The following is a 236,765-nucleotide window of genomic DNA, read 5'->3' as shown; positions in this document are numbered from 1 at the left end:
CGCCACCCTCGTCCTCCCAAAGTGCTGGGATTACAGGTGTGAGTCACCGCAGCCGGCCTAAGGCCTCTCTGCTTTGATGTCACCATCGCAGCTGAGCCCATGCCCTTCACTGAGGGGTGGGCCACCTTCTAACTCCTTGTAGGTGTTGGGGATGTGGCCCTATCTGCCCCTTTCTGTAGGTTCCTTCTGGAACTTAGCTCAGGCCCCACCCCTGGTGCTCAGTAAGGGTTTGTAGACACCTGGCTGACTTCCTGGCAGTCCTTGGGCTCTGCTGAGGACTTCAGCCACGTAGATTCCGGTCGAGGCCCCACATGTCACCCGACATTTGCAGGGCATGTCATGCTTCACAGAGCTCTTCTCACACAGCAGACCTGTGAGGTAGATGATGTTTCCCCAATTCACAGTTCATGAAGCTGACTGTTGTCATGGGAGGTGTGTCACAGTCACACAGCTAACTGGCAGCAGAGCCAGCCCCACTCCTGTGCTTCTCTCCGGTTTTTCTGTGTGCCTGCCTAATCCTTGAAGAAAGGTTTGGACGCCAGGCACTGTGGCTCACGCCTGTAATCCCAGCACTTTGGGAGGCCAAGGTGGGCAGATCACTTGAGGTCAGGAGTTCAAGACCAGCCTGAGTAACATGGTGAAACCCCACCTTTACTAAAAATAGAAAATTAGCCGAGCATGGTGCCATGCCTGCCTGTAATCCCAGCTACTTGGGAGGCTGAGGCAGGAGAATCACTTGAACCCAGGAGGCAGAGGTTGCAGTGAGCTGAGATTGCGCCACTGCACTCCAGCCTGGGTGACAGAGAGACTCCATCTCAAAAAAAAAAAAAAAAAAAAGATTTGGGCATGTCCACTGGGCAGGCCCTGAGCTGGAATATAGAAGGTGGAGACAGCCTGGTGTGCCCCAGAAAGCAGCAGTCTGCAAGCCATGGTTCCTGCCTCAGGATGGGACCACCAGAACATAGCATCGCGAGAGGGCAGGGGGTGGCAGGATAGGCCCAAGGGCAGAGGCCCTTAGCATGGGAGCAGAGTGGTGCAGGCACTGGGCCTGAGCGGGCCTGAGCAGGCCTTCGCCAGCAGCAAGAAGCCCCTCGGGCACTTGGTCGGGGAATCCAGCCTCTGCTGGAGGAGGGGTGGCTCCAGGGCAGAAGGAAGAGGCTGGAGGTGAACCTTCACCTTGGTCCCTGAAGGGATGGGCAGTAGCAGCAGAGCCCGGAAGGCCAGCCTTCCCAGAGAGTGACCTTGTCTTTGGCCCTTCTGTCCTTGGCCAGAATGGGTGTCTTTGCAGGGTAACTGGAGGGTAGAGTAGGTCTTTGCGGGGGCTCATGGAATGGGGGTCCAAGCAGGGGAGGAAGGCGGTGTGGACGCAGCCTGCCTGCTCTTCTGGGATATCACTTTTTGCTGGCGACCAGGAGGAGAGGCCTTCCCCCACAGCCCCTCCCCCCAGGCCCGCATGGGGCACCTCTCTCAGGTCCCTGTGCCACATTTTCCTTGCCACCTGGTACCATTTAACAAGAGAAGTGGCATTGCATTCTCTAGCCAAGGGTCTGGGAACCTTCCAAGCACTGGGGAACACAGTGCTGTCACTGCCGCCAGCTCCCAGCCGAGCTTGGCAGGGGCCCTGGAACCAGGAGGCCTCCCCTCTAGAGTTGGGGGCTGGCCTGCCCCTGCCTCACAGCAGAGCTGAGCCACACTTAAATGGCAGGCAGGTGCCCTCAGACCTGCTGTCCCTGGAAGGTGGGGGATGGGTGGCCAGAGAGTGGGGTTGCTTCACGCCATCTGGAGACCCAGTGGCATTGTCCAGGAGACAGTTTGGCTGAGGGAAGTAATGGAAGATCAGTGTGTGCCGGAATTGGGGCTTGGTACTGAGGTGAGGTGGAGGGAGATGGGAAAGGCTGGGCTTGGCTGCTTGCTTGGTGACGTGACCTCAGGCAGGTCACTCACCCTCGGCAAGCCTCAGTTCCTCAGCTGTAGCGTGGCGCCAGGCTAACTGCCTTTCTTCCTAGCTAGTTGAGGACTGGCAATGAAGAAGCCACTATTTTATGTATTTATTTAGAGATGGGGTCTTGCTATGATGCCCAGGCTGGTCTCAAATTCCTGGCCTCAAGCCCATTATTTTGAACATAAAGCTTGAAACAAATGTCAAATGTCTCAGGGTAGCCATGGTCATGACGTGGTCATTGGAGGATGTTGTTGAAGGCGGGCAAGAACCCCCTAGGCCTACAGGCTAGGAATGGGGGGCTGAGGCTACTGGAGGCGGCGCCTCTTCAGCTGGGCCTGGAAGCTGCCCTGTCCATGCTCTTATAAGCTGGAAGGAAGGTGGTGTTTGGGCCCCACTCTTAGAGGAGTAGAGCTTACTCGGGGTCACACACTCATTTGTCCCCCTCAGTCCACCTGGCTGTGAGCAGTCCTTGGGACCCCGGGGAGTTCACGTTCTCCATGGCCAGTGGTCCAGGCTCGAGTGTCCTGGCCTCAATCTGATAGTGTTTCCCATCCCTGCCAAGGAGGCAGGACCTTCCTAGCAAGGAGGGGCTCTGCAGCCTGGGCCCCATGTCTCCTGCACCCCGGTGAGCAGAGGCAGGAGCAGCCCAGCTGCAGAGGGGAAGTGGTACAGTGGGAACAGGCGCAGCCTCCGAGTCCCACCGAGTTGGGGTCTGTGGCCGATCTGCAGTGTGACTTGGGGCAGCCCACTTCCCTCTCCAAGCCCCACTGCCTGCCCCCCTTTTCAGGTCTTGTGAGGCTCAGAGAGAAACTGAAGAGCCTGACTCCGTGCCAGCCCTTCCACCCTCCACAGACAGTGGCTTGATGCAGGCTGGCAGGCTGGTGGGCGAGGAGAGCCGTGGGGTTCTTGAGACAGGGCCCTGTTACAGTTGCCCCCAACCCACACACACCAGGGGTGCTGGGCCAGGCCTGCCGGCAGGGCTTGAGCACAAAGGGACATTTTCTGGAAGATTCTGTTGGCTTAGCCCCTTCCTTCCAGTGTACCCTGGGGCCAGAAGGACACAGGCAGAGAGTCTCTGTGAAAGAATGTCTCACGCTTGGGGGCTGAAGGAGACAGTGGGGTGGGCTGCCAGGCCGTGTACCCTAAGTCTGCGGGCCCCACCTGAGTATGGTGCTGTGGACCGGGGGCTGCTGAGGGCAGCTCCCTGGGGAGAGTGGGTGGGTACTTCCCAGAGCCCCGGACCTGCACAGGAGGCAGCCTTCCCTGGACCGCCCTCTTCCATCAAAGGGGATGCCAGCCGAACTTGAGGCCCCTGCGATCTGGCCAGGCCCAAGGGGTCCCCCAGCCCTCCTCCTCCAGTATGTTTGGCCAGCCTCCCTGTGAGGACACAGACCCCTGGGCCTCACCCCCACCCCCTCTCCCTGCCGCTGTCCGCACACAGGAAGAGGACCCCACTCGTGTGTAGTGCGGCAGGCTCAGGGGCTGCCTGGCGGGCCCCTTTACTCTCTAGCCTGCTTTCCCTCTTTGTAAAGTGGGACCAGTCGTGCCAGTCCTACACAGGGTTGAGGGAGGAGCCGGCCGGGTAGGGAGATGCTTTGCACACAGCCCTTTTCCTGGTCACTGGGCCTTGTCTGCTTCCCCCAGACATCCTTGGGGATTGCTCCACCCTGTCCTCTGTTCCGAGGTTACCATCCACCAGGCCTTCTCTGACTCCCCTGTTTGAAATTGTACCCATAACCCTCGAGCACCCTGCCTTTCTGACTTTTTCTCCCCAGCACTCCTTACCTCCCCACCCACTACGCTGCATCCCATTTGGGTTTCCTTTCTGCTTCCCTGCTATTTCCCCAGAACCCAAAACAGCTCCTGGTGCCTGGTAGGTGCTAAGTGAGTGAGTGGCAAGTGACGGGGAGGCATCCGTGCAGGGGTCGGCCTGTGCGTTCACAAGGGCCTTCCTGTGTGGTACCCTGAACAAGGCCTGGGAGGTCGGCCCTGGGGGCCCCCATTCCTCTCCCCCTTGCCTACCCTGGCCTTACAGCCTCCCTCTACTTCACACACCTGGCCCCCAAGAGGTGGGGGCTTTGCTCTCTGTGGCTAAAGGGCTGTAGTCTGCTCTCTAGTCTCACATGGAGGGCCCATGTCCTCTATCCTGGGGCCATGCTGAGGGTGGCTGGGGTGCCCTGGCCAGACCCTGTGGAGTGCAGGAGCGTGTGTGTGTGTGCACGTGTGCATGGAGTGGCGGGCTGGAGGACAGGCAGCTCCAGCCCATGAAGAATCAGGCAAGGATTTGTGACTGCTTCGTGGAAGGGCATGACCTGCCCTCCCCTGGCGTGGGTTCAGGGAGGAACGGAATCAGGGGACTCCCAGGCCTCTGCCTCTGGGTCACACTGCTCTGGCCTCACCAGGACTTTGTACTGATTCCCTGGCCACTCTGCCCCTCTTCCATTGAACCGAGGCCCACAACACTGCATCCTTTCCCCTGGCCCCAGCAAGAGGTACTCTGTAGCATTGTACTTGTTTGTGGGGGCTTTTAAATACAGGAGAAGGGAAAGGAAATAACCACAAGGGGTGGCCCTGGCAGTGTCATGAGACGAAATGGAGCCAAGAGAGCTGACTCGAAGCCCTGCAGGCCCAGCCCAGCCAGCACAGCCATCTCCACTGCTGACCCCATTCCTGGAACACGGGAAAAGCTGTTTCTGTATACACCTACACAAGGGGGCAAAGGCACAGAACAGGCAGTGAAGAAAGGCTCCCAAGGGAAAACAGAGGCTCCCTCTGGGGACCGTGGGGAAACGCCCTTTGTCACTCATAGACTTCTGTATTGTTTGCAGGTTTTTCCTGAGCACGTGTTCAGGTACTACTGCATAATTACAACGAAAACTGATTTTGAAGTACAGAGTGCATCCCAGGCCCCAGAGCAGTTTCACATCCAGATCTGGGGGGCTGGGCCTCTCTGTCCCCAAGGACTGCTCCCCATGACACTGTGCTTGTCCCATCCCCAGAGTGCCCTCACTTTCCCCAACCCCGTCCCCGAAGCATGCAGGACCCAGGCCACGCTTCACAGTCAGGTGGACACAGACCCCTGCAGGCCCCTGTCACCTGCTGGCTCATCTTGAGGGGGCCCTTGGCCCTCAAAGCCTCTGTTTTCTCATCTGGAAAATGTCCTAATAGTACCTGCATCAGACCCTTTGTGAGGGTGTCTTCAGGAGAATTGGGGGCACAAAAATCGACAGAAACCCTCTTCTCTCTGAAGACCCCAAACTATCTTGTTATTTTATTTATTATTTTTTTCTGAGATGGGGTCTCGCTCTGTCAGCCAGTCTGGAGTGCAGTGGCACGACCTCAGCTCACTGTAACCTCCGCCTTCCGGGTTCAAACAATTCTTCCTGCCTCAGCCTCCCAAGTAGCTGGGATTACAGGCGCCAGCTACCACACCCGGCTAATTTTTTTTTTTTTTTTTAATTTCTTGTAGAGACACGGTTTCACCATGTTGGCCAGGCTGGTCTCAAACTCCTGACTTCTAGTGATCCACCCGCCTCGGTCTCCCAAAGTGTTGGGATTACAGGCACGAGCCACCACACCAGGCCCAAATTATCTTTTTAAAAAGAGTATTCAGTGAATTAAAAGTAGAGCATGGTGGCCGGGCACAGTAGCTCACACCTGTAGTCCCAGCACTTTGGGAGGCCGAGGCGCGCAGGTCTCTTGAGACCAGGAGTTCGAGACCAGCCTGGCCAACATGGTGAAGCCCCGTCTCTACTAAAATGCAAAAATTAGCTGGGCATGGTGGCACGTGCCTGTTGTCCAAGCTACTGGGGTGGCTGAGGCACGAGAAGCGCTTGAACCCAGTAGGTGGAGGTTGCAGTGAGCCAAGATCGCGCCATTGCACTCCAGCCTGAGCAAAAGAGCGAGACTCCATCTCAAATTAAAAAAAAAAAAAAGACCTGAATAAAGAAATTAGGCCAGGAGTGGTGGCTCATGCCTGTAATCCCAGCACTTTGGGAGGCCAAAGTTGGCAGATCACCTGAGGTCAGGAGTTTGAGACCAGCCTCCCCAACATGGCGAAACCCCGCTTCTACTAAAAATACAAAAAATTAGCCAGGCCTGGTGGCAGGTGCCTGTAATCCCATGTACTCAAGAGGCTGAGGCAGGAGAATCACTTGAACCTGGGAGTTGGATGTTGCAGTGAGCTGAGATCGCACCATTGTATTCTAGCTTGGGCGACAAGAGTGAAACTCCGTCTCCAAAAAAAAAAATAAAAGAAATTAGGCCAGGCGTGTAGGCCAAGGTGGGTGGATCACTTGAGGTTAGGAGTTCAAGACCAGCCTGGCTAGCATGGTGAAACCCCATTTCTACTAAAAATACAAAAAAAATTAGCCAGGCGTGGTGGCCCATGCCTGTAGTCCCAGCTACTCAGGAGGCTGAAGCAGGAGAATGGCTTGAACCCAGGAGGCAGAGGCTGCAGTGAGCCGAGATCACGCCACTGCACTCCAGCCTGGGTGACAGAGCCAGATTCCATCTCAAAAAAAAAAAAAAAAAAAAAAAAAGGCGGGATGTGGTGGCTCACGCCTGTAATCCCAGCACTTCAGAAGGCTGAGGCGGGTGGATCGTGAGGTCAGGAGATCAAGACCAACCTGGCTAACACGGTGAAACCCCGTCTCTACTAAAAATACAAAAAATTAGCCGGGCATGGTGGCGGGTGCCTGTAGTCCCAGCTACTCGGGAGGCTGAGGCAGGAGAATGGCATGAACCTGGGAGGTGGAGCTTGCAGTGGGCAGAGATCGTGCCACTGCACTCCAGCCTGGGCGACAGAGAGAGACTCTGTCTCAAAAAAAAAAAAAAAAAGCCATGGGGAAAAAAGAATACATTGAGGAGTAAACTAACATTCCCCACATTGGTCTGATTGTGAATTCTTCTTAACTGTTTTGTCATCCAAGCAGCGACACAGGGCCTGCTGCAGCCCCCCACCCCCACCCCATTTAGGAGGCCTAAGTGGAAAGGTTCATGTGAGGCCAGGCACCTGCACACAACACAGACACGAATCCCACAGGCCTTTTGTCCCGGCACCTGGCCCAGCACATAGGGAGCACCCAGCAAACATTTGTGTCACATGAGTGGGTGTCTCATTTGTGTCTGCTGCTCTTAGCAGCTGGCCTCCCTCTCTGGCCAAGGTGAGGGGCCCTGGCACTCTGACAGTGGGTTCCAGCCCTCCCACTCTCTCTGGCCTTGAGAGCAGCCTCCTCAAGTCTCTGCTGGGGGTCAGAGCAGCCAGTGCTTCGCTGTGAAACGCAGACCTGGGGCAAGTGGACACCCTCCTCCTAACTCCTGTAAATTCTCCCGACTCTGGCCTCACTGGGCCACCCTCTCCAGGGACAGGTTCCCTGTTCCTGGGTTCCCACAAGCCTCAGTCTGCCCACATGTCTGGCACAAGGGCTAAATGAGCTGCCTGGTATTCAGTCAGGCCTCTGTAGCCCTCACTAATGGGTAATAGCAGCACCAACATGGATGGACGTGTGTGTGGGTGGCAGGGTTATGGCTCAGTCTTCTGGCTTTGTCCCCACCTCTCTGCCTCACAGAGAGGCCTTCCCTGCCCTGGCTCCCCTCCAGGGTCCTGTCCTCCATCCCCGTACTGTACATCCACGCTCACCCACACCTGCCCCCACCCCCACATCACCATACACCCACGCTCACCCACACCTGCCCCCAGCCCCACTTCTCCTTTGCAGCTCTCCTCCGCCCACACCTTCCTGCTTGGGAGCTGCTGGCCCATGTGCAGGGGATGGAGAGGGTGGGCCAGCGCCCACCAGTCAGGGCTGGCTGACTGGGGTTCTTTGTGAACCTTCAGGGTCTCCCAAGCTGGAAACCTGGGGGTAAGCCTTGCTCCCCTCACTCCATGACCAGCCGCTGCATCATCCCCTGCCCTGGGCCACCTGCCCTGGACGTGGGCCACAGTGCCAGAGAGAGGGACCCTTGCAGGTACAGCTCAGAATCTCTCTCCTACCCAGACACCCCCAGGTTCTGTACTGCCCTGGGCCTGGTGCCCTGCCCATCCGCAGCCCGGATGCTCCCTCCTCCCTCCCAGCATCCCCTGTGGCAGTGGCCATGCCTGCCCCCAGAGCAGCTCAGGCTCCCCTTTCATCTCTCCAAGACTTAGCCCCTGCCGCCCTCTGCCTGGAGTGTTTGCCTCCCCCTCGCCACTGCTCAGGGTCTCCCTCTGCCCCCAGGCTCCCTCCCCAGCCCCTGAGTTTCTCCTCTCACTGTGCTTCCCCAGCCCTGAGTGCTTAGGGGTCTGGGTGGCATGCGTGGCATTTAACCCCATGCTCCCTGCTGAGCCCTAAGCTCCCAGAGTTCCCTCCAGCCCTGGCCCTGGGGAGGGGTAGCATGTGACCAGGAGGGCGGAGGGGCTTGTGTGTGCTTCTGAGACTCAGTCTGAGAGAGACACGGGTGACAGACAGTTGGGGACCCCAAACACTGGGGAGCAGAGATAGACAGGAGGGGCCCGCAGTGAGACACAGAGGTGAGCAGGAGAGGACACATAGCCCTGGAGAAAAGGAGCAGGTGTGGGCAGGCTTCCCTCCACTGCAGTCACAGTTCCCTCGCTCATAGGCAGATCTTCCTGGGCGCTCCCTGCACAAAGCCCTAGTGGCTCCCTCGTGTCTCCCAGCCACAGTCCAAGCTCCCTAATGTGCTAGATAAGGCCCCAGTCCAGCCTTTCAGTCCCAGCACTCCCTGGACTTCCTGTTTGGGCCTCCAAGCCTTTGCTCCCCTTTGGCCTTCACCCCCGTCTGCTCCCTAGACCTCAGTCCATCTGGCAAACACTTCACCATCACACTCTCCATGAAGCCTTCTGGCCCACCTTCCAGGATGACATGAGCTGGTGCCCTTGCTGTGAGGCTGTCTTCCCCCATCAGCACAAGTGTGAGATTCCCTCAGGGCAGACCCACATGCTACTTGGGCCTGGTACAAGTGTCTGATGTCAGGCTGGGCACTGTGGCTTCACACCTATAATCCCAGCACTTTGGGAGGCCGAGGAGGGCGGATCACCTGAGGTCAGGAGTTTGAGACCAGCCTGGCCAAATGGTGAAACCCCATCTCTACTAAAAATATAAAAATTAGCCGGGCATGGTGGTACATACCTGTAATCCCAGCTACTCAGGAGGCTGAGGCAGGAGAATCGCTTGAATCTAGGAGGCAGAGGTTGCAGTGAGCCGAGATTGCACCACTGCACAGAGCCAGACTCCGTTTCAAAAAAAAAAAAAAAAAAAAAAGCGGGTGTCTGATGTCCCCAACCAGCTCTGTCCAGGAAGGGCAGGAAGAGAGGAGGAGACAGGTGGGGTGGGGGAGATGGTGGGGGAGCACCCGGGGTCATGGAGAGGCTTTGACTAGAAGGAGCAGAGGAACCACTCAGGGTCTGTGTCCTGGCTGCAGGGCCCATCCCCCTCCCTACCCAAGAGGAGGCTCTGGTCTGCCCCCAGACACCTCCCAGCACCCAGCAGAGGGCCCGCCCAGGCGGTGCTGGTTGAGTGGCTGAATTGGGGAACCACAGGTAGAAAGGGAGGCCAGGCCGGGCGCGGTGGCTCACGCCTGTAATCCCAGCACTTTGGGAGGCCGAGGCGGGTGGATCACGAGGTCAGGAGTTCAAAACCAGTCTGGCCAAGATGGTGAAACCCCGTCTGTACTAAAAATACAAAAATTAGCCGGGCGTGGCGGTGGGCGCCTACAATCTCAGCTACTCGGGAGTCTGAGGCAGAGAATTGTTTGAACCCGGGAGGTGGAGCTTGCAGTGGGCCGAGATCGAGCCATTGCACTCCAGCCTGGGCCACAGAGCGAGACTCCGTCTCAAAAAAAGAAAAAAAAAGAAAGGGGGGCCCCAGGCGAGCTCGGTCCCACCCAGCAGGCGGGGGCGGGGCAGGGCAGAGTGCTCCCCCCGCCCCCCGCTTCCTCCCCGAGGGCCCCGGAGCCCAGCTCAGCCTCAGTCCCCGCGGCTTGTGCGGCGGCGTCGGCACCATGAGGCGAGGTCCTCGGAGCCTGCGGGGCAGGGACGCGCCAGCCCCCACGCCCTGCATCCCGGCCGAGTGCTTCGACCTGCTGGTCCGCCACTGCGTGGCCTGCGGGCTCCTGCGCACGCCGCGGCCGAAACCGGGTAAGGGGGACCCACGGGGCGCGCCGGGAGGAGGGGGCCCCTATCGCCAGGGCGCAGGCAGAGCCCCGACCCCCGGGGGCGCCGAGGGCTGAAGGGACCCTGTGGGCAGGGCCTGGAGGGGCCCGCGATCACCGCGTGGCCCTCACCGCCGCCTCTCCCTCCTCTTGTCCACCGCCCCCCGGCTGTCCCTCCCCTCCCCGGCCAGCCTCGCCCCCCTCCGCCCCTCCCCGTCCCCGCTCCTCCCTCCCCTCGGACCCCTGGCCTCCCTCCCTGTCCCCTCCCGCAGCAGCCGGGGCCAGCAGCCCTGCGCCCAGGACGGCGCTGCAGCCTCAGGAGTCGGTGGGCGCGGGGGCCGGCGAGGCGGCGCTGCCTCTGCCCGGGCTGCTCTTCGGCGCCCCCGCTCTGCTGGGCCTGGCACTGGTCCTGGCGCTGGTCCTGGTGGGCCTGCTGAGCTGGAGGCGGCGACAGCGGCGGCTTCGCGGCGCGTCCTCCGCAGAGGCCCCCGACGGAGACAAGGACGGTGAGTTCCGTGCGTAGGGGAACCAGTCTGAGCGGGGCGCAGGGGCTGGGGTGTCGGGACGGTCTAGGGGGTGATGCATGGCCCCTGGGGGGAGAGAAGGGCTTTAAGGGGAAACGGAGACAGAGAGCGGAAAAGAGTTTGCGCTGAGGAGCTCAGGCGGGGGAGGGAGACATAGTCCTGCCCCTGAGACCCTGGTCGGAGCCAGGAACAACTCTGCCCTGACAGACCCCAGTGTGAGGAAGGGACAGGTTGCAGGAAGGGGGCCCCGTCTGAGGGAGGAGTCTGTCCTGCCCTTTGGGAGTCTAAGGGAGCTTGGTTCCCCCATAAATCCCTGCAGGGTTTGCCAGACTGAGCTCCAGCTCCCCAGCTCCCTGCCCTGCCAGCTCCCCACTGGCCAGGCCTATGGACTCAGGGTCAGCCAGGTGCCACCCCTCCCCACCCTGCAGTGGGCTTCATTTGACGGAGGACTGCCCCTCCAGAGGAGTCTTCTAGGGGAGGGAGGGAAGGCTGTGACCCAGTACTGAGCCTCTATCCCCTCTGCCTGCAGCCCCAGAGCCCCTGGACAAGGTCATCATTCTGTCTCCGGGAATCTCTGATGCCACAGCTCCTGCCTGGCCTCCTCCTGGGGAAGACCCAGGAACCACCCCACCTGGCCACAGTGTCCCTGTGCCAGCCACAGAGCTGGGCTCCACTGAACTGGTGACCACCAAGACGGCTGGCCCTGAGCAACAATAGCAGGAAGCTGGCAGGAGGTAGCCCCTGCCCTCCCTTTGGACCCCCAGCCAGGGGCTTGGAAATCAAATTCAGCTCTTCACTCCAGCATGCACATGCCCTCTTTCTGGGACCAGGCTAACCCTGCAGAAGCACAGGCGCTACAGACCACAGCATTCAGCCCCCATGGAGTTTGGTGTGCTTGCCTTTGGCTTCAAACCACACCATCTTTGATAGCCCTTGAAGGTGGCAGCCCAGCTCTTGTTCCTGTGCCTTCAAAAGGCTGGGGCACTATGAGTAAGAGACCACTTTTAAAATGGGGAAGGCACCATTAAGCCAAAATGAATCTGAAAAAAGACCAAGTGGGAGGATGCCTAATTTGTAGTTGGGTGGTTTTTTGTGTTTGATTTTTTTTTTTTTTTGAGATGAGTCTTGCTCTGTCGCCAGGCTGGAGTGCAGTGGCGCGATCTCACCTCATTGCAACCTCCGACTCCTTGGTTCAAGCGATTCTCCTGCCTCAGCCTCCCGAATAGCTGGGATTACAGGCACGCACCACCACAGCCAGCTAATTTTTGTATTTTTGGTAGAGACGGGGTTTCACCGTGTTGGCCAGGATGGTCTCGATCTCCTGACCTCGTGATCCGCCCTCATTGGCCTCCCAAAGTGCTGGGATTACAGGCATGAGCCACCGTGCCCGGCCTTGTTTTGTGTTTTGTGTTTTTTTTGAGACAGGGTCTTGCTGTATCACGCAGGCTGGAGTGCAATGATGGGTCCCCAGCTCACTGCAGCCTGGGCTCAAGTGATCTTTCTGCTTCAGCCTCCTGAGTAGCTGGGACTACAGGTGCTCCACAACGCCCAGCTAATTTTTTTTTTTTTTTTTTTTTTGAGACGGAGTCTCGCTCTGTCGCCCAGGCTGGAGTGCAGTGACACAATTTCGGCTCACTTCAAGCTCCACCTCCTGGGTTCACGCCATTCTCTTGCCTCAGCCTCCTGAGTAGCTGGGACTACAGGCGCCTGCCACCACGCCCGCCTAATTTTTTTTGTAGTTTTAGTAGAGACAGGGTTTCACCGTGTTAGCCAAGATGGTCTCGATCTCCTGACCTCGTGATCCGCCCGCCTCAGCCTCCCAAAGTGCTAGGATTACAGGCGTGAGCCACTGCGCCCGCCTTTTTTTTTTTTTTTTTTTTTTTTTTTTTAAGACAGGGTCTCGATGTGTTGCCCAGGCCAGTCTCAAACTCCTGGCCTCAGGCAGTCCTCCCCAAAGGGCTGGAATTATAGGCACGAGGCTCCAGGCCTGGCCTCTATTTCTTTAATACCTGCCCTCAGAGCCGTCCTGCTTTTAAACTGATGCAAATGGCAGCAGTGAATAATCAATTCATGGGTTCTCTTGCTTTGGGATTTAGTACAAGATTATTTTAAGAAATAACAAAGGAGAAAAGATTGAGCTGGATTTTGCTGATTCTCAGGTATCTGTACCCCAGGGTCAACCCTGAGATTGGCCCAATCTGCCAGAACCTAAGATGCCATTTTGACCCCAGTGGCAGCTTCCAGAGCCACAAGCCTGCATTTGGGAGGAGGTGCGCAGCCTCCAGGGCTGGACTCCAAACTCAAGCTGAAGGAACATGCTGGCAGGCAGCTCTCTCAGGGTCCACCCGGGGTTCCAGCTGCTCCAAAACACAGCACATTCAGCCATAAACACGGAAGGGCTGGGACCTACAGGAGGCTCTTGTTTAGAGGCCAGGGCAGGCCTGTGACCTTGAACCAGGTGGACATGAGGTCCCTTGAACTCCCTTCTCTCTCTGGCTTGTTCCCCTGAAGCACTGGCCCCCCAGTGCTGGGCTCATTTGGCCATCCTGTGCCAGCCCCCTGGTCACCCACCGTCGCAGTGGAAGCTGCTCTCTCCTCTTACAATGGTGTTCCTTGCTCTGGGGTCTGGGGACAAGACCGTCTCTTTCCACTCCTGGACAACAGTGTGCACTCAGTCAGCCACCTCCTGCCTGCCCTCCTGCACAGGGTCAGAACCTCCTGACCTGGACTCCGCCCTGGGCAGCTTCCTTAGAACTTGTTGCAGCTTAGCATCTTTGGAAGGGAGCACTGGACTAGGAGTCGGAAGGGAGCACTGGACTAGGAGTCAGAAGGTGGAGTTCTGGGCACTGTTTTTCCACTCTTGGGCCCTGGGCATTTTCTGTTCCATGCATCAGATGTTTTCTGCCTGCCTCCCCCTGAGCTGCCACCAGAGCCACCTGTAGGCCCCTGCTTCTCCTGCCCCTCCTGTCCCTTGCCAGGCCTCTGGACTCAGTGCTTCCTGTCCCAAGGACCTGTTGTGTGCCCAGCTCAGAAGACAGTGGCCACTCACATCCAGGTCTCTGCCTGGCTACTTGCTCCATGAACCCATCTCAGATGCCCCTGCCCCCAGGGAGCCAGGTGACAGGGTGAGGTCAAGTGACAAGCAGTAGGTGTGGGAGAGGGTTGGTGGGGTCAGGCCCACATGGGCCCAGCCATCCTCTCCCCTTCCATCTGGGTTTGAGGGAGTCTGAGCTGCTCCTGGCCACCCTATCTGCCCCACCCCATCTTCTCCTGGACACCCCAGCTCCCACCCCATCTTCTCCTGGACACCCCGTCTCCCACCCCATCTTCTCCTGGACACCCCAGCTCCCACCCCATCTTCTCCTGGACACCCCGTCTCCCACCCCATCTTCTCCTGGACATCCCCATCTCCCACCCCATCTTCTCCTGGACATCCCCATCTCCCACCCCATCTTTTGCAACAGCCAGGGTTAGCTCAGCAGGTGAAAACTCCGACAGTGGGTGAAACCCCTCTGGGGCTCAGACATGCAAACCTTGGGCATCTCTCTGTCCCAGCTGGCCCCGCCAGCCGGTAGGAAGTTTCCCCTGAGTTCTCAGTTTTTTCTTCTGAAACATGAGGGGTTGTATGCAAGGTTCTCCTCCCGGCCTGTGGTCCCCAGAGAAGGGCAGGAAGGAACCTTAGATAATTCTCATATGCATTTAACAGATGAGAGACTGAGACCTAGAGCCGTCACATCAGTACCTCATCTGATCTTCATAAGAGCACCTGGAGGAGCGGGGTGGGGTGTTTGTGTTTGCTTAAATTTTTTTGTGTGAAAAAAATGAAGATAGGCATTTTGTAGACAATCTGGAAGTTCTGGACCGGAATCCATGATGTAGTCAGGGAAGAAATGACCCGTGTCCAGTAACCCCAGGCCTCGAGTGTGTGGTGTATTTTTCTACATAATTGTAATCATTCTATACATACAAATTCATGTCTTGACCATCATATTAATATTTGGTAAGTTTCTCTCTCTTTAAAGACTTCACAATAAAGTTTTCAACATGGTAAGGTTTTCCACCTGGGCATTTGGATACTTTGGTTTTTGCTGTTGTGGCTAAGATGGCCTCCTTCCACATGCGCCTATGCAGGGGTCTCTGTTTCCCAGCACAGTTGTTGTGCCAAAGGCCTTGACCTTTTTTTTTTTGAGACGGAGTTTCACTCTTGTTGCCCAGGCTGGAGTGCAATGGTGCAATCTCGGCTCACCGCAACCTCCGCCCCCCAGGTTCAAGTGATTCTCCTGCCTCAGCCTCCCGAGTAGCTGGGATTACAGGTGTGCACTACCACACCCAGCTAATTTTGTACTTTTAGTAGAGACGGGGTTTCTCCATGTTGGCCAGGCTGGTCTCGAACTCCCGACCTCAGGTGATCTGCCCGCCTTGGCCTCCCAAAGTCCTGAGATTACAGGCATGAGCCACCGCTCATAAGTCTCACTCTGTCGCCGTCTGGAGTGCAGCGGCCGGATCTCGGCTCACTGCAAACTCTGCCTCCTGGGTTCACGCCATTCTCCTGCCTCAGCCTCCTGAGTAGCTGGGAATACAGGCGCCCACAACCATGCCCGCCTAATTTTTAGTAGAGACAGGGTTTCACCATGTTAGCCAGGATGGTCTCGATTTCCTGACCTCATGATCCGCCTGCCTCGGCCTCCCAAAGTGCTGAGATTACAGGCGTGAGCCACCGTGCCCGGCCCAGCCTTGACCTTTTTAAAGGTCCCTATTGGTCCAAATTTTCTCCTGAAAATCTAGACCATTTCACATCCATGAGGAGGGATTATATGGTCCAGTTTGCAGATAGGAAAAGAGAGGCCCTGTGAGGTAACGGGATCTGGCCCAAGATACAACAGGTAGGTGGTGGAGCTGGGCGAACCCTGGGCTCCTGCACCTGGAGGGCATGCCTGCCTAGCAGAATGTCATTGGCCCAGACCCCCTCCTTGGGAGCGGAGAACTCGGGGACTGATGCCAGGCCCCACCCCTTGGTTTCATCACTACTCAGATTTTCTCCCCAGCTGGTCTCTCTTTTTGGTTAAGAGGGATCCCAGACAGACTCTGGAAGCGCCATTTTCCGGGTGGGAACTGAAGGGAAAAGGCCCCTCTCCGAGCCTGTGTTTCGGGCCAGCTTTTCCTGAAGGAGGGTCTGATTCCCACCAGGTCCCCAGGGCCCTGGCCGGTGGGGGCAGGGCTGGCTGAAGTCTCGCTTCCTCCTGGGGCTTCCTGCAGGCCCCTTTCACTTCCTGCCTGGTAGCCAGAGGCTGGGGGCTCCAGGAGGGGTTGGGGAGGCCCAGCTGGTGAGGCCAGGGAGGAAGGCCTGACCCCTCACCTTCGTTTCAGCAGGGATGGCTCAACACAGCACTATCCCTACAAGCTGGTAGCATCTCACTGGGCCTCAACTCTCTGGGCCCCTCTTCCCATCTGCAAAATGGGGCTCTTGAGGGCCACCCAGCCGTCCTTGGAGATTGAAGAGGTCATGTGGCATGTAGGGACAGAGGGACCCCTGCTAGGGCCAGGGAACGCCCCCAGCAGGGAGGTGTGAGCAGGCCTGGTCCTGCCCTCATGACCCGAGGGTGGGGAGAGAATGGGGGTGCGGTAGAAACGACTGCCCCAAATAGCGGAGTAGCGGGGCAGAGTCGGGGAGCAACCGGGAGGAAAGAGATGCGAGAGTTCCCCGCCCCTACGCTTTCCTCCCGGGACTCCGAAGGGCGCTCAGTGGTTGGCGTGGGGGGCGGGGGGAGGGACGCTACTGGAGTCCCGGGACCCAGAGTAACCTTGGGCGTCTCTCCACTCCCCTAGGCTGCGGATAATCTGGGATCCAGGCCCGAATCCAGCGACTTCGGGGCAGGCGAGTTTCTGCGCGACTCCTGCTGTCAGCCCCGGCCACCACCGGCCCCGGGCGATTTGGGCGTGGGGCGGAAGTGGTGGGTGCGGCCAAGGGGCGGGGTCAAGAAGAGAGGCGGGGCTGAGTGACCCCAAGCCTCACGGTGGCCAGAAAGGGGCGGGGCCAGCGGCATGCCGAAGGGGTGGGGTCAAGGCCAAGGGGCGAGAAAAAAGCTTGGGACCGGATAAGGGGCGGGACCAAGGCCAAGGGCACCTGCTTCGGGCTCCCGACCTCTGCGCCCCTAGGAGTCCGGGTCCTCACGCGCATCCCGAGCCCTGAGGGCCAGGATGCGGCCCACGGCCCCGACTCAAGGACGAGGCTCAGGGAAGAGGGCGCAAGACTCCTCCGCGCTGAACTGTGTTCCAGGAGCAGGGGGGCTGGCGGGGAGGGCGCACCTGTCCCCGTGCACGCGCTGTGGCCTCCGGGGAGCTCTGTCCTCTCTTGGTTCCCGCGCTAAGGTCTCGGTGTCCGCTCTGGATTCACACGTACACTGAGGGCTTTAGAGCCTCCCAGTCCCGCCGCTCCCTGGCGACCTCAGGAGCCCGGGTGCCCCCTCCCTCCCACGGGCAGCTGGAGCCTGAGTCAGAGTTGCCTCGCGGGGGACAAAGACAGCCGTGGGCCCTCCCTCCAGACCCCCTCCTGGTACTGGCATTTGCACCAGCAGGGAGCCCAGAGTCCCCAAGAACCTCTGCTTCTTGGGTAACTGCATCATTGAGGAAATGGAAGTGAAATTAGCTTAGGAATGAGGCCTTGGAGGCTTGTGGGTGGTATCCGCGGTCACGGTCTTCTCAGCCTGGCTTCAGTGGGGGCTCCCACCAGGCCGCATATACCTGGGTGTTTCCTGTCTGGGGCCCACTGCTTCTCCCTGTAACCCTGCCGAAATGCTGGTAGCCCATCTTGCAGATGACAAAACTGAGGCCTAGAAAGGTTGAATGGCCCTGGAGAGCAGGAATTCCAACCCGGTCAGCCTGGCTCCAAAATAAAGGATAAAGGCTGGGCGCAGTGGCTCGCACCTGTAATCCCAGCACTTTGGGAAGCCAAAGCGGGCCGATAACTTGAAGTCAGGAGTTCGAGACCAGCCCTGCCAACATGGTGAAACCCCGTCTCTACTAAATATACAAAAATTAGGCCGGGCCCCGTGGCTCATGCCTGTAATCCCAGCACTTTGGGAGGCCAAGGCGGGCGGATCACCTGAGGTCAGGAGTTCGCGACCAGCCTGATCAATATGGTGAAACTCTGTCTCTACCAAAAATTACAAAAATTAGCCAGGCGTGGTGGTGTGCACCTGTAATCCCAGCAACTCGGGAGGCTGAGGCAGGAGAATCGCTTGAACCCGGCAGGCGGAGGTTGGAGTGAACCAAGATCGCGCCACTGCACTCCAGCTGGGCGACAGTGTGAGACTCCGTCTCAAAACAAAACAAAACAAAACAAAAATTAGCCAGATGTGGTGGCGGGCCCCTATAAATCTCAGCTACTCGGGAGGCTGAGGCAGGAGAATTGGTTGAATCCAGGAAGCAGAGGTTGCAGTGAGCTGAGATCACACCACTGCACTCCAGCCTGGGCAACAGAGGGAGACTCCGTCTGAAAAATAAATAAATAAATAAATAAAACCTAGAAACTCTGGGCATGTGGGGCTGGAAAGGGACTCCAGGAAGAGAGGGCAGCCTGCATGTCCAGACAGGAGGCAAGTGAGCCTGGGTCAGGTGTTGGCAAGGGCCCTGTTGCGGGGTAGGAGTGCTTCCCGGGGGTGTTGAACTAGTCAGAATGTGGATTCAGGGCTCATAGTGCAGGTTCCAGGCCAGACCCTGCCCTTCCTGGCTGTGTGCCAGTCACAGCAAGTCACTTCCTCTCTCTGAGTCTTGCGTTTCTCTCTAGGAAATCCCAAACCTTTCCCAGGGCTCAGCAGAGCTGGCAGACTGGTCACCCACCACCTAAAATGGGGACACTGAGGCCCAGCACAGGCTGTTTGTCATGTCCACACCTCTCAGGGCCCCCAGCCTTCCCCAGCCAGAACTGAGCACCAGGTGAGGGCTGGACATGGAGGAAGGCCGTTTGTGCACAGGAGCATTTACGCTGACAAACACATGTGCACACACATGCCCACCGTGCAGGGAAGGCCCTCATAGTCATGCTAGCCCCAGAGATGCACACTCTTGCTCTCACCCAAACACGTGCAGACACCCGCACACTCGAGCTGCCAGCGTTGGGAGCTGGGGGCGGGGCGGGTGCCCTTCAGGAGCAGGGACTCGGCTCCTCTGCCCGCCCCGCGGGGCTCGCTGCAGATGCCAGGGGTTATTTTAAGCCTGGATCAATGGATGAGTTTTGGTGACACAGGCTTGGTGGTAGTGGAGGGGGGCAGGCAGAAGAGATAAGGGGTGGGTGCCCCGGAGCCTTGATGGGGTGAGAGACCCTGGGGTCCAGGGCAAAGGGGTCACTCCTCAGCCGGGCTGCTCTATCTCCAGATCCCCTCACCCAGCACATGGCCAGGCACCTGGGGCAGTGTCATCTGAATGGGCAATCAGATCCCAGGACTCAGCCAGTCAGGGTCAGCTGGGCTCTGTGTTCACAGCTGCCCTCTCCTGCTCCACTCACTCCCCGCAGCCAGGTGTTCCCATGGAGAGGAGAGGGTATCCAGTGCCTGGCACAGACCCAGTAGTTATGGTTACCTATGGCTGCTGGCTGACCACTGAATCAGATTGAGACGGGGAGGAAGGCGTGTGTGTGTGTTTGGCGGGTGGTGGTGTTGGGGGTTGGACATCAGTCCATGGGAGGGGCTGGAATCCACTTCCTTTATTGGACAAATGGCTGTCACTATGTACATGTATTTGAAGGCCTGATGGGGTCAACATGAGGAAAGCACCCAGTGCCAGGACGGTGGGGGCAGGAGGGTGTCCAGGAAGGGGGAGCACTGGGAGACTTGCTCTGACCCAGCAGGGTCACCCTAACTTGGAAGAGGCCCCAGTTCCAAGGGGGCAGAGACAAGCCTCTTTCAACCCAGTGCCCAGCAACGGGTGGGAAAGGTGGGAGAACTGGCCTCCCTCAGTAGCTCCTGCAGCCTCCAGGGCGGTGGGGAGTTCAATACCAGTGGTACGGGTTGTGCTACGGATTCCATTTCTAGGAATGGCCCTAAGGAAAGGAAGCAGGAAAGGACGCTCCAGAAAGTAGAGAGCTCAGAAGCTCTGAGAAGAATCACAAACGAGAAGTTTTTTTGTTTGTTTGTTTTGTTTTTTTTAAGACGGAGTCTCAATCTGTTGCCCAGGCTGGAAGGCAATGGCGCGATCTTGGCTCACTGCAAACTCTGCCTCCCAGGTTCAAGAGATTCTCTGGCCTCAGCCTCCTGAGTAGCTGGGATTACAGGCGTGTGCCACCATGCCCAGCTAATTTTTGTATTTTTAGTAGAGGTGGGGTTTCATCATGTTGGTCAGGCTGGTCTCCAACTCCTGACCTCGTGATCCACCTGCCTCAGCCTCCCAAAGTGTTGGGATTACAGGAGTGAGCCACTGCCCCCAGCCAAACGAAAAGTTTAAGGATGGCAAAAAGTAAACCACAAACCAGTTACAATCCAGCATGTAAATGTGGCATATTTTAGTGTGGTTGTCTCTGGCCATGGGATTAAAGCAATTTCATTTAATTCCTTTGTTCATCTCTGTTTTTTCTTCTAAACTGGTAATAAGGGGTCCTTTAATGAGGGCGGGTTTTCGGGGCCGGATGGGAAGTGTGTGTACGTCTGTGTGCACATGTGTGTGTGTAGGTGGGGGGAGCAGGCTGTCTTTGGCCAGGGCACAAGGAGAAGCTCTGAGGGGGGAGGTCACCTCCTCTTCCTGTCTGAACCCATTAATACCTGAAATTAGCCTGTCAGCCCCTCATGTCAGGCAACAGACTTGATCCTCCTTAACATGTAAATCCTTCCTCTTCTTCTCCCCCACCTTCTCCACTTTCATAAGCTGGTCCCAGTTGCTGAGTGAAGGACGGATGGAAAGGGGACCAGGAGGGACCCTAGGGAGCCCCAAATGCTTCATCTCACAGAAACTAGGCGCTGGAGTCCTTTCATTCATTTATTCATTCAACAAATGCCGACAGAGGCCTGAGCTGCACACTGGGTGTATTGCACGCCTAGTCCTTGCTCTCCTGCTGTTTCCGTCTGGACAGAGGGAGGTTCAGTATCGACCCCTACCTCCTGGAAGGGGCAGATTATGAGTCTGCCCTCCAGGAAGAGTCTTTGATGTTAAGATGAGATACTGAGGCAGGGAGAAGCCAAGCACCAGCACCTTCTCCAGTTCAACTCAACCCCGAAAACACCACTGGGCCGTGCTGGGACCGGGTCCGGGCTCCTTAGGGCCCCCACACCCTACCCCTCGGTTTGTGAAAGGACCTGCGGGTCGGCGCAGGGCGGAGGTCTTCCTCTGCCAGGCTTTCCTCTTCCGGGCAGGGGCGAGCCCAATCCCCCTCTCCTCACACCTGGGGAGGGAGCAGATCGCGGAAGTGCGTCAGCCAAGCCGTGCGCATCGACGCAGGGATGGGGACATCCCTGGACCCCAGCCCAGCGTTCGAGGGGTTCTGGAACTGGGCTTGCGCCGTGGGGTAAATCCTTGGCCCTCTGAAGCAGCGCTGCCAGGGGAAGTCCTTCCCATTTGACAGGTGGGAAAATCGAGGCGCCAAGGGGGGAAGGGCCCTCCTTATGTTATGATCAGAACGGACAGAGGGGACGGGAAGGAGGTGAGAGGGTGGCCCTGCCCGTCCCGGGGCAATTCCGGGCTGCTTTGACCTCCGCGCCTGTAAGGTACAGGTTCCCGCACCTGTGAGACAGGGACGCTCTAGTCGCGGGCCCTAGAACTGATCCCCTTCGAGCGCCCAGTTCTGAGGAATGTTTCGGGGCAGTCTTTGGGGGGGGTCCCCTGTGGGGCTCCCCGGCTGCCGCGGGACTTGCTGCCCCCTCTCGCCCCTCGCGGCAGCCGCGCTCCTCCCCCGGCTCTGCCTCCCTTCCGCCCTCCCTCCTCTCTCCCTCCCCCGCCCGCCCGAGCCCGCGCCGAGCCCGAGCGGGAGCCGGAGCCGGAGCCGGAGCCAGAGCGCGGGCTGTACGGAGCGCGCGGCGGGAAGGTAGCTGAATCGGGCGGCCCGCGACCCCGGCGCGGCCTCCGCTAGGGCCAAGACTCGCACACCTGCCGGGCCGGGGAGAAGCCGGGGGCCGCGCGCAGGCGAGGACCCGCCGCCCGGCCCGGGGAAGATCCCAGGACGCGGACCGGGCAGCTCGGGTCCGAGGTGAGCCCGGGCGGAGGACGCGCCCACCGGAGGTGCGGCCTCGGAGCTCCAGACCCAGCCCATTCGGGGCTGGGGTCCCCAGAGGAGGCCGACGGCCGAGGCAGCGTGCGCCGGGAGCCAGCGCGATCCCTGCAAGAGCGGAGGAGCCGAGCCAGAGGGAGCCGCGGCGCCCGGCCATGCACCGGGCGCAGTAGCGGGAGGCGCGGGCCCGATGGCGCGGGCCGGGGCTCGGGGACAGCTCGGCGGCCGCCGTCCGCCCGGCCTCCGGCTCGCGCTAGCACTTCGGCTCGCGTTGCTGCTGGCACGGCCGCCGTCGGGCCGCGCGGGAGCCCCCGAGGCACAGGGTCCCGCGGCGTCCGGCACGACAGCCCCGGCGGGGGGCGACCGCTGCCGCGGCTACTACGACGTGATGGGCCAGTGGGACCCGCCCTTCAACTGCAGCTCGGGCGCCTACAGCTTCTGCTGCGGCACGTGCGGCTACCGCTTCTGCTGCCACGACGGGCCGCGGCGCCTCGACCAGAGCCGCTGTTCCAACTACGACACGCCGGCCTGGGTCCAGACAGGCCGGCCGCCCGCCCGCGCCCGCGACACCGCGGCGCCCCGGGACCCGGGCCGCGAGCGCAGCCATACGGCCGTCTACGCTGTGTGCGGCGTCGCAGCGCTGCTGGTGCTGGCCGGCATCGGGGCGCGCCTGGGCCTGGAGAGGGCGCACAGCCCGCGCGCGCGGCCCACCGTGACCAGGTGAGCACGCGCCGCCCAGGGACCCCCGCCTGCTCCTCGGACTGCTTGCTCTCCCTGCCCGCTGATCCTTCCCGCCGCTCTCGAAGCGCTGGTTCTCCCAGCAGGCCCCTTCTCTGGGTTTTCCTGTCTCCTTCTCCCCCCGCCGCCCCACCACACTTCGTCAGGGAGACACCTGACACCGCCCTGACTCCCCTTGACCTTCTGCCCGTGCTGGGTGCCGCACCGCCTTTCCCTACTCGAGTCTCCTCTGGGCGGGTGGGGGGAAAGGTAGCCTTGGACAGAGGGCACCGGGTCACTGTCCAGGGTAAGGGGCGCCGCTGGCCAGGAGGGTGACTGGGCGTCTTGGGCACAGGGAAAGAAGGGGCGCTTGGCTCTCTGGGTGCCCATCTCCTGCTTCTCCCCACTTCTCCCTCCCCTCTTCCACCTCCTGCCTCTCCCCTCCCCCCACAGCTGTGACTCAAGGCTGCCCTTCCTTCCTTGGGTTTCAAAGGCCTCCCCCCACTCACCCCATGCCACAGCTCCCAGGTGAAGGTCAGGGCTCCCTCTGCGTAGAAAGGGGACTCTGGAACACAGTCGTGTGTTGCTGAGGCCAGGACAAGTGCTTGCTGCATTCTGAGCTTGGTGTGAAGTGGGCACTACAGGGTCCAGGTTCCCTTCCTCGGTGGGAAAGAGGATTCTAGGACTCTATGTGTCCTGACCCTGGAACTCCCACCCACATGCCACACGTGGCACTCACATGCCCCCAGCAACCCCCATGCCCTGGGGTCTGTGCCCTCCTCATCCACCCCGTCTCAGCACCCTTTGGGCCTGTGGGCTGCTGACACTGAATGTGACAGGCTGGTATTTAAAAGTGACCATAGAGAAGCCTTCATGCCCTGGTGGGCCAGATGTGGACACTTCCCCCTCCTGGGCCTCAGAGGCAGGGGGTGAGGGCTTCCTTGGCACTTCAGCACCCCTCGCTCCCGAAACTACGTAGCCCACTTTCTCCCAGGGAGCTCTAAGGTGAAGCTCGGGCTGGCACCCTGGCCTCCACCCTCAGCTCCTGCACTGCCTTCAGGAGGTGGAGCCTCCTGGCCTGGCTTCTGGATGCTGCAGGGGTAGGAGCTGGGCTGCCCGAATTTGGGGGTCCCTCATGCTGGGTGAGGGTAGCATGAAAGAGGCCTGGGTATGTCTTCGACAGGGGCGGGGAAAAAGGAACTTAGGACCATGATGGTGAGGGATGGCTGTGGCAGCCCAGCTGACATGTTCATCCTGAACTCCCTGCACCTGCTGGGGATGGGGCAGCAGGTTTGGTGATGCCTCAGGAAAGCCGCACCCACCCCTGCTGCGCTGTGTGGTGTAGGCCAGTCCCTTCTCCTTTCTGGGCTTCAGGCTCCCATGGCCCCTGACTCCCTTTTCTCTGCTGGGGAGACCGGGAATGGGACGTAGGCTCGTGTGTGGGTGTGTCCTGAGTCCCTGTCCTCCCCTCGAGTCTCACCCTTCATTCTGCTGTGTTGGGATTGAAGGCCAGGTAAGGCTTCTCAGAGGGCTTGGGGCGGGCATCTGGAAAGAGTTTGTGCAAAGGCCCAGAGGCATGGTGTTTACTCAGCTGTCAGGGAGACAGGAGTTTGCGGTGCTTGCCCAGAGAGGAGGACACAGAGGTGAGCTGCTGGGGAGTGGGCAGGGCAGGAAGGTCAGCCCAGGCAGGTACTAGGATGGTTTCAGATCCTGCCACCAAACCTGAAGCCAAACCTCGGCCATCCCTGGTGTCCTGCCTCCCGAATGCCCTTCACGAATCAGCCATTTGAGGCTCCAGCCCCAGAAGGAGGGTCAGGCTGAGTAGGAGAAAATCATGGGTTCCGGGTTCTGAAGGCAGCTGGGCTGCAGACACTGTCATATCACAGCTGTGTGGGGGCTGGGTGTTGGGTCCAGGGAGGTGGCTGTCCAAGGTCACACAGCCTGTGGGTCCTGGGCTGCCACCAGGGGGTCTCCCAGCATCCCCTTTCCCTCATCCATCTGTCCTTCATGCCTGTGATGCCAGCTGTATCCCAGGTCCCAGCAGAAGCCACGGCTGCAGGGGCAGTTAGGCAGGCAGGTAAATAAGGCATCCTGTGCCGGGCGCGGTGGCTCACACCTGTAATCTCAGCACTTTGGGAGGCCGAGACCAGCGGAGTTGGAGACCAGCTTGGCCAACATGGTGAAACCCCATCTCTACTAAAAATACAAAAATTAGCTGGGTGTGGTGGCAGGCACCTTATAATCCCAGCTACTAGGGAAGCTGAGGCTGGAGAATCACTTGAACCGGGGAGGTGGAGGTTGCAGTGAGCCGAGATTGCGCCATTGCACTCCAGCCTGGGCAACAGAGCGAGACTCTCCTTCAAAAAATAAAAAAATTAAAAAAAGGATTCCTGAAGGAGGCCGCTGATGGGGTCTGAAGAATGAGTAGCAGTTTTTTGGGAGAAGAGGCAGGAAAGCAGAGAAAGCTCACATTGGGAGGGGAGGCTCACTTGGGGAAGGTCCGGGAGAGTGGGCTCCAGGGAGGGGAGGGAAGAGGAGCCTCATTAGAGTTTCCTGACCTGCTCTGGGAAGCAGCTGTCTTGGGGCCACAGGTGAGGCTGGTAGATACTGCCTGGGAGGGGAAGCTCGTGTGTGATTTCGAGCACTGGAGAGGACGGCTTGGAGAGACTGAAAGAACTGCCCAGGGCCACACGGTGAGACGGTGGTGGCCGGGGCTGGCTTTTGATGAGGTGGGAGACAGAGGGCCACCCCTGACCGCTGTCCCCGCAGGGCGCTGACAGAGCTTCTGAAGCAGCCGGGCCCCCAGGAGCCATTGCCTCCCACCCTGGGCCCACCCCTGGGTGGCTGTGTCCAGGTGCAGATGGGGGACGGCCTCCCCCGGGGCTCCCCCCACAACAGCGCAGGTGAGTCGGTGGCGGGTGGGCCTGAGCGGCGGCGGAGCACGCGGAGGGGCGTGAGAGGCCGAGAGGGGTCCCTCGGCTGGGGCGTAGAGGCTTCCCCGGTGGAAATGAGCCACGGCCTCCGCGGGTGAGGGGCCCGACCGGCCAGCCAGCTCGCCAGGGTGGAGAGGGACCCCCCACGGGTCCTGCGGCCTCGAGTCTGGGGGGCTGTGATGTGTGAGGAAGGTTCCAGATGCAGGATTTGCTGGCCGGGGCTGTGATCTGAGGCTCGGGCTCCGGAGTCTCCCCCTGGGTCTCTCGAGAGGCAGGCAGGCTTGGCAGCCCCCACGCCCCGTCTGGGTTCTGTTCCTCAGACATCCCCCGTCTCGGCGGGAGCAGGTCCCAGGACTCCGCGCCTGGCTCGAGCGTCGCCTCCGGGCGAGCCGTTCATGAGGGTGGCAACCCCCGGGCTGGCTGCTGCCGCCGCTGCGCGTGATTCGGAGCCAGGCCCTGTTCCAGGCGCTGGAGGCTGCCGCGAAGACAGGCTTGGCTCGCAGCCTCGCCCGGAGAACGGTCCCCCAGGTTCTCACCGAACGGCCTCGGGGAGAGGACTACGGAGAGGTGACAGCGAGGGCGGAGTGACCCGGGGCATCGGACCGAGCCGCGTCTCACTCCTCGCTCCAGACAAGAAGCGCCTCAACAACGCGCCCCGGGGGTCGGCCACCCCGGGGCCCCCGCGCGGCCTGCGGCTGCAGGGAGGCGGCAGCCTGACGCTGCAGCCCGACTACGCCAAGTACGCCACGTTCAAGGCCGCCGCGCTCAAGGCAGCAGGTGAGTGGCGGGTGCGGGCAGCGCCAGGGCACCTGGGGGCACGAGCTCCCGGACTACCAGGCGCAGGGCCCCAGCTCCAAGCGCCAAGTTCCCAGTTCCGCGCGCCCGCCGCTCGGCCAATCGGCTCCCGCGCCCCAGCGGGCCCCGCCCCCGGCCCGCCCGGTCCCGGTCCCCGTCCCAGTCCCCGGCCCGCCCCGTCCCCGGCTGGGACCCCTTGTCCAGTCCGGAGCTTGGGTGCTCGGCGCGGCGTGACTCTTCCCTGCCCTGTCCCCGCAGAGGCCGCCCCGCGGGACTTCTACCAGCGTTTCCCCGCCCTCGAGCCGTCCCCGCGGCAACCCCCGGCGCGAGCTCCTCGACCACCCCCGGACTTGCCTGCGCCGCTGGACGCCTGCCCCTGGGCCCCGCCGGTCTATGCGCCCCCTGCCGCGCCGGGCCCCTATGCCGCCTGGAACTCCAGTCGCCCGGCCCTGCCCGCCCCGCTCGGCCACCCGACGGCTCGGGCCTTCCAGGTACCCCGGCGACCCGGTCACGCGGCCCGGCGCCAGTTCAGCGTGGAGAAGATGCTTGAGACCTTCAGCCCGCAGCCCCCCGGCCTTTACGGCAGCGCGGGCCGCGGGTCCCGGTACCTAAGGACCAACAGCAAGACCGAGGTCACCGTGTGAAGCGGGGCCGCGGTCCCCTCGAGGCATGGGCTGGAGCTCTGTCTGCCCGTCGGAGCCTCAGGCCACAGGGAGAGGAGCGCCTGCCGTAAGGCCAGCTCTTCGGTCTGCCTCAATGGCATTGGTGTCTTGGATCTTGCAGGCCGCGGGTTCGTCTTGTAAATAAGCCCTTTTATGTGGTTCCTGCCCCTGAGAATAAAGCCCCAGCGTGGCCGCGAGGCGCATTGGTCACTGACTGCACAGATGGCAGTGCAGGTAGAGGGCACGGCGAGTGCAAGGTTGGAGGACTGCTCCAGTGCACCGGTCAGAGCCAGGGGGAAGTGGCTGGAGACGGGGGCCAGGGTTGAATGTCAGGGTTAATGCCCACCCCAGTGGGAGCCCTGGGAGCGAGGGAACACTTAGACTTCAGCCATAGAAAGGCCCGGGCACAGGAGAGAGGGCTGTTGGGTTCAAGGTCCAGTGGGGGGGGTCCATGCCCTGTACTGAAGGTGAGCCCGCTCCAGCCGCCACTCTGCAGCTTGAGTTGGCTGAACCTGGCTGATGCTCACTGACCATTGGCTGTGGGCCAGCCCCTGGCCTGCAGGTCGCTTGGCCAGATTGGCCCCAGGTTACCCCCCTTAATGGGTGTGGGCTGTGTGGACATCTGGTGCTCCGGATAGGGGCACCTCCTCCCAGGAGCGTCTCTGAAGGAAATGGGGGAAAAGCTGGAGCAGGGGCCCTGGCAGTGTCCCTCCAGGAGGGCTTCCGGCACCTGGCTGTGGCCCAGGGCACTGCTAGCAGCCTGCGTGCATATTCCACAGAGTTCCTCTGCGCCAGGTAACGCTGGGGAGGCTAGGGGCCAGGGCTGTGGCTGGTTGAGGTGTGTGACCTCAGCAAAGCCACCCAGGTGGGTCTGTTTCCCTCCTGAGTACCTGAAGTGTAGTGTACTGTTTTAAGAACAATGGCCACCATTTGTTGGCCTTTCTCATGAAATCCACAAGCACCTCAAGGGGGTGTGTCTTTACAGAGGAGGAAGTTTGGGTTTTGAAACCTAAGTAGCTTGCCCAAGGTCAGGGAGCAGACTCCCAGGTTAGGACCCTCCTGAATTGCTGTGAATCAGCAAGCAACAGGCAGTTTGGCTGGGAGGGAGGGTTCTGAGTGTTGGTAGGGAGGGGTTCCTGTTCCCACGGTATATGTAAACAGTCTGGAGCTTTCCTGCTGCTGGTTGGGCTGCCCTGAGGCCCCAGAATCCACCAGGCCTGGTCTCCGCTCCTGCCATGAAGGGTCCACCTCCCTGTCCCCTTTAGGCTGTTAAGGAAACCAAGGCCTAGAAGCACCAGGACAGAGCCCTGGGCCCAAGGTCCTGCCCCTGTCCCACAGCTGTGCAGAGCTGGAGGAGGAGGGTGGGGGCTGAGTCATGGAGCCTACACACAGACTCACAAAGGAATCTGGTTCCTTCTCACCCCACCCCCCACCCCCTGCCCCCCAACGCATGACGCAGCCCGTGGCTGGGCTGTGCCAAGAGTGGGCAATTCCCCCTGCTCATTCTCAGTCCCAAGGGCCCTGGATCTCCATCCCAGTGGAGCCAGGCTGAGGCTGAGGCTGTGGGCAGTGGCCATCCCTGAAAATGATGGAGCTGTGCACGGGACCAGCTGCAACTGGGCCTCACCAGGCTGCTCTGGTCTTAGGGTAGCCTGCTGTGATTACCCTTCAGAGAAGGATGTGGCTTATAGCTGAAGGGATTCAGCCGCATGCTCAGTCACATCCTGACTCCTCTTGCAACGACGCCCAGCACTCCCATCCCAGTCTGTGGTCCTGTCCCCTGGTTTGTGTTACGCCAAGCCTGGCCTCACCAGCCACACAAGGCACTCGCTGTAAACTTGCATCCCATCACTCAGTCCTGGCACATAAGCCTTTGGAGCTGCAGTTCATGGCTGAGCTTAGCTTCCCAATTCTGCACACGTGGAAGTGGAGACTGAGGCCAGGTCCCACCCAAGGTGACCCAGCTGGGAAGCACAGGACCTGGACTTGGATCTGACTTGTGGGCCAGTGAGCCTCCTGGCTCAGAGGGTCACTGCCTTCAGGGAGGGGGAAACTAAGGAGTTTACCCAGTGGGGGAGAGGATCAGCACCCCAAATCTGGCAGCCAGCCCGCATTACATCCAGAGAACAAGCTGGAACCTGGATACAGTGACCTCTGACCCCCAAATTGCCACCCACAGCCCTTTTATCCCAGGCTGGAGGGTGCGCCAGGCACCAGAAGGAAGGTGGGCAAGGGAAGCCCATTAGACTGAAGCCAGGGGCCCTCTCAGCAGTTGGGGGGCTGCCCTCAGTCCCTGGTCCACTGCCTGCCAAGTCACGCAGCCCCTTGGCTGGGCACCACAGCAGTCGCACTACAGACCCTCACACACCTTGTGCTGGGTGGTACCAATCTGTGTTTATTGAATAACCTATGTCTGGGACACGGTGACTGATTGAACATCAAGAAAGCCATAGGTGTATCCCCCTTTTCAGTGAAAAACCACCCCCTCCCACTCCCAAACAATAGTGAGAAAAGGCACAGGACATACACACGACACGCAGGCGGGCAGGGTCCATAAATTACAGTGAGAGTAGGGGAGGGGCAGGAGAGAAAGAAAGCAGGTGGGGTCCAAGCACACCCCAGGGATAACATTCCAGCCTGTATCAAGGTGGCCCTGCTGTGAGCACCCCCCAGTCTGTGCTGGGGCTCCTGCCCACCGTCTGCTCCAACCAGCCTGAGGATGAGGCACAAGGAGGCAGGGCCCGTCACTCAGTAGGCCATGGGAGAAACAGTCTCTGGGAGGTGCTGCACCTGGGGGCCCAGAAAAGTAAGACTTTTTCTCCTAGGACCCGCATCGAGGCAGGGGACCTCATTCCTAGTGCCCACCATAGGCAACCCTCTGCCCACTCTGAAAAGAGGGGCGTGCCACTGGGGAGGGATTAGGGGTTGGTCCCTGCCATCCTAGTTTATTTTCAGCTCAAGAATTAGGGATAAAAATATACAGATATGCCTCAACTTACCATGGGGTTACTTCCTGATAAACCCATCATAAATGAAAATATCCTAAGTCAAAAATTCATTTAATACCCCAACAGACCAATTGTAAAGTTGAAACATGGTTTAAGTTGAACCACTGTTAAGCTGGGGACAGTCTGTACTGTGGAGGTAGGAGTTGGGGTAGGGGGAGAAGGGAACCTAGAAGCCATGCTGAAGGCCCCTGGTCCCCAGTCCCAATGGGTGGCTTCATTTCTCCCAGCCCCCTGGGCCTACCCTGAGCTTGGGCTGATATCCTAGGAGGCGGGGAGTGGGAAGGAACAGGACAATTAAATAAGATACCATTTATTTTTTAAAAAATTAAAAAATAATGCCAACATTTCATCCATCCGCAGGCCTGCCCCCTGCCTCCCACCAGCCTCCCAGGGCTGGGCCCCCCTCCTCCCCTGGCTGTCCTGTGTAATAAAGGGAAAAACAATGAGCAGGCTCAGTCAGGCCCAGGGGAGGGAAAGCAGACCCAGGGAGAGAATCAAGACGCTACAGCAACTCAGCCTCGCATCATGGCAAACCCAAGCACACTGGTAGAAAACATTCGTATAAAAAGGGGAGGGCATGCTGGGCACAGGCCTTGAGGGGAACTGCTCCCTGGTGCTCAGAGACTGCTGTCCTCCAGAGAAAGCCTGATAAAAACTGAGGAAGCAAAAAGGAGAGAGTAGGGTTCAGGAGAGAGAAACTCAGGAAGGCTGGAGGCAGGGGCTTGGCAGCTTGGGAGCTCCCCCTGCTGCTATCAAGTCAGGGCTGCCCAGTTTCTGCCCTGCCACCTTTCCTCTCACGCCCACCAGGCCCTGGACCATGGGCATCTAGTGACAGCAGCTTTAAGGGGCTCTGCCCAGGGGTGCACTGGCCTGAGTGGCCCAGAAGCCTCGGCAGGTGACAGCTAAGAAGACAAGGCTCCTCCCCACCACTCTCAGCGGGAAGATGCTGGCAGGGAGAGAGAGAAACCGAGAGAGAGGAGGAGGGGTGGGCTGAGCCTGGTGGTCAGGAGGCGGCAATGGCAGTGCCACCACCCAGCTTAACAATCATCTGCTGGCAGTCGTTGCAGGAGCGCCGGTCGCCCACCTTCTCCAGGGTGCGGGCAGCTTCGGCCAGCAGCACTGCCCGCTGGCCCGGGGAGGAGAGGAAGGAGAGGGGCAGGTGGCGGCAGGCCAGCAGGATGGCGGTGGCCCGCTCTCGCTGGCCGGGCCAGGCATCCACCTCTCCTGTGGTGGGAAGGAGATGTGTGTCAGAACCGAAAGTCTACCATGAAGCTGGTGCTGTTCCTTGGCGTTACCTGGACTCATTGACTGAACGCTCACATCCATCCTGGGAGGTGGGGTCTGCTGCCCCACCCAATCCACGGAAAAGAAGTGAACTTGTCCAGCCTCTCACGGCCAGCCCGTGGTGGGGCTGAGATGGACCCAAATGACCTGGCTCGAGCCTCTGCTTCTATGCCTGCACCTATGCCGGGACGCCACCCCAACTCTCCTTCCCTGATTAGAGCATGACCCCTGACCACCCCAACCCCTGCAACCCACCAAGGGTGGCCTCGGGCTTCTTTCATTCTCAGAGAGGCGAGAGGTGTGCTGGGCACAGCTGCCAGATGTGGGAGCTGGGCTGGCCCCTCTCCTCCTCTCTTCCCAGGGCGCAGGGCCCGGCCCAGCCTGTGAGCTGGGGAGGGGTGGACTCACCGTGCTTGGTGCTCTGTGTGGTGCGCCGCCGCAGGCTGTGTTCCAGCAGCTGGTGGGTGCGGGTGGGGCTGGCTCCTGCCATCAGGCGCACGGTGGCTTCATGCAGGAACACCTGGGGAGGTGCCAGGGTGACATCCATCATACCCCTGGTCCCCACCTGTCTATGCCCAGGGTAGATCTCCCTGAGCCATCTCGCCTGCCACCTGATGACATCCCTTCCCACACCACCCTGCCTTGCTCACCCTTGAAAAGCAACCTCTGTTGTCCCGTACTCTGACCCTGAGCCAGGCCGGAAACCTGGCTGGATGGCAGGAGCAGGATGAGAGGAGAGAGAGGCAAAAGGCCTGCTTTTCCCAATTGGTGACAAGAAAGCCCTGGACGCACCTTGTGGGGCTGGTAGACAAATGCCCTGGGTGAAGCCCCAAGGCCCTGGAGGCTGCCTGCAGTTTGACAAAAGGACAGGTGTGACAGGGACAGAGGGGTGAGGAGGGACAGTTGGGCTGGTACCAGAGAGGTTTGGTATCCTCTTTCTGTATCTTTAGAAAGGAAGAGAGTCTAGAGGTGTGCGGGTAAAGTCTGCAGTGCTTAGGTATGAGCCACTGGTGGGTGAAGGGCAAGGCTGAGGTCTGCCATTTCTTAAAATCTCAAGCTCTTTTGGATGCCTTTATATCTCAGTCTTTAGGGAGGGTCTTCAGTGCTGCCAAGTGGATTCTGGTCCTGGTAGGCAATGGGGAGCCACTGATGGGCTCTCAGCAGGGAGAAGAAGAATGGAAATGGTATTTAAGAGGAGGACGTTGGACCAGGCGAGGTGGCTCACACCTGTAATCCCAGCACTTTGGGAAGCCGAGGCAGGATAAGCTTGAGGCTAGGGGTTTGAGACCAGCCTGGGCCACATAGCAAGACCCCATCTATTATGAAAAAAAGGCCACTGATGCCAGCCATGCTGTGAGCAGACCAGAGAGCTGACCAGAGTGGGCTCCAGGAGGCAGGGGTGCCGCCCCAGGCCTTGGCGTACATGCCCTCTTTTCCACAGTAAGGAACGGCTCTCTCATAATACCGTCTGTTGCGTCTGTCTTGGCTCGCTGCACACGGTGGCCACAGTGCAACCCTGTGTGGGTCCCACAGCACCTCAGGGTTATGGGTGTGGGGGCTGAATACCAGGCTCCATGGCAGCAGCCTCCTTCCAGCCCAGCCCGTGCCCCCTCAATGACACTTCTGAGTCATCTCACTGAAATTTTTAGAAAAAAATACAGGTACAAATATGTTGAATACATTATGTAGCACTAAAAGTAAACAAAAAAGGAAATAGCTGGAGCCTGGCAAGCCCAGTCATAGAACTTTCCTCCGTGACTTAGTTCAGATCATGTGGCCACCGCCAAGGGGATGTTACCCAGCAGCAGAACCGAAGCCTCTAGCTACTGTGAAAAAGAATAAAAGTGAATTTCCCTTTAAGTGCGGTTCTAGAGAAACTGTCACTTTGCCAACAGTTATGAAAGTCAAAGTGGAGCTCGGGACCAGGCCAGGAGCCCTGACTTGCCGCCATTGCCCTCAGAGCCCTCCCACCCAGCATGTGCCTGGGGAGGCACAGCTCCCTGCTGAGCTCCAGGGCCAGGCATATAGCAGGCACTCAACCAATGTGTGCTGAACACAGGGACACATGGCGCCCAGCCCAGTGTTGGGCACGAGCCAAGCAGGTGCTCGACAGGTCACCAGGCTGACCTCAGAGGGCCAACTCCACAACCACATGCTGGTGCCCATGCTGGGTTCTGGGCTCAGGCCCCATAGGCTCCAATCTGCCCTGCCCCACCAGCCAGCTGGGCCTCACCTTGCGGTACGCTGGGCGGAAGCTGTGTGCCAGCCTGCGCAGGCTGCCCAGGTCCCGTTGGAAGCCCGCCAGTTCAGCGCCTGATGCGTGGTAGGTCTCCCCCACAGCCTGGCTGGCACTGGCCTGTTTTTGCCAGAGCGTTGTCCGTAGTGACAGTAGCAGGTCACAGGTGAGCAGCTGGACCACCTGTGGGGTCAGCCACGAGAGAGGGGAGACAGATGACTGGCCCATCCCTGAGGCAAGGATCCCAGCACCTACCAGGCTTCTCCCCAGACCAACATTCAGCAGCTCTGGGAGGAAGTGGAGAGCCCCAGAGTCTGGCAAACTCCGCAGGACATGAGGGAACAGCTCAGGGGAGAGCCAGTCCCTTCCATGGCCCCAGGAGGTGGGAGACAAGCCCTCCCCATTCTGCAGGTGAGAAAGCAAGGCTCTGACAGGGACAGCAGCTTGTACAGGGAACACAGCACAGGCGGGTGGCAGGGGCAGAAATAAAACCCTTGTGGGTTGAAGGCACAGGTTCTTCCACCCCATGGGAGCCCCACCATGGCTGGCTAGGAGGCTGAGATACCCACAAGATGCCAAGGAAAAGCCTGAAGTGGCAGCAGAGCCTGTAGATGGGGTTGGGGGAAGGAGGAGGAGGAGGGGGAGAAGGAGACAGGTGTCTCAGAAGACAGAACCACAGAGTGCCTTAGTGCTTGGGGACTAGGCCTACTGACCCGGCTTTACCACTTACTAGCTACATGACCCTGGCATAGGACTTAGTCTCTCTGAGCTTCAGTTTCTTCATCCAAAAAAATGGAAATGGCACCACCACAGGGCTGTTGTGTCATATGAGAAGGTACTGCATGTGGGCCATGCATACTATCTGCCCACTACCTATGGGGCTGGACTGCCCGCCTGGCTCGCAGTAGCACACCTGCACGACACCGAGCAGTGAGGAGCAGTGAGTCCTTGTTGAGATGGGCCGCAAGCAGCCCTCCGGTCCTGATGAACTCCCTCAGGCTGAGCCTCATCTCACCCAGCCCTGGCTTTCCTCCTTCCCAAGACACTGGGCCTGGGGAAGACCCTGCCCTGTCCCCGCACAAGGCCTTGATCCTTGCCTACACTGTTTTCTGGCTGTTGTGTGCTTCAAGGGGATGTAGAAAAGGATCCCTCTCCTCAAACCCTGGTGCTTCTAAGCTGTGCATGCTGCAGAAGGGCCTGTGGGCATGGAGGCAGCAGGCCTACGTCTGGATTCTGCCCTCCGAGGGCCGTCAGGCTGCATGGGGTTGTCTTCTAGACCCGCTCTCCTACCACAGACCTGCTACCAAGGAGTCCGTCCAAAGGGTGGCTGTAAGCCTCTCATTCCCCAAACTGAGCCTGTACTGTTTGGTTCTCTCATGAAGACAAATATGGAAGAGACTAACGGAAAGCCCAAAAGAGAAGGTGAAATGTGGCTCACCATCTGCCTTTGGTCTTGGCAGCCCAGGGCATTTGGGCCCCCCCACCGGCTTTTTTTTAAAGAGTCTCGCTCTGTTGCCCAAACTGGAGTGCAGTGGTGCGATCTCGACTCACCGCAACCTCTACCTCCTGGGTTCAAGTGATTCTTCTGCCTCAGCCTCCTGAGTAGCTGGGATTACAGATATGTGCCACCACACCTAGCTAATTTTTGTATTTTTAGTACAAACGGGGTTTCACCACGTTGGTCAGGCTGGTCTCGAACTCCTGACCTCAGGTGATCTGCCCACCTCAGCCTCCCAAAGTGCTGGGATTACAGGTGTGAGCCACAGCGCCCAGCCAGTTTGGGCCTTTTCTGCACATTGCCTGTCCCTGTAGGGGCTGCCACGCTGTCCTGGGTTCATCCCAGTGCCCAGGTCCACTGACAATATCTAGCTTGAAGTACTCGCCTAGCCAGCTGAGACCAAACCTCAGGGAGTGGCTGAGAATCTAAATCTCCAGGACTCTCCCTGTCCCTCCCACTCTGGAGCTAAGGACATGTTCCCCAGGAGACCAGGTGATGTTCCACTTTCAGCTGGGTGCCCTCCTGTTTCCTGGGATGGCTGTGACTTGGGCCCCAACAGTGGCAGCAGTGCCCTCTATCAGGATCCCCTCCCCCACGTGATAGGGCCTTCGGTCAGGGCAGTCTCTCGAGGGCCAGGCAGGCCTCTGTGATGCACTGTGGAAACATTGCATGGGTACCACCAGAACATGCAATGCAACTACAATGCACCACAGCTGCCCACCAGGAGGTGTGCAGCCAGCCAAGGAGGTGCCCAGGGTGGTCTTCAGCTGTGTGTGTGTGCCCGAGGGGGCAGGAACCCACTCCAAGGCTGCCTGCAGAGGCCTGGGAAGTCACGCAAACCGCTGGAGCAAATGCAGGGTGAACCCCTGGCCAGCTGGGGTGCACCTGGGCTTACAGAGGCTATGGGCCAGCAGGACCTGGGACTCTGGGAGCCTAAGAAAGGTGCAGGTAGAAACACGCTTGCTTCAGAGGCTGAAAACGGATGGAAAGGGAGTCCAGCTAGGCCAATAGGCCGTGACTGTTTTTGAAGGGGGCTGCTGTCCTGGTCTCTCTGTCTTTTGGATGGCCCCACCCACGGGGTCGGCATGAGGTGAGTGGGAGTGTTCTTGTAAACTAGCGCAGAGCACCTCCCCCAGAGGCCAGCCCAGCTCCCACTCACGTGGTTGAGGACAGGGTCAGAGGTGGCCCCGCTGACGTTGAGGCTGCTCCATAGGTGGCCGCTGGCCCTCTCACAATGGCAGAAGGAACTCTGCTGCCCATCTGCTTTCCCAGGGAGTGACGCATGCATGGCTCTGCAGGCATGGAAGACGGCCTTCACCAGGGGGCTCCTGCAGCAGTGACAGGGAGCCGAGAGGCAGGTCACTATGTGTCACCTGCGTGACAGGCAGAGGGGCCCAAGCCAGTGACTGCCACGCCCCACACTGATATGACATGTGCATCTGTTGGCTCTATGCTGCCACTATGGCTCCAGGCCACCAGCTCCAGATCTGAAATGCCAGCCCTGAGCTAGGGTTAGCACCCCACCCTTTAGCACCTTCATTCAATGCTGGAAGTCAGAGACACAGGCTTCACCATCATGTCTGCTGCTAAGAAGCCACCCAAGATAGTCATTCCAACATGTGTGCCTCAGTTTCCTTACCTATAAAGTGGCCACAATAAGGTGTTGTACCCGTCTTTAAGGAACCACCCCCCCAGATATGTGGTGTTAAACTCTCTGGAGATACTTAGTTAGCTTCTTTCTGTAGAGCAGACTGGGAGTGGAAGGGGAGGCTAGGGATGGGGGAGTGTTCTCATAGCAACCTAGTCCCTGAAAAGCAGAGGGACCCAGGGGTAAGTGAATCCAGCAGGCAGCAGTGCCTGCAGGGGTGTCTTGGCTCTCCATGGAAGCTCTGCTGCTCTGGAGTGACGTGACTTTGGACAACTTACCTGCTGAGTCTCAGTGTCCTCAGGCACATTAACTGGGGGAGACACACATACAGGTGGAATGCTATACCAGGCTGGGTGCTTACCTAGTCAGAGTGCTTAAAAATGGGGCTACTTCAATAAAATTAGGGTGTCCCATCTACTTCAGGGAACACAGGACTTCAAGCCTGTGTATACTCACTCTTCTCAGCTCCTTCCTGTGCGCTGGTTAAGAGTCTGCTTGATAGGAAATGCTACAGCCTTGGCTCTAAGGATAGGACCTCGTGGGGCCTTTCTGTCTTGGAGCATTTTACAGTTTCTCTTAGAACACTCAGATCCAATTAGAAACAGCCAGGGAGTCAGCAGGCAGGGCTGCCCATCACTAGTGCCGAATGCCCCCAAGACGCAGACATGAATCTCCAAAGAGGAATGTCAAAAGCTCTGTGGTTATGCCATGTGCTAAAGGCTATTTTAGTTACAGGACAAAGTTGCCAGGGTTGATGGTAGGGCTGGAGGTGGCTGGAAGGAAAGTGGATAAAATGCTAGCACACAGGGGCAAGATGCTCCAGTGCACATGAGTTTTGGGGGCAACAGTGGCCTCTCTGCACTGATTGTGAACCACCAGTGCCTGCCTCCACCACAAAGCTTCTGAAGATGCTGGGGGCCACACTGCTCTCGTCTCTTCTTTTCAGCCTGTGGTGCCATGAAGGCTGCAGGGAGGAGGACCCGGAGGCAGTGCTGACAGCTGCTGGGACAACTGTCGTGTTGTGCAGAGCAGGACACTTGCACAGAGGACCTGCTGGCCCAACTTGAGTTCTCCATGGTGCCCTCACCCCAGACTTTTCTAGCCGCCCACCTGTCATGCAGTCCTGACCCTTCACCCCAACATGCCCACCCAGTCCAGCTTGCTCCTGCTAACTCAAATAAGATTCCCCTGGAGAGAAGCAAGTGAGTGGCCAAGGAGGGTTACGCACTCTGTCACTTCCAGGGCCTTGGGGACGCTTTCCACTTTGGTAAAATGAGAGCGCACAGCTGCATCGTCTCCCTGGAGCCAGCTGATGGCCACAGTGATTGCAGACGTCCACCACCGACAGATGATGTCTGGACCTAGAGGAGAACAGCACCAAATGTACTCCAGCACCCACAGAAACGAGACCTGTGGCGCTCAGAGGCCACTACACTTCCTTCCTAGGAGGTGGGTAACATCTTTGCCTGCTGGAAACGGGCCAGCAGCCTCTGGGCTCCCACACCCAGGATTCTGGGGGAGGGGAATAGACCAGCACAATCTTGGAAAGTATTTGGCAATATGTATCAAGAGCCTTAAAAATGTTCATTCCTGGTTGGCCATGGTGGTTCACGCCTGTAATCCCAGCATTTTGGGAGGCTGAGGCAGGTGGATCACCTGAGGTCAGGAGTTTGAGACCAGCCTGGCCAACATGGTGAAACCCCCTCTCTACTAAAAATACACAAAAAAATTAGCTGGGCATGGTGGCGGGCGCCTGTAATCCCAGCTACTAGGGAGGCTGAGGCAAGAGAATCGCTTCAACCCCAGTGGGGGCGGAGGTTGCAGTGAGCCGAGATCGCACCATTGCACTCCAGCCTGCGCAACAAGAGCAAGACTTTGTCTCAAAAAAAAAAAAAAAAAAGTTCACTCCCATTAAGCTAGTAATCCCATTTTTGGCAGTCTGTCATAATGAATTGGCTTAAAGAGAGAAAAAAGTTTAACACATATTTGACTGCAGTGTTGTTTTTAAATAAAAAGATGGATACAACCTAAGCTTTCAATAGCCATAAAGAATGGTATCTTCAAAGTATCTGGAACAGGCTCCTGTTAGAATATTTTAAGTCTTCTCCTCTCTCAGCCTTAGTTTTCTCAACTGCAAAATGATGACAGCAGTGATCCCACAAAACCAGCGGGGATGGTCATGCTTCCCTAAACTTGAAAACAGAGGCCACAGGTCAGGGATCATGATAGGGTGGCTGATTTTCTGGGATCCCTCCCTCCCTAGGGAGAGTGACCAGCGGTAGCTTGGTACCCCCATCTTCCAGGGTGGCCACAGAAGCCCAAGAGTTGGCAGCTGATGTGCTATCATCCTGATGGCAGTTTAGGGACAGAAGCAAAGAAATGTCATGGTGTCAATCCAGTCAGCGGGCTGTGCTGTGACACTGCCATGAGGGGCTGGGGAGTGGTAGAGAGGCGCAGATGAAAAGTCTCTTCAGCAAAGAGCATAAGGCCCAAGAGCTGCCTCAGGGGCCACTGTGCATCTGAAAGGTGACTCCCCGCCATCCCTGGTGCCTGGGCCACTCGTTGCTTGTTCTTCTGGGCATTAAGAAGGGTCCTCACCTGGGCCACACAGCCAGGGCTTGAGGAAGACATTCAATCACTCATTGCCCTACTTCTCTGAAAACCATAGTTTCCTGCCTGAATGCTGTTTGGGAGGGGGTGACTGTGAATTGGGGCCACATGAGGGCCACAGGTATGAACCTGGGATCCAGAGAAGATGCTGGCATCTACACTCCTAACACCCTGGACCCCTGGGGCAAAAGCACTGTGAAGACCTGAACTGAGCACCCTGAGACTGTGGGCCACCCGCAGGTGCTTACCCAGGGCGGACTTGAGCACGGAGCTGCTGGAGAGTGGGGGGCTCACAATCCCCACAGAGTCCACAAAAGAATGAAGTAATTTCAAGTACTCCAGAGCACTGGAGAATTCACTAGGAAGAAAAGAAAGGGTCCCATGTACATCAAAACATATACACAAGGCCCACCTCATGGCCTAGCTGTTCAGCTCTCCAGCTCTAAGATCCAGTGGCCATTTCTGTCCCTTTCCTGTCATTCCAGGCACACGCAAGCGCTGTCTATGTGCACCCTTTGTATTCCTCAGGCATCCTTCCTCCGTATCTCTGGGCTGTCACTGACACTCTTCCCTCTACTGGGGGCCTTTCCCTAGCATCCCCCACAGCCTACCCTCACTCCTCTCCTTAAGCCCCAAGTCCAGTGTCATCTCCTCCCAAAAGTTTTCTTATCTCCCAGGCAGAACTGCCCCCTCCCCCTCTCCTCAGGTGCACCCCAGTCAGGATCTGGGCCTTGTAGGAAAGTGACTTTGGGGCCGGGCACGGTGGCTCACACCTGTAATCCCAGTACTTTGGGAGGCCAAGGCAGGCGGATCACTTGAGGTCAGGAGTTCCAGACCAGCCTGACCAATGGTGAAACTGCCTATACCCAGAAATACAAAAATTAGTCGGGCGTGGTGGTGCGTGCCTGTAATCCCAGCTACTTGGGAGGCTGAGGCAGGAGAACCGCTTGAACCCAGAAGGCAGAGGTTGCAGTGAGCCAAGATTGTACCACTACACTCCAGCCTGGGTGACAGAGTGAGACACTGTCTCAAAAAACTCCCCAACAAACAAACAAAAATAACAAAAAACAAAAGTGACTTTGGCACCTATCTGCCTCTCAGGTCTTACTCTGTGAAAGAAGGACTGTGCTCAGTAAGTATGTCAGAGAGAAAAATTGCCCGGCACATTCCATGAGGGGCTGGGTCCCCAAGATGTCCAGGCCAGATGTGTCTGCCTTCTGCTGAGCTCATCACATTTCATTCCCATCCCCTTTCTTTCTTTTTTTTTTTTTTTTTTTTTTGAGACAGAGCCCAGAGAGCCTGGGCTCTGTTGCCCAGGCTGGAGTGTAGTGGCACGATCTTGGCTCACTGCAAGCTCCGCCTCCTGGATTCACGCCATTCTCCTGCCTCAGCCTCCCGAGTAGCTGGGACCACAGGCGCCCGCCACCACGCCCGGCTAATTTTTTGTAATTTTAGTAGACGGGGTTTCACCGTGTTAGCCAGGATGGTCTCGATCTCCTGACCTCGTGATCTGCCCACCTTGGCCTCCCACCCAAAGTGCTGGGATTACAGACATGAGCCACCGCACCCGGCCCCCATCCCCTTTCAACAGGCCCCTGCTCCCTACCCCAAAAAGCAGAGCAAGCTAATGAAATTCCTGACTTGGTCCAAGTACTGACTCCACTTGGTAAAGGGATACATAAAAATGTGCGCACCTGCCAGGCATGGTGGCTCATGCCTGTAATCCCAGCACTTTGGGAGGCTGAGGCGGGCGGATTACCTGAGATCAAGAGTTTGAGACCAGCTTGAATGACATGGTGAAACCTCCTCTCTACTAAAAATACAAAAATTAGCCGGGCATGGTGGTGGACGCCTGTAATCCCAGCTACTCGGGAGGCTGAGGCAGAAGAATCACTTGAACCCGGGAGGTGGAGGTTGCAGTGAGCTGAGACTGGTCCATTGCACTCCAGCCTGGGCAACAAGAGTGAAACTCCATCTCAAAAAAAAGAAAAAAAAGAAAAGAAAAAAAAAAAGGCCTGGGTGCGGTGGCTCACGCCTGTAATCCCAGCACTTCGGGAGGCTGAGGCAGGCGGATCACGAGGTCGAGACCATCCTGGCTAACACGGTGAAACCCCCTCTCTACTAAAAATACAAAAAATTAGCCGGGCATGGTGGCGGGCACCTGTAGTCCCAGCTACTCAAGAGGCTGAGGCAGAAGAATGGCGTGCACCCGGGAGGCAGAGCTTGCAGTGTGCCGAGATCGTGCCGCTGCACTCCAGCCTGAGTGACAGAGCGAGACTCCGTCTCCAAAAAAAAAAAAAGGCACACTTGGTCTAGAAGGAAAGGCCAGGTCAGAGTTAACATAGGGCTCTCATTTTTGAGAAATTAAATACAAAGGAACCATTTGATTGCCCTGCCAACCCGATGCCAGGGCTTGTTTCCTTCCAGGAGTGCAGGCCTTCAGGCTGTCCTGGAGTTGCCTGCGTGGACAGGTCCTAAGGCAGGGGGACTGGTCTGGGGACTTTACCAGCTCTCTTCTTCCTGGTCTCCAGCCTTCTTCTTGGCCTGAGGTTTCACCAAGGACTCTATAGCTCGCTCCAGCAGGTTCTTGCAGAAGGCCTGGTGGACCTGCGCAATGGGGTCCGCTGGAAAAGAGACAGGCAAGGAGGGTTAAATGGAGCTCATGTATGAGCCCACTTTGTCTTTATGGAGAGAAACTCCAAACACAGCCATGCCCTGTGAATGGGGATCAGATCCCCTTTCTCCACCAAAGCCCAGAACTACTGTGCTAAACAGTTGGAGGCTGGGGGAGAGTGTTCACTCCCAGGCTGAAGAGCTCAAGACTAGTTCTGGATGAGCTCCGGTGGGGAGGGGGTGTGGGGGAGGGTGCTGTGTCTCCTGGCACAGTGCTCAGTACTCTAAGGTTGGGAGCTGTCAGGTGGAGTTGGATCAGAAAACAGAAAATGGAATGTCTCAGAGGATTTCTCTTCTTCATGTGGCTAAGGAGAACCACCAGGCAAGGAAAAAAAGGTGGTAGCTGCTGCCACGCTCATGACAACGAAGAACATGCTCCAGTTTTTCCAGAGCCTTGTCATGGAATGTGCCATCAGCAGTGACCTGTCTGAACTGGCTAGACATGGGGCCTTGCAATGCTTGGATAGCTGACTGTCACCAGCAAGTTTCTTTACTGGCAGGCCTCAAATCACCAGCCCCTTCTCTCTCCTCACATGTGGCAGATATGTGGGCCTCGATCTAATGACCAGGAGAAGGAGGGACACTTATGAACATATTCCAGGTAACAAGGCCTGGAGCCAGAGACTGCCAGAGATGACAAAGCCACTGAGAAGTCCATGTCTAGCCAGCAGGGGTGGAGTAGAAAGATTTAGGATTGCTTTTGCTTTCATCCTTTATATTTTGGTGTTGCACACAATTCTCACGTTGAGCAATAAAGTTATTATTTAAAAAAGAAAAGGATAGTGAACCCCCCCAATGTGTGACACACACCCCTGTACCTGTAGAACCTTACTCGCCCCACAGACTCCAATTCTGAGAGGGGAGGAAAAGTACAGCAGAAAGCAGACAGCCACTGAGCACTCAAGGTCTAAGTCAATCCTGACCAGCCTCTACTGCTCCAAGGGTGGGCAAGTCGACTCCAATCACTATCAAATGCCAGGGACAGAAAGCCAGCACTTCCTTCCAATGCCTGAAGCCTCGTCCCTGTCACCACTCTGAGCAGTTGATGACCGCCTGCCACCTATTGTTCCCGAACTCTCCATATATGTCTGTCTGCTCTCCCAATGGGAGAGACCTGGAGGCCAGGGAAAGCAAGCCTCACACATCCTTTGTGTCTCCAAAGTGCCCAAAACAAGGGCTAAGAGTACACTTGGAGCTTAATCACAATTTATTACTGTGTGATGTAAGGACCATGGGCTCTGAATGTCAGAGAGCAGAGCTGCACACCCAGTTTAGCCACTGACAATTTCTGATCAGGCTTGTGAACTTAGGCAAGTTACTCAACCTCCCTGACCTTCAGTTCAAACAAACAAACAAACAAACAAACAAACAAACAAACAAACAAACGGACTCAACAAGATTAAGAGACAACCCGTGTCTCCGCGTGTCTGGTGCAGTGACTCTGTAGTACCGGTGGTTTGCATGGCTTTCTCCAATTCTGAACGGCTCCAAGGTATTCTCACCTGGGTTCCTCTGGGCACAGTATAGACTCTCCTTGGCAGCTGACTTCACAGACCAGCTCCGCTCCATGAAAAACTTCTGGCCCAGGGGGTGGCAGAGCCAGCGCAGGGAGTCAGGAACAGCACTGTGCTCGGGGCCACACAGGCTCTGGGCTCGGCTGAGGAAGTAGCTCTGTGGAAGGACAAGGACCAGGGGTAACACCAAGGTGGCAGAATGCTGGCTGCAGCCACTGTGTGGTGCAGAAAGCACCATGGTGGAGGTGGGCTGGCGGGGAGACTGGGAAAGATCAGCACAGGGCTAGAACTCCCACAGGTACCTGGAAGTAAAGCCCACCATGGAAACTAGGGCAAGCCCACCAGTAGAGTATGCTGGACTTGCTGACTAGGTCCAAATCCCAGCAGGAGGGCAGGGAGTAGCCACAAGGCACGTGTGGGGTCCCTGCTGCATCCTGTCCTGCTGGGGCTGCCTAATCCTACTGGCATTCAACCTGCAGGGTAAACTAGGAAGGTGGTTTCCCAAGGAGGGGTCTCAGGGGCCCCCTGGCTGCTGTACTTTCCCCTCGGCCCCGTGAATGCCAAGCCAGGCAGCCCCTTCTGTCCTGGGACTTTTTATCATGTCATTTTAATTACATACCTTTTGGACTATTTTAGGCAAAATTCTTCTGCTTTGACTAATTTTTCTTTTACTTTTACTTTGCGTGTAAAGTTTAGAACAGTGCTCGGCACATGGCCAGCAGTCAGGGTCACATAAGATGGCACTGGAGTGAAGGGGCAGCTGGGAGGACAGCCCAGGCCCTGTACAGGCAAGTATCTGTGTGCGGGTGGTTGAGAGACTCCCCCCACAAAGCTGGCCCTGCAAGGGCGGCCCCCTACAGAAACCCCACGTCACCCCTGCATGAGCCCCTGACGTGAACACCAGCCTGCGAGAAAGAACAGAGGCAGATCCTGGAAAGCCTCTTTGTGGGACAATTCAAAGAGCCAGGGCCCCGGTCACTGGGCCCCTCCTCCACTTGCCGGGATAACATCATTCCAGGACCCCACTGACAAGAGCTGCAGGGACAATACTATCTACGTTTTCAGTTCTGTCACTTTTTCAGTGAGGATATTTTCACACTAACACCCATGACCTCCAACCCATAACCACTCCCGAAACAGGCCAGGGTGAGTGAGGAACTGAGGAGAGAAGACAGGAGGGAGGGAGGGAGAAGCATAAGATAGAAAGCCCAGGGAGCCCAGGGGCAGGGCTGCCAGGCCGAGGCCCGCAGACATCGCTTCCACACCCCAGCCCTTGCCCCCACAGGAGCAGAGCTGTTTCATGGTCTGGTTCAGTCTGATGGTTCTGACCTTTACTGCGCTCTAAGTAGCCATCAGCAAATGTTACGGCTTCAGAAGACTTGAATGCCAGGGTCAGAAATAGCACTGTCTGAGTGTCACTCAAGTACACAAACAGAGAAGACTCTCTCTCTCCAGGGGGAACCTGGAGACACTGCCTGAGTCTGAGAGAAAACAACCGGTTCTGTAGACACATACTCACAATCTCAAGGCAGCTTATGAGATGAGGCGGGGTGTTTCACTTACATTTCTAATCATGGGACCAGTGGCACCAATAGTCCGCCCTTCCTCTTTGCTAACCAGTGTTGATACTGGATATTGGAGAACAAATGTAGAGGACCCTTGTGACCCTCTGCCAACCTTCCACAAAGCACTCACTGAATCTGAGCTGATAACTGCAATGGTGGGAGAATAGCAGTTGAGGAGCTGAGCAGGGAGGGAGGTTGGGGGATGGTGGCCTGATTCCAGGGCTTCGGAGGTCCCAGAACATTCGAATGGTTGACTCCAACTCTCTTTCCAAGAACAGCCAATTCCACATGTCCAATCAGCAAGGGAGGCTGGTGGCTGCTCCAGGAGAAACTGAGGACCAACTGGTCCCTCACAAGGGCCCAAATGTTACAAGTAGAAGCAAAGCCTAGTCCAGGTCATACGGCAAGAGGAACCAGAAAGGCAAATGTGGAAATCTCTAAGTTAAAATGTATTTTAAGCTTAATTCTTTTCTTTTTTCTTTCTTTTTTTTTTTTAAGACAGAGTCTTGCTCTGTCACCCAGGCTGGAGTGCAATGGTGTGATCTCGGCTCACTGCAACCTCTGCCTCCTGGGTTCTAGCAATTCTCCTGCCTCAGCCTCCTAAGTAGCTGGGATTATAGGCGCCTGCCACCGCATCCAGCTAATTTTTGTATTTTTAGTAGAGACAGGGTTTCACCATCTTGGCCACGCTGGTGGCTTGGCCTGTAATCCCAGGCCAAAAGAAAAAAAAAATTTTTTTTTTTAAAGTTTTCTTAAATTTTATAGACGCCAGAATCCTCCCCAACTGGGGCCTAGGAGCCTCCCCCTGTAACTCATCTGCTAATTGCCTGATGTGAAAGAGGCTGTGGCAAGAACCCCACAACTGTTTAGATCCTAAGAGCCACTCAGTACCCCTGGGCCAGTCCCAACCCCAGGTTGTGTCCCCCAACATCGGTCTAACCCCATGGCTCTCAAATCGTGTGCCAAGGCAGTCTGAGGTGCCACAGCAAGTGATCAAGGGAGACATTGGCTATTTTAAACTTTCGAGGAAAACAGTGATGCTCAACATCAGCTGGGCACTATAAGTGACTAGATGGGGAGAGCCTGCAGCCTCAGCATTGAGATCACACTAGCTTCCTTTGGAGATGTGATATCTGTCATAGTACTGTGTGAAAAATCAATGTGGAAAAGAGAGAGTGATGGTTGCTAGTCTGATTCCAAAGTTTGAGGTGTGCAGTGCTTGACAGGTTCATGTATTGGTAAGAAACATAGTGAGACCATGCTTGTGAAGAGCCACTTCACTCCAGCCTGGGCAACAGAGTGAGACTGTATCTCAAAAATAAATAAATAAATAAAAGAATATTTTGGATTCTTAATAACCATGATTTCTAAGAAATTATTAAGAATCCAAAATATTCTCTCTCTTTTTTCCTTTTGAGACAGAGTCTTGCTCTGTCACCCAGGCTGGAGTGCAGTGGCACGATCTCGGCTCACTGCAACCTCTGCCTCCTGGGTTCAAGCGATTCTGTCTCAGCCTTCCGAGTAGCTGGGATTACAGGTGCGTGCTACCATCCCTGGCTAATTTTTGTATTTTTAGTAGACATGGAGTTTCATCATGTTGGCCAGGCTGGTCTCAAACTCCTGACCTTAGGTGATCCACCCGCCTCAGCCTCCTGAAGTGCTGGGATTACAGGTGTGAGCCACCGTGCCCAGCCTCTTTTTTTTTTTTAATAGAGACATGGTCTCACTATGATGCCCAGGCTGGAGTGGAGTGGCTCTATTCACAGGTGTGACCATAGCTAACTGCAGCCTCAAACTCGTGGTTTCAAGAGATTCTCCTACCTCAGTCTCCTGAGGAGCTGGGACCACAGGTGTGTGCTACCACTCCTAGCAAAAAATATTATTTCTTCTTTCAACTTCATATATGATTTTTTCAAATGACCACTAAGCTGTTAAGACAATTTAAATACCTATTAGGATGTTCAAACTTAACTACTTAACAGAGGCCAGGCGCGGTGGTGCATGCCTATAATCCCAGCACTTTGAGAGGCTGAGGTGGGCAGATCGCTTAAGCCCAGGAGTTCGAGACTAGCCTGAGCAACATAGCGAAACCCTGACTCTACAAAAAAAAAATACAAAAATAAGCTCGGTGTGGTGGTGTATACCTGCAGTCCCAGCTACTCGGGAGGGTGAGGTGGGATGATCACTTGAGCCCAGAGAGGATGAGGCTACAGTGTGCCGTGATTGCACCACTGCACTTCAGCCTGGGCAGCAGAGCAAGACACTGTTTCAAAAAACGAAAACCAGAACCGTTAGGTATTTCTTTTGGCTAAGGGATGCCATGAAAAATTTACTGAGACATAGTGAGTAGAGAAAGTTTGGGAATCTTGAGTCATGAGTTGAGCAAGTTTGGGAACCTCTAGTATAAACCATTTCCACAGAGGCCAGCCCTCCACTTGCCCCCAACACCTGGCTCATTTGTAGCTAAATATATCTCACCAAATTCAAAGCTTCTTCCTTTATAAGAAAATACTGAGTCTCTTTATCCTCTCAAGAGAAGTAAACAGAGAAGAGCAGTTACTTTAAAGATGACAGTTCTCCTTTTTCCATCTTACTGAATATGCAAATTTGGTAATACTATTAAGTTTCAAATATTTATATCCTTTGACACAGCATCACCATCTCTACAGATTTGGTCTGAGGAAACTCTTATAGAGGTGCATGAAGACAATGGACAAAAATGTTCCCTAAAGCACTGTTTTATAACGGCAAATCCTGGAAACAACCCAAATGTCCATCAGCAGCACCAAGTACCTCTGTAGAATGAAGAGGCTACAAAGAAACACCCAAAATTCATCGTTAGTCACTAAATCTGGAAGACCAACACTTCCAGAAATCAAGATGTAAGAGAAAACTCAGCCGTTAGGGTTGGGTGGTGGTGGTGCAGTGGAACAGACTGGCAGATCTGGAGGCAGACCCACTGTACACGGATCCTTGATTTATGAAAAAAAGGTGCCACTTGGTGCAGCAGGGGAAGGACAGTTTTTAAAATAACAGGTTCTGCGTCAGGTAGATATCCTTATGGAGAAAAACAGATCTTGCACTCCTACCTCCAACTCTTATAAAAATTAATTCCAGGTGGATTAGGTACGTATGTGTAAAGAGTAAAAAATAAAGCTTCTAGCAGACAACATAGGAGAATATCTTCATGACGTTCAGGTAGGACAAAGATTTATTGAACAGGACTTAAAATGTCTAACTGTAAAGGAAAAGACTAATAATCTGGATTTCACTGAAATTAAGAGCTTGTGCTCTCACTAGACACCATTAAGAGAGAATAGGCAAGCCACAGAGTGGGAGAAGGTATCTGAAAAGCAAATATCCAATAAAGGGGTCATCTCCAGAATAAAGAATTCCTTTAATCAATGAGACGACAGATACTCCAAATGAAAAAGAGGTAAGACTTGAATTGAATGTAACAAAACAGACTATCCAAATTGCCAATAAATGTAAGAAGAGGTGCTCAATCTCATTAATCACCTGGGAAGTACAAATGAAAACTACAATGAGATACACTAGAAGGGCTTAAAAAAATTGACATTATATGTATTCGGTAAGGATGTAGAACTGGAAGTCTTGTTCACTGCTGATGGAGTGGAGAATGGCCAACAATTTGGAAATACGCACAACCTTTGACCCAGCAATGCCATTCCTAAAAATGCAGTCACGTTTCCTGAAAGGTGTGTGTACAAGGAGGTTCACAGCAGCACCCTTCATAATAACCAAAGCCAGAAAGCAACTAAAAAGTTCATCTGCAATAATCTAGTCATACAATGGAACACTATAAATATGAGAACGAACAATTTATAATTCTACATAACAACATAAATGATTCTTACACATGATATTGAGCAAAATAAGTCAGACACAAAACAGTGTATACTGCCAGACTCTCCTTATATTAATATAGTTTAAACAGAGGCAAAGCATCTGAGGTGACTAGGATGGTAGTTACCCTTGGAAGGCTGGAAGGCTTGGGGGAAGGGGCAGGTTAGTGATTGCAAAGGGCCCAAGAGAAGTTTCTGAGGTCTTGGTTCTGTACTTTGATCTGTCTGCTGGCTATAAGGGTGTGTTTACTCTGTGGAGTCACTGAACTGTATATTTATGATTTGTATACTTTTTGACATGCATATTGTAATCTTTTTTTTTTTTTCTTGAGACGGAGTCTCACTCACTCTGTCACCCAGGCTGGAGTGCAGTGGTACAATCTTGGCTCATTACAACCTCCTCTTCCCAGGTTCAGGCGATTCTCCTGCCTTAGCCTCCCAAGTAGCTGGGATTACAGGTGTGCACCAACACGTCTGGCTAATTTTTGTTTGTATGTATGTATGTATTTATTTTGAGATGGAGTCTCGCTCTGTTGCCCAGGCTGGAGTGCAATGGCGCGATCTCCGCTCAATGCAACCTCCACCTCCTGGGTTCAAGCGATTCTCCTGTCTCAGCCTCCCAAGTAGCTGAGATTACAGGCACATGCCATCACGCCTGGCTAATTTTTGTATTTTTAGTAGAGACAGGGTTTCATCATATTGGTCAGGCTGGTCTTGAACTCCTGACCTCAGGTGATTTGCTCGCCTCGGCCTCCCAAAGTGCTGGGATTACAGGGGTGAGCCACCGTGCCCGGCCTTCCCAGCCAGACTTCTAAGCATGTACTTTGATAAGTTTACTGAAATGATGAACAATAGGCAGATTAAACTCCAGTGACAAAATTCAGAAAAGTGGTTACCTTAGTTGGGGCAGGAAGAGCAGGGAAGGCCTCAAGAAGGCTTCTGGGGGTGCTGGGAATGTTCTACTTCTTGATGTGGGTGGGTGTTGCGTGGGTGACTTCACTTCAAGCCATAAGTTAAAATGTGGGCATTTTTCTGCATGTATGTTGTATTTTGATAAAACGAATGTCTTCAAAACATTTTTGGGGGGCATGGAAGTTACAAATGTAATGACATCAGCCCAGAGCACTTCAATAAACCGAAAAGGAGAGAGATCTCATCAATGGCTCCTGCTGTCAGCCTAGATTCACCTTTTCCAGAAAGCCCACCCTGACTTCCCCCAAGACCAGCTGAGGAGCTCACCCTAGCTCACACTGTCCTGAAGACCCGGTCCCAGGAAGATTTGTCGAGGGAAGGTTGAAATGAATAGGAAAAATGATGTGTCTTCATTGTCTGTGGACTCCCAGGTCGTCTAGCCCACAAGTGAGGATGGGGTTCACTCCTCATGAGAAGATCAATGTCAAGCTCAAGAAGGGCTGCTGTCTAGATTCCTTGCCAACTATGCTCCCTGAGGACAAGGCAAATGTCCTGCTTAGAGAGGGTGCTCAGTCATATTTGCTGAATGAGTGAATCAAGGGATGAATCTCTTATATGTGGTCACCAGAAACAGAGGTAAGACATAAAAAGTATCACTTCTCGGCCTTCTGGCTAAGACCAACTGTAGACATAAAGAGTACACTGGGCTTCCCTGCGCCCTTTGTCCCCTAGACTATCGTGATGTACCTCAGGAAACATATCAGTGTCACTACAGGGCACGTTCTGATTCATTCTCAGCTCATCTCTGCTGTTACTGAGATACGGAAACAAATAGAGATGTGGTAATGCTTGAACATACCTGATGTATTCAGCAGTCTACCCACAGTGGGACACAGTAAAACGTACCTGTTTCTGCTAGAGTAAGAGAAAGCCTGAGGTCAGCATGTTGTGAACTAGCTGATAACAAGGACCGGGAATTACCCATTTGAGAGTTCCCAAGGCTGGCTCCTAGCCAGGCATATGGGAGGTGCTTGATAACCACAATCCCTGCCCTGGTCTGACTTGAGCTCCTTGTAGACAGGCACAGGTTTTCTTTTACTTTTATTCTTTTCATTTTTCTTTTAACTCTGTAGCTTGGCAAAGGCACCGGCTTTTATTTCTGGATTCACAGTGCTGTGATCAACACAAGATGCCCAATAAATACCTTCTGAGTAAATAAAAGAACCAGGAGACATAACCAGGGGATTCTAAGAATTTTTATGACCACTTGAAGAACAGAAAAGTTGCATATTAACCCCCAAGTACAGTAGCTCTGCTATTGCCGAACCAGTCTTCCTATTACCTCAGGGGACCAAAATGTCCTGCCTACAAGGCTTATGGTATTAAGGCCACAAGGGGAGGAATTTTGGTCTGTTTTATCGGTTGCTGGGAGTCCTGGTGAAATGAGCGGCTGAATGAATCCCTACCCCTCTAGGTGGGCAGCACCTGACAGGGAAGGGGGCTCATAACTGCTTCTGCATCTTAACTCCTGGCTAGGTAAGTGCTCAGGGGAGGTTTACAGAAGGGAACCAAAGGGTACTCACGGCCAGGAAGCCCAGCTTGCCTCCACACCGGGTCTTGAGCCCCATGGCAGCAGTCAGATGGATCTCAACCAGTGTGCTCGGTGGGATCTTCTCCTCTGCACATTCAGCCAGGTTCACGGCACACAACGCCATGTGTACATCGGAACAGGCGGATCCTGCAGGAAGCTTCCCTAGGGTGGGCAGAAACAGACACTATCGTTGATGGAGCCCCAAAACCAAACTTTTTCCTGCTCTCTCCAGCACAATCAAAGTAAGAGAGGAACCAGGGCAGAAACGAGGTGAACTCTGTGATCAGACAGGCCTGATCACAGGATGGGATGCCAGGCTCTGTGATGTACTGGCTGTGTGTTCCTGTCTACCTCACAGGGTAGCTGGGAACATGGCACCCAGTTCTGTCGCACCCAGAGCTGTCACGATTGCAGGTTGTTGTATAGGACTCAGAGGCGCACAGTGCAACATTTCCCAAAACAGTGTCAGCACAGCCACACTGTGTGTTTCCAAACATTCAACAGAGGTAATGAAATTTTTTTTAGATGAACTGATATGAATTTATTTTCATTAAAAAACCTTCACAATGTGGCTGGGTGCCAGTGGCTCACACCTGTAATCCCAGCACTTTGGGAGGCCAAGGCCGGCGGATCACTTGAGGCCAGGAGTTCGAGACCAGCCTGGCAAACACAGTGAAACCCCATCTCTACTAAAAATAGAAAAATTGGCTGGACGTGGTGGCACACGCCTGTAATTGCAGCTACTCGGAAGGCTGAGGCAGAATTGCTTGAGCCTGCGACGCGGAGGTTGCAGTGAGCTGAGATCGCGCCACTGCACTCCAGCCTGGGCAACAGAGCGAGACTCTGTCCCCCAAAAAAGCCAAAAAAACCCCGCCTTCACAATACACAAACACATACCCGTTTGAGGGGGAAGTGACATAAACTGAGCAAGGACAACTGAACACACGTTGGGTTAGTGGGTGGGAGGCCAGGAAGGCTTACCACACCCTCCCCTATGAGAGGTGCACAGTGGCCCATCTGGGGCTGATCCCCTCATCAGGGAACAAAGTATCCTTGCACAGGCACAGGGGCCCATCACAGCTCTCGTGAGGCTTTCATACTGTTGCCGGCTTTGGTCCTCGCTACAAGGGCAAGCAGTCTCCTTGCCTCAGGGGAGGAAGTGCCCATGTCAAGGTGCAGACAGTGGCAAAGCCAGGCTTCCCGTGCTCATCCAGCCCCGTGTTCCCCCTCCTGGGCTGCTTTGCCTCCCTGTCTTTTTATCAGCATAGGAGATCTCAGCCTCCACACTCCATTCTGTACTAGCCTCAGGTGTTCCTCCTGCAGGAGACACAGGGAGGGAGGTGAGAGGGCAGTGTGGCAACCATACTGTAGTTACCTCTGTCCCCTCAGTGTCTCACACTGGGAATGCCAGTGAGTATGGAAGGAATGAGTGATGTAAAGCTTCTCAGCTGGAATTCTCCAGAACTTGGCAGCAAGGAGGACACAGCCTCATCAGAGACCTGAGTATGGGCTTATTCTGTCCCAAGGGCACACTGAGGAACAGACAAGATAACAGTGGGGCAAATTTGCAGATAGGGACCTTCTGCTAAAATTCTACCATGAGCCCACATATTAAAGCTGCACAATGGCCCCACTGTCTCATCTCCTGGTCACTCCTGCATCACTTGCCTGGCTCTGTTCCACTTTTGGCTGAAGCTCCTTACTGCCACCAAGGTATGTAACACCTTCCAGTTACCACATCCTACTGTTATTCCTGGCCGTCATCTTACTGGGTGTCCCAGCAACAATCTCCCCTCCTCAACTCTCTGCCCTTGCTCCTCCAACACTTAGCATCTCAGTGTCTCCTCAGACCTCTCCAACTGCTCCTCTCAGGCAGCCTCTGCCCCTGACTCCTCATCCTCTAACTGTTCAATCTCTGCGTGCATGTGCAGTGGCACAATCACAGCTCACTGCGGCTTCGATCTACCTCCCAGGCTCACATGATCCTCCCACCATGGCCTGTCAAGTAGCTGGAACCACAGGCGCACACCACAAAAACCAGCTAATTTTTTGAATTTTTTTGTAGAGATGGAGTCTCCCCGTGTTTCCCAGGCTGATGGGAAACTCCTGGGCTCAAGTGACCTTCCTTCCTTGACCTCCCAAAGTTCTGAGATTACAGATGTGAACTGCTGTGCCAGCCTTTATCCTTTATTTTTGAGATGGAGTTTTGCTCTGTTGCCCAGGCTGGAATGCAGTGGTGCCATCTTGGCTCACTGCAACCTCCACCTCCTGGGTTCAAGTGATTCTCCTGCCTTAGCCTCCCGAGTAACTGGGATTATAGGCATGTGCCACCACACCCGGCTAATTTTTATATTCTTAGTAGAGACAGGGTTTTGCCATGTTGGCCAGGCAGGTCTCAAACTCCTGACCTCAGGTGATCCACCTGCCTTGGCCTCCCAAAGCGCTGGGATTACAGGCGTGAGCCACCGCGACGGCCTATCTGTTCTTTATATGAGGGTGTTCTTCTGAATGGCCCCGAGGGTCTCCTTTTCACCACATCTACTCTCATAGGCTCCCTTGCTTTTCACTCTCACCTGCAGTCTTCTTTGGGCTGTAGATCCTGCATGGCTAGCTCACCTCCACATCTCACAGGCAAGTGTCCAAAAGGGAACTCACCACCTTTTCCCTGGAAAGTTGCTCTTCCTTCTGTTTTCTTTACCTTTGTTGGTGGCACCATCGCTCACCCAAACTCCCAAGGAAGAACCAGGGAACCGTCCGGCCGACTACTGTCCCCATCCATCAGTCCAATGAGTCCCCAGTCCAGTCAATTCCACCTTCTAATTTCCTCTCATCTGTCCTTTCAGCATCACTCATCTTCAATCTGCATCAGCTTCTATTTGGCCTCTCTAGCTCTAGCCTTGATCCTCTGAGATCCACTCCTTATCTGCCATAGAGTGAATCTTCTAAACTTTTTTTTTTTTTTGGAGTGTTGTGGTGCATATCTTGGCTCACTGGAGCCTTGATCTCCCAGGCTCCAGTGATTCTCCCACATCAGCCTCCTGGGTAGCTGGGATTACAGGTGTGCATCACCATGCCTGGCTAATTTTTGTATTTTTTGTAGAAATGAGGTTTTGCCACGTTGTGCAGGATAGGCTCGAACTCTTGAGCGCAAGTGATCCTCCTGCCTCGGTCTCCCGAAGTGCTGGGACTACAGGTGTGAGCCAGCTACCATGCCCAGCCTGACTCTTCTAAACTTGAGAAGCACAAATCTGATCACTATTTTCCTAACGCTCTTCACTGAATTCTACTGATACACTACAAGATCCCCAGCCTGGCATCCAAATCCTTCATGGTCTGAGTACTGCCTTTGTGCCCTGGCTCCCTCTAGGACCACTGAAGGCTTATTCTCAAGAGCCACCCCAGGTGGGGCTCCTCCTTGGGAACATCCCTCTGCCCAGAGGCTCATCTCCTGCAGAGCTGGTGACCTCTATGCATCCTTCCATGCAAAGCCAAGACTCTATTTCCCCAGAAAGCCTTTCTTGAAACCGTCCAAACAGGTACCCACTCCCTCCCAACGAAAACATGTTCCTTCTGCTAAGTCTAACATACTCACACTGAACTGTCATTCATTTGCTGACCTCTCTGCCTGTTATAAGCAGGAGTTTACTGAATGAAATAAATGATCATATTTCATTGACTCTAAGATGTCAGCAATTTTAAGTCTCACCATTAATTTAAGTATCACTAAAGAAAAACACTGCCAACTTATCTACAATGTGCCACTGTTTACAGGACACATCCTGAGTATAGTGATGTTATTGTGAAAACATGTGCATCTGAGAACTGATGAGCTAAAGCAAAGAGCCATCCTTACAGCTGTGGAAACAGGTAGAAGCTTGGTCTAGCCACTCTAAAAGAGCAGCATTAAAGGGACTTCAGCTAGGGTACAGAACTGGCAGATCAAGCTAAGGAGAAGAGGTAGCATGAGATGCCTTGCAGCAAGCCAGGCAGCAGCAGCTGCCCCCTCACCTGTGATGTGCAGCTGGTGCAGCCGGTGATAGGCCAGAGCCGCATCCCGGGCGCTGGTCTTAGCTTCATCTTCAAAGCCCGCCTCAGTGGCTGGCGTGGCCCGCCGGCACTGGAAGACTTTCTTGAGCAGCCAGCGCACCAGGTGTAGCTTCTGCAGGCTGTAGCGGATCACGTTCCAGGAGAGGCTGCAGGCCAGGTCCAGGCGGGAAGTGGGCAGTGCCCGGCCCAAAACTGCCAGGCAGGTTTGTAGGTTGGCGGCAGCAGCTGCAAAATCTCCCTACAAAGTATCAAGAGGTGTTAATGGTCACTGGCCTTGCTCCGGCTTTTTGTTTTGATATAGACTTCTACTCCCCCCGCCCCCAATTATCAGAGGAATTAGTGCATACTCATAAAAACGAGGGAAACTTCAGAAAGCTACAAGAAAGTAAAACAAAACCACCTATAATCTCATCCCCCAGGAAGAATCCCTGCTGACATTCTGAGGTATTTCCTTACAGACTTTTTACTCGATTGAGATTGTACTGAGTGCATTCTTTCTTTGAGCAAATGCTGGTCAGAGTTCCCTCAGAGTAGCACTTCTTTTTTTTTTTTTTTGTATTTTTAGTAGAGACAGGGTTTCACCATGTTGGTCAGGCTGATCTCCAACTCCTGACCTCAAGTGATCTACCTGCCTTGGCCTTCCAAAGTGTTGGGATTACAGGCGTGAGCCACCATGCCCGGCCAGCAGTAGCTTTTAGACATAAGATGGTGACACAGATTTAGATGAACTGCATGATCCTTTAGGCTTTCAGGGTCTCAAAGTGCGGCCCCCAGAGGCCAGTAGCATCAGCTCTTAGGAGCTTGTTAGAAATGCAAGCACTTGGACCTTACCCCAGGGCTACTGAATCAGAACCTCTGGTATTGCAGCCCTCTAGGTGGTTCTCATGCCATGACTGCTAAAGTGTTTCTTTTCATTTTTAGAGATGGGGGTTTTGCTATGTTGCCCGGGCTGGTCTTGAACTCCTGGGCTCAAGGAATCCCCCCACCTCCGTGTGAGCCACAGCACCCGGCTTCATGCCTGCTGAAGTTTGAGAACCATGGTTTTAGGCAAACTCACAGCTAAACTACCCTACTCTAGGATTCAGATGAACTAATCTTTGTCAACCTGAGAGGGTCTAATGGAGAGTCTACGGCACTGTACTGGAGACCGCTCGCTTTCTCTCTCTCACTGCTGGAGACTAGAAGACAGGTTATATAGTCTTGAGAAATGAAAGTAAATTCTCCTATTTTCCTCTATTGGGCAGCTGGTACACTATCTGTGCTTTGTTTCCCACATCATTACAGGACCGGACAAAGGAAAAGAAAAGATGTCCTCACAGCAACAGTCTCTAAGGTGCCTCTATCTTTTCAGCCAGAAGGACCTGCACTTGCAGATTCCAAAGGAGGCAGGTGTTCCCTGGCTCCTCCCCTGCCTTTCCCTCAAAGGTGGGCTACTCCCAAGTCCCAGTCTTTGGCTCTTACCCCTCCTGACTCCCCAGTCCAATTCTCCCTAAGAACACTCTGCTGACAGACATGTCTCCCAAACACTCTGGCCCCGCCCCCGCTCAGTCCCCATGGCCTGCCTCTCAATCGCTGCTCACTCTACAGGGGCCTCTTCCAGCTTTTCCAGGCAACATGGCCTATAGATGAAGTCCACTCCATCTTTGAGCCTCTCTTATCCTTGAGTCAATGTACTAATCACTTCCCTTCCAAATATTACACTTCAAATACTTATTCAGTTCAAACCTTTCCTTTTAATTCCAGGTCCTTACCATCATCTTTTACTCAGTCTATGTCATAGAGCCCCCTGACTCAGCCAAGCGTGGTGGCTCATGCCTGTAATCCTAACACTTTGGGACGTCAAGGTGAAAGAATCACTTGAGCCTAAGAGTTCGGGACCAGCCAAGCAACACAGTGATACTTTGTCTTTGCTTAAAAAAGAGCACCCTAACTTGTTTCCATGTTCCATGCATTTCACATCTCCCTCCTACCTATCCTTCACAGCCACCAGAATGATGCTTGTAAAACACACACCTGAACCTGCCTCTAGGATATACATCTTGGGATGTTATGCTCAAGGAACAGGCATCTCAAAATCACATCTATATTCTGAGACCCATAGCCCCAGCAAGGCTGACAGATCCACGATGGCCAATCAGATTTTCACTAATGGCCCTGCAGCTTGCAGAGGTGGGGAGGGCAGGCCCATGGCTCACTGCTGCTGAGGAGTGTTCTGGTTCTTGTTCCTCTTGAAATGTGGATGTTTAACTCTTCCTCAATGCTGTGAGTTGCCCCAGAATTTTTTCCGTAAACTCCCTGTTGATTTCAAATGAAAACTTTCAGCTAGTTTTCCTGCTCAAAAACCTTTCCTGGTTCTATAGAGAATTGGGAATAAAGCCCCAAATCAGTTCCTAGTGAAAGCCCTCTCCAATTTGGGCCCAGACACACTACCAGCCTTTGCCTTCAACTCTCTCTGACATACTCTACACTCAACACACCCTGGAACCTGCCCGTCTCCAAACAGCCTGTCTATTCATGCCTTCAGGTTGGAAGGTCCTTCTGTCATCCCTGCCCTTCCTTCCTGCTCTTGGCAGCCCCGCTCAAGCCCTAGAACCCCTCCCTCAGAACTCGACTTCATTATTCCTCTGTCATACCGGAGACAGATCATCTTGTGTCCCTGGAATTAATTATCTATGCAGAGGCGCCCACTCCACTGCCCTGTGACTGTTCAGCAGCAGGGTCCCTTTTTCCTCTCAGTTACCACAAGCATCTATCGTAGGACTTTCTTCGACACGAGTTGCTGAATTATTGGTCAAGTCTGGGAGAGGATGGCGAAGGGCGGACACAGAACTCACTCTGGCGAGATCCAGGTCTGCCTGTTTCCGGTGCCTCCAGAAGGTGACCGAGGAGCGCGAGTGTGGCCGGATCACTGGCTCCCCATGAACCAGCAGCTTCACAAAGACGCTCAGGACAATCACACCATTTACCAGCCATAAGAGAAGAGTAGGCATCATCCAGTCAAACCAGCCCCCAGAACCTAAGAAGGAGTGTCTCAGCAGAGTCTGCCAGGAAAGGCCTTGCGGAGCAGCCAGGCACCTGACAGACCCCAGCACTATCACAGGAAAGAGCCTTCTACCTCATTTTCAGAAGAAACGGCAAATAATTCTATAATCTAAACAGGGCTAATGACTGTAGCCCTTGTCATTATGGAGCTGAGTGCCACAAAAATCTTTATTAGCTTGAAAGGGTTAAGGCATTGGTTTTGCAACCTCAGATAAAAAACACGATATCCTCCTTCAAATAGGTACCACCCCTCCACCCCAGGGTATTTAGAGTAGTGTGGGTCTCTGATTTGTTTTGCTCATTGTGACTGAACTTGGGCTTGCCTTGTTACTTCCAAAATGGAACTTATGCCAGTCCCTATCAGAAGCAAGCAGGTGGGGGCCCACTATAAAAGCCCTTTGGGACCTGGTAGCCAAGCCAAGAAGTTTGTACACAGGGTCCTTCTCCTGCCATAGTGGTCCAGCCATGCCCAGGTGGTGCAAGGGGCCTCCACCTACCTGACTCGAATGACAGGACACTGCGGCCAGAGCCTGAGTGTGGGTGCTGGTCAGAGTCGTGGGCCCCTCCCCACTGCAGCAGGGAAGTCAGGGGGTTAAAGGAGAGGTACAGGAAGGTGAGGACACACAGAAGAATCCGTGAGCGGTCTACCATGCCCAGCGCCACAGGAGGAGAGTCTGGCTCATCTTTGACCTTCAAAACAAGGCCTCGAGGTTGGAATAAATACTGCATAGGTTTTTACAGCACTTTATAAATACATATATCTATTGAGAAATGGTTATGAGGTTTAAATTCAAGTCTATTAACTCAGGACTAAGGCCAGATGGGAACTGAGAAGCCTATAATTCACCAACATTGGCACATTCACCTGCTTGCTAACTGAGAAAAGTACATGTTCCAAAGAACAAAGGTAGAAGAGATTTTCTTTTAAAATAGAACTCTACCACAAAAGAGAACACACTGTATGATTCTGTTTCTGTATAATTCCAGAACAGGCAAAACGAATCTAAAGTAACAGGAAGCCAATGAATCAGTCATTGTCTGAGGCTGGAGAGGGATGTGGGAAACTACCTGCAAAGGTGTATAAAAGAGCTTTTTGGGGTGATGGAAATGTTCTATTATCTTGATTATAGTGACAGTTACATAGCACTGTACATTATGTTAAAACTCTTGGTACTGTACTTTTAAAGTAGGTATATTTTATTGCATTTAAATTATACCTCAATAAAGTTGATCAAAGACCGTATTTAGTGTGAATCTAGCCAAAGGATTTTACCTGTTCTAAACCCGTACCATCGTCTATATCCACCCCACTCTCCATTTTACGGCAGGAAGGCTGGAGCCAGATCTCCCCTGCACCCCAATGTGTATATAGCATGTCATTTCTTTTCAATATTTTAAAACCATTAAATTTTCTTCTGATGACTCAGAAGCCGAGCTAATTCAATTTATACGTCAAACAGCCTGTTGTTGCCAAACAGAACCACATTTATAAGAATATTTCAAAAACGGAGCTTCCTTAGTAAAATTAAGTATGATACAATAAACAGCTTAGTCAAAAACAAACACTAGAAGGGAACTTTGTGCTTTCAGAGTCAGAAACTGCTGAAGTCAAAATACAGTACAGAACCCAGTGGTCTCTACAGGTTCCCAGGAAGATCATTAGGCTCAGAGCGTCTCTTAAGTAATTCCATTAAACTACCATTGCCAGGGGCTTTGACGATTAAAGGCCCATAGGTAAAATGTTATCTGTTAGACTGCAAATTGTAATCATTTCTGAAAAGAGGACCCAGAGGCAGCCTCATCCTAAACCAACTGATCAGCCTCCCAAAGTGGTCTTGCCAGGCCCATTAAAGGCAGAGTGAAGCAATGAGGTGCCTCCAGCAGTTCCCAACGCCTCCACAACAGCTACTCCGCATTCTCGTTCTGGATCTGGCACTCATTCCTCTCTGACGGGGCCTATCAGCAAGGCCAGTTAAACCTGAGGGACTGTTTTCCCCCCAGAGTCAGTTTTCTCTTTCTTTATTCTCCAGGACCTGGCTAATTTCACAGAATTCCTGTTTTTCTCCAGGCTAGGCCCTCTGAACATGCGGCCTGGCCTCATAACTGTGACCTCCCAGCTACTTTCTTAGGGGAAATGGGAAAGATTCCAGGGTTCAGGAGATTTCAAAAGTCTGTACCTTTGCATCATCCAACAGAGGGCTTCCTGGCTCAGAGTCAATGGAGTAGGGAGAGAAGCCAGCCTGGGACCCTGAGTCAGAGGCTGGGGGGGACATCAGAAGGACATTCTGATTAAAGTCCTCAATCTTCAGGTCCACCTCATTGTCCACCAGACTGCCTAGGTCGATGCCCTTTAGAAGCTCTGCAAAGAAAACCCCACCTGGTGAAAATGATCTGCTTTTACAAAGCCCCACCTGGGCCATGGCTGACAACCCTTTTCTCAGTACACTTACTGTTCTTTTGATTTGCCAGCTTCAGCACCATGTTCTCCTGGCGCAGTTTATGATTGACCTGCTGCAAGTATTTGATGTAATCAATGGCCTTCCTCAGAACGCCAGACTTGTGCATCTGGGTAGGAAGATGAGTGAAAACACAGTGAGACCAGTGCAGGCTACAGGGTGAAAAGAGCAGAGCCCTAGCACTTGGGATGAGAGCATGGCTCTGTGAGAGGAGAAACCAAGCTCAGATGCTGGTCCTCCCAATGATTAGCTGTGCCACTCGGGAGAAGTTATTCCATACCTCTGAACCTCACTTTCCTCCTCATTAACACAGAGATAATGAAAGCGCGTGAATCACAGGCTTGCAGCAGGGCTAAATGAGATAATGAGTGTAAAGGGCTTAGCCCTGAGCCTGGCAAATAGTTGACACTCAATAAATATTAGCTATTGTTCCTACTTCTTATAATAATCCTAGCACCATAACAAACTTTAAGGAAAACAAATGAAAAAACAACCACAGCATTGTTGGACAGTTATCTTTTTTTTTCTTTTTTCCAAGACAGAGTTTCACTCTTGTTGCCCAGGCTGGAGTGCAATGGCGCGATCTCAGATCACTGCAACCTCCTCCGCCTCCCAGGTTCAAACAATTCTCCTGCCTCAGCCTCCCAAGTAGCTGGGATTACAGGCGCCTGCCAGCACGCCCGGCTAATTTTTTGTATTTTTAGTAGAGACGGGGTTTCACCATGTTGGCCAGGCTGGTCTTGAACTCCTGGCCTCGAACTCCACCTGCCTCAGCCTCCCAAAGTGCTGGGATTACAGGCATAAGCCACAATGCCTAGCCTGGACAGTTATCTTAAGGCATAGATTTTTACTTAGGATGTACACCTTTCAGATTTGTAGGCAAGGAAAATGAAATTTTCTTTCAAAATAGGGTTTAAACATAGATAGGTTTTAAAAATAAAATATCCTACTTTCCAAAGACACATTCACTGAAACACCAGAAACATTTGGAAAATCAATTTCCTCTATTTGCTGCTGGCCAAAGACTCAACCTCTTTTTTCTTTCTTTTCCCTAAAAGGTAACCCCTAAACACAGCTAAAACTATGCCATCAGCTGACTCCAAAGTACACACAGTCCTGGAACTACGGAGTGGCAGGCATCTTTCTCTGCATCAGACAGTGGAGTCCCCATCACTGCAGAGCACAGCCGAAGGAGTCAAAGGTCTCAGTGTGTCACTGCCTTATCAACCCTCACCAGTCACTTATGTTTTTTAATATTTTATAATCTTGACATGACACCAAGATGCTTTAATAAAAAAGCACCTCTAACTCGGTCTTGTATTCACACTTACCTTGAGCCTGGGACTTCTCTAAGCTCCTGAGGCAAAAACAGGTAGAGGGGAGATGGTGGAACATAAAACACGATTTTGCTTGGCACCCACCTTGGCGTCTGTCCCCATGACCAGGTCTTTCAATTCGATGATTTTGTCATTGATGGAGGAGCGATATCGTTTCTCAATGATATTGTGGGTTGTCCGCCTTTCTCCTTCTTTGGGGGGCTCAAGCTGCTTGACTCCCCCAGGTACCTGCTTAATGGGCACTTTCTCTTGCCCCATCATTACAGGCATTGTGGTCAGAATGGTCCCACTGCTGCCCACCAGGGTCTAGAATAGGCACAGGTACACAGCAGAATGATCCCTTTGTTAGCCTGCATAAAGCAATGTCAACACAGACCTGCCCGCTCTGGCCAAGTGTTGCCAGACCTGGCAGTACTTCATGAGGTCTGAGACTCTTCCTGGATTAATCAAATCAGGCCCCAAGAAGCCTCAGGAGCCACGGCACCTTGGTTACTACCTCCCTTCAAGAATCACTGCTGATAAACTACACCACAAGAGGATTAACATGGCTAAATATGTTTTAAGTTTTGATCTAGGTATGCCAGAAACAAGTCATATGATTTCTGCTTTGCTGTCAAACTGTTAACCACTTCTAAAGTTGTACATGGTGAACCACGAGTTGGCACCAGAGAAAACTTTCTCCTAGTGTATGACACATTTTTTCCTCTCAAATGACAATTAAGCAAATTACTGCATTTCTTTATACAATTTTGCCATCAAAAAGCTCAAGGGCAGAAGCGACACTCTCAATAAGAGCCATTTGATTAAGTAAATAGGCCAACCATGGAGGTCTCCCCTTTTTATTCTTCATCTCTGTTTTCTCCTCTTATTTTTTCTAACTTTATTTTATTTTATTTTATTTTTTTGAGACGGAGTTTCACTCTTGTTGCCCAGGCTGGAATGCAATGGTGTGATCTCGGCTCACCACAAACTCTGCCTCCCAGCTTCAAGTGATTCTGCTGCCGCAGCCTCCCAAGTAGCTGGGATTACAGGTATGCGCCACCAAGCCTGGCTAATTTTGTATTTTTAGTAGAGATGGAGTTTCTCTATGTTGGTCAGGCTGGTCTCGAACTCCTGACCTCAGGTGATCCACCTGCCTTGGCCTCCCAAAGTGCTGGGATTACAGGCGTGAGCCACCATGTCCCATTTTTTTTTTGAGACAAAGTCTCACTCTGTTGCCCAAGCTGGAGTGCAGTGGCATGATCACAGTTTACTACAATCTGCACCCCCCTGGTTCAAGTGATTCTCCTGCCTCAGCCTCCTGAGTAGCTGGGATTACAAGCACCCACCACCACGCCTGGCTCATTTCTGTATTTTTAGTAGAGATGGGGTTTCATCATGTTGGCCAGGCTGATCTCAAACTACTGACCTCAGGTGATCGGCCCACCTCAGCCTCCCAAAATGCTGAGATTACAGGCTTGAGCCACTGGACTCGGATCAATTTTAGTTTATTTTCTTAAATAATGGCCTCAATATCTAATCAGCCAGTAAATAAATAAAAAGGTGCTCAATTTCATTAGTTGCCAATAAGTACGTCATGCACAATAAAAACCAGAAATCTTAAGTTTATAGCTTGATGAATTTTACATACGTACACAATGTATATAACCACCCAGACCAAGATACAGCCCATTTCTACCAGCTCAGAAAGTCCCTGCGTGCCCCTCCCCTCCTTGTCACCACTGCTCTGAATTCCAGCACCACAGCTTCATTTTGCCTCTTTTTGAACTTCATATAAATGGAATCATTAGCATGAACTCCTTTGGCTTAAAATACTATTTCTTTTTTTTTTTGAGACAGAGATTTGCTCTGTTGCCCAGGCTGGAGTGCAGTGATGCAATCTTGGCTCACTGCAAGCTCTGCCTCCCAGGTTCACGACATTCTCCTACCTCGGCCTCCCAAGTAGCTGGGACTACAGGTGCCCGCCACCACGCCCGGCTAATTTTTTGTTTTAGCAGAGACGGGGTTTCACTGTGGTAACCAGGATGGTCTCGATCTCCTGACCTCATGATCTGCTCACCTCGGCCTCCCTAAGTGCTGGGATTACAGGTGTGAGCCACCGGGCCCGGCGGCTTGACACACTATTTCTGAGGGACAGCCCCATGTTGTTTCATGCATCAGTAGCTTTTTTTTTTTGAGAGTCACTCTCGTTCTGTCATCCAGGCTGGAGTGCAGTGGTGCAATCTCGGCTCACTGCAACCTCCACCTCTCAGGTTCAAGCAATTCTCCTGTCTCAGCCTCCTGAGTAGCTGGGATTACAGGCATGCGCCACCATACCTGGCTAATTTTTATATTTTTAGTAGAGATGGGGTTTCACCATGTTGGCCAGGCTGATCTCAAACTCCTGACCTCAGGTGATCCACCCTTCTTGGCCTCCCAAAGTGCTGAGATTACCGGCGTGAGCCACCGTGCCTGTCAGCAGTTCTTTTTTTTAAATTACTAGGCATAATTTCATTGTATGAATATATCACAATGTGCTTATTTTCCTGTGGATGGACATTTGAGTTGCTTCCAGTTCTTGGCTTTTATGAATAAAGCTTGTGCTTCTAAATTTTAATCACCATTTACTCTATCAGATTCTCATGCTATAGGATGCTGAAAGTGGCTAAGAACCTACAACTGAAGGATGGGGTACCTTCCATGTTCTTCACCTTGGAGCCCTTCCCTGCCTGGTGGCCCTAGGGTCCTTCAGAAGTCATCAGCAGGATCTAAGAGGTGAATGGTCTTGTGTGGAGCTATTAGCCAAGAATAGAGGATCCTTCTGCTATTCTTTTCTACCTCCTTGTAGACTCCAGTACTCCCACATCGAACACACATTGGTAATACTTTTTTCAAGCGAAAAAATGACTAAGAGGGGTGACATTTACAATTTGACTGATTCATGCTATAGACCCTCCCATATCTACTCAGCATACAGAGATTTAACATCTCTGAAGACTAACACCTCCAGGAATAAAGGGTGAGGGAGGAGGGTGGGGGAGAAGGCAGCTCTTACTGGTACTTGAAGGGCAGCCGTCTGGATAGGGGTGGTGAGAGCGGTGAGGGCCGGGTTCTGGACCGCAGCCATAACAGGGCTGCCATCTGTCTTCAGCGTGGTCAAAACAAGGGAATCTGTCTTGATGATCTGAGGCTGGACCAGGACCTGGATGAAGAACGAAGAAAAGGAAAAGGATGATAGCATTATCCTTCTGTTATGCATTCCTTTCTTACTGCATAGACCTTCCAAGAAAGAATGAGAAATTATATAATTTTTATGACACTGAGAATAAAAAAACAAACAGGAAATCTCATACAGGCCATTTCAAAAGCCAGCTATTTTGTACAGTCTGAATACTGGGTTCAGGTGGAGAAAGGGGCTAGCTAATGAGGGTCCTGGCTTTTTTTTTTTTTTTTTTTTTTTTTTTTTTTTTTGCTGAGACAGGGTTGCTCTCTGTTGCCCAGGCTGGAGTGCAGTGGTGCAATCTCAGCTCACTGCAGCCTCGACCTCCCGGGCTCAAGTGATCCTGCTGCCTCAGCCTCCTGAGTAGCTGGGACTACAGGTGTGTGCCACCATGCCTGGCTAATTGTTTGTATTTTTTTGTAGAGACAAGGTTTCACCATGTTGCCCAGGCTGGTCCTGAACTCCTGGGTTCAAGAAATCCACCTGCCTCAGCCTCCCAAAGTGCTGAGATTACAGGCGTGAGCCATGGTGCCCAGCCAGGTCATGGGTTTTTAGGTTGAAAGACTTTCAAGAGGGTGGTGCCAGTGGCCCAGCAGGAGCAGAGCAGAGATGGGTAGGGTGGATGGCTGAGAGGAGAGGAAAGACTCAGGAAAGCCAGACACATGGCTGAGAAGCAAAAATAATAAACCTGATTTTTTTTAAGATAAATTACTTTGTTGGTAAGAAAATATAGGCCAGATGCAGTGGCTCATGCCTGTAATCCCAGCACTTGGGGAGACCAAGGCAGGTGGACCATGAGGTCAGGAGTTCGAGACCAGCCTGACCAACATGGTGAAACCCTGTCTCTACTAAAAATACAAAAATTAGCTGGGCGTGATGGCGCGTGCCTGTAATCCCAGCTACTTGGGAGGCTAAGGCAGGAGAATCGCTTGAACCCAGGAGGCGGAGGTTACACAGTGAGCTGAGATCATGCCACTGCACTCCAGCCTGGGCGACAGAGCAAGACTCTGTCTCAAAAAAAAAGAAAAAAGAAGATATAGTACACAATGATATACGACATAAAGACTTTTTTTGTGATTATAAAAATAATACACATCCCCCGGCTGGGCACAGTGGTTCACACCTGTAGTCCTAGCACTTTGGGAGGCCGCGATGCATGCACTGCTTGAGGCCAGGAGTTCAAAACCAGCCTGGCCAACCTGGAGAAACCCCGTCTCTACTAAAAATACAAAAAACTAGCCGGGCATGGTGGCAGGTGCTTGTAATCCCAGTTAATTGGGAGGCCAAGGCAGGAGAATCCCTTGAACCTGGTAGGTGGGGGTTGCAGGGAGCCAAGATCACGCCACTGCACTCCAACCTGGGCAACAAGAGCAAAACTCTGTCTCAAAAAAAAAAAAAAAAGTTAAAATAAATAAATAAATAAAAAATAATACATGCCCCCCCCAACCCAATATATGTTCGGGATCCACAGCAGAAAATATTAAAAACAGAAAATTATGAAAGCCAAGGGCAGTGGCTCACGTCCGTAATCCAGCACTTTGGGAGGCCGAGGTGGGTGGATCACGAGGTCAGAAGTTCAAGACCAGCCTGGCTAACATAGTGAAACCCCGTCTCTACTAAAAATATAAAAATTAGCCAGGTGTGGTGGCACATGCCTGTAGTCCCAGATACTCGGGAGGCTGAAGCAGCAGAACTGCTTGAACCCGGGAGGCGGAGGTTACAGCGAGCTGAGACCACGCCACTCCACTCCAGCTTGGGCAACAGAATGAGACTTCGTCTCAAAAAAACAAACAAAAAAAAACCCCACAAAACAAAACAAAACACAAAACTATGAAAAAGAAAATTATCTGGGAAATACCAATTTAGCACATTTCTTTCCAGTTTTATGCCCATTACATGTGTACATAAGTGACTGCACCAGCCTTTCCTGAGTGCCAGTGTCTATCTACAGATATGGGCTCAGCCAGGTCTCTATACACTGCTCACAGGTGCATCCTGGCGCCCTACAAGCTGCTTTGTGTACACTCTGGTTGGTCCTTCTTAGTATGTAGACCACATCTTCAACCAAGGACCAGTTAACAGCCCCAACCAGTGCCTCCTTGAATCCTTTCCAGCCACTTACCGGGACCTGCTGCACCTGTGGCGCAGCAACTGTCTGCACCGTAGCCGGGGCAAGGGTCTGCAGTGTGCCATTGGCCGTTTGTGTCAGCACCCGCTGGGCCTGTACTGTCTGCACCTGCTGCTGAATGGTGACCGGCTGTACCTGGGAGGATGTCACCAGGCTTTGGACTTGAGGCTGAAGGACTTGGGAGAAGAGGAGAAAAAAGGCACAGAGATGAGGAATGCATTCTGTCACTGCAGCTGCAGCAGAAACCTGAGGATGGAGTATCTCATAATGATTCCAACTCCCCACCTGCTGCTGAAGATGACGTGCGCAGCCATTTACAAGCTGGCTTAGACAACAAGAACATCCCATAAGGGCTGCATCAATTTCTGAGGGAACGAGTACAAATTGTTTTATTACTCTGGGTGCCAGGGTGGAGGAAAGGGAAGCTAATCGGCAAATGACTGCACCCAGCAAGGGAGTTAACAGATGTTGAGAATCAACAACTCCCTGGGGCTTCATTTTCTTCCATCCTTTCTGGACAGAAAGTGTACTTTGGGAGGACTGTCTCAGCTTTTTGCCTTTACATTCCCCCACCTGTCCCAATTCTTGAACTCCATTGAAGAACTGTAAGATTCTTTGAAATTCAAAGCAATACTAATCTTACCCAGGGCTCCCCACAGAGTCAGAGGGAAATATGATGAAAAGGCACTGGGATGCAGCACATCACAGAAAGAGCAAGCCCCTTTCAGTCATCCATTCCCTCAATACATACTGAGGGCCCAGCATGAGGCTTGCTACTTGAAGCTGCTGCACCTATATTAAAAGTCATATTCATTGCCATAGTGGATACTCAGATGTTTGCTCAATGCATAGTTCTCAACTGTGGCAGCTGAGATCTGGCTGCCGCCTAGCCAATTTCAAGCCTTATTCAAGTCTCCACCACTAGTTATCAGAATGGCCCTGTGTCTACTATGCTTGCTGGATTTTTTTTTTTCTTTTTAAGATGGGAGTCTCGCTCTGTTGCCCAGGCTGGAGTGCAGTGGCATGATCTCTGCTCACTGCAAGCTCTGCCACCCGGGTTCACGCCATTCTCTTGCCTCAGCCTCCTGAGTAGCTGGGACTACAGGTGCACGCTACCACACCCGGCTAATTTTTTCTATTTTTTAGTAGAGATGGGGTTTCACTGAGTTAGCCAGGATGGTCTCAATCTCCTGACCTCGTGATCCACCCGCCTCGGCCTCCCAAAGTGCTGGGATTACAGGAGTGAGCCACTGCGCCCGGCCGCTTGCTGGATTTTTTAACCAAGTATTTTTGAAACAGACACAATAGATATTAAGGTATTTGAAGCTGCAGAATGTGACATGCTCCTGTACCAGTTCTTATTGCCAGTTACCAGAAACTCATTCAGACAGGACCATATTGATATACCTGCCATTCCTGAAGAGGACAGAAATATTTACAGTGTCTGCAAACTGGCACATAAACATTGGAACCAACCAACCACTACCATTCTGACTTCTGAATCACCTTGAAAGCTAGTAGCTGCATTCTGGTATATCAAAGGCTGCTGGATGATCCTCGTCTGCGGAGCGGTGCTGAATGTTGGGGTGATCATTACCGTCTGTTGTTGCAGCTGAGCTTGAGGTTGAGGCTGGGGCTGGGGGCGGGGCTGAAGAACAGGAGTTGCCCTGGGTGTGGGGGGAACTGAGGTGGGAGAAACCTTGACCTGCAGGGTTGGAGCCTGTGGGGAGGCCGCCGAGGGAGAGAAGGAAGGTAATGTGACCTGGGTGAATGACCGCTGCATCAAAGGGTCCACAGCTCCGCTGCTGCTGCCCCTGCCATTGCTGCCGCTGCTGCTGCTGCTGCCGCCACTGCTGCTGCTGCTGCTACCACTACCACCACTGCCAGGAAAGGAGCTACACAGCTGTTCTGAAAACAAGTCAGGGAACTCTCCCACTTGATTACTGACAAATTGCAGCATCTCTGTGAACAAAAGAAAATGAGTAATTTTATTGCTATCCAAAAAGTTAACTTTCAAACTTGCTTAAGAAACTAAGGCATGAAAACCCAATGACTTTCCTAAGACCGTGGCAGAAATGGGTCAGGAAACCCTTACCTCTTTCTTGTGGGGATCATCTGGGCCAAGATGGCTGCCCAAGGTCCCAGGACAACAGGACAGGACTTTATCTGTTTGATGTTCTTTTCCCTCCTCACACTCACCTCCAGGCCCTTTCTCTCATTTTCTTTCTTTTTTTTTTTGAGACAGTCTCTCTCTCTGTCGCCCACACTGGATGGAGTGCAGTGGCGCGATCTTGTCTTACTGCAACCTCTGCCTCCTGGGTTCAAGCGATTCTCCTGCCCTCAGCCTCCCGAGTAGCTGGGACTACAGGCGCACGCCACCATGCTCGGCTAATTTTTGTAATTTTAGTAGAGACGGGGTTTCACCATATTGATAGGCGGGTCTCGAACTCCTGACCTTAGGTGATCCACCCACCTCAGCCTCCCAAAGTGCTGGGATTACAGGTGTGAGCCACCGCGCCCAGCCTCTCTCATTTTCCTGATTGTTTTGATCATAAAAGGAACTACCTTTGTACTAGATGGGTGCTGTTCTGTCGAAGGTACCAAGGGTCCTTTTTTACAGCTGGAAACACTGAGGCAGCGAGTAGGGAGTCACTGTCCTAAGGCTGTGAGTATAGCAGTCTTGGCTTGTGAGGCCACCTCCAATCCTAGCACTGCAGACCCAAACTTGCTCTAACCCCTTTCCTCCTCACCACAGGGAGGCTCTGGGCCTCCTCTCCAAGCTGAGTAAAACCCCGGGCACTGCTGGTATTCTTGGAAACACTCAGGGACAACCAAGTTGATGGCCCCTAAGTCATGGAGCTTCAGGGATGCAAAGAATGGAAAAACCATATATGAAGTCCAGGAGAGGAAAGTAACTTGGCCAAGGTCACACAGCTTGTCAGGGTACTGCTAGGATTAGAACCAGTTCTCTGCCTCCCAGCTTTGTGTTCTTCTACCACAACACAGTGCAGGTATGTTGCCAGGTCAGGACACAGCAAGCCTGCCCCGCCCTGAACTCCGTGCTTCCCAGGGCCCATAGCCCTTGTCTGGTTGTGCCCCTTTACTGTGGGCAAGGAGTGTTGGGTCCAAAGGGATTTGTCCACCTGGAGACCACGCTTCCCTTTCTAGATTATGTTCCAAGTAGCTGGGACCCTTAAATTCCCAGCCCAAAGGGTCTCAAGCCTACTTCCAGGGCCTCTTCCCTGGTCAATCTTCCCAAAGGCTTTTTCCAAAACCCAACTTAACCCACAACTACCCCCTCATCTCTCCTGACTCCCTTCTTTTTCATATGACTGGTCCCTATAGAAGTCAGGAGCCTCAGCTTTGTCCCAGATAGTTTCAGACCTATAATTCTCTACACTGTCCACACTCTTTTCTCTTTTCTCTCTCCAATACATTCCCAAGAAGCTACTGCTTGTTCTTGAACTATGGCCCCTCCTTTCCAAACCTTCAAGACCATATGATGCTCTGATTTAGACACCAAAACAACAAAAACCACCAGACCACCACTATAAAAAAAAAAAAAAAGACACCATCTCCATTCCCCCAAACCTCCACCAGGATGTCCTTCTCAGGTCTCTGATGCTGTGTGTGTGTGCTTTTTTTGGTGGGGTGGGGGCCTGGAGCCTGGGGTATGTTTGTATATCTGACAAACAGAAAGCTGCTGAGACCGGGTGTGGTGGCTCATGCCTGTAATCCCAGTGCATTGTGAGGCCAAGGTGGGAGGGTCACTCGAGGTCAGGAGTCTGAGAACAGCCTGGGCAACACAGCGAGACTCTGTCTCTCTTTTTTTTTTGAGACAGGGTATTGCTTTGTCACCCAGATTGGAGTGCAGTGTTGCAATTTCAGCTCACTGCAGCCTCCGCCTCCCAGGCTCAAGCGATCCTCCCACATCAGCCTCCTGAGTAGCTGGGACCACAGGTGTGCACCAACCATGCCCAGCTAATTTTTGTATTTTCTATAGAGACGAGATTTCACCATGTTGCCCAGGCTGGTCTCAAACTCCTGAAAAGCAGCCTCTCGGTTTGGCCTCCCAAAGTGCTGGGTCTACAGGCGTGAGCCAGGGCACCTAGCCAGATCCCTTCTCTGAACACAAAACAAACAAACAAACAAACAAACAATTAAAGATTTTTTCGGCCGGGCACGGTGACTCACGCCTATAATCCCAGCACTTTGGGAGGCCAAGGCGGGCGGATCACGAGGTCAGGAGATCGAGACCATCCTGGCTAACACGGTGAAACCCCGTCTCTACTAAAAATACAAAAAATTAGCTGGGCGTGGTGGTGGGCGCCTGTAGTCCCAGCTACTTGGGAGGCTGAGTCAGGAGAATGGAGTGAACCCGGGAGGCAGAGCTTGCAGTGAGCAGGGATCGTGCCACTGCACTCCATCCTGGGCAACAGAGCGAGACTCAAGTCTCAAAAAAAAAAAAATATATATATATATATATATTTTTTGATATTTTATATATATATATATTTTTAAGCTTGCAGGAGGATAGGAAAAATAAATCATAATTAAATGTAAATAGGCCAGGAGTGGTGGCTTATGCTTGTAATCCCAGCACTTTGGGAGGCCAAGGCAGGTGGATCACCTGAAGTCAGGAGTCCGAGACCAGCCTGACAAACATGGTGAAACCCTGTCTCCACTACAAAAATCAGCCAGGCATGGTGGTGGGTGCCTGTAATCCCAGCTACTCAGGAGGCTGAGGCAGGAGAATTGCTTGAACCCGGGAGGCGGAGGTTGCAGTGAGCCGAGATGATTGCGTCACTGCACTCCAGCCTAGGGAACAGAGCAAGACTCTGTCCCAAAAAATAAATAAATAAATAAATAAATAAATAAATAAATGTAAATAAATAAAAAAAGCTGCTGGGGCTTTCTAGTGTGGCCTCCATATGGGATAACTGGAGCTTTGCATTTCATTCTGGGCACCTTAAGTATTCAGTCAGTTAAACCTGCTGGGCAAAACAGCATCTCACCAGACTACATTCCTACATAGTGGTATTATTTACCAACACCTTGACACTAAGCTCTGTCCTCACTCAGCCTTGTGCGAGGGAGAAATGGGCAGATTGCTACAGATATTGCAACTTGTACTAACCAATTCCAATAATTCCTTGACATGATTAAACTAAGAAATGTCCTCAAATTCAGTACATTTAAACAAAACATAATTTAGTGCTGACACACTCCAAGTACAAGATTATAAAATGCTTTAAGAAAATGACTAAGAGAAATCTAAGAATTTGTTGAACCTTTTAGAATTCCCCAAAATCCCAACTCTATAAGAAATCAACACAGAGGGCTGTAACACAGAGCCAGAAAAATATCACACACTGGCCGACAGTTTCCATCCATGGAAAGCTAAGGAGGGCAGAAGGCCAGGGTGGCCTCATAGATGCGCACAGGCATTGGTGGTAGTCAGGCCTAGGAGTGAGTCTCTGGAGGCCCACCTAATCAGTGGTGTGAGTGTGGGCAAGTTACTTCTCTCTACGCCTTGGTTTCCTCACTACAAATGGCTGCTTTGAAAATACACACTTGGTCTCTTTGCCCTGAGGATTAGTAAGATAATTTATCCAAAGTGCTTGGTGAAGGGCAGACCCTTATGCAGGTCACTGTTAGTGGTACTTCCAGAGCACCCACTACACAGGCACGTGGGCGCACTGATCTCATTTTGTCAAGTACTCTTGAAACCCTGTTGTGGAGAAGATACGGGATGGTGTGGTGAAGTAACCTACAAAGGTCACAAAGCTTAGTTCACGAAGCGTAAGAGTGTGTAGGCAGATGGAATGAGACTACTTAAATTAAAATTAAAAAATCCCTTTCAACCCACACACAAAAAGCTCCAGTGGAGCCATCTCCAGTCAGCCAGGCAGCCGGGTACTGGGCTGAGTGGCACAGAGGGGCTGTTAAGATGAACATCTGCAGAAAGGAGTGATGGGAAGCTCCAGCAGGGCACGCAGAGCCTCTCCAGGACCCCATCTGGTCTGCGGTGCCAGGAAAGAGGAGGCCTGGAGAACCAGGGTGTAGCTGTGCTTTGTAACTCTGAGCCACACCCATGGGAATGCCCTAATGGCTCCTCACTGTTCCCTGCTCTGATCATTCACATTCTGTGATTACATAGGCTGTCATTTCCACAGAGAGCCATGAAACTCAGAAAAGGGAGGCCTGGGAGAAGGCACAAGTTTTATGGAGCTTTGAAAATGAAGCTCCAGTTCCTACGGCAGGCCACAGAGCTCAGGGCCAGAGACAGGCCTCCCACGAGCTAGGCTGGCACGCTCAAGCTCATCTCACTCCCCTGCTCCTGTTTTTAGCTGCTTTATAAACTTATAGCTAAGTTGCTTAACAAAGTAGGTGAGGCCCCAGGAAACTGTATCTGGGTTCTGGTCTCTAAAAGTAAGTAACCAAAATTAGAGGTTCCTGTTATCATCTGTGCATTGCAAGCAGCCCCATGACTCACAAAGAGACCCCGAGTTCATATATACTTTATGGAGCTTGTGGCTTGGAGGTAACACAAATATCACTTTGCTCAGCTCAGCCTTCAGCATCTACCTGAGAATGAGGTAACCTGAAATCTGGTTAAATTAATTCTGGTCAAGAATAAAGAATGTGAAGCCTCCAAATGGGGTTATAGTTTCTCCAAATGGGGTTATAGTTTCTCCAAATTACAGAATCAGTCAATAATCCTTTAATAGGTATTTGTTACCCAGCCTTATTAGGGGCTGGGAAACCTAGTTTACAAAGGTCATTTATTCTTACATTTTGTATTTATTATGCACCTTGTGTTAGACAATGTTTTTAATAATTTTTTTTTTTGAGACAAAGTCTCGCTCTGTTGCCCAGGTATGCAGCAGTGCAATCTCGGCTCACTGCAACCTCTGCCTCCTGGGTTCAAGTGATTCTTCTGCCTCAGCCTCCCAAGTAGCTGGGGCTACAGGCACACACCACCATGCCCTGCTGATTTTTGTATTTTTAGTAGAGACAGGGTTTCACCATGTTGGCCAGGCTGGTCTCGAACTCCTGACCTCAGATGATCTGCCTACCTCGGCCTCTCAAAGTGCTAGGATTACAGGTGTGAGCCACTGCGCCTGGCCCTGTTTTTAATAATTTGTTAAAATCATAAAAGTAATATATTCACTAAAGAAAAATTTAGAAAGCATATAAATGAAAGAACAAAAATAAAAATCATCCAGCAGTTCCACTATTCTTGAGTCATCCATTGTCAATTTTTTTTTTTTTTAATGGAGTCTTACTCAGTTGCCCAGGCTGGAGTGCAGTGGCGTGATCTTGGCTCACCACAACCTCCACATCCCAGGTTCAAGCAATTCTCCTGCCTCAGACTCCCGAGTAACTGGGATTACAGGTGCGTGCCACCATGCCCAGCTAATTTTTGTATTTTTAGTAGAGAGGGGGTTTCACCACAATGGACAGCTCGTCTCGAACTGCTGACCTTGTGATCCGCCTGCCTCGGCCTCCCAAAGTGCTGGGATTACAGGCGTGAGCCACAGTGCCCGGCCCATTGTCAATGTTTTAATGTGTGCCCTTCCAGATTTCTTCCTCTACGAGGCTTGCTTGCACACTTAAGCATGCACATGCATGCAAATGGTTTTACAAAAATGAGATCACACTGAACATGCTACTTTGCACCCCGTTCCCTTTGCTTAATAAAATATGAAGAACATTCAGAGTCAACCATTACAGACATATCATCATACTTTTCAGAGTCCCACAGTATCATTCTGTGTGCCATTGTACTGTACCAGTGTATTAAAATTTAACTTAATGATGAAAAATTGCTTTCAATTTTTCAGCATTATCTTTTTTTTATTTTTTTGGGACAGGGTCTTGCTCTCTTGCCCAGGCTGGAAGGCAGTGGTGGGGCTCAATGCAGCCTCTACCTCCCGTGCTTAAGCAATCCTCCCACCTCAGACTCCCGAGTAGCTGAGACTACAAGCATGCATCACCAAACCTGGCTAACTTTAAAGAAATCTTTTTTGTGTGGAGACAGAGTCTCCCTATGTTGTCTAAGCTGGTCTCAAACTCCTGGGATCAAGCGATCCTCTTGACTTGGCCTCTCAAAGTGCTGGGATTACAGGCATGTGCCACCACATCCAGCAAGTTATTTGGCATTATTAACAACTCTTTTTTTCTCCCACTTCTCTATTTTCTTAGGATAAATTCCTAGAAGTTAGATGGCTGGGTCAAAGGACCACTATACATGCTTTGGAAAGGTTTCAAAAATCTATGCTCCCGCTAGTGTTTCCTCACAGCCATTTCTGTCAATCTGATAGTGGAAAAAACCAACATGGAATTGTTTTGTCTTGCATGACTGAGTACTAACTGAGGCTGAAAGTCTTTTTTTTTAAAGTCCCAATTTTATTGAGCATTTGCATTTCTTCCTTTGTAAACTGCCTGCTCTTGACCTTTGCCCATTTTTTTCTATCAGGTTATTTTGTCTTTTTTTTTTTTTTCACTGATTTAAAAAACTTCCAGATATTATAGATATTTATTCTTCTTAAATGTCTGCAAGTATTTCCCCCACTTTATTATTTCTCTTTTAATATGTTCAGAAAAAAAGAATGACATAGCAATTAAGAATCACCATGTTGGCCGGGCACGGTGGCTCACGCCTGTAATCCCAGCACTTTGGGAGGCTGAGGCAGGCGGATCATGAGGTCAGGAGATTGAGACCATCCTGGCTAACACGGTGAAACCGCATCTCTACTAAAAATATAAAAAATTAGCCAGGTGTGGTGGCGGGCGCCTGTAGTCCCAGCTACTTGGGAGGCTGAGGCAGGAGAATGGCGTGAACCTGGGAGGCAGAGCTTGCACTGAGCTGAGACTGCGCCACTGCACTCCAGCCTGGGCGACAGAGCTAGACTCCGTCTCAAAAAAAAAAAAAAAAAAAAAAAAAGAATCACCATGTCCTAGCCTTGGAACCTGGGGCAAGTTTTACCTCTTTGAGCTGCAGTTTTTCTTAACTGTACATTGTGGCTAACAATCACAGCGAACTCACGGATTGATGAGATAACTCATGTGGAATCTATGGCACCATGCCTGGCACTTAGTATTAGCTAGTACACATTATTCATAGTGGGTTTTTTTTTTGACACTTTTGCTTTAACTCTTACTTTGAAAATGTGAATTTGTTCAAATGCATCAGATACATCCAGAAACAATCTGAGCATAACATAAACTTTGCATTTGCTTATGCATGAGAGAAACACTAGGAAATGCAGAAAACCATATTCAGCTGAAATGAGCCATGCAGGAATGCACAAAATGTGCACACACGTACACAGGCACCTTAAACGTCTACCAGCTTCATCAGGTCACTGCATGTGTTATGAATCACATCCACATATTGATGTCAGAACTTTCCATTGGACTTCAGACAGCCCTCTTTCCACCACTTCCTGATAACTCCCAAGCTGTAACCTAATGACACTTCCCACAAGCAAACCTCAGGTGTTTTTCAGGCCAAAGTGCCTTTTCATTGTGGTATTTATATATTTCTTAGTTTTTCTGGTCTATAAAACTGTGTGACTGTTTTATTAGGTCCCTATCTTTTTTTTTTTTTGAGACGGAGTCTTGCTCTGTTGCCCAGGCTGGAGTGCAGTGGCAGGATCTCGGCTCACTGCAACCTCCGCCTCCTGGGTTCAAGCACTTCTCCTGCCTCAGCCTCCTGAGTAGCTGGGATTACAGGCGCCTACCACCACGCCCAGTAGAGACAGGGTTTCACCATGTTGGTCAGGCTGGTCTCGAACCCCTGACCTCGTGATCCACCTGCCTCAGCCTTCCAAAGTGCTGGGATTACAGGTGTGAGCCACCGCGCCCGGCAGGTCCCTATCTTTTTAAAAACATAAATCTTTTTCTTTTTTTGGTCACCTATGAGATTTTTTATTGTTGTGATCCTTAACCCCCCATTTCCCAGTTAAGTTCTGGGTCTCTGTTTTACAGACAGGGTCTTACTCTGTCACCCAGGCTGGAGTGCAGTGATGTGATCATAGCTCACTGTGGCCTCTACCTCCTGGGCTTAAGGGATCCTCCACTGCAGCCTCTTGGGTAGCTGGGAGTACAGGTACACACCACCATGTCCAGATAATTTTTATTTTTTATTTGTAAGAGAGACTGAGTCTTGCTTTGTTGCCCAGGCTGATCTTGAACTCCCTGCCTCATGCAATCCTCCCACCTTAGCCTCCTCATTACAAGCATGAGCCAACATGCCCACTCCGTGTTTTTTATTGCATGATTTCGCATAGCATGATTTTTAGAAATGCACATGACGAACTATAGCAGAACTGACTATACACCAATTTTACATTGTGTAGTGAAATTACACAGCTTCTGTGTAACACTTAAGAAAAACCCTCACCCTCAAGATCAGAGGAATATTCACCTAAACTTTCTTCATTTGTACTTTTTGTTCATTTTATCTTTCATATTAGAGCTGCCCAACAAGTACAAGAACATGGAAATAATCATGGTGTGTGATGTGTGTAGGCCACTGAAAATGAGATGGACCACACCAGCGAGGGAGGTAAATGCAAAATCTAATTCCCAACAAATATCCTGATTGAACGTATAGAACTCTTTCATCATAATGATCCTACCTCCCCATCCACAATGTTTTTTTCTAATAATTATTTAAAAAACCAAATGTAGACTAGTATCAAACCTGAAGATCAATATGAGATAACCATTTCTCCATTCTACTATTTGTGATCATCACTGCTTTCTCCAGGACCTAAAACATCAGTTACCCACACTCTAGTCACCCAGAGGAGCAGCTGAGGAACTGGGCTCTTTCAACCACATCCTTCAATTGAGAAGCCCTAAAATGCAAGCAATAATATAGGGAACAAAGGGAAGGTTTTAACAGGCAAACTGCTATCTAAAAATCACTCCACTCAAACACCAGGGGGCACATCAGAGCACAGGGACGGTATCATGTCCTTCAAGGGGGTTCTGGGTCACCTTCCTGGGAAGAGTCTGGAGGAGGTGTTGAATGACACAGGATGGCAAGCTGGTGACTCAAGCATCCTATATTTTAAGCAACAGATGAGTGAACTCTTTTACTGGCAAAGAAACCACAAAGAAAAATTGGGTGGAGAGGTGCAGATTCTCAAATGCTTGTTTTGTAATATACACAAAGGTGTCATATATTCCTTTGCATATACCAAATATTACATAATAAAATAAAACAATTCAGAATGAGAAGAAAAAGGAATCATGAAGGAAACCCAAAGGAATTCTCAAATGGTCTTCTTGTCTTCTCTGTCTAGTGCTCTCTCTCCCCGCCTCTCATGGCAGCCCCGGAGGGACTCAGCTCCGCAGGAAAAAGCAGTGGAAGTCCAGGCTTTTCTGGCCCACTATAGCAGGGAACCTGAGCCAGCTCTCACAGTTTGAACAGGAGAGGGATCTGCAGCTCCACTTTCCATTGCTCTTTCTTTTCCCTCCTGCCTTAAGTTCACTCAAGTCTCCTTCCTTAGCATCATGGATTTACCTCTTCACTCCACGTCCACACTCTGCCTTAATTTCAACCATAGCCTCCTACCCAGTGACGAACATCTTCTTTGAGTATCTTGTTTATCCAACAGCCTTTTAAATCAAATCAAATTCTTTTTTTTTTGAGACAGTCTTGCTCTGTTGCCCACGCTGGAGTGCAGTAGCACAATCTCAGCTCACTGCAACCTCCGTCTCCCAGGCTCAAGCAACTCTCCTGTCTCAGCCTCCCATGTAGCCGGGATTACAGGCGCCTGCCACCACGCCCAGCTAATTTTTGTATTTTTAGTAGAGACCTCGTGCTGGCCAGGCTGGTCTTGAACTCCTGACCTTAGGTGATCCACCCGCCTCAGCCTCCCAAAGTGCTGGGATTATAGGCATGAGCCACCATGCCTGGCCCTTAATCAAATCAAATTCTTAAACACAAGCTTCCAAGCTTCCTATGAATTGCTCCCTTCTGTTCCAAAGGTTTTCACTTCCCACCCACTTTAGTTCATCATCCACCCTGGAAAAGTACTCACTCCCTCTTCTGCACATGCCTTTGAGGGGTGGGGTAGGGCAATCTTTCTTTGAATGTTAAGTGCCATGTCTCCTCTTTTCTACTTGTGACCACCCTCTTCCTTTCTCCAAACTCTGAATTTCACAATTCTACGTCAAAACTATTTAAAATTACTTTTACCAGGGACTCTTTTCCACCTCAGATGATCTAGCCATCTTTTAGTTCTTGAACTCAATTGTGATTTATTTTGTTAAAGAAAATTATTGGCCAGGTGTGGTGGCACATGCCTGTAATCCCAGCACTTTGAGAGGCTGAGGTGGCCAGATCGCTCAAGTTCAGGAGTTTGAGACCAGCCTGGGCAACAGAGCGAGACCCCATCTCTACAAAAAATACAAACTTTAGCAGGGCGTGGTGGCATGCACCTGTAGGCCCAGCTACTTGGGAGGCTGAGGTGGGAGGATTGCTTAAGCCTGGGAGGTGGAGGTTGCAGTGAGCAGAGTTTGTGCCACTGTACTCCAGCCTAGGTGACAGAGCAAGACCATGTCTCAAGAAAACAGCAAAGAAAAATTAACTAAAACTTGGAAATAAGACCAAAAAAAAGTTATATGTCTCTTTAAAGTTATACTAAAATTCCAGTTACTCAGGAGGCTAAGGCAGGAGGATCACTTAAGGCCAGGAGTTTGAGGCTGCAGTGAGGCTTGATCATGCTACTGCATTCCAGCCTGGACAAAATAGTGAGACTCCAACTCTCTAAAAAATAAAAAAACTTGGTCGGGCCTGGTGGCACATGCCTGTAGTCCCAGCTACTTGGGAGGCTGAGGTGGGAGGATCACTTGAAGCCAGAGTTCAAGGCTGTAGTGAGCCACAATTGTACCACCGTACTCAAGCCTGGAACAACAGAGCAAGACCCCTGACTCAAAAAAAGTTATACTACAGCACCGTCTAAGCTGCCTGCCTAAAAGTTATCTGATGCTCTATGGAACCATCACCTTGTTTGACTTTCTATTTACTACCGATTAAGGCTCCCATTCTGTAAAGTTAGATGTTAGCCTGCAGAAAATTGTTAAGTTAAAATGATTTCTGTCTGGTAGACAAGATAACCTTTAAGCTTTTGTTTTCATTGCACTGTAGGACATTAACTAGTTTTGCGGTTTTTTTTTGAGCCAGAGTCTTGCTCTGTCGCCCAGGCTGGAGTGCAGTGGCACGATCTTGGCTCACTGCAACCTCCACTTCCCAGTTTCAATTCTCCCACCTCAGTCTCCCGAGTAGCTGGGACTACAGATGCCCGCCACCACACCCAGCTAATTTTTGTATTTTTAGTAGATGAAGTTTAACCATGTTGGCTAGGCTGGTCTTCAGCTCCTGATCTCAAGTGATCCACCCGCCTCAGTCTCCCAAAGTCCTGGGATTACAGGTGTGAACCACCGAACCTGGCCCTAGTTTTGTATTTAAATTTGCAATCTTATTCCTGCATTCTTTTTTCTATGTAAATATCAGTTTCTTGCAGTCTCCTTTGACCCATTTGTCATCCTGTTACCTTCATTAACAATGTTAATAAATCTCTGACATGTGCTCATGACATTTTAGTTTAAGACTATGTTTTTAACTTTTAAAAAACTTTACTTTGCTATATTACACATAGTGTTTTTTTTTTTTTTTTAAATGCTGCACATGCCTGTTGGTCCAGCTACACAGGAGGCTAAGATGGAAGGATCGCTTGAACCTAGGAATTCAAGGTCGGCCTAGGCAACAAAGTGAGACAAGGTCACTAAATAAATAAATTTTATTTTATTTATTTATTTTTTGAGACAGAGTCTCACTCTGTCGCCCAGGCTGGAGTGCAGTGGTGTGATCTCAGCTCACTGCAGCCTCCAGCTCCACCTCCGCCTCCCAGGTTCAAGCAATTCTCAAGCCTCAGGCTCCTGAGTAGCTGGGATTACAGGCACGTACCACCAAACCCGGCTAATTTTTGTATTTTCAGTGGAGACGGGGTTTCACCATGTTGGCCAGGCTGGTCTTGAACTCCTGGCCTCAAGTGATCTGCCTGCCTCAGCCTCCCAAAGTGCTGGGATTATAGGCATGAGCCACCACCCCTGGATTCTAAATAAATAAATCTTACAGATGTTTTTCTTATGTCTTGTGTTCTATGAGTGCATGGAGAAAATCTTCCTTTCCCTGTACCGCTTCAAGCACCAAGCATACTGGTATTAAAAAACAAAAGCCAGGCCGGACATGGTGGTTCACCCCTGCGATCTCAGCACTTTGGGAGGCCAAGGCGGGTGGATCATCTGAGGTCAGGAGTTCGAGACACCCTGGCCAACATGGTGAAACCCCATCTCTACTAAAAATATAATAATTATCTGAGTGTGGGGGTGGGTGCCTGTAATCCCAGCTACTTGGAAGGCTGAGGCAGTTATCACTTGAACCTGGGAGGCAGAGGCTGCAGTGAGTCGAGATCACGCCACTGCACTCCGGCCTGGGTGGCAAGAGTGAAATGCCATCTCAAAAACAAAAACAAAAACAAAAAAACACGAAACACAAAACAACAACAACAAAACTGGCAGTGACTCACTGAAATGCTCTCAGTAGCAACTTTCGTGCAACTTATAAAAATGGTGATCATGCTTTATTTTTTCTTTTTTTTTTTTGAGATGGAGTCTCGCTCTGTCGCCCAGGATGGAGTGCAGTGGTGTGATCTCGGCTCACTGCAAGCTCCGCCTCCCGGGTTCACGCCATTCTCCTGCCTCAGCCTCCCAAGTAACTGGGACTACAGGCGCCCGCCACCACGCCCAGCTAATTTTTTGTATTTTTAGTACAGATGGGGTTTCACCATGTTAGCCAGGATGGTCTTGATCTCCTGACCTTGTGATCCACCTGCCTCCACCTCCCAAAGTGCTGGGATTACAGGCATGAGCCACTGCACCCGACCGATCATGCTTTCTGAACCAGAAACTAGAAGGGATGTTTCATCTCATAATGGAATAAGATATTTTTAAAAGTTAGACTAGCCTGGAAAATCTGGACAGATCTATGTAATTTCTGCAAAGCTTTCACTTTTAGGGAGATACGTATGTAAATACAGAAGGATTTCAACGGGTTAAGCATCCACTGTGTACCAGGCACAGAGATAATAAATTAGTCGTTGACCTCAAAGAGTTAGTGAAAGGATCACAATATGGTTTGTGAAGACTGTCACAGCAGAGATGTGCATCTGCAAGACACCAAAGAGGACACAGGGAACATGACAAAATCACAGACTCCAGCAGGTCAACAGTTCCCTGAAGGAGTTGGATTGAAGGCTGATCAGGATGCAAAGTACAGGCTAGGCCAGGGAACCTCATGAGCCAAGGCAGGGAGACACAGAGCTGCATGGTACGCTGTTGAAGACAATGGGTGATGGGCAGGGGACCACACTGGGCAGGTTGTTAGGGGCCAAAGCACAAAAGGCCCTACAACTCATGGTGGTGAAATGAAAAAATGAAGGAGAACTCATAGCAAGTTGTCCAACAATGCTCTAAGAAGGAGAGCTCCTCCAGCCCAGCAGTTGCTCATTCTGGTTTACATGGGGTTGAGGAGGCAGAGGCTGCTGTCCTGCCTAGAATCCCAAAATATCATGAACTAATTAAGAATCACTGGCCGGGCGCAGTGGCTCATGCCTGTAATCCCAGCACTTTGGGACGTCAAGGCGGGTGGATCACTTGAGGTCAGGAGTTCGAGACAAGCCTGGCCAACATGGTGAAACCCCGTCTCTACTAAAAATATAAAAACTAGCTGGGCATAGTGGCACATGCCTGCAGCTACTCAGGAGGCTGAGGCAGAAGAATGTCTTGAACCCAGGAGGTGGAGGTTGCAGTGAGCCGAGACCATGCCATTGCACTCCAGCCTAGGCAAAAAGACCAAAACTCCATCTCCAAAAAAAAAAAAAAAAAAAAAAAAAAAATCCTTCTGAGAATATGAGAATGGCTGGAATAAAAAGTCAGTCATAACTTCATCAATTGATGAAGAAGCTGAGAATTTTCTGAAAACTGGTTAAATAAGAGTTTTGGTTATAAATATGGCCCAAAAAGTGACCAAAACTGGGAAACAGGTCATCTCCCATGGCCTGTAGGGTTCAGGGTTTCAGATGAAAGTCAGGAGACGAAAAAACAAAAAAATAAAAAAAGAGTGACAAGGGATCAGATTTAAGGAGAAAGGCAAGATGTCAAAAAGCTAAACCAAGGTCTGTTTTGCAAGGCCAAACTGAATGGAGATTTCACGATTAAATTCAAAGAGAAGTGGCTGTGACTCCAATAATGTAATCACTGTGCTACCTTTGAAAAATTAACTAATTTCCTTGAGACTCAGTTACTTAATTGTAAATATGGGAATAATCCAAACTGATGGATATATATCAATACACAGAAATACATCAAGCACATAATAAAATGCATTTAATTTTTTCACTTTTTTCCCTCCCTCCCTCCCTGCCTCACTCCCTCCTTCACTCCCAGGCCAGGTCCCCATAGGTTTGCCTTTTGTTTGTTTGTCTGTTTGTTTGTTTGAGATGGAGTCTCGCTCTGTCACCCAGGCTGGAGTGCAGTGGCACAATCTCTGCTCACTGCAAGCTCCACCTCCCGGGTTCATGCCATTCTCCTGCCTCAGCCTCCCAAGTAGGTGGGACTACAGGTGTCCGCTACCATGCCCGGCTAATTTTTTGTATTTTTTAGTAGAGACGGGGTTTCACCGTGTTAGCCAGGATGGTCTTGATCTCCTGACCTTGTGATCCGCCTGCCTTGGCCCCACAAAGTGCTGGGATTACAGGCGCTCATGAGCCACTGCGCCCGGCCGCTTTGTTTTTCTTTTTAAGTGTCTTTAGAAGCAAGGCCTTATTGTCTGGGTGCAGTGGCTCATGCCTGTAATACCAGCACTTTCGGAGGCCAAGGCGGGTGGATCACCTGCAGTCAGGAGTTCAAGACCAGCCTGGCCAACAGGGTGAAACCCCCTCTCTACTTAAAATACAAAAAATCAGCTGGGCGTGGTGGTGGGCTCCTGTAATCCCAGCTACTCGGAAGGCTGAGGCAAGAGAATCGCTTGAACCCGGGAGGTGGAGGTTGCAGTGAGGCGAGATCGCGCCATTGCACTCCAGACTGGGGGACAAGAGCGAGACTTCGTCTCAAAAAAAAAAACAAACAAACAGAAAGACTAAAAGAAGCAGGGCCTTACTATGTTGCCCAGGAGAGTCTCAAATTCCTGGACTCAAGTGATTCTCCTGCCTCAGGCTCCCAAGCAGCCCAGACCATGCCGACTTTCCATAGTATTTTTTTTAAACATAAATTTAAAAAGGGGAAAATCTCCAGGTTAGATTCCAATTAAACCTTTGAATAAAAGCCAGTTGTCACACTATTGATATTGAAGAACAAAATCAACGAAGTGACAAAGCTAATAAACTTATTTTCTGGGTAGGAAGCATATTTATATTTTATTTGAATGTACAGAAGGTAATATTACTGAAATTAAATTAATTCATGTCCTCCATGAGGACAACACAAAAGTAGCTACCACTGATAACCACTTAGTACGTTATATCAACCCTGAGACCAATATTATTATTATGTTTCAAAAGTGAGGAAACTGGCCAAGCTTGGTGGCTCACGCCTGTAATCCCAGCACTTTGGGAGGCCAAGGTGGGCGGATCACTTGAGGTCAGGAGTTCAAGACCAGCCTGGCCAACATGGTGAAACCCCATCTCTACCAAAAATACAAAAATTAGCTGGGCGTGGTGGTGGGCACCTGTAATCCGAGCTACTCGGGAGGCTGAGGCAGGAGAATCGCTTGAACCCTGGAGGCAGAGGTTGCAGTGAGCCAAGATCTCAAACCCTGGAGGCAGAGGTTGCAGTGAACCAAGATCTCTCCACTCTACTCCAGCCCAGGGGACAGAGGCTATCTCAAAAAAAACAAAAAGAAAGAAAAAAGTGAGGAATCTAAGATTCAAAGAAATTAGATAATTTGCCAAAGCCCCCTACATAAGCTACAAAGTGGCTGAACTGAGATTTGAATTTACATCTATATTTAGGTTTGTCTGAGTCTCTCCTCTACCCACACTTTTTTCCCCTTACAAAACAAACATTTCTTGGATTTTACATTTATGCTCATCACAACTTGGGAAAAAGCTGTAAGACAGACTTGGAGTGACAAAAAAGGAGATTTGGGGCTGTGTGGAGGGGCACTTAGGTAATCATATCATTACTTTTTTTTTTTGAGATGGAGTCTCACTCTGTCGCCAGGCTGGAGTGCAGTGGCACCATCTCGGCTGACTGCAACCTCCGCCTCCCGGGTTCTGAAGGGATTCTCCTGCCTCACCCTCCTGAGTAGCTAGGACTACAGGTGCCCGCCACCACACCTGGCTAATTTTTGGTATTTTTAGTAGAGACAGGGTTTCACCATATTAGCCAGGATGGTCTTGATCTCCTGCCCTTGTGATCCACCCACCTCGGCCTCCCAAAGTGCTGGGATTACAGGCGTGAGCCACGGCGCCCGGCCCCATTTCATTACTTTCTTTTTTTCTTTTGAGATGGAGTCTCGCTCTGTCACCCAGGCTGGAGTGCAGTGGCGCAATCTCAGCTCACTGCAAACTCCGCCTCCCAGGTTAAAGCGATTCTCTCGCCTCAGCCTCCCGAGTAGCTGGGACTACAGGTGTGTGCCACTACGCCCGGCTAATTTTTTGTATTTTTTTTAACAGAGACGGGGTTTCACCATGTTAGTCAGGATGGTCTCGATCTCCTGACCTCGTGATCCGCCCGCCTCCGCCTCCCAAAGTGCTGGGATTACAGGCGTGAGCCACCGCGCCCAGCCCATCTTATTACTTTCAATGTTCATTTCAATGCTGACGGAAGATCAATCTCAGGGTGAACATGTATGTAATGGACGCATCAAGGGGAATGGGGAAAAGATATTTTTGCCTGGCTGTATTTTACAAGTATACCTTCCTATCCAAATTATTAAATTATTCTTCAAATGAGACCATATGCCTTGACAAGATGCTGTTTTCTAGAACAATCTCTCTCTTTTTAAGTATAAATTTTAATAAAAGATACATCCCTTAAGACACGCATTCAAGAAACATTAACTGAGATCCTACTATGTGCCAGATACAAAAATAAATGCCTTCAAGAGGCACATGTTATGGTAGAAACCCTCTGTAAAAACATGTGTTGGGGCGGGCATGGTGGCTCACACCTGTAATCCCAGCACTTTGGGAGGCTAAGGTGGGAGGATCACCTGAAGTCAGGAGTTCAAGACCAGCCTGGCCTGGTAACATGGTAAAACCCCATTTCTCTAAAAATACAAAAGTTAGCTGGGCGTGGCGGCAAGCACCTGTAATCCCAGCTACTTGGGAGGCTGAGGCAGGAGAATCGCTTGAATCCGGGAGGCAGAGTTTGCAGTAGCTGAGATTGTGCCACTGCACTCCAGCCCGGGCGACAGAGTGAGACTCCATCTCCAAAAAATAAATAAATAAATAAATAAATAATAAATCCGCCAGGACTGCATGCAAAGTGTTAGGATAAAAAGGGATACATGGTATGAGAGGAATCTCCTGGAATGTTGCTTAAAAAGCTGTTGTTGCTGTTTTCAGTGCTATTTACTTCAGTGTATATGTGCAAGTTTAAACATGTTTTTTTTTTTACTGGAAAATAACTTCATTAACACTGTGGTTCCCTTATTTTTCCTTTTAACACTTCTGCTTTCACACACTGTGTTATATAATCTTCAAAATCACCCTGTGAGGTAGCCATTTCAAGCACTGTTTTAAGTGAGTTAATATATGTAAATCACCTGGGATAGATAGTGCCTGGCAGTAAGCGCTTGAAAAGCGGTGTTGGTGGTGGTTTTTACACAGGAAGAAAAGTCCAAGTTCAAAGAGGGGGTGACCTGTACACCATCTCAGGCAGGTGGGGAGCGAGTAGCAACAGAGATAGCCTTACTTCCTTCTCTAAGCCCTGTGCTCTTTTCACAAGCACCCTGCTCCACAAGTTGCCCCAATCACCACAGGGAGGTGCTTCCTCCTAGGAGTTTCTCACTGGGGTTGCCCCACCTAGCAGCGGTTAGGCTCTAGGATGCTGCAATCAACCAGAGTCCCGACCCATGCAAGAGCCCCACCCTTGCTGCAGCCAGGGACTCCAATCCTTGCCTAATGCTAAAACAGAGACATCAGATTCTTGTCATCCCATGTTTGAAAGGCTGTCTCTCTTATCTCATTTATTATTTTTAAATGCCTGCTCTTAAAAACAGACTTTGAAGGCCAGGCGCGGTGGCTCACGCCTGTAATCCCAGCACTTTGGGAGGCCACGGCGGGCGGATCATGAGGTCAGGAGATCGAGATCATCCTGGCTAATATGGTGAAACCCCGTCTCTACTAAAAAAATACAAAAAAAAAAATTAGCTGTACGTGGTGGCGGGCGCCTGTAGTCCCAGCTGCTCGGGAAGCTGAGGCAGGAGAATGCCACGAACCCGGGAGGCGGAGCTTGCAGTGAGCCGAGTTCGCGCCACTGCACTCCAGCCTGGGCGACAGAGTGAGACTCCATCTCAAAAAAAAAAAAATAAATAATAATAATAATAATAAATAAATAAACAGACTTTGAGAACAATCAAGAAGAAAAACTGAGCAAATTAGTAGTAATAATAAAAAAAAAGTACAGGAATTAACATTTGCTGAGCTCTTACTATGTGTCAGCAATTAAACACTTTACATAAATTTCATTTAATCTCAATGACACTTTGAGGTAGATGCCATTATCACCTCTACTTTACAGGTAAGGAAAATGCGGCACTCAGAGGCTAAGTAACTTGTCTAACGTCACCCAGTCAGCAGGTGGTGGAGCTGGGATTTAAAGTCAAGCTCTTAGCTACCACATAATGCAGATGCTTTGGTTCTATTATCATACGGATATCACCAAAGAGAGCCTGGCATTGGACAGGTGCTCAGTAAGTGCTTCATTCACGAATGAGTAGAGTGAATGCCCCAAGCTCAGAGAGAGAAGGATGTGTCATCCCAGGTCTTTCCTGTATTTCCCAGCTCTTCACCTGCTGCTGCCCTGGCATCATACTGTTCCCTCTTTCACTCTCTTTTAGCAAGAGACTACAAAATTGAGCGAGATGCAGAGTGAGACTTCAAGGAACTGATCCTGCATGACCCTGTTCTGCAAAAGGAGGCCCTCACATTTCACAACAACAGGTGACCCACTGCCAACAAAATCAGTCACAAGCCACTTCACCTGAACTGTCCTCCTCCTGGGGGCAGAGTCTACAAAGCAAGAGATCTCAACCTTTTTCAGCCCTTAAACCATTTAGGCGAAAATGAAAGACCCCAACATCCCACCATCTTACCCTTCCATTCATTACCATGCCCCCAAATCTCCCTAAAACTAAAGAGAAAAAGAATACTTGCAAAGCCGGTTATCAAATCATGCTACAAATACAAACATCCACTCAAATTTGCATATGCTATGTACTCTGGGCTGGGAGCTGGAGGATCCTATGTGCCTTGTGTGGAACTCCACACAGAGCAAAGACTGAAAAGTACTGGTTTTCTTCCCATCTCCCATGCTCACAGAGGAGACAGAGAAACCTAACCAACTCCATAAACTGTGACAAGGGCGAGAACTGACAAGTACCTCACAAAGAAAGGGCTGTCAGAGAGCAGAGAAAGGACTGATCCATCCTAGCAGGCAGTGAAAATCGAGCTTAAAGGATGAAAAGGGTTTATAAATTAGAGAGAGGGAAGGGTATTCCAGGCAAAGGAAATAGTTTGAGCAAAACCACAGCATCAGGAAATGTCCTGCCAGCTGCTGAAGTAGAGACAGCACGGTGCAAAATGGAGAGATGGAGCTGCCTGTGAAAGGCCTGACTTAATGCTACCATATATATTTGGCTGCAGAAACTGCTTTTATTTCAGAGGCAAGGAGAGGCACAGAATACATGGTGGGCATTTGCCACTTTTGTTCCATTTGTCCATCATCAGACCCGACCCTCCCATTAGCACCCTGATCTTCCTTTGGAGAATCCCCATTGGGCAGTCCTCATGTGAGGGAAGGTTTCCTGCCAGTCAGCTCTGATTAACGCATCCTCCCACCAGGAGTGCGACCCTTGAGGGAATGACCCAGGAAAGCAGAGACAATATACAGATCATGAAGGCGGAGGAGTACTAAGCAGAAGCCTCCTTGGTTCTGGCCCATTTTCCAAATTGGCTCTCCAGCTTTTCTAGTCACTCCAAGAACCACCCTTCTAACAAATCCTCTTCTGTTCAAGCTAGATAGAAGCGGTTTCTGCTGCTTATCACCAAGAATCCTGACTGATAAAGAACACACTGAAGCAAGGAGGCACCTGACCAAAACCCTGTTTGAGGAAGATAATGAACAGCACAGTTATCAAGAGTGTGGTCTACACAAAACCCAGACACTCGAGCACCAGCACTGGTCAAGCCCTTCAAAATGGCTGTTCACTCAGCCTGGAACACAGCTGCTCTCTCCTTCCACCCCTTTAAGACCTCAGCTTATCCCTGAGAAGGCTTCTCTGATCCTGCCCCCTCCACTAGTTAGGTGTTCCTGTTGGACACCATCCCAGACCTTCCACATTCGGATCTTTGGGGGTACACCCTGGGAGTTCATAGACACATTCAAGTTTGAGAACCTCTGTCCTATGCAGTACTCTGAAACACATATTCCTAGAGCATGCCAAATTATTCCCAACTTTGTCTAATTCTATCTAAATAAACACCATGCCTGCTCCTTTACCTTCTAAAATCCTATTTACTCACCCTTCACAATTCAGCCCAAATGCCAAAGTCCTTGTGAAGATTTTTCTAATTCCCTTCCTCAGTCCTCCAAAGATTTAGAGTTGTTCCTCTGTTATAGCCTCTGTTGTATTTTCCCATGTATTATGACTGGATGTTTACATGTTAGCTCCCTGAAAGCAGAGGCCATTTCATTCATCTCTAATACCTTCTAGCACTGTGCTATGAATACAGTGGATACTCATTCATGTTGAAATACAGCAAGGATTTTTTAAAAACAACTTTTGACCAGAGAAAGGGCTCCTAGACAGACAGGCTTCCTGTATCAGGGCATCTCCCACCTCATTTTCATAGGACAGCGAAGAATATGGAATCCCACATCAGAAAATCCAAGTTCATTCCATGTCATCAGCATAGGAAGCATTGGCAAATCATCTCATTTCTCTGTCTCAGTGCCTTCATCTATGTCCATGGAAAATGGGCATAAAAATCAAGCCTTGGCCAGGCGCAGTGGCTAACACCTGTAATCCCAGCACTTTGGGAGGCCAAGGCGGGTGGATCACGAGGTAAGGAGTTCAAGACCAGCATGGCCAACATGTTGAAACCTCATCTTTACTAAAAATACAAAAATTAGCCTGGCGTAGTGGCACACACCTGTAATCCCAGCTACTCGGGATTACAGGAGACAGGAGAATTGCTTGAACCCAGGAGGCGGAGGTCACAGTGAGCAGAGATCGCGCCACTGCACCCTAGCCTGGGCGACAGAGCAAGACTCTTGTGGGGGTGGGGGTGGTGGAAATCAAGCCTCAATCTTATAGTACTTATTAGGAAGACAAACGTATCAGGAGGACTTGGGTAAAGTGTAAGGCCTCACAGCAATGTTAGCACTTGGGAAGAAGCATGATTTCCTTTCACAGCTGTGGGATGGAGAGGGCTTAAGCTGGGCAGACACCAGGTTAGCAAAGCAGTTCCATATCTGGTTCAGCAGCTCGAAATTTCATCACTGTTCCAAACCAGATCCTGAACCCAACAGACCTGTTCCACAGGGCCAGGTGGAGGAGCAAGCTTGTAAGGGACATTTAGATACATATTCATTAGCAATTCTCAAGGCCTGAAATATGCAGAAATTTTCTAGTTTGCAAGCCCTTCGATAGCTTAGGATTCATTTCTAAACAAAGTTCCCCAGGTAGCCTTACCTTAAGGCACAGGCTCTGGGATTCTGCTACTCTAAAAAATTCCATCATGTCAACAAAGTTTAACCCTTGATTTTGTGGTCACTTGCACCACACTCTGTGACTGCTCCTCTGTGTCCCACTACCACACCTACAAAAGCCATTTCAAAAGGAAAAAATAAACATTTCCAAACATATTCTAAAAACAGGTCCCCTAGTCCTACATCAACGTGCAAACTGAAGTTCATTCAGTTCCTCATTCATTTTTAAATAGAGCCAAAAGAGGTTAGGTCCTGTCCTCTTCCTTTTTTGTACCTTAGCTACATCATAGGTGCTGCAAGAACTAAGTGAGCTAAGGTACCCAACCCCCACCTTACAGAGGAAATTAAGGCTCAGAAAGTACCCTAGGACCCAGGGCAAGTCACTTTAAGTGTCCAGCATAGAGCAGACTTTTTTTTTAACTTAAAAAATATATATACATATACATATATGTGTGTGTGTGTATATATATATATTTTTTTGAGACAGGGTCTCACTCTGTTGATCAAATAAAGTCATGTGTCACTTGACAACAGGATTCATTCTGAGAAATCTGTCATTAGGCAACTGCTTCATTGTGCAAACATCACAGAGTATACTTACACACATCTAGATGGTATGGCAATAGCGCCATTATAAACTTTTTTTTTTTTTTTGAGATGGACGTCTCGCTCTGGCATCTGAGCTAGAATGCAGTGGTGCGATTTCGGCTCATTGCAAACTCCACCTCCTGGGTTCAAGCGATTCTCCTGCCTCAGCCTCCCGAGTAGCTGGGATTACAGGCTCATGCCACCACGCCCGGCTAATTTTTCGTATTTTTTAGTCGAGACAGGATTTCACCATGTTAGCCAGGATGGTCTTGATCTCCTGACCTCATGATTCACCCGGCTCGGCCTCCCCAGGTGCTGGGATTATAGGCATGAGCCACCGTGACCGGCCCCTCTTATGTTTTACCTAACTGGATTCTTGCGACAACTATGTCGGAGACAGCACCACCCTGGCTTGGATCCAACAATCCCACTTCTGGTAACCGCTCCTGCATCTACACTTGCACATGTGTGAAAGGAAGAATTTACAAAGCTATTTACTGCAGCATTGTTTTTAATAGCAAAAGACTGAAAATACCTTCAGATATCCATCAAAAAAGGACTGGATGAATAAATTACAGGGCATCATCAAATGGAAAACCATGTAGCAGTGAAAAAGTCTGGGATGATCTATAAGATACATTGGTAAGTGGAAAGGAAAAGGCAAGGCACAGAAGAACAGGGCTTATAGCATGCTACCTTTTTCAGTCAAAAAGGAAAGCAAAGCAAAAACTAAAATCAATATTTGTTATTAGCTTCTTTTGTAATAACAAATACATTTTGAAGCAGGTAAAAGAAAGTAAAAATTTAATTACTTGTGAGGGAGCGGTGGGACTAGGCAGATAGTGGGTAGGGCCGGGAGCAAGACTTTTCATAGTACCTTTTTATGTATTTTATTTTGATTCATATGAATGTACTATCTTTTAAAAAAATAAAAATATTTTCCAAGTTGTAATTCCCAATCACCATAGTAATTTGCAGCACTGGACATGTTTTTAAAATGAAAGGGCTACAGCTGGCAGTGTGTTACCCAGCTCAACTTGAAGATTCCTCTTTGGAAGATACACGCCCATGAACAAACTCCCAAGTGACTTGTTCACAAGTATTCAGAACAACAGTGCTTATGTTAAGAAAAAACTGCAAATGATGAAAATGTTCACCAGGTACACAGGTATGCAAGGGTTTGCCTATTCAGATGGATCACATTAGATTATATGGCTATTACACCTCAACTACTTCAACATACAGCAATCCCTATGTGAAAACACTGTGATATGTATGCAGATAAGCAATGTTCAGACAAGAATCCAGAAGGATATGGACAATTTGATATTTGCAAAGTTCTAATTGAACAAAACTGCTTGAGAATTTCCTTTTTTTAATTACAAATTTGAGGAGAGAAATGATCTAGTTGAGAAAGAAGCAAAAATATATATTTTTTAAAATAGCAAGATATGAACTGAATATGAGAGCTACATAAAAGCCTGTTCAATGAGAGGCAAGCAACATTCAAGAACATTAGGCCAAAGGCCTGGGTGTGAATGTGGGGAATGTTTGTCAAGGGCGAGGCCAAATAGACAGAGGAGGGAGGAGAAACCCAAAGGGACTCCAGTGTCGTGATCTGAGCAACCCCCAAAAACATATCCCAGGAAATGTAACTGGATGAGAACAGGAGATAAAAATGGGTGGAAAATAAATAAGCTGTGGACAACCGCAGCTCTTTCAACCCAAACGTTAGCAACCCTCATATATACTCCAGTGTCAAAACACAACTTATGTGTTTAAAAAGGTACAAAAGGGATGAAAAGCAGATCTGTGCTTCACCTCACTGAGCAGTTTTTCCAAAGCATCCCTCCCTGGAGAAATGTGAAGTCAGTTTCCACTCTTCTCCCACCTCTACCTCCTAGGGGTGTGCTGACCACAACCATCCCCAACGCTCACTCCTAGCTCAGCCAGTTGGCCACTCCAACTTTCCCAATGGTGTGAACACCCAGACTGAACTTGAGGTGCTTTCCTTCCCTAATTAGACACACCTTTACAGAGTGCCTATTCAGTGCCAGGTACTGCAGGGTACTCTGCCAAAGATGAAACTGGGTGTCTGCAGAGAGAAGCAAGCAGCGGCCCAAATCAGTGCCATGGAAAGGCTCAGGTACTGGAAGTTCCTCTGCAGGCTCAGGTGACAAGGAGGCTGATGGCAGGGGGACTGCATGAATTCAGGTATCAGACACAGTCAGCTCTCCAGAGCCCCAACAAGTAGGGACAGTCACTGTCGGCCCAGTCACATCAAGGCACGTTGTCATGGAATTCAGAACATAAAGACAGGATCCATAAAGACAGGATCTCTTCCAGAGAAGAAAACAGGTCACACACAAAGGATCAAGAATGGAAACGGCATCAGATTTCTCTACTAGAAGCAAGAAGATAATCAGACAATGCCTTCAAAATTCTGACATAAAACTCTGTCCAACCTAAAATTCTAAACTCAGCCAAACTACCAAATTGGAATGAGGTTAGCATAAAGATGTTTTTAGACAGGCAAGGCCTCGAAGAGTTACCTAAATGTACTCTTTCTCAGGAAGCCACTGGAGGATGTGCTCCACTAAAATAAGTGAGTAAAAAAACAAGAACTGGGAAAGAAGAGCTTCAACATTGCCCCCAAGGGTGATGGTTAGGGGCTGTCCCAAGATAAGTGAAGGGAGAGCAGACCTAAACCATAGCCATCAGATAGGGCAGGAAAGAAAGGAAGTGACCACCACATTGAAAGTTTCTGTCACAAGATTTAGGGCGAATTACTTACAGGAACATAGAAACTAAGCATGTGGGCCGGGCGCGGTGGCTCACATCTGTAATCCTGGCACTTTGGGAGGCCGAGTCGGGTGGATCACAAGGTCAGGAGTTCAAGACCAACCTGGCCAAGATGGTGAAACCCCGTCTCTACTAAAAATACAAAAAGTAGCTGGGCATGGCAGCGGGTGCCTGTAATCCCAGCTACTTGGGAGGCTGAGGCAGAGAACTGCCTGAACCCAGGAGGCAGAGGATGCAGTGAGCTGAGACCACGCCACTGCATTCCAGCCTGGGCGACAGAGTGAGACTCCATCTCAAAAAAAAAAAAAAAAAAAGAAAAAGAAACTAAGCATGTGAATAAATGGGACTATTTATTATAAGCTCTTAGAAAACATAAACAACAAAAAATGTAGAAGATCTACCCAAGAGAAATGAACATATATGTCCACACAGCAACTTGTACACAAAAGTTTGTAGCAGCTTCATTCATAATGTAGCCAGAGTGGAAACGGCCCAAATGTCCACCAACTGAGGAGTAGATAAGACAGAATGCGGTGTGTCCATGCAATGGAACACTACACTGCAACATGATGAACCTAAGCAATATTATGCTACCTGTCTGATTCCATTTATGAGTTGTCCAGAATAGGCAAACTCATCAAGACAGAAAGTAGATCAGCTCATTGAAAAAATTATTCTACTTTCTCCAAAGAGAACTACTTGCCTCCACTTGCCCATCTCCCACTCACCCCTGCTTCCTTTCTGCCTTGGATTCCCTCATCTGACTGTTCTGGCAAAGTTCGGCCTCCTAATACCAAGTCCCACGACTCCTTGCATGGCCTTGTCATCCTTGCTGTTCTCTGTGGCACTGTCTCCACCATCTACAGACTACTCCTTGAAAAGCTAACACTTTCCTAACCTCGAATCTCCCAGTTCTCTCCTCTTGACTCAACAGTGACTCTCTTCAATCTCCATCCCAGTTTTACCTTCTCCTAAGTATCTACGTCTCATTTCCTACTGGATGACCCCCAGGTACCCCAATTTCAGCACAATTAAGACAAATTTTCATCATTTCCCCTAACGAGCTCTTTCTGCTGACTCCTAACTCCCCCAGTGCTCCAGGCTCAAAGTCTTAATGGAATCTTAGAATTCTCCCTCTGCTCTGGCTTCAGGGACAAGCCTTCAATGAGGACACGTCCTGTCACATCCCCAACACTCACTCCTTGCTCACCCAGTTGGCCACTCCAACCTTCCCAATGGTGTGAACACTCAGACCGAACTTGAGGTGCTTTCCTTTCCTCATCAGACACACCTTTACAGAACACCTATTCAGTGCCAGGTACTGCAGGGTACTCTGTCAAACTGGGTGTCCGCAGGGAGAAGCAAGCAGAGACCCAAGTCAGTGCCATGGAAAGGTATCTGAATGAGGGCCACTTCCCATCCAAATTTGTCACCCTTCATCACCTCATACCTGGATGGCTACAGTTTCCTAATTGGCCTCCCTGCCTCCAATCTTCCTTGCCTATCACCACAGTTCAATTTTCTTTTCTTTTTCTTTTAATTTTTTTTTTTGAGACAAGGTCTTGCTCTGTCACCTAGGCTGGAGTACAGTGGCACAATCTGGGTTCACTGCAACCTCCGCCTCCCAGGTTCAAGCGATTCTCCTGCCTCAGCTTCCCAAGTAGCTGGGATTACAGGTGCCCGCCATCATGCCTGGCTAATTTTTGTATCTTTAGTAGAGATGGGGTTTCACCATGTTGGCCAGGCTGGTCTCGAACTCCTGACCTCGGGTGATCCACCCTCCTCGGCCTACCAAAATGCTAGGATTACAGGCATGAGCCACCGAGCCCAGCCCACAGTTCAATTTTCTTAAAAGCCCATGATTAATATGTCACACCCTACTTGAAAATCTTCAACAATTCCCTCCCTATATTCCATAAAACACCTTGCATCTACAGTACAATTTAGCTCCACCTCACCTCTCAGACCTCAACTTCTACTGTTTCCTCACACACACTATATTCCAAGAAATCTCTAGTAATCTTTCATTTCCAAAGGCAGCTTGTTCTAACTCCTCCCACATACTTGTCAGGCTGCTCCTGCCACCCATCTGGGTCCTTTTTGGACCCAGCAAAAAGGTCACCTCCATGACTGTTCCTTTCCTGATCCCAGTGGAAGAGGATCCCACCTTGCTGCCCTTCCAGAAGACCTGGTGTGTAACGGCGCATGAGGCCCTTTCTCAAAACAGAGATATATAACACAAAATGAAATGGTAGACTTACTCTATTATGGGAAACCTGGGGGCCTGGGACAATAGGACGTACTGCAGTAGTACAAGACCCCAGAGATCAACTAGCACACATGCTTTATTAGGTGCCTATAGTATGTTTTTTTTTTTTTTTAATGAGCCAACATATAAAAATCTGGGTATTTCTTTCTTTTTTTTTTTTTTTTTGAGACAGAGTCTTGCTCTTGTTGCCCAGGCTGGAGTGCAATGGCGCAATCTCGGCTCACTGCAACCTCTGCCTCCCGGGTTCAAGCAATTCTCCTGCCTCAGCCTCCTGAGTAGCTGGGATTCCGGGCATGAGCCACCACGCCCAGCTACTTTTGTATTTTTAGTAGAGATGGGGTTTCTCCATGTTGGTCAGGCTGGTCTCGAACTCCCAACCTCAGGTGATCCACCCGCCTTGGCCTCCCAAAGTGCTGGGATTATAGGTGTGAGCCACCGTGTCCAGCATTTTTTTTTTTTTTTTAAGACAGAGTCTCATTCTGTTGCCTAGGCTGGAGTGCAGTGGCATGATCTCGGCTTACTGCAACCTCTGCCTCCCAGGTTCAAGTGATTCTCCTGTCTCTGCCTCCTGGGTAGCTGGGACTATAGGCGTGTACCACCATGCCCAGCTAATTTTTGTATTTTTAGTAGAGATGGGGTTTCACCATATTGGCTAGGCTGGTCTTGAACTCCTGACCTTATGATCCACCCACCTCAGCCTCCCAAAGTGCTGGGATTACAGGCATGAGCCACTGTGCCCAGCCAAAAATCTGGGTATTTCAAATAAAAATCCAGACTTGGGCATCTCTTGAAAAACAGACACTGATACCTCTCTTGCAAGAAGCCTCCCTGGACTTCCGAATCTAAGAAGGCTAGCCCCGTCACACTCTATAATATGGCCCAATTTTATTTTGCTCACAGTGCCCTGCCTAAACTGTTCATTTATTTTACTCAACTTGTATTTCCTCCATCGAGAATGTAAGCTTCCTGAGAGAGAAGACACATCATCTGTCTCGCTCAAGTTATCCTTTGTCCATCATGAATACTTAGAAGCCATTCAAGAGATGTGCTGAATGAGTAAATGAGTAAATAAATGTGGCCTCCCTGAGCCCATATCCTTGAAGGGTACCAATGGACTGGAACACAGCAGACATTGTGGAATGGATGCTTGCCTGCCTGCACCTCCTGGAGGCTCTCTAGGTTGCATTTACCCTTTATCCCCACCATACACATACAAAGGAAGTAAATGTACTCACCCTGCCTGCCTCTCCCCTTCCTCACCTGACCGGCTCCTAGAAGCATCCAGGCTGGCTATCCTTGATCTAATCCAACTCCAAACCATGTCCAGGACAGTTAGTATCCTGCCCAACCCAAGATCACTGGATCACTCAGGCATTCCACAAATATTTAATGGGCACTCTCACTGTGCCAGGCACTGTTCTAGGTTCAAAGAATTCAGTGGGAATGAAATGAAGGTACCTGCCTCAAGGAGCTAACATTCAGTAAGGGGAACACAGGGGTGAGAATCAAGGGATAATTTATCTTCAGACCACTGACCTTCAGCCTGCCCAACTCTTTTCGTCCTCCAAGGCCCAGGTCAAGAGCCATCTCTTTGGTGTGGTCTTCCTGGTAAGCCAGCCTTTACCAAGCTACCCTCACTGCTGACTTTCACTTGTTGTGCTGTGCAATTTTTAGCTGTTCCATACTGGCACTAGAGTTTCTCATCTCAAGCTCCATGAAGTCATAAAATTCTATGCTATCTTTCATGATTCCTTACAGCTCAGAAACCACAGCCAGCACTTGAATACTTGCTGATCAACTGAAGACATGGAACCACGTTTCCCAAACCTGGCCCCTAGGTCTCCTGTGACAAAACAGCCACACCTCTTCCTTGTGCGGTAGGTAACTATTTTGAGAAAAAGCCTTATGCACTGTTATAAACCAGGTCTTCTGGAAGGACAGAGAAGTGGAATCTTCTTCCACTGGGATCAAACCTAAGGGACCTATGAAGCCACTGAAACACTGTGGTAGTTTCCAGACGGTGGTAGTTTCCATTTTATTCAGAAATCTGTGGGGATAAGGACAGTATTAACCACTAGGTAATTTAAACTCATTACAAATTAAGACAGGGTTGGGTATAGTGGCTCATGCCAGTAATCCCAGCACTTTGAGAGGCCAAGACAGGAGGACTGCATGTGCCTGGAAGTTCAAGACTAGCCTGGGCAACACAGTGAGACTGGCTCTACTATATATATATAAATTAGCTAGGTGTGGTGGTACATGCCTTAGTCCTAACTACTCGGGAAGCTGAGCTGGGAGGATTGCTTAAGCCCAAGAGTTCAAGGCTGCAGTGAGCTATGACTGTGCCACTGCACTCCAGCCTGGGCAATAGCCAGACACTGTCTCTAAAAAAAATTAGGTGGCTCGGCCAGGTGTGGTGGCTCATGCCTGTAATCTCAGCACTTTGGGAGGCCAAGGTGAGCGATCACCTGAGGCTGGGAGATCAAGACCAGCCCGACCAACATGGAGAAACCCTGTCTCTACTAAAAATACAAAATTAGCCAGGCGTGGTGGCCCATGCCTGTAATCCCAGCTACTTGGGAGGCTGAGACAGGAGAATCGCTTGAACTCGGGAGGCGGAGGTTGCGGTGAGCCGAGATCGTGCCATTGCACTCTAGCCTGGGCAACAATAGTGAAACTCTGTCTCAAAAAAAAAAAAATTTAGGTGGCTCACACAGGTAATCCTAACACTTTGGGAGGCCGAGGCAGGAGGATCATTTGAGCCTAAGAGTTTGTGCCTGGCAACATAGTGAGACCTCATCTCTACAAAATTCAAAAACTTTGCTGGGCGTGGTGGCATGCGTCTGTGGTCCCAGCTACTTGGGAGGCTGAGGTGGGAGGATTGCTTGAGCCCAGAAGGTCAAGGCTGCAGTGAGCTGTGATTGTGCCACTGCATTCCAGCCTGGGTGACAGAATGAGACCCTGTCTCAAAAAATAACTAAATAAATAAAAATTTAAATTTAAAAATTAGATAAACAAAATAAGACAAATAGGAATTGATCATGGAATAGGAATGCAAAATGCACATGAATTTCTTTCTGTGCCCTTGCAGGTAGGCAGCTATAGACATACAGTACTTTCTACTGGCTGTGTAATCTTCAGTAAATTAATGAACTGCCCTGGGCCTCACTTTCAGGATCTGTGAGAGGGAGATGACTAGTATAACAGTTCTCTCTACCTGACAGGGTTGTTAGGAGGATTGAGAACATTAACGTGTATAACTGTTTAACACCGTCTGGCACAGAAGTTCTCAAAACATGTTAGCTGCCCTTGCTATGTTCCCAACCCCCACCTACCCCATATCCCCCATTTGTTAACCCATTTCTGTATTTAGAAGCACTTAGTAAAGAGTCTGTGGTTAGAACTGGGGCTTCAATTAAGGGTCTTATCACACTGCCCACATGACCAAAATGGAAATCAAGGACAAACCAAGGGGAGAAATATTACAAAAGCAAAATGGGAAAATGGCAAACAGATCCTTTTCAATTAGCTGCTGCATTTATCTCTTCCCCCAAAACAGAATCTTCTGCTGCTTCTGTTTCTTCATCTGCACAACGGGAACGTAGGCATCATACATGCCTGCAAGGCTATAGTGAGATCCTGGACATGAAAGCATTCTGAAAACTGAAAAGTACAATGCACCTGTGTTTCTGCCTAAGCTTTCTAAAGTGAGTGGCCTTAGATAAGTCAACATCTCCTGGCCTCGGCTTCTTTAATTACCATATTAAAATAGGGGTAATAAGAATATCTCACAGGATTGTTGTGAGGAAGAAGTGAAATAATACAAAGCATTTTGGGGCCTAAACATAAGAGTGCAACTATCGAGTTAATAAGATTACTAGCCTAGTCAACTGGACTCTTTCTTGAAAGGAGGGGTATAAAAAAACCAATACTGGCCCAGGAACTGCAAGAACTAGGCTCTAACCAGCTGGGTGACCTTGAGCAAGCCGCTGACCCTCTCCAAATCGTAGTTCCCGTGGTCGCAAAATTAGTATTTTAAGAGTGGATCCCTGGGCTCCTACCAGCTCTTCCACTCCGCTGTTAAGGCGCCGGAACAAAGGCCACCCGCTCCCCAGCCCGTACCCGAGGGGCCACAACTCAAAATTCCTTCTGCTCAATTCCCTTTGCAGCTTGACAGCAGGAGCGCCCGGGTCTCCAACCCAGAGAGATGCGTCCACACTCCGCCGCCACTGCTCTCTCTGCTCTCTTCATCAGCAACTTGCTTCTGCAGTAGATGCCCAAAGTTTCGCGGAGCACCCGGCGACCTGGCCGTCGGTCAATCCTGAGAAGCCCTGGGATTCGGGGCGCGGAGACTGGGGGCTGGGTCCCGGGAATCCCAAAGCCGCCCCCGCGGACAGGCAGGGAGTGACAGGTGCGACGCGCGGTCGCGGGCGGCGGGAGAGCAGACCACGGAAGCCGCGTGTGGGCGCGCGAGGGAGGCGGCGGCCACGCGCTCTCCTTAGGCCGCTCGCTGAGACGCCCCCGCGACGTCCCTGGCCCCGCGCTCTGGAACCCGCGACCCTCGCGCCGCTTTCGGCCCCGCGGCGCCCCAGATCCCACGGCCTCCCGGAGCGGCGCGGCTGGGCCAGGCTCACGCTCGCAGCGCCGGAAGGGTTGGGGACCGCCGGGGGGACCGTGCGCACGGGGTTCTTCCCGCGCGAGCCGGGGCTGCCGGGGGGTGGGCGCACGCGCACCCGGGCGCGCTGCCGTAACCCCTTCCTCCCCGCGCGGCCCCCGCACTCCCACCCACCCACCACTCACCGTCGATGTCCCCCAGGGTCAGCTCGTCGCCCAGCTCCGTGAGGGTCTCCATGGTCTCCAGACCGCCCAGCTCGCCGCTCTCGTCCATCGCCCGGCTCAGCGCAGAAGCCCCCCTGCCGTGCTGCTCAGGGAGACGCGGGGGCGGTGCCGTCGCCACCGCCCATGACACCCGACAACCCCCGCCCGGTACCGCCTCACCGACGGGTTCCACCCGCCGCCATGTTTGCGTTGCGCCCGGGCGCCGCACGGAAAGGGCGGGGCGGGATTCCCCCGCCCGAGCCCGCGCCCCCTGCGGCCCCGCCTCCAAGCAGCGCGCCCCCCTGTTTGTTGTCAATGGGACCAGGCTCATCTCAGCCAATCGGCGAGCGAGGCGGCGCGTGGGGTGATGGCGCGTCATCGATCAGCAGCTCAGATTTGCATAGTGAGGTCCCTCCCCCCGCGGCCTCGGAGCGAATGCCTGGAGTAGCTGTCCGGTCATCATCTTAACCTCCTCCGCCTTGTTTAAAGGAGCCGCTGCCTTCTCCGTTGGATCTGCGCCACACGCAAGTCCGTCCACTGGCCTGGGAGTGAAGGGTTAACAGGCCATCCTCCACCTGCGACCGCCTGCCGCCTCCAGCCCTGGCTGGGAGTACATTACGTCATCTTCCCAGCTGCCTACCCCCGCCCTGCCCGCCTGAGAAAGCCAGCGGAGTCAAACCTGGACCCCAGCGCTCGGGACGGGAGTGAGGGTCATCCAAGTCCCGCTTCTGCCAGCCTCCTTACAAAGGCGGGCACGGAGGCTTGACAAGGTTGCAGATTGTCCCAGGGCGGTCAGGATTTTACGTCTGCTGCTTTGCACCCGCCGTGACCTCGCGCTTACTGCAGTGGTCCTCAATCCCTGGCACCTTGGAACCATTGAGGACCTGAAAACCACGCCAGTGCCCAGGCCCACCTACGGCCTCCTGAGAGGGGGGCCCCGGGCACGAGTTTTTTGAAAAAGTTCCACCGGGATTCTGAAGCGCAGCCCACCCACTCCTTCAAGCACCTCACTGCCCCATCTTGCAGCTGGTCGTGTTGTAAACTTCTAGGAATTTATCCTAAGGAATAAAAATTACAAGTGCTTGAAGAAGTGCTGTAACTAGGAAGAAGTGAGAATAAGGAAATGAATATGTAAATTACATCCACACGATGGAATACCATGGGATCATTAAAAATTACGCACACAAATGTATATTTATTAGCAAGAAAAGGCATTCACAATATATTGATAAAGGGGAAAAGTAAGTTTCCTGCCAGTTTGTGAGAGGCAGCTGTTGCTTAGTGATCAATAATTAAGAACACACAGGCTGTGTGGAGGCAGACACATGGATCCACTAATTCACTGTGTGACCTTGGGCTGTTTAATTGTTCTAAGCCTCAGTTTCGTCATCTCTAAAATGGGGATAAAATAGCATCTCTCATAGCTGTGGTTAAGTGAGATTATTTGCACATTCAATTGACAATATTTATTGAACATTTCTGTGGCAGGGAAACAAATGGTTCCTGCCCTCTGAGAGCTTCCAGTCTAGCAAAAAAAAAAAAAAAAAAAAAAAAAAAATCAGAAATCCCAAACCCGTATTAAACATAAAAATAAATTACAGATGATGGTACAAGTGATCAAGGAAAGGTAATGGATGTGATGAAACTAACAAGGGCCCTGACTTGTGCTGTCAAGAAGATGCTGAAGAAGTGACATTTAAGATGAAACCTAAAATTATGAGAGAACTGCCGCTGTTATAGCCAAAGGGGAAATGATGACATGGACAAAGGCCTTGAGGCAGGAGGAGCTGCTGGCAGCCAGCTCTGGGCATAAGCTTTGGCATACAGTAATTGCCTTGCATACTGCTGTATTGTAATTGAAAAAATAAGGATCTGGCCAGGCGTGGTGGCCCACGCCGGTAATCCCAGCACTTTAGGAGGCCTAGGTGCGCAGATCATTTGAGGTGAGGAGTTGGAGACCAGCTTGGCCAGCTTGGTGAAACGCTGTCTCTACTAAAAATACAAAAATTAGCCAGGCGTGATGGTGCATGCCTGTAATCCCAGCTACTCAGGAAGCTGAGGCAGGAGAATCGCTTGAACCCGGGAGGCGGCAGTTGCAGTGAGCAGAGATCGTGCCATTGCACTCCAGCCTGGGCAACAGAAGGAGACTCCGTCTCAAAAAAAAAAAAGAAAAGAAAAAATAAGGATCTGTGTGCTCACCTGAAGGTTAAAAACGATGGAAGACCCAACAGCTGGCTGTCAGACATAGTTACAGGAGTAGTGAGATTTGGGGTGAATTTTACTTTCTTTTTGGCATTTCAGTATTGCTTAAATTATGTTTTATAATGAAAGTGTATAACTGAGAAATAGATAGTGTCTTATTTTTTGAGAAAACAAGATTGTTCTCGTCATTGTTCACACATAGGGAGGCTGGTATAGAATACACCAGTCTCACCCTGAAAGACACAGAAAACTAAACCCTGCTCTGGACCCGGCACTGAGCAGGAAGGTGCCACCTTCAACTGTGCTGCCCAGTGGCTCTTGCAAGGCCCCTCACACTGGTGTGTGACTGGTACTCTGGGGGGATTCAGCAACAACTCCCATACAACTCACTCTGGCCCAGGGCACCCCCCACAACCCAGAACCTCAGTAACCCCCTCCAGAGGTGGCACACAACACCTGTTCCCATAGGTTCGCACTGAACCTGCCCAGAGGCCGTGATGCCTCGCCAAGTGTACTGAAGGGGTACAAGTGAAGGCTCAGTAGAAATGGTGGAAGAATGGTGGCTGGACCGGAACCTCAGGAAGCACTGATATTTTCCCTCTCGCCCTGGATCCCATGTAACTGAACATCTCTTCCAGGTGGTACCTTGCTCTGGCTAGCAGGAGGACAAGGGCTGGCTCTGAGAGGTAGAGCAGCTTTTGACAAGTCACTCCTCAGGACCTGAGCTCTTCATCTGAAAAGGGATGGACAGCCTGGCGCAGTTGCTTACGCCTGTAATCCCAGCACTTTAGGAGGCCGAGGCAGGCAGATCACGAAGTCAAGAGATCGAGACCATCCTGGCCAATATGGTGAAACCCATCTCTACTGAAAATACAAAAATTAGCTGGTCGTGGTGGCAAGCGCCTGTAGTCCTAGCTACTCAGGAGGCTGAGGCAGAAGAATCACTTGAACCCGGGAGGCGGGGGTTGCAGTGAGCGGAGATCGCACCACTGCACTCCAGGCAGGCAACAGAGTGAGACTTGTCTCAAAAAAAAAGAAAAAAGAAAGAAAGAAAAGGGATGGATTAGACTAGGTAACCACTATGTTTCAATATCTACCATGGATTGGGCACCTGCTACGGGTCACAGAAGATAATTTTATACATGGTTTTTCATTTACTTCCTCTGACACTTTCCCCTTTTGTCCACAGCACCTTTCCTTTTCTTCCTCTTCCCCTAATCTTTCAGGATTCAGTTCAGATATTACTTCCTCTAGGAAGCCTTCCAATTGGATTAACCAAAAGCATGTACTCCACTGTTTGACAGAGATGGGGTTAGAGAGGGAAATAACAAGTTTGGTTTTGGAAACATAAGCGATGAGAATTATCAGGTAGTAACAGGGCGAGTATTCAGCTTTTAGGTCTTAGAGAGTATGGCTGCCCAAAAACAAAATAGAAACAGCTCCATAAAAAACTTCATGCAAATGGGGGCAGGTGAGGAAAGAAGAATCCGGAAGAGACAGTAGGCTCAGACTTGACAGCAGAGAACTACAACAACAAGCCTGAGAGAATCACCTCAAGGAGCTGTCAACAGCATCTCTCTGAGGACAGTGATGGGGAAGGGGAGGAAGATGTGGGACTGGAATAAGAAGCGCTGTGGACCAGGGAGGTTTTCCCTCCCAGTGGACATCTGGCAATGTCTGGAAACATTTTTGGTTGTCATAACTGGGGGACTGCTACAGGCACCTGGTAGGGAGAGGCTAGGGATGCTGTTAAAATAGCCTACAACGCACAGGACAGCCCTCCTCACACACACACACCAAACAATTATCTAGCCCCAAACGTTAATAGTGCCACTGCTGGAAAACGCTGCCTTAAAGGATATCAGGGAGCTCACGGACTCCCCAGTGGTTCCAAAGACTGGGCCTAGCAGCTGAGTAGACAGGAGCAATGTCCAAGATCACACTGAAAACACCACTGTTGCCACCACTGGGCACCCTGGCACTGGTCACTGGACTTGGCATTAGAGCCACCCCTTCACTGCTGCCCCTGGCACCTGTGACCACTGCCGCCACCAGCACAACTCCCAGAGTGGTATATGCAGTTGGTAGTGCTATAGTGACCTAACAATCCCAGCTGCAAGAGGCGGCTGGACAAACATGTGCCCTAGGGCCTTTACAGCTCAGGGGGTGGGCTCTGTCTGCAGTAAGACTCAGAAAGTGGACTTCCTGGAGCAAGTGACTGTAACAATCAACAGTGGCAGTAAAGGGAGGGAGAGAGGGAGCGAGTGGAGTAGTTCTGTTTGTTTCTTTGAAGGTGCCCATTTGAGGGCAGAAAGGACAGGATTAACCAGGATGGAGAGAGGATGACAGTATTAGAGGAAAGAGCCCAGGAGGAAGGAGGTGCCAGAAGGGGCAGATGAGGAGATAGTTAAGACCAGGCCCCACTCTTTGGCTCTGCATACAGCAGGCAGTCAGTAAATATATGGGATGAACAAGGAACCATCAGAGAAGGGCACACATCACTGAGAAGTCACTTAAATTCCAGGTTTCATCTTTTCAACCACCGGGCATTCTGAGATGGGGGGCCCAAGGATCTGAGTGTGAAGAGCCTGGTTCTGATAACAACAGCTGGCAAGAGACAGCCCAGGCTGGTCCCAAGTTGCCCAGGTCTCGCCACCACACTGGGCTGCCTTCCCCATTGCTCTGCAGTTGCCCAGCTCTGCTTCAAATTATACAAATCCTGCTAATGACAGAGCCCATAGAAGTTATTCAGTAGAAAGAACCTCCAGCCGAAGCTGGACCCACCGCTGACTGTTCTGAGGTATCCTTTAACCTCCCTGACACCCCAAGAAAGCTAGGTCTGCTGCCAACCAGGCCTGGTTCTTAGAAAGTTTTTTCTCCAGTTAAGGGGAAAGCTAAGCACCTTCTCTGCTAAGTCAGCAACCACAACCACTCTCCAGCATGAAGAGGACAGCAACTGGCCTGGTCCTCCCGGCAGGGAAGAGCTTGTGGGCTGGTCCTGACGCCCAGCTCCAGCTGCTGACACCAGGACAGGTTAAACAGCTGAGCCAGTGAATCTGACCCTTTCCCATTGATGCAGGAAAATAGGGTCTGGAGGCAGGGAACATAAGGCCAATTCACGCTTCAGCTATAACAGGAAATATCCTCCCCATATGGTATATGCTGTAAATGAATTTGTAAATTTACTTCATCCTTTCCATTTACATAGGGTGTACCTCAGGTAACCAGTGGAATCCTCTAGGGGGTATTTACTCCCAAAAATTCTGTAACGGGCTGCTTGAGTCCCTATGCTCAGGCCCTCTCCCGCGCTGTGGAGTATACGTTCATTCTCAGTAAAACCCTTCATTCCTTCCTTGCTTTGTGCATTTTGCCCAATTCTTTGTTCAAGACACCAAGAACCTGGACACCCTCCACCGTTAATGCCACGGCCCAGCCCTTTAGTTCACAGAGTCGGGTGTCCATGTGGCTGGGGTCACACAACCCGAGAAGGGCAAGGTGGAGACACAACTAGGTCTGTTGAATCAGTCCTACCACACTGCCCTGCCTCCACTGCCCAGTAAGGGCCCCAGGTGGCTGGTGCAGTTCTGATGGGGAAATTTCTCCAGCACTCCTCCCAGCCCCCACACCCAGCTCTCTTCCAGCTGCTTCTTGTCCCCTTACTTCTGAGTAACTGATGGGTGCAGGATGTTCTGGGCCCTTCCATGAGGCCTCCGTAAGGCTCGGCTTCCCTTTGCTGCTGCAGCCCCGTAGGGAGACCAGCCTCAGAGAAACAGGTTAGGGCTGGGCAGGGGATACAGATACCATCAAATTCATTTTGCCAATAAAGCTGCAGCACAGGGAGGCATGGGCCAAGGCCAGTCAGCAAATCTGAAGGGCTAAGACTCAGATCTCACTTGGGCTCTGTCAGTGGTAGGGGGCTGGGTGTGGAGGGGATCTGTGACGGTTTTCTCTGCTCCTTTAAGAGGCAGATCCTGACTTGGTAAAGTCAAAGAGGCAGAGCTAGAATTCTCACTAAAACCCTTCCCTCCTCTGCTTGGGAGGGGCATGAGTGAAAGGCAGCTGCCCTACCCAAGGCCACATGCCCTCTGCAGCTTCCCTGCCCTGTGGCCTCCCGAGACAGGAAGCTGTCTGACCCATGCAGCTTAGAGCAGCCATTGCGGAGCACGGCCTCCTGCAGGGCTGCGGCCTGTCCCCTTGCAGCCCCCCCCCACAGGTTGACTGTCTTCCAGCGCTGCTGGAAAGAACAAGCTGACTTCCCTGTGCTTGCTCAATGACTGTCCCCAGACATCTGAGGACAGAGATCATGTTGCTCCAAGGTCTTCTTGAGCTAAATGTTTCCCAGGTCCCAGGGCACTTCCAGGTCCTTTCCCAACACCAATCCTTTGTCAAGGGCAGTGATGGGGTAGGAACAGGAGGCCCAAGCCAAGCCCCTTGCTTCTCTGCCCCGCCAGGGCCTGGGGCCCCTCCTCGTGGGGCAGAGGCATCCTCCAAGCTGTTTCTACATCCCTAAGGGGCCCTGGTCCCCTCAAAGTGCCCCCACCAGCCTTGGTCGGTCCAAAGTGTCTGCTGGCTTTTATTGTGTCTCTGCAGAGGGGCTGAGACCTGTGCCAGGCAGCTCTGTGACACAGTGGGGCCAGCAGCAGGGTGGCACCCTGACCCATGGCTCAGAACCTAGTTCTGCTGCTTCCCCACCAAGAGCGGAAGCCAGCTGGCCAGAGGTCTTCAGCCGCCAACAGGGTCCAGGCGGGCATCTTCCTGCCTCCCCCAGCAGTCTGCACAGGTCATATTTCCAGCATAAAGTCCTCTGAAGGCCCCTTCAGCAGGAGGCCCCTGAGAGAAAATCCAGCCATCTGAGACTCAGTCCCTTCGGCTGGGGCTCAGACCCAGCTCCAGGGGGCCGGGCAAATGTGGCCTCCCCTTCTGGAAGGGGCTGGCTGGTGCTCTCCACTACAACCACACCTCCTCCTCTTCTTCCTCCCGACCTGCCTCCTCGTGGCCCCTTGAGCCCTGAGCTGCTCCAGGGCTATAACTCAGACTGGGATCTGGAGATCCTTGGGCCTTTTCGGATCTCTTTCCGCTTCTCCTCTTTCTTTCGGCGTTTCTCTTCTTCTCTCAGGGCCTTCTGGAAAGGGTCAGTGCTGGGAATGAACTGAAGGGAAGAGAAGAGCAGTCTGATTTAGTCTGTGGCAGCAAAGAGCCTGCTCTGAGCTAGGCCACCAGTGGGGTGTGGGAATAGAAAGTTTCCCTGGACACAGGCCCTGCCCCAGACATGGAGACAGTGAAATGGGTTTGGGAGAACTGCTGAGTGGGTGTTGGAAGATAAGCAGGAGTTTGCCAAACCAACAGCATGAGGAAAGGGAAGGGTATTCTAGGTGGAGGGACGGATGCTGAGGTGGGAACCTACATGGGGCATCTGAGAAACAACACACAGACTCCTCCAGGGTGAGGGGGTAGAGTGGCTGAGACCACCACAGACCCGGGAGCCCCACACCTGCTGCACCCTTCAGGAGGAGAGGAGGGAGGTCAGCCAGAGTCACAGACGATAGGGCAAGTGGCGGGGCGGGGGGAGGGTGGAGGATGAGGACTTCATCGGCGATGGGGGGTGGCGGGGGGGCATGCTTCAACTGCAACCCAGGACCTTGGCTGTCCTCCCTCCTCTCTCTCCAGATTGTCTCATCTAACTCATAGCTTCTGTTGGCCTGTGTGGTGAGTTACCCCTCAAACTTGCATCTCCATTTCCAAATGCCTGTCTGAGACCTCCTTTAGGATGTCCCAAATGCACCCTAGATTCAGTATGGTTCCCTCTCCCCAGAATCCCTGTTCTGATGAGCAGCAGGGCAGAAACCGAGGAGCCCCACCTGCACCCGGCATTCCCTCTCCCTCCTCGGGTCCATCACCAAGGCCTGGCTAATTTCAAGCCCTAAATCTCTCTCAAACCCATCCACTTCTCTGTCTCTACTATTGCTGCCCCTATCACCACCCCCATCTCTCTGCTGGATGACTCTAGGGGCCTCCCAAGGGCTTTCCACATCCCCTTTGGTCCCTCTCAAGCCATTCTCCTCACTGCAGTTGGATCTTTTCTTTTCTTTTTTTTAGACAGAGGTCTTGCTCTGTCGCTCAGGCTGGAGTGCAGTGGTGCAATCTTGGCTCACTGCAACCTCCGCCTCCCGGGTTCCACCGATTCTCCTGCCTCAGCCTCCCAAGTAGCTGGGATTATAAGCGCCCACCACCACACCTGGCTAATTTTTGTATTTTTAGTAGAGACAGGGTTGCACTATGTTGGCCAGGCTGGTCTCAAACTCTTGACTTCATGTGATCTACCCGCCTCAGCCTCCCAAAGTGTTGGGATTACAGGCATAAGCCACTGTGCCGGATGGATCTTTTCAAAATGTAAATCTGTTCATGTCACATTCCAGCTTCCATGGCTCTCCATGACTCTCAAGACAAAGTTCCACATGGTATATCTGCAGGTCCACCCCGCCCGCCTCTCTGTTCCTACCTCATATCCCCTACCTTTATGTTCTTGGATTCCCCGTACTCTCTCACTTCCAGGCCTTTGCATGTGCTGTGGCCGAGGCCCAGAACGCTCTTTCCAACACCCACCCCTCTGCCACATTAGCTCAGGCTCAGCTGACTCACTGCCCTCCAGACCTGACCTGACTCCCTGAGGGGCTGCTCCTGGTGGTGTGCTCCCTTCAACTTTGTGCTGATTCCTTCCTTCTTGTGCCCATCGCCCTCCCAGACAGCACATTCCATGAGGGTAGGAGGATAGTGTCCTCTGCCACAAGGCCTTAGCACAGAGTCTTCCTGGCTTTTCAAGAGCACTCAATATGTGTTTTTTCAATGAATGAGCAAGCCACGTTAGAATAGGAAATACAATAGTACAGCAGGTCCTCAAATAATGTGGTTTAGTTCAAGGTCGTGTCATTATAATGTGGATGAGAAAAAAAAACAATCGATTCCTGGCCAGGGCCACTGTCTGTGTGGAGTCCGCACATTCTCCCCGTGTTCTGGTGGGTTTTCTCTGGGTACTCCAATTTCTTCCCACATCCCAAAGATGTGCATGGTGGGTTCACTGGTATGTCTACACTGTCTCAGTCTGACTGCGGAGGCATGTGTGAGTGTGCCCTGTGATGGGAGGGCGTCCTGTCCAGGGTTGGTTCCTCCCTTATGCTCTGAGTTGCTGGGAGAGGCTGGACACTGAATGGGACTAAATGGATAAATAATTATTTTACTTGTTTTGATGAATCTTTCTTAAATGTATGTATAGTTCACATTTATTTCAATGTTTCATATTAAGAGTGTTTTGGTTTTTATTTTGAAGACTGGAGTTGGGCGCCATGGCTCATGCCTATAATCCCAGCATTTTGGGAAGTTGAGGTGGGCAGATCACTTGAGGTCAGGAGTTCAAGACCAGTCTGGTCAACATAGCGAAACCTCGTGTCTACTAAAAAATACAAAAATTAGTCAGGTGTGGTGATGGGTGCCTGTATTCCCAGCTACTTTGGAGGCTGAGACAGGAGAATCACCTGAACCCAGGAGGCGGGGGTTGCAGTGAGCTGAGATTGTACCACTGCACTCCAGTCTGGGCGACAGAGCGAGACTTTGTCTCAAAAAAAAAATTTTTGTTAATGGTTTTTTGACCAGAAATATGCTGTAGTAACTTAACTCTTATTTATATCAATTAGCCTATGATAAATTGGTTTGTAATACACAGATTCACTTAAAGTCACAACCTATGGATGATGTTAGGTGAAGATTTACTATGCCTACAACTCAGGTAGCTGTGCTGTAAAACACACCCTTTTATTTGTTCCTAGGGCAATTGTGACAAATGTTTGATCTGATCAAAGTAGATACTAAAAACAAACAAATAGCTCCACCTTGTGGAGTAATCTGCCTACCAGGTTAGACTGAGTCATGACTTTGGAAGATGGGGGGATTCACAGAAGTGTAGCCCAGAGAAGGTAAGTGAGTCACACAGCATGTGGTAGGCCCAACTAGGACTAGCCTCGCAGGCTGCACACTTCCCTGCCTAGTACTTCCCTACCACACTCTGCTCCTATCTCTGTGAGCGAATCCTGATCCACTTAAGACGGGGAGCTGGGAGACCCCTTAGGTCACAAAGACCCCATTCCTCTCTGACTCTGGCTGGGCAAGGGCAAGTCAAGAGATCTTAGCCCCTCCAGCCTCAGCAGGCTCAGCCCAACCTAGCTGGGTCAGAAGAGAAACACACTCATCCTTTCCCTGTCCCCTTCCCCACCTAAGCCTGGCAGTGCCTAGTCATCTTTTGAGTCTATCTTTAGATGTCTCCCCAGGAATCTTCCCTGGCCACCCCTGATTGTACCTGACCAGCCTGGGTCAGGTCAGCAGGCTGATGGCCAACACGGCATTGTGGTTAAGAGCATGGCTCAAGAGGCAGACCACATGTATTTGAACCTTCACTCCATCACTTACTGGCTGTGAGACCTCAGGTTGATTACTGTACCTCCCTGTGCCTCCGCTGTCTTCACTGTTAGGTTAGTTATCAATTTATTTCCTCTCTATTCCAAATTCACTCTTCATTGCCTGCTCTGCGAAAATGCATCTGGCTCCAGGATAGAGCCCCAAACTCCTAAGCTTGTTGTTGAAGGGCCTGGACCCCATGCTACGTCTCCAGCCTTATCTCCTCCTGTCTTCAAGCTACCCTGCTCTGCCTGTCCCTGACAACAACCACATCCTCCATAGCCTCAAGCATGCCACTCTGGTCACTGCCTTCTATCCTCTCTAACTCTTTAGCCCTACCATAACCACGAGCAGGCCCTCCGTGTTGCTGGCAATCCAGCCTCATTCCCTGGTCCGCTCATCCTCCTGCTCTCCTGCACATACCTTCTCCTCAAGCCTCCGTGCTCCCCTCACTCCCAGACCATGACCTTGCTTTCTATCTCACAGAGAGGATGAAAGTAGCAGGAGACAACCCCCGCAGCTCCACCACCACACCCACCAACCCATTTGCTTCTGTGCCCACATGCTCTACCTCCCCTCCTGTTCAAGTTTAAGGATCTGCTCTTCTGTACAAGGCCAAGCCTTCCCCCAGCACTGCAACTCACCCCTCCTCACCTCCTCCAGATGAGGCTCCAGCAACCTGGCCCCTGGCCTCATTAGTTCCTCCCTCTCTAATGGATCAGTCCCATCCACATAGTACAAGCCTGCCGTGGTCTCTCCCAAGGGACTAATATTTGAAACCACATTGTCCTCCAGCTATTCTCCCATTAGACTGTTCTCTTTGAAAGGAAAACTCTTCGAAAGGGCTGTCTACACTTGCCACATCCACTTCCTTTCCTCTCATTCTCTGGAAATCCAATCTTTTGTTCCCAGGACCCCCTCAAAGCAGCTTTTATCAAGACCATCAACGGCCTCAACATTACTCAGTCCAGCAGTTGATTCTCAGTCTTCGCCTTCCTTACCTCCCAGCAGCGTCTGACACACCGATCGCTCCCTCTCTACTTCCTCTAACGCTTTCCTCGTGTGGCCTCTGGGAAACTCTTGGGTCGGCCACCATCATGCTGACTGCTCCTTCTGCGGGTTCTTGCTGCTTCCTCCTCAGTCCTTCAACCTCTATCTCCAGCCCCATCCCAGGCCTCAGTCCTCAGACTGCTTCTCTACCTGCCCGATGCCCCAGATGACTGTCCTGTCTCACGGCTTCTGGTGCCTTCTACATAGGCATGGCTCTCACATTTATAGGTCCAGCTTCTCCCTCCTCCCTGAAGTCTAGAGTCAAATATCCAGCTACCTCCTTGACATCTTTATTCCGATGTTCACCAGGTGCAGAAAAAAACTCTTAATACCCTCCCTCTCCAAGAATTTGAAAAAATGACAGTCCCATTCTTCCAGACACTCAGGCCAAAAGTCTTCTAGTCATGCTTACCGCTCCTCTCTCTCTCACCACATATACTTCCTCAGCAAATCCCACTGGCTCTACTTCCAAAAGAGAACCAGAACCTGACCATTTCTCAGCAGCTCCACTGTCATCATCTGGTTCAAGCCACTATCAACTGCCACACAGATGAGCACAGCAGCCTCCACACCTGCGTCCCTACTTCTGGTCCCCGACCATGCTCCACACAGCAGCCAGATGATCTCTTTAAAGTGGTAAGTCTGTGCCTGTAATCCTAGCTACTCAGGAGGCTGAGGCAGGAGAATCACTTGAATCCGGGAGGCGGAGGTTGTGGTGAGCCAAGATCGCACCATTGCACTCCAGCCTGGGCAACAAGAGCAAAACTCCACCTTAAAAATATATATATAAATAACGGCCGGGAGCGGTGGCTCACGCCTGTAATCCCAGCACTTTGGGAGGCCGAGGTGGGCAGATCACGAGGTCAGGAGATTGAGACGATCCTGGCTAATATGGTGAAACCCTGTCTGTACTAAAAATACAAAAAAATTACCCAGGCGTGGTAGCAGACGCCTGTAGTCCCAGCTACTGAGAAGGCTGAGGCAGGAGAATGGCATGAACCTGGGAGGCAGAGTTTGCAGTGAGCCAAGATCGCGCCACTGCACTCCAGCCTGCGCGGACAGAGCGAGACTCCATTTCAAAAAAAAAATATATATATATATACACGTATATATACACATATATATACACATATATATACACATATATATACACATATATATACACATATATACACGTATATATACACACATATATACACGTATATACACGTATATATACATATATACATGTATACACGTATATATACACGTGTATATATACATATATACATATATACACGTGTATATATACGTATATACATATATACGTATATATACATATATACGTATACATACATGTATATATACACATATATACACGTGTGTATATATACACATATATACACGTGTGTATATATACACATATATACACGTGTGTGTATATACACATATATACACGTGTGTGTATATACACATATATACACGTGTGTGTATATACACATATATACACGTGTGTGTATATATATACATATATACATATATATATATATGTATATATATATATATATAAAGTGGTAAGTCACAGCCTGTTAACCCTGCTCTCCAGGTCCCTCAGGGTAGGTGCCAAAGCCCTTGTGAAGACCTCTGAGGGTCTCAGGATCAGGCCTACAACTCTGACCCCATCTTCTCACACTCCCCAGCCCCCAAATATGCTTCCAACTCACAGCCTTTGCACTTGCTGCTCCTTCAGCCTGGAATGTTCTTCCTTGGGATACATAGATGGCTCCCTCATCTCCTTCAGATAATTCAGTAAGACAGTATCCAGGCCATGTGAAATAGCAACTGCACCCCCACCTTACCCCGGGCATTCCTTAACCACATTCCCCTGCCTTTTTTCTCCACAGCCCTTGTCGCCACCTACCACATTATATATTTTTAAACTGACTGCCTGTCTTCCCCAACTAGAATGCCACTCCCAGGAGAACAGGGCAGGATGCAATAGATACTCACTTGATGCTGAACGAATGAATGTGGTATGCATCTGAGCCTTTGCATAAGTTCGTCCCTCTGCCTGGAAGGCCCTGCCTCAGCTGGTCCACCCAGCAAATAACTCATCCCACAGCCTCCACCACCTCCCTGCCAAGGCTGGGTCAGGCTCGCCTCAGAGGTCTACAGCTCATTATGCTTCTTACCAGTATAACAGTTACACTGGATTAGAACTATTTCCCTGCTGCCTTCCCCATCAGACTGTGAGCATCTGAGGAGCTGGGACAGGGCCAGCCCCCTGGACAGGGACAGTGGCTGGCACACAGCCTGATACGAGTTGACTCTAGTGATGGGTACATAAGAAGTAAGAGAACTCAGAACTCTCACCAGCATGGAGGGAGTGTGTGAGCGGAGCCGAGCAAATCTGGGGCTCCTGCGAGAGACAACTTCACGTGGGATATCAAAAAGTGAGGAAAATCTCAGAACTGTCCCCAGCCAGCATGTAAGGAAAGTATGTTGCTGCTGTGGTTATGTCCAAGTAGAGTACATTATGATAAAGCTGGACTCAACTTATCCTGGCACCCATTCTCTCTGTGGCCTATGCTGTCACCCTCCTTCTGCGTTTAAGTGAGGCATTATGACCTGCATAGCAAGAAGAACTGGCGTCACAGCAATAAAGCATCTCCATGGGTAACCCCTTGCTGGGAAAGGCAATCTGCCATGGCCTTGAGTGTCCACACATGTTTTCTTGCTGCATAAACCAAGAACGGAAGGCCGTGGCTGTTCTTGATCTGGGCCATTTATCAGGGTAATGATTGCAGCAAGCAACCTTGGGGTATGCGTCATTTCAGCTGGGCATGCAGGGGTGGCAGCTACCCCACTGAGGAAACCACATCCCCCACTCTGCCACATAAAGTAAAGCCACTGGCTCAACAGGACCCTCGATTCACAGGTTCCCCCAAGTACTCAGGCCTAGCCCACTGTAATTCAGCTAATATAAAAGCTAATAGTGTTGTACAGAAAAGAGTTAACACAGCTGACCTGACTCCCATCCTTTGAAAGGCCTGGAATCCAAGGTTAGCCCTTAGCAGACATCTGGGAACTTGCATTTCAGGAGGGTCCCCACCACCTTAACTGCTAACAGTGGTTTACTGTGCCTAAACTGTTTGTGCAAACAATATGGTTTCTGCCGAATACATACTTTGCTCCGGGGAGTTTGCCATTTTGATATGTTAGGCAAAAAGTACCCACATGACTAGCTCCCAGTAAAAACCTGGGCACTAGGTCCCTCATTAAGTTTCCTGGTAGAAAACATTTTAAACATGTTGTTACAACTAACTGCGGGAGGAATGAAGCACATCCTATTTGACTCCACTGGGAGGGGACTCTGGAAGCTGAGCCTGTTTCCCCTGGACTTTGCCTGATGCACCTTTTCCCTTTGCTGATTTTGCTTTGTATCTTTTCTCTGTAGTAAATCGTGGCCATGAATACGACCATATGCTGAGTCCTGTGAATCCTCCTATTGAACATCAAACCTGGGAGTGGTTCTGGGAACCTGACACAGGTGTCCATGGGCAGCAGCAGTCAGCCAGCCCCAGTAACAATGCTGGCTGATTAACTGCCATAAAGGCCAGTCAAACAATGGCCTGAATTAAAAGCTATCACCCTTGCTTGGATGACACTCCTTCCTAACAACCATGCATGTTATATTCTTACTGACTATTGTCAGTGTCCTGGTCATCTGGAGACTACAAACTGGCAGATCAAAGATACCTACCCCCTTCTTTTTATTTATTTATTTATTTTTTTTTTTTGAGACAGAGTCTTGCTCTGTTGCCCAGGCTGGAGTGCAGTGGTGCGATCTCAGCTCACTGCAACCTCTGCCTCCCGGGTTCAAGCGATTCTCCTGCCTCAGCCTCCCGAGTAGCTGGGACTACAGGTGTGCGTCACCTCGCCAGGCTAATTTTTGTATTTTTAGTAGAGACGGGGTTTCACCATGTTGGCCAGGATGGTTTCAAATTCCTGACCTCAGGCAATCCGCCTGCCTTGGTCCCTAAGTGCTGGGATTACAGGTGTGAGCCACCATGCCTGGCGATACCCACCCCTCACCCCTCTTTAGAGCCACAAACTATGGAAACAAACTGTGGTGACAAACTAGACAGCCTGGCTCACTCATTTAGATGCCCATCATAAAGCTCAATCTCTGATAAGACCAAATGGAGTCAAACTGCTGATCAAGCCTACTTCATCCAGGTCACTGCCACCACCACCTAAACATATCATTCTACTTGGCATGGTAACATACCCACTACCAAGGAGTGGCACAAAACAGAGGACTGTATATTTCTGGTTCAACTACCTGAGTCTCTGGTTGGAATGGTACGGCCTGAGATTGTTAGGATTGTGACCACTTGGCTGAGTATCCTGCTTGTTGATTTCCCTGCAGTGGCCCATGTGGGTAAAGATAAGAGATATAACAGGTCTCTATACATCTGTAAAAATGTCCTGGTCCCAGAATGTCATACCTGACATTTCTGAATGAAAGGTCTAGGTGATAGTAGGCAACAACTGGAGAAAAAGTGAAACTATAGATGCTGGCATAGGACATATGCTTTTTGTGTGTGTGTGTGAGACAGTCTCACTCTGTCGCCAGGCTGGAGTGCAGTGGTGCGATCTTGGCTCACTGCAATCTCTGCCTCCTGGGTTCAAGCGATTCTCCTGCTTCAGCCTCCTGAGTAGCCGGGACTCCAGGCATGCGCCACCACACCCGGCTAATTTTTGTATTTTTAGTAGAGACGGGGTTTCACCATGTTGGCCAGGATAGTCTTGATTTCCTGACCTCATGATCCGCCCACTTTGGTCTCCCAAGGACACATGGATTTTATAGCAATAATCCTGCCACCTGGGGAGGATATACCTTAGATCCCAGAAAGTGCAGGGAACAATTAATGCTCTCTTTATCCCTTAGATCCATCACTGCCAGCTGGCAAAACAATCCTAGGGTCTGCCCAAGCCCAGTGGCAGCTGCAGCTGTCAATATGGCCAACTGTTGGGTGTCTCATTTCCATCCACATGATAGGAAAACTCACATGGACACATCAGTACTGAGCTATTCTGCTGTGTCTAATGCCATCAAAGGTAGTTCTCAACAGTGACCTTGTGCAGACACACCAGCCAGCACAATTTTGTTTCAACCTGACAGATACAAATTCATCTGCTTTTCCTGATGTCTGAGTAGCCTTGCATTATACCATGTAGGCAACTGAGGCTGAAGCTCCACAGTGACACTGCCCTCAGGCTCAACTAACCATTGTTCTGGTGACTCAAATCAAGTGTAACATGTGGGAGAGAATGGGTCATGGAATGTCTCCTTATGGGGGCATGAGGGTTGCTTGGGTCCATCTATTGCCCCCTGTAATTACTGGCAATAACATCAAAGATTGGCAGGTCAATCTAAACTCTCTTATATGGGTGGTCGTGGATAACAGATTGGTCTTAGACAATATCCTGATTATCCAAAATGAGACTTACTGGTCCTCCAGGACCTTCACAGCTGGTTGAGTCCAGGACCCTGGTCAACATTGCAGGTTAGGGGCCAGGCACAGTGACTCACACCTATAATCTCAACACTTTGTGAGGCTGAGACAGGAAGATGGCTTGAGCCCAGGAGTTTGAGACCACCCTAGGCAGCACAGCAAGAACCTGTCTCTGAAAAAATAATAAATTAATTAGCCAGGAATGGTGTCGCACAGGCCTGTCGTCCCAGCTACTCAGGAGGCTGAGGTGGGAGGTCTGTTTGAGCCCAGGAGTTCAAGGTTACAGTAAGCTAGGTCGGTGACAGAGCTTGGGTGACAGAGCGAGACCCTGTCTATAAAAAAAATAATAATAATAATGTAGGTTGGCCTTATCCTGCTATTCAGAATATAGTTGATAGTAATCTTAATTAAATGAAGTATGAGACTAATTGACAGATTTGGTCCTAGCCTCTATCAGTCAGATCAATCAGACTGAATAGCACATTCATGTGAATATTTGAGTTAGGCCGGGCGCGGTGGCTCACGCTTGTAATCCCAGCACTTTGGGAGGCTGAGGCGGATGGATCACGCAGTCAGGAGATCGAGACCATCCTGGCTAACATGGTGAAACCCCGTCTCTACTAAAAATACAAAAAATTAGCCGGGCGTGGTGGCAGGCGCCTGTAGTCCCAGCTACTGAGGAGGCTGAGGCAGGAGAATGGCGCAAACCCAGGAGGCAGAGCTTGCAGTGAGCCGAGATCGCGCCACTGTACTCCAGCCTGGGCAACAGAGCGAGACTCCATCTCAAAAAAAGAAAAGAAAAGAAAAGAAAATTTGAGTTAAACCAAGCCATGGAGGGCTTGGGCTTGGGGCAGACTGTTGGGGCGGCAATCCATCATGGCCCTGAGCATCCCTGCATATTCTTGCAGGGCACACCAAAGATACAAAGTCCTAACCACTCTTTACCTGGGCATGTCTTAGGATTGTGTTTGCAGAGAGCAACCTCGAAGGGTGTGGTGATGTCTCCTCCCAAAGAGCACGTTTGCTGCGGTTCACTATAAAAATCATGAATTTCCCCAGCTTGGCAGTTCTCAGCTGTGATGCACACCCCCTGCATGCACAGTGCCCACCTGGACCCCTCTGTGTCACCCCCGTGGGAGTTGGGGAACAAGGTGAACCAACACAACCAAGCCAACAGTCTAGCTACTGCCTTTGCTGTAATACAGTCCAATGTCTCTGACCTATCAGTGTCCATGAAACAGTAGCAGGCTAGTTTGTTGGCCTGGAGGCAGAATTAAATCCTAGACCCCTCAGACACCCAACACCCCTCCCCACACCAGGGACTAGCGTGTGGTTTGACAAGTCCAGTCCTCCAGCCACCACAGCCCTTCCTTCCTGCCCCTTCTAGCCCTGCCACTTCCAATCCCTTCCTCAATCTATTGTATCTGTCCGTCTTTTTTTTTTTTTTTTTTTTTTTTGAGACGGAGTTTCACTCATGCTGCCCAGGCTGGAGTGCAATGGTGCGATCTCAGCTCACTGCAACCTCCACCTCCCGGGTTCAAGCGATTCTCCTGCCTCAGCCTCCTGAATAGCTAGGATTACAGGCATGCACCATCACGCCTGGCTACTTTTTTGTATTTTTAGTAGAGACAGAGTTTCACCATGTTGGCCAGGCTAGTCTCGAACTCCTGACCTCAGGTGATCCACCCACCTCAGCCTCCCAAAGTGCTGGAATTACAGACGTGAGCCACCATGCCCGGCCTGTCCTCATCTTTTATCCCAAACTTGTCTCCAGCTCTCAAAGCCCACCTCAGCCCCCTGGAACCCCTGGAATGAGAGCATGTACAGGAGTGCGGGATGGAAGCCCAGTTGGTGCTCAGAGGTTCAAAGGCAGGGAAGAGCATGGCCTGATCTCCCTGGCTGCCCTGATATCCACCTGAAGTGGGATGCCTATTTTGTGCTGGGATGGGTTTGTTCATAGCCTCCTAACTACCCCCCATAGCTGGAGTTCACACGCTGTGAACAGACAGGGAGCCTGAGGCTAAGAGGGGAGCAATGACTTGCCCACAGGCTCCAGTGAGTCAGTGATGGCTTCTGGACCCAGGCCCAGGCTGCCTGGCTCCAAGTCCAAAGCCACCCAAGGTCCCCAGCCCCTGCAGGCCTCGGCGTCCTATGGCCCAGCACAGGCAAAGCAGACATAGGCATAGGCCCTGGCAGCTCACCTCTGTGCGTTCGATTTTAAACGGGTTCTGGAAGTCAGAGTCTTTCTCACTGATCCCCAGCTCCTGGGCCATCTGCAGATGAAGAAACACTAGTCATCCTCTGCCTTCTCCTGAGTCCTGCTCACCAGAGAGTTACTCCTTCCACGCTGGGACCGACTCCTGACTTGGGCAGATGTGGGCCACATGATGATCCCATGGGAACTGGGTCAGCACAGAATCCCTTGAAATGGGGCCTCTGTGGCCCAAGGTACCCTGAAGCTCCACAAAGAAAATGTAACCAAGCACTGACGTTCAGGCCCGACTGAAGGCAGATGTGAGGATCCTAGTCCACCACCCGACAGAGGGCTCCCAGGCCACCTCCACCCCAGTCCTTACCAGTCTGAGGATGGGCGAGTGGGGCCCCTGGTTGAAGACGCCTGTCTGGTTGCAGAAACTGATGCCCCAGCGGATGAGGAGGTTCCAGTTGGAGTTGTGGTCAAAGTAATAGTGCACAATCCTCGGGAAGCGCAGCACCACATCGCCGAAGAAGGCCGTGTTCTCCACCACGTGGGAGAAAGCTGGCGAGAGGACCCTGATGAGTGGCCAGGGCAGATGCTCTCCTGGCTGCCTCACTGGCCCCTGGCATCCTCTAGAGAACAGAGACATCCACCAAACCCACCAAGCAAGGAAGGAACAGTGCCTACTGACCACAGGCTGCCAATCACATGTACAGTGCGAACTAGGGCCTTACATCCACCAGCTCACTGAGTCCTCATAACCACTTTTAGAGGGAGATGTGGCTGCTGTTCCCATTTTACAGATGGGAAACTGAAGCTCAGCAGCTAGTGAGTAGCAAATCTGGGCTGCAAACCCAGGTCTGTCAGCCCAAAGGTACATCTTGCTGCTTAGTAGACTCATTTGCTGTGGAGATCAGAGAAGTGAGTATTGTTCTGCACATGGATGCTGATGTATCACATCAGGCTTTGCTGGGCTTGATGCCCCCACCGACATGTTATCCAAATGTCCAGTGATCGCCCTGGTGTTAACACAACTAGAGTGTCTGTGAGACCTCAGGTCTCTTAGGATGGCCAGAGAACAGGCCAGCATTTTTCTTTTTTAATATTCTTCCCATTTTATTTCATTTTAAGTGCTTAAGTTCTTATTTTGAATGAATGAATATATTTAATTAATTAATTAATTACTTTAGAGGTGAGGTCTCACTTTGTTGCCCAGGCTGATCTCAAATTCCTGGCCTCAAGTGATGCTCCCACCTCGGCCTTCTAAAGCTCTGGGATTACAGGCATGAGCCACTGCACTCGGCCTGAAATTATCTTAGACTTACATAACACAACATAAAATTCATTCACTTGGCTTCCTCTAATGTTATCATCTTTTTTTTTTTTTTTTTTGTCGGAGACGGAGTCCCGCTTTCTTGTCCAGGCTGGAATGCAGTGGCGCGATCTTGGCTCACTGCAACCTCCGCCTCGCGGGTTCAAGTGATTCTCCTGCCTCAGCCTCCCGAGTAGCTGGGATTACAGGTGCCTGCCACCACACCCGGCTACTTTTTTATATTTTTGGTAGAGACGGGGTTTCACCATGTTTGGCCAGGCTGGTCTCAAACTCAAACTCAAGTAATCTGCCTGCCTCGGCTTCCCAAAGTGCTGGGATTACAGGAGTGAGCCACCTGCCTGGCCTAGTGTTATCATCTTATATAACCAACATACAACTATCTAAACCAGGAAATTAACAGCAATACAATACTACCAACTAACCTAACAGACTTAATTTGAATTTTCTGTTTTCCCACTAATGTGCTTCTACTGGTCAACAAGTCAGTTTAGACTGAGCTTTGTTAGTGTGCTGTAGGAAAACAGCCTGCTGCAAGACAAGCGTGGCGCCATCTTGAAGCCATAATGGCTGAGGTTTGACCCCTGCACACCAAGGTATTCTGCAGCAAGGTCTTTAAACAATGCCTGTAGCATAGATAACCCCTCAAAAAGATGATTATTTAACTTCCTCAGTGGTCACAAGTTTCACACGAAAGCCTGAGATGTCACCAGCTGCATGTTTTAACCTAAAAGCTTGCTGTATAAACAATACTTTTGGCCGGGCATGGTAACTCACCCGTGTAATCCCAGCACTTTGGGAGTCCATGGCGGGTAGATCACTCGACATCAAGAGTTCGAGACCAGCCCGGCCAACATGGCAAAACCCCATCTCTACTAAAAATACAAAAATTAGCCGGGCCTGGGGGCACACGTCTTTAATTCCAGCTACTCGGGAGGCTGAGGCACAAGAATCACTTGAACCTGGGAGGCAGAGGTTGCAGTGAACTGAAATTGTGTCACTGCACTCCAGCCTGGGTGATGGAGTAAGACTCTGTCTCAAAAGAAAAAAAAAAAGAATAGTTTCCGTACAAGCATTGCTGTCTGCAAAACAACAAGTAAAGAATACTTTCTGGAGGTTGGGTGTAGAGACCACCATCTCATTTCTGCCTGAGACATGGCTTCTGTTCAGAAGTCCCTAATAAATGTTTCTTTCTGAGAAACTGGCGCTCTCAGCTCCCTCGGCCTTGGAGGGTAGGTTTGCACAGACCTGCTCACCAAGGAACATGTGTCCATCATGGTAGCAAGTCCCCAAGACCCAGATTAGCCAAAAGTATAACTGTGTAAACAGCTCTAAGCAGTCCCTATTGGAGCCAGCCTGTCAGAAAGGGCCCAGGCAGCCCTCACCAGCACTAAGAGGCCAAGCAGAAAGATAAGTAGACTCCGAAGATATGCCAGGGTGGGTCTGATACATGTCAGGCAGGGAACCCGGGGCTTCAGAATAATCTTGAATGAACCTCAAAGAACTCAGGAAGTCAGCTTGATTCAGAGGGAAGAGCCAAGGCAAATCACTTGTCCTCTTTCATATAGAAAGTAGAGAGAACAGTGTCTTCCCCCAGAGTTATGGTGGAGATTTGAGTTGATGGTTGTAAAGTATCCACTATTTAATATATAAGAGCTGTTCCCATCCTCTCGGTGTAATCTAAGAAATGCTATCGTGGCAGGGTGCAGTGGCTCACGCCTGTAATCCCAGCGCTTTGGGAGGCCGACGTGGGCGGATCATGAGGTCAAGAGATTGAGACCATCCTGGCCAACATGGTGAAACCTCGTCTCTATTAAGCATACAAAAATTAGCTGGGCGTGGTGGTGTGCGCCTGTAGTCCCAGCTACTTGGGAGGCTGAGGCAGGAGAATCACTTGTACCTGGGAGGTGGAGGTTGCAGTGAGCCGAGATCACGCCACTGTACTCCAGCCTGGCGACAGAGTAAGACTCTGTCTCAAAAAAAAAAAAAAAAAGAAATGCTATTGCTAAAAAGTAGCCAGTTAATGAGGGAGGCCACTCACGAAACGTCCATCTGCCCAAGGGGACCACTTAGAAGGTGCCACAAGAGGGCATTTCCAGGGAGAAAAAAAGAGTGACAAGAACAGGAGAGAAGGAGCAGCTAGAGAAGATTGGGTGGTGCGGAGGACAGGGCGGGGCAGGGCAGACCATACCATCCTTCAGCTTCTCGTCCTGGGGGAAGGGCCCATCTGGGAGCACATCAGCAGCGGTGAGCACTGTCCGGGAGTCCTCCAGCACCTGAGGGAATCCCACCAGGGCTGAGTGGCTTTACAGTGCCCATCACAGACTGCTCCCATCCCCATTTATTTAAAGCCCACTTCAAGTCTTATGTGCACACAGTTCCCCTGTCCCTGAACACCAACCCCTTAGGGAACTCCTATTTACCCATCAGTGCCTAGATCAAAGACTGGACCTGCCATGAGCTGCCCCCTGCCTGCACACACCTTAAAGAGCCCCTTGAGCATGACATCAAGGATCTTGTACTGCTGGTGGATGTCGTTCAGCTGTGCCAGGTTCTTCAGTGCCAACAGCTGCTCCCGCCGCTTCACCTCAAACATCTTCTTGTCTGGGCAGCATTAAGTTAAGGGGCTGGCATCAATAGCCCTGCCTGGACAATCCAGCAGTCTTGCCTCAGAAGGTTCATTCCTGACCAGCAAGTATCTGCAAGGGCCATAGATGCCCAGGGCTAGAAGCCTCCAGGAAATGAACAAACTGACAAGTGCATGGCCCTGCAACGCACTATTCATCCAGTTCCCATGGTGCTCCACACCCAGAAGCCTGAAACCAAGCCTCCAGACCTGGCTCCTGCCTTCCCTTTGCTGCGGTCTTCCTGCCATCTCCACAAGCATTCACTGTTCCAGAGCCTCCATCTCTCTGCTCACGCTGCACCCTCTCTGCCCAGGATGCCCCTCACCCTCCTCTAGGAGTTTCTATCCTTTCAAGGCCTGGCTCAAAAACCATCACACAGTGTTTCTCCCTGACCCCTCCTGTGCCCATCAGAGCACTGGTCACAGAGTAAAATGATCATTTGTTTGGATACTTTCTCCCCCTAGGCTTATGGACACCTCAAAGCCAGGGGACTTGTTGTAATTCATCTTTGTGTCCCTGAGGCCTGGCCTGGAGCAGGTGGCCCAGTTCACCAGGGTCCAGATGGGCCAGTAATGCAGAATTCCTGAGTCTCCACCCAGGATCTTGCCCACAAGGTGCCAGGCCATGCACAGTCCTCACTGAGCATTTGCAGTCTAGAGATGGGCCTTGTCATCTCCATTTACCATACGCGGAAGCTGAAGCTCTGGAGAGACCTGACTTGCTCAAGGTCTGGCTAGAGCACCTCACCTTTTCTCCCTGTTCCCACCAGCTGGGCCTGCTTATCCCTGGAATCCCCGAGTAGAAGAACCTCATTTATAGACCTCTCAAAGACAGCTCATTAACTACAACCCCAAAGGATACAGATCTCCAGGCTTGGGTCCAGGGAGGTCCTCAAGGTGCCTGTGGCTTCCGACCCAGACAAAAGCAGGACAAAGAGGAAGGCCAGGAACTGAAGAAGGTCCATATCCAAACCTCTTGAGCTGGAAGAATAACCCAAAGAAAGAGAGTGAGACCCAGAGATCGGTGTTACATAAAATAGAGTGCACAGGTGAACAGCAGCTTCCCATGACATAGTGCAGCCTCTGTATACCAAGAACCCAGCTTTGGGGAGGCCTGAAGCTGCAGCTCTTATCCCAGGGCCAGCAGGCACACAATACAGAGCCGTGGGATGCTAGGAGGTGGGGAGGAAGATAAGTGTGTTACACAGGAACACTTAGAGCACAGGGTCAGTGGCTAGAGCTCTCAGCTGGAGCCCTGCCCCCGCCCGTCTCTGGGACCTTGAGCAGCTTGCCCAGCCTTTCTGAGCCTCAGCCTTCTCAGCTGTAGAACAGGGATAAGGAGGTCACCTCCCTGCTGCAGGGAGGGTGACGCACTGTGCCTGGGGAGGAGGGGCTCGTCAACAGTATTCCTTCCACATCCCCTATCCTGGTCTCCCAGGAAAGCATCTGGTCAAGGAAGCCCAGGCAAAGAAGATGTGAAACTTCTGGAGTTTTCCTCCTTCCTTGACTTTTGTCATCACAAAGGAAGAGGGCACAAAGGGCAGGGAGGAAGGCAGGGCAGTCTCGGGGTAAGGGGGCTTGCTACTCACTCACTTTGGAACCACAGGTACTACATACAAGACCTGTTCATATTCAGGCAACATGCGACAATTATTTATTTTTTTAATTTTTTTTTTTAAGATGGAGTTTCACTCTTGTTGCCCAGGCTGGAGTGGAATGGTGCAATTTCGGCTCACTGCAACCTCCACCTCCTGGGTTCAAGCGATTCTCCTGCCTCAGCCTCCTGAGTAGCTGGGATTACAGGCATGCGCCACCATGCCCAGCTAATTTTGTATTTTCAGCAGAGACGGGGTTTCTCCATGTTGGCCAGGCTGGTCTTGAACTCCCAACCTCAGGTGATCCGCCTGCCTTGTCCTCCCAAAGTGCTGGGATTCAGATGTGAGCCACCGCGCCCGGCCCTTTTTATTTATTTTTTCCTTGGTAGAGATGAGGTCTTGCTATATTGCCCAGGCTGGTCTCCAACTCCTGAGCCCAAGAGATCCTCTCACCCTGGCCTCCCAAATACTGGGATTACAGGCGTGAGCCACTATGCCCAGCCAACACAATTATTTATTGACCGCTGTGAAGTTCATTTTCCTGGTGATTCCCAGGACATATATTGCTGCCTTCCACCCTTCCTCTTTCTCCCCTTGAAAGGATGCATCTTTTCACTTGGCTGGGGTGGTAGTTCTCTTAATGTTTTTTGTTAGTTCCTGTAATTTTTTTTTTTTTTTTTTTGAGACAGGGTCTTGCTCTGCTGCCCAGGCTGGAGTGCAGTGGCACAGTCATGGCTCATTGCAGCCTCCACCTTCCAGGCTCAAGCCATCCTCCCACCTCAGCCTCCTGAATAGCTGGGACTACAGGTACATGCCACCATGCGCGGCTAATTTTTGTATTTTTCGTAGAGGTGGGGTTTTGCTACATTGCCCAGGCTAGTCTTGAACTCCTGGGCTCAAGTGATCCACCCACCTTGCCTCCCAAAGTACTGAGATACAGGTGTGAGTCACTGCACCCAGCTACTGTATCTTTTTTCTCTGGTTCTAACTCTGCTGTTACGGCCTGACACTCAAATATTCTGTCTTGAGGGCCTAGAAAGACAATGTTTTCATCTAGTTATAACTTGATTCTGTACTTTGGGCTTTTCTTGATGTGTCTGAATTGTTCCATTTAACCAGGAAATTTCTCATGCTTTTAACTAAGAGCCAGGCATTCCCCAGTTGAAGGCACTAGTTTTTGTTTTGTTTGGTTTTTTTTGAGACGGAGTCTTGCTCTGTTGCCCAGTCTGGAGTGCAATGGCACAATCTCGGCTCACTGCAACCTCCGCTTCCTGGGTTCAAGCGATAATCCCTGCCTCAGCCTCCCAAGTAGCTGGGATTACAGCTGTCCACCACCACACACGGCTAATTTTTGTATTTTTAGTAGTGACAGGGTTTTGCCATGTTGGCCAGGCTGGTCTTGAACTACTGACCTTAGGTGATCCGCCACCTCGGCCTCCCAAAGTGCTGGGATTACAGTCGTGAGCCACCGCGCCTGGCTGGTACTAGTTTTCTTGTTTACATTCCACTATAATGTGATGGAAACTCATAACCTTGGACACACTCTTCCTGGGTCTAATGAAATTCACAACTTTTTTCATAAAACCTGAGCTATGAAAGGGTTAAGATTTTTTGGTTTTTACACCCTTGTAACCTTCTGTATTGCTTGTGACACATAAATAACAAATTGACAAATTTCCTTGTCCACTGCTGATTATAATGAACTTCCATCAGATTTTGAACCATGGGGTCAAGCGTGGTGGCTCATGCCTGTAATCCCAGCACTTTGGGAGGCAGAGGCGGGTGGATCACAAGGTCAGGAGATCAAGACCATCCTGGCTAACACAGTGAAACCTCGTCTCTACTAAAAATACAAAAAATTAGCCGGGCGTGGAGGCACGTGCCTGTAATCCCAGCTATTTGGAAGGCTGAGGCAGGAGAATCGCTTGTTCCCAGGAGGCAGAGGTTGCAGCGAGCCAAGATCGCACCACTGCACTCCAGCCTGGGCAACAGAGCGAAACTGTGTCTCTAAAAAAAAAAAAAAAAAAAAAAAATTAGTCGCCTAAAAAAAAAGATTTTCAACCATGGTTGTTCCAAGTCTTTGTCATCCGTGGTTCTGATTCTTCTCTAAAAGCATTTGCAATCAGATTCATAAAAAGACTCTAACAAGTAATCTTAAATATAAGTTTCTAAAAACTTAAAAACTTTAAGATCTATGGACTAAATAAAAAATTTTCAGAACTCTAATGAAGAAACTGATGAATTCCTGAAATCTCTAATCAAAATCAAACAGAACTCAATTAAAAACTGATGAAGATCATTTTCTTTTCTTTTCTGTATTTATTTATTTTTGAGACAGGATCTCACTCTGTCATCCAGGCTCACTGTAGCCTCAACCTCTTGGGCTTAAGCAAGCCTCCTACCTCAACATCCTGTGTAGCTGAGACTACAAGCACATGTCACCAGGCCCAGCTATTATAATTTTTAAAATTTTTTTGTAGAGGTAGGATCTTGCTATATTGCCTAGGCTGGTCTCAAACTCCTGAGCTCAAGCAATCCTCCTGTCTTGGCCTCCCAAAGTGCTGAGATTACAGGCATGAGCCACCCTGCCAGGGTAATGTGTTTATGACATATATTTGAAATATTATTGGTTCTTTACTTGTTTTGTTTTCTAAATTTAAGGAAACTTTTTCTCTTAAGCTATCTATAGTTTACAGCAATTCCATAAGAAATACTTTTGTAAAGAGAGGTGGAAACATTTACTTTTTCTCCCTATTTAATCCATCTAAAATTTGAAAACTATTCAAGAAAAGTATTCTTTTTTTATTTATTTTTATTTTTTAGACAGGGTCTCCCTCTGGAGTGCAGTGGTATAATCATGGCTCACTGCAGCCTTGACTTCCCAGGCCCAATCAATTCTCCCTCCTCAGTCTCCCAAGGGTCTGGGAGTACAGGCATGCACGACTACACCCGGCTAATTTTTGTATTTTTTAGTAGAGATGGGGTTTGGGCATGTTTCCCAGGCTGATCTTGAACTCCTGAGTTCAAGTGATCAGGCTGCCATGGCCTCCCACAGTGATAGGATTACAGGCATGAGCCACCGTGCTGGTCTATTCATGAGTATTCTTACGGCAATGTGGTTATTTGCAAAAGTCCAGTAAGACTTTGCTGTCTCTCTTTTTTTTATTTTGAGACAGAGTCTCACTCTGTTGCCCAGGCTGGAGTGCAGTGGCACGATCTCAGATCTTGCAACCTCCGCCTCCCAGGTTCAAGTGATTCTTGTGCCTCAGCCTCCCCAGTAACTGGGATCACAGGCGAGCACCACCATGCCTGGCTACTTTTTGTATTTTTAGTAGAGACGGTGTTTCACCATTTTGGCCAGGCTGGTCTCAAATTCCTGGTCTCAAACTCCTGGCCTCAAGCGATCTGCCCACTTTGGCCTCCCAATGTACTGACATTACAGGCGTGAGCCACTGCGTCCAGCCTGTTCTCTCTTATAACAGAATACAACAAATATTGCTTATATTACCAGGGCTTTAACTAGAATATCATATTTGAGAATGTGCATAGAAAGCCTGCTTTCAAAGATTCCCAGCCTTACAGTGAATGAGTAAAATCTGTCACTTCCTGGCAGGCCCAGGAAACTTAAGACTGTTAAGTAAAATCTAAAGTCTGCCTTGGTTTTGCTTCCTAGCCTTAAATGGTTTTTAAATCTGTTATTCCTATGTGATCACTGTAAAGAGAAAATTTTGTTTCTAAAAAAAGCTATAGTACACCTGTTATTAGATTGTAGCCCTGTGAATTGTTTTTGAGTTCTCATTATCTACTTGTATACTGGACTAGCTCCTGAATTCTAGATTCCTCCAATCCAACTTTCTTCCATGAAATTATTAAACATGGGCACTGCTCTGTTCCTGAAGCCCTGTAAGTTGAAACTAGATGAATTTTAAGGGACAAGCCTTGTGCCTAATGTATGGGTCACACAGAAAGTTCACCAAACCTCCCAATGCCATAACCAGAGACATTCAAACTGTAAACCAGGATAAGAAGTTGATGGTTTCATACTGTAGATAGCTTTTCCGAAGACACTGGAACAAGATTCCATATCATTTTGAGACTCTTACTCGTTTTTGTTTTTGTTTTTTTGAGAAGGAGTCTGGCTCTGTCGTCCAGGCTGGAGTGCAGTGGCGCAATCTCGGCTCAATGAAAGCTCCGCCTCCCAGGTTCACGCCATTCTCCTGCCTCAGCCTCCCAAGTAACTAGGACTACAGGTGCCCGCCACCACGGCCGGGTAATTTTTTTTGTATTTTTAGTAGAGACGGGGTTTCACCATGTTAGCCAGGATGGTCTCGATCTCCTGCCCTCATGATCCACCCGTCTCGGCCTCCCAAAGTGCTGGGATTACAGGCGTGAACCACCGCACCTGATGGACTCTTACCCGTTTTAATGTCTCCTTTTTTTCACTTGGCAGGATAATGGTGTAATTGAAATTTCACAATCAGTAGCTTCTGCTGGTAACTTGACAGAACCTGACTCAAGAGATCCTTTAGGCCACCTAGTGGATGACTTTGGCAATATCCCTAACAGAACTGTTGCTCACAAAAAACAAACAACAAAACCCCAAAAATCTGTTGCTCACTCTCTGTTTTAACTCAACCCAGTCATGGCACAGTAGGTGGTAAAAACTGAGCTATATTATCTATTCACAAATGTCGGTGCTATTGCTAATACTACATACTGTACCTGGATACATTCCTCTGGGAAGCTGAGACCCAAATACAAAAAATAAAGCAGGCCTGATGGTTACAATAGGTCTCATCTAATTCCCAATGGTCATTTGATTTATTCAATTGGTTGTCTTTAAGCCTAAGTTCATGTCTCAGGATTTTTTTTTTTTTTTGAGACAGGGTCTCACTCTGTTGCCCAGGCTGGAATGCAGTGGTGCCACCTTGGCTCACTGCAGCCTCGACTTCCCAGGCTCAAGCAATCCTCCTGCCTCAGCCTCCCCAGTAGCCTGGGACTACAGGCTCATGCCACCATGCCTGAAGAATTTTTATACTTGTTTTTGTAGAAATGAGGTTTTGCCAAGTTGCCCAGGCTGGTCTCGAACTCCTGGGTGCAAGCAATCCACCCACCTTGACCTCCCTAAGTGCAGGGACTACAGGTGTGAGCCACCACACTGGGCCTCTCAGAACCATTATGCAAACTGAGATTATCATATTGCTATTACTTCCTATTTTCCTATTTATTTATTTTACATTATTTTTGGAGACAGAGTCTCACTCTGTAGCCCAAGCTGGAGTGCAGTGGCACCATCTTGGCTCACTGTAACCTCTGCCTCCCGGGTTCAAGTGATTCTCCTGCCTCAGCCTCCCGAGTAGCTGGGATTACAGGTGTGCATCACCATGCCTCGCTAATTTTTGTATTTTTTGTAGAGATGGGGTTTCGTGATCTTGGCCAGGCTGGTCTCGAACTCCTGGGTTCAAGCAATCTGCCCGCCTTGGCCTCCCAAAGTGCCAGGATTACAGGGGTGAGCCATCGTGCCCAGCCCTATTTTCTTTTTAAACTTTATACCTATTACTTTTTAAATTTTTGGTGAAGTATCACTCCTAACAGAATAATGCTGGCCCAGAAGTTTGCAATGACAGCAAATGCCTATGGAACAGCCAAAATTGAACTTAACAATGAACTCCAGGTAGACTTACCTTGAGAGCCACTGCTTCCAAACCTCCCTTGCTGCTCAAATGTGGCTAAAAGGTATTTGGGGTTTTTTGAGACAGGGTCTCGCTCTGTCACCCACGCTGGAGTGCAGCGGTACAATCATAGCTCACTATAACCTGAAACTCCTGGGCTTAAGTGATTCTCTACCCAACTGACCCCCGCACACTCCCCAACCAATGCCCGGATAACTTTTTTTTTTTGAGACGGAGTTTCGCTCTTGTTGCCCAGGCTGGAGTGCAATGGTGCGATCTCGGCGCACCGCAACCTCCGCCTCCCAGGTTCAAGGGATTCTCCTGCCTCAGCCTCCTTAGTAGCTGGGATTACAGGAATGTGCCACCACGCCCGGATAATTTTTGTATTTTTATTTTATTTATTTTTATTTTTTTATTTTTTATTTTTTTGAAACAGAGTCTTGCTCTGTCGCCCAGGCTGGAGTGCAGTGGTGCGATCTCGGCTCACTGCAAGCTCTGCCTCCTGGGTTCACGCCATTCTCCTGCCTCAGCCTCCCAAGTAGCTGGGACTACAGGCACCCGCCACCACGCCTGGCTAATTTTTTGTATTTTTAGTTGAGATGGGGTTTCACTGTGTTAGCCAGGATGGTCTCGATCTCCTCACCTCATGATCCGCCCTCCTCGGCCTCCCAAAGTGCTGGGATTACAGGTGTGAGCCACCGTGCCTGGCCGTTATTTATATATATTTTTGTATTTTAGTAGAGACAGGTTTCTCCATGTTGGTCAGGCTGGTCTTGAACTCCTGACCTCAGGTGATCCGCCCCGCCTCGGCCTCCCAAAGTGCTGGGATTACAGGGATGAGCCACTGCGCCCGGCCCTGCCTGGATAATTTTTGTATTTTTTGTAGAGATGAGGTTTTGCCATGTTGCCCAAGCTGGTCTCGAACTTCTGGACTCAAGTGATACTCCCTCCTTGACCTCCCAAAGTACTGGGATTACAGACGTGAGCCACTGCTCCCAACCACTACAACGGTTTTGACACTGACTCCTAGTCACCAGTCTCCAACTGGAGACTCCTAGTCTCCAACGTGGCAAGAGACCAACAACAAAGATAGGTCTGTCCCAGCACTGAGGGACCTAACTACAGGATGACTGATCAGTAAAGCTTTTGGAGAAAGATCTTGACCAAAAGGGGGAAATATGAAAGTTGTTAGAATCAAAACAGTCGTTTGTGTTAAAAACTCTGACAAATTTAAAGCATGATTCTCCAATGGGAAAAAACAAGAACAACAACTCTGACAAATAAAACCGAGGAAGGTTGTGAAAAGAGGGTTCTTATGCACAAATGACTGATAACAAGAACAGAAAAAATGCAAAAACCACAACCCTGCACAAAGGCCACTGCAAACTTACATAGAAAAATCTTTCTGTGAGGACATCTGCCCTGCAACTGCCTGTCCAACCTCAGACTGGCACCACTCTTGCTATTCATCCTTGTAGCCAAGGATAACTATCTCAAAATAATTATGTAATCCTCATTTTTCCTTTCAAAACCTTTGTCTTCCTTTACCTCCCCAAATACGTACACAGGTTACTATGGCACACATATTGTCACTACAATGTCTATTCCCAAGTAAACATCACTTTTTTAGAGTCTCTCACTCTGCTATTTAGGTTGACAGTACCTACCACACTCTAGGCACTGTTCTAGAGGCGGGAATACAGCAATAAATAAGCAAAAATCTCTGCACTCATGGTACTTGTCTCTAGTAGGGATAAGAGACGATCAATAAACTTGTAAAATAAGCACAGAGGGATGAGAGGGTGTCGGTCAGGTACAAGATTACATAAAGTGGTCAGGAGAGGTCTCACACTCAGATTACAACTCCCCAATGTTACCAATGTGAAATCAAGGCTCAGAAAAATGAGGTGACTGCCCAAAGTCACACAGCTATTCCCAGGCTAAACCAAGAGTCTGTTTGGCTCTAAGTCCAGTGCTCTGTCTTCTGACTCTTTCTAAATGAGCACAGGCTACCTGAGATCAGAGCTGGATACTGAACTACCAGGACACCTGCCCCAGGGGAGAGATGCTCAGTTACAGTGAGGGGCTGCAGAGATCATCCGGAGAACCCCCTACCCCCAAGCAGACGAGATAAGTGAAACCTAGAGAAGGAATAGTCCAAGTTCACCCAGGATCCCCCACATTCCACCTCCTGCTCCAAACTCAAGGGAACCAGAACCAGGCTAGGGCAAAACTTTAGGGGCCAAGGAGAATACCAGACAGCTGGCAATGACTGAAGCAGGAAGTGGGAAAGAAAAGCCAGAACAGCAGACTGCGGGACAGGTCCTGCTTTCTCTACTGTTAAACTCACTTTTTCAGCCTCTCAATCCCGATCTTGCCGTGTGCGTCACCCGGAGCTCCTCCTGGCTCAGCATGAGGCTCTGAACTCCTGCAGAAGTACCAGGTAGTGGCGGGCCTTGAGCCGGCTACCGGGGTCGGGGGCCCAGGTGGTTGACCCCGAGCCTTCGGGGCTCCCGGAGGAGGGAGCGAGCCTTCTCAAGGAACAGAGGCGTCCAGGTCCACGAAACTCCTTCCCCACCACCTGCAGCCGGTTCGGGGCCCTCGGTTCTCTCATTATCCTTCCCGGGAACCTGCAGCCCGCCGCCCCTACCGCCACCTACCTGGCCAGTCGGTGCAGGAAGGGCAGGTGGCCGAGTCCTGTGCAAGCAGCTAGGCTCGAAGGTCCAACAGGCTAACAGCAAAGCAACTGAAAGCGGGAGCACCAGGTTAGCAACCGAGCGCAGACCGCCGAGCTCCGTCCCGCCCACCGCGCTGCTCCCGGCCAATGAGCGCGAGCCGCGACCGCCGGGCTCCGCTAGCCTCACTTCCGGCCCCGCTCCACCGCCCCTGCCCGCCCTTCTGGGCTCTGGCGTGCCTCCAGCGCGCTGTGGGCACCATCTTCGTCCTGTCCCTCCTGCGGGCCCCGGGTACGGGGCCCTGGATTTAGCTTGTGTTGCAGGAAGTTAAATCTGTGGGTGGGGTCTGTGCCCAATTTAAGGCGTGAATCAGCAAACGGGGGTCCTAGCTCCTGTCGGCCGGGCGACCTTCTGCGCGCCCTCCCCGAAGCTGTGTCGTCTTCTGTGGCCGAGTTTTTAAACTTTAGATCGCAACGTGAGTTTAGTGGGCGGTGACTAGCACTTTTTTTCTTCTTTAAGGACCTCAGAGACTCAGTGCAGGATTCGGGCAACCCCTCCTTGCCCCTCCGGTCCACCAACTAATAAACCAAGTGCGGCGGGGTGTTCCCCGTCCGTTCGTTAGGCCGAGTGCAGCCCCAATTTTGCGCAGGATCAGGACAGCCAGACCCGAGAAGGCAGCGTGGCGTGGCCATCTCCGGGCCCGGGGCCCCTGCCGGGCGGGAAGGGAGCTGGAGGCCCGGTCTGGGCTGAGCTCCCCAGAACAGGCGCAGGCACTGTCGAGCGCACACCTCATGCCGGGGACCGAGCTGGACTTGCATTCCCAGGATCTACCCACGAGGGTGCATAAACATCAGTTCTGATGACGGCTGTACGGGAAAGGGCAGAGGGGACCTACTTTAGCCAGGCAAGGGCTGAGGGTGGGACAGTTTCGTTCTGACAGGAAAGCTGAGAATTTGACCCTCCTTGCCTGGAAAGTTTACCTCTGTCCACCTCCACGTGAGGTGAGGGAGCAGGTCAAGTGCCTCTCGGAGCTGTTGAATCGCAGCAGCCCCAACCCCTAGGCCTTTCTCTGCCCTGCCAGCCCCAGGATGGCCTGACTGGTGTTCTCTGAGTACAGCTGAGGCACCCAGCTGACTCCTTGAATGCTGTTACAAGAACAAATCCTGTCCCGTCCCTCCCTCCCTCCCTGAGGTCATCAGCCTCCTTGCTGAAACAATCCCTTATCCAACTGGCTGAGAAACCAGCTTCCGGTAGACAAGGTAGTACAGTGTTTTTGGAGAGCCCACGCAGGCGTGTGAGTGTATCATTTTATTTCCTTATTCTATTTCAACAATGGAGTATATGGCTCCATATGAATAGCTTCAGCTGTCATCCATTTCCCCAACAATTATGCCCTTTGTCTCCAGGTCTCATTCTCTCTCCACTTCCGGGCCTTCAAGTCCTGAGGATCAGTTTCTGATGTGGGACAGGGATACAGCCACCCCTCCCAGGCAGCTGGCAGCAAAACATGAGAGGAAAACAGAAGAGAAGTGGGGCCAACCATGGGGGCATCACACTTCCAGAGCCCAAAACAGGCAAGAATGCTCAGGCAAGAACAGAGGTGCTCCTGAGAATAGTGGGATGGATTCTGAAATTGGGTCCTGAACACCTGGGCTAGGTAGTTGCTATTCAACAGGGAACTGTTGCATGGAAGGGGCAACGAGCAGAGCCAGGCAGGCAGCCAGAGGGGTGCGGAGGAAGCAAACTACCCTCACACACACCTCTGGACTGCAGTGTCTCTGGGTGCAGCCACCCACCAGAGGGCCTCTGACCACTGCCACAGCCACAAGCTTGCCTTTTTTTTTTTTTTGGAGACATAGTCTCACTCTGTCACACAGGCGCTGGAGTGTGCACTGGCACAATCTCGGCTGTCTGCTCACTGCAACCTCCACCTCCCGGGTTCAAGTGATTCTCCTGCCTCAGCCTCCCAAATAGCTTGGATTACAGGCGTGCACCACCATGCCCAGCTAATTTTTGTATTTTTAGTAGAGATGGGGTTTTACCATGTAGGCCAGGCTCGTCTCAGAACTCCTGACCTCAAGTGATCCACCCACCTTGGCTGGGATTACAGGTGTGAGCCACTGTGCCCGGCCCCCAAGCTTTCTTTTTTTTTTTTTTTGAGACGGAGTCTTGCTCTGTCACCCAGGCTGGAGTGCAGTGGCACGATCTTGGCTCACTGCAGCCTCTGCCTCCCAGGTTCTAGTGATTCTCCTGCCTCAGCCTCCTGGGTAGCTGGGATTACAGGCGCACGCTACCACACCCAGCTAATTTTTGTATTTTTTTAGTAGAGATGGGGTTTCACCATGTTGGCCAGGCTGGTCTTGAACTCCTGACCTCAGGTGATCTGCCCACCTTGGCCTCCCAAAGTGCTGGGATTACAGGCGTGAGCCACTGCACCCGCCATCCAAGCTTTCTTAAGAACATGGCAGTCACACAGACACACACAGTGTGTGTGTGTTGGGCTGAGGATCACTTGAACCAACTGTGCTTGGGCAACTGTCTCCAAAGCACTTGGGGGAAGGACTAGCTCCTTTCTGAGTTCGGTGATGTAGCTTTGGGGACAGGCAAATCTGAGGTCAAATCCTGATTGTATCACTAGCTCTGTGATTCTGGGCATGACTGAATGTCTCTGGCCTCAGTTTCGTTATTTGGAAAGGGAATAGGAATAACAGACACCAATACAACATTCACACCAAGCCAGGAGCTGTTTTTGTTGCTTTACATATATTAACTCATTTAAGTCCTTGCTACAACCCTAGGAGGCAGGTACAGGTTGAGTATCCCTTATCCAAAATTCTTGGGACCAGAAGTGTTTTGTATTTCAGATTTTTTTTCAAATTTTGTGATATTTGCCTATAATAATGAGATATGTTGGGGATGAGACCCAAGCCTAAACACAAAATTCATTTGTTTTATATACACTTTGTACACATAGCCAGAAGGTAATTTTTAATTTTTTTGAGATGGAGTCTTGCTCTTGTCGCCCTGGCTGGAGTGCAGTGGCGCAATCTTAACTGACTGCAACCTCCACCTCCCAAGTTCAAGCAGTTCTCCTGTCTCAACCTCCTGAGTAGCTGGGACCACAGGCATGCGCCACCACAGCCAACTAATTTTTGTAATTTTAGTAGAGACGGGGTTTCACCATGTTGGCCAGGCTGGTCTCGAACTCCTGACCTCAGATGATCCACCCACCTCGGCCTCCCAAAGTGCTAGGATTACAGACATGAGCCACGTGTCCGGCCACCTGAAGGTAACTTTATGCAGTGTTTTAAATAATTTTGTTCATGGGCCAGGCACAGTGGCTCATGCCTGTAATCCCAGCACTTGGGAGGCCAAGGCAGGCAGATCACCTGAGCTCAGGAGTTTGAGACAAGCCTGGGCAACATGGTGAAACCCTGTATCTACAAAAATTAGCCAGTCATGCTGGTGTGCACCTGTGGTCTCAGCTGCTCAGAAGGCTGAGGCGGGAGGATCCCTTGGGCCCAGGAGGTGAAGACTACAGTGAGCTGTTCACACCACTGCACTCCAGCCTGGGTGACAAAGCAAGACACTGTCTTAAAAAATAAATAAATAAAAAGAACGTAAAAAATATAATAATTTTATTCATGAAACAAAATTTTTTGTTTTTTTTCTGGGACAGAGTCATGTTTTGTCGCCCAGGGTGGAGTACAGTGGTGTGATCTTGGCTCACTGCCCTCCGCATCCCGGATTCAAGCGATTCTTGTGCCTCAGCCTCCCGAGTAGCTGGGACTACAGGCACATGCCACACCCAGCTAATTTTGGTATTTTTCATAGAGATGAGGTTTCACCATGTCGGCCAGGCTGGTCTCAAACTCCTGGCCTCAGGCGTGAGCCACCACACTTGGCCTATTCATGAAACAAAGTTTTGGCTACATTTTGACTGCAACTCATCACGTGAAGTCAAGTATGGAATTTTCCACCTGTAGCATCACATCAGCACTCAAAAAGTTTCAGATTTTGGAGCACTTTGGATTTCTAATTTTTGTATTAGGGATGCTCAGCCTGTACTACAAGTACCTTAACACTCCTAGCTGATGTGAGGATTAAATATAATGCATGTAGCCAGGCATGGTGGCTCATGCCTGTAATCCCAGCACTTTGGGAGGCCGAGGCGGGCAGATCGCAAGGTCAGGAGTTCGAGACCAGTCTGTCCAATATGGTGAAACCGTCTCTACTAAAAATACAAAAACAAAAAAAAGAAAAAAACCTGGGCGTGGTGGCAGGCACCTGTAGTCCCAGCTACTCGGGAGGCTGAGGCAGGAGAATCGCTTGAACCCGGGAGGCGGAGGTTGCAGTGAGCCAAGATCGTGCCACTGCACTCCAGCCTGGGCGACAGAGGAAGACTCCATCTCAAAAATAAATAAATAAATAAATATATATATGTAAAATGCATGTAATGTGCCTGATTTCTGTAGGAACTTAATAACAGGACACGGCATTGTTGTTGTCAACACTGTTAATTGACCCCTGCTTACTTTAGAAGACAAGACTGTAGTGCACCTAGGTCCTGAAGCATGATGCCACAGCTTCTTATGGCCTGGGAGAGCTTGCCCAGGCCAAAACAGGTCAGCCAAAGCCACACCTTGCAGAACATCACCCACCTCTTCATAAGAGAGGACACTGCTACTCCGGTACCGCATGAACTGGCCCAGGAAGAGAAGCCCCAAACACCCAGTGATTTGGCATCTCCTTCATCATAGATGCAACAAAGGATACAGCATGTCCTGCAGGGGTGGCTGGCCTGAGGAGGTGCTAGGGGGAAGGCCCTCCAAGGAGGCCTGCAGGGTCTGGGCCATGCTGTGGTCAGCCAGGTGTCCCATGCTCTGGAGCTGCAGGCAGAAGAGGGCAGGGAAGACAGGCCTCCTCAGTGCCCACTCCACACAGGCCCTAACTGCCTCCATCCTCTGTACTTCCCTCCTCCCATTCCTTGGCTACTGTGGCCAGAGCTCCCACCCTCCAAGAGAAGATGGTCTTGAGGGTCTAGCTTTACAGTGGCTACATGGCCTCCCCTTCCCACCCACCTGCTGGAAGAAGCCATGCAGGGCCTGGAGTGTGGTGTTCGAGAGGGTAGACAGGTCAGCCAAAGCCACACCTTGCAGAACATCACCCACCTCTTCATGAGAGAGGACACTGCTACTCCGGTACCGCATAAACTGGCCCAGGAAGAGAAGCCCCAAACACCCAGTGATTTGGCATCTCCTTCATCATAGACAAGTGCTGTGCCCCAACTTTAGGGGACACTGTCCTGAAGCCCACAGAACCTGCCTGCCTTCAAGGAGCTCAGAGTTAGTGGGCAGAGGTGGGACTGTGTCATGGGGAAGTGGGGTAAGTAAGGCAACCTGTGAGATCCTGAGAGAGCTGGCCCTCCTGACCCCTTTGGCCTTGGCTCCCTCCTCCCCAACCTTGCACTGAACACTCATGGCCAAAATGAACTATGTGTGGCTCCCCTGACATACCACCATGTGCTCTTGTACCTGTTGTTCGTACTTCACTACCTGGAATACCTTTCCTCCTCTCTGCCTGTTAATCTCTCAAGCTACAGCTAAAATGTTACCTTCACTGCTGAGAAGCAATTACTCTTTCCTCTTTGTTCCTACACCAACCACTGATGTACTACTTGTTGATCCACTTCGCTGTCATTCTTAGGCCTGCTGCTTTGTTATTTATTCAAGGGGCACTTACTGTGTGCCCCACAGTTAGCATCTCCTCTACTCTACCACTTGTAGCCTCCTATTTACATTACTAGTTTACTTGTCTGTCGTCCTCTTTAGACTGAGAGACCCTGAAGGCAGAGTATCTGGTTCATTGATACTTAGTTATCTAGCAGACCTGGCATGTGGTAGACAGGCCCTGGTCAACATGTCATGAGAGAAATAGGGGAAAGGGTGTCAGGGTCCCCTGGAGTGAGGAGATACGGGCATTCAGAGGAATTCTTTCAGCAAGTCTCTTGTAGGGCGAAGGCCTGCCGAGCCCTTCCATCTTCTTTGAGGATTAGGGTTACCTAAAGTAAGGAGACCCTGGCCTCTTCAGCACCACCCAGCTCATGACACTCCTCAGACCACAAGATATCCTTTCTGCACTTACCAGGGTCATGAGCCTCAAAATCTCAGGTCTGAGGAAGGAATTATCTCCAGCATCCAAGAGGGTAAACAGCAAAAACCGATTCCAAGGCTGGGAGGCCACGTGGAGAGCTTCAAGAAACACTGGGTTGTTAATGCTTCCAAGGCCTTGCCTTGGGACATTGCTCAAGAAGACCTTCTCCTATTGGCTTAAAAAGGGGCTACCCAGTTAGAGGCAGGGCACCAGACAAGCTGACCCAAGCAGGGTTCTTTCTTCCCTGGGCTTCTAATCCACTTATGTTGACTGGCTTGGTGAAACTATATACGCCATGATTGTGGAAGGCAGGCAGTAAGAAGGGCTCTGCCACTTAAGAGCATTGTGACCTTGGTTGGGCACATCATTTGACCTGTCTGAACCTTATTGATCCCATCTGTATAATGGGCATGACTGCCCTTGCAGTGCTGCTAAAAGAATTAAACAAAACAAGTATGAGTCACACAAGGGGAAGGAAGGCTGGAGCAGGAGGGTGGAAGGGTGTTGCCCCCTCTATCTCTCTCATGGGAACATCAGGTAATGTGGAGAGTTTCTACCGATGTCTGGGCTCCGGGCATCCAGGTAGTCAAGCAAGGCCTCCAGGCAGCCAACACAGGCCTGGGACAATAGAGGGTCCTTCTGCAGGAAAAAAAAAAAAAAAATCAGGTCAGGTTTTGCTACCATTGGTGTTTGGTGCCAACCAAGAAAAAACATTTGGTTTTCAGAGTTACTTGGATTTCAGAATTTCAGATTTGGGATTATAGTCCTGTAGATAATCAAGAAATGTTTGTTGGCTTCATCTCTCACCCTCATACAGAGCACAGTGCTTATACTGTGTGATTTACCTACATTCAAGAGAGTGCTTTGGGCTAGGCACAGTGGCTCACGCCTGTAATCCCAGCACTTTGGGAGGCAAAGGCGCCTGGATCACCTGAGGTCGGGAGTTTGAGACCAGCTTGGTCAACATGGTGAAACCCCATCTCTACTAAAAATACAAAAATTAGCCGGGTGTGGTGGTGCACACCTGTAGTCCCAGCTACTGAGGAGGCTGAGGCAGGAGAATCGCGTGAACCCGGGAGGTGGAGGTTGCGGTGAGCTGAGATTGTACCACTTGCACTCCAGCCTGAGTGACAGAGTGAAACTCCATTGTGGTGGCTCACGCCTGTAATCCCAGCACTTTGGGAGGCCGAGCGGGTGGATCACGAGGTCAGGAGTTCAAGACCAGCCTGGCCAAGATGGTGAAACCCCGTATCTACTAAAAATACAAAAAATTAGCTGGGCGTGGTGGTGGGCGCCTGTAATCCCAGCTACTTGGGAGGCTAAGGCAGATAATTGCTTGAACCCGGGAGCAGAATGAGCCACGATCATGCCACTGCACTCCAGCCTGGGCGACAGAGCAAGACTCCATCTAAAAAAAAAAAAAAAAAAAAAACAAAGAGTGCTTTGTTTCAGAAAAGAAGATGGACTCTGGGCCACACTAAAAGATTTATAGATTACAGACCCTGGAAGAGCTTCACAGTTTACTTAAGCCAGTGGGTTTCAACCCTTTTTTTTTTTAAAGCAACAAGACCTTTCATCAAAATTGTATGCTCTAATAAGCACATGAAAATATTTATCATTAGTCATTAGGGAAATGCAAATTAAAACTACTATGAGGTACCCCTGTACATCTACCAATAGCTAAAGTTAAAAAGACTGACAACACCAAGTGTTGAGGAGAATGTGGAGCAGCTGGCACTCATACATTGCTGGTGGGAAGGTAAAATGGTGCAGCCACTTTGGGAAACAATTTGATGGCTTCTTATAAATTTAAACACATATTTATCACCCCCATAACCACCCTTATCACTCCAGTGCCCACAGCCCTTCTTCAGAGCCCTCTGCTGCCACTGACCTGCCCCTTCACCCCATGTGACCCAGCATGGTGGACCCTGGACACTCTCTATTCTTATTTCAACTAACACTTTCCTCCACCGTGCTTCCTGGGGGAATAGAGGCTGTTCTCATGTCAGCCTTTTATTTTGCAGATGGAGAACATAAAGATTAGTAAAAAGTGACTTGCTAAACATCTTCAGAGTCAGAGGCTGGGCAGGGGCTTTGACACAGATTCCTGTGACTCTAGATACTATACCTTCCACTGCACTGCACTGGGCCACCCAACTGCTGAAGATGCTGCATAGCTGATCAGCACTCAGTTTGTAGTGCTGGTGCCATCAGGCTGCTTTGGCCCAGAGGTGTCAAGGAGGACCAGCACCCAGAGCCCTAGCTTAGGCTTCACTGTCATTTTTCTCCCTTGACACCAGTTTTTAAAAGTATAGTTTTATCAAGATATAATTCACAAACCATAATACTCATCCTTTAAAGGATATAATTCAGTAGTTTTTATTATATCCACAGAGTTGCACAGCAATGTAATTCCAGAATATTTTCATCACCCCTAAAAAGAAACCCCATACTCAGCAGTCACTCTTCATTCCCCCATCTCTCCACTCAGCCCTAGGCAACTACTAATCTACTTTCTGTCTCCATGAATTTGCCTTTTCCAGACACTTCTCATAAGCAGAATCATGATATGTGCTCTTTTGTATCTGACTTCTTTCACTTAATGTTCTCAAGGTTCATCCATGTTGTAGCATGTGTCAGTACTTCATTCCTTTGTATGGTCAAATAGTATTTCATTGTATGGATATACAATTTGTCCATTCATCAGTTGATGGACATTGGGGTTGTTTCCACTTTTTCATCATTATGAATAGTGCTGCTATGGACATTCAGATACAAGGTTTTGTGTGGACATTCTCCACCTCCTGTCAACACTTGCTATTACCTGTGTTCTTATTTTAGCCACCTTCATGGGTATGAGGGTGGCCTAGCTGTCATCTGCATGTACAGCCTCTTGTTCACCAGTTGCCTTACCTCCAGGCACTCTCCTTGCCCCCATCTTCCCCACTGTGACTGAGAGGGAACTTGCTTTTTTTCTTTTGAGGCAGGTCTCACTCTGTCACCCAGGCTGGAGCTCAGTGGCATGACGACAGCTCACTTTGGCTTCAACCTCCTGGGCTTAGGTGATCCTCCCATCTCAGCCTCCTGAGTAGATGGAACTACAGGCATGTGCCACCACGTCCAGCTAATTTTTTGTATTTTTTATAGAGATAGGGTTGTGCCGTGTTGCCCAGGCTGGTCTGGAACTCATAGACTCAAGCAATCCACCCACCTTGGCCTCCCTGAGTGCTAGGATTACAAGCGTGAGCCATAGTACCCAGCCCGAGAGAGACCTTTCAAACACACAGTCTGATAGATGTCCTTCCACAGTTCGCACAGTGATTCTTAGCCTAGCATATGAGGCATGGCTCAGTTTGGCTCTGCCCAGCTTTTTGTCTCATTTTCTACTTCATCACACCCCACGCCCCAGCATGCACTTTCAGAATATGTGATTTTATACATGCTGTTGTCCTGCTGGAATGCCCTTCCCTCTGCCTAGACACCCTTCAAGGCTGAGTTCAAATGTCACCTTCTCCGTGAAGCCTCCTCTGACTTCCCACACAGGGGGCATTTTTGCCTAAAAGTTTTCAGACCAGGCGTGGTGGCTAACGCCTGTAATCCCAGCACTTCAGGGCTGAGGTGGGCGGATCACAAGGTCAGGAGTTCGAGAACAACCTAGCCAATATGGTGAAACCCTGTCTCCACTAAAAATACAAAATTAGCCAGCAATGGTGGCGGGCACCTGTAGTCCCAGCTGCTCAGGAGGCTGAGGCAGGAGAATCTCTTGAACCCAGGAGGCAGAGGTTGTAGTGAGCCGAGATCGCGCCATTGCACTCCAGCCTGGGTGACAGCGTGAGACTCTGTCTCAGAAAAAAAAAGAAAAAAAGAAGTTTTCAGTTCTGTGGAAGAAGACAATGTAAACCACTATCATATAATAAAATATGATAATGTGATACTCAATTCACAGCTGAATGAACCATTCTGGGAGCTCAAGGGAGAGGGACTTCCTCTATTGCTGGGTTACTGTGGAATAAATATTTGCTGAATGTATGAATCATTGAACAAATGAATGAACAAATGAATAAAAAGCTAGTTTTAAGACCGGGTGTGGTGGCTCACACCTGTAATCCCAGAACTTTGAGATGCCGAGGCAGGCGGATCACTTGAGGCCAGGAGTTTTGAGACCAACCTGGCCAACATGGCGAAACCCTGTCTCTACTAAACATACAAAAAATTAGCCAGGTGTGATGGCAGGTGCCTGTAATCCCAGCTACTCGGTAGGCTAAGGCACAAGAACCTCTTGAAACTGGAGGCAGAGGTTGCAGTGAGCCGAGATCACGCCACTGCACTCCAGCCTGGACAACAGAATGAGAGTCTGTCTCAAAAAACAAAACAAAAAAACAAACAAACTAGTTTTAAACAACAAACTGGTTGAAGGGAATGAAGGAGGCTTAGCTATAGCCATGAGGTCCTGGACAGTGACAGAGGGGACATTGTGGCTGAACAAAGAAGGCCAGGAAATTTCTCGGGAGTGTGACAGTGAGAGAAAAGAGGAAAAGCCTACTTGGTCCTGTTCACTAGGCAATTATAGGGCAGTCACTGTAAGGCTAAGACAAGCTCCTCAGCAATACCCTCCTATAAGCAGGGTAGGCCCAGCACCTTCTACAGGGGAAGTCATGAGCTTCTCAGGTTGGGTTCCCCTTCCCAGGGACTGTTGAGGACAGAGAGTCAAAAACTACCAGAGAGACAAATACAGGATTCCACTTACATGAGGTCCCTACAGTAGTCAAATTCATAGAGATAGCAAGTAAAATGGTAGATGCCAGGGGCTGGGGGAGGGGACTGGGGAATTGTTTAATGGGTAGAGTTTCAGTTTGGGAAGATGAAAAGATCTAGAGATGGATGATGGTGAAAGTTGCACAACAATGTGAATGTACTTAATGCCACTGACCCATATACTTAAAATGATTAAAATACTAAATTTTATGTTATATATAGTTTACTACAATTAAAACAAGGCCAGGTGCAGTGACTCACACCTGTAATCCTAGCACTTTGTGAGGCCAAAGCCAGAGGATTGCTTGAGCCCAGGAGGTCAAGACCAGCCTGGGCAACATAGTGAGATATCATCTCTACTGAAGTATTTTATTTTATTATTTATTTATTTATTTATTGAGATGGAGTCTTGCTCTGTCACCCAGGCTGGAGTGCACTGGCATGATCTTGGCTCACTGCAACCTCCACCTCCCGGGTTCAAGTGATTCTCCTGCCTTGGCCTCCCAAGTAGCTGGGATTACAGGTGCGCGCCACCACGCCCGGCTAATTTTTTTGTATTTTTAGTGGAGATGGAGTTTCACCATGTTGGCCAGGCTGGCCTCAAATTCCTGACAAGTGATCCGCCCGTCTCAGCCTCCCAAAGTGCTGAGATTACAGGCATGAGCCACCGTGCCTGGCCTTACTACCAATACAAAAGTATTTTAAAATTAGCTGGGCATGGTGGTGTACACCCGTAGTCCCAGCTATTCAGGAGGTTGAGATGGGAGGATCACTTAAGCTCAGCAGGTTAAGGTGGCAGTGAGCCATGATCATGCCACTGCACTCTAGCTCGGGCGACAGCAAGACCCTATCTCAAAAATAAAAATAAACAGTTGCCAGAGGCAGAGTTGAGTGTCACAGGCCAGGGAGACACCTAGGCTCTTGGGCATGAGAGGCGAATGGTGAAAGTGCTATACAATACTTCACTGGTGGCTGGGCACGTTGGCTCACACCTGTAATCCCAGCACTTTGGGAGGCCGAGGTGGGCAGATCACCTGAAGTCGGGAGTTTGAGACCAGCCTGGCCAACATGGTGAAACCGTCTCTACTAAAAATACAAAAATTAGCCAGGCGTGGTGGCACACACCTGTAATCCCAACTACTCAGGAAGCTGAGGCAGAAGAATCGCTTAAACCCAGGAGGTGGAGGTTGCAGTGAGCTGGGATCATACCACTGCACTGCAGCCTGGGTGACAGAGCAAGACTGTCTCAAAAAAAAAAAAAAAAAAAAAAAAAAACCACAAACCTCACTGGCACCCCACCCTAGTGTTTAGGCTATTGGTTTGAAGAAGGCTTTCTCATCACTCAAGGCCCAGTTCAAATGCTACCTCTCCTGTGCAGCCTTCCAATACAGGTTGAGGCTGGGCACGCCTGTAATCCCAGCACTTTGGGATGCCGAGGCGGGTGGATCACTTGAGGTCACGAGTTCGAGACCAGCCTGGCCAACATGGTGAAACCTCATGTCTACTAAAAATACAAAATTAGCCAGGCATTGTGGTGCATACCTGTAGTCCCAGGTACATGGGAGGCTGAGGCAGGAGAATCACTTAACTCAGGAGGCAGAGGTTGCAGTGAGCTGGGATTGCACCACTGCACTCCAGCCTGGGCGACAAAGCGAGACTCCATCTCAAAAACAAACAAACAAATACTGGTTGAGTATCTGTAATTAAAAATCTGAAATCTGAAATATTCCAAAATCCAAAACTTTTGAGCACCAACATGATGCTCAAAGCAGATGTTTATTGGGCATTTCGGATTTTGGACTTTTGTATTAGGAATGCTCTACTGCTAATAGGTCATTTTGGTATTAGATGTAGCTATTTGTGTTTCTTATAATCTGTGAGTGCCTAAATGGCTGAGATCATGTAATGTTAATTTCTGTGGTTTTCATCCATTCAACAAACATTCCCAGATGCCAATTTTGTGCCAAGCTCTGTGCTGGGTATTGGGAAATCATTCCCCCCACACCTCCTGTTCTGAATCTTAAAACAGGAACATCAGCGCTTTTAGAAACATTAGGGAGAAAGCATTTCCCTAACTGGCCCTCCTCACCCAAGGAAGGTTTTATCTAGCAGGCAAGACACTAGCTTAAGATCTACTGTGCCATCAGGGCAGGATTAAGGTATTAGAGATTATGCTCCCATGAACTTAAACTCTTAAGATCCTGGCCAGCTGGCTAAGTGTCCATAATGCAAACACAGTTTTTCCCGCCTGTGGTTCCTGGTCTGGCAAAAAGGAGGGTGTTTTAAAAAGCTCATTTTGGACAGATATGATTAAGCAAGTATAATAAAATGTTATTAGTAGAATCTAGGTGTTGGGTGTATGAATGTTCACTGTAAAATTCTCTCATTGCTGTATGTTTGAAAACTGCAGGAAAAAAAGCCCATTCTGTTCCAGAGTCCCAGCCAATATTCTACTATGATGTTTACCAGCAATAAAGCTGATGTTTTGGTTCTCATCTGATTCCTGAATTATAAATTAGCTTTAAACCCACAAGGGGAAGGACACACAAAGATTAACCAGACTCAGACTCTGCCCTTGAGTATATCACAGCCTGGCTAAAGGAAGAGTGATATGAAAATGGAAACTTGAAACAGAGAGCTAAGTGCTATAATAGGATAGATGTTTGATTCCTAAAGAGCACAGAGCCTCGTGCATGGATGTGCCACAGGACAAGACTCAGCAACCGCTAACTCAGCATAGGGCCCACTCCTGGGACATCTTCCTGGGGCCCCCAGTATCCTTCATAGGCCATGACATTGGGTCAGGGCTCGGGATATGATGGCTACATAAACACTGATCTACAAGTGTCTCCTAAGCCATAAAACACAAATCCCTTGGAGGTAGACATGCTTTTGCTTGCCCTAGATCCCCTCCTTCTTCTGGTAGCAGTTTTCCCGTGGGGAACCATCCCTGTCTTGGGTTCAGTCCACCTGGGCTATGGAGAGCTGACCACATGCCGTGGCCTCCAGGAGAGGGCACTGACGCAAGCCAGGCCAATCAGGGCATCCCACGCCCCAGCCATGGTGACTGGTATATTACCCAAGCCAGCCTAATGAGACTCAATTCTGGGAACTATAAGGAAAGAGGAATCTTTTTTCCCTAGAGGATATAGGCTAGGAGCTACTGCTGGTCATCCTACTATCTCATAGAAATAAAGCTGACAGTGAGGAATATAAAGCCAACAGATGGAAAGAGTCTGATGACCTTGTCTGAGCTTCTGGGATCCAGCTGTGCCTGAAGCCAGTATTGACCCCAGGACTTCTCAGTTATAAGCCAAATTGAGTTTTGTTTCTGTCACTGTAGCTTTAAAAGTTTCACCCAGGCAGAGAATTGGTGGCTTATGCCTGTAATCCTAGCACTTTTGGAGGCCAAGGTAAGAGGATCACTTGAGGCCAGGAGTTCGAGACCAGCCTGGGAATATAGCAAGACCCCATCTGTATTTAAAAAATAACAACAGGCCGGGTGTGGTGGCTCATTCCTGTAATCCCAGCACTTTGAGAGGCTGAGGCGGGTGGATCACCTGAGGTCAGGAGTTCGAGACCAGCCTGACCAATATGAGGAAACCCCGTCTCTACTAAAAATACAAAAATTAGCCAGGCATGGTGGCATGCACCTGTAATCCCAGCTACTCGGGAGGCTGAGACAGGAGAATCACTTGGACCTGGGAGGCGGAGGTTGCAGTGAGCCAAGATTGCACCATTGCACTCCAGCCTAGGCAACAAGAGCGAAACTCTGTCTCAAAAATAAATAAATAAATAGGCCGGGCGCGGTGGCTCACACCTGTAATCCCAGCACTTTGGGAGGCCGAGGTGGGAGGATCATGAAGTCAGGAGATCAAGACCATCCTGGCTAACACAGTGAAACCCTGGCTCTACTAAAAATACAAAAAATTAGCCGGGCGTGGTGGCGGGTGCCTGTAGTCCCAGCTACTCGGGAGGCTGAGGCAGGAGAATGGCGTGAACCCGGGAGGCAGAGTTCGCAGTGACTCGAGATCACGCCACTGCACGCCAGCCTGGGCAACAGAGCTAGACTCCATCTAAAAAAATAATAAAAATAAATAAATAAATAAAATAAAAATGCCGGGCGCGGTGGCTCACGCCTGTAATCCCAGCACTTTTGGAGGTGGAGGCAGGCGGATCAAGAGGTCAAGAGATTGAGACCATCCTGGCCAACATGGTGAAACCCCGTCTCTACTAAAAATACGAAAATTAGCCAGGCGTGGTGGCAGGCACCTGTAGTCCCAGCTACCTGGGAGGCTAAGGCAGGAGAATTGCTTGAACCTGGGAGGTGGAGGTTGCAGTGAGCCAAGATCGCACCACTGCACTCCAGCCTGGACAACAAGAGCGAAACTCTGTCTCAAAAAATAAATAAATAAATAAATAAATAAAATAAAATAAAATAAAAATAATAGAAATAATTTTTTTTAAAAAGTCTTACTCAATCCACCCTCCAAGCCATGGTAGGAATATCAGGCTCTTGACAGGCAGCCACCCCTTCCTGCTATTGTCCTGGGAGAAGCAAGCCCCACTCAGCAAGGTCCTTACCTGCACCAAGAGGTTCTGCAGCCCAATGACCAGGGACCGGACTTGTGATGTTCGCAGTGGAGCTAGGACAGTATCCTCGGTGGCTGGCAGTGGCTGGGCCCCTGAGGGCACCAGGGCTACCAGGGCAGAGGAAAAGCTTTGTCGCAGGGCTGTCCGCAGGAAGCATACGATGGCAGCTGGAAGCAGGAGATTCCTTACACTCAGTTCCTATCTCCTTCCCACCTCCCACCCAGCTCTGTCACAGGATGGGAGACAATGAAGATGAGACAATTATGGAGTGACCATAGGCTGGTCAGGGTACTGGTCTTATCTGAAAACCTAGGGAAAAAGCTTTTCTTCTGCTGGAGACTTGTGGACCCATACCTGAGAGTAGTGCAGCCTTTTTCTTTGGAAAGCTGAGAGCCTTCAATACTTGGTCCATTTCCACAGAGAGTGTCTGGTGAACCTGGCAGAGCACAGGGTAAAGGGCTAACCCCCATGTTCTGGAAGCCTGGGTAGAAAATAACCTGCCTGAAAATCTCTTCTATCACCTCCCCCCACATATCCACTGCATCAAAAGGGGACGGAGGAGGCCACACAGAGTCCTCCAAGCTGCACCAGCCCTGGCTTCAGGAGCATGAGGAGAATCAAGTCTGAACCTGGAGAACTCTTTTTCTTCCAAATCTCCCCCATCCTCACTGGCCTCCTCCATCAGACAGCCTTCTCTGGCATCATCTGTGGTTCAGTCTCTCTGGCTCTGTTCACTATACACCTAACTCAGAAGATCTGGAGTCAGACAGGCCAAATCAAAATCCTGGCTCTCAGGTCAGGTACAGTGGCTTACACCTGTAATCCCAGCACTTTGGGTGGCTGAGGTGAGAGGATTCATTGAGCCCAGGAGTTCGAGACCAGCCTGGACAACATGGCGAAACCCCATCTCTAGAAGAAAATACAAAAACATTAGCTGGGCATGGTAGCATGTGTCTGTAGTTCTTGCTACTCAGGAGGCTGAGGTGAGATAATCACTTAAGCCGGGAGGCCAAGGCTGCAGTGAGCTGGGATACTGCCACTGCACTCCAGCCTGGACGACAGATTCCATTTCTTTAAAAAATAAAATAAAATCCTGGCTTTGCTACCTGTCGGCTGTATGGCCTTGGGCAAGTTACTGCACCTCTCTCAGCATGCCTTACTTTCTCATCTATGAAATTAAGACAAGCCGGGCACAGTGGCTCATGCCTGTAATCCCAGCACTTCGGGATGCCAAGGTAGGCAGATCACCTGAGGTCAGGAGTTCAAGACCAGCCTGACCAACTTGGAGAAACCCCGCCTCTATTAAAAATACAAAATTAGCTGGGTGTGGTGGCGGATGCCTGTAATCCCAGCTACTAGGGAGGCTGAGGCAGGAGAATTGCTTGAACCCAGGAGGCAGAGGTTGTGGTGAGCCGAGATCGCACCATTGCACTCCAGCCTGGGCAACTAGAGCAAAACTTTGTCAGAAAAAATAAAATAACAGGGAACTCTGTGTATGTGTGTCGGGGGTGGTGGGGGGGTGTTATATGGGAACTCTCTATACTACCTGCACCATTTTTCTATAAATCTAAAACTGTCCTAAAAATGAAGTCTATTAATAATAAACAAAACAGACAAAAAAAGGTATGGCGATGTGAAGGAGCACAGCTGACTGGGAGAAGCACAAATGCCTGGCCAGAGGACAGGGAAGGTGGGTGGGAATGGCAGAAAGTAAGGCTGCAGAGGGCCAGGCCTAGAGGAGGACAAAAAGGCTGCTGAAGAAGCTTGGGCAGAAAGGGTGTGAGGACAGACTGTGGCTGCAATGAGAGGACATGCAGAGGAGGGAAGAGGCGGGTGGCCAGGAGATTGTAACTAGGTCACATTAGTGGGGAGGACGAATGATCAGGCCTGAGTTAGGGCACTGGAGGTAGCTAGGAGCAGGTAATTGCCTAGGTGTGAGCTGAGGGCCAGGACAGAGCCAAGGACAAAACGCAAGTTTTCTCCTAGGCAGGTGACTGCAGACAGCTGGATGAGCCCAGCAGCCTCACACGGAAAATTAGGAAAGGTTTCTGTCCTAAACCAACCACAGGCAACAACCTGCAGGATTTGCCAGAGCATAGATTTGTCACAGCTTGTTGCCCCTCTAAATGCCACAGTTTAAAACTCATGTCACTTCTGTGTGCCCATCACTAGATTGGCACAGTATTGGGCACAGTGTGAGGATACCACAGAGGCTAGCAGATGGTTTCCATGAGAAGTAGCCCACAGAGGAGCTCACGCAGGGCACTGTGATGACAAGGCCCTACAAGAGGGAGGGGCTGAGGGGAAGGAGGTGCTCTGTGGATAAGTCCACTGCTCTTCTCTTCCCTGCATCACCTTCTCGAACAGTAATAATGACAGTTAACCATGTGTGGCATTCCACAGCTTGCCATGCTGCACTTCAAGGTCGCAGGCTGGCTTCTGCCTCCCCGTCTGGTCTGTTCTGCTCCATTCATTCCTCACCTTCTCATCACACAGAGCACCTCACCACTCCCCAAATATACAGAGCATGTCCTGAATTTGTGCAGCTTCATGCCTTTGCTTATATTGTTCTCTCCACCTGGAATGCCTTTCCCCACTATCTTTGCTGAGTACAATCTTATCCTTAAAGACTACAAGTTCCCTAAGGGTAGGACACGTGCTATATTCATTTTTTATTCCTCTGTGCCAAGAATAGAGCCTGGAGTGTAGGTAAACCTTATGTGTTAAGTGGATTAATATAAAACAACCTCACAACAATCCTGAGATGTTTTCCCCATTTTGTAGGTAAGGATACTGAGCTCAGAAAGGGTAAATACCTTGCTGAGGTCACACAGCTAATAAGCCCCCAGAGCTGGGACCAGAACTCAAGATCTTCAGCACTCATTTGAGTGCCACCCCATGCCTCAAAGCCACAGGAGTTAAAGACTAACCTGCAAACTGCCATTGTGCTGCTGGGCAGAGAAGGAGGCAGTGAGCAGCCAGGCAGAGCAGAGGAGTGCAGTCCTGGGAGAATCTGCCTTTGCCAAGGTGAGGGCCAGCATCTTCTCCAGAAGCTCCATCAGGCCTGTGCTGCTCAGGAGCACTGCAGCAGCTGCAGGGGGTGGGCAAGGCAGGGCCCACAGGAGTTACAGAGGAGCTTCAGCTAAGTGCCACCATGGTGCTTAGCACCTGATGGGGGCTTCACAAACAGAGGATCATTCTGAGGCTCTAAGGGTCCCAGCTTCATAACAGAAGCTCAGGTTATTAGAGCCAGAAAGGACCTTATGACCACCAGCCACAAACACAACCCTATTTGTTTTTTTAAGATGAAAAAGTTGAGGTAGAGAGGACCACAGACTGCCCAGCACTCTTCACTGTCCCAGCCCGGGCCCCTGCACCTCTTTTCTGACTGCTGGGTGTGGTCTGATGAAGGCTCCAATACAGGAAGTTGAAGGAGGGCTGCAGGATGTCCACGTCAGTGGGGCTGCACGTCCCACACAGCTTGCTTACTGCAAGAGATGAGAGTCCCCAGGCAGCCTGTCGCAAAACACTCACACTTGTCACAGGTGGTAGCCTGCGACTGGCTATTTCAGATGTTAGTCTTGGGGAGCAAGCACAAACTAAGTATCCCTGATATTACAACCGATGGAAAGAAACACAGTGACAAACCTTAAGGCACATTCACACCCTCCATCTAGACAAACATCAGGCAAGCAGCCTGCAGCTGCACATCACAGAAAGACTTTAGGATTTCAAAGGGATCCATCCTTTGAACATCGTCACCACCTTCCCAAGGGAACTTTAACGGTCGAATGAAGTGCAGTTCCCTGCACTTGCCACATCCCCTCTCTCACATCACTTCATTTAGCTAACTCCTCTAGTCCCCGTCAGCAATCAAGATTCAGCTCAGGCCTGCGCGTGGCTTACGCCTGTAATCCCAACACTTTGGGAGGCAGAGGCAGGCAGATTGCTTGAGCCCAGGAGTTCAAGACCAACCTGGGCAATGTGGTGAGACCCCGTCTCTCCACAAAAAAATACAAAAAATTAGCTGGGCATGGTGGCACACACTGGTAGTCCCAGCTACTCGGGAGGCTGAGGTGGAAGGATCACCTGAGTCCGAGAGGTAAAGGCTGCAGTGAGCAGTTATCATGCTATTATACTTCAACCTGGGTGACAGAGTGAGACCCTGTCTCAAAAAAAAAAAAAAAATGATTCAGCTCAAAGTTCATCTCCCCCTTGAAGCCTTCCTTAACCTCTCAAGGCAAGATTAGATGCTGCTTCTGCATTCTCCCAGGCCTCATCAGTGCAACATTACACTGTAGATATCTATAGAACATATCCCTTTACTCTTGGGAACTCCCACTTCCCATCTCCCTATCCTCATCCTAATATGAAACCTACCTACAGCTCCATTCACTTTTTGGCAGCCACATCACACCCTGACTTCTGTGCTCACCCAGACAAGCAGGTCTCAGCTCCCTCCCACACCAGTACCTCCACCCCGAACCACAGTCCTCTACTCTCTGCTCTCATATAGAAGTGCTCAAGGATTATATGTAAAAGTCCTATTACATTTCATGTGTGGGTTTCAGCCTGTTACTCCCTGTCAGAGGCTCTTTTGAAGGCTGAGTTTGTCACACACAGATCTCCCTCCTAGCTTAGCGTCAGCCTTGATTTCACAGACAGGCTGGTGATGACTGGCACGAGGCTGAGGCCATCTGCAATGTGTCTCCATTGGCCTTTTTTTGAATCTGACACTGATGTTCTCATGAGGTGGACTGGGCTCCAGGCAGGGAAGATGCCCCATCTTCACCTGTGGCTAGAGGACCTGCGGGGTCCACAGACACTGAAGACATGTCATTTTTCCTATTCATTTCAACCTTCCCTCAGCAAATCTTCCTGCAGGTGCTGCCTATGAAGTGATGGCAGCATTATGAGTTGAGAAACTGAGGTTTGGGGTGTGGGTAAGAAAAAAGCCTGGAGAACTGTGAACTGGATCATCAGATCTGAGTCAATTGTAGGATGAGGTGGAGAGCTGACCTTGTGCCAGGAAAAAAGGAATCTGCATGGATAGCATCTGTTGAAGGCCTACTGTGTGTCAAGCACTGTGTGACATTCTCTATCTAACTAGATAAGTATTCCTTATCTTAACAACTAGATAAGTATTCCCTATCTTAACCCTAGGTTAGGAAAGTACTACTACTTCACCTATGAGGAAACTAAGACTCACAGAGACTAGATGATTGCTAGTGACTAAGCTGAGACTCAAACCCAGGCCTTCCTGACTCTAGAGCTTGTGCCTGTCATACAGATTTGTTTGTCTTAGAGACGAGGTCTCAATCCATTGCTCAGGCTGGGTGCAGTGGTGAGATCATAGCTCACTGCAGCCTTGACATCCTGGGCTCAAGCAGTCCTCCCGCCTCGGCCTTTCCAAGTAGCTGGGACTATATATAGGTCTGCATCACCATGCACAGCTAATTATTCGTATTTTTTTTTTTGTAGAGACAGGGTTTCACCATGTTGCCAAGGCTGGTCTTGAACTCCTGAGCTCAAACGACATGCTGCCTCAGCCTCCCAAAGTGCTAAGATTATAGGCGTGAGCCACTAGGCCTGACCATTTGTAGAGGCAGGATCTTGCTATGTTGCCCGGGCTGGTCTTGGACTCCTGGCTTCAGACAATCCTCCTGCCTCAAACACCCAAAGTGCTGGGATTACAGGCATGAGCACCCCCCTGGCCTCATAATACTGATTTTTTGCAGAGGTAGGGTGTCTCCCAAACATTCCCAGAGAACAAGCAGAGAAAGCCCTGAGCGGTCCTTTAGCAAGAAAACCGTAGGGACAAACTGACCTACTAGCTTCTTCCAAAGGGATGAAAGAGTAGAAGAAAGAACACCAGCCTACTTAGTGAGCACCCACTGCACGTCCAGCCCTGGGCCCTTGGGTGCTATCTCAAGCAGCCAGGGCACCTTGGTGAAGGAGCTTCATGGCCACGCTGTCCAGTTCTTGCTCTGACACATTCCTGAGCTGCATCAGGGAGAGGAGGCTCAGCAGCAATGGTAGGTTCCCCGAGGCTGTGAAGAACAAGGAGGACTGGGCAGGAAGCCTGATGCTCAGATCACCTGAAGGTCAGACACCCTGCCCTGCATTAATGGACCTTAATAACAGGTTCAAAGTTTTTTGTTTCCTAAGGGGTGAGGTGTTTTGTTGGGATTTACTCCTATTTCTTCATTCAGAACAGGCGTAACTGATATACTAAGTGCCAGACATAGGTTGGTACCAGGAATTATTCATTATTTCATTTAATCCCACTAAATAATTATTCATTAATCCCACTAAATAATTATTCATTATTTCATTTAATCCCACTAAAAAAAATGTGAAGCATGGATTGTTATACCTATTTTGCACTTACAAAATTGAGGCTCAGAGAGGCTGAGTGACTTCTCCAAGGGCCCACAGCCAGAAAGTGGCAGGACGCTGTGGTCTGAATGTTTGTGTTCCTCCAAAATTCATGTTGAAATCTTAACCCCCAATGTAATAGTATTAAGAAGTGAGGCCTTTGGTAGATGACTGAATCATGAGGGTAGAATCTTCATGAATGGGATGAGTGGCCTTTTGAAAGAAATTGCGAGGAGCTCCCTCCCTCACCCCTTCTGCCATGTGAGGATACAGTAAGAAGACAAGCCATCATGCTGGCACATGCCTATAACCCCAGCTACTCAGGAGTCTGAGGTTGGGGGATTGCTTGAGCCTAGGAGGTCAAGGCTGTGGGGGGCAGGGGAGAAGGAGGAAGAAAGGACGAGGAGAAGGAAGGAAGGAGGAGGAGGGAGGGGAGAAGGGGGAGAAGGAGGAGAAGGAGGGGAAGGAGGAGGAAAAGAGGAAGAAGAACAAGAGGAGAAGAAGAAAAGAAGGAGAAAGAAGGATGGATGGATGGAAGGAAGGAAGGAATGAAGGAAGGAAGGAGGGACGGAAGGAAAGAAGACAGCCATTTATGAACCAGGAAGTGGGCCTTCACCAGACACTGAATCTTTCAGTACCTTGATTTTGGATTTCCCAGCCCCCAAAACTGGGAGAAATAAATTCCTATTGTTTATAAGTCACCCACTCTATGGCCCAAATAGACCCAAGTCTGAATCCAATGCCCATGGCCTTCCCACTATGTTTCCACTAAATCTTAAGGTTCTTAACCAGTATTATCAGCTAAACATGGCTTGTCCTTCCCTGAAAAGAAATAACTCATCTCCTCTTGACACCTTTAAATCTACTTCCAAACCCTCAGTCCTCTGTCAGGTAGCCACAGATTGCCTCTCACTTTGCTTACAAATATAATTTTAGGCTGAGTGTGGTAGCTCACACCTGTAATCCAGGCACTTTGGGACGCTGAGGCAGGCGGATCACTTGAGGTCAGGAGTTCGAGACCAGCCTGGCCAATATAGTGAAACCCCACCTCTACTAAAAATACAAAAAATTAGCCGGGCGCGGTGGTGTGTGCCTGTAATTCCAGCTACTAGGGAGGCTGAGGCAGAAGAATCACTTGAACCCGGGAGGTGAAGGTTGCAGTGAGCCGAGATCACGCCACTGCACTCCAGCCTGAATGACAGAGTGAGACTCTGTCTCAAAAAAAAAAAATTATTTTTAAAATTCAGTTTCTCTAAAAACAGAAAAAAACTAAGCCGGGCGCAGTGGCTCACTTTGGGAGGCTGAGGTGGGTGGATCACTGGAGCTCAGGGGTTTGAGACCACCCTGGGCAACATGGTGAAACTCCGTCTCTCCTGAAAATACAAAAAAATTAGCTGAGTGTGGTGGCACACACCTGTAAGTCCCAGCTACTTGGGAGGCTGAGGCACAAGAATTGCTTGAACCTGGAAAGTGGAGGTTGCAGTGAGGAGAGATCTTGCCACTGCACTCCAGCGTGGGTGACAGAGTGAGACTGTCTCAAAAATAAAATAATAATAAAATAAAATACATAAAATATAAAATAAATAAATACAATAAAATAAACCAATCCCAATTTTCAGTGTCTCCATACTGTACCAAACATCAAGCTTCCTTGACTCCAGTGAGTACCATTCCAGATTTGGAAACTATTCCCCCGGATCTCACTGGGAGCTTCCAACACATCACAGATCCACCTCCCTCCCCGGCCCCTGCAGACTGCTGCTGCCTCCATCCTCCTCCAGATTTCTCACTTTCTTCTTCCCATGGAGGGCTGCCATGCTTGTGACAAACAACACTGAGCACATGCTGCACAGGGTGGGGATATGCACGCACACATCAAACACATCTACTCATGTTAAACACACACACAGCAAACCAAGCATGTTGTATGCCCACTCTGCAGTGAGAGAAAGGAGGTGAAGTTTAGCTTGATGCCACAATGGCATGACTTTCTTTTTCAGATAAAACTCTGATTCTCTCTCCTGGAGCAGACCTAACAAGGGTAGAGATGCCCATTCTCGACTGGCTTTCAGGTCAAAGTGTGCCCACAGTACCTGCAGACTGACCTCCTGATGGGGATGTCCCATGCTCCACTAGCAGACGCTGCAGGATCAGCAGGAAGTGGCCTCGGATAAGACCGCCCACTTGGATATCCTCATTCCTCCTCAGGAAGGTCCTCAGGCTAATCAGTACCTTGTGAGCTGTGTCTACTGGGCTGGAATAGATGAGGTCCTGAGCAGGAGAGAAGCCAGAGATCAGAGGGTACTGCAGTTGGGGAAAAGTGACAATGAGGAATAGAGGGGCAGGAAAAGGGCCCATAATTATGATGTCACAAAAACTGGGTAATCTGTCACTTACTCAGCACCTATTATGTATCAAAGGCTCTTCTAGGTGCACTGACACCTCAAAACTATCCCTTAGAATAGGTCCATCCTAGGCCGTGCATGGTGGCTCACGCATGTAATCCCAGCACTTTGGGAGGCCGAGGCAGGCGGATCACGAGGTCAGGAGATCGAGACCATCCTGGCTAACACGGTGAAACCCTGTCTTTACTAAAAATACAAAAAATTAGCTGGGCATGGTGGCAAACGCCTGTAGTACCAGCTACTCCGGAGGCTGAGACAAGAGAATGGCAGGAACCCGGGAGGTGGAGCTTGCAGTGAGCCAAGATCGCACTACTTCACTCTAGCCTGGGTGACAGAGCGAAACTCTGTCTCAAAAAAAAAAAAAAAGAATAGGTCCATCCTATTAAATCCATCCTAAACAGGAGAAAACAGGCTCAGAGAGATTACATGACTTACTAAAGGTAATATAAGCCAGTGGCACAGACAGAATTTGAATGCAAGTCTAACTCCAAGCCCAAAGCTCTATTTTCCAGGATGCCTCCCTCCTGCAAATGGAAGGATTAGGGTCAAGAGGTTGTTTTCAAGACAGGGAACCTGAGTGTGCCTTAAAGAAGAAAAGAAGGAGAGAGAGATGATGTCACTGGGCAGGCAGAGGATAAATTAGGACAGATTCAGTGCACAGGAAGGCAAGTGAGGACCAGGTCAGGCCCCTTCTCTACCAAGGCATCTGGTTATCTCTGCCCCAAGCTATAAATGCCTTAGGCTCGCAAGATGGGAAGATGCTTTTTATTTTGCTTTCAGAGTTATTTTAATGAGTATATGTTAAAGACAAAGCCAGTCAGAAGCTGCACCAGAGGCTACCCTACTGATAGCTCCTGGCACCTGCTAGCTCAAAGAAGCCAATTCCTTTGGACAGGCTAATGTGCTGGGCCAGTTAGGACTGAGGGTTATGAATCCAAGGTCACACAGACTCCCTCTCCAGGGAGGACAGCTACTGACACACAGAGAGATATGGCTACGATGCATCTGGCCAGACAAACCCAGGTGTGCATCGATCACTGGGCAGGAGGAGAGGGATGGGGTCACAGGGATGTCTAAGTTTGGCTCTCAGAAACCTCCGCAGTTGCTGGAAAAACAACTATATATCAATAACAACCACTCAGGGCCTAATAATGTCAGGTACTATGTTGTGTTTATTCAGTAGCTGTATATTTATTTATACATTATTTATACCTCTACAATAACTCTTCCATATAGGTGTCACCCCAATTTTTCAAATGAGAAAACTGGGGCAGGTTAATCAGTTACATATCAAGAAAGTAATAAAGTTGTAAATTCGACTGCACTGTGAGTTAATGAAGGGAAGGGATGAGGTCTACTTCATCTTTGTCACCTTGTAGAGACTCAGAAAACATCTCTGAAAAGAAAAGGGTCACAGAATGGGAGGGCTAGAGAGAATCTAGATAATTTTTTCCAATACTTTTACTTAACAGAGTATGAGGCTGAAGCCCGATGGGAAGGGAGGGGCATGATTTGCCCAAGGTCATAGAGCCCAGAGTCAAACCAGTTTCCTGGTCTTGTGCCTTCACCAACACATCACTGCCCCACTGCCACAGAGGTGGTCCCTCAGAAGTCTGAGTTAATGAATGTTAAAGGTACAAAAGGAAGGGGCTACTCAGCTTTGTGTGGCTATGGTGAATGCTGGAGGAAGAGGAACGTGAGGACCCCACCATATGGATCAGTGGGAAGGCTCTGGGCAAAACTATGACCCAATCTGTAGTCTCTGCTTTCCAGAACTCTCTGGGACTTGACAGACCAGCGTAACTTGGCCAAAGAGGAAACAGAGTTTCTGTGATGTCATTGTCCCTTCACATCTAAAAAACCTACATGAAAGACCACCCATTGATAAGAGTGGCAATTAACAGCTTTGTTTTCAGCTGTTAATTACCCATATAAAAAACAGAAATTAGTATCAACACAAAATTTTTAGACTCTTTTTCCTTCCTCTGGCTAGAAGCTGGGGAGAAATGGTAAGAATTATATATATGAACAGACAACAAAGTTGTTCCTTGCTGTTCTTTTTGTTTTGTTTTGTTTGATTTTTTTGAGACAAAATCTAGCTCTGTTGCCCAGGCTGGAGTGCAGTGGCTTGATCTTGGCTCACTGCAACCTCCGCCTCCTGGGTTCAAGCAATTCTTCTGTCTCAGCCTGCTGAGTGGCTGGGACTACAGGCGCGTGCCACCATGCCCGGCTAATTTTTTGCATTTTTAGTAGAGACAGGGTTTTACCATGTTAACCAGGCTGGTCTCGAACTCCTGACCTTGTGATCCACCTGCCTCAGCCTCCCAAAGTGCTGGGATTACAGGCGTGAGCCACCGCACCCGGCCTCCTTGCTGTTCTTTTTTACCATTGATGTCTCTAGGATCTAAGTTGGTGAAAAACTTCCTCACTTTGGGCTCTAGTCATAGCCATGACGCTTATTAACTATATGACCTTGGGCAATTCAATTAGCTTCTCTGAGATGAACTTTATCTGGTTCAGAGGCAGAGTCAATGATTAGTGAATGACAGCCCACTATGTGAAGCAAACCAAGAGTGTTCCTACGTACTATCTCATCTACCCTCATGTTTTCTCCATTTTCTGTGGGAGGAAACTGAAGTTCAGATTAGCCTCTATCTTCCTAGTCCTCTATGCAACAACTCATCTTGAAGGCAGCTCCTTTCTGTTAAGCTCTACGCCAAGTAAAGCACAAGACTCCTCTCTGCCCTGACCTCCAGAAAGGAGAGGTGATAAGGATGGTGCACATTCAAGGATAAGGACTGGGTCACCAGGATAAATGGTGGGGCATCCACTCCAGCTTCCCTGGGATGTAGACTCTAAGTATTTGGTCTCCTGAGATTCAATTTCTGTTTGGTTTGCTTCTTTTAATATTTACATCCTGTGAAGTTAGTGGCCTAGCACAGCCTTCAGTTAGTGAGGGACCTCTCCATTCTAGGAAGACCCAGGCTGAGAAAGGGAATTTGGGAGAGGAGATAATGAACTCCATTTTAGGCAGAAATGTCAAATAGATGGTTGACTTCATGGGTATGAGCTCAGGAGAGAGGTCAGGGGTAGTGCAGGGATTTCAGTCATCATCATACAGGCAGGAGGCAAACAAAGCCATGGGTGTGAATGAGATAACCCAGGAAGAATAAATAGACTGAGTAAAAAGAGAGCCTCAGACAGAACAACCGATAGATAGGGAGTCAAATCTGGGTTTTAATATTTTGATTCCCAACTCTTGTGACCATGGGCAAATCTCTCTAAGCCTATGTTTCATGTATTTAAAGAGAAAAAATGGCAGGCACAGTCGTTTATGCCTCTATTTGGGAGGCCATGGTGGGAGGATCGCTGGAGCCCAGGAATTTGAGACCAGCTTGGGCAACATGACAAAACACTGTCTCTACAAAAAATATAAAAATTAGCCAGACACAGTAGCACATGCTTGTAGTTCCAGCTACTTGGTCTTGAACTCCTGACCTCAGGTGATTCACTCGGCTCGGCCTTCCAAAGTACTGGGATTACAGGCATGAGCCGCCACGCCCAGCCAGTTCTAGTTACTTGGGAGGCTAAGGCAGAAGGATCACTTGAGCCCAGAAGATTGACGCTGCAGTGAACCATGATCCTGCCACTGCACTCCAGCCTGGGCAACAGAGCAAGAAAAAAAAAAAAGAAAAGAAAAAAATAAGATATAGTCATGCTGTATCTTTTCTATGTTTAGATATACAAATGCCACTGTGTTACATTTGTCTACAATATTCAGTACAGTAACATGCTGTACAGGTTTGTAGCCTAGGAGTAACAGGTCATCCCATATACCTAGGTGTGTAGTAGGCTAGACCATCTAGATGTCTCTAAGTATACTCCATGATGTTGGTATGACAAAATCACCTAACACTGTGTTTCTAAAAATGTATCCCCATCATTAAGCAATGCATGACTGTATTGTCACTACTATCCCTGGACAGACTTAAGATTGGTCTAGACCCATAATTCAATGGGTCATAATTTATAAGTACCTACTATGTGTGAGGAACTGACCCCGAATATTTCATCTGGTGAAGAAAACCTAGTATCTTAGTTCTGTCCCCTGCTACTCTCCTTGGTATCTAATTTGTTGTTCAATGTGCTTTCTTGAGTGGAAGGAAAAAAAGTGGAGTTAAAGCCAGCCACTAGGCAGTTTACCTTATCTAATCTAATTAACCCATCTAATTCCTGATGGGAATTTCAGTAATGTACTTCACTAAAAAGTATTGACAGCCTGGGCAACATGGTGAAACCCCCCCTCTTAAAAAAAAAAAAAAATTAGCCGGGTGTGGTGGCATGCGCCTGTAGTCCCAGCTACTCGGGAGGCTGAGGCAGGAGAATTGCGTGAAACCGGGAGGTGGAGGTTGCAGTGAGCCCCGATCATGCCACTGCACTGCACCCTGGGCAACAGTGTGAGACTCTGTCTCCAGAAAAAAAAGTACTGGGGCATCTGACAATTCTAGGTATGCCTGAGCAAGTAATGCACATATAATATTATCATGTAAGTCATGGCAAAAAAGAGGAAGAGTCCCTCTGCCATCAGAAATCTCCATCTACATGCCCCATGGGCTCCTTTAACATTAAACCTGTGTCAGCAGAATCTGCTTGAGAGATGACAGGGAGGTGAGAGGGGATGGTGACTAAGATCTGCATTTTATAGTGTCATCCCCTGGGGAGAAGAGAGGCACACATCTCTCAGTTGGTAGACTTCCATTAGACTTAGGAAAGAGTATGGATTTACAGAAACCAGGCACCTGCAAGTAGAAGAGACCGCCACCCCACCAACTCACATGCAGACAGTGGTAAGTTCGGAGGTGGGCTGAAGCAGATGTGGGTGCCTCCTGACCTCAGTAAATCGGCTCAGAGAGAGAAGGCCCACCATTTCTGAATGTAGAAATGAATGAGTGGTTGCCTACCAGCAAGATGAGCAGGACGCTGGGGATGCTTCTGAGCAACTGGAACAGGACTGCTAAGCTGGCAGGAAGGGTGGGCTGCCCAGCAGAGGTGACATCATCCAGTTCCTCATAGCTGCTCTCTTCCCAGAAGAACCAAAGTTCCAGGACACGGTGCCCATACCTACTCATGAGCTCTGGATACAACAGAAAGAACCTGAGCAGGAGCGGATGGTGGGTATAGACTAGCTGCAGGTCTGGGATGCCTTCTAGGAATTTTCTGATTGCACTGACCATAGTCTGGAGGCAAAACAAAGAAAGGAGGTAAATACACCTTGCAGAAGACCCAAGAGACCCCAACATGGCCAAGAGATGACTAGGAAAAATGTACTGTCATCTCAGTATTCCAGGACACCTTGGCTAGCTCATCCCAAGGCACTTTAGTGAGAAAATACCACTGTACTTACCTTATAACAGAATTTCTCAATTAGGGGTGATTTTGTTCCCATGGGACATTTGGTAAAGTCTGGAGACATTTTTTACTATCTTGATTGGGGGAATGCTATTGGGATCTAGTAGGGACAGAGTGGGGATGCTGCTAAATATCCTACAATGCCAGGAAAGCTTATCACAAAAGAATGATCTGGTGCAAAATATTAATAGTGCCAAGGTCAAGAAACCCAGCTTGATGATGGTACCACAGTGGGTTGTAATTGTCATTGTGCATGTCTACCTCCCACACTAGACTGAAAGCTGTGTGAGGGTAGGGACTGTGGTAGATTAATCTGTGCATTTAGCATAGGGCCTGGCACAGAAGGGGTGAAGGGGAGATATGTTGAATAATTTCTTTTTTTTTTTCTGAGGCAGAGTTTCGCTCTTGTTGCCCAGGCTGGAGTGCAATGGCATGATCTTGGCTCACTGCAACCTCTGCCTCCCGGGTTCAAGTGATTCTCCTGCCTCAGCCTCCTGAGTAGCTGGGATTACAGGCATGTGCCACCATGCCCGGCTAATTTTGTATTTTTAGTAGAGATGGGGTTCCCCCATGTTGGTCAGGCTGGTTTCAAACCCCTGACCTCAGGTGATCTGCCTGCCTTGGCCTCCTAAAGTGCTGGGATTACAGGTGTGAGCCACCGTGCCCGGCCTTGTTGAATAATTTCTTACTCCTCACAAACCTACCTCTTCCCATTGCATTCCCATAACAATGTTCAAATTTCTTAGTATGAGGCTGGGCGCAGGGGCTCACACCTGTAATACCAGCACTTTGGGAGGCTGAGGTGGGCGGAATCACCTGAGGTCGGGAGTTTGAGACCAGCCTGGCCAACATGGAGAAACCCCGTCTCTATTAAAAATACAAAATTAGCTGGGCATAATGGCATGTGCCTGTAATCCCAGCTACTTGGGAGGCTGAGGCAGGAGACTCACTTGAACCCGGGAGGCAGAGGTTGTGGTGAGCCAAGATCACACCATTGCACTCTAGCCTGAGTAACAAGAGTGAAACTCCATCTCAAAAAAAAAGAAAAAAAAATTCCTTAATATGCTATTATATAGGTTTTACAGTTTTGGCTCATTTAGGTCTTTCACTCATTGTGAGTTCATTTTTGTGTACGGTATGAGTTAAGAGTCCAACTTCATTCTTTTGCATGTGTATATCTTGTTCCTGGAAATTTTCTGAAAAGATAAATCTTCCCCCATTGAATTATCTTGGCATCCTCATCAAAAATTGACCATAAATATATGGGTTTATTTCTGGACTCTCAATTCTATTTCACTGATCTATATGTCTACCCCTATGTCAGTACCACACTATCCTGATTACTATAGTTTTTTGGTAAGTTCCAAAATAAAAAAGGTATGAGTCTTCCAACTTTGTTCTTTTTTTTCAAGATTGTTTTGACTATTTTCCATTTCCATATGAATTTTAGGTTCAGCTTGTTCATTTTTGCAAAAAAGTACAGCTGGGATTTTGATAAAGATTGCATTGAATCTACCGATCAATTTGGAGAGCACTGCCATCTTAAACTATTAAGTCTTCCAATTCATGAATGCAGTCTGTTAATTTAGATTTTTAATTAAGGAAAAAAACTAGAGAAAAACAGTAATGTTTTGAAATTTTCACTATATAAATTGATATGACTCGGATTTGTGTCCCCGCCCAAATCTCATGTCCAAATTATAATCCTCAGTGTTGGAGAAGGAGCCTGGTGGGAGGTGACTGGATCATGGGGGTGGACCTCCCCGTTGCTGTTCTTGTGATACTGAGTGAATTCGCATGAGATCTTGTTGTTTTAAAGTTTGTAGCACCTCCTTTTTCACTCTTTTCCTCCTTCTCCAGCCATATAAGATGTGCCAGCTTCCCCTTTGCTTTCCGCCATGACTGTAAGTTTCCTGAGACCTCCTCCGCCATGCTTCCTGTACAGCCTGTGAAACTGTGAGTCACTTAAATCTCTTTTCTTTATAAATTACTCAGTCTCTGATAGTTCTTTATAAAAATACGAGAACTGACTAATACAAAGTCCTTATACTTTGTTAAGTTATATTCCCAAGTATTTAATTTCTTGATGCTATTGTAAATGGAATTGTTCCCTTAATTTCATTTTCTTTTTTTTTTTTGGAGACAGAGTCTCGCTATGTCACCCAGGCTGGAATGCAGTGGCGCAATCTCAGCTCACAGCTCACTGCAACCTCCGCCTCCCGGGTTCAAGCAATTCTCCTGCCTCAGCTTCCGGAGTAGCTGGGACTACAGGCGCGTGCCGCCACGCCCAGCTAATTTTTTGTATTTTCATAGAGACGGTTTCACCACGTTGCCCAGGCTGCTCTCAATCTCCTGAGCTCAGTCAATCCGCCCGCCTCGGCCTCCCAAAGTGCTAGGATTACAGGCGTGAGCAACTACGCCCGGCCTAATTTCATTTTCAAGCATGTTAATAAAGACTTAAGTCCACCTTTTCAGCTCCTCTCTATTCTACCTCCCATATGATTTAGCTAAGGCACGTTAAGCTAGGCTTCCTTCCTTGAATGGATAGATTGGGCATCTTCCCACTTCTGTACATTAAATCATACTCTGCTCTCAGCTTCAAGGTTCTCCCTTCACCTCCTCCATCTCCTCCACAAAGCCTCTCCTGATGCTATATAATGCTTTGCTGGTTCTTGACCAGTCCTCCAGCTCCAGGAGATAACTCATTACTGTAGCTGTCTGACCCATAGGAGATCTTTTAGTCTCTCCTGACAATCTTGTGTTCTCTGAGGGCAAGGAACTTGTTTGATTCATTTCAGACCTGACAGGGTCCCACATGGTACCTAGCTCATGTCAAGTGGTCAATCCACATTGGTTGAGTTGCTGAAATGTTGAGAAGCAAATAAAAAATCATCAGCACAGAGTTGTGTTCAACAGCTTAGGAAATGCTGATCAAACTGCAATGAAGTTGCTGAAAAGGAAGAGTTTCCAAGCGTAAGTATGGCCTGACACTCTGAAATATCCATCCCCACAGAGATACCCACACTCCGGCTATTCGGGATCCTCAGACATATACCTCAACACACATCAGTGTGTATCTCCTCCGCTGCTTCCACAAAGGCTCAAAGACCATCAGAATCAGAAAGGATCTCAGAGATAACTCTGCCCAAGGCCCAGAAAGGGAAGGCGATCTCACCAGGAAGGCCCAAAACATTAGCAACAGAACGAGAATGTGGACCCAGGAGTCCTGCCTTTCTGCACAATGCATGTATACAAGGTTACCCTGCTTCTACATAAAGGGCATTCACAGGTAAATGGCACCAAGGAAGCCTTCTCATAAAGATACCACATAAAGAAGGTGACATCAGAGACAGAAGCAAAGGAAAGGCCGGGAGCTAGCAGGCAAATTTTATGGGGAAGACGTCCATCAGCCTCCTGAAGGTGTCCGTTGCAGCACCACTTCGTCTAGGCAGTCCCATTGTTCACCAAGGACCTCAGTGACCATGGAGGGTGCTCCTCTACCCACACCTCTTTAGCCCTACCAGCTGCCCAGAACAAAGAGCTTCCCTGCCTCCAGTAGCTTGATGGTCTCTGTTCTGCCTTCTAAACTCTTTCACCTCCCTCCTAACCTTTCTTTTCACTCTAATCAGAACAACTTCCTGATAAACTAGGGCAACGTGAATCTACACGAGTAATTCTCAAAAATAATACTGGAGACAGGAGCAGCGGCTCACACCTGTAATCCTAGCACTTTGGGAGGCTAAGGCAGGGGGATTGCCTGAGCCCAGGAGTTTGAGACCAGCCCGTCTCTACAGGAAATAAAAAAAATTAGCCAGGCATATGCGGTGGTGCATGCCCGTGGTACCAGCTACTCAGGAAGCTGAGGTGGGAGTATTGCTTGAGCTCAGGAGGTCAAGGCTGCAGGGAGTTGTGATCACACCACTGCACTCCAGTCTGGGTGACACAGCAAGACCCTGTCTTGAAAAATAATAATAATATTGAGTAAAATGAATAATAAAAAGAAAGAAAACATCCAAACAGTAGAATTCCAACTAAAAAATATAGAAGAAACTGTAAGCCAGGCACGGTGGCTCACACCTGTAATCCCAGCACTTTGGGAGGCTGAGGTGGGTGGATCACAAGGTCAAGAGTTCAAGACCAGCCTGGCCAACATGGTGAAACCCTGTCTGTACTAAAAACACAAAAATTAGCCAGGCATGGTGGCACGCACCTGTAATCCCAGCTACTTGGGGGACTGAGGCAGGATAATTGCTTGAATCCGAGGCAGAGGTTGCAGTGAGCCGAGATTGCGCCACTGCACTCCAGCTTGGGCGACAGAGCAAAACTCTGTCTCAAAAAACAAAAAATGTATAGCCGGCATGGTGGCTCATGCCTGTAATCCCAGTACTTTGGGAGGCCGAGGCGGGCAGATCACGAGGTCAGGAGATCGAGACCATCCTGGCTAATACAGTGAAACCCCGTCTCTACTAAGAAATACAAAAAATTAGCCAGGCGTGGTGGCGGGCGCCTGTAATCCCAGCTACTCAGGAGGCTGAGGCAGGAGAATGGTGTGAACCTGGGAGGCGGAGGTTGCAGTGAGCCGAGATCATGCCACTGCACTCTCTAGCCTGGCGACAGAGCAAGACACCATCTAAAAAAAACAAAAAGAACGTTTTGGTATAGTGAAATTTGACTATTGATGACTAAGGATTACATAATATTATATAATATTATATACAATGTTAAATTTCTTGATTTTGATCACTGTACCCTGATTATGTAACAGAGAAAGTCCTAATTCTTAGGAAATACAAATTGAAATATTTATGAAATATTCATTTCATAAATTATTTTCAAGTGGTTCAGAAAAAAAGAATATGGGGGTGGGGATGGGTAGAGAGAGAATGCAAATGAGATAAAATAAAAATTGGTGAATCTGGCTAATCGGTGTCTTTGAACTATTCTTGTAATTTTTTTGTAAGATGAAATAATATCAAAATAAAATTGAGTAGAAAAATCAAGCTGTGATTGTATGTTGCCCTTTATATATTTATGTTAAATTTTATCTTATTTTTTGAGACAAGGTCTTACTCTGTCACCCAGGCTGGAGTGCGGTGGCACGAACATGGCTCACTGCAGCCTCGAGCTCTTGGGCTCAAATAATCCTCCCACCTCAGCCTTCCCAGTAGCTGGGACCACAGGTGCGCACCACCATGCCTGGCCAATTTTTAAAAATTTTCTGGCTGGGCACAGTGGCTCATGCCTGTAATCCCAGCACTTTGAAACGCTGAGGCGGGTGGATCACCTGAGGTCAGGAGTTCAAGACCAGCCTGACCAACATGTTGAAAACCCATCTCTACTAAAAATACAATAATTAGCTGAGTGTGGTGGCACATGCCTATAATCCCACTGTAATCCCAGCTACTTGGGAGGCTGAGGCAGGACAACTGCTTGAACCCGGGAAGCGGAGGTTACCATGAGCCAAGATGGCGCCATTGCACTCCAGCCTGGGAAACAAGAGCAAGACTCTTGGTTGTTCAATTATTAGAACTTTTCATTTTGAAGCAAAGGCTTCTCAGGTCATGAAAATTATTAGTATTCTGAAAAAATCATGACTGAAGTTCAAGTAATTTTCTCTAGGTCACACAGTTAACTGATGGGGGAGTCGGACTCCAGCTCAGACTTGACTGACTCCTAAGGTTCATTCCTTAGTACCACCTCTGGTTGGTACAGGAGCAAAGAGCTCTGAGGTATTGGTATCTCCTTCGGGTAACAGTTTATCAAAGAAAGTGGATTGCTGGGACTCAGATCATTGTTAATTAGGCCATTGGATCACTTTCGTGGTGGTTGTGTGTGGACAAGTTTTCTCTCTCCAGCTTCTTTATAAACTCCTGGGATCAAGGACCACGTCTGATTCATCACTGAAGCTCTCACCTATTTCAAAGAATATTGCTTCTGTTCCTTAGTGTGGACCCTTCAGTCTAAAGCTAAAGATACTCTTCCTTCATTGACTATTAATTTTGACTCTTTTTGATTACTGTTGAGGCAAATGTGATGAGAGTAGACCTGGTTTAATTTGAATGGAAACAGAAAGGCATAGTGGAAGTGAATGGGTTTTCAAGTAAGACACACCTGGGCACACAATGTCCTGTTGTCTCTCTCTTTGTGCTAGTAGCAGCCACTGGTGATCATTGCCTAGATCCACTAATTAATTAGGGATTACAAAACAATAATATTCTAGTTCTGTCATTCTCTCTTTGTTTATTAATACTTGTATATAAGGAAACTTCCGGCTGGGCACGGTGGCTCACGCCTGTAATCCCAGCACTTTGGGAGGCCGAGGCGGGCAGATCACAAGGTCAGGAGATTGAGACCATCCTGGCTAACAGGATGAAACCCTGTCTCTACTAAAAATACAAAAAATTAGCCAGACGTGGTGGCGGGCGCCTGTAGTCCCAGCTATTCGGGAGGCTGAGGCAGGAGAACGGCGTGAACCCAGGAGGTGGAGGTTGTGGTGAGCAGAGATCCTGCCACTGCACTCCAGCCTGGGCGACACAGCGAGACTCCGTCTCAAAAAAAAAAAAAAAAAAAAAGGAAACTTCCCCTTATTAACTATTCAGTTACTCTGAAGGGTTAGATTAGATTACATAGGAAACGTAGGTTAAGTGCTTGATTCTTTTCCTTTAGTTACCAGTTTTCAAAAACATGACTTTGTTGCATAGCATCCTCCAAAGGTGACCAAAGAGTTTTTTGGTTTTTTTTTTAATTTTTAATATTTTGTAGAGACAAGGTCTTACTATGTTGCCCAGGCTGGTCTTGAACTCCTGGCTGAGGCAGCAGAATCGCTTGAACCCAGAAGGCGGAGGTTGCAGTGAGCCGAAATCGCATCATTGCACTCCTGACCTCAGGTGATCCACCCACCTCAGCCTCCCAAAGTGCCGGGATTATAGACGTGAGCCACCGTGCCCAGCCTCAGTCCTGATTTTCTTATCTGTAGAATGCAAATAATAATCTCTTCCTCCCAGGAAGGCTAAGATAATTAGGTAAATTACATAGGCTCTGTATGAGTCTGCATCCTACTCCTCTCCACTCTCCTAACACCTCCACTTTGTCTCTCTCTACCACCCACTTGTCTATATACTATCATCATCATGGTCTCCCAGGGAACACTAATGTAAAGAGGTACAGGAGGAGAAGGAGCCCAGGCATTGTGGTCCATACCTCACGTAGTGTATTGTCTTTGTCCTGGCAGATTGCAAGCAGATAGATGGAGGCTTTGAAGACCACCAGTGGGGGGCGCTCGCCCTGGTACTGCAGAGACAGGAGGAAGCTTTGCACAGCCTCAAATAACTCTGCCTCTGAGACAAACCTGTCAACCAAGAAAAGCCTGAGTGAGAAAGGCAGAGTTGGCAGGCCACTGGGCTCTTCTATCCTGCCTGGCCACATCCTTCCTCAGCCCACTGTCCTGCCCCAGCATGCCCACAGTCTAATGACATCTTACACAAACAGTGTGCTATACATACTTACAAAGCATTGCCATATATATACATCACATTGTTCTATGCCTTGTGCAAGGCTCAGTTAGAGGCCAAATATTCCTCATTCACACTTGGGAGGTGAGCTATCTGCCAGCTGGACCAGCACTGTTAAAGAGAAGGGTGCTACTGCTGGGGTTCAGAAGGCCTTGCTTTGGCAGCTGCTCCACCTCTCTCTTCTTGTATTTATCATTAAACAGTGGTGTATTTAACACATATAACACCAAAAGCATAAATGACAAAAGAAAAAATAGATAAATTAGAGGTCATCAAAATTAAAAACATTTGTGCTTAAAAGACACCACTAAGAAAGTGAAAAGAGCCAGGTGTGATGGCTCATGCCTACAGTCCCAGCACTCTGGGAGGCTGAGGTGGGGGAATTACTTGAGGCCAGGAGTTCGAGACCAGCCTAGGCAACATAGTCAGACCTAATCTCTACAAAAAAAAAAAAATTAAATTAGCTGGTTGTGGAGACGCATGCCTATAGTCCCAGCTATGTGGGAGGATCGCTGGAGCCCAGGAGGTTGAGGCTGCAGCGAGCCATGATTGTGCTACTGCAATTCAGCCTGGGTGAGAGAGCAAGATACAAAAACAAAGGAGAGGAACGGGGAAGGGGAAGGTAAGGAAAAAGGGATGGTAGAGTAGGGGAGGGGAGGGAAGAGGAAGGGAGGTGAAGGGAGGGGAGGGGAGGGGACGGAAAAGGGTAAAGGACAGGATAGGACAGGACAGGAATGGAAAGGAAGAAAGAAAGAAAAGAAAGCAAAAAGACAGCAAACAGGAGGCCAGGTGCGGTGACTCATGCCTGTAATGGTAGCATTTGGGGAGGCCAAGGTGAGAGGATCGAGAATATACCCAAAAAGAATTAAAAACACTACTCAAACAAATACATGTACACACATGTTTACAACAGCACTATTCGCAACAGCCAAAAGGTGGAAAGAGCCCAAATGTCCATCAATAGGTGAATAAAAGCAAATTATGGTGTATACATACAAAGGTATATTACTCAGCCATAAAAGGAATGAAGTACTGATACACGGTACAAACATGATGCTCACTGGATGGACTTCTAAAATGTTATGCTAAGTGGAAGAAGCCAGACACAAAAAGTCACACACTGTATGATTCCATCTATATGAAATATTCACAATAGGTAAATCCAAAGAGACAGAACAGATTGTTGGTTGCCAGGAGCTGGGCAGGGAGGAGGAATGGAAGTGACAGCTTTGCAGTGATGGAAATGTTCTAGAACTAGATGTAGGTGGTGGTTGCGCATTTTAAAGGTACTATTAAATACCACTGAATTGTTCACTTTAAAATGGTCAAGCTTATGTTGTGTAAATTTTACCTTAATAACTTTTTTTTTTCTTTTAAGACTGAGTTGACTGGGCGCAGTGGCTCACGCCTGTAATCCCAGCACTTTGGGAGGCCGAGGCGGGCAGATCACGAGGTCAGGAGATCCAGACCATCCTGGCTAACACAGTGAAACCCCGTCTATACTAAAAATACAAAAAATTAGCCGGGCGTGGTAGCGGGCACCTGTAGTCCCAGCTACTCAGGAGGCTGAGGCAGGAGAATGGCGTGAACCCGGGAGGCGGAGCTTGCAGTGAGCCAAGATCGGGCCACTGCATTTCAGCCTGGGCGACAGAGTGAGTCTCCATCTCAAAAAAAAAAAAAAAAAAAAGACTGAGTCTCACTCTGTCGCCCAGGCTGGAGTGCAATGGCACAATATCAGCTCATTGCAACCTGGGCCTTCCAGGTTCAAGTGATTCTCCTGCCTCAGCCTCCCCAGTAGCTGGGATTACAGGCGCTCGCCACCACGCTCAGCTAATTTTGTATTTTTAGTAGAGACAGGGTTTCACCATGTTGGTCATGTTGGTCTTGAACTCCTGAACTCAGGTGATCCACCTACCTCGGCCTCCCAAAGTGCTGGGATTACAGGTGTAAGCCACTGCACCCGTGAGGGAAGAGAGAGACCCTCTCATATTGTTTTATATTGTTTTCTACTCAGTACCTGTTTTAAGAAAAAAACAAAGAAGTGAAATCAAAGACAGGCAGCCCGGCGCCAGGCCCAGAACCAGGCCTGGGCCTGCCTGGCTTAAACCTAGCGGTTAAAAAACAACTCATGACTTAGAACCGGATGTTACACATAGATTTCAGGCACTGTATGGAAGAATACTGTGAAACTCCCTGCTCTGTTCTGTTTCACTCTGACCGCCAGTGCATGCAGCCCCTGCCACGTACCCCTTGCTTGCTCAAATCAATCATGACCCTTTCATGTGAAACCTTTAGTGTTGTGAGCCCTTAAAAGGGACAGAAATTGTGCACTTGGAGAGCTCGGATTTTAAGGCAGTAGCTTGCCAATGCTCCCAGCTGAATAAAGCCCTTCCTTTTACAATTCAGTGTCTGAGAGGTTTTGTCTACGGCTCGTCCTGTTACACCCGGCCAATAAATTATCATTATAAATTTATTTATTTATTTATTTTTTGAGACAGAGTAACACTCCGTCACCCAGGCTAGAGCGCAGTGGCACCATCTCGGCTCACTGCAACCTCCGCCTCCCGGATTCAAGCAATTCTCCTGTCTCAGCCTCCCAAGTAGCTGTGACTACAGGCGCCTGCCACCACACCCCGCTGATTTTTGTATTTTTATTTTTATTTTTATTTATTTATTTATTTATTTATTTATTTTGAGACAGAGTCTCGCTCTGTTGCCCAGGCTGGAGTGCAGTGGCACGATCTGGGCTCACTGCAAGCTCTGCCTCCTGGGTTCACGCCATTCTCCTGCCTCAGCCTCCGGAGTAGCTGGGACTACAGGCACCCGCCACCACGCCCGGCTAATTTTTTTGTATTTTTAGTACAGACGGGGTTTCACTGTGTTAGCCATGATGGTCTCGATCTCTTGACCTCGTGATCTGCCCATCTCAGCCTCCCAAAGAGCTGGGATTACAGGAGTGAGCCACCGCGCCCGGCCTGATTTTTGTATTTTTAGTAGAGACAGGGTTTCATCTTGTTGGTCAGGCTGGTCTCAAACTCTTGACCTCAGATGATCCACCAGCCTCGGCCTCCCAAAGTGCTGGGATTACAGGTATAAGCCACTGCACCCAGCCCAATAAATTATTTCTTACAGCTTAAGAAAGAACAGTCCTTTTATTTTTATTTTTATATCCTTTTTGAGATGGAGTCTCACTCACTCTGTCACCCAGGCTGGAGTGCAGTGGCACTCTTGGCTCACTGCAACCTCCGTCTCCTGGGTTCAAGCAATTCTCCTGTCTCAGCCTCCAGAGTAGCTGGGATTACAGGTGTGCACCACCACACCCGGCTAATTTTTGCATGTTTTGTGGAGACAGGGTTTCGCCATGTTGGCCAGGCGGGTTTCGAACTCCTGACCTCAAGTGATCGGCCCACCTTGGCCTCCCAAAGCATTGGGATTACAGGCGTGAGCCACCGTGCCCAGCCATGATTTTAAAAATGTAATAAATTGAATAGTAATGATTAAAACCAAAGTAAACTACTGAAGTTTTTTTCTGTGGACAAACAACACCCTCAAGGATAGCAAGGAATACTCACTGGCTTTCTAGGCCTCTGTCTCTCAGCACAGTGTCTACCCACCTGTTCTAACCCACTTCTAAGATATGAGCCTCTCAGGGACACAACCCATTTCTTACTTATCCCTGTGTCCCCAGTGCCCAGCATCAGGCTTGGAGAGATGCCCTTATTTATTGAACTGAACTGCTGATGAAGGTCCCAAGACCCACCACCAGCCACCCACCTCTGTGCACTGACCTGTCCTCATGGATGTAGGACAAGTAGAAGAGGAGCAGGATGCAGTACTGTCTCTGGCGAGCAGCTCCCTCCATGTACTGGTGATCAGACAGGAAGGCAAGGCTTTCAGGGCTCCTGCTGCTTATCTGGGGCAGCCCATGCTGCAGGAGCTCAGAAACTGCAGAGAGTTCTAGGGAGGGAATAAGTAGAGGAAAGCCACACAGAGAACATAGGAGAATAGGTAATCAGCACATTAGAGTACCGCATGTACATGCAGAGTACTGCACAGGGCAGCAAGAGTAAATGCAGTATAGTGGGAAATAAGGAAATCAGAGGCTCCTCTTCCTTTGAGCAAGGTTCAGCCTACCGGGAAAAACTAAACTTCACAAGCGGAAGGACATGGATTTGTCTCAACAATTAATGTTCATTCTTTCATTTTTTTTGTTTTTCTTTTGACAGAGTCTCGCTCTGTTGCCCATGCTGGAGTGCAATGGCGCGATCTCGGCTCACTGCAACCTCCCCGTCCTAGGTTCAAGCAATTCTTCTGCCTCAGCCTCCCAAGTAGCTGCGATTACAGGCACCCACCACCACGCCCAGCTAATTTTTTGTATTTTTAGTAGAGGCAGGGTTTTGCCATGTTGGCCAGGCTGGTCTCAAACTCCTGACCTCAGATGATCCACCCACCTCAGCCTCCCAAAAACATTCATTCTTTCATTCATTTGACATATGTTCATTGAGTGGCTACTACTCTTAGGACAGGCTGTGAGACCCAGGCCCTACCTCCAGGAACTGGCAGCTGATGGGAAGAGACACATAATGAGACAGGCAATTGCAGGACATGTGATCAGTGCTATATTGAGGAGAGAGTGACTCAGGCCGCCTTGGCATGGGGAAGGCAAGGTCAAAGAGGAAGAAACTGTGGGTTGGGCACAGTGGCTCACGCCTGTAATCCCAGCACTTTGGGAGGCTGAGAAGGGTATATCACCTGAGGTCAGGAGTTCAAGACCAGCTTGGCCAACATAGTGAAACCCCATCCCTACAAAAATACAAAAATTAGCCGGCTATGATGGCGGGTGCCTGTAATCCCAGCTACTTGGGAGGCTGAGGTGGGAGAATCGCTTGAACCTGGGAGGCAGAGGTTGCAGTGAGCTGAGATGGCACCATTGCACTCCAGCCTGAGTGACAAGCACGAAACTCCATCTCAGAAAAAAGAAAGCAAGCTTTGGGAGGCCGAGGCTGGCGGATCATGAGGTCACGAGATCAAGACCATCCTGGCTAACACGGTGAAACCCCGTCTCTACTAAAAATACAAAAAATTAGCCAGGCGAGGTGGCGGGCCCCTGTAGTCCCAGCTACTCGGGAGGCTGAGGCAGGAGAATGGCGTGAACCCAGAGGGCGGAGCCTGCAGTGAGCCGAGATCATGTCATTGCACTCCAGCATGGGCGACAGAGCGAGACTCCGTCTCAAAAAAAGAAAGAAAGAAAGAAAGAAACAAACTGTGGAGGGTGAGGAGAAAAGAGGCAGCGACAGGAGAAAAGAGAAAAGGAAGCAAGGTGTTCAGAGGCCTGAAGGCATGAGAAGACATGCCATGTTTCCATCCAGTGTGACTGGACAGTCAGTGAATAAATGTGGGGTATCAGAAGCTGGGGAACTATGTGATGTAATCTGCAGCCGGACTGTGAAAGACCTTTAAGCAAATGCCACTTAAAGAACTGGGACTTCATCCTGAGGGCAGAGACTTCTAGATTTCTTATGAAAACGGTTTAATAAAAGAAGGAATATTTTAATACCGAAAGAATAGGAAAGAAGGATAGGTGTGGTGGCTCAAGCCGGTAATGCCATCACTTTGGGAGACCAAGGCAGGTGGATCACCTGAGGTCAGGAGTTCGAGACCAGCCTGGCCAACATGGCAAAACCCTGTCTCTATTAAAAATACAAAAATTAGACAAGCGTGGTGGCAAGTGCCTGTAGCCCTAGCTACTCAGGAAGCTGATGTAGGAGAATTGCTTGAACCCAGGAGGCGGAGGTTGCAATGAGCCGAGATCACGCCACTGCACTCCAGCCTGGGCAACAGAACAAGACGCTGTCCCAAAACAAAAAAAAAGGAAAGAAAAAGACTGACTTCAGAGCTTAAAATTTGAATAAAGGCCAGGTGCGGTGGCTCACACCTGTAATCCTAGCACTTTGGAGGCCAAGGCAGGTAGATTGTTTGGGGCCAGGAGTTCAAGACCAGCCTGGCCAACATGGCAAAACCCCATCTCTACTAAAAATACAAAAAAACCACCTGGGCATGGTGACATGTGCTTGTAGTCCCAGCTACTCGTGAGGCTGAGACACAAGAATCACTTGAATCTGGGAGGTGGAGGTTGCAGTGAGCTGACATCTCTCAACTCCAGCCTGGGCAACAGAGTGAGACTCTGTCTCAAAAAACAAACAAACAAACAAAAAACATGAATAAAGTCAACTTTATCCTTATGTTCCACATTTCACCATGGACCAGAGAAAACTTTATCACTATCTGACACTACTCCACAGACTGATGTGTGGAGACCACAGCTGAAGGCCAGGGGAGTTAAGATGTTAAGACTTTGTTTTCAGATAATCCTTCCAGCAGAGTGGATGAGAGATTGAAAGACAGGACCTCAGCTGAAGGTCAACCGAAAGAATCCATCCTGCCAGGGCCAAGTCCTGGGCAAGCAGAGGGTGAGGATAGTGCATGTCCCACAGCAATTTGGTAGCAGAGCCAGGTCAGTTCTCCTAATTCCAAGTTCAGTGCTTGTCCACCAAAGCATGCTCTAATCAATATAATAATAATGAAACAAATATCCTTCAGCCACACACATCCACCTGCCTTTCTCCTGATATATAAAATAAAGAAGCAGTCTGCATGTATCAGAGATCTGCTGCATTTCCTGGCACACTGAGATTTAAGAAGCCCCAGTGTTTAAGGCAGGAGATGTGTGGGGCTCCCCTTGGTTTGACAAGCAAGGGAACTGCCAGAAGCAGTGGAGCAGGCACTCATGAGCAAGAAAGGTGATGGTGATGTGACTGCCAGTAGTCTTAGGCTACATGGCAGAAATCATGCTATTCTCTCTGCAGGCCAGACCATGCCTTAACAGGGAGATTGCAGAAAGGAGTAGCCAGCATAGTGAAAGAACCAGTAGCCAAGCTATGTTGGAAGCAATGAAAATGCTCACCTGGGCTTCGCTCCCTCTCAGCATGATGTCTGGGAAAGATAAAAGAGAACAGCAGGTGCAGAGAGTGGGAGAGAGGACACAGAGTCTTCACAAATATAATAAGGGAGAAAAGAGCCAGAACTAGGTCTTACCCACAGAGGTATATTTGTTGAATGAATGATGAAACAATGATTAAACTGTTTTCTATTATATCAGGAGACAGGTCTAAGATAGAGGAACCCCTCAGGGCAAATAACATACTGTTATAATCGCTCTATCCACAGCAGTACCTAGGCCTCCCCTGGCAGGTAGCAGAAGCTCAATGAATGTTCAACAAGAGGAAAAATTTCCAGCTCTCAGCCCTGCAGCTGCTGTTCCTCCTGCCTAGATTCTACATGGCTTTCCTTTACTTGACTCAGACCTCTGCTCACATGCCACTTCCACATGGAGACCTTCCCTGACCACCCTATCTAACATGTCTCTCTCCTCCTTCTATCACTCTCTATCCCTTTGCCCAGTTTTATTTTTTTCATAGTGCCTATGGATCTCTGACATAGTATGCATTTGCTTATTGCCTGCCTGTCTCGATCTATGACAGCAGGGCTTTGTATCCCTGGCTCTTTCACCAGCACCTGGAATGGAGTCTGACACACAACAGATGCTCAAGAAATACCTCTTGGCTGGGCACGGTAGCTCACGTCTGTAATCTCAGCACTTTGGGAGGCCGAGGCAGATTACCTGAGGTCAGGATTTCGAAACCAGCCTGACCAACATGGTGAAAGCCCGTCTCTACTAAAAATGTAAAAATTAGCCAGGCCTGGTGGTGGGAGCCTGTAATCCCAGCTACTTGGGAGGCTGAGGCAGGAGAATCACTTGAACCTAAAAGGCGGAGGTTGCAGTGAGCTGAGATCATGCCACTGCACTCCAGCCTGGGCAACAGAGCGAGACTATCTTAAAAAAAAAAAAAGAACACAAAAGAAAAAGAAAAAAGAAATACTACTTGAATGAATGAAGAAACAGAACACACTATTAATGCTATAGTGAACACTGGACTCCTGAGGCCTGGTATGGGGATGTTACAGAGGAGACTTTCAGGGAGAAGGAACTGGACTTGATGAACATTAGGATCCTTCTCAACTCTAAGGTGCCAGGAGCCTTGGGTTCCATCATTTTCCAGTTCTATTATTTCACATCCTTAGGAATCAACCTATAATTGCATCACTCCAATTCCTCTGGGCAGCCTCAGGCAAAGAAATCTCATGCCTGTACTAACTCACTATCTAGCCAATCAGCAAGGCACCCAGACTCTAAAGACCAGCACAGGCCACGAGTGGTCAAATTGTAGCATCTTACCTTCTTCGGAAGGTGGTCCTGTCTTCTCTGGAGCTGAGAGGAGGTTGAGGCACATATAGTAGAGGAAATTGGAACACACCTGGTTTAGGGCTGAGTGACTTAGAGGGAGAAGAAGAAAGCATAGAAGAGATGACATTGCTACTTTGGCTGGGAGAGCATTATCCCTGCCATATGCCTGGGCACCACTGCTTTGTGCCAGAGGCTAGTGAAATTCTAGCCATGGCTGTGGCAGAGAAGGTCTTAAGGTGGCTATGAAAAGTAAATACGGGGCTGGGCACAGTGGCTTACGCCTGTAATTCTAGCACTTTGGGAGGCCGAGGCGGGTGGATCACCTGAGGTCAGGGGTTCGAGACCAGCCTGACCAACATGGTGAAATCCCATCTCTACTAAAAATACAAAAATCTGGCCGGAAGCAGTGGCTCATGCCTGTAATCCCAGCACTTTGGGAAGTGAGGCGGGCAGATCACGAGGTCAGGAGTTTGAGACCAGCCTGAGCAAAATGGTGAAACCCTGTCTCTACTAAAAATACAAAATTAGCCAGGCGTGGTGGCGCACACCTGTAATCCTAGCTACTCAGGAGGCTGAGGCAGGAGAATCGCTTGAACTCAGAAGGCAGAGGTTGCAGTGAGCCGAGATTGCACCATTGCACTCTAGCCTGGGCGACAGAGGGAGACTCAGTCTCAAAAAATAATAATACTAATAATACAAAAATTTGCTGGGCGTGGTGGCGGGCACCTGTAATTCCAGGTACTTGGGAGGCTGAGGCAGGAGAACTGCTTGAACCCAGAAGGCGGAGGTTGCAGTGAGCTGAAATTGTGCCACTGCACTCCAGCCTGGGCAACAAGAGCAAGGCTCTGTCTTAAAAAAAAAAAAAAAAAAAAGGAAATATGGAACCTGCTGCTTCAGCTGTAACTTGGGCCAGGCATTCACTAAAAATTTACTGAAAAAATACGAAGTGGGGGCTATAAGTTCCAATTTAATAAAACATACAAATAAAAAAGTGCCCCTAGGCCAGGAAAGGGCTGAGGAAGTGCTAGAAAAAGCAGCAGCAGCTGAACCCCACATGTGCAGTCAAGGAGTACTTCCAAAATTTTGACTTTCAATCCAGATGGGTCCTTGTATTCTCTCCTAAATGTTGGATGGCGTATTCAGTATTATGGAAGGAAAGCTGGGCACTGCACTGTAACCAGCTTGTAGACTGTGGGCAGTAACAAATTAATCTTCTTAGTAAATACAGAAACAGGGGGCAAATCATAAAGGAGAAGGTACAGAGGCTGCTCCAGAAACCTAACAAGACAGAGACTGAGGCAGCGACCTCTACTTTAACAAGAGAGTTTCTCCTCTAGAATTACTTGGCTGGTAGAAACTAGAACTTGACAGACACTACATCCTTTCCCCTTTGAGGGCCTCAATTTCCTCAGTGGTCTCACTCTGTCACCCAGGCTAGAGTGGGGCGTGATCATAGCTCACTGCAGCCTTTTTCTTATTTTTTATTTTTTTTAAGATGGAGTCCCACTCTGTCACCCAGGCTGGAGTGCGGTGGCGCTATATCAGCTCACTGCAACCTCCACCTCCTGGGTTCAAGCCGATCTTCTGCCTCAGCCAGAGTTTCCTGTTCAACCCGGCCAGTTTCCTCATTTAAATGAAAGGTTAAACAAATGATCTATGAAAGCGTTTTTTGGGGCTTTTTGTGTTTTTTAGAGACAAGGTCTCACTCTGTCGCCCAAGCTACAGTGGGATGCAATCATAGCTCACTGCTGCTTTGACCTCCTAGGCTCAAGGATCCTCTTGCCTCAGCCTCCTGAGTATCTGGGACTAGAGGTGTGTACCACCAGGTCTGGCTAATTAAAAAAAAACTTTTGTGGCCAGCCACGGTGGCTCACGCCTGTAATCCCAGCACTTTGGGAGGCCGAGGCAGGCGGATCACCTGAAGTCAGGAGTTTGAGACCGGTCTGGCCATCTCTACTAAAAACACAAAAATTAGCCAGGCGTGGTGGCAGGCACCTGTAATCCCAGCTACTCAGGTGCTCAGGCAGGAGAATTGCTTGAACCCAAGAGGCGGTTGTTGCAGTGAGCCAAGATTGTACCACTGCACTCCAGCCTGGGTGACAGAGCGACACTCCATCTCAAAAAAAAAAGAAAAAAAAAAATTGTAGAGACCAGGGTCTTGCTACACTGCCCAAGTTGATCTTGAACTGCTGGCTTCAAGCAATCCTCCCATCTTGGCCTCCCAAAGTGCTGGGATTACAGCCATGAGCCACTGCACCAGGCCTCTCCCAGTTTTGATGTGACAGGTACCCATCCAAGTATCACCAGGAATAAGATCCTTACCGCACTAGATTCAATACAACCTACAGAAGCATGGCCAGCTTATTGCACCAGATGCTGAGCAATGCTGACACTATGTCAACACCACCATGAGCCCATGACTAAAACACACCAGCCAACAATTCCCACTTGTCCCATCAAGAGGGACATTGGCCCCTTGGCCACTCAATCTTGCCTGGGACCATACATACCTCAGACCACTGCAAAACCTGGCCTTCAGCTCCAGGGTCAGTCGTATGAAGGATGAGGAAGCTTCAGAGAAGTGGGAATAAAGCAGAGAGCAGTTTAAACCAGACTTGTCACAGAGAGTCCCAAGCCTGGGTGGTATCAAAAAGCTCTGGTTTCAGAGTTACACAGACTTGGTTCAAAATGTACTCCATCACTGTCTAGTAGTTTCACTCTGGAAAGGTTTTTTAACTTCTCTGAGACTCAGTTTTGATATTTGTACCTCACAGGTTGTTGTAAAGCTAAGTAAGATAAATGTACAGAGAACATCTAACAAGTACTTGGCTCAAAGTAAGTGCTGCAATAAGTGTTCATTTTCTTCCATTCTGAATGATCCTCCACTACAATTTGGTACATTTGACAAGGACCTAGGAAGAACACATCTGCTCCTTCTATCCCTTCTTTCAGTTTTATAGAAAACAATCCAGTTTCAGATGCAGAAAGAACAGTAGTTACTATTTTATTCTCATCTCTGAATTGTCTGTTGAAAGCAATTGGTTCTCAGAACAGAGGTCCAATAACAGTTTCTTTTCTTTTTTTCTTTCCTGAGACGGAGCCTCACTCTGTCACCAGGCTGAAGTGCAGTGGCATGATCTCGGCTCACTGCAACCTCCGCCTCCCGGGTTCAAGCGATTCTCCTGCCTCAGCCTCCTGAGTAACTGGGACTACAGGTACGCACCACCACACCCAGCTAATTTTTGTATTTTTAGTAGAGATGGGGTTTCACCATGTTGGCCAGGATGGTCTCGATCTCTTGACCTCATGATCCACCCACCTCGGCCTCCCAAAGTGCTGGGATTACAGGTGTGTCCCACTGTGCCTGGCCTTTTTTTTTTTTTTTTTTTTTTTAAGATGGAGTTTCATGCTTGTTGCCCAGGCTAGAGTGCAATGGCACAATCTCGGCTCACTGCAACCTCCGCCTCTCAGGTTCAAGCGAGTCTCCTGCCTCAGCCTCCTGAGTAGCTGGGATTACAAGCATGCGCCACCACGCCCAGCTAATTTTGTATTTTTAGTAGAGACAGGGTTTCTACATGTTGGTCAGGCTGGTATCGAACTCTGGACTTCAGGTGATCCGCCCACCTTGGCCTCCCAAAGTGCTGGGATTACAGGTGTGAGCCACTGCACCCAGCCAGCAGTTTCTGCCTTAGCTGTTGACCCTGGCCCAGGCCTTTGTGCTGCTGGCTCCTCCCAGTCTCCCCAGTAAGGCTTTCAGTCAATACTAACCTCTGTTTTGCCTTCCCTTGGGCCGCTGTAAAAGCAGAATCCTAGATAAAGAAGACATCAGAAGCTCCCATTTCACCAGCCCCTGGGTTGGGAATAATCTGTATTTTATCCTGGGGCTAAAGCAGCTGACAGGGAATCCCTCAGGGTTTCACAGCAACTCTCTGTGGCAACAATTTAACCCATGACTTTCCCAGGAAGGGGCACCAAGCTTCCCTTCCAGATGGGCTCCTCTTGGCCCAATCTCTCAGGGATCCAGAGTTTCTCCACCCTCCTACTCCAGGTCTCCATACCATTCCTGGCTGGCAGTGCCTGCCTCCCTCCTCCCTCTTGCAGGTTGAGCCTCTGATCCTGTGCTACCTGGCTTCATGCTGCACAGATCTCCCTACAGACCTCATAGCCTTTTTCTACATCCCCTTTCCCCACCACTGCCCCAAGAGATCTACACTTGCCTCTCATCCAGTGCCCCAAGACTAGATCCTCTTGGGTACGGAAGTATGGCAGGCAGGAAGAATGTTAAAAGGAAGGAAAGAAGTGTGTATCAGTTATCACAATGGCTGAGGGATGCAGTCTTCAGGAAACCTATATACATCATCTTGTTTAATTCTCACCATTATCACCATGTTCTAGCTAAGGACACTGGAGATAAGAAAATTAATTTGTACAATCTCAATAAACAAGAGAGGTGAGAAGAATTCCAACTGATATGGGCTAACAACCAGTCTCTCTACTGCTCCTTCCTATCAGCAGCTAATCAGGTAAGTGTTTCCAATCTTAGGGGGTAGAAAAATCCTTCCTAACTCCATGTTCCCCTCTACTCACACCCCCATTTCTCACCTTCCCCACACACCAAACTTGTCAAAATAGTTGTGTATCCTGTCTCTACTGCCTCATCTTGCACTCATTCTTTAACTCACTCTGGTCTGGCTTCCATTCCAACCACTCCCACAGAAACTGCTCTGGCCAATGTGGCCAAAAGCTGCCATGAAGCCAAGTCCAATCGATATCTTTCAATCTTCATCTTACTTGACCTCTGGGATGCCTTTCACACTCCTGACTACTCCCCAATCCACAAAACTCTCTTCATTTGGCTTCCTTAATATCATATCCTTCTGGTTTCCTTCCTACCTCTCCAAATGCTCGTACCTCTCCTCCTCCTGACCATTAAATGCTTAATTTTGTCTTGGCTTCTTTCATCATTTCATTTTACACCCTCAGCTTTGAAGAATCTCACCTGATCCCCACTGAGGAGTCAGCCTCACAAGGACAGGGGTCTCTTTTGTTCACTGCTAAATCTCCAGCCCTAGCATGGTATCTTGCATGCAGTAGGTGCCCAATATTTGTTGAATGAATGAAAGGCTGGATGCTGAAGACTTCTATATCTGTATCTAAATCCCAGATCTCTCCCTTGTCTTCAGACACAGTCAATTACCCACCTAACATCTTCACTGGAACATCTCACATTCACCCTGACCCAAATTGACCATATCCTCTACTGCCTCCCCAAACCAGATCCTCCCCCAGTGAGCCTTCTCTCAGTTAAACACACCACCATCCACATAGAAGGCAGCCAGAAGCCAGGCATTACCCTGCACTGTTACCTCGCTTTCAAGCCCTACATCCAGCTATTCCATGCCCCAACACTACCTTAGTTCCTATCACCAACCTGAGTTAATGCAAGAGGCTGAGATACATGCCTCCAATCTGCCTCCCTCTAACTCATAGTCCACACTGCTCCAAGAAAGATCTTTCTGAAACAGAAGTCTGAACATGTTACTCCACTTCTTTAAAACTCAACAAAACTCCTAGGATAAAATCCAAATTCCAGGCCAGGTATGGTGGCTCAGTCTGTAATCCCAGCACTTTGGGAGGTCAAGGTGGCCAGATCACCTGAGGTGGGGAGTTTGAGACCAGCCTGGCCAACATGGAGAAACCCCATCTCTACTAAAAACACAAAATTAGCCGGGCGTGGTGGCACATGCCTGTAATCTCAGCTACTTGGAAGGCTGACTCAGGAGAATCACTTGAACCCGGGAGGTGGAGGTTGCGGTGAGCCGAGATCATGCCATTGCACTCCAGCCTGGGCAACAAGAGCGAAACTCTGTCTCGGAAAAAAAAAAAAGAAAAAAAAAATCCAAATTCCTCACATGGCCAACAAGGGCCTACATGGCTGAGCCCTGGCTGCCTCTCCACGGTAGACTTGTTGCACAACATTCGTTGCATGCCATGTGACGAGAATAAAAGAAAAAACATTAAATTATAATGATAAGAGCCAAATATAGCACAGAGATTAAGAAAGCATGTTCTGGCCAAGCACGGTCGCTCACGCCTGTAATCCCAGCACTTTGGGAGGCTGAGGTGGGCAGATCACGAGGTCAGGAGATCGAGACCATCATGGCTAACACGGTGAAACCCCGTCTCTACTAAAAAATACAAAAAAATTAGCCAGGCGTGGCGGGCGCCTGTAGTCCCAGCTATACAGGACGCTGAAACAGGAGAATGGCGTGAACCCGGGAGGTGAAGCTTGCAGTGAGCCAAGTTCGTGCCACTGCACTCCAGTCTGGGCAACAGGGTAAGACTCCATCTCAGAAAAAAAAAAAAGAAAGCATGTTCTACAGCCAGATTCCCTGGGTTTGAATCCTGGGCATACCACTTATAGTGTGACCTTAGGCAAGTTACTTAACCTCTCTGAGATTCAGTTTGCTCATCAGTGGAATGAGTACAATCATAATAGACAATTCCTGGGGTTTTTCTGAGGACTAAATGAGTCCATACATGCAAAGCACTTAAAACAGTCTCACACACTGTAAGAACTTAAATGTTAGTTATTATTAATAACTAGTCACTAATGTTACTGAAAATTCTCAGCTAATTTTTCTTTAATCTTTTTTGTAGAGATGGGCTCTCACTGTATTGTCCAAGCTGGTCTCAAACTCCTAGCCTCAGGTGATCCTCCCATCTTGGTCTCCCAAAGCACTAGGATTACAGGCACAAGCTACCACGCCCAGCCCCTTTAATGACTTTTGATTGCTGCCTGACACTTCCTTTCACTCAATACTGGACAAAGAACAGATACAGATTCTGAATGAATTAGTAAATGTGCACCCACAACTTATCCTCTCTTTGAATACTCTCTGAGCACTGCCTAAGGTGCTTGCCTCCCTCCCAACCTCCACATTTGCCTGCTGCCTACCAAGCTTCTTGGAAAACTTCTCCTTCATGTGGGGAACGATGACAAAGAGGCTGTGTAGAATTGAGAGGAAAACTTCCATCAAAGCTGGGTGGGTGGTCTGCTCCAAGTGTCTCTGCAAAGAACCAGGAGAGAGAACATAGCCCACCAGGACTGAGCCTCTGAAGAAGAAAAGGCATCAGAGAAAACTCACATCAAATCTAGCAACAGTAGATTAACTCCTTTCACTTGAAAGACACAAGAAAAGCTAGGGAACTTAAAGTCCAAACCTACATCTAAGGCTTGGATCACCTGATAGATTGTACTAGATACTTTATCTCTTTGGGCTTCTGTTCCCAAAAGACTAAAATGAGAATAACAAGATATCCCTCCCAGAAACAAATGTGGTCTGGTGTGTAAAAACTGCTTTCTAAACCGTAATGCAGAGTGACTCTCATGTTTCTATTACTATAGTAATAATAATAATATAGTTTATAAACTGCCTTCATATTTGTTATTTTTTTGGGGGGGGCTGTTTTTTTTTTTTATTCTTTGTGATGGAGTCTTGCTTTGTCACCCAGGTTGGAGATCAGTGGTGCCATCTCGGCTCACTGAAACCTCTGCCTCTCGGGTTCAAGCGATACTCCTGCCTCATCCTCCCAGGCAGCTGGGATTACAGGCATGCGCCACCACACCCGGCTACTTTTTGTATTTTTAGTAGAGACGGGGTTTCGCCATGTTGGCCAGGCTGGTCTTAAACTCCTGACCTCAAGTGATCCACCTGCCTCAGCCTCCCAAAGTGCTGGAATTACAGGCGTGAGCCACCGCACCCGGCCCATTATTATTAAGGCTGGTCAAGTAAAGCAGGGGGAATGGAGAAGGAACAAATAAATCTGTAACTGGTTGTGATCAATTAGTTGTAAATACCATTGCCCTCAGATCAGCCTTCAGGTAATTCTTCAAGAGTCATGAGGCAGTCTTATGTGGTAGACACAGCTCTGAATTACGAAAAAAAAAAAAAAAAAAAAAAAACACGGTTCTAGTTCAGGCTCTGTACATAGCCACCACAGTGTGCCCTTGGGTAGTCACCTTCTCCCTTCCCTGAGTCTCAGTTCCCTTTCTGTAAACAGCTGGGTCCTCAGAGGCATTGTTCTTGTTGACACCTTTCATTTTTAGAGCAAGTTTGGTTGTTTTATTATTATTATTATTATTATAAAAGTAATATATGCTCATTAAAGAAAATGTGTAAAATACAGAAAAGTAGAAAGAAGGACTAATACAATAATTCTATGATCTACTTCTAGATTTAGCTCTAACACTTCAAAAATCTGGGAGGAAGGCAGGGCAGGTGAGTAAACTGCGATGAGTTGCCCAAGTCTTACTGTTAGTGGGTTAACTCATGGCCACAGTCCAGGGTTCCTGACCACTACCTCCTGCAGACTCCAGCTCAATGGCTTCTTCAAGGAAGAGAGCCTTGCTTGTGCAGAGCCAGAGGTGCCTCCCTGCTGCCACCTACTGTTCCCAGTAGATGGTTAGGAGTTGCCCTTTCCTGACTAACAAGGACTCCTCACAGGCTCATAGGATGCCCAAACCTCAAGCAGGAGAGGACTCACCCAAGGTTACCCAGAGTCAGCAGCTCTTGGCCCTGCTCTTCCCACCATCTCAACCTCAAGTCAGCTCAAAATGAAGCTCTTCAAGATCAAGCCTCTCTTCAGAGTGGTCATCTCTCATTTTACAGAACACACATACATGTTCCTTATTAACACTTGGATAACAGACATTCACTGCTGCTCATTATTAAAGACACAAGAAAAGCTAGGGGACCTGAAGTCGTAGGTTCAATCTCAGCACCGTTATGGGCTTGCTTTATAACTATAGAAATATGACAACCTTATCTGTAAATTAGGGCAAATTATAGCATCCATCTCCCAGGATCATTGGGAGAACTAAATCAGGTAGTGAATATTAGGTACTTATCACTCCATAAACTTACCCATTTATTATTTTATTATTACTGCTTTCTATTTTTTCTTAAGAGGAACCTGTTAGTTTCATAATCAAACACTACATTTTATTTTTAGAACAAAGGAAAGGTAGCAGCAAGAATCACACTGCTGAGGCCCCCAGAGAGTTCCTTTGAGCAGTCACTGCCTTATGCCTCTGAGCCTGGCTCGCCTGCACATTCTTCTCTTCCCCAAGCTTCATGTTGCCCATGGCTCAGGAGAACCCACCATCACCATGGGGATACACAGCGAGTCACAGGCACTGAGAAGAAATTCTGAGAAGGCCTCCAAGGTGTCTTCCTTCTTGGCGCTGGGAGCTGTGAATGGATTCTCCTGGGCTGAAGGCTCACTCTGGAATTCTATAGCCAACCTAAGAAATCAATATGTGAGTATATTCACTACCACTTATGCAACCTAAAGGTTACAAACACCTTCCTGGGGGGTGGCGGGGAGTGCCTGTGCTCAGGGTCCAGGGAAAGTATCTCTATTATCAGATTGGGAGAAAATTCAATAGATCACAATGAGGAGAGGACTTGATCCCTGGCTACCTCTCCAGATTCTTGCTCCCTACCCCCTCCCCCAACTACGTGTACTTCTACCCCATTGTGTGTACTTCCCTGAATATGCCATGCTATTTGCTATTTCCCATTCATTTGCCTTTAAATATGCTGCTCTATCTGGAATACCTTCCCCGGATTCTTGAAAACCTAACAAATCCCACATATATACAAAAAAGCATCTCTTCCCCAAGAGACTGTGAGCTGCTTGAGGGCAGGAGCCATCCTGACTTTTCTTTCTAGCCCCACTGTCTAGCATCAGGCATGGCACACAGTAGATAAAACAAACATTTGTTAATGTAAACTGAATTAATTCAGCAACCATTCAGTGAATACCTATAGTGCTAGGCTAGTTGAGGGGTGGTGGGGAACGAAGGTGAATAAGACACAACCTCATGGCACAGTAGCAAAAACTCCATGAGGAAGGAATCTTTAGGAAGGTCCTACCCCTAGCTGCCTGTCCTCAAGCCTCCTCCACACACCCACAAACCCTACCTCAGCCAAAGTCCTCTTTGCCATACAGCAGAGTATCAGAAATCAAGTGTTGCCTCTAGAACTTCACCCATTGTCTGAATCCCTTCCACCCCTACCTTCCATGCTATTACTTCATACCACAGAGGGCCCCTTACCTGCAGGCACTTCTAAATCCCTCCAGAGTGCTCAGGAGGAACCTTCCCCTTTGAAGAATGGCCTTCTCTGAATCTCTACTGGAGGCATGGCCCTGAGGTGGGAAGGAGAGACAGGAACCTAGTGATCAAGTATATGCTGTGTCTCAGTCTATGCTTGGATGACTGTAGACCTCTTCTTCTCACACTGCAGTCTGACATTCCCGTACACCTAACTTTCCAAGAGATCTTGGCTATATCTTTGCAAATAGCTCCTTTAAAAAATCGTGGCAAAGCTGGGCATGGTGGCTCACGCTTGTAATCCCAGCACTTTGGGAGGCCAAGGCAGGCGGATCACAAGGTCAGGAGATCGTAGCCATCCTGGCTAACACAGTGAAACCCCGTCTCTACTAATAATACAAAAAAAATTATCCAGGTGTGGTGGCAGGCACCTGTAGTCCCAGCTACTAGGGAGGCTGAGGCAGGAGAATTGCTTGAACCCTGGAGGCGAAGGTTGCAGTGAGCCAAAATCGTGCCGCTGCACTCCAGCCTGGGCAACAGAGTGAGACTCCGTCTCAGAATTAAAAAAAATGGTAGCAGAGGCCCGGCGCAGTGGATCATGCCTGTAATCCCAGAACTTTAGGAGGCCGAGGTGGAGGTCAGGAGTTCGAGACCAGCCTGGCCAACACGGTGAAACCCTGTCTCTACTAAAAATACAAAAATTAGCCAGGTGTGGTGGTGCATGCCTGTAATCCCAGCTACTCGGCAGGCTGAGGCAGGAGAATCACTGGAACCCAGGAGGCGGAGGTTGCAGGGAGTCGAGATCACGCCACTGCACTCCAGACTGGGGCCACAGAGTAAGAAGCCATCTCAGAAAAAAAAAAAAAAAAATGGTAGCAGTGTTGGAGGGACCTTAACCTACAGTCTCTCTGAACCACAGGAATGACTATTGGTCTATTATATGCAGAAAGCTGTCACAGGCTAGTGGGCATTAGCTTGACTGTAATGGCCCTATTAGTTGCTCTAAAACACAAGAAAATCCCCACTCCATCAGGTGTAAAGAGCTTAGTTTCCAAAGTTAATCCTGAAAGACATAATCGACACTCACACTGACAGTGTCTTTCCTGATATCTTAAGTCTACAGGCTATTAAAAGCCAGCAACTACAACACATTGCACATTGTTCAGATTCTAAGATTCTAGTGAATCCAGACTTAAATATTATTTTGTGAGCATGTTTACCCTATCTGCTTATATGATATAAACAGAGAATGTGTGTAATAGACTGGGGTAAAAACATCCTGGAATTTACTGTCTAGGCTTAGGTACTTTCTAGTTTTGGACCTTAGAGAAAAATTATTTAACCCTCGTGGCTTTACTTTCCCCATATGTAAAAATGAGAATAGTAATCCTTAAGCTTCATAGTTCTGCTATTAGGGAAAAAATAGCATCTCACTGTAGCCATGTGTGCATGAGAAAAAGTCATGAAATAGCATACAAAAGTAAGGGAATATACTAATTATCTTTCGAAAAACACACTGCAGCAGGATCTTCGGAAGCAGCAGTCTGCAGTACACTGACCAGGGGCCTCCTGTTCAGCAAGGTCTGGGAAAACTCCGCACACCGGTTTAGCATGGCTTCTAGCAAAGCCCGCAGTTCCCCATACTGCACAGGTGGAGTGCTCTGATGGTCCTTCCTGCATCCAGAGAGACAAAAGCAGGTTCATGGTAAGGCAACGGTATTCCCAAGATAACCCCAGGTTCTCAGGCAATGAGAGGCAGTGCAGTTGGATCAGAACATGGAATCTAATCTGATAAAAATCCTTACTCCAGGCCAGGAATGGTGGCTCACGCCTGTAATTCCAGCACTTTGGGAGACTGAGATGAGTAGATGTCTTGAGCCCAGGAGATGGAGACCAGCCTGGGCAACATGGTGAAACACAGTCTCCACAAAAAATTAGCCGAGTGTGGTGGCATACACCTGTGGTTTCAGTTACTCAAGAGGCAGAGGTGGGAGGATCACCTGAGCCCAAGAAGGTAGAAGCTGCAGTGAGCCGTGATCATACTACTGCAATCCAGCCTGGGTGACAGAACAAGACTCTGTCTCAAAAAAATCCTTACTTCAATGTTCATCTAACTGCACAACTTCTTGTACATTCCTTGCCCTCTCTAACCATCAATTTCCTCATCTATTAAATGAGGCTTAATAGTACTCTCCTCATAGACTTATTATGGGGATCAAATTCGATAATGTATGCCAAACACTTAGCATGATGCTTAATACATAATAAGTCCTTATAAATGTCAGCTGTGTCTATTATTACTATTAAGGATACAAGGTTTTCTCGCAGAGGAGAGCCTGCTGGTGAAAGAAGCACTACCTAGAATTGAACGTGCATCAAGAGAGTAACAGCTACTGTTTTCCAATAAGTAATAAGCTCTTCTGGGGAAGAGGGATCAAACTTTGTTAACTCAATGAGGAAAACCAGGATCAATAGGTAAATGTTACTAAGATCCAGAGATGGAGTCTCACTCTGTCACCCAGGCTGGAGTGCAGTGGTGTGACCTTGGCTCCCCGCAACCTCCATCTCCCAGATTGAAGCAATTCTCCTGCCTCAGCCACCTGAGTAACTGGGACTATAGGCGCACACCACTACACCCAGCTAAGTTTTGTATTTTTAGTAGAGATGAGATTTCACCATGTTGGCCAGGCTGGTTTCAAACTCCTGACCTCAAGTTACCCACCCACCACAGCTTCCCAAAGTGTGGGATGACAGGCATGAGCCTGAGAACTTTCTTTTTTTTTTTTTTTGAGATGGAGTCTTGCTCTGTCACCAGGCTGGGGTACAGTGGCACAATCTAAGCTCACTGCAACCTCTGCCTCCCGGGTTTAAGTGATTCTCCTGCCTCAGCCTCCCAAGTAGCTGGGACTACAGGCGCACGCCACCACACCCAGTTAATTTTTGTATTTTTAGTAGAGACAGGGTTTCTTGACCTCATGATCCGCCGCCTCAGCCTCTCAAAGTGCTGGAATTACAAGCATGAGCCACCACGCCCAGCATCAGCCTGAGAATTTTCTGAGTCAAAGTCTATAGAAGTATAGGGGATCATCTCTAGGGAGAAGTGAGTTCCCCATTCTATGAGATTATACGCAGACACTGGAAAAGTACTTTTGGAGATTCAATCATTATGAGTGTGGGGTAAATGTAGACACGTAACACTTAAGGTCCATTTGAACCCTCAGATTCTATAGACTCAGAAGAGCCAAGAGTCATTGACTAGTTTAATTGTGAGTTTCCAAGAGGAAAGGGACCAGTTCCATCTTTTCACTTTACCTAAACAGAGACAGATGCATTGTAAGTTGATGATTAATAGAACAGATGTCAAATGAATGAATGACTATTTCACAGGGTATTGGTTTCTTAGGGCTGCTATAATAAATTACCACAAACTGGGTGGCTTAAAACAACAGAAGTTTATCCTCTCACAGTTCTGGAGGCTAGAAATCTGAAATTGAGGTGTCGTCAGGGCCATGTCCCCTCTAAAGCAAGCTTGTCCCACCCACAACCCACAGGTCGCACGCAGCCCAAGACAACTTTGAATGCAGCCTGACACAAATTTGTAAACTTTCTTAAAACATTATGAGATGAAACCCTGTCTCTCCTAAAAATACAAAATTTAGCTGGGCATGGTGGCGCGTGCCTGTAATCCCAGCTACTCGGGAGGCTGAGGCAGGAGAATCGCTTGAACCAGGGAGTTGGAGGTTGCAGTGAGCCAAGATCACATCACAGTACTCCAGCCTGGTGACAGAGCAAGACTCCATCTCAAAAAAAAAAAAAAAAAAAAAAAAGAGATTTCTGTGTGAACCTTTTTTTTTTTTTTAGCTCATCAGCTATCGTTAGTGCCAGCATATTTTACATGTGGGCCAAAACAATTCTTCCAATGTGGCCCAGGGAAGCCAAAAAATTGGACACACCTGCAAAGGGTCTTGAGAAAAATCCTTCCTTGCCTCTTAGCTTGTGGTGGTGGCCACAATCCTTGGCATTCGCTGTCTTGCAGCTGCATCACTCTAATTTCTGCCTGTCTTCACATGGCCACCTTCCCTTTGTGCATGTCCACATGTCACTGTATGTCCAAACCGCCCTCTCCTTACATAGAAACAAGTCACTGGATTTACAGCTGGAGCTGTTTGACCTTAAGCAGATTCAATGTACAAAGGCCCTATTTCCAAATAAGGCACATTCACAGGTTCTTGGTAGATACCAATATTTGGGGGACTATTTAACCCAGTGCAGTAGCTAGGAAAAAAACCTATTAACCCTCATCCCTGGGCCTTTGTTGAGCACTGAGAGCAATCTGTTGGGCCTTCTAACAGGTTCTCAGTCAACTGCATATGGTTAAGGCTTGATTTTCCCTTTCCTTCTTCATCTCTGGAAGCTCCAAGTTTGATGATCCTACACGATCATCAAGCCCTAGTTCCACCACCTTTAAATTCTTGGGGTTTTTTTTGTTTTTGTTTTTGAGACAGGGTCTCGCTCTGTTGCCCAGGCTAGAGTGCAGTGGCACAAACACAGCTCATAGTAGGCTCAATCTCCTGGGCTCAAGCAATCTTCCTACCTCAGCCTCGAGTAGCCGGGACTACAGGCATACACCACGCTTGGATAATTTTTGTAGAGACAGCGCTTCCTCAGGTTATCCAGGCTAGTCTCAAATTCCTGAGCTGAAGTGATCCTCCAGCCTCAGCCTCCCAAAGTGCTGGGATTACAGGTGTGAGCCACTGTACCCGGCCTCTTTAAATTCTTTTTAGCAGCTCTCACTCTTCATTCTTCCTTCTAGTTGTGCTTTCCAAAGACACTCTGAACCACCCTACCTCAGAGGGACCACATCAGTAAACATTCTGGGAAGTTAAAGTCAAAAGTAAAATCATCCTTGGCTGGGCACGGTGGCTCACGCCTATAATCTCAGCACTTTGGGAGGCTGAGGCAGGCAGATCACAAGGTCAGGAGTTCGACACCAGCCTGGCCAATATGGTGAAAACGCATCTCTACTAAAAATACAAAAAGTATCCAGGCGTGGTGGCGGGCACCTGTAGTCCCAGCTACTCGCGAGGCTAAGGAAGGAGAATGGTTTGAACCTGGGAGGTGGAGGTTGCAGTGAACCAAGATCGAGCCACTGAACCCAGCCTGAGCAACAGAGCGAGACTCCACCTCAAAAAAAAAAAAAAAAAAAAAAAAGTAAAATAATGCAAGGCTTAATAACCTGCCCCCTATCCATCTCTCTCCACAATTCTGACCCAACAGCTTTCCTGCTTCTCCAGGCAACACCCCCTTCGTGTAACCTGCGGGTCAACTGGCTACTGCACCCTGAGCAATCTCTATACTCTCAAACCCACATGTTTTGCTAATCCTGGTCCTTCCACAAATCTAACTCTCACTCTTCATAGTACAACTGAAATACCACCTCCTGCCCAAAAGGCACTACTGGTCCCCTCTAGCAATGTCCTGCTGGGAGACTTCCAGCTCAGCATAGGTGCCTCTGATTGACATTGCTCTTACTTATGCTTTTGTACCTTGTTGGTTTACTCATCCCTCCCACTCTGGAATTCATGTCCTAGATTTAGAGATTCAAATTCAGGGAAGGACAAAGGAGGAAAGAAGACAGACTGGAGTCACTGTCACGTAAATGCTATTTTTTGTTTCAATTTTTATAACCAAGCTAGAGTCAAATCACAAAGATTTAAATATAGTTACAGAAGAGACTATAAATATTAAAAACTTTCACAATGTAAAATTAAAGGTATAGCTGACTGGCCTTCAGAAGTAGAAGTAGGGAAGAGAGGGGAAAAGAAGAGTTGGGGTGCTGCTAACCACGTAGGAACTCAGGAGACACTGCTTCAAGTTGAGGGAACAAGAAATACCAGTTTTAGGTACATTATTTAAAGGTTAAAAAAACAAAATATTAAATAGCAAAAATGCCAAGGACATGTAGAGAAGACAAAAAACGTGAGCTAATTAAATCTTGATCTTTCTAACTGGCAAGTCAATGAATAATGTCTTAAATTTAAGATGGGGATTACAGGCACCCGCCACCACGCCCAGCTAATTTTTTTTTGTATTTTTAGTAGAGACAGGGTTTCACCATGTTGGCCAGGCTGGTCTTGAACTCCTGACCTCAGGTGATACACCTGCCTCGGCCTCCCAAAGTGCTGGAATTACAGGCGTGAGCCACCATGCCCAGCCTATTCCTTTTCATGATAAAGCCTCTATAATTTATTTATTTATTTTCAAGAGAGGATCTCACTCTGTCACCCAGGCTGGAGTGCAGTGGTGTGATCATAGCTCACTGTAACCTCAAACTCCCGGGCTCAAGTGATCCTCCCGCCTTACCTCCCGAGTAGTTGGGACTAAAGGTGCATGCCACCACACCCAGCTTATTTTATTTTATTTTATTTATTATTTATTTATCTTTTTTTTTTTTTTTTGAGACAGAGTCTCGTTCTGTCACCAAGCTGTAGTGCAGTGGCGTGATCTTGGCTTACTGCAACCTCCAACACCCTGGTTCAAGTGACTCTCCTGCCTCAGCCTCCCAAGTAACGGATTACAGGCACGTGCCACCACGCCCAGCTAATTTTGTATTTTGGTGTTTTTTTTTTTTTTTTTTTTTTTGAGACAGAGTCTCGCTCTGTTGCCCAGGCTGAAGTGCAGTGGCATGATCTCGGCTCACTGCAACCTCTGCCTCCCAGGTTCAAGCGATTCTCCTGCCTCAGCCTCCTGAGTAGCTGGGATTACAGGCACCCGCCACCACGCCCAGCTAATTTTTATATTTTAGTAGAGACGGGGATGAACCATGTTGGTCAGGCTGTTCTCGAACTCCTGACCTCGTGATCCGCCCGTCTCGGCCTCCCAAAGTGCTGGGATTACAGGCATGAGCCACCACACCCAGACTAATTTTTGTATTTTTAGTAAAGATGGGGTTTCACCATGTTGGCCAGGATGGTCTCAATCTCCTGACATCGTGATCCACCCACCCTCCTGACATCGTGATCCACCCACCTCGGACTCCCAAAGTGCTGGGATTACAGGCATGAGCCACTGTGCCTGGCCTATTTTATTTTATATTGTTTTGTAGGGATGGGGTGGCGCTATGTTGTCCAGGCTAGTCTCAAACTCTTAGCCTCAAGCGATCCTCCTACCTTGACTTCCCAAAGTGCTGGGATTACAGGCGCGAGCCACCGTGCCCAGCCAATATTTTATTTTGTATTATTTGTATACATTACTTTGTTAGAAATTTAAAATACATTACTTTGTTAGAAATTTAAAAGAGAAAATATGGTAACAAAATAAAAGTTACTCTATAAATACCGGTTTCCTCGGTTATTTTATTTTTTAAGATTTCAAGCACCTTGCTAAGGAATAATTTCCCATGGTGGTGCTAGGATCCCTTAGTCTCACTGTCCATTTTAACATCCTTCATTCGCATATAGACTATCTATGAGGAGCCAGAGATAGAGCAGTGAAAAAACTGACAAGGTCCTTTAGCTCCTGGAGCTTATATTTTAGAGTGGGGAGGGGAGATACAAAACAAATGAATAGGCCGGGTTCAGTGGCTCACGCCTGTAATCCCAGCTATTTGGGAGGCTGAGGCAGAAGAATTGCTTGAACCCAGAAGGCGGAGGTTTCAGTTAGCTAAGATCGCATGCCTGCACTCCAGCCTGGGTGATGGAGTGAGACTCTGACCCCAAAAAAAAAAAAAAAAAAAAAGAGGCCGGGCGCAGTGGCTCATGCCTGTAATCCCAGCACTTTGGAAGGCCGAGGCAGGTGGATCACAAGATCAGGAGATCGAGATCATCCTGGCTAACACAGTGAAACCCCTTCTCTACTAAAAATACAAAAAAAAAATTAGCTGGGCGTGGTGGTGGGCACCTGTAGTCCTAGCTACTCAGGAGGCTGAGGCAGGAGAACGGCGTGAACCCAGGAGGCCGAGCTTGCAGTGAGCCGAGATTGCGCCACTGCACTCCAGCTTGAGCGACACAGCAAGACTCTGTCTCAAAAAAAAAAAGAATAAACAATAACTTTCAAATGTTTTATAGGTGCTATAGCAGTCTGATAAGGTCAATTAAGAAAGGAAATTCTGAATGAGACTTGAATGATAAGAAAAACGCAGTCACACAAAGATTTAAGGGAATATTATTTTGGGCAGAGTTGGAATAATCAGTGGCAGGAATAAGTTTGATGTGTTCAAGAAACAGAAAGCAGATCAGAGGAATGAACAAGAAGTGACTGAGTACTGCTTGTGGAGCCAGGGACCCAAATCTAATTCTTTAGATCCCCAATTGGGTGTTTTTCTCTATATGCTAGTAGCATGGACAAATTGAGATTGAAGGTTCTGGAATAAAGCACCAGGCAATTGGAAATGTGGTCTGCAGTTCAGGAAAACACTATAGTGGGCTGAATGGTGGTACCCAAAGATGTCAGGTCCTAATCCCTGGAACCTATGTTATTTTCTACAGTAAAGTTTTCACAGAGAATCCTGAGATAAAGCCATTATCCTGGATTATTCAGGTGGTCCCCTACATCCCATCATAAGTAGCCTTATAAGAGAGAGGCAGCCAGGCATAATGACTCATGCCTGTAATCCCAGTACTTTGAGAGGTCAAAGTGGGAGGATCACTTGAGGCCTGAAGCTCAAGACCAGCCTGGGAAATATAGCAAGATCCCCATCTCTACAAAAAATAAGAAAAAAATTTTTGGCCAGGCGCGGTGGCTCACGCCTGTAATCCCAGCCCTTTGGGAGGCGGAGGCAGGCAGATCACGAGGTCAGGAGATCGAGACCATCCTGGTTAACACGGTGAAACCCTGTCTCTACTAAAAATACAAAAACAAAATTAGCCAGGGATGGTGGCAGGCACCTGTAGTCCCAGCTACTCGGGAGGCTGAGGCGGGAGAATGGCGTGAACCCGGGAGGCAGAGCTTGCAGTGAGCTGAGATCACGCCACTGCACTCCAGCATGGGAGACAAAGCAAGACTCCGTTTCAAAAAAAAAAGAAAAAGAAAAAAAAAATTTTTAAGAAAAGAAAGAGAAAAGGCAGAGGGAGATTATACACACATAGAGAAGAGAAGACAATGTGGTCACAGAGGCAGTGATTACAGTGATATGACCATAAGTCATGGAATGCCCGGAGCCACCAGAAGCTGGAAGAGGTAGGGAAGGGTTCCCTATTAGAGGCTCCAAAGGGAGTGTGGCCCTGCTGACACCTTGATTTCATCTCAGTGATACTGATTTTGGACTTCTGGCCCCCTAGAACCACGAGAAGGTAAATACCTGTTGTTTTCAAGTTTGTGGTAATCTGGTCCTGTAGCAATAGGAAACTAACACAGGCATTTTAGACATGAACTATAGATTTGAGCATTATCAACATATAGCTAGTAGCTGAAGCTCTGTGAGTGGCTGAGAGCATTCAAAGAGAAACTACAGTAAGAGAACCAGGGCTAGAGGCTGGAGTTCGTAGGTGTTAAAGAGCTGCCAGCTTCTGATTAAAGATGATGGAGTCAACAGATACAGTTACCTCTGCTACTCCTTACCAAAATGAAAGATAATTTTCTTTCAAGATATAAATTCAAAACAACAGAGAAAATACAAAAGACATGATAACATAACACTTTGGAAGTATAATTTGGCCCTCTGTATTGCGGATTCTACATCTATGGATTCAACCAACTGTGGACCAAAAATATTTTTTTAAATCTATAAAAAAATAACAATATGGCCGGGCATGGTGGCTCACGCCTGTAATCCCAGCACTTTGGGAGGCCGAGGTTGGGGGATCACCTGAGGTCGGCAGTTCGAGACCAGCCTGCCCAACGTGGAGAAACCCCGTCTCTACTAAAAATACAAAATTAGCCGGGTGTAGTGGCGCATGCCTGTAATCCCAGCTACTCAGGAGGCTGCAGCAGGAGAATCACTTGAACCCGGGAGGCAGAGGTTGTGGTGAGCCGAGATCATACCATTGCACTCCAGCCTCGGCAACAAGAGCAAAATTCCATCTCAAAAAAAAAAAAAAAAAAACACTTTGGGAGGCCGAGACGGGCAGATCACGAGGTCAGGAGATCGAGACCATCCTGGCTAACACAGTGAAACCCCGTCTCTACTAAAAATACAAAAAAATTAGCCAGGCGTGGTGGCACGTGCCTGTAGTCCCAGCTACTAGAAAGGCTGAGGCAGGAGAATGGCGTGAACTTGGGAGGTGGAGGTCGCAGTGAGCCAAGATCACGCCACTGCACCCCAGCCTGGGTGACAGAGGGAGACTCCGTCTCAAAAAAAAAAAAAAAAGACAATAAAAAATATATAAAATGTAGGCCAGGTGCAAGTGGCTCATGCCTGTAATCCTAACACTTTGGGAAGCCGACGCAGGTGGATCACCTGAGGTCAGGAGTTCGAGACCAGCCTGGCCAACGTGGCGAAACCCCATCTCTACTAAAAATACAAAATTAGCTGGGCAAGGTGGCGTGCACCTGTAGTCCCAGCTACTCGGGAGGCTGAGGCAGGAGAATTGCTTGAGCCTGGGAGGCGGCAGTTGCAATGAGCCAAGATCATGCCATTGTACTCCAGCCTGGGCGACAGAGTGAAACCATCTCAAAAAAAATTTTAAATACAGCATGACAACTATTTACATTCCATTGTTTGTTTGTTTGTTTTTGAGATGGAGTCTCACTCTGTGGCCTCAGTCTGGAGTACAGTGGCAAGATCTCAGATCACTGCAACCTCCACCTCCCAGGCTCAGATAATTCTCCTTCCTCAGCCTCCTGAGTAACTGGGATTACAGGCATGCGCCATCATGCCCAGCTAATTTTTGTATTTTTACTAGAGACGGGGTTTCACTGTGTTGGCCAGGCTGGTCTTGAACTCCTGACTTCAGGTAATTGGCCCGCCTCAGCCTCCCAAAGTGCTGGGATTATAGGCGTGAGCCACCGCGCCCCGTCTACATTGCATTGACATTGCATAGTCGCCCCTCAGTATCTGTGGGGAATTGGTTCTAGGACCCCTGAAGATACCAAAACCAGGATGCTCAAGCTCCTTACATAAAATGGTATAGTATTTGCATATAACCTATGCACATCCTCCAGCATACTTTATTTTTTGAGACAGAATTTCGCTCTGTTACCCAGGCTGGAGTATAATGGTGTGATCTCCACTCACTGCAACCTCCACCTCCCAGGTTCAAGCAATTGTCCTATCTCAGCCTCCTGAGTAGCTGGGATTACAGGTGTGTGACACCACATCCGGCTAATTTTTTATATTTTTAGTAGAGGCAGGGTTTCTACATGTTGGCCAGGCTGGTCTCAAACTCCCGACTTCAGGTGATCCGCCCACCTTGGTCTCCCAAAGTGCCGGGATTATAGGCGTGAGCCACTGCACCTGGTCCTCAAAACAAACAAACAATGGAATGTAAAGTATACTTTAAATCATCTCTAGATTACACATAATACCTAATACAATGCAAATGCTATATAAATACTTATTATACTGTTTGGGTGTTTTGTTTTGTTTTGTTTTGTTTTTGAGACCAAGCCTTGCCAGGCTGGAGTGCAGTGGTGCAATCTTGGCTTACTACAACCTCTGCAGCAATTCTCGTGCCTCAGCCTCCTGAGTAGCTGGGACTACAGGCATGTGCCACCATGCCCAGGTAATTTTTTGTAGAGACGGGATTTTACCACATTGGCCAGGCTGATCTCGAACTCCTGACTCAAGTGATCTGCCTTCCTTGGTCTCCCAAAGTGCTGGGATTACAGGGATAAGCCACTGTGCCTGGCCGGGTTTCTTTTTTTTTTTTTTTTTTCTTTTTTCTTTTGAGACAAGGTCTCACTCTGTCACCCAGGCTGGAGTGCAGTGGTATGATCTCAGCTCACCACAACCTCTGCATCCCAGGTTCAAGCAATCCTCCCACCTCAGCCTTCAAGTAGCCGGAACTATAGGTGTACACCACCATGCCTGGCTAATTTTTGGATTTTTAGTAGAGACAGGTTCTTTCATGTTGCCCAGGCTGGTCTTGAACTCCTGGGCTCAGGTGATCCAACCCACCTTGGCCTCCCAAAGTGCTGGGATTACAGGTGTGAGCCACCATGCCCAACGTATACTGTATTGTTTAGGGAATAATAACAAGAAAAAAAGTCTGTACGTGTTCAATACAGACACAACCACCCATTCTTTAAAATTTTCAGCTGGGTGCGGTGGCTCACGCCTGTAATCCCAGCACTTTGGGAGGTTGAGACAGGAGAATCACCTGAGGTCAGGCGTTCGAGACCAGCCTGGCCAACATGGTGAAACCCCATCTCTAATAATAATACAAAAATTAGCCAGGCATGGTGGTATACACCTGTAATCCCAGCTACTTGGGAGGCTGAGGCAGGAGAATCACTTGAACCCAGGAGGCAGAGATTGTAGTGAGCTGAAATGAGCTGAGATCGCACCATTGCACTCTAGCCTAGGCAACAAGAGCAAAACTCCATCTCCAAAAAAAAAAAAAAATTTTCAATCAATGGTTGGTTGAATCCGTGGATGTGGAATCCACAATTATGAAGGGCCAACTATATTAGGTATTATAAGTAATCTAGGGATATTTAAATATCAGCTGCCCTGGCCTCAACAGGCCCTTAGGTACATGAAGGGATGGAAAGTTCAGCCTGCCTGGGTCTCTCACCTCAGAAAAGCAGAAGTGGCCTTCAAGGCCTCAGCAGCCACCTCCAGCACAGGGCTGCTAACTGCTTCTTGGAGGGCACGGCCAGCATCTCTGCACATGGCTGAGCTTGTGAACAGCTTGATCTCCTCTGGCTGCCTGAGAAATGGTAGATGAGAAATGAGTAGGTGAACTCTTCTCACTGACCCCACCAGGAATGAAAGCCCACTTTTCCTTCTGCAGTCTGGCCCCTACAAGCCTCATGTTCCACCACTTTGCTCACCGGGTCAGGATTTCAGCGAAAAGCAGCAGGCCCTGCTTGTGCAGCTCTATGTTGTTCATCTTCAGGCTTCCCTGCAGGCTCCTCACCACTGCCTCGATCCCTACCACAGGATGACATGACAGAGGCCAGGGATCAGTGCTCTCTTGTTCCTTCACTGCCCACCCAGGAGAGGTGACAGGCTCTGGACAGCATGTATGAGTTGGAGGCCACTTGTGGAGGGACCCTGACAAGATTGAGCTAATGGGACCAGACTGTGAGAGCTTTGAGGCCGGGCCTTCATCTGATTCATCTCCCCAACACCCAGTACAAGCCATAGCACAGTCCCTGGCACTTGAGGTTTTCAGTGAACACCTAGTGACCAAGCCATATTTTCTCCACTTGGCATACTCCTGTTCCTCCTAGGAGAATCAGGTCAAAACCCCACTCCTCCAAAAAGCCTTCCCTGATCCACCCAGAGCTGTGAACCTCCCCTGAGCCCCCACAGCTCCTGTGCTTCCCTCTAGCAGAGCTCTAATCAGCTCATAATGAAATTTCCCTTTGCATCTCTCTCCCTTTTCTGAGGGCAAGAACCAATGTTATTTGTTATTTCTAAATCTCCAGGTCCCAGCCTGGTGCCTTGCATAAACTAGGAATATAAAATGAATGACTGAATGTGCCTACTCTAAAAATCTAGATGTGTTATAAGTCCCAGACAGTGCACTCACGCCTGTAGTCCCAGCACTTTGGGAGGCCGAGGCAGGCAGATCACCTGAGGTTAGGAGTTCAAGACCAGCCTGGCCAACATGGCGAGACCCCGTCTCTACTAAAAATACAAAAAAATTAGCCAGGCGTGCTGGCAGTCGCCTCTAATTCCAGCTACCCGGGAGGCTGAGGCAAGAGAATTGCTTGAACCTGGGAGGCAGAGGTTGCTGTGAGCCGAGATTGTGCCATTGCACTCCAGCCTGGGTGACAGAGCAGGACTCCGTCTCAAAAAAAGAAAAAGTCGCCCGGCATGGTGGCTCACGCCTGTAATCCAGCACTTTGGCAGGCCAAGGTGGGTGGATCACAAGGTCAGGAGTTCGAGACCAGCTTGGACAACATGGTAAAACCCCATCTCTACTAAAGATACAAAAAATTAGCTGGGCGTGGTGGCATATGCCTGTAATCCCAGTTACTCGGGAGGCTGAGGCAGGAGAACTGCTTGAACCTGGGAGGTGGAGGTGGCAGTGAGCCGTGATCACGCCACTGCACTCCAGCCTGGGTGACAGGGTGAGATTCCATCTCAAAAAAATAAACAAATAAATAAATAAGTCCCAGACAAGGAAGGACAGTTTCAAGAAACTTTAAAAGAATAAATTAGCAAAACTTAGAGACTACCTGGATGGTTAGATATCTGGGGCATGGGAAAGAACTAAATCTAAGGTTGAGTAACACTGTTTAGAATTGTTGTTAACATGCAACAGGAATTCATTTAGTGGCTAAGAGAAGTGTCCTTCCCTTGCTGAAGCGTCTAAACATATATACTTCTGATTATCAGTGAACAGCAGAACATTTGGATATCAATACTTGCATATGAAATCTGGTAATGAGTTTGGGCTGATGAAATGTCTAGACTCAGTGCTCCCCTCCAAGGTGGAGGCTAGCCCCCCATCACTGCTGCTGCTACCCAGCTGCAAACTGCCGTCCACCCAACCCAAAGCTAGTACAGGACCCTTACTACCAACCATACACCGTGTGGCACTTGGAAAAAAAGAGTGGCTCTTCTGCCAGGAGTGTCAAGCAGTTACAGCTGGACCACACGAGCACTTCACTGGAAGAAGAAAGATGCTCAAAGAGGAACTCTGACAAGGGAGAGGATGAGAAAACAATAAATGACAGCCATGTGATCATGATCCCTTAACTGATGCTAAGGCCTTGGATTTATTCAGCACCTTACTCGTGCTACTTCATCTGTTCACATATCCTCTCCATGAGTCATGATCATCAATCCACTAATAAACCTGGAAAGTGCCCTTGGTTATGGTTTAACCTCTTCTTTTTAACAGATGGGGAAACTGAGTCCCAGAGAAGAGGCAATGTTAGTGGCGGAAGTAGAATTGGAACTTAAGTCTCCTAATTCTCAGAATGGGCAGTGGCGTGGATGAAGGAAAAACAGTTTTTAGAGTCAGAGCGACTTGACTTTTTATCCCATCTCTGCCAATGACTAGGCCTGCCAATTATTTCATTCTCTGAGCCTCAATTTCCTTATCTATAAAATAGTGAAGATTAACACCTAAATGTGGTAACATTTGCAATGCATCTCATAACAGTCCCTGCTCATAACAGTCCCTTGAAAAATATTGTTTCCTGTTGCCTACCTGGTCCACAGGTCTTTCCACCACCCCACATTAGGTTTTTATTCATAGGTGACCAAATAAATGACAAAAATCAGTAACAAATTGCTCAAGGTCATACAAGAAATCTGTAGCAATAGGATTTGGATGTTATGAGACATAGTTCATAGGGTCTGTCATACACAATTGAACCTGTCACCACCCCATCCTTTTAGTATAGGGAGGAGAAGGTTAGAAGCGTTCCCCTACCTGGGATGTCAGCGTGGATGAAGGCTGGGGCATGCTTCACTGGGGAGTGGACAAGCACCGCAGTTATACAGTGAGCACTGGCCACCTGCAGGGTTTCATCTCTAGAGAGGAGAAGCTGGAGAAACAGGCAGCAAAAAGTACCCCAGTCACACCATGAATAGGACCAGAAAAACTGGCCTAGGTGCCTCAGGGCAATAGCCTAATTCATTTTCCATCCTTCCTGTCCCACATGGCACCAAGCACAAGGATGGTGCTCAGGAGAGCAGTTATGGATTATGGGAAGGGGTCTCCGTGAACAGCAGCAGGTGAGAAAAATAAGGAAAGAACACAGTGCAAAACCCACCAGGGGCACTCAAAGAACACTGTAACTGTTATCACCAATAAGTGCTCAAGCCTTCATTAACAAAAGTACTTTCAAAGTCCTCATCTGGTTTATTTATTTATGAAACAAGTCTCACTCTGTTGCCCAGGCTGGAGTGCAGTGGCATGATCATGGCTCATGGCTCACTGCAACCTCTGCCTCCAGGTCTCCAGCGATCTTCTCATCTCAGCCTCCTGAGTAGCAGGGACTACAGGCACATGCTACCATGCCTGGTACCTTTTTTTTTTTTTTTTTTTTTTTTTGAGACAGAGTCTCGCTCTGTCGCCCAGGCTGGAGTACAGAGGCATGATCTTGGCTCACTGCAACCTCTGCCTCCCTGGGTTCAAGCGATTCTTCTGCCTCAGCCTCCCGAGTAGCTGGGACTACAGGCGTGCACCACCACGTTCAGCTGATTTTTGTATTTTTAGTAGAAACAGGGTTTCACCATACTGGCCAGGCTGGTCTCGAACTCCTGACCTCGTGATACACTTGCCTTGGCTAGGTGCAGTGGCTCACACCTGTAATCCCAGCACTTTGGAGGCCAAGGTGGGAGAATCACTTGAGCCCAGGAGTTGAGACCAGCCCAGGCAACACAGAAAGATCCCTGTCTCTACAAAAAATTAAAAATTAGCCATGCCTCATGGTGAACACCTGTAGTCTCAGCTACTCAGGAAGCTGAGACAAGAGGATCGCTTGAGCCCAGGAGGTGAGGCTGCAGTGAGCCGTGATTGTGCCACTACATTCCAGCCTCAGTGGACACAGCAAGACCTCAACACTTAAAAAAAAAAAAAAAAAAAAAAAAGAATTTACAAATGAAAGGAAACCTACTTTCTATCACCCAGGCTGGACTGCTCACTGCAACCTCCGCCTCCTGGGTTCGAGCAATCCTCCCACCTCAGCCTCCTGAGTAGCTGGGATTACAGGTGCGCAGCACCACGCCCAGCTAATTTTTTTTTTTTTTTTTTTTTTGAGACGGAGTCTCGTTCTGTCACCAGGCTGGAGTGCAGTGGCGCGGTCTTGGCTCACTGCAACCTCCGCCTCCCAGATTCTCCTGCCTCAGGCATTCTCCTGCCTCAGCGTCCCTAGTAGCTGGGACTACAGGCGTGTGCCACCACGCCCAGCTAATTTTTGTATTTTTAGTAGAGATGGGGTTTCACTGTGCTGGCCAGGATGGTCTCAATCTCTTGACCTCATGATCCGCCAGCCTTGGCCTCCCAAAATGCTGGGATTACAGGCTTGAGCCACCACGCGCAACTTTTTTGTATTTTTTATACAGACAGGGTTTTGCCATGTTGCCCAAGCTGGTCTTGCACTCCTGGGCTCAAGCAATCCACTGACCTAGGCCTCCCAAAGTGCTGAGACTGCAGACATGAGCCACCGCCCCCAGCCAGTATATTATTTTGCCCAGTAAGTAAACACTTGGAAATCTGAGATAGGAGTGGTAGATGAAGACAAGGCCCAAGAAGCACTTGGGTCCCTTTGTTATTGAACCTAGAGACCAGGAATCACAAGACAACTACCTTTTTGAGCACCAAAGGCAGTGAGGTATTTCCTGATGACCCTTCGATATTCTTAGCACTTTCTCCCAGTCCATCCTGGTTCATGATCATGGACACAAAGAGATCATACTTCAACAGCTGCCTCAGCAAACCTAGGAAACAAAGGGATTGGGAAGTAAGGCGAGAGGAACACAGGCACCAGAGTACTCCCAAGATAGCCCCTCAGACATCCCCAGAGAAACTTCTTCTTCATCCCTCCACAAATATGAAGAATGGTTAGAATCCTTAAGCACCAATTTGCTTTTTGCACCCAGCTCTCTTCCACACAGATCTAGTGAGAGCCCACTAAGTGCTAGGCCTAAGGGTCTAGGGACTCAAAAGTAAGCAAGATAAACATAGCCCGACTGCCTCACTCAAGTATGTTTCATGAGGGCAGGAATAATGTGAGTTTTTTCAACATAACATCATCCATCACCTGGCACAGTTCCTGACACATAGCAGGAACTCAATAAATATTTTTTGACTAACAAAGGGAGCATACGCTCCTGCAGGAGAAACAAACACAAAAACAAGTCAGACAAGGCCATGCGTGGTGGCTCACACCTTTAATCCCAGCACTTTGGAAGGCCAAGGCGGGTGTATCACTTGAGGTCAGGAGTTCAAGACCAGCCTGGCCAACATGGTGAAACCCCCTCTCTAGTAAAAAAATACAAAAAGTAGCCTGGCATGGAGGCACGTGCCTGTAGTCCCAACTACTCAGGAGGCTGAGGCAGGAGAATCACTTGAACCCAGCAGGCACAGGTTGCAGTGAACTGAGATGGCGTCACTGCACTCCACCCTGGGTGACAGAGTGAAACTCCATCTCAAAAAAAAAAAAAAAAACAAAAAAACAAAACAAAAACCAAGTCAGACAAATGACCCTTATAATTGTGATAAATGATATAAACGAGAAATACCCAAATACATGAAAATGTATATGAGGATTTAACCCAGTGTGGGGATCAGTAAAGCCTTCCATCAGCAAGTACCATTTAAGCTGAATCTGAAAGATAAGTAGGTAAAACTAGGTGAAGTGGGGAGAAGTATTCCAGGTACAGAGAACAACATTCTAGAAAGTGAAAGAAAGCCAGAATGGTTGGGGGAAAAAAAAGTCCAGAAATTACGTTTGAGAAGTAGTCACAAAAGACCACATAAGCTATGTTAAGGATTCTGGTACTTATGCTGGGATTCATGGTAAGTCACCGAAGTGTTCCAAATAATACATACTGTAACAAACAAGTAAAGAAATGCATGTCAGAATATTAAATATTAAAATTAAATAATGTGGAAAAAAGCCCAGAGGACCGTGGGAAATCAAATGAATCATCTAATCTAGCCTGGGGGTCCAGGGAAGTCTTCTATAAGAAGATATTTGAACCAAATCTTGAAGGATGAGAAGTTGGGTGAGAGCCAACTTCTGGGCAGAGGAGTATATAAAGGCAGGAGAGCATGGTGTGTTCCTGGAGATGCATTTGGTTCAGTAAGGCTGAGTTAGGGTGGGGACAGATAGAGAAGTGAGAGATGAGGCTTGAGAGGTTAATAAGGGTTAGACCATAAACAGCTTATGAGCATAGTGGGACCCCATCTCTACAAAAAAAAAAAAAAAAAATTAAAATGCCTGGCAAGGTGGCGTGCACCTGTAATATCAGCTATTTGGGAGATTAAGGTGGGAGGATCACTTGAGGCCAGGAGTTCGAGGCTGCAGTGAGCTATGAACATGCCACTGTACTTCAGCCTGGGCAATAGAACAGGTCCCATCTTTAAAAATAAGTAAATTAAATACAATAAGAACTTTTGAGGATCTTGAGTTGTAAAGTAAGTGAATAAGATGATATAAGACAGAATATAAGACCCATAGCGCTTCAAGGGTCCAAAGGAAGTGACTACATCCCTGGCTGAGGGGAGAGGGTGGGAAGGAAAGGCTCCAGAGAAGAGGTGACCTTTAAGTGTTGTCTGAAAGAAGGTTAGCACTCCCCTTGACTAGGATAAAAGAGGCCCTCGGGTCTGACAAACACGCAAAGGGTTAATTTTTTTTTTTTTTTTTTTTTTTTTTTTTAAAAAAAGGCTGGCCACGGTGGCTCACGCCTGTAATCCCAACACTTTGGGAGGCCAAGGCAGGCGGATCACGAGGTTGAGAGATTGAGACCATCCTGGCCAACATGGTGAAACCTTGTCTCTACTAAAAATACAAAAATTAGCCAGACGTGGTAGCACGCGCCTGTAGTCCCAGCTACTCAGGAGGCTGTGGCAGGAGAACCACTTGAACCCGGGAGGCGGAGGTTGCAGTGAGCTGAGATTGTTCCACTGCACTCCAGCATGGTGAAAGAGCAAGACTCCATCTCAAAAAAAAAAAAAAAGGTAGCATTTAAAAACGGGAATTCTGGCTGGGTGTGGTGGTTCATGCCTGTAATCCCAGCACTTTGGAAGTCCAAGGCACGTGGATCTCTTGGAGCCCAGCAATTCGAGACCAGCCTGGGCTATATAATGAGACCCAGACTCTACAAAAAAAATTTTTTTAATTAGCCAGGCAAGGGCTGGGCACAGTGACTCATACCTGTAATCCCAGCACTTTGGGAGGCCAAGGCGGGCGAATCACGAGGTCAGGAGATGGAGACTGTCCTGGCTAACACGGTGAAACCCCGTCTCTACTAAAAATAGCCAGATGTGGTGGCACACGCCTGTAGTCCCAGCTACTCAGGAGGCTGAGGCAAGAGAATTGCTTGAACCTGGGAGGCGGAGGTTGCAGCGAGCCGAGATCGCGCCATTGCACTCCAGCCTGGGCGACAGAGTGAGACTCCGTCTCAAAAAAAAAAAAAGAACAGGAGCGGTGGCTAACACCTGTAATCCCAGCACTTTGGGAGGCCGAGGAGGGCATATCCTGGGGAGGCCGAGACGGGCGGATCATGAGGTCAAGAGATCGAGACCATCCTGGCTAACATGGTGAAACCCCGTCTCTACTTAAAAAAAAAAAAAAATTCAAAAAATTAGCCAGGCGTGGTGGCAAGCGCCTGTAGTCCCAGCTATTTGGGAGGCTGAGGCAGGAGAATGGTGTGAACCTGGGAGGCAGAGCTTGCAGTGAGCGGAGATCACGCCATTGCACTCCAGCCTGGCCAGCAGAGCGAGACTCTGTCTCAAAAAAAAAAAAAAAAAAAAAAAAAATTAGCCGGGCATGGTGGCAGACGCCTGTAATCTCAGCTACTTGGGAGACTGAGGCAGGAGAATGGCGTGAACCCGGGAGGCAGAGCTTGCAGTGAGCTGAGATCGCACCACTGTACCCCAGCCTGGGCAACTGTGCGAGACTTCATCAAAAAAAAAAAAAAAAAACTGAGCCAGGCATAGTAGTGCAGGCTGTGGTTCCAGCTACTCGGTAGGCTGAGGTGGGAAGATCATTTAAGCCCTGGAGGTCAAGGATGCAGTGAGCTGTGACCCTACCACTGCACTCCAGCCTGGGTGACAGAACAAGACTCTGTCTCAAAATAAATAAGTAAATAAAAATTTTAAAAATAAAAGTGGGAATTCCCTGTATAACCAGTTGAGATTTCCCTCTGCTATGGTTAGGTGAGCTGTAGGACTGCCAAGGGCCTCACCGTAGGGCCTGTATTTGCACCCTTTTGTTCTATATGCACTAACTCCAACACTGCCCTGCTGCAAGTTACCGCAGATACAGGCTGCTTCATACCTTGTGCTCTGGCCCGTGCTTCTGCCTTCCTCCTCTCCCCACAATTTAGGACTCAGTCCAGGCATCCTTTCCTTTAGGAAGCTTCTCCTGTCCCCTGCTCCTACCCTCTGCTGTGCACCTCCAAGATGGCACTCATCACACTAGATTCTAGTTGTCCATGTGTGTCTTCTACACTGGACTGCGAGCTCCCCCAAGATAAAGCTTGGATTTGATCATCTCTGTGACCTCAGAGCCCAGCACAGGGCCTGCTATAGAATGAATGCTCACTATGTATGGCTAGGTCATTCATAACAGAGCCCCTGATCCAAATTTTGAAAAGAAGCTGCTGTCACCCATAGACTATGCTTTTCTCTACAGCTTCTATCTGAGAACAGGCCCTCACCCAGGCACCAATCACAGTGCCCATCTGTTCTGTCCAAAATAAGAAATCTCCCTGCTTAGAACAGTTGATAGACTTTATGCATTTATGTAAAAAAATAGCAGGAGAAGATGTTAAAAGGGTATGTTGGGGCTTCTAAAGAGCCTCAAGTAACAAGCAGAGAAACCTAGTGCCATGGTTTGAATGTGTTCCCCAAAGTTCATGTGTTGGAAACTGAATCCCCAATGCAGCGGTATTGGGAGCTGGGACCTATGGGTGGTGTTTGGGTCATGAGTTTGGGGTTTGGGTTTGGACCCTCATGAATGAATTAATGCCATCACCATGGGAGTGGGTTTGTTATCACGAGAGTAGGTTCCTCATAAAAGGACACGTTCAGGCCAAGCGCAGTGGCTTGCGCCTTTAATCCCGGCACTTGGGGAGGGCGAGGTGGGCGGATCACCTGAAATTAAGAGTTCGAGATCAGTCTGGCCAACATGGTGAAACCCCATTTCCAATAAAAATATAAAACTTGGCCGGATGTGATGGTGGGCGCCTGTAATCCCAGCTACTCAGGAGGCTGAGGCAGAAGAATCACTTGAACCTGGGAGGTAGAGGTTGCAGTGAGCTGAGAATGCGCCACTGGACTCAAGCTGGGCAAGACAGCGAGGCTCTGTCTCAAAAAAAAAAAAGTAAGAAAGAAAAAGAAAAAAGAAAAAAAAGGATAAGTTCAGTCCCCTCTAGCTTTTTCTCTTGCCCTCTCTTTGCCCTTCCACCATGGGATGACAGAGCAAGAGGGGATTCACCAACTGCCAGCCTCTTGATCTTGGACTTCCTAGGCTCCAGAACTGCAAACCAATAAATTTCTGAACCAGTAAGTTTTTCATTATAACTTACCTAGTCTGTGGTATCCTGTTACAGCAGCATAAAATGCACTAAGACACCTAGGCTTTACCCTGGAGGCCAGAGGGAACCATGGAAGAATTTCTGACTTAAGAAAGTGACAGGATGTGAGCTGTACAATGTAAAGATTAACTTGCCAGCAAATACAGGATGCAACAGGGCAGGCAGTAAAGGCAGAAAAAATTGTTGTCCCACTTTCCTTCCTATTTTCCTCCCTATTTTCCTCCAAAGGCAACATTCTTAAGATGTCATACCAACTCTAGGCATCTTTCACACAGTGTGTCTCTTATCTCTCAAACCTTGTGGCTTCTACCTTTTGCAAAACAGCAAACTTCCCCACTACTAGAGAACCTAATATCTCAAGTCTTCTAGCAAAATGTCAAAAACTTATTCTCCCTTTTTTCTCCAGCCTCATGTCTTACCCAAGCAGTTAATCTGCAGCTCCTTTGTCTGGGCACCATCCAGGATGGAAAGGAAGAGGGGAAAAAGCTTCTCCCGGAAGTGTCCTGAAAGCATCTCAGCTGCCACTGGTGAGGAGTATAGCTTCCCATAAAGGTAACAGACAGAAGCTTGTATGCCCTCACTGGGGTATACTAAGCCTCTCAACAGATGCTCCATCAGGTTGCCTGTCCAGAAAACAACCAAGGAGCCAGGGGAAATTTCACAATGTCAACTGCTATATGAAACTCCAATCTATTATTCCTAACGGGGTAGTAATGGTAAGTCCCTATAATCCCCCATGATAAATGCTTTCTGCATGCTTAATCTAAAGGGAAAACCAAACTGGGCACAGTGGCTCACACCTGTAATCCCAGCACTTGGGAAGGCCAAGGCGGAAGAATCACCTGAGGTCAGGAGTTCGAGACCACCCTGGCCAACAAGGCGAGACCCAGCATCTACTAAAAATACACAAATTAGCCGGGCATGCTGGCATGTCTGTAATCCCAGCTACTTGGGAAGCTGAGGCAGGAGAATCGCTGGAACCCATGAGGCAGAGGTTGCAGTGAGCCGAGATCATGCCACCACACTCCAGCCTGGGCAACAGAGCAAGACTCCATCTCAAAAAAAAAAAAAAAGAAAAAAGAAAAAAGAAAAAGAAAGCCAGGTGCGGTGGCTCATTCCTGTAATCTCAGCACTTTGGGAGGCCAAGGTGGGAGGATCACTTGAGGCCAGCAGTTTGAGACCAACCTGCTCTACACAGTGATATCTGGTCTCTAAAAAATAATAATAATTAGGCTGGGCACGGTGCCTCATGGCTGTAATCCCACCACTTTGGGAGGCCGAGGTGGGCAGATCACTTGAAGTCAGGAGTTCGAGACCAGTCTGACCAACATGGCGAAATCCCACCTCTACTAAAAATACAAAAATTAGCCTGGTGTGGTGGCGGACGCCTACAATCCCAGCTACTCAGGAGGCTGAAACAGGAAAATCACTTGAACCTGGGAGGCGGAGATTGCAGTAAGCCAAGATCATGCCACTGCACTCTAGCCTGGGTAACAGACTCTGTCTCAAAAAATAATAATTATTATTATTATTAATTTTTTTAAAAAGGGGAAACCAACTTGAAGAAGTTATTTACCATTTGGTAAATCCTCTGAGAGATATTTATTTGCATTTCACTGATAGAAAAAAGTGCTTCTATATTCCAGAATTCCTCCTTCCATCCAAAAGGAAGGTTCATAGTAGGTACTTAATTAATTTGTGTTAAAGAATGAATGGAGCTGGGTGCAGTGGCTCACACCTGTAATCCCAGCACTTTGGGAGGCTGAGGGGGGTCCAACACCAGGTCAGGAGATCAAGACCATCCTGGCTAACATGGTGAAACCCTGTCTCTACTAAAAATACAAAAAATTAGCTGGGCGTGGTGGCAGGCGCCTGTAGTCCCAGCTACTCGGGAGGATGAGGCAGTAGAATGGCGTGAACCCGGGAGGCGGAGCTTGCAGTGAGCCGAGATCGCGCCACTGCAGTCCAGCCTGGGCGACAGAGGACAGAGCGAGACTTGTCTCAGGAAAAAAAAAAAAAAAAAAAAGAATGAATGGAAGGCCGGCGCAGTGGCTCACGCCTGTAATCCCAGCACTTTGGGAGGCTGTGGCAGGTGGATCACCTGAGGTTGGGAGATCGAGACCAGCCTGACCAACATGGAGAAACCCCATCTCTACTAAAAATACAAAATTAGTCCAGTGTGGTGGCACATGCCTGTAATCTCAGCGACTCGGGAGGCTAAGGTAGGAGAATCACTTGAACCTGGGAGGTGGAGGTTGCAGTGAGTCGAGATTGCGCCATTGCACTCCAGCCTGGGCAACAAGAGCAAGACTCCGTCTCAAAAAAAAAAAAAAAAAAAAGAACAAATGGAAATAGTCCAAGAATAGAGTCAAGAAACTGACCTTTTTCAAATTGACCGACATACAGTACATTTTGCAGATGGGGAAACTGAAGGCTAAAGCAAGAAAGTAATGACTTCCCAGGTGTACAGAGTGAATGGGGCACCCAAATGGCAGTATGATAAAAGCAGGTAAAAGGGTAGTGGCAGCTCCTCCCACAGGTCACTCACCGTGCTCCATTACAAGCTCGTCTGCCAGAGCAGGGATGGCATCCACCAACTTGCCAAGAAGGGTCAGGGTGGCCAGGCTGCCTCGCATGGAGGGCATGTTACACAGCTACAGAAAGTGAATATGCTCCATTCTGTCAATTAGGATCAGGACAGATCTTCCTTCCACCAAAACTGATCTTGCCCTACCCACACCAATGCCTGTATTGCATGTGTCTCTCACCACAGTCAGCAATCAGCTTTTTTAGCTTAGTGTCCAACTCCCCCATTGGACTGGGAACTCCCAGAGGAAAGGGACTGAGTCCTCTCAGAGTCCTCAGTACCTAGCTCAGTGCATGCTTGTTAAACTGAATTAAAATCTGCATATTTTGCCTCCATAGAACCAGAAGTTGGAGGACAAAAGTTTGAAATGTCATAAAGACAGAACACTGACTCAATGTAAAAAAAAAAATTATTGTTGGCCAGGCATGGTGGCTCACGCTGTAATCCCAGCACTTTGGGAGGCCGAGGCGGGCGGATCACGAGGTCAGGAGATCGAGATCATCCTGGCTAACACAGTGAAACCCCGTCTCTACTAAAAGTATAAAAAATTAGCTGGGCGTGGTGGGAGGCGCCTGTAGTCCCAGCTACTCGGGAGGCTGAGGCAGGAGAATGGCATGAACCCGGGAGGCGGAGCTTGCAGTGAGCCAAGATCGTGCCACTGCACTCCAGCTGGGGAAACAGTGAAAGACTCCGTCTCAAAAAAAAAAAAAATTATTGTTATCATAGTTATTACGGCTACTATTACTGAACATTCTCTGTATACCAGGCACTATGCTTCATGCTTTACAGGGAGAGTCAATAGTCCATATTTTACCTTTTCTATTGACTAGCTAGTCATACCACTTTTGGCAAGATTCTTAACTCTGGTGGGAAATAATAATTGTAACAGCTTTATAGGGTTGTTGATAGGGCTGAATGAGATATTACATATAAACCACCTAATACAATGCCTAGCCTATAGAAAGTGCTCAATAATTTATAATGAAATGTTGCTCTTGATGGTTTTAACAAGATAAACATTTGTCTTCCTTCCGCAAATAAAAAGTTATTCTGATATTATTCCTCAGTCTTAAATATAACATAAAAGCTGCTCTTTAACTGATTTTTTTTTTTTTTTAGATGGAGTCTTGCTTTGTCACCCAGGCTGGGGTGCAGTGGTGCGATCTCAGCTCACTGCAAACTCCACCTCCTGGGTTCATGCAATTCCCCTGCCTCAGCCTCCCCAGTAGCTGGGATTACAGGCATGCACCACCACGCCCAGCTAATTTTTTTTTTTTTTTTGGTATTTTTAGTAGAGACGGGGTTTCACCACAATGGCCAGGCTGATCTTGAACTCCTGACCTCAAGTGATCCACCCACCTCAGCCTCCCAAAGTGCTGGAATTAGAGGTGTGAGCTATCGTCCCTGGCTAACTAATTTATTTGACTACACTGAAGAAAGCAGATTAAACATACCATATCCACTCAATGCTTACCTCAGATAGAAGCAAACGCCTTCAGTACAAAGTAAGCTGATAGAACCAAACATCTTCAGTACTAAGTAATGTATACAATTCAAAATTAAATAAAACCACCAAAACAAGACATAGAGAACATATTTCCTTGACAACGTCATCAAGGAAATCTGTATTATAATTAGGAAGTCACAGAAAATGGACCATGGGATGATTATGCCAGAAAGATGGCACTTCATTCCATGGAGGTAACATTTGGGAGATTGAAAGGCGAAAGAAGAAAGCTGTAAAGAACACTGGAGCAAGATCAGTGGACCCAGGCCTTAGCTCTGACTCTGCCACCAACTCAGTGACCTCAGGAAAGCTCCTTTTCCTCCCTGGACTTCAATCTCTCATTTGTTCAAAGAAGGGTTGACCCAGCTCTGACATCTGAGGATTCTGAGAGACTCAAGAACCCATAGCTATTTACTGACCTCTTTGTGGCACTCATCCAGCAGGCAATGGATGGTCTGCTCCAGCTTCAGTTGCGTTGTGAGCTGAATAAGGACTGAACAGACACAATAGTATTACTAACCAGGAGGCACCCCAACCCAGAGTCCACCTTCCATGGCCCTTCTACTCAATCAGTGCAGGGTAGTGATTTGCCTGGGCTAACTGGTATTATTCTTTTCTATTTCTTCCATTTAACTATGTGTGCACAGGCCAGGCGCAGTGGCTTACGTCTGTAATCCCAGCACTTTGGAAGGCCGAGGCAGGCGGATCACCTGAGGTGAGGAATTTGAGACTAGCCTGACCAACATGAAGAAACCCTGTCTCTACTAGAAAAACAAAATTAGCCGGACATGGAGGTGCATGCCTGTAATCCCAGCTACTCGGGAGGCTGAAGCAGGAGAATTGCTTGAACCCGGAGGCAGAGGATGTGGTGAGCCGAGATCACGCCATTGCACTCCAGCATGGGCAACGAGAGCAAAAACTCTGTCTCAAAAACAAAAAAAAACAAAACAAAAAAAAACTACGTGTGCACATCTAAACTAAAGGAGTTTCTGGCTTCTTTGGTTTTTTTTTTCTTTTGATTTTGCTTTTGCTTTGTTTAGAGACAGGGTCATCCACGCTAAAGTGCAGTGGTGTGATCATAGCTCACTGCAGCCTTGAACTCCTGGGCTCAAGCAATCTTTCCACTCAGCCTCTCAAGCAGCTGGGACTACAGGTACATGCCACCATGCCTGGCTAATTTTTTAATTTTTCTGTAGAGACAGGGTCTGTATTGCCCAGGGTAATCTCAAATGCCTGGGCTTCAGCAATCCTCCTGCCTGTCTCCCAAAGTGCTGGGATAATAGGTGTGAGTCACCATGCCTGGCCTTCTTTGTTTTATATCAGTGGTTCTCAACTCAGGCTGCACATTAGACTCACCTAGGAAGCTTTAAAAAAATTCTAATGCCCAGCCGGGCACGGTGGCTCACGCCTGTAATCCCAGCACTTTGGGAGGCCGAGATGGGCGGATCACGAGGTCAGGAGATCGAGACCATCCTGGCTAACATGGTGAAACCCCGTCTCTGCTAAAAATACAAAAAAATTAGCCAGGTATGGTGGCAGGCGTCTGTGGTCCCAGCTACTCGGGAGGCTGAGGCAGAAGAATAGCATGAACCCGGGAGGCGGAGCTTGTAGTGAGCCGAGATCACGCCACTGCACTCCAGCCTGGGCAACAGAGCGAGACTCCGTCTCGAAAAACAAACAAACAAACAAACAAACAAAAACTAATACCCAAGTCCCACCCCAGACCAACTGAATGTCTAAGGGAAAAGCCCAATATATTGTTTAATGTGAATATATCTATATATTGCTCCACACACACACATCTATTTCTATTTAAATATACTTAAATATATTTAAATGTTTTATACTTTAAAATATTTTTCTAAATATAAAATTCTAGTGTATTTCTAAAGTTCTCCAGGTAAGTCTATTGTGAAGCCAGGTTTGAAAACTGCTTTTGGGCCAGGCGCAGTGGCTCACACCTGTAATCCCAGCACTTTGGGAGGTCAAGGCGGGCGGATCACGAGGTCAGGAGATCAAGACCATCCTGGCTAACACGGTGAAACCCCGTCTCTACTAAAAATACAAAAAAATTAGCCAGGCGTGGTGGTGGGCGCCTGTAGTCCCAGCTACTCGGGAGGCTGAGGCAGGAGAATGGCGTGAACCCAGGAGGCGGAGCTTGCAGTGAGCCGAGATCGCGCCACTGCACTCCAGCCTAGGCGACAGAGCAAGACTCCGTCTCAAAAAAAAAAAAAAACCTGCTTTTTTTTCTTTTTTCTTTTTTTTTGAGTCGGAGTTTCACTCTTGTTGCCCAGGCTGGAGTGTAGTGGCATGATCTTGCCTCACTGCAACCTCTGCCTCCTGGGTTTAAGTGAATCTCCTGCCTCGGCCTCCTGAGTAGCTGGGATTACAGGCACCCACCACCAAGCCTGGCTAATTTTTTGTACTTTTAGTAGAGACGGGGTTCCTACATGTTGGCCAGGCTGGTCTCAAACTCCTAACCTCAGGTGATCCGCCCGCCTCGGCCTCCCAGGGACTATAGGTGTGAGCCACTACGCCTGGCCAAAAACTGCTATTTTATATTATCTCTACTATTTCCTTCCTCAGTTTGCTCCTTTATATATACTAAAAAAAACAAATTATAGGCAAGTTCCTATAGCCAATTATTACAACATTATCTCTCAGCTCCAAACCCACCCTTCTCTACAATCATTTGTGGTACTTCTGCTGGTGGCTTTGAGGAGAGATTCTGTAAGGTTGGAAAAGCTGCAAACTAAATTCAGCAGCTGCTGTGGGAAGGTTCTGTCACTGCAGGGTCAAGAAGCATTCTAGGCTAACACGCACAGAAACAAGAAGCAGGAAGAAAGCAAATAGGAACCATGAGGAAGGAGCAAGTCCTTCACCCCTCACCCTTAGTCTTCCTCTAGTGCTTTCCACCTGGGTGAAGTTCCTGAGGTCTGATGGTTCTGCAAGTCATGCTGATACCAACCAGAAGTGGATGGCTGCAGGATTGTAGCCCCACTCAAGGGTGGCCTAGAAGGAAAATGATGAAGGAAAATCCCCCGGGTGGTCAGAACTTCAAGTGGTACATTGTATACATTAGCTAGACTGAGAGATGGTCAGAAGTACATACAGATCATATTGACTTATGAGCAGCTACTAACTCTTTGGCTAGATGGTCACAGACTTGAGAAAGACACAATTGAAAGACTGGTAACTGGGCCAGGCACAGCAGCTCATGCCTGTAATCCCAGCACTTTGGGAGGCCAAGGCGAGTGGATCACTTGAGGTCAGGAGATCGAAACCACCCTGGCCAACATGAAGAAACCCCGTCTCTACTAAAAATACAAAAATTGGCTGGTTGCAGTGGCTCACACCTGTAATCCCAGCACTTTGGGAGGCCGAGATGCGCGGATCACGAGGTCAGGAGGTCAAGACCATCCTGGCTAACACGATGAAACCCTGTCTCTAGTAAAAATAGAAAAAAATTAGCCAGGCGTGATGGCAGGTGCCTGTAGTCCCAGCTACTTGGGAGGCTGAGGCAGGAGAATGGCGTGAACCTGGAGGGGTGGAGCTTGCATTGAGCCAAGATTGCTCCACTGCACTCCAGCCTGGGCGACAGAGCGAGACTCCATCTCAAAAAAAAAAAAAAAAAAAAAAAGGGGCCGGGCACGGTGGCTCAAGCCTGTAATCCCAGCACTTTGGGAGGCCGAGGCGGGCAGATCACGAGGTCAAGAGATCAAGACCATCCTGGCTAACACGGTGAAACCCTGTCTCTACTAAAAATACAAAAAAAATAGCCGGGCTCAATGGCGGGCACCTATAGTCCCAGCTACTCGGGAGGCTGAGGCAGGAGAATGGCATGAACCCGGGAGGCAGAGCTTGCAGTGAGCCGAGATCGCGCCACTGCACTCCACCCTGGGCAACAGAGCAAGACTCTGTCTCAAAAAAAAAAAAAAAAAAAAAGGCCAGGCGCGGTGGCTCATGTCTGTAATCCCAGCACTTTGGGAGGCCGAGGCAGACGGATCACGAGATCACGAGGTCAGGAGATGGAGACCATCCTGGCTAACATGGTGAAACCCTGTCTCTACTAAAAAAAAAAAACAACAAAAAATTAGCCTGATGTGGTGGCGGCACCTGTAGTCCCAGCTACTCAGGAGGCTGAGGCAGGAGAATGGCATGAACCCAGGAGGTGGAGCTTGCAGTGAGCCGAGATCGCGCCACTGCACTCCAGCCTGGGTGACAGAGCAAGACTCCGTCTCATAAAAAAAAAAAAAAAAAAATTAGGCATGGTGGCGCACACCTGTAATCTCGGCTACTCAGGAGGCTGAGGCAGGAGAATCACTTGAACCCAGGCGGCGGAAGTTGCAGTGAGCCGAGATCGTGCCAATGCACTCCAGCCTGGGCGACAAAGTGAGACTCTGTCTCAAAAAGTAAACAAACGAACAAACAAAAAACAGAAGAAAGGCAAGGCAGGACCACCAGCTCTGAGGAAGATTAGTCATCCACTTCCTCTCCCTGCCCACTATCCAGAAATTTCATCCTCATGAGAATCCTTATTAGGAGAGGAGACGCACCCAGGTTTTACTGGAACGGGAGCTATGTATTCAGCCTGTCTTGTTTAAGCTACACTGCCCCAGACTGTAACGATCCTGGTGCAACCTTGTTTGCATCATGTATGAGGGCGAATCTTACATGAATTTCTATCTTCTGAGGATTCAGGCGGCTCATGGGCCGTGCCCGCACTTCTGGTGTTCCTGGCCACCCTGAGGATCACGAGGTCAAGAGATCAAAACCATCCTGGCCAAAATGGTGAAACCCCATCTCTATTAAAAATACAAAAATTAGCCGTGCTTGGTGGCAGGCGCCTGTAATCCCAGCTACTCAGGAGACTGAGGCAGAAGAATCGCTTGAACCCGGGAGGTGGAGGTTGCAGTGAGCCAAGATTGCGCCACTACACTCCAGCCTGGGCAACAGAGTGAAATTCTGTCTCAAAAAAAGAAAAAAAAAGAAATATTGGTGACAATGAGGCCTGGAGAAGAAGACGGGCCTTTCAGAGGGAGCATAAAGTGGGAAGACACTTGTCTCTTGTGTGAATGCTCCCTAAAGAACATCTATTACCGAAGAGATTCTCAGTAACCAGGTAGTCAAAATGGCACATTTTGTGAATGTTAATCCACCTCTTTCCTTCGCCATCAAGTGCTTATTCAGTGGATCCATGTACAAGGTGGCTATGGTGGCAGAGCTGGAGGCTATGCGCTGGGCTCAACAACACGGACTTTCCCTTGTCGAGGCTAAATTGATTACTGCTATGACTGAGTGCCTAACCTGCCAACAGCAAATGGAGAGGCAGAGATTTGTCCTCACTGGAATAAACATGTATTCTGAATACAGACTTGCCTTCTCAAACCATAATACTTCTGCCAAAAACACATTTGTAAGCTTACAGAATGGCTTATTCAATATCATGGTATTCTGCACAACATCACTTGGATTAAGGAACTCATTTCACAAAAGAAGTGAGGCAATGGGCTCACACCCATAAAATTCACTGCTCTTATCCCATACTCTATCACCTGGAACCACCTGACCTAACAGAATGTGGAATGGCCTATGAAGACTCAGTTATTCCACCATCTGAAAGACACCACTCTGAAAGGATAGGGTTCTATCTTATATGTGGTATATATTTTGATGCGGTGATCAACATCAGGTGCTGTCTTACCCACAGTAGAATACATGGGTCAGGGAATCAAGGGGTAAAGTGGGAGTCATTTCCCTATTACACTTACTAACACACTTGCAGAATTTTTGTATCCTATAATAGCTCACTAGGGCTTCCATAATAAAATACCACAGACTGGATGGCTTAAACAACAGAAATTTATTTTCTCACAGTTCTTGAGGTTGAAAGCCCAAGATCAAAGTGTCAGCAGATTTGGTTTCTTCTGAGGCCTCTCTTCCTGGCTTGCAGATGGCTACCTTCTCACTGTGCCCTCACATGGCCTTTGCTTGGTGCATACACACCCCTGGTGTCTCTGTGTGTGTGTTCAAATTTCCTCTTCTTATAAGGATACTAGTCACATTGGATTAGGGTCCATCCTAATTGCCTCGTTTTAGCTTAATCAACTTTTTAAAGGCCCTATCCCCAAATACACTCACATTCAGAGGTTCTGAGAGTTAGGGCTTCAACATATAAATTTGCCGGGGGTGGGGGGTACATATAAATTTAGCCCACAACATATCCTATCCTGCAACTTTGGGCTCTGCTAAAGATCTTAGTTCCTAAGGAAAGAATGCTTCCATGAGAGGTCACACAATGGTTTCATTGAATTAGAAGTTGTGACTATCATCTGGCCATTTTCAGTGCCTCGTGTCATTCAACCAATAGGCAAATAAGGGATTATTCTACTACCTGGAATGACTGATCCCAATATCCAGGGGAAACTCAGTTGCCACTAACAATAATGGCAAGGAGGACTATGTCGGGAACCAGGTATTCTCTGGGGCTCTTCTTACTAGTCTCATATTCAATAGCAAAAGTTAATCAAAAACATCAGCAACCAAAAAAAAGGGAAGAGCCACTAAAGATTCAGAACTTTCGGAAGAAGAAGAGGCGAGAACCACCCCCGGACTGACCAAAGCCAGTGTGCCGCTGCATCCCGCACACGGCGCCTACATCCCGCTGCCGTCGCTGCTGCCACCATGCCCAAGACAAAGGCTGAAGGGGATGCTAAAGGAGATAAAGCCAAGGTGAAGGACGAACTACAGAGAAGATCCACAAGGTTGTCTGCAAAATCTGCTCCTCCAAAGCCAGAGCCCAAGCCTAAAAAGGCCCCTGCAAAGAAGAGAAGGTACCCAAAGGGAAAAAGGGAAAAGTGGATGCTGGCAAGGAAGGGAATAACCCTGCAGAAAATGCAGATGCCAAAACAGACCAGGCACAGAAAGCTGAAGGTGCTAGAGATGCCAAGTGAAGTGTGTACATTTTTGATAACTGTGTACTTCTGGTGGCTGTACAGTTTGAAATACTACTTTTTATCAAGTTTTATAAAAATGCAGAATTTTTTAAAGCTATGTTGTTAGCACACAGAACACTTCACTGTTATATTTTGGGGAAGGGGCATATGTCACTAATAGAATGTCTCCACAGCTGGATTGATGTGGGGAAACATCTTTCCCTTCTAGTTTTGAGAGACTTTCTCTTGGCTCCCAGGAGGAGGGATTCCCTGACTTTGACACACGTGGCCACTTTGGCACAAAAGCCTTGTGGTATGGAAAAACAAATTCATTTTTATGTCCTCTTCTCCCTCTCCACCTTTCAGCATAGACTTTACTCCCTTAAGACCCAGACATCTGTTGGGACCTGACCCCTAGTCATTGGTTACCAGTGTGTCAGGCAATCTAGACTTTCCAGTGATGCCACTGAGATGGCACCTGTCAAAAGAGCAGTGGCTCCATTTTTAGATTGTGGATCTTCAGATAAATTGTGCCATTTTCATTTCACTTCCTGAAAGTCAGGGTCGGCTTGTTTAAAGTTGTTAAACAACATGCTAAATGTGAAATGTCAACCCTCACTCTAAACTTTCCCTGTTCAGAGCATCAGATGAAGACTTCACTGGGTTTTATAGTGGCTTTCCAATTTTTGGTAGTCCATTGAAGATGGGAGTTTGAAAGTTGTTGTATACTGTTAACGACTGCCCATGTCCTGCCTGAAATACCATGACTGTTTATAGAAAGTATCTTTAATAAAGCTGGATACAGTTTGGCTTGGAAAAAAAAAAAGAGATTCAGACCTTTCAGGAATGAAGGTGTGAGTCACCCTACCATGTAAAAACCCTGACCAGTTGAGACCCTGGTTGAAGGCAAAGGATACATAGAACAAACACCATTAAGAAGGAAATTATAAATATTAACTATATCCTTGTGACCAGTTATGAAAATGAAGATTGTAATGTATTTCCGTATATTAACTGTTTTCTTCTCTCTCCTTTTTTCCTTATTGGTACAAGTTTTGGTGCAGGTTAGCTTTAAAATTTAGTCTTTAGGTAACAGAATATTCATATGGGACTGTGACTGAATTTAAAAATAAATTATTAACCTCCTTATGTTGGGGACAAATTGGCAATGGCTTAGTCTGTATGAAGTATATGAATGAAGGATAGTTACACCTTGTTAGGTAAAAAAACAAGTTGTTTTTGTTCTATGGGAGTTCAGATATGTGGAGAAGGGTGTTTGGACATCAAGTAGCCAAAGGAATGGACCAAAGCAGTTATTACACTATTGTCTTTGAGCTCCAAAACCCGCCCTGTAATCTGCCTTGGAAGACTAAGACTGAACTCTGCAAATCACATTTTTGCTTTGCTAGCTGAACCTCATTAAGCTCTACCAATAATGAGCACTAGAAAGAGATGGCAAGGCTGTAGGAAAAAGGGATTTGCTCCTTCCTCTTTGTTTCCTATGGGTTTCCTGTCTGCTTCCCATTCATATAAGTCTTCCCATTCATATAAGTATCCCCTTAACACTTTTTTTTTAAGAGACAGTCTTGCTATGTTGCCCATGTTGGACTTGAACTCCTGAGCTCAAGTGATCCTCTCACCTCAATCTCCTGAGTAGCTAGGACCACAGACCCACACAATTAAGGTGCCTGGCACCTTAGCACTTCTTTATCCTGGCAGTGGCAGTGCCATTCTATGACGGCAGCTAAATCCAGCCTGCAGTTTTTCCAGAACCACCTTCATTGGATCTCTCCTCCTCCAGAGACAACAGTATTATCTAGTCAGTGCCACTCAGAGGTCTGAGTTTCATAAGTAGGCCCTTCCTCCAAACTTCTAAGTTTTAACCATTCCAGCCTCTTTCCTTTGTTCCCCCAGCCCCAGTGACGGAGTGGTTTCTATAATTGCTATCTCCATGAAAATTTGGTTGTTCTCTTTTTCTTCAGTTACCTACTTAACCAACATTATTTTTTTAATTGAGATGGGGTCTCACTGTATCACCCAGGCTGGACTGCAGTGGCACGATCTCAGCTCACTGCAACCTCCACCTCCCGGGTTGAAGTGATTCTCCTGCCTCTGCCTCCCGAGTAGCTGGGATTACAGGTGCCCGCCACCGCGTCTGGCTAATTTTTTTTTTTTTTTTGTATTTTTCGTAGAGATGGGGTTTCACCATGTTGGCCAGGCTGGTCTCGAACTCCTGACGTCAAGTGATCCACCAGCCTAAGCCTCCCAAAGTGCTGGGATTACAGGCGTGAGCCACTGTGCCCGGCCTACTTAACCATTCTTCAAAGTTTTTTCTATTGAAATAATTGGTGTGGTTTCTATTTCCTGACTGGATCCTAACTAGTACAATTCTCACTCTCTCTGCAAGAGTTCTTGCATACCAGGGCTCTTACCTTCTTTCTCTACAAACCGTTTATAGGTAAACTCATGCACTTCGACAATTTTTGGTTTTTTTTTTTTTTTTAAGAGAAAGGGGTCTCACTTTGTCATCCACGCTAGAGTGCAATGGGATGATCATAGCTCACTGTCACCTCAAACTCCTGGACTCAAGGGATCCTCCCACCTCAGCCTCCCAAGTAGCTAGGACTACAGGCATGTGGTACCACACTCAGTCCACTTCAACAGTTTTAACCACCATCTCTGTGCAGACAACTTTCAACAAACCAATATGAGATGTACTAAAAAAGAGTTTTGTATGTGCCTTTGTAACAGCACTCATCAACTCTAGTTATTTACCTGTCAGTCAATCTCTTCTCCAGATTGTAAGCTCCTAGAGGACAGGGACCATGTCTTATCTATCTATGTATCCGTAGTGCCTGATCCAGTATCTAGCACAGAGTAGATACCCAAGGAAAAAAATGTAAGGCCAGGAATGGTGACTCACGCCTATAATCCCAGCACTTTGGGAAGCCAAGGCAGGAGGATTGCTTGAGAATAGCCGTTTGAGACCAGCCTAGTCAATATGGTAAGTCCCTGTCTCGACGAAAAGAAATTTTTTTTGCCAGTCATGGTAGTGCACACCTGTAGTCCCAGATACTCAGGAGGCTGAGGCGGGAAGATTGCTTGAACCCAGGAGTTCAAGGCTGCAGTGAGCTATGATTGTACCACTGCACTCCAGCCTGGGTGACAGAATGAGGCCATGTCTCAACAAAAAGAAGAAAGAGAAAGAAAGAAATATTGGGCCGGGTGCAGTGGCTCATGCCTGTAATCCCAGCACTTTGGGAGGCTTAGGCAGGCAGATCGCCTGAGGTCGGGAGCTCGAGACCAGCTTAGCCAGCATGATGAAACCCTGTCTCTACTCAAAATACAAAAATTAGCTGGGTGTGGTGGCAGATGCCTGTAATTCCAGCTACTCGGGAAGCTGAGGCAGGAGAATCGCTTGAACCCGCGAGGCAGAGGTTGCAGTGAGCTGAGATTGTGCCACCTCACTCCAGCCTGGGCAACAGAGCAAGATTCCGTCTCAAAAAAAAAAAAAAAAGTAAAAAACAAATGTTGAATTAGTGATTGAAAACTAATGGGGTTCCTCTTATCTGTGTCTAAACAGACAATTTCGCCAAAGTCTCAAGTAACTAGAGCTGCAATTCAGACTAATACTTTCATCTTCAAGTGCTAGATACAAAGTTTCAACTTACCTTCAATACAGAGGTCTGTTACACTCCCATCTTCCATGCTGCGTAATAGTCCTTGGAGCAGAGGGAGGTAAGAAAGGGGTGGTTAGGCAGGGCACAGTGGCACACACCTTTATCCCAGCAATTTGGGAGGCCGAGGTGGCAGATTACCTGAGGTCAGGAATTCAAGAAAAGCCTGACCAATATGGCAAAACCCTCTCTCTACTAAAAATACAAAAATTAGCCAGGAGTAGTGGCCTGTGCCTGTAGTCCCAGCTACTCAGGAGACTGAGGCAGGAGAATCACTTGAACCCAGGAGGCAGAGATTGCAATGAGCTGAGACTGCACCACTGCACTCCAGCCTGGGCGACACAGATTGTCTCAAGAAAAAAAAAAAAGGGGAGTGGTTAACGTTCTCTTCAAAGAGAGATAGACCCACACAGGCACACTGTAAATTCTAAGTCTAAAAGCAGCTATAAACAATGTTCCAGCTAAATTCTGCTCTCAGCACCAAACACTTTGACTTTAAAAGGCAACAATTTAAAAGGTAACAATTGGCCGGGCGCGGTGGCTCACGCCTGTAATCCCAGCACTTTGGGAGGCCAAGGCAGGTGGATCACGAGGTCAGGAGATCGAGACCATCCTGGCTAACACGGTGAAATCCCATCTCTACTAAAAATTCAAAAAATTAGCCAGGCGTGGTGACGGGCACCTGTAGTCCCAGCTACTCGGGAAGCTGAGTCAAGAGAATGGCGTGAATCCGGGAGGCAGAGCTTGAAAGTGAGCCAAGATCATGCCACCGCACTCCAGTCTGGGTGACAGAGCAAGACTCCGTCTCAAAAAAATAAATAAATAAATAAATAAATAAAGATAAGAATTGTGGCAGGGTACAGTGGCTCATGCCTGTAATCCTAGTACTTTGGGAGGCCAAGGCAGGCGGATCACCTGAGGTTTGGAGTTCGAGACCAGCCTGGCCAACATAGCAAAACCCCATCTCTACTAAAAATGCAAAAATTAGCCGGGCGTGGTGGCACATGCCTGTAATCCCAGCTACTCGGGAGGCTGAGACAGGAGAATTGCTTGAACCCAGGAGGGGGAGGTTGCAGTGAGCTGAGATCACGCCACTGCACTCCAGCCTGGGCGAAAGAGCAAGACACCATCTCAAAAAAAAAAAAAAGGTAAGAATTGTCAATGTGGTACAGCAAAAAAAACCCCATGTGCTCTGGTGTCTATGACAGACCTGGGCTAAAATTCTAGTTCTGTTACTTGTTAGCATAAATTCCCTTAAGGTTGGAGATCATTCTAGCTCCCTTAAAAACTGTCTTGGCAGTTAAAAGCCTGAAAAGTCTCTGGCACAGAAAAGCAATCAATACAAGTTAGCTGCCTTCCTCCCTGAAAGGGCTCATTCCATTGGACATTATCGTCATATTAAAAGAAAGAACATCAGATAAAATTTAATCTATCATACATCACACGTGAAGATATTAAGGCACAGGAGAGGGAAAGTAACTTGAGCAGGGTCATACCTAAGTCAGCAGACTCCATTCTGGTCCTGTACAAAGACCATGTATACTGGACTCTTTGAAGAATTTTTATTTTTATTGAGACGGAGTCTTGCTCTGTCACCCAGGCTGGAGTGTGGTGGCACGAACTGGTCTCACTGCAACCTCCACCTCCAGGGTTCAAGCAATTCTCACGCCTCAGCCTCCCAAGTAGCTGGGACTACAGGCACGCACCACCACACCGAGCTAATTTTTGTTATTTTTAGTAGAGATGGGGGTTTTACCACGTTGACCAGGCTAGTCTCTAACTCCTGACCTCAAGTGATCTACCCACCTCAGCCTCCCAAAGTGCTGGGACTACAGGCATGAGCCACCACGCCCGGCCAACATTTCCCATTTTCATCTTCTTACTTTTACTAACTTCTTGGCTCTAGCAAAGTCAGTTACTGTAAAATGCATCTTGGATCTTAGAAAAAGGGCCATTTCTACATCATTATGACAAAACAATTTGCTAATAAAGTATTACAATACAAAAAATCTAAATCAACTAAGATCATTTTTCCAAGAGCCCCAAAAGCAGATATACATACTATACATTCAAAACTCATGTCAAATTTCCCTCTTAATCCTTACCAAAAAGCACGCTTATGAAGTGGATGCAGACTCTCTGATCCTGAGACACCAGTTGCGTGACCAGGGAGGTATGCCTCACAAGGGCATCTTGGAAGCAGGACAACATGTGCTTCTTGCGCACTAACTTGAAGCAAATGAAGAAAAATATTCAATAGCAACCAAATTTTGGCTATTCTAAATCCAACAACCGTAATTTCCAAACACAATTACAAGATGATACAAGGGATCATTTAAACTATGGTGAGATCCACACTCCTTCAAGGGAGGTTGGAAAAGGATATCATTTACACAGAGGAATCCATGTATTCATACAGAAGATTGTACATGAGCTAAGGTTCCTAATGCCCTATATTTACATAGCAATTTATTTTTCACAAATCATTTTTGTCCACCAGCTCATTTAAGCCTAACAAGTTGGTGAGGAAAGCAAAAATAGAGGCCAGGCCCGGTGATTCACGCCTGTAATTCCAGCACTTTGGGAGGCCAAGGCAGGCGTATCACAAACTCAAGAGTTCGAGACCAGCATGGCCAACATGGTGCAATTCTATCTCAACTAAAAATAAAAAAATTACCCAGGCATGGTGGCAGGTGCCTGTAATCCCAGGGAGGGGAGGTTGCAGTGAGCCAAGATAGCGCCATTGCATTCCAGCCTGGGGGAAAAGAGCGAGATTTTGTCTCAAAAAAAAAAAAAAAAGAAAGAAAGAAAAGAAAAGTGTGTTCAGAGGCCGGGCATGGTGGCTCACGCCTGTAATCCCAACATTTTGGGAGGCCGAGGCAAGCAGATCACCTGAGGTTGGGAATTCGAGATCGGCCTGACCAACATGGAGAAACCCGGTCTCTACTAAAAATACAAAATCAGCTAGGCGTGGTGGCGCATGCCTATATCCCCAGCTAATTGAGAGGCTGAGGCAGGAGAATCACTTGAATCTGGGAGGAGAGGTTGCGGTGAGCCAAGATCATGCCATTGCACTCCAGCCTGGACAAGAAGAAAACTGTCTCAAAAAAAAAAAAAAAAAGAAAAAAAGTGTGTTCAAGCCAGGTGCAGTGGCTCACACCTGTAATCCCAACTTTGGGAGGCCAATGTGGGTGGCTCACCTGAGGTCAGGCGTTCGAGACCAGCCTGGCCAACATGGTGAAACCTCTTCTCTACTAAAAATACAAAAACTAGCCGTGCATGGTGGCAGGCGCCTGTAATCCCAGCTACTCAGGAGGCTGAGGCAGAAGAATCACTGGAACCTGGGAGGCGAAAGTTGCAGTGAACCAAGATTGCGCCATTGCACTCCAGCCTGGGCAACAAGAGTGAAACTCCATCTCAAAAGAGAAGTGTGCTCAATAAAAGGTAGAAGTTGCATCTCTTATTGCTTCTCATCTGTGCTACTGTAAGGCTCCTGTTTTTCCTTCACCAATTCATCCTACATAATAGATTAAGGTAGTGATCTATATGAGCTACTCAAAAAATCCTAGTAACTCCCCTTCATCTGACAGATTATGTTCAAGCTCCTTAGCTGGGTTTCAAACTCTTCAAGTAACTGTCCTCAACCTGTCTCTCCAATCTCATCTCTTTTACTTTCCCTTCAAACACTCGGATTATCCCCAAAACCCATCCTTATAATACCTACCTCCTGGGATAATCAGCCTCCCACTTCCTCTGGTCCAAATCTCACCCATCTTCTTAAACCTAATTTGAAAGCTTCCTCCTCTAAGAAACCTTTCCTAATTCCTCTCCTTACCCTGAACAGCACTTGACTACAAACATATTCATTCTAAGTTCCAAATAACATGTTGTCTTATTTCTCCCCACTGCACTGTCTTATTCATCTCTGATTTACTGTCCAAGAAAAGCAGCCTCAGAATTTCCATCCTTAATGAAAATTCAGAGGTTATTAGCTAGTTTACGAGTTCCCAGAGCACAGTGTGGGAATTCCTAAGAGTGCCTAAAACACTTCCCAGAGGTCCACAAGAACAAAAATATTTTCATATAATATTAAAATGTTCTTAGTCTTCCTCATTTTTTTTTAATTTTTTCCATGTTGGCCAGGCTGGTCTTGAACTTCTGGCCTCATGATCCGACCACCTCAGCCTCCCAAAGTGCTGGGATTACAGATGTGAGCCATTGGACCCGGCCCAGTCTTTCTCATTCTTATTCTCCCACAGGTGTACAGTGCAGTTTTTGAGACTATATGACATGATAGCACAACAGACTGAATGCAGAAATAGATAAAAATCCAGCTGTTTGGCCAGGTGTGGTGGCTCACATCTTTAATCCCAACACTTTGGGAGGCCGAGGCAGGCAGATCACCTGAGGTTGGGAGTTCGACACCAACCTGACCAACATGGAGAAACCCTGTCTATACTAAAAATATAAAATTAGCTGGGCATGGTGACGCATGCCTGTAATCCCAGCTACTTGAGAGGCTGAGGCATGAGAATCTTTTGAACCTGGGAGGCAGAGGTTGCGTGAGCCAAGATTGCGCCATTGCACTCCAGCCTGGCCAACAAGAGTGAAACTCCATCTCAAAAAAAAAAAAATAAATAAAATAAATAAATAAAAAATCCAGCTGTGTTTAAGAGAGGCAGGGTCTTGCTCTTGTCCAAGAAGGAGTGCTGTGACTTGGTCATTGCTCTATGCAGCCTTGAACTCCTGGGCTCGAGTGATCCTTCCACCCTGCCTCCCAAAGCAGTGGGATTACCGGCATGAGTCACTGTGCCTGGCCAACCTGTCTTCAATTAAAGCAACTTGCAAAATTGTAAAACAAAGCCATTCCTGTCACTCTCTCTCTTGTTTTGAGAAAATACAGTTATTTATGTTTTAAATTACTTATGCCACAGGACTGTACACTTAAAAAGATCTAAAAACAAATTGTATGTTATCTATATTTTGCCACAATAAAAAATTACTTATGGGCCAGGCACGGTGGCTGACACCTGTAATCCCAGCACTTTGGGAGGCCAAGGCGAGGGGATCACCTGAGGTCAGGAGTTCAAGACCAGCCTAACATGGAGAAACCCTGTCTCTACTAAAAATACAAAATTAACCAGGCATAGTGACGCATGCATGTAATCCCAGTTACTCGGGAGGCTGAGGCAGGAGAATTGCTTGAACCCGGGAGGCGGAGGTTGCGGCGAGCTGAGATTGCGCCATTGCACTCCAGCCTGGGCAACAAGAGTGAAACTCCACCTCAAAAAAAAAAAAAGAAAAGAAATCAAAATATTTGAGAACGCAGACAGGCATGGTGGCTCACAGATGCAATCCCAACACTTTGGACTTTGGGAGGTCAAGGCAGGAGAACTGCTTGAGACTAGGAGTTCAAGACCAGCCGGGGCAACACAGGGAGACCCCCGGGACCGTTTCTACAAAAAAATAAATAAATAAATAAATAAATAAATTGAGAACTGCTGATCTAGCCAATCCACACACTCACGAATTCCCCTCCCATGAATTGGAGAGAAACTTGACCTCCCAAAGTCTTCTTGGATGCCTCCATAGACAAGAAAACTCATCGCAGGTCAGGCACCATGGCTCACGCCTATAATCCCAGTACTATGGGAAGCCGAGGTGGGTGGATCACCTGAGGTCAAGAGTTCGAGACCAGCCTGGCCAACATGATAAAACTCCATTTCTACTAAAAAATAATTAGCCGAGCGTGGTGACGGGCGCCTGTAATCCTAGCTACTGGTTAGGTTGAGGCAGGAGAATCGCTTGAACCCAGGAAGCAGAGGTTGCAGTGAGCGGAGATGGTGCCATTCACTCCAGCCTGGGTGACAGAGCGAGAGTCCCTCTCAAAGCAAACAAAACCACTTCATTGCAAACGCGGGTAGGCACTGAGGGCCCAGGCAGCCCGCTTTGGCCAGCTCTGCCCAAGGAAAAGTCTTCCCGTTCACCCCACTTCTGCCCGGCTGTAACCTGTCACTCCTGTCCCCTCGGAGCCCAGACCGCCCCTCCTCCGATTCACACCCCGACAGCTGAAGGGAATGAGGAGCGGCCGCAGCGTGCGCGCCTGGCCCGCAGGTGAGTGGGGGCTGAAATGGCGGGAGCCTGAGCTAAGGCCGAATCCCCGGGAAATGGAGGCAGGGGCAGCAAAGGGAAGGAGCCAGAAGGCGGAAGGCGGGAAGGTGTGTCCCTGAGACTGGGTGAGGTCCTGGGGGATCCGGATTTCCGCCCTTTCAGGCGCAGAGCCAGTGGACAGGGCTCCACGGAGGCCCGCAGGCCAGCCTGGGGCTGAGGGGCCCGCGAGGCCGCTGCGGCCGGGTGCGGGACGGGCTGACGGGGAGGAGAGTGAACACAGCCCGGGGGCCCGGTTTCGCGTCGGGTTCACCGGAGCGGGTCTGGCAAGGGCCTGGCCGCGTTTGCTGAGAGAAATGGCCAAACCCAGGTCTTCTGAAGAAAAGGTTCCGCCCGCACCGACACGCCGGGGTCCGGCAGCAGCTCCAGCGCGCAGGCCAGGCACAGGCGGGGGGTCACGGGCAGCAGCCAGCGTGGGTCGTGCCGGTAATGGGCCCTCTCGAATAGAAGCGCCGCCTCTTCCTCTCTCCTGGGTCCGGGAGTGCCCGCCGTCGCCGCCTGCCTCATAGCCATCTCCTCCCTTGCTCTCAGCTGAGGCGGCACTCTTTCCCGCGCAGACTGCACGCATGCGCACTTGGAGGACGGAACTGCGTCGGTGTGGAATGCGCCTGCGCGGACCCAGGACGCTGCAGTCTCATGCGAGCAGCAGCCGCTGAGGGCAAGTGGTGGATGCAAGTGCTCTGCGTCGTGTCTAACTAAGCCAAAAGCGGTTTGTGCTTAAAACCCTGCAGGAATGTCTTTACCACACCCAAAGTTGAAAAGCAGTTATAAAGTAGGGGGCATTTGCCTTGAAAAAGGAAGGAAAGGAAGCTATTTCTACTGTTTTTTAAAAGTGAAGGCCGGGCATGGTGGCTCACGCCTGTAATCCCAGCACCTTGGGAAGCCGAGGTGGGCGGATCACGAGATCTGGAGATCGAGACCATCTTACCCAACATGGTGAAACCCCGTCTCTACTAAAATACAAAAAATTAGCTGGGTGTGGTGGCACGTGCCTGTAATCCCAGCTACTTGGGAGGCTTGAGGCAGGGGAATCACTTGAACCCGGGAGGCGGAGGTTGCAGTGAGCTGAGATTGTGCCACTGCACTCCAGCCCGGCGACAGAGCAAGACTCTATCTCAAAAAAAAAAAAAAAAAAAAGAGGGAAAATAAGCGATCTCAAGGATTTGCATCTAAAAGCAATTAGAGGCTGGGTGAATTGGCTCATGCCTGTAATCACAGCACTTTGGGAGGCCAAGGCGGGTGGATCACCTAAGGTCAGGAGTTTGAGACCAGCCTGGTCAACAAGGTGGAACCCCCATCTCCACTAAAAATACAAAATTTAGCTGGACGTCGTGGTGGGCACCTGTAATCCCAGCTACTCGGGAGGCTGAGGCAGGAGAATCACTTGAACCTGGGAGGTGGAGGTTGCAGTGAGCCAAGATCGCACCACTGCACTCCAGCCTGGGTGACAGAGGAAGACCCCATCTCAAAAATAAATAAATAAATCAGAAGCTTAAGACCAAAAAATAAAAATAAAAGTAAAAAAAAAAAAAAAAACCAAAGACAGAGAGAAAGAAGTTCAAGACCAGCTTGGGCAACAGGGCGAAACCCCGCCTCTACTAAAAATATAAATATTAGCCGGGTGTGGTGGCTCATGACTGTAATCCCAGCTACTCGGGAGGCTGAGGCAGCAGAATCGCTTGAACCCAGGAGGCGAAGTTTACAGTGAGCCGAGATCAAGCCACTGCACTCCAGCTTGGGCCACAGACCTACACTCCATCTCAAAAAAAAAAAAAAAAAAAAGCATCCCATGCGGAGGACCACCCCTCCCCATAAGCAGCTGAGGCTTTTGGAGTGTCCTGCCTCAATCAGGATTAGCTTGGGGACAGGGCAGGATAGAACCTCAGTGGACTCCACTGTGAGGAGCTGGGGGGGAGGTGTTTCAGAGAGAACACTGGGTTGACCCACATTCCCTAAACCACAACCACAGAGTGGAAGGGGCTTCTACCCCACCCACAAAGTATCCCAAACCCCGAAAGGGGGCACTTGGAAAATGTGCCAGAGAAATCAGAACACCACAAGGCCCAAATGACCAATTTATTAGAGGCTTTGCAGGGATCAGGACACTCTCAAAGCTTTTCTGATATGTCCTGAGGACTCTGGGCCTGAGTCTACTTTTTAAAGCCATGCTGGAAGAGAAAAAAATTCAGATGCTTCATAATACTAAACTTTTTGGAGGCTCGTGTATTCTGTGGAGCCCTATTTGGGTTCCCAGGTGCCTCCTGGCCCTGGGGACTCTCTGTCTTAGGAAGGGTGGCCCCAGTACAGCAGTGACCTTGCGGCTGAAGATCCCTCTGTGAAGCAGTGTGGTCTTTGATGCTGTCCTCCCCTGCACGTGGATCACCCACTTTGGGAGGCAGAGTAGAATCAGGTTCCCTCAGGCTCAGGTTAGGGGCCAAGTGCTTGCGCTTGGCGAGCTGTGGGGACCAGGACATCTTGGCCAGAAGGGTCAGGCTCAGCTTTGCCACCGCAGAGTGGAGCCTCCCTTTGAAGCTGACAGATTGTGCAGAATGGCAGGAAGGCTTCTGCCCAGCCCCTCTGCACCCTGTAGATTCCAGGCTTCCTCT

At 49.2% G+C, this 236,765-nt stretch overlaps 5 protein-coding genes and 1 pseudogene across 7 annotated transcripts; 3 read left to right on the top strand and 3 right to left on the bottom strand.

Moving 5' to 3' along the window:
* Window positions 1-9,910: 9,910 nt before the first annotated feature.
* TNFRSF13C (TNF receptor superfamily member 13C) lies at window positions 9,911-14,668 on the top strand. The gene is made up of 3 exons (XM_054469951.2): window positions 9,911-10,079; window positions 10,369-10,599; window positions 11,147-14,668. The coding sequence occupies exons 1-3, from the start codon at window positions 9,944-9,946 to the stop codon at window positions 11,332-11,334; spliced, it is 555 nt and encodes a 184-aa protein (XP_054325926.2). The 5' UTR covers window positions 9,911-9,943; the 3' UTR covers window positions 11,335-14,668.
* Window positions 14,669-21,584: 6,916 nt separating this feature from the next.
* On the top strand, window positions 21,585-27,111 carry SHISA8 (shisa family member 8). Of its 2 annotated transcripts, none has more exons than XM_054469949.2 (4): window positions 21,585-22,528; window positions 25,295-25,428; window positions 25,924-26,235; window positions 26,512-27,111. In XM_054469949.2, the coding sequence occupies exons 1-4, from the start codon at window positions 21,999-22,001 to the stop codon at window positions 26,895-26,897; spliced, it is 1,362 nt and encodes a 453-aa protein (XP_054325924.1). In that variant the 5' UTR covers window positions 21,585-21,998; the 3' UTR covers window positions 26,898-27,111. The 2 variants fall into 2 exon arrangements, with proteins under 2 accessions (XP_054325924.1, XP_054325925.1); XM_054469950.2 differs by having other exon boundaries at window positions 25,804-26,235; window positions 26,512-27,105.
* A 2,179-nt stretch (window positions 27,112-29,290) lies between these two features.
* On the bottom strand, window positions 29,291-108,656 carry SREBF2 (sterol regulatory element binding transcription factor 2). The gene is made up of 19 exons (XM_054469946.2): window positions 102,010-108,656; window positions 69,036-69,491; window positions 67,524-67,705; window positions 65,237-65,383; window positions 62,287-62,508; window positions 60,860-60,974; window positions 60,587-60,768; window positions 58,907-59,099; window positions 58,202-58,383; window positions 55,329-55,605; window positions 51,313-51,482; window positions 43,375-43,543; window positions 41,706-41,823; window positions 39,448-39,557; window positions 37,818-37,950; window positions 36,101-36,269; window positions 33,441-33,626; window positions 31,616-31,727; window positions 29,291-31,147 (listed from the first exon to the last, which is right to left on the bottom strand). Exons 1-19 carry the CDS (start codon window positions 102,404-102,406, stop codon window positions 30,927-30,929), a joined length of 3,741 nt encoding a protein of 1,246 aa, XP_054325921.1. The 5' UTR covers window positions 102,407-108,656; the 3' UTR covers window positions 29,291-30,926.
* Window positions 108,657-108,777: 121 nt separating this feature from the next.
* On the bottom strand, window positions 108,778-135,463 carry CCDC134 (coiled-coil domain containing 134). Of its 2 annotated transcripts, XM_054469947.2 has the most exons (8): window positions 135,306-135,463; window positions 134,996-135,073; window positions 126,241-126,359; window positions 125,235-125,356; window positions 124,944-125,028; window positions 121,802-121,983; window positions 121,427-121,498; window positions 108,778-109,378 (listed from the first exon to the last, which is right to left on the bottom strand). In XM_054469947.2, exons 3-8 carry the CDS (start codon window positions 126,341-126,343, stop codon window positions 109,253-109,255), a joined length of 690 nt encoding a protein of 229 aa, XP_054325922.2. In that variant the 5' UTR covers window positions 126,344-126,359; window positions 134,996-135,073; window positions 135,306-135,463; the 3' UTR covers window positions 108,778-109,252. The 2 variants fall into 2 exon arrangements, with proteins under 2 accessions (XP_054325922.2, XP_054325923.2); XM_054469948.2 differs by lacking the exon at window positions 134,996-135,073.
* A 1,103-nt stretch (window positions 135,464-136,566) lies between these two features.
* MEI1 (meiotic double-stranded break formation protein 1) lies at window positions 136,567-234,708 on the bottom strand. The gene is made up of 31 exons (XM_054469945.2): window positions 234,499-234,708; window positions 230,097-230,220; window positions 227,986-228,036; window positions 217,799-217,872; window positions 215,834-215,939; window positions 213,705-213,908; window positions 208,328-208,458; window positions 206,447-206,561; window positions 205,589-205,705; window positions 203,886-203,985; window positions 203,627-203,761; window positions 192,512-192,626; window positions 190,956-191,047; window positions 189,998-190,139; window positions 187,791-187,902; window positions 183,343-183,403; window positions 180,824-180,921; window positions 176,316-176,484; window positions 172,217-172,364; window positions 164,569-164,844; window positions 159,308-159,473; window positions 156,770-156,874; window positions 154,202-154,312; window positions 153,755-153,915; window positions 151,179-151,260; window positions 150,816-150,991; window positions 142,031-142,112; window positions 141,465-141,571; window positions 140,402-140,533; window positions 140,097-140,209; window positions 136,567-136,814 (listed from the first exon to the last, which is right to left on the bottom strand). Exons 1-31 carry the CDS (start codon window positions 234,670-234,672, stop codon window positions 136,769-136,771), a joined length of 3,825 nt encoding a protein of 1,274 aa, XP_054325920.1. The 5' UTR covers window positions 234,673-234,708; the 3' UTR covers window positions 136,567-136,768.
* Window positions 210,292-210,400, top strand: LOC129023769 (U6atac minor spliceosomal RNA; annotated as a pseudogene).
* Window positions 234,709-236,765: the final 2,057 nt, after the last annotated feature.

This window comes from Pongo pygmaeus, chromosome 23, assembly GCF_028885625.2.
Source record: "Pongo pygmaeus isolate AG05252 chromosome 23, NHGRI_mPonPyg2-v2.0_pri, whole genome shotgun sequence".
Lineage (NCBI taxonomy): Eukaryota > Metazoa > Chordata > Mammalia > Primates > Hominidae > Pongo > Pongo pygmaeus.
This window is presented reverse-complemented; position numbering and strand designations above follow the sequence as displayed.

Coding starts and splice junctions, on each gene's coding strand:
- TNFRSF13C (XM_054469951.2), top strand. CDS start 9,944: ATGAGGCGAGGTCCTCGGAGCCTGCGGGGCAGGGACGCGCCAGCCCCC. Junction 10,080..10,368: donor CACGCCGCGGCCGAAACCGG/GTAAGGGGGACC, acceptor CTCCCGCAGCAG/CCGGGGCCAGCAGCCCTGCG. Junction 10,600..11,146: donor CCCCGACGGAGACAAGGACG/GTGAGTTCCGTG, acceptor CTCTGCCTGCAG/CCCCAGAGCCCCTGGACAAG.
- SHISA8 (XM_054469950.2), top strand. CDS start 21,999: ATGGCGCGGGCCGGGGCTCGGGGACAGCTCGGCGGCCGCCGTCCGCCC. Junction 22,529..25,294: donor GCGCGGCCCACCGTGACCAG/GTGAGCACGCGC, acceptor CTGTCCCCGCAG/GGCGCTGACAGAGCTTCTGA. Junction 25,429..25,803: donor CTCCCCCCACAACAGCGCAG/GTGAGTCGGTGG, acceptor CGGCGGGAGCAG/GTCCCAGGACTCCGCGCCTG.
- SREBF2 (XM_054469946.2), bottom strand. CDS start 102,406: ATGACGCGCCATCACCCCACGCGCCGCCTCGCTCGCCGATTGGCTGAG. Junction 60,769..60,859: donor GCTGGCAAATCAAAAGAACA/GTAAGTGTACTG, acceptor TTTTCTTTGCAG/AGCTTCTAAAGGGCATCGAC. Junction 36,270..37,817: donor AAGGCCCTGGAAGTGACAGA/GTGCGTAACCCT, acceptor TCACTGCTGCAG/GAGCCCCCTGGTGAAGGCCG.
- CCDC134 (XM_054469947.2), bottom strand. CDS start 126,343: ATGGACCTTCTTCAGTTCCTGGCCTTCCTCTTTGTCCTGCTTTTGTCT. Junction 121,984..124,943: donor GGACGAGAAGCTGAAGGATG/GTATGGTCTGCC, acceptor TCCTCTCGCCAG/CTTTCTCCCACGTGGTGGAG. Junction 109,379..121,426: donor TTAAAATCGAACGCACAGAG/GTGAGCTGCCAG, acceptor TCTTCCCTTCAG/TTCATTCCCAGCACTGACCC.
- MEI1 (XM_054469945.2), bottom strand. CDS start 234,672: ATGGCTATGAGGCAGGCGGCGACGGCGGGCACTCCCGGACCCAGGAGA. Junction 203,986..205,588: donor CAAGTGCCACACGGTGTATG/GTTGGTAGTAAG, acceptor ATCCTGTGGTAG/GGATCGAGGCAGTGGTGAGG. Junction 183,404..187,790: donor GAAGTTTTCCAAGAAGCTTG/GTAGGCAGCAGG, acceptor ACTTCTCTGAAG/CTTCCTCATCCTTCATACGA.